Source organism: Lagopus muta, chromosome 3 (assembly GCF_023343835.1).
Source record: "Lagopus muta isolate bLagMut1 chromosome 3, bLagMut1 primary, whole genome shotgun sequence".
Taxonomy (NCBI): domain Eukaryota; kingdom Metazoa; phylum Chordata; class Aves; order Galliformes; family Phasianidae; genus Lagopus; species Lagopus muta.
This window is the reverse complement of record NC_064435.1, coordinates 18,183,158-18,426,950: the sequence shown is the minus strand read 5'-3', so window position 1 is coordinate 18,426,950 and position 243,793 is coordinate 18,183,158. Positions and strand designations below refer to the sequence as shown.

The 243,793-nt window shown below is 36.7% G+C and overlaps 1 protein-coding gene across 1 annotated transcript; it reads right to left on the bottom strand.

Annotated features, from left to right (window-relative positions):
• Positions 1-340: 340 nt before the first annotated feature.
• ANGPT1 (angiopoietin 1) lies at positions 341-162,937 on the bottom strand. Its single transcript, XM_048939878.1, has 9 exons — positions 162,242-162,937; positions 86,671-86,826; positions 83,667-83,788; positions 73,172-73,404; positions 56,640-56,767; positions 50,693-50,794; positions 38,725-38,891; positions 14,487-14,617; positions 341-2,688 (listed from the first exon to the last, which is right to left on the bottom strand). Exons 1-9 carry the CDS (start codon positions 162,536-162,538, stop codon positions 2,528-2,530), a joined length of 1,497 nt encoding a protein of 498 aa, XP_048795835.1. The 5' UTR covers positions 162,539-162,937; the 3' UTR covers positions 341-2,527.
• Between the last annotated feature and the right edge of the window lie 80,856 nt (positions 162,938-243,793).

Genomic DNA, 243,793 nt, shown 5'->3' with positions numbered 1-243,793 from the left:
GACTGTTAGACTTGTATGATCTGAACTTAAAATGAGAGAAATACAGTTTCATTAGTTTAATTGAGAAAATGGACTGCAACATGTTTTTTAATTCAATAGCGTACACTTATTTCTGGATAAACTATAATTAGACTCTTTTCCTATGCTTTGAATAAATTTGTTAATGTTTCTTAGAGGGAAAGATGGTGGTTTGTAAAATATTGTCAGCCTGTCACATAAAGGCATGCTCAAAGTAAATGAAATCACAGAGCCTGCAATTTTAAGAAATGTTTTATTATAAAGGATAGGAAATCAAATCCACTTTTTTTTTTTTTTTTTTTTTTTTTTTTTTTTCCCCAAACCAAGATAAATAAACAGTAAATATCATGCTGCTGATTTTGAATGTGTTTTGCTTTTTGCATTACATTCTGCAAAAACTGCCTTCCAAATGTGGAGACTAGGAAATATATATCTGTTGAGAATGCAGCGGAAGATGGACTTCAGTCTTTGCACATAAATGAAGAACATTTCATAAAACTGCTGGAAACTGAGACAAAGCAGCCCTGTGAAGAAACTGCTGAGCAAGGCGTAGTTTGGTAACTTATTCAGCAGAAAACAGCAAATTAACCCTTGTACAGGATTATTTCAAATATATATATAAATATATACAAATACACAAAAGGAAAGAGCTTCCCAGTTTAAAAAAGCAAACATCAAGTTGTAGCAAAACCAGAGAACCTTGTGGGCTTTGTGTTCTTTAAGAAGGGATGTTTAAAAAATCCAAGCCCTTTTTTTTCTCCATTCCATTAAAATAAACTGCTAAAGTAAACAAAAGTTTCTCTGCTAATGTATTTGATCTTCATTGTGCCTAATTTCATTAAGAGTTTAACAAACAAACAGCTTAATCTACAAACAGACAAGCACAATCACCACATTCAAATTATAAGCATGATCTTGGTCCCAGTTTAATCAATAGAAATGTTACTTTTGATTTAAATGGGAGCAAGGTCAAGCTTTTTTTTTTTTTTTTTTTTTTTTTTTTTTGTATAGCAGAAGTAGAATGAGTACAAGCTTCTTTCCCAGATTTATTTTATTCACATGATTAAATCACAAGGGACTGTGGGCAACCTAACTACTTTTTTCATTGTTATGACAGGGACATTATACTTACCTATAGCTGAATTATGCATCTCTCCACACAACTCTGAAACATTTTAATACAACAGAATTCCTTGTTTTGACTGTAGAAAACTGTAAGTAGTCTTCTAAAGTTCTTTAATACTTATATTCTCTTGAGGTTTTGTGCTCTTTGAGTAGGGTCAGGGCTGCATGTACAAATTAAATGACCATCACAGGAAATATACATGCTATTTACATTTCACAATTCCTTTTTTTCTACACAGTTCAATGAGTATTTTTTATAGTTGTAGCCTAAGCACTGAGAAGAACTGGCATGCTTTTGATACTCACAAAAATGTAATAATACAGTGAAAAAATGAAAATTTAGTATAAACGTAAAATAATTAATCATAAATTGTGCACATGCAAGGATATTGTACAATGAATTCATTGACTTAAGCCAAGCATTTATGTCATTTTTTATATAACCTAGCAATTTGCCTTCCTGTGTACTTTCAATGGAAATATTCCATGCAAAATCCTATATTTTCTTTAGGATAATATTTCACAGTCTCTTAACCTTTCATCAATTTCTATATGTGACATTCAGACCTCCTTTAATGAAAGAAGGGAAAAGGCTCAAAATTCATCTACGTTTGTTATCACGCTATAAATCCTAGCTCAGAGATTATGCCAATTACCTCTACAGAGCAACCGATTTATGCTTCTTACCCTTATCATTCTTCATACATTTGACTCAGTCTATTTATGAGAAACTTGTCCTTCAAAGACTTAATAAAAAACAATATTAGCACAAATCATTGGACTCTGGGATTAACATAAATCATTCATTTATTCAAATTCAGTTCATTTTAGAAAAATGATATTTGGAGTGGTCACCTTCAGTTCTTTAACATGAGTTTTAAAAAAGGAGTCTCTATAATTTTTTTTTTTTCATAATAGTGGCATTTCATTTTTAAAAAGCATTCTTCTTAGTGGACCTAAGAGTTCCATAGTTTCAAATTCTGATGCCGTTGTTGAATAACCTGGTATGTTTTTTGCATGTTTTATATATATATACATATATATTTAAGAAAACAACAACACTGCCAAAAAACAACAACATAAAAAGCCCACCACTAACTGACAGACATTGGATTCAGTTAGAGGATCTGGATTCAACTGTTCTTCTCTGGAAAAACTCTGCAGACACTTTCTTCTAAACCAAGCCTCCCCAAGCCATCAAGACATGGGGTTACTGAAGGGCAGTTTTTGAAGGCTACTGAGTGACAATGAAGTGACTTTGCAGCATCCCTATCCCTGTATGTTGCTTTCGTGAAGCCCTTCACCTTTTACCTCAGACAGTGATAGTAGGGCTGCTGAGGGCAGTGACATTCTGGTTTGTTCTCAGATCCACCACTGAAAGCTTTTAAAAGTCCAAGGGCCGAATCATCATGGTGGTGGAACGCAAGGAGTAGCTGGGGCCTTTGAAGTAGTGCCACTTGATACCATTGAGCTTTCCATGGTTTTGTCCAGCTGTATAGAACATCCCATTGAGATTGGAGGGGCCACAGGCATCAAACCACCAGCCTGAAAACATAAAAGAAAAACAATTATCTGCAAGGCTAGGAAGAGACTAAGATTACTTCCATTTTCTAAGTTTAACTGATTAGCAACTTCTGGCATGAACAAGCTCATAAAGCTCACAAAGAATCCTGGATTAAGAGATGGTGAGGACAGTTTTCTGTAGCCAGCTGTGCTGGAGAATACACTGATTTACTGATCCAGAAAAGTATTTAACACCTGTTTGTATACAATGAATGTGAAGCAGGAACAATGAAGACAAACCGTTTTGCATGTTTAAACAGTAATACAGTTAATCCAATTCATGTAAACATACCATAATAAGACAATAAGCCACAAAGAGTTTGCATAATTTTACTTATTTGGTTACTTTGAATATAGGTATGATTTAATTACTGGTATTTTTCTCGTTGCTTTGACTGTGATTTTTCTACTGCTCAGAAAATTTATACTTAGTTACAGGTAAGATGTTCTTGGCTAGCATAAATTCTGAATATGGTTGTGCTGTGCTGTTATTACAGTATTGGTATGAAATATAATTAGTTTTCATAATGGTGTACATTGAGATAAACAGAATACCCCTGCATGGACAGATGGTTTAGTTGGTTCATGTGGTAAGGTATCAGAATGGCCAACTTCAATCAATGCGAATTCACCACCCGCACAGTTTGAGCATGAACAGTTGCATTCAGTCCCAGATTTTCCTACTGCTTTGAATGTAAAAAATATATTCAGTCTCAAGCTTCCTAAGCCACACTTTGAAATTTCCCTAATACAAAAACTTTGGGGTCATTAGCGTCAGGAAAGTCCTACCTCAGATCCATTTGAGATTTGTTCACTTCTCTCTCCAAGTTTTCATCTGGACTTAGAGAACTGACAAATGTCCATTCAAATTTAAAGAACCAAAATGTTTTTTTTAGGCTCTCTATTTACTTGTCTTCAGGTAGCAGAATGTTGTTAGTTAAGTGACTATCACTGACTAAGAAAAGTTATTACAAATACAATTGATTGGTATCATAAGTAGGGTTAGAAAGTGCTGTCTTCTCTGCACCTTTATCCTGCCTGTTTTTTCCCTGCTTCCTCCTCACTGACCCTTTGAACTCCGAGTGCAGTCTCATCTATTTTATTCTTTTAGAAACACAGGGCAAGAAAAGTCTTCCCCAGCTCTTGTGCTTCCAGACTGTTGTTCCTGAAGCAGCATTGTGAGACTGTTCTGAAAAGTGAGGTGATGTAGATTTTGGAAAAATATAAAAATAGATAAAAATAGATATTTGCTTTTTGAAAACAAAACACCAGTCTGGTTTGCAGAATGATTTCATGAACTGTTGAGCCGGCATAAATGAAGGAGCAGTAAACTGCTCCTGAAGGAGCATCTCCCCTATGAAGAAAGGCTGAGGAACTGGGTCTATTTAGCCTCGAGAAAAGACAACTGAGAGGGGATCTAAACCAGGTTTATAAATATCTGAGGTGTGGGGGCCATAGTGTTGAGGCCAGTCTCTTTTCAGTGGTGAGTGGAGATAGGACAAGGGGAAATGGACATAAGCTGCAGCATAGGAAGTTCCGCACAAATGTGCGCAAGAACTTCTTTACAGTGAGGGTGACGGAGCACTGGAACAGGCTGCCCAGGGAGGTGGTGGAGTCTCCTTCTCTGGAGATGTTCAAGACCTGCCTGGATGCCTACCTGTGCGACCTGCTGTAGGGAACCTGCTTTGGCAGGGGGTTGGACTTGATGATCTCTAGAGGTCCCTTCCAACCCCTACAATTCTGTGATTCTTTGAATCTGAAACTGAGAAGTCAGGTCTAAAAAGAAATGCAACAGTTCAGCAACTTTTCAGCCTGAGATTTCTGGCAAAGAAAATGCATGTAGAGCAATACCTGCACCTTTGTGAGTGCTTTGTTAACAGAGCACTGACAATAAACCAGAAATACTTATCAAGTACTTGTGAATATTACTAACAATGATGGAGTTTTTGTGGTTGAATGCAAAAAATTCAAACTTGCTATGAGCGCAGCTTTTGATGCACATTGTATGCAAAAATATCATCTTGCCGTTAGACTTCTGTAGTGAAGATATGCTTATATGTCTTTAACCAGGGGAGAAAATGGGACAAGTGGTAAAAAAGTGATTCTTCAGATCTACTTTAAGTAGATGCTTTAAGATGAGATTAACCAGTAACCTCACTTAATTACATTCCCAAGATGTCCAATAATAGAACTCTAAATTAGTTAACTGTGATAAAGACATCAAACGCAGTGAGAGTATCCCACTCAAACTACTTGTATGTTTTAGAATGGAAGAGCCCTGAGCAACATTTGCAGCATCCCTTCTGTATGAATTTGATGATTTGCCCTTCAGATCCCATGAGCCCTGAAGTACCAAAAAACAGAAGTTACCAAAAAACCTACACAAAATTCGTTTTTCAACAGTATGAAAAGTTGAAACACTTTCATATTAAGGTGAATTTTAGATTGTAAGGGGAATTTGAGTTTTAAGGAAAACTCTAAACAACATAAAACTTGGCAACTGTGTGATTACAGAACACAAATTGACAAAGATAAACTAGGTGACATGCTGACTCCAGTGAATTTAGTGGGAGTTTTGCAGCATATCTTGATAGGAATGTATATATTATTTTTTTCTGCAATACCTTACAGAGTATCTATGTAATACAGTGGGAAGATGCCTGGTTTAGACTGAGAAAGGCAGAATGAATTCCCAGGCTGCAAAGAGCTAATACTCCCAGTGCCAAGAACATATTGACCTTGGTGGTTAGAAGGTCTATTTGTCATAAAGATTTGTGCAGCTTTTCTTCATAGTAAGCCCTATAGTCTTCTTCAATCTTCAGTACAGGTTTTATGCATATTTCCATATAACATTGTTGTACTGAATACTTGCTTTTACTACTTTTATTTCTTCAGGCAAATAAAGACATGAAGTTTAGGTAATGGCTGTTACTCTTGATGGCTAGATTCTTGTTGCTTTAAAAAAGTCATCCCAGCATTATAAGGTGTCCAGGACCCCCTGCAAACCTATTTCAGGCACCAGTAAAGGCAAACAATGATTATCTAATGAGAGGCTACTGAACTCCATGAGTGCCAGTGTGGACCGAAGTACAGAATTTTAATTTTCAGTGTGGCTCCCACTAAATTCTCCCCAGTAAATTCTGAAAACAGAATTAAACTGTGAGAAGCTCCTTTTAGTAACGGGTGCTGCCCTAGTGAATCTTCCAGTATCCTCCTACTGACAGAGAGCCTTTTATCAATCTGTAACAAACACACTTACGAGGGTATGCTAAACCATACCCTACTACTATTGATAAAATACTGGCAGCAATTAGCCTATAGATTTAGTGTTTACACTGTTCTTTGTATTCAAATTCATATAATTTATGCTTCCAGCCCTGTAAAGTAATTTCTTAGATTTTGGATAATACTTAGTGGGTTTTTTTTTTTCAGAAGTAACACTTCATAGTGAAATCTTAAGGGAAGAATTTATGCCAGATAAATTCTGGCAGACCTCTGTTTGAATACAATTGACCTCCCTTTGATTACAGTGATATACCTAAGGGGGTAATAAGTAAAGAAAGAGAAAGCTGTACAGATGATGTTTTACTGTAACAAGAGTATAATCTTGTAGAAACTTAAGACAAAGTTAAATAGAGAAAATCTAATCCTCATTTTTCAAAGCTGGAACACAGATGCAGTTGAGTTCTGTTTACAGTGCTGGGATGAAGATATGTCAAGCTGTGCTAGATACCATTTCATTCATCTTAAAGGAACTGCAACAGATGCATGAACTGACTTTTTAGGGAGAAGGATTTCTGCAATGCTGTTCAAAATTGTGTTAAACAATGAAATGATTCAAAGACACATAAGATTTTACAAATATTTTGTGTGGACCACTTAATTCTCACATTGCAGACTTTTAATCAGTTACTTCTTTCAAAATATGTTTTAATGAGCATTTTTTTTTCCTGCTGTATTGGATTTGTTTGTGAGGCCGTTCAATTTTTTAAAAAGATTTTTCCTAATACTGCATCAAGATGCTAGCTTTCCTTGCTTGTATCTTTCTTTTAAAAAACAAACAAACAAACAAACAAACAAAAAAAAACAACTTTCCCCTTTATTTATTTGCTTTTTTTTTTTTTTTTTCCTCATTTGATTATTTTTTTGTGTCTTCCCATGTAGTCCTCTAAAAACTCTTCACTCCCCATAGGGTCTCAGATTATCACAAAACTTACAAGTGCGTGTCTCAACACCAAAGTAACCATATTTGGATAAATGCAATTGAAATGTTTTGTTTTGTTTTGTTTTGTTTTTCTACAAACTCAATTTTATAGACTGGGGAAAGAGGAATAGAAGCAGTGCCTGTCTTGGTAGCTATGATGAAATGGGGGAACATAAAACTGAAGTACCTAAAAGAGATATCTGCAACACTGGCCAGTGCAGCAAGCAAAGCAGCTCCAGGGCTGTGAGACAATCTGAAACAAGGAAAGACTCCCAATAGTTAGATGCTAGCTCATTTCCTGATTTCCACAGGATTTTTCTCTACTGAAGAATCTTGTTTATGTTTCACTACAAAGTAATGGATTTCCCAAATGAGCATCAAGACCATTTGGAATAGCAGTAAGATTTTAACCTCAGATATAACTTTTGGCAATGATTTCTGACACTTGAATCATGCATACGGATCATGAAAAGTAGACATTATGAGAAATAATAGTAGAAGAAAGATATTAAAGTGACTAATGAAGTGATAAAGAGGAGGCTTTCACAAGAAGGTTAAGAAAGTTTTTACTTTAGAAACACAGGTAGTTTCTTCAAGCTGCTGTCAACATCAATTGCTTAGTTACTAATGTGAAATGAGGATAGTCTTACAGTCTTCTGTGACTAACCCATTATTAATAATTTTCTGTTATAATTAGTAATTTTTCTACCAGGAATGCTATCATCTCTGTTCACAATAACAATCCTTAGGTCATAAAGTATATTGTCCAAACAAATAGTAATTTAGATGTTACATTGCTAGATTGTTTGAAAGTAAGCTATAAAAATAAATATGAATCACTCTTGTAGACAGTTGCTCTTCTGGAATAAAGCTCCCTTATGTTTTGTGAAATCCTATGCACTGCTCTTTAATTACCATTGCTGTTACCTCTGAAAAGTCAAATGTCATCATCTATATTCTTTAAATAAATAAATTCTGAATATTTCAGTCATCTTAAACCACCTATCAGCCTCATAGACCTGCATTTACCATATCTTTAGTTGAATATGATTGTACATTGAGGTAATTTACACAACACAAAACCCAACCTAATAAAGTAGTATTGCTCAAATGAGTAATGATATTACTAGAAAAATATACTGAAAATCTTTTATAATGGTTATCTGCTTTTATGAATACAATTTTCATATAGTAGAAATTTTGTTTTCGAAAGTGAAAACATAGAAAAGGCTTTTCATAGAAAAAGCTTTTTATTCTCCAATGTTAGCAACTTCATGTTTTTTGTTTTTGCTTGTATAAAATGTAATTAAACATGCATATTTGTGGAACTTTTTTTAGTAACCTAGTGATCATCACTTCACAAACGAACTGTAAATCTAGTGTGAATTGAGAGCTTCCTAATATTAACTTACTATTAACTTAATCTTAACTTTGATGAGAGACTATTAGTTGCTTTCTACATGCTAAAGGAAGAGATGTCTAAAATCTAAACTGCTGATAATCCTTTCTTTATTCTTCAGCCTTGTCTCTCCCTCTTGATTACTGTGAACATCTCTAACTTCAGTAAGATTCAAATACAGTCTGGACAATAATATCCAAAATTTGAATGATACATTCTTATGACTTTATGGAACAAATGGATTCTATAAAACCAGTGTCTCTTTCTAGCCTTCTGGTTTTGTTCATAAAATTTTAGTGAATTTGGCAATAAAACCAATAAGAAAAAATTTTAATGCAAAAATACCTAAACAGCCTTTAATGTTTGGAAGACTATTTTATGAACAATCAATGTTTCCAATCTTTTCTTTGAGATAAGTTAGATGGTAATACTTAGGCTCTTAAAGTTTGCTCTTCCACTGATAACTTCTCAGCTAGAAGACTGGGTCCAGCAGTAAAATATACCTTAAGGTATATTTGTAGCAACTTGGTGGACTCCAAAGAAGATACTGTAAGGGGATTTATGTTTTCTTAGTCTAGAATACAGAAGACAGAAGGGAATTTCTAAAAATATCAAATTTATAAGAAAGCTGCTAGGAAAAAAAGCATTTTTTTCAAAGGAGTGCAAGGAAGAATCCATTCGTTCCAGTAATAAAGGATAGAACAAAATGGGACTAAGCTAAATTGTCATAGGCTTAGTTTAAACATCAAGAAAAACTTTCTGATGCTTAGTGTAGCCAAAATCAGCAACAGATTGTATTATAAGACAAAATCTTTATCATTAGAAATCTTGATGATGAATAGAAAGACAAAAATAAACGGTTTGAGAAGAACAGAAGAATCTGTCATGGGGAGGAAGGTTGTTTCCAGGCCTATTTTCTATTGTCTGTTAGACTGTTGGGTTGGTCAGACTATGACTTAGATGTTGGTACTTGATACTCTGAAAATAAAATTAGAATTTAACTGTGAGTATATAGACATTAAGTCATTAAGTCATTATCATCATAAGTAATTATCTTTTCATATCAACTGAAAGATATACTCCGTTTATAATAGTAATAAATTGTGAAGTAAAAATAATATGAAACTTGCAGACTGATGGACATGTTCTCATCAAAGTACATAAATAGAACTAATTTATATGTCAGTCACTGCTTGGTTCTGCTTGTTCTCCTAATGCTTTATTACTATTGTCCATACTTAGCATTTATAAACATGGTAATATAATGATGATTTCTTAGTAGTTATATGTCTAATGAGATACATCTAGCAAAAATAACCGAAGGATCCTACAAGTATCTGCTGAAAGAGCTGGGGCTGCTCTTACAAGGATAAGCTGAAATCTGTGGCTGTTCATCCTAGAGAAAAGAAAGATCCAAAATGACTTGACGGCAGCCTTTCAATATCTAAAGGGGAGCTACAGGAAAGAAGAAGACAGACTCTTTAGCATGATCTGTGGTGATAGAACAAGGGGTAATGGCTTCAAGCTTAAAGAGGACAGATTTAGGTTGGACATAAGGAAAAAGTCTCTTACAGTGAGAGTGGTGAGGCAATGGAACAGAGATATGGAGGATGCTCTGTCCCTGGAGACTTTCAAGGCAAGTCTGGATAAGGCCCTAGGCAATCTGATCTTGCTGTGGATACTCCTGTTCATTGCAGAGGAGTTGGACTAGATGGTCTTTAAAGGTCCCTCGCATCCCTAAGTATTCTATGATTGTATGATTTCAACATTTCCAGCATAAATCAATGCAATTCCAATAACTTCCTATCTACATGGTGGTTATATGCCTCTGTCTACAAAACATTTGGTAGTATAAATGATTCTTCATGGATGGTGTTTTTGCTACGTAACATTTTTATGAAAACAACAATAAGTGGAACATAAACATTGGTTCTTTCCTACATAAATGGACATATATCCTTGGGATTCACGCCAGATAATTTCAAGTTGCACTGAGGTTACTACTTTCAAAGCTTTTGTTTCAAATAAAGTATAACAGAAGCTGTATTTTTGTATTCTGACCGGATCACATACAGTCAGAGTTCTACATTTAAACAGGAATTTCCCTCCAAAAAAGATAAGAATCCTCTATATTTCTCTTGCCAGAGATTTGTAAAATTTGCCACTTGGAGAAACAAGAAGTAAAACAATAAATGCACCACTGTTTTGGATTGCCCATTAAGCAGTGTCTCACCAAATAGTCAAGAAATATGCCAAGGACTGTTAGATATATTCATGGGAAATGTCTTTGATTTAAGAAACCCCTGAGATGCAGAAGATTGAGACTAGGGAAATGCACAGGGGGAGTATTATTTGTTTGCATTGTTTTTACACCCATGTTGAGGTATCTACTGTTTACTGTTGCTGGAGACAGAAGACTGTAGACAAATGGGCCTCTACTTCCTGTCAATTAAAAAAAATCTAAATAATTCTATGCTTTTTCAATCTTAGCTAGAGATCTAGAATGTTGCCATATCACTTTGTCAAGCTTAATAAAAGATTAATTATGTTCTCATGTATCATCTGAAGTTAAATATCTGTGTAAACATCTCAGTTTGTCACAAAGGCAAGCCAAACAAAGTATATTTAGACTTTCACTGTAGTCCAAGTTACTCTAAGTTACTCTAAATTATTTTGCAGTGCCTGTAGGTGACTGCACAAATAATTTCTGGGGCTCAGCTGACAGGTGCTCCTCAGCCTGCAGGATGCTCTAATTTGGCCTGATGCCAACAGATCTGAGCACAGATATTAAGTGCTCTTTCACTGCAAATCAATCTGAAGTTCCTTGAACACCCATCCAGTGCTTCTTTCTGAGGAGAATTCGTTACATTTAAAGTGTTGTATCTTACAAAAAGCTCTGCATGTAGATCACTGGCATACTCTTCTAGAAATTTTCCAAGTTTTCCATAAAAAAAAAAAAAAAAAAACAGCTAAAACATTTAACTTCTGTAAAAAGTTCACAGGAGTTGAGAATCCAGCTCATATGAGAACATACTAAAACTATTCTTTCAAATAAGTATTAGGATAGAGTTAACCAGCAGAACATGGCTCTCAAAAGGACAAGGAGCACAAAAACACAAAATTTTGTTGATGCTATATAATAATACGCTCGCTACTCTTTTTTTTTTTATTCTGGGGGAGAAGGAGGTTGAAAGGAGGAGATATATATAAATATTTTTTACATAGACCAAATAAAACTGACAACAAGCAAGATCACAGACAGAAATGTGTGTTTTCCTTACATTTTTATTTTCAGCCTTGACTGTAACCATATCACAGTTCTGAGCTTCAGCTTATCTCAGGCTTTATTCCTGACATAAATATATTCAGTTCACCTCATAGAGATAACAAGATCATCCAAACTGTCAAGATAGCAAGGAACCTGCCTTTGGATTTCATATCATTCATCATTAATGTGCTGTCTGTGATGTTGCCAAAACTAACAGAAAGTCTGATAACTTTCAAAAAAAAAAAAAAAAAAAATCTTTTCCAAAGCCACTTTTGAATTGCTACTTTAATCAGTCTTTTTTGCTGTGGCATAAAACCGAAATCTACTTGTTAAACAGATGTTTTGGTATTTAATTCAATTTTGGATTGTTGTACAGGAATGAGAAAGTCTTTTTCAAAGAGTAAATCATAGCAATATTTCTTGAAGATATAAAGGGAGGTTGATTCATGTTTCAAAGCACGGCTGAGGTCTTTCTCTTCCTGAAGAACTACACCTTACTAAAGGCTGCATAGCTGCTTCAGTCACCTTTTTTCAAGGCCTAGTTGCATCTCCTTTTGCACTGCAGACATTTGTTCTACTTGTGATTTCCTCACCCTCTGGTAATTCACCCCACTCCCATTTATTCCTTTCAGATGCTACCAGCATATTCTAATCTGTGGTTTTCCTGCTGATTTACGGGACTGCTACAGCAAAATATATGTGAATCTTTGTGGAATGGTTGTTCAACAGCAGGCTGACCTCAGTAGGGCATTGACCTGCCACATAAGTCAGGGTAGGAAAATAAACAAAACCCACCGATCCCAGATTTAGCTGTCTAGGAGCAGAGGTGGTTTTCAGATACATGAATGAATATGCACTTCAGCACAGACATAACTCCCATTTAGGAGATTCTCACTGGGCTCTGACCTGCCCTGGAAGTATTCATCCATTTAGCATGGTCTCTGAGGAGAAAGATAATAGTTTTAATTAAAATCAACTATTGACTTCTTACCCGCTATTTGCCCAGAAGTAACTTCTGCTACGCAAATGGGAAAGCACTCTCTGATCGCTTGTCTGCTGGAAGAAGTTTCATGAACTGACATTTAATAAGAAAATCAACTCCTTAAAGACTCTCCCACCTGGGTAATATCCAATTAGGAAAGAGAATGAGGAGGTAGGCTGTGCATTTGCTAAGAATTTCCACTGGAAAAATCATCTTCTGTTAAGAAGCGTTAATCTTAAGTGTTAAATATGCCTGAGTGTGGCCCGAGTTGGATATACTCAGAGCGCCAGTAACCACAAATAATATCAGGTTTAAAGTCTGATTCAAAATACAGAATAATTTTTATGCTCCAGAGTTTTTTCCAAGAAAGTTAGAAATCACAGAGGGAGATTCTCAGAAGATCGGATGTGAAGATAAGAGCCTTTCTTGGTAATGCAGTCTATGAATCAAAGAATCACAGCGCAAGATTTCTCCTTCAGTGCCATCTAAGAGGTAAAAATGACCTTGCCTTTTCATACTGACTTGCCCATTCACTAACTCAGAGTTAGCACCAATTTTAAGAGAAATTTCTGACTCTTTTGTAGGTCTTTAGGCACCTATATGAGGAGCTAACCTTGGATATTCCTCCTCCACATTGAAGGGAACAGATATCAGTTACATTTGCTATATTTAGTGGTAGTCAGATTGATTTCATTCTTTCAGATACCCAAATGTTACATCTCTGTGATCTCCCCTCACCTCAGTTCCTCCCTCTTGTCTTCTTCATTTTGACTCTGCTCACTAAGGGTTTGTTTTAAACATTATAAAACACCTAAGTGCCATGATTTGAGTCTACAAGTATGAGAACATAAGACAGAGAGCTGAATCTCAGTAGTTATTTCAATAATAGTATCACACAGGTCCCTAGATTGCATCATTATAGGTGTCACCACTGCAAGCCATAGTCAAAACAGCAGTCCATGGAGTGGTGACATGTGAACTCCCTACTGAAAAAAAGTACAAGAGCCATCCCTCAGAGGATAGAGTGATAGGAACTGTCTTTTGGGATAGGAAGGGTGTGATTCTTTTGGATTTTCTGGATTCCAGACAAACCATCAACTCTGAATGCTACATCACAACGCTGACAAAACTGAAGGTTCAAACTTCCAGAGTCAGTCCAGAGAAGAAAACCTTTCTCTTGCAACAAAATTAATGCTAGGCCTCATTTAGAAGACTGTAGATCACACTGCTAATTTTGGATGGACTCTCCTGCCACATTCACTGTACAATTTGGAAATATTTTCCATCTATTCTGCCCAATGAAATAACTGTGCGGGCAACATTTTCCTAGAAATGATGTCATCAAAGCAGCTGTGAAACAATGTTGTGAAACATCTGCAGTTGCAGATTGTTATGGGCCTAGTGTGCAGGTTCTTCCTGTTCACTGCGGGTGATCATGCATAGATAATAGTGGTGACTGTGTTGAAAAAAAGTGTTTTGCAGCTGCGAATTTGATCTACCAAATTGTGTTATTGTGCTTTTTGTATCTGCTGCAATTTCCATGGAAATAAATAGCAGACATTATTTTCAGAATGAAATATGTTTCTATTTCCCTGCCCTTTCTCTCTTCTTTTTCAGAGGTATTTTTTTCCAGCATCTTATAAACATCTTTTCCCCTTCTTCATTTCTTTATTTCTTCCCTCCTTGCCTTTCTTACCTCAACAAGAATGCTAACTTGTGCTTTTCCTATTGAATTTGTTGCCACAAATTTGTTGTGGGGTGTTGGCACTACCACAATGTACATGAAGAAAAGAGTAGAAGTAATAATAATAAAAGGAATTTTCACATAGTACTTACACATCCATGCATGCAACTTCATCCATATTTGCTTAAGGAAAATAGAGTGGACTCCCAACAACGTATTACATATTTTCAGAGTTGTACTCACCTCCGGTTAACATGAGAGCACATTTACACATGCAGTTGTCATTGTCAGCATCTTTTGTACTGAATTCAGCACCATGCAGGATCAGGCTACTCTGTTTTCCAGCTGTTCCACTATGACCTTTTAAATAAAGCCTGAAACAGCAAGAGAAAACAATCAATGTCACCAAGAGGAACCATAAAATATCAAGATCTCTTCGCATATGAAGTTTGCCCTGCACACAGTACATTCAGAAACTTTAGAAACATCTTGTGTTTTTGCTCAGTCTCTTCTTTTATTTTAGTAAAATGAGGACATTCAGTTTTTTCCAGTGTATCTGTAGTCCCTGCAGGACATAGTCCCTGCACCATGGCAGAATTGAGCACAGGGAATCCACCTCGGAAAGCATAAGAAAGTGGAAGGTGTCAAAGACAGGAAAGGGAATGAAAAGAGGTGCCCAGAGATCTGCAATACACTGATACAATGATTGAATATTTATGTAGCTGTTCTCTTTACATGATACAAAAACAGTACTTCCTGCTAATGGTAATCATGTTATTAATCCCTATGCTTGAAAGGGTGTTTCATCAGTTTCAGAATTTTTAATTCCATCAGTTACATGACAAGCCAGGAACTTACTTCTGCCAAAGCTGTCTCTGAGTGATGAATGGAAAATAACTAAGAGTTCAAGCCACAGAAGTCTTAGTGATTTGCAGTGCTAAATATCTCTTTCCTTAAGGAGCCTTGTCAACTAGTTGAAAACACAACCATGACCCAGGAATCTAAGCCCGACTCCAGCAAGTAACGACAGCATTTGCATTGCTCAGCAACACAATGCCCAAAGTCAAATGCACCAGCTACAAGGATGTTGAATGGGACACTTTTGTCCCACCAGAGAAACAAGAGAGGACACGGCTACGTCTGTCCTGAGTTCACAGCTACAGGGGCAAACACATGGAAATGCTGAGGAAAGAAAATAAGGTTGCATACAATGCTTTTCTTGCCTCCATGTAAGCATCTCTGGGAGACAGACATCATGAGGAGACTGACAATTGCAGCAAAATCTACTTCCTGCACATTGCTACATAAATCAAGCGTCTGGCTTGTAATTTTTTCATAAAACTTTACTGGAAAATGAGGGTATATTTCGCTAATAATGTCTTCATATACATGAAAAAGGAGACAGTATCTCAGAGTCTTCTGGAGAAATATGAAGCCATAATGTCTCCCAGGAGCAAGCCTTATCACTGGGGCCAGAGAAAGGGGAAGAAGCATCCTATACTTATCTCACTGAAGCTGTAAAGGAAGGAACACAGGAGGAATAGGGAAAACCAACAACATGATTTGGGATAGATTGCTTTGCTAAGAGAAGGTGAGAAACAAGTTTCTTCTAGGGTTATTGAAGAAGGATATGTATATCTCCGAAATACTGAATGAGTAATGGGCTCAGAAGTAGAACTTAAGCTGTAAAACGGGAGATAAGTGACTTTCTAGGATTTACAGATGGAAGTCGTATCCTGGAAAAATGCCTTCCTAACTTCAACAAACACAGTAAAAAAGAGCAGCAGTTATGATTCGCTGATTGTGGTTACTGCCTCTCAGATTTTGTTCAGTTTAATCCAGTGACTTTGGATGAATAAAAAAGCAAATGCCTTAGACAGAATGTCATTCCTACTTTTGTTTATATGAAGATAGATAATTTGCTTCAAATTGATCATAGTGTCAACAGCAGAAGTGGGGAACATCCCTAACCCAGACTATTATACAAAATTAGCAGTTAAGACATTGGCATCATTCAGAGATTGGAAGACGAGTCTGTTTACTAGACATAAATTAATAAGATGCAGTTCTCCCACAGAACTTTGTGTTTGAAGATCTCCTTTTGAGAGGGAGGAGAAGGGACATGCAGATACCATATGGCAGCTTTCCTTTACCAAGTACACATACTAGTTTAGTTGCACGCATCTATGGATGTTAGATCCACGCAAACCCAATCTCGTTAAACTTGTAATGGAACCTTGTTACAGAAAAGCATCTTCTCTGTATCCTAGTGAAGACATGTAGGAGGTTTATGCCGTATTACCGAGACATCTCAAGATGTGGAGTTATATAATTACTGCTTGGGGATCTAGAGAGTCTAAAATTCACACTTTCAGACTGGCTTAAACTTCACCTAATTTTCACTTAAATTCTTCCAATGTACTTATTTTCCATATTTAACAATGGAAACAGTAGATGCTTCACCTTAATATATTAAAATAAAAAATTAAGAAAGACAACTGTCAGAACTATCTTTCCAACAGATACCTTCATTTGATTTTGATGCTGCTTGTCACCTGATCTGAATCTGATGATTAAATAACTTTAGGTTCAATTATTACAGTAAATTTTATCTATAGATAAGTATATACACATATACATATAAAAATTCTTGGATTAGATGTAAATACTTTGCACAGTCAAATACTTTTGAATGCAAAGAAAGGATAAGGCAAATTGTAAGCCACAAGAAAAGATCACAAACACTCTAAGAAGCCTAACAAGGAACAACCAAGGAACAAAAGTACAGCAAGATCATTACACTATGCTCTTGTCCAATCACAGTGGCAATTATCCCATAATTGTAATGTTAGTCTATCAAAGCATGCTTTCTTTAGATAAAATTACATTAAGATCTGGCTTTGTTCATTGTTTCTTTGTTCCACATAAAGTAAAGGCTGGAATTGATCTCAACTTCATTCACTGGAATTTTGCCTTGTTTTGCAAGCTGTGCCTAATTTTTTGCAGAACAAAATAAACTTCTCTGAGGTTGTGTTGATAGAAAAATTACTTTTCACATGATATCTACAATCTGATTTCAAAATGCCACTATATCAGCAACACCAAAACTCACAGAAGTCTCGTAAAGTCAGTATGAAAAGCGAATACTATTTACTTAAATCAGGAAGACAATGCTAGCCAGGTTTTTTTTATTAATGACCAACACTGTAAAACTCACTTAGTCCAATAAAAAATATTCTTATACTGTAAGAAAACACTAAAGAAAAAAAAATGTGTGTGTGGTGATGTGCAGTGTTTTCCCCAGCAGGGTAGGCATTAGAATTATTTACAAGCTCTTGCACTGATATTTTATAAACATTCCACTCACAGCAGATTTAATCTTGCCAGTTATGTCTGACTTTCCCTGAACACCATAGACCTCCATGACTTAGCTCTAAACCTGAAGTAAGCAACTGTAGTAGGTTTACCATACTACAGCAGTGAAAAGATGAGCCATATTCTGAGGCTACAAGATGAAACAGGTTAAAAAGTGTGACAGTGACCAAAAAAGAGAACAGCTTTAGTAAGGCCGCCATAACATCCTTCTCTCCAAATTGGAAAGATATGGATCTAAAGGGTGGACTGTTTGCTGGACAAGGAACTGGTTGCAAGACTGTACCCAGAGAGTGGTGCTCAATGGCTCAATGTCCATATGGTGATCAGTGACAAGTAGTGTCTCTCAGTTGTCACTACTGGAACCAGTGTTCTTTAATATCCTCATCAATGACATCAACAGTAGCATCGACTACATCTTTAGCATGTTTGTGGATGATACTAAGCTGTGTGATGCAGTTGACACATCAAGGGATAGGATGTCACCCAGAGAGACCTAGACAGGATCAATCAGTGTGCTGAGGTTAACCTCATGAGATTTAACAAATCGAACTGCAATGTCTTGCACCTGGGTCATGGCAACCCCAGCTATTGATAATGCTGGGGACAAAAGGATTGAGTGCAGCCCTGCCAAAAAGGACCTGGAGGTACTGCTGAATAGTAAACTGGTCATGAACCAGTAATATGTCCTTGTAGCCCAGAAAGCCAACTGTATCAAGGGCTGCATCAAAAGAAACATGGCCAGCAGATTGAGGAAGGCAATCTTGCTCCTCTCCTCTGCTCTGGTGAGAACTCACCTGAGTACTGTGTCTAGATGTGGAGTCCTCAGTACTGGAGAGACATGGATTTGTTAGAGCACGTCCAGAGAAGGGCCACAAAAATGATCCAAAGGATAGAATACCTCTCCTATGGGGATAATCTGAGAAAGCTGGGGCTGTTCAGCCTGTAGAAGAGAAGGCTCCGAGGTGGCCTGATAGCAGCCTTTCAAATATATAAATGGAGGGTAATAAGTAAGACGGTAACAGACTCTTCAGCAGAGTCTGTTGTGATAGGACAAAAGGAAATGGTTTAAAACTAAAATAGGAAATTTAGACTGGATATGAGGAAACAGAGTTATAGAAGAATAGTGAAGCACTGGAACGGGTTACCAGAGAGGTAGCAGATGTCCTGTCCTTGCAAATTTTGAAGTCCAGCTGGATGGGGCTCTGAGCAGCCTGATCCAGCTGTAGATGTAAGGATCTGTTCCAACTCAAACAATTCTGTGATGCAATGATTCCATAAAGTGGGAATATTTTGCTAAATAGCTTTCTACCTAAATTGGTGTTGCCAAAAGAGTTTGGAATACATGATACGGTAAAGTTGGCACTACACTGGGTCAAAACTTAGGCTGAAGTAAAACAAAACTGATACTGAAGCAGCTGGTTATTCTGCTTCTGAACTTCCATTCAAACCATATGTGTCACAGTCAACATGATGTGAGATTAGCACATCACTGTCCTTCACTAGAGAGTGATGATTCTGCTGGCCCTCAGTCAGCAGTAGGTTTCTTATAATTTAGGCTTAGTTAAGTTTTTACTGATAACAGAATCAAATTGGTAGGATTGAATCTTTAAAAGAAGCTCTGTATAGCTATCAGGACAGAATTGCCCTGATTTAGAAAAGACAGTGATTAAGGGTGGAGTTCTTGCTTGTACTTATAAAAGACTAAGGAAAAGAAGTCAAAAATAAAAAAGGAAACTCGTTTTCCAAACAAAAGTTTAGGGGCAGTTTCAGGATGCCTGCCTTCCCAATTACTCACTGCAGGGAAGTTCTGAAGATCAAGAACAGTGTTTGAAACACTTCTTAGTTTTACAGTTTTGGCAAAAAAAGCAAAGTTGTGGTGAAATAAACAAGAAGCCTTCATCTATATACAACGAAATTAAAGTAGCAACAAATAAGCATTGGCAAATAAATATGAGTAAACAGGACTAAGTAAAATGCTAAGTGTGTATATTGAGTTATAAGGACATCTGATGACTTTCCTACGAAATTTTAAGATCATAATGAAGAGCACAGCGGATGATGTTACTTATTTACAGAAAAGCAAATTTGTTCAGTAAAGTACCTTAGGAAAGACAGCATACTAAGGAAAAGCAATTGTTATGTCTTATCTAACGCGTGTTAGAAATTCCCTCTGCATTTTTTCCATGTGACTACTCTTGCAATAGCAGCAAGGGATCTATGTAAACAGAAGGTGAGGAAGAACTCTTAAACATACTTTGCTTTCCACCATTCCTAGTATTGGACACAGTTTCTCTATCTCCAGTCTCTTGAAAGCAAAGGGAATAGCTTCAAGTTGCACCAAGGGAGGTTCAGGTTGCATATCATGAAAAAATTATCCTCAAAAAGAGTGGTCAAGTGCTGGAACAGGCTGCCCAGGAAGGTAGTTGAGTCACCATCCTTGAAGGTGTTCAAGGAAGATTTAATTGTAGTATTAAGGGACATGGTTTGGTGAGAAAATGTTTGTGGTATGAGAATGATTGGACTCAATGACCTTGGAGATCTCTTCCACCCTTGATGATTCTATGATTCTACATTATATTGTGTGGAAAGAATAATTCTAACAAAAGTTACACAAACATCCTAGGGCAGCCTGAAAAAGTCATTTCAAATTTACACCAGAAACTTCTTTTGATCACCTTGATTAGATCACCTGAATACACAAGAATATACAGCTGAGCTCTTTTCACAACTTTTGATAAGATTAATAGATGAACCCGGAATAATTCCAGATGAAGTCCAAAAAGATTATTTCTGAAAAATGTTCTTATGATAATTACATCATACATAATGAGACCTTAGAAGATCTAAAAAATAAATGCAATCATAAATCCTTGTGTGAAGATTGTGTGTTAAATGTTATTAATGGTGAAGGAAACTATTACTGTTTTTCAGTGTTTGCTTATAGAGCACTTGTCTTCAATTTTTTTTTTTAATGGAACTAGTGAGAGGTCAGTGTCTCCCAGAATTGAGATATCAGCTTTCGTTCTATAATTTTTTCCCGAGTCTCTAGAAATCATTAAGATCTTTGTTTAGAGCAGTCTGTCAGTGAAATAGCTAGGATGTCTGTAAGTCTCACGCAGCTTTGTTGGTCAATAATACACATTTTGTATATCAATAATAAATTAATAATAATGAATTACATTAATAATACATTAGCTCCCAAAATGCTTTCTTTATGGACATACTGCAAAATGGCATGAAGCATTAATAGTAACTGTCATCTCTGAATAGAAAAAAAAAAAAACAAAAACTTTTGTAATAAAGTTGCATTTCAAATACTTGATAAATAATGTGATAAATAATCACTCTAAGGAAAATCTGCTGTGACTGAGGTTGAAACTGAAAAGTCTGCCAACATGCTGTTAAAAATGCAACTAGACAAAATATGTTAATGATCTAGAAGGCCTAGGTCAGTATTCAACTTTTCCAGTATTTAGTACTCTCACTTAGGGATAAGGAGAAACATTTCTGAGTACATTTGTGAATTCAGGGGAAACAGTCTCTGCTGAAGAGAATGAACCATCTGTGGTGATCAGGTAATCTTCTGTGAGCTTGAACTGTTCTGAGTTGCAGAGTGCAAGGCATTATAGTTGGTGCTTTTGTCCTTCAGACTAGAATTAGATTGCCTGGGCACCCGTTTACATCCTTTTTCTGTTAGAAAAAGTCTTCTTAAGCATAACCTACATTTTCAGGGAAAAATGTTTAATTTATGTTTTAATACAGCAGTAAGTACTATCCTTGTAAAAACAATCAAAATTAAATATAACATTTCATCACAAATAAGGATTGTTTAACTAACAGGAACTTAACAGCAGATGAGATAAGTAAGCATTAAAAGAAAATTAAAAGCTACACTTAAAGAATGGAAAATACTCTAGAGAAATTAAAGAAACAACAAAAAATTCAGTCACCACCACTATTACACAACTTTGAGCTGCTGCTAATCCATTTATTTAAACTGCAAGAACAATTCATATTTATTGCTGCCCATCCTGGAATGACACAAAAGTACCTGAAGCATGAAGAACAAGATTTCCAAAGCTGATGTCTGACTGGAGAAAAACACCAATGTAAATATAAAAAATAACTGAATTCTTCCAAATCTTAAATTTGGTTCAAATTGTGCGACTGTTTAAGTAGTAAATTTGTGGATTCTTTATTTAACTTTATTGGACTCCTGGTAGAATTTGTAACTTTGCAAACAGTAGACATGATGTTTCTGTAGAACATAAAAACCCTAATAAACCTAAATAATGGAATAAGTAGCTCTGAGAACTTCAACAGATTTTTAATTTGGCTCTGAATATTCTTGTGGTCAGCACATGTAAACAATTTCCTCCCACCATCCCTTAAGAAAAGTGTAAGACAAGATGACCTCTGTATTTTTTCCTCTGCGGCTCTGTAGCAATGACTTAATGTTGCAATGATTAAACTTGACATTACTGCAACTCCTGCCCATTCTTCTGTTGAGGCAAGTGAAATGTGTCAGCTGTTTATAACATAAAGATATTAATTCAATATATCCCGACAAAGAACATATATATTTCAATTTTAAGGATAAGAAGGTAATATAAAATACAGCAGTAAATGAGTATGAAAAATTTTCCTTTAGAATTCCAGTACAGCCTCTGGGACATCAAACTCTACAGGGTAGGTAGATACTTTGTGGGACTGCAAACCATTGAGAAAAAACCTTGTTTCCTCTCTGGAAAGCCAGTGCTACTTCTAGTTTGTGTGCCACACACCTGACAGATCAAAGGAGGGGAACCGATAAAAGGGAAGGTTTCAGATGGTGCAGGATGAGGGGGTGAGTGTTGGCTAACAACTGAGCCATGAAGAAGTAACAGAGCTACACATTACAGCAAACTGTGCAGGCACCCAGTGGGCTTTTCTATGGTACTGGATGTGACCATAGAGCAGTAATATAACAGATTTTGCCTTTTCCTATATTAAATTTCATTGGTAATTGACTCAAATGCTGTATAACTTGGGACAAGGTACAGTGACCAGGGATAATTAAAATATACCCAGATTTATTGCCATACAATTTTTTCCTACCAGAAGCGGACGGCGTGCCATACCACTGTGTATAGATAAACTGTGCTTTGTCACAACTTACAGAAAATGTTTAAAATACACTTTTTTTCTGGACAGTGAACAAGCAAACATATGCTTCTAATGCTTGAAATACATGCTGCAGAAGCCACAGAAACAGTCACTGAGGCAGTATAAGCTGCTAAGTTTGCAGCTGATGTCAGTAACATGGTGGTGATGGAGAGGAAACATACGGCAACACTCAGTTTTCCTGCAAGCTGGGACGGAAGCATATTTAAAGGCTACTATGACAATGATGTGTTGAACAGAACTAATTCCCTCTACTCTAATCTCTCACCAAATGCAGCACAAAAGAGATACATTAATCAAATACTACAATTTTCTTTTAAAAATGTTTTTCAACACAATGCTTACAAAAGCAAAATCATTCACAATATACTTTGGTGAAAATCTAAAATGGAGCTTTTCATTTATTAAATTCATTATTTTCTTATTCATGAAAAGTTAAAATCATGCTACCGTCCCACCACCTAAGTAAATACTAAGATTTCCTACTGCTGCAGAAACTTCCACTTTTGTGATAATTAATCTCTGTATAATAAATACCATGTTCATTTAGAAAGTATAGAAATTATTTGTATTTTTAAACTTCAAATATTATGTAAGCACTGAATATGTAGTATGATGATAATACAAATTGTTTTGATAGCACTAAAAATGAGTGAACGTCTTAAAAAATAATAATAATAATAATAATAATTTAAAAAAACAAAGTTGGAACTTATCTGGACATCTGCCCAAGGCTTGGAAAGCCAAATTTACAGAAATTTGGTAAACTTAAAATTTAAAAATGTTTTTCTCCCAGCTCAAGTACAGTTTCTGGGTTTGGCTGAAGGCAACAGCAGAGGTGCCAAAACTGATTCTAAAGGGAATTGTCAGCACAGAAGAAACTCGTATTAGAAAAGTTTGAAAAGATTAAGTAAATTATAAATAAGTAAGCAGACCTCTTGCTGCTTATGTCTATTGATTGTGTATTTTTATTTTAATTTGCTTTCCACTTATTGAAACTTTGGGTTCATTGAATATTGGTTTGAAATTTTATTTAATTGTGAATTGATTAACCCTGCTTGAAAATCCAGTCAAAAAAACCAAAATTATTTCAGTAAAATTTAAATTTAATAATTATTCCAATATATGCTTTGAGTCCTAAAAAATTCATAGATAAATATATTTTGTTGAAACTCATGTGGATATTTAATAAAAGTGAATTTCAGAAATCCATGCTTTAGTTACACTGAGGGTGACATTAATTACCCATTGTCACCCACATGCATTGTACATTATCCTAATTAATTGTTTTAGATAAAATTTAAATGCAAAACTTAATATATCAGCATGTTGATAGTGCTAATTTTTACTCTGATGACTACTGTAGAGATACTAGCTTCTTGTTACCCTGAAGTGTCATTGAAAAATATCATTTGTAGGCCACAGTGAAATATTTATCACAGTTTACTTAATCGAAAGTAATTAATCATAAGTAATTGCAAAAGTTATAAATTTCACAGATAGACCTATCTCAAAAAATATATAAATCTCATTGAGATATGTTGGTGTTTGATACTTAAATTGTATAAGCACATTAACTTAAATTATTGGGCTAAAGAGTACTACATTAACAATGTAGTTTTGTTTCTGTTGGCTTTTATTTGTTTTTACTCTGTGAAAAGCACGTGGAAAACTATGGCTGAAGCTACAGTTATGCTCTGAGGAGGTTATGTAACCCAGTTCCAGGTCTACAACTTAATTATTCCCATTAAAACTTTTCTGTACTCCATTCTATTTTTGTAATCAGAGGAAGAATACTGTTAAGCCAACATTCAAATGTTGCGTTTTATCTGTATTTACAGAAATGCAAAAGAACATATAATTAACTGCATTTTCCTTTTTTACCCCAATATTTGCCAAAAGCTGTGATGCAAGTAAAAGCTATTTGAGAATGATTGTTATTAATTCCTAAATATTCTTCTGCAAAATACCATTTGTAAGGCCTGATGTCCTACCATTTTCAGGAATACAGCAGTATCTGTGCACTCAGTGATTTCACATTCTCAGTATTTTCATACTCCCTTCAATAAGAATTTATTACTAGTACCTATTATTACTAAACTTAGTTTGAAAGCCTTTTGACGTTAGAAAGTAAATTTCAGTGAGCTGGATAAGTTTCGTACATGTATAATTTTTCACATACCACAGATCTTATATGTATTTGTACACATATAAGCAAACACATACACATAAAATTAACAAGAAAATACAACTAACTTCCTAAACGGAGATAGTACATATATTTTTAAAATTTATCTTCACTGTTTGTTCAATTGTGGACATTCAGCCAAAAGTTTGTTGAGCTTACCCTGCCTTAGTCCACCTGAAACAAGTCACTTTTCTAAGGGTCTGGACTATGTTTCAGAGCAGAAAATGACACGATATTTTACTTGATATTGGCCTCTTCCTTAAATATTAAACTATTTTTCTGAAGCTGTATGGTCATGATAATATCTCAAGTCACAAATCAGGCAGTGAAATAAGTAATCCTTTAGTAGGCCTGCCCTGTAGGAGAAATGGAGATCAAGAGTAGTATATAGTACAAACTATTCTTCAAGCAATGAGAGCAGGTAGTAAGAATAATGATGAGAGAAGAACAGAATAAAAAAAATAAATGTAAAACTGAAGACTAGTACTGAGACAATGTCTTCAAATTCCAGGTCCAAAAAAGTCTCTGACATTGAAGAAGCTCCTAAAAGTAGACCAGATCCTGTGATTCACGCTATGGAAACATTTACACTTTTACACAACAAAAATAAAATGTTGTCAATCTGACCACGAACCATTCCTGATGTTCCTTCAGGCTGTGTATTATGGCTAAAGCTGTTGGCTAAAAATAACAGAGGAACACTAACTAGACCACAGAGTTACAGAGACGAAATATGTATACTAAACTTTCTTTCCAAGAGTGTTTGTTAAAAAAGGTGTAATCCGTAATCACCATAAGAAATGATTTAAATACTGAATTGGATATGTCATCTAGATTGAATAAACTTCTCCCATGTTGCCATTGGCAAAATAGCTAATTGAAACTATGGGAGGCATCTTCAAAATTTTACGCTATTCTTTATTCTTTGTGAAGAGCTTTACTGTATGGAAAAGAATCATTTCTGACAGAAGTGGAAATAGCCTACAATTAACATTTCATCAATTTTATTTGGATTGTTTGTACTTTAAAATTATTACGCTCTGGCAGTATAATCCTGTTTTACAATTGTTCTCCTTTGGGCATTTGTAGATTTTGGTTTTGAAGATTTTCCAGTGTTAATGACCTACTGACCCCTTCAAATCATGCTATAGCATTGCTATAATATAACTGGAATGGAATTAGTTTGTAACTGCCAACTGACCACAATTTAAAGAAATAACTAATTGAATAACACGTTAAAATAAATAATTTGGGTTCTGCATGAGATTTTCAAGATTTATGATGGGACTCGTGTGAAGTGATGTATTCTTTGCACTGAGTGAATCCCAGAGGAAAACGCAAAGCTGGGGACATTATTTTCAAAGAAAATGTTTGCCAGGATTTCTATTCACTTACGTATGTCTATTCAGTCTTGATGTAGAAGTCATTTCAATGTTTATGAATTTCTGCTAATTAGATTAATTAACTTAATTTAGTGGCTGTATAAAATGAAATCAGTAAGCAGTAAAAGGATCTTGAAAGACCACTTTCTAGAGATGACAGAAAATGCAATCATTTCCAAATAGGGAAACAATGTAAGCTTTTATTAAGGACAATGTAATTGTTGTGATCTCATTCTTACCATAATATATACATATTTTATTTTGATGTCATCTTAAAGTCTGTACAACAATAAAGAGGCAAGATTGACTTGACCTTCTGCAACAGCTCTGATAGTATTGACTTAGCTAACTACTAAGTATGTGCTTAAAATTTATTTTAAAATATGCCTAAGTGCATGGCTCAATCAGAGCCTAATTGTACTTTGAATAAAAAATAAAGAAATTGGAGGAAAAGAAAGAGAAAAAGAAAAATATGGTGAAGGGGATGAAAGGCCTCCCTTACACAACAGGATCATTCACACTGCAAGTATGATAATATGTTGTGGGTTTTTTTGTTTTTTTTTTTCTTTAAGGCTTATGGCATTAAAAAAGGGATATAGAATGAAAACACATAACCAAGCATGTCCCACACCTTGCCTGAATAATTTGCAACAATTTCAGCTTGATCCTTTTACTCTTCAGGGTATCTACCCTAATACATTCATTCACTGGCCTTTTTCACTGTTATCATACAACGGTTAGAGTATAATTCTGATGGCTACTGCTCAGAAAAAAAAAAATAAATAAATAAATTAAAAGTGATAAACAGAGTTTCTGTGAAATGCTTATGGTTACTTGAAAAATAAATATTGGCTTCACCATTTGCTTGGTTTTCTGAATGCAAAATTTAGTTTAAAAAATGCCAAAATGAGTTATGTGGCACTAAGACCTCCATAGAAAAATATAAACAGACGGTTAAAACATATTTCAACTCCCTTGGTGTTATTTGTGGCTTATAAACAGTCACATATGAGTGAAAGTTTCACTGACTGTCACCCATTTATGATCCAAGTTCTTCACTGGTGCCACACTGACCAGGCGAACAGAGATCGGCATGTCTTGCATGTTAGCTTTTTTTTTTTCCCACTAATAACCAAGGTCATGACCTTGTAAGAACTGTGATTCAGAGTAACAACTTCTCTGCTTCAAATGGAATTTAGATAGGTACTAAAAGTACTTAAGTAAAGGCTTTATTTTAGTACAACCAAATTACAATATTAATTCTTGTATTAAACCAAATTACAAACCAAGTACAAAAAAATGGAACAGAATGGTGCATGTTCTCTTGGGTTGTGAGTTGTTGCACTGATTTAACACTGGAAACTCAGCACCCTTTCATATCTGATGAAACAGAAGACTGCAGACTGTTTTCTTTACAGCACTAGGCATTAATTCATCTTTCTTTGTAGTTAGTCTTCAAATGTTATTGTGTACCTCTTTCTTTCATGATAATAAAGATGGTTTGTTTTAATTTTGCAAACAAACTAATCAATATGAAAAATCAGATATCACAATACTCGTGTGCTCTGATGCTCAAATTTGATCTATTTGTAGGTTTATGTGAATACAGAGCTCTATTTGTATGGTATATGCCACCTTTTTGTGCTCTAACTCACCAATTATATTGCTGCTGTGGAACAAACAATGTGTAATACCACATTTGTTACCATAACTTTAGAGGGAGATAAAGGAAATTCAGGTATGTTTCCAGTTAGTGGGGAAAATTGCACTCTTCAATCCCATCTGCCTCTCCCGCAAGAAAAAAAGCAACCAAAGCTCAACATCAACAAAACACATAGAATCCAATAACAAACTCTTCAAGGTTAATGCAGCTATTGACTCTGGGAAAATTAGGATGACCTCTTTACCAAATTCTCTCCAAGCCTCACAGGTACACTCAGCTTTTGTCTTATGAAAGATGTGAATTCACATACTGTTTTGCTGATATTTTCTTAAACATATAATGAATCGAGGCAGAAAATGTTCTCAGAATCAGGTTGTAGATACATTTGCCAGTAGAAGTATTAATGATAAAAGAAAAAAAAAAAAACACAAACAAAAACCAATCAAACCCAGATCTGGTTGGCTGGGCAGCTGGTAACATACTTCAGAGACTTTAACCACAAACATACTAGATTAAATAAGGGTCACTCTTAAGAATTCCAAAATGTTTTTTTGCAGGCAGATGAAAGCATACACTGTTGGGTCCAAGAGCAGACATGAGCTCATTCTGCCCACACACCATTCTGGTTGGAAGCTTTACTGTTACAATGCGTGACACTGAGACCATTAAAGGGCAGAATATATTAGCTTGGGCTTGGTGCCACATAGACAGGTCTATCCAAATTCTGTTGAGCACAGAGAGTGGGCAGAGAGAACCAACACACCAATGCAGGCATAGGAAGTACACCTCCCTGTTACAAACTCTGGCTTCCAGTCTCTACCTTTCTTTGTTTCCTCTTTGTGGAGAATTAAATTTTAAACTTTTTTAAATTCTGGAGATATTGCCACTAATGCTAAACAAATTCTTCAGAATCTTGTCAATGCTGAGGGGTCACTTAGTTCACCTAGGTCAACACTTAGTTTATTCTTACAGAAAACCTGGCCATTCATAGGAATAATACAATTTGTCTAACCATGATCCTTTAAGGACACATTCATCCACTTTATCTACATTTCAGCCTCACCTGACCCAACATTTGGAAGTGTCAGTTTCTTCCGTTGTGACTAAAGTTATAGCAAGATCAATGTCCAGGCTAAATACTTTTGAGCTGAACCTGTATTCTGGTTCTTGAAAATGTGCTTCATTTCCTAACATTTAGACAAAAACAGGGAGAATTCTACAATCTCTGAATCTGCACTAAAGAGGGAGATATTCTGTAAGCCTAAATTTTACTGGTATATTTTTTTCATCCTGCATTTTACTTCTGAATATGTCTCTCACAGGCATTTTGTGAGAATATAGTGTTTGTGCCCTTGAACTCAATTCATTATACTGCAATGGTAAATCATCAGTGTACCAGTTATTAGCAACCAGTAATGGAAGTGCTCACACCGTGGTATCGTATACATCTATAACTTTTGACATGTCCTTACACATCTCTTTTAGACTTTCTGCACAAATTTTCTCTGTGCTAATTGATATTCTGGTGGTCATTATATATTGCATAAAGTTTAACATTTATGGCATTACACAGGACCCACATAAATTTAAAGAATGAAAAAATGACAATGAGCATTCTCAAGTGCCAAATAAGAAAATTACTATCGCATTTAAAATTAATTACTGTGCTATTTTTTTTTTTTTTAGAAATAGAACCTAACAGAAGACATTACATATATCTCTGTGGTGAACAGTCTGAATCGAAATGCCGTATACATTTGAAGATGTCTGGATATCCTATGAAGTACAGCTTTGAAATAAAAAATTCTTTCTGAGGGGCATATATGCTGAAGTATCTCACCTTCACAAGGTCCTTTTATTCAGGGAGTGTTTCGTCTTAAAGCCCAGATTAGGCATGAAATTACTGGTTTCAACAATACACTACTTTCTATACTAACACAAAGGTTGATAGGTTTAAATACCTTGGAAATATTATAACAGAAGTGAATTAAAGAAACACATAGATCTTTTTGGTGTTGTTATTTGGTGAGAATTCTTACCATGAGGATTTTTAAGTCCATTGCCTTAAAGATTTAATAAATTTTGCTAAAGTACTTGTTCAATAGTCTTAATGGTGATATGTATGTATGAGGACTGCTCTAAAAGTAATGCCTCATTTTATTATGCTGACCCATGATGCCTGAAACAGATGTTGGCGGAACATGGTAGTAGAAATGGAACCTACCCACTAATATTCCATTACATTTTGTTGCCGTGCAACAGATGGCAGCAGAGGGGCACTCTGACAAAATGGTGTCTGACAAGAAAGAGTGGATGAAGCAAAGGTGTGGAACTGAATTCTTCCATGTGGACTAAAGTGCACCTACTGACATTCAAAAGTTCCTTCTGAACATTTCTGGAGACAAAACAGTAGAAGTGAACACAGTGAGGCAGTAGGTGGTACATTTCAGCAGAGGTGACAATGGAACACCCCCACTGGTGCGGATTGTTTTGAGTGCAGCATGCAGGGTCTTGCTCATTGGTGGTGAAAATGAACAGCTAATGGTGATGACTATATTGCAAAATAGTATTTTGTAGCTGAGAATTTACTCTACCAAACACTGCTATTGTGCTCTTTCAATCTGTTGTACTTTCCATGGCAATAAATAGGAGACATCATTTTGGAGTGATCTGCACACCTACTTATCCTTTGAACACTGAATTCTTTCCTGAACAGTATTAGAGCCTCAGTGAAGAGCCCGTTCCTCTGCAGCACAGACTGTCCTTCTCTTTTGGGAAACAATAATTGTTCTCTGAATTTCCTCTGGAAAATGAAGGCTTTAATCCAGGCTCTTTCATTTCTTTTCTGAGTATGACACGATATCATCTCCTACTTTCAGGCTACAAGCTATGAATCATCAGTGGATATAAATGGATGCCTTACTATTTTCAGAATTTCCTAATAGCTTACTCCAGGCAGCTCTCTGCTATACATGTTGCCTGATTTGGCTTCCAGTCTAAAGAGCTTATCTTTCCCCAAGCATGTACAGAGATTCGAGCGTCCTAGTTAGGGTCCTGCAATCTGTTCCTAGAGTCCAACAGCTTTAATGTTAACACTGGAAAGCTTTATGTCGCCCACCTGTAAGAAACCACATTTGATTTGTTTATTAACACTTAAATTCTATAAATCCAGGATGATGTTTAAGTCCAATAAATTGTTACAAAGGAGTTTTTTTCTTGCCTTAAGTAAGTTTGAACTGATGTGTTATTTTATTGTAGATAAGCTTTAAGGGAAAATATGATACTTTTGTTCTTACTCATGTATTTTCCTTTGAAAAAAAAAAAAATTGAATGTAGAAGCCCGGAGAAAGAGATAATGACATGCCAACTGTGTTCCACAGTGATAACTCTGGTGGAACATGTCAGAAAACAAGCTTCTGTGCTTGAATACCCTGAAAAACCATAGAAAAGCTTCTAAAAATATAAAAGCACAATCAAACTTGATTACTTAAACCTTCTTATCAAGAGCCTACCAAAACCCCCCTGAAGATGTATTCAGTTTTGGTGAAGAAAATATATCAGTCGAAGGCAGTTGGAAATTAACCAGCTGAAGTAAAAGGGAGATACAGAAAAGCAAGACAAAAGATAACAACAACTTGGAAGTGGCTTTAAAGATCTAATAGTGAAAATAGACTACAGATGGATAAATGGATACACAGAAATGGTGAGATCTTTGTTATACTAGATATTCTTTTAATAACTCATACTGAAGACTTTGCTTTTGTCCTGGAAGAGGGCTTATTGTAGAACCTATAGTTCACACCTTGCAAAGCAAGTCCAATAATACATTCCTAAAGTCTCAAGGGAATAACTTCTCAGAGCATTTGGGGCACTTTTTCTGTCTTTCACACATATTCTAGATATTATTTCATTATAGATTTCTAGAGTCAACTGTGACAAAAATAAGAAATGAAATGAAAGAATAGGCTCTTTACATTGCGTGCTTTTATGCCTTAAGAAATGCTACTATTAAAAATACAGACTTGTATACAGAATTGCATAAAATTGCAAATGTAATTACATTTCTGAATGAAAATTGTATTATTTCTAGACTGAAACTGTGAATTTTCAGTTGGCTTTCCTTTAAATAAAGAGATTGTCGGCTGACGTGCAAACAAAATTGATCGATTGATTTTGAAACATGAGGAGTACAAAAGTAAATTATTGTAAACAAGTGCAGATTAGAAGCTCTCCATTAAAAGGGCTCGAAGGTTAATACCAGCATTCATTTTACATGAGACTGTTTAAGATTAAAAAGAGTTCACAAAGAAATCTGCAAATAACTAACTCCATCAGATTAAAATAATAAATATTCTGCCAATGAAATTATTTTTCCCATGACACCTTTAATGCACCACATTACTCAACATAAATCCAATTTATTTTATTATTTATTTTTAGTTTCTCACTTTTAAGTTATAATCTAGAGAAAAGTAGACATCACTGCTTTTCTATCATGTGAACATTAACTATATTAGTGCAAGACCTCATTGGTAGTTCTACAAGTTGCAGCTCTTGGGAAATCAGGTATCTACATATGGACAGATGTAGTAGCTTGGCATTAAAGAATCATTTAACTGTAGCAGTAGGAAGGGACCTCTATAGTCCACATAGTTCAAGCTTCTGCTACAGCATGTTTCCTATAGTACGTCACACAAGCAAGTGTCCATATGGGTCTTAATACCTACAGAGGAGGAGACTCCACAATATTCTGGGCAGCATGTTCCAGTGCTCTGTCACTCTGTGTACAATTAATGGGGAGGAATAATTGCACGCACCCGTACAGGCTGGGGGATGGGCTGCTGGAGAGGAGCTCTGCAGAGAGGGACCTGAGCGTCCTGATTGGCCATGAGCCAGCATTGTGCCCTTGTGGCCAAGAGGGCCAATGGCATCCTGGGATGCATTAAAAAGAGCCTGGCCAGCAGGTTGAGAAAGGTGATCCTCCCCCTCTACTCTGCCCTGGTGAGGCCTCATCTGGAGTACTGCGTCCAGTTCTGGGCTCCCCAGTACAAAAAAGACAGGGATCTCTTGGAAAGAGTCCAGTGGAGGGCCACAAACATGGTGAAGGGCCTGGAGCATCTCCCCTATGAAGAAAGGCTGAGTGAACTGGGTCTGTTTAGCCTTGAGAAAAGATGACTGAGAGGGGACATGATCCAGGTTTATAAATATCTGAGGTGAGGGGGCCATAGTGGTGAGGCCAGTCTCTTTTCAGCGGTACGTGGAGAAAGGACAAGGGGAAATGGACATAAGCTGCAGCATAGGAAGTTTTGCACAAATGTGCGTAAGAACTTCTTCACAGTGAGGGTGACAGAGCACTGGAACAGGCTGCCCAGGGAGGTGGTGGAGTCTCCTTCTCTGGAGAAATTCAAGTCTCACCTGGACGCCTACCTGTGCGACCTGGTGTAGGGAACCTGCTTTGGCAGGGGGGTTGGTCTTGATGATCTCTAGAGGTCCCTTCCAACCCCTACAATTCTGTGATTCTGTGCACAGAGGTTAGGCTAAGTAGGATTACTGCAGTGTGAAGATAATAAATGAAAAATGCTAACTAATGATATAGGCTCACAATAAATTCCATGAGGAGTGAACTCCAGAAAGAGATCCTTCCTCAGTGGCAGTCAACACTTAAATGGGATCTAGGTGAGATGGAGCCAGGCTCCACCCCTTTTGGTGGCACAGGTGAATTGCCTTCACCTGTGTTCCCACGGTAGACTTATTGCTTGCCTCAGGTGGTCAATCAGAGGTCCAGGCTGTGGTCAACAGTTCCCATATACTCTACAGTGAAGAAGTTCTTCCTTGTGTTAGTATGAAACTTTCTGTGTTCCAGTTTCTGGCCATTGCCCCTTGTTCTATGTCTGCATGTTACTGAAGAGCCTGCCCCCATCAACTTTACTTCTGTACTTTAGATATTTATAAGCAGTTATGAGAACCCCACTCAGCCTTCTCTTCTCCAAAGTGAACAGTCCCAGGTCTCTCAGGCTTTCCTCATGCAGAAGATGCTCCAGGCCTGTAATCATTTTTGTGACCCTCGACTGGACTCTTTCTAGGTGAATTTTCTCCTTTTGAACTGGGGAGCCCAGAACTGGACACAGTATTTTGGATGTGGTCTTACCAGGTCAGAATAGAAGAATCTCCTCCCTCAACCTGCTGGCCATTGAATATCTGTTATGGCAAGATTTGATACAGTCATGTCTGTGCAGCTGCAGTCCATGCTTTTTCTCTTTACTCAAACAGATAAATAAAAAAGAACAGCCCAATTGTTTGGTGAAAAAAATATTGAACTTATCTTCAAATCATGTAATGGATGCATGCCACAGATACCATTCTGTCTGTTAAAATGATTTTTCATGTGTATTTCCTGTGAAGCAGATTTGCAAAATGAATTTCAAGTTTCTAAATAAATGCAAATGACTATGGGTTCAAAATTTTGCACCATGACTATTTTTTGAGTTATTCTATAGATTTCATATTTGGCAAAACAGTGATGGGGTCTGGACACTAAATCTATGATTATTTTCTTGCTTAGCTACCTACAGGTTTCATCTGTGTCCTCCATGGTCTTCTGGGCCACCTAAGGTTCACTGTGATGCTAAGAACAAGGAAACTAAGCAGATGGATCAGAAAAAAATTCCAGATAAGACTGATTCCCTGTTTTATCTAAACTACTCAAGTGCAACAGAAAGAAAAAGTTACTCATGGCAAAGGCATCACTGAAAATCCCCATTCTGTTTGCAACAAATTTCATCAACTTCTTTCCTCTGAGGAATGTTACATCTAAATTTTCTCTGTGTAACTGATATTCCCTGTCTACTTGTCTCCTGTTTATTCTACTGAAAATACATCTATACTATCTTCCATTTTTTACAAGATTTCCTAATCTCTTTCTCATGCTGGTTCCAAACAAAGATTGTTCTCCTAAATTACAAATTATCACCTTAAAACAGCAACTCACTCAAAAAAGTTGGGACGTTCTCTATCCATTCACAGTTCTCACTTATGCTTTCAGCAATCCCAAAGTCATGCCAACCTAAGTGGTACTCACTCATCATCTAATCATGTTTCTTCATGAGTGAGAACAAAGACAGTAAGTCATTGTAGGAATTGGAAGATTTTCTAAATAATGGATTGACAAAATACTGTAATACAGTGTCATAGAGAGCCTATTAAACATTTCTAAGGATTCTGAGGTACAAACAATTTGGCTAATTTAAAATGTTATTTCCCCCATTCTTCATCCCATGCCTCACTTCGAAGAGCTATTTCTACATTGTGAGTGGCAAAAACAGATGTGCACGAAGCCTGAAATTTTTGCTGTTCATAATCCGACTTCAGTATATCTGCTGTCATTAACTAATATGTAGGATTATGAAATGTGGAGCCTGGAATCCTGACATGATTACTTTTCTGGGTTGATTCTGGAGGGTCTGAGGACACAGCACAAAACATAACCATATGGCTCACAAAAGCAGCAACGTTGACAAGAGTGCACTAGTCTATACAGGAAAATAGTAGAGGCTAGGTGAATTCTGGGTGACTCTTCTAATGAAATTTTTATATTTCTGTTATACGTCTTTTGACTTTCTAAAAAACACTGCACTAAATGTGGGCTTGTAAGACCTGACTCTTTTTACTGTATGGAGATTTTACTTGACATAGTGCAAGATTTGCAAAAAGTTGGTCAAAGAGTATTTTCATTGAACTTAAACACAGCTTTCTGTTCAATCTTCTCATGTAAATAAGAAATCTAAGGAAATTACAAAGGAAATTAATCACTTCAAAACTTCCAGGCTATCGAAACCTTCAAGGGAGATGCAACACTGTTTTTCCTGTTTCCGTTACTTATCATTATACATTTATTATTTCACTACACAAATTTTCATCTCTACTTTCTTCATTGCAGTCATCATCTGGGATAAATACATTTGATTCTACATTCCCAGAAACCTTTTTGGAGCTGCCTCATTTTGAAAGAGAAACAAGAATATTTTTAACATACATATGTTCAGCATTACTCTTTTTAATCACAGATTCTTTAAGCTAATAAAAAGTAGTAAAGAGAATACAAACAACCTAGAGAAAAAACAGAACTCTTGTGAAATCACCAATTGGGAGTTATCCAGAGTGAATCAAGCTCTGCATAATGTTGGGATTGGATTTTGGAAAAATAGCATGAAAATGAGTTTCCGTATTTTCATAGAAGCATCTTATCACTTTGTGGTATTTGCATCTTTTAACTTACTCTACTCAATTGCTAGACCTGGATCTTTTATAATTTTTTCCTGTCTTCCAAATGTACAAGGTACTACCATAGCATAAATGCTCAATTTCTTGAGCTTTCCCTTTCATTTCAATATCCTTCCTCTATTTATCTACTATCCAGATCACCTCAGAAGTTTTTTTCTTTATTGTCCGACACTTCTTAGTTAACTTGTGTTTCTTGAAACCAACGTAAAGTATGGATAACCTACAATCCCTTAGTTGTCCAAACAATGCTGAAGAAGAATTTACTGCTGGCCACAAGCAGAAAATTCTAATGGCTACCAAAATTAAAGAATATCTAATTCGTATGGTGAGATGACTTCAAACAAACAGTAACTGATGTTCTGAAAAAGGTATGCTGCTCTGTGCTTGAGGTATTGAAAGCAAATATGGCAAATGCCTGACAGCTGACAACTGTGAACAAAAGGAAAAGCAGAAGTTTGAGAACTGTGCTTTTCAACTTCAGAGGGCTCATTTAAATAGTAGTTCCTTAGATAAAGGACAAACAGCATTCTCTGAGGAGCGGCCAGCTGCCTAGGGCTCAATAATCAGGCTTTTATTTGGTCTGCCTTCTGGAGCTGCTTCTATCGCAGATAGTGATGCTGGCAAGCAAAATAAAGAGTTGTCATGTCACAGGATGCATTTTTATAATAATTTCTAGAAAAGTCCATCATATACTTTGTTCACAAAATGTTTGCTAGACGTATGTGTGTCTGCACAAGGCACCAATACATTTGTCAAGTGTTAAAAAAACAATTTAGATTGTCACATGGCTTACAATTCATTAGTTCTGGAACTTCCTTATTTTCTTTAAATATTCAGATATGTTTGAGTAAAAGTAACTGAGTAATTCATCTGAAACAACAAGGTCCAACAGAGATGATAGAGCTTTTTTAGCTCTCTGTTTATTCCAGAATAATGTTAATGAAACCAATTCTCCATTTCCCAGACAGATTGTATTGAGCAAATTCTGGTGTTCAATTGAAATATGAAGGAGAGCAAGAACCAGAAATACAGTCAGTGTTCTCAGTTGAAATTCCTACAGGTGTTTGTGGAAATGTGACTTGAACATGAGTAGCAAAATTCAGTCATGTTACCCAATTTTACACTTTTTAAGGCCTGCACACCCTTTCTGATTTAATATCTACAGTTTTGAAACATTTTATTTTTCAGATTCACTAGAAATATTTTAATAGATCATCTTCTACAGCTCAGGAAGTACAGTTTATATAGCCAAAAAAATCATCTTTTCTTCTAATGAAGCGATTTTCCTTTCCAAAATACTTCCCTGTTGCCATACACAACTGTAGATCTAGATTCATTCAGGATGATTTTTCTAGGGTTCCTCTACTGTCCATCAAAATGTTAAACTTAATCTATTTAAGAAATCTCCAGGTGTCAGTTTCATCACCCAAGCACTTTAAGGGCCCTTTGTTTGAGACAAAGTTAAATACAGCCAACAAAAGACATGTGAAGAAAGGTTACATATTGGGCTAGGGCTTTGATAATAAATGGTACGCTACCACTTGTATCTGTAAGGCTAGATTTCCTTTCCTCCCCCAAAAATATTGTCTTGTTTGTGGCACAGACTGCCAAGTCCCTGCTCTGTGGAATCTGCCATATGGAAATAATACTATTTTGATCAGGCTAAATCTGTTCAAAGAAAGGGACAATTAAATATATGCAGGTTCTTTCTTAAATTCATGTCTGGTCTTGGTTGTTCACACCTGAAGCAGCTTTGGGTCACAGCACCCAGCAGAGTTCCCAGGCTGACAGAGGGACAAATAGCACTGCCCTACCCCAAAAATCCTTGCCTTTCCCCTGCTTTGGGCACTTCATATGGTTTTAAGACAGGCAGAAATCCCCAAAGTGTTTCCAGGTTTGCCTGCTATGTTACCAAAAAGACAGTCTAGAATTTTAAAACAAGACAAGAAATTTTCTCACTATTTTTCCAGGAATTATCTACATGTATCCTTAAAATCCTTACTACAAGCTTTAACAGAAGTTAAATTTGCAACATTCTTCCTATTCCTCAATGGTCTGCATTGTTGCTGTTCAGTGCAGAATAAATGCAAGCAAAAATGACAGTAATTCATGTAATTCATACCATGTTTGGTTTTTTTTTCCTATTCAATCAGTTTTGAGTTGTGATGCTCTTAGGTATGCAAAAAATTATGCAATTTTAAGCACTTCTTACAAATTGGGCAATTGTTTGTTCACTCTTTATTTCTCAAATGTATTAGTTTTTTTTATAACCTTTCAATGAGAAATTAGATTGCTATGGCATTTTTTAGCATCCTTTTGACTCTACATGAAAATCAAAATCATATTATTATCCTTTCTCATATTTAACAAGGAAACAATGAACAATGTTTATCACTCAGCAGAGGAAAAAGAATTTCAAGAGATTCTTACCTGTAATTTTGCTTTTCATTTCCTATGTGAAATCTGTCATACTGTGAATAAGCCCGGTTTCCTTCCCAGTCCATTAATTCAATTCTTAGAGAATACTGCCTCTGACTTGTAATTGCAAAGATGAATTCATTCCCCAGCCAATGTTCACCTGATGGGCTACCAAAACCCTGGAAAAAAGTTGACAGAAAAATTAGATTTAATTATCATAATTTATAGAATATTTATACAATAATAAAATCATCATCACTTTTTACCTATACATCTTAATTACTGGTCATGGAGTTTCTGTGTCCCAGTCTTTAAAATTAGTCTGTCAATACTTAACAGGAATGAAAATTGTGAAATTCAACTGATATTTTTGAGGGCAGTGGATATTATCAATTGAAAATCACTTCTCAATTGCAAGACATTAATAGTAGGATACTAAATTTCTATAAGGATTGCTCCAAAAGTAATACCTCCTATTTTACTGGCAGATAATATAAGGCGGATGCTGGTGGTATGGCAGTAGAGGGTGATCCTTCCCACCAGTATCTCATTATTTTTTGTCACTGTGTAATAGATGTCAGCTGAGGGACAGTATGACAGATAGGCATCTGACACAGGAACGCAGATGAAGCAAAAGTGTGAAACTGAATTCCTCCATGAGGAAAAAATTACACCCACTGACATTCACTGATACTTGCTGAAAGTTTCTGTAAACCAAACAGTGGATGTGATCACAGTGAGGCGGTGGATGGTGTGTTTCAGCAGTGGAACAGCAACGGTGGATCACTTCCACTGGTGCTAGTTTTTAGAAGCATGGCATGCATCATGTTCATCGCTGGCAAAAATGTGCAGCTAATAGTGGAGACCATGTTGAAAAACCGTTTTGTAACTGAGAGTTTGCACAATCAAACAGTGTTATTTCTCTTTTTGTATCTTTCATATTTTCCATGGTAATAAATAAGAGGCTTTACTTTCAGAAAAACATATGTATATTCATCAGTGGCAATATTGAACGTAAAGAATTGCTGTGATACATTTCATATGATTGTATACCTCATTATCATTAAGACAATTAAACCAAATGAAAATTCTATTGTACGTTATGATTTTTTAAAAATTATTTATTTATTTACATTTATTTAGATTACACACTGAACTGAAATTAGCTGTGGAGGACATTCTGACAATCTCTCTGCTGTGACTGTGCGCTATAACTGGTGTCAGACCTTCGGTTTAAAATCTATTTCTGCATATAGCATATGTAGGACAAGACCCAGCCCATGAGTGATCCCCAGTTAAACTATTTGTTTTCCCCACTCTTGATCTACGCAAGAGTCATATTGCCTAAGATTTTGTCTACTATAAATTTCATTTTTTTTTACCAGGCTGAGGTGGCATAAGATATCTATGTGTGTTATGTTACTTTGAAATCTTTAAGGAGATCGAATATTTTTATAGATTAGCCAAAGCACAGCAGAGGATAATGTAGTTAAAGGTACCTAACTCTCCTTACATTTCATATATTCAGATGATCTCATTTCCAAGCTATACAATTCTCTAACATGAAAAAATGAAAGAGAAAATATAACCAATGTTCAAACTGCACTCCTAATCACATATACTATATGTGCATCCTCTAGGTTTTAAACTTATTTATGTTTAATTAATATTTTACCATAATTAAAAGCCTTATTTAGCACAAAAAAAAGATACTATATATTAAATTTATTCTTCTTTACAAGCTGTTATTTTATATCTGAGAACTACTGGCTTCAAACAGTAGATACTATTTAAAATTGTAATCTATTTTTGCGAAGAACTATTTCAAGGTTACTAGTTCATGCTTTTTCATATTTCTAGTGTTAGTAAAAGTGGAAGCTGGAAAAGTGCTGATTTGCTTATACTGATATGCCAGGAATGTTTTTAGAAGCCCCTTGTGAAAATTTCCTGATTAAATTACATGAATGACAAAATGATATTCTTGCTTTGATACAAATTCACCTTCTGGTACTAAATTGTGTCTGCCAGACATAATGAAAGAAATGACAGAAGTTAACAATAAAATATCTCTAGACTAGACTGCAATGAATGTCAAATATTTTCCTTTACCGTTCACTATGGTAAGTGACTTTCTCTCTGCAGTGCCCATCATAGTATTAACAGATGATATTCTGTATGGCTACCCTTTAGCTCAGAGGGCATGAAGTGATACTCATGTATCCCACAAAGTGTTAGTCTGCAAGAACTGAGATTCAGCCTATGGTGAGTCTCAGAGAGGATTTAGACTTCAGTACAGAAGCATACTGTTACTCCATACTTTTCCTGCACATTATTTCACTATGTCTTCCTTCTAAAGGGATGATTTTCCATTTTAGTCCCTGTGAATCCTGTTTGTTGTGAATCCTATTCTGTTGATATCTTGCTTTGAACAGAACAATCTGTCAGTTTGAGCTCTGCTCCTCACGCTTTCCCATGATGATGGTTCTGTGTCTCTCACCTACTGCTTTGATTCTGTTTGCATGCGTATTTTAATTTGTACATACTTTCTAAAATGTAATGGCCTATTCCTTATCTACATAAACCATGCCTGAAGCTGAGTGGTTTCCTACATTTCATATCTGTTCTTTTGATCCTTTCCATCACCTCACCTTATCTCTCTGCCCTATGGCTCTCATACATAGCCACTCCTGCTGCAACAATGTTGGCAGTGACCTATTGGAGCCAGTCTCTGACATTCTCTTTTGCCCATGGTTATTGCTGCTTGTCTGAAAGGAAAGGAAAACATACTCTGCAGGGCTACTCAGCAGGTAGTTTTTCTCCCTAAAATCCAGACGTGATAAGTTCTTTTATCACTGGAGCTTAGGTGTCTGTATACCAGTCAAAATATGTGACATTGATACCTATGTAGCTTCTTATTCTAGAAAATATATATTATTATTTTTAACAGCCTTCTTCCTTTAAAAGAAGATTTTTGTCAAATTCTTTCTCCCATTTTCTCACTGCTGGCAAGCAGTAGGGGCTCTCCTTTGAACTATGGCTCTACTGAATTATATTTGTCTTATCTTATTTAAATTACAGCTTATTCAGGGTACAGTACATGTGGCTTTTTAACATTGTGTTCCCATATGTGTTCTATATAAACTCCAGACACCATACATAATTATTCTGAAAATAATAATTTTTCTTCTTCGCATTTGCACTTCCTTCTCCCTTTTCACATGTTATTACGCTAAGATGAAAATCTGTTGCTAAGTGGTTTGCTCTCCTGACCACAGGAAATGAAGTTGAAGCAAAAGGAACAGAAGGAATATAAAAATGAAAAAAAAAAAATGTTATGGGGGAAGTCTCTGCATTAGCAACATTCGAAAGAGCTACTTTATTGAAAATCAGATTAGAAATGAGTAGGCTAAAAATGATTTGTGTTTCATATGTACTGCTGAATTTCTCAACTAATTTTTTTTTTAATTGGTGAACAGCATTCTCAAAACCAATTTCCATTTACAATTAAAAGCTTTTTTGTTACTATATATTCAAATAAATCTCTTGACATGCCCTAATTAGAAAAAAAATATGTATTTTTTTATTATCGTCTCTATCGTGAGACACTCCTTTTAAATTAGATTGCTTCTATGAAATAAAAACAAAGTAGTAAGCAGAATACAAAAAATACCTCTGAAGAAATGAATAGTCCTTAGGATGGGTACTGTATTTTATTAAGCACTTATTATGATTGGAAACCAAACAAATAAACAGGTAATCAGAGCTTTATTAGATCTAAATCAGACACTAGTCTGATTTTGTGTGAATTAACTTTTAGTTTGCATTCCTACCCTGACACTGGTAGAGAAAATGATAGCAAAGAAAGATCATACAAGGCTGTTTTGATTATACCTCAGTGCCTTCAAGCGCAGTTCTGAATTTTATCTTCAAATGCAAAATATTCTTTTCTTCAGCCAGAAGACTTATGGAAGCAAGCTTGTGCACTTGTGATGCACACCTGTATGCTATTTTTATGAATTGCCTGGAACAGTTTTGAGAATGGGATCTACATCTCACAAACATGAAGTTCAACAAAGTTTCAGCAGAACTGCTGCATGGAGTGGGCAGGCCCAGGGAGATGCAGCAGCTTTCCAGCTGCCTATCAGCAGGAGCAAACCAGCCAGCCAAAAGCAGATATTCAACATATATTGCCTCTGAGGTATCCTTAGACATCTGGGAGAGATTTGATGGAGATTACAAAGGAACTCAAACTATCACCACAGCAAATCTTAGAAAATACTTGGTAGAAATTCAGGGAGATTTTTAGTAATGAGAACGGACTTCAATAAGAGACAAAATTCTGCAAAAACATACCTCATTAGGATTGCTGTTTGCAAGTCGATTCAGTAATGAAAGTCAAGCATTTTAGTTAACAGGAAAGTTATACACATTCTGCTGTTTAACTTTGTGCCAAGTGATAAGATGCTTTCAGCTTTGCCTATAAACCATGTTTATCAACTTACATGGGAAAAAGTTGTTTATTTCAGACCCCAAACTGTTATTAAATGAATTTGTTTTCCTTCACCTATTGGCTCTGTCAACATTCTTGGTTTTTTGTATTCAGATGACTGTAACAAGTGCTTCATGTTAAAAGTTTGCACTTAAAAACAATGAAGTACAAGAGGTGTTTCAAGCCATCCTCAGCCATCAATCTAGTAGAAGAAACATCTGTATTTCATGAATTCGTTTGTATTTAATTATAATTCCCTTTGAAACCCAATGGGGTTTCAGTGCTGTTCCAAAATTGCGTTTATAGTGACTAAGAGATACAATTTTGTCATTCACTTTTTGTATTTCATCCATTACATATTTCCAAGTACAGGGGTTAATTCCTTAAACTTTAAATTTTACTGCAAAATGCTGTCATATTCCTTTTTCCTTGAAATTTGCATAAGGTTTTGGGATGACTGGTAAACTGGGCACTTCAATTTCCCAAAAAAGTGGTTATCATAACAGGAAAAATTCAGAAATTTCCAGAAGTTTTCAGAACTCTCCCACATTTTCCTCACGAGCACTCTTTAGAAATTGAGAAAATGCTTGCATTCCCTAATATATTTTCTCAAAATATAATGCTCAGCATTAGTCACAGGCAGGATACACAAGTCTTTGCACTGACTTAGCATAAATTATTTTCATGTTTCATTTTATTTTTCACAAACTGGAAATATATTTTTGCAGCTGTTGATAAACTGCATTATGATTGTATTTTGGCCAAGTTTCACCTGAAGTTATGAAAAAAAGATGTTTAATCACAATTAGTGAGTAGTTTTGTTATCAAGGAATAATCTTGTGGTGTTTTGCACTACATTTAGAATGGGTCTTGAAGACATGATAACACAATTTACTTTCAGAGCAATATGTATATGTATATATGAATGAAGTATCATGATACTTCATCATAGGATGAAGTATATATGTACTAGGATGAAGCATATATGTACCAGGATGAAGCAACGAGTTTTCTGGTTCTTTATGCCTACAGCTATATCATAGAATTGTGTATGTTTTGACACAGTGTCCAACTGTTTTATATATACATTATAAAAGAAAAAAAAAAGAATGTGTTGTCCTTTTATATGCATTAACACATAGAATCAAAGACAATAAAAGCATATTTTATAATTACTCTAGATGATTTCCAGGTTCCACTTCACCTCATTTACAGTGGCATAATGCTTAACAAAGACAAAAAGCAGTCATGAGCACAAAGAAATTTAATTCAATACTAAATTGAAAAATTATCTGAAGAATTTAAGAAGTTGATACTTATTCAAAAATAATAAGTAGGGTGCAAAAGACTTTTATTAGGTTTGGCAAATGCTGTGGGGGTATTCTGCTTAAATCATGTTACTCCAAGTTTATTAAAAAATTATCTCTCTTACTATATTTATTTTGTCTGATAATGCTCATAGGAAGCTTTGACTTTTTATAGACAAAATAAAATTGAAACCAGACACAGTCAATATATTCTATGGGTTCATCTCCTGTCAGACAATTCACTGAAAAAGGCAGATAATAATTCAGTGTTTTACAACAGCAGTGTCTTCCCAGAAGCCATAAAGAATATTCAGCTCATTTTGCCTTAGCTTAGGATGTGGCATGGATTTTGTTTAAGAAGATAATTTCTTAAAAGTTCAGAATAATTTTTCATTTTCATCACATCGGATTACTCACTGTATATTTATTTTAAAATAAACATATGGCCTATAGAAACAGGTTAAACTTTTCTGAAATAACCATGTGTTAAATAATGCTAACTTAAAAATACATTAAAATAATAATAAATATTCATAGTTATTTTTATTAAATACAAACAAATACTTTGTGCAATGTTTCAAAAATATGTTTGGGTGGAACTCAGAGGCACCTTCTCCAAAGTTTAAATGAAAAGTTACTTTCAAGCTAAATACAGAACTAAGTGCCTGTACAATTATTCCCCACTCGAATTATTTCCTGCAATCTTGTTCAAGTTCTGCAGCCATTCTTGTTCCTTCTAATCCAAATGTATCAGTAGACACAGAAATTATTGTCTTTGTCCTTCCTTAACATACAGAGCAGATTTCCTCATGAGGAAAAATCCCAAAAAGCAGATCCCAGTTTTGAAGTACAAACTTCACTTAAATGGTACCTCTGGACTGGCAGTGAGTCCCATACAGCGCACTTTCCTCCAGTTATCTATATACAATAGGCACTGATTCTTCCTCTTGCCTGGATTTCAATCTCACGTCTTGACTCTTCAACTAAAATTAGGTATTTCCTAACAAGGCAGGCTAGTTGGAGAACCCTTTTCCCAAAGTGCCTGCACTCTAGCAAAAATGTATCCTGGGAATATACAGATACTTAATGTGGCTTTTACTATATGTATTCAAAGGAGATGAGAAAAAGAAAGCTTGATTTTGTATTCTAAGACAAACTGGGAGTGTAAGAGTAGTTTATCTTCTGTTATTTTCAAATAAATAAATTGTATAGATTAGAGGTAAATATTTATGTCCTTAAAAAGAAAAAAGTAATTTTGTTTCACTTTGGGAAAAAAGAAAGAATTTTGGAGGTAGGACTGAATTTTCTTCCACTCTCTCTCTCTCTTTCTTTGCTTACAGGTTGCTCTTCTCTCTTTTACTTGGACTTCACTGGGATACTAAAAATTGAATGAGAGTAGATTAACACCAGAGTCAGATAATTATAACACTGATTTGACATGAATTCCTAGGTGAAGGGCTGCTTCAGTGAGTCCCAAATGGAACAGATCAGGAAGACATATGTCCATCAAAAGAAAACTATTCAGTGATGAGAGCATACAACGTTCATTTGGAGGATAGCAGAGCAGGTACCAAAGGATCTCTCTCCCTTATTAAAAAATAAACAAAATCTCTCAAAATATCTGTTGGATTTTGTAAAATATCATGCCCACCTTTTGCTTAGAGAATTTCTTCAATAAGCATTAAAAACTATATTCAATACAGCATAGTTAAAACGCAACTGCTCAATACTATGCTAATTTTCTTCATCAAGAAATATTCCAAAAAATGAAGAAGCTTTCTTGTGTGATACCATCTCCATTGCCTAATCTGGTGATCCAAAGCTCTCTGAAGCAAAAAATGATTTTGTTCTTGCTCCCTTAGATCCTGTGGTAGAAATGTACACAGCCTTGGTCAGAACTAAACAGTTTCAAGAGCTAGCCTCTACTGGACAAGCTAAACCTCAGAAGAAGAGGAGAATATGCTGGCTCATTTTGTAATACTGATGAAAACGTCAATTATTATTACAATTAACTGAGTAGCATTTTCAGTCAGAAGCGATTTTTTAATAAAGTATGGTGACAGGAAGTTCTTTATCAGAGATGAGTGAGTCTCTGTGAAAGCCGTTACTCACAGGATATCTTAATACAAATTCCTGTCACTAAAAATCATTTCCTTATATCCAAATTACTTGGTAAATGCTTGAAAGAAACAAACTACTTCTGTGTTATATATTCCACTCACTTGAAGTAGTAATTTTTTTTCAGATGAAGACAATTTATAACTCACGTCTTTGAAATGTACTATTTGTAAGAAATGTATTTGTGCCTATATGTTATAAAATTATTTGTGTCTTAATCGTGTCTTTTTTATCCCCTTGCATTCCTCTCTCATGAGCTTATCCATGTAACAAATACCACTTGACTTGTCTTGTTTTTTTTTCAGTGAAGAAGCAGCATGCTTTCTGTCTTTTCTGAGGATGTGTATTCCCTATTTTTTTTCTTTCTTTCTTCCAGGTCCACTCTTGTTCTGAAGAAGTGAAGCCTCAGGGGAGACGTTATAGCTCTCTACATCTACCTGAAAGGAAGCTGTGGCGAGGTGAATGTTGGTATTCTCTCCCAGGTAACTAGCAAAAGAATAAGGTAGTGGACTCAAGCTGTGCAAAGGGAAGTTCAGGTTGCATATTACGACAAATTTTTTGCTCTGAATGAATCATCAACATTGGAACAGACTGACAGGGAAGTCACTGTCTCTGGAGATGTTGAAGAAACATGGCGGTGTGACAGTGAAGGACATGGGCTAGTGGGCACAGTGATGGTTGACTGACAGCTGGAATTGACTATTTTAGTAGTCTTTTCCATCTTTAATGATCCTATTATGATACTGTGATTCTCAAAACCTTCATTTTTCAGGAAGGATCATGCTTGCACTGCAATGTAATTTGTATAGTTCTTCATATTACTGTCAGGGAAAAAATTGAATCTGCTTCCTGCAGAAGTTATAAGATACACTTCCAACTAGACTGATAGATAGACAGATACAAGATAGATAGAAAGATGCATAGATTAGACAGACAGTCTAATTAGAACCAGAAGTTCTTCTCTTCAGATGTGTTTTATTAAGCCAAAGAAGTAAGGAGAACCTGATCTGAAGACTGCTCAGAACAGAAGTCAGATGAAAACTTCACTCAGATGAAAAATTGCTCAGGTAAGCTATTATTTATTTATTTATTTATTTATTTTAAATACATTCTCTTTCCAGAAGTTAAAACTCTAATTCCCACTTCAAACAAAGAAATGTGAAAAACATCAGAAATCTGCTTTAGGGTGATCCTATCTGCTATTGTTAAAGGAATCATCTGATACTAATCTTTAAATATTTCTGGTAAGATACAAATAGTAACGTGAAAAATCCATTGCAAGACATGAAAGAGAAGATACAGTAAATACTAATAAGAAAAGGACAAGAGACTGAATTCAAAGGACTTCCTCAGAATTTCTTCAAATTTATGTACCTGAATATATAAAACTGATGTGATCTATGAGAGTTTGTATTCAAAAATGAGTTATTAAGAACAAATGCACAAATTACACTGCATAGCATATGACTGATGTAAAAAAAAAAAGACTGATAAGAACTTATACCAATAAGAAATAAGATAACAGAATAAATCTGAACAAGACTTATTCATTAGCTACTGTTTTAGATACCAAATAAAGTTTAACTTTGTTTTCCAGAATGGGGATTGGATATGAGTGAAAATTGAGCTAAAAGAATGAGGAGAAGGAGTTTGTAGCACTGTTATCACTAACTTTGTGGTGATTAAAGTATGGATTGAGTTGTGCATTTCCTACTTATGAAATATTTATGGCTGCTTTATCTCACTATTGATATGTTTCATGTATTTATGTCTGCAGAATACACTGAACAGGAACTGAACTCCATGAATCCGTGAGGCACCAGTGTGAAACTGAGTCAAAGACAGTGGTTACCTCAAGGTTTTTCAGCAGAATTAATCAGTGATAACTGGGTAACTTCTGTAACCAGCAGTGTTGTCAATCACCTTTGCAGAGAATATTTGCTTGTAACAATTTTTTCCAGTGTTTTTGAGGTTCTTTTCCCATACGAACTAAATGTACTGAAGGTAAAAAAATCTACAGAGATTCATTACTGCTGTTACATCATCATGATAATGCTTATTTCTGTTAGATTAGTGAGATAAAAGCACAAGAAGAATCTTAGAAAATCTAGAAAACATGTCTGAGCATATTTTAAGAACTGCTGCATCTCCTACCACAATACCTGGTTTTCATTGGAAGAAAAAATAAGTAGATGTGTTAGAAAGGAGCTGTGAAGTGACCTAATAAACTCTGCACACCCTCACTGAAAAAAAAAATTAAAAAAACGAGGCAATTAAGTCAGTAGTGCTCTTATGTTGAAGCTCAAACTCCTTCACATTAGAGTAATATCCGATTTCTTTTACCATCTTCAATTGTCCAGCATTTGATGGGATAAGATTGCCACAGCTAGAGGCCTTCAAAAGTAACTTTGGTGGAAGCAGAGAAAAAGCTATATACCAACTGTATTCATCATTTATAGGATATTTATCAGTTAAGTCTGAAATAGACTACAAAAGTGAGCCATCTACTAGAAGATTATATTTTCATAAAGAAAATGAAAACGAAAACGAAAACGAAAACGAAAACGAAAATGAAAATGAAAATGAAAATGAAAATGAAAATGAAAATGAAAATGAAAATGAATTCAGATTGCTTGAACTAGTCAAAACCCCCATAATCCAATCCTGAAAGTATTCATACTGTTGTAATGGAAATTTAAAAAAAAAAAAAAAAAAGTGGTCTATGAAAAACCAAATGAGGAAATACTGGAGTAAATGTCTGTAATTCATGTGGTGTGTATAAATTAAGTTAGATTGCACACATGAATTCTAATTTCTTCATAGGTAAGAATGGTATAATTTTAAAATCTCTGGTTCACCCCCCCAGAATGACATTTTGCATTTTATTTGACTTCATATCAAAACAGAGTAGAGCAGCTTTCAAATTTTCTGCTATATTAAAACTCCAGACTACCTGATTTTCTATTTTTATGTTTTCTAAAAATTGTGTCCAATTTTGAAAATTCATTCAAAAATATCTGTCATTTCAATATTAATTTTATTTCACATGTATTAACTAACAGTTTATATCATCTTTTAATCCATTATCAACAAGGTCCAATGTCAAGAACCTAAATGGTTAATTTTTCCCTAAAATTTATATTTTCTAGTTATATAAAAATACTGAAAACAAAGCATCCTTATTTTGGTTAAATAATCCGACATTACTTTTATTTACTTATTTATTTTAATTTTAATTTATGCAACAGAACTTTTCTGCATTTAAATTATTACTGACTGGACCTTACTTTATTTTTTTTAGCATTTTAAATATTCTTTCAATACGGTACCTTTCAAAAACTGTTAGAAAAATGATTTTCCTCTTCCAAGCTTGTAATACGGTTCTGAAAACTTCACAGTGAATGTCTCGGAAATGAAATCCAGTTCTCAGGAATTCAAAGAAAGAAACTCCGTGAAGAAGTTTGATCCGGGAATGAGTGAGAAGCTCAGAAATTATTTATACTGGAGTAAATTATTTTTTTAAGTTGGCAATGGGAAAATAACCAGCTAATGTAATGCTATCTGTAATTTGGTAAGTTATTTATTGTCCTTTAATTCTATTTGAAGTATCAACATTTCCAGTACATTGTCTTAATTGGCAGAGGTCTTGTGTGGCTTGGGATAAACCCCAGTAAAACTCTTCATTCCTGTCTGACAAGCTCCAAATTCTGAAGGAGTTCCCCTTAGTTGAAGGCATCCATACATTAGGAATATCAGTACATCCTCATTACCCATCAATGTGACAGCAATTCCAAACTTCAGAGAGGCAGACAAGGCAGTAACGTTCTTTACTATATATGCCTGGACATCATCTCATTTTAATCTCAGTAACTGAACTGACAGAAACCCTAATTCATACAAAATAATACTCAGCTGAGTAAAAAAAAGAATATTATGACTTTAAATAGTAATATACATGAAAAAGGTAGTTCATAAAGGACTATTGGACATCACACCATTGTAAGACCATCTTAAGACAATGGGAAATACTATTTGAAATCTTTTTCCTATGATTCTTTTACCTTACCATTTTGTATTCTTTCCAGCCTTTCTGGAAATCCAGACTCCCATCTTCTCGGTGCTGTATAACTGTCCATCCTCCTCCGTTGATTTCCATATTACAAAAGACCTGTAAAAAAAAGAAAGAAGAGATGCTTGCATTGGAATCCTGTCATTTGAGAGGTGGAAAATGTGAATAATGGAATTATGGAAGCCTGTTTCCCTATGGATTCATGCTTTATGCCTTTGATGTCATGCTCAGACCCCATATATATTCAGTGTAATTCTCTCAGTAAAGTCTCATGTTCATTCAGAAAATCACAGAATCACAGAATCACAGAATCACCCGGGTTGGAAGGGACCCCAAGGATCATGTAGTTCCAACCCCCCTGCCTAGCAGGGCCACCAAACATACACATTCAGATCAGGTTGCCCAGGACCCCGTCCAACCTGGCCTTGAACACGTCCAAGGACGGGGTATCCACAACCTCCCTGGGCAGCCCGTTCCAGGGCCTAACCACTCTCCTAGTAAAGAACTTCCTCCTAACATCCAACCTAAATCTTCCCTCCTTCAACTTAAAACCATTTCCCCTAGTCCTGCTGTCGTCAGCCCTTTTGAAGAGTTTACTCCCCTCCTGGGTGTAGGTTCCCTTCAGGTATTGATAGGCTGCAATGAGGTCACCCCGCAGCCTTCTCTTCTCCAGGCTGAACAAGCCCAACTCCCTCAGCCTGTCCTCATAGGGGAGGTGCTCCAGCCCCCTGATCATCTTAGTCGCCCTCCTCTGGACCCTTTCCAAAATCTCTATGTCTTTCTTGTACTGAAGGCTCCACACCTGGACACAGTACTCCAGATGGGGCCTCACAAGAGCCGAGTAGAGAGGGACAATCACCTCTCTGCCCCTGCTGACCACCCCTCTCCTGAAAAATTACCCATTTAAAATGGATATTTATTTTTTATTCATTTTTCACTCTTCTTACCCTACATTTAAAAATATATAGAGGATATGTTATAGAAAAAATTGCAAACACTACTTATTCACTTTTCTTTGTATGTGGTGATAACATTCATTATTGTATGAAACAATTTTAAGATCCAACTAAGTTTTTCAGTGCTCCTAATTGAAGCAAATGTTCCTGATTTTCATTCCCAAGTACTTGTCCTCAGCAGCAGAGTGGCACTGCAGCTATCCTAATTTTCATTCGACTGTGTACTTTCATAGTTATATTTTGTTTTTTAAGGTGCTAATAGGTGAGAAGGTGGAAAGGGTGCCACCTATCAGTTTTAGCTTTTGGCATTCACATCGACAAGACAGCACTGGAGAGTAACTTAGAACTTTAAGTTGCTTTGCCAAATCAAAGGCTAATATCCAATTCAGAAGATCTCTTGTTTGATAAAGAACCATATTCCACCCTCAGGCAAAACAATTTAAATCTTTCCTTCTCATAACCATTGTCACAGTAATCCTGTGCAAGAACTTTTGTTTTAATTTGCTCCAGGCATGACAAGCGAAGACACTGTGTAGGTACAGGAAGGAAACAGAATACTGAACAGTGCAAATATGTGAACTTCATTTAGGTTAACCACAAGAAAACCCACAGATTTTTACAAATATTTTGGCCCTATTCTTTGTTCTGGGAAGATGGTGAGAGTCAAAACATTTATCTACAAGATTTAATTTCTTAATCTGATTTACAGTGAGAATTTCTAAATGATGGATTCACTTTCCTTACAAGTCATGTGAAGCTCCCATGAATCCGTGCCAATTTCTAAAGCATTAAATCCTCAGCTGTACAAAGACTACTAATTTTAAAGACACACACACACACACACACACCAAAAAAAAAAAAAAGCAAGTCTTTTTATTCTAGAATAGAAAAAAATGCCTACTAAAGTACTTGAATGTTTTCTATATAATACAGCAGATTAAAGGAGAAAACTGCAGAGTGAAAGAAAGATTTACAGCAGCTGTCATTGTGTGGTCTAGCACTTTCTATTGTGGTAGACACAAACACCTGCCACACTAACAGGGTTGCCAAGCTTCTTATAGATGTTTGCTGTGCACAGTTCTAGCCAACAAATGTCCTGGACTGGCTTCTGGCCCAGGCAGTGTCAGAGCACTCAATCATTAAACAACTTTTAGCACGTTCTGATGTTTAATCCTCTACCAAACAAAGAAAAGGATGAAGTTACTTTGAATTTTTACGCATCTCTACATTCTGAGTTTATCATCAACAAAAAGAACCTGGTTTAAATTAAAAGGATATCCAAAGTGTTTCACTACTGCCTTAAATGTATGAATAAGTATACCCAAGCTATTAAAAGAATCATAGAATCATGGAATCGTAGAATGACCTGGGTTGAAAAGGACCACAATGATCACTTGGTTTCAACCCCCTTGCATGTGCAGGGTCACCAACCACCAGACCAGGCTGCCCAGAGCCACATCCAGCCTGGCCTTGAATGCCTTCAGGGATGGGGCATTCACAACCTCCTCGGGCAACCTGTTCCAGTGTGTCACCACCATATATGTGAAAAACGTCCTCCTAATATGTAACCTAAACCTCCCCTGTTTCAGTTTAAGACTATTTCCCCTTGCCCTATCACTATCCACCCTCGTAAGCAGTCTTTCCCCCTCCTGCTTATATGTTCCCTTAAAGTACTGGAAGGCCACAATGAGGTCTCCCCAGATCTTCCTTTTTTCCAAGCTAAACAATCCCAGTTCTCTCAACCTTTCTTCACAGGAGAGCTGCTCCAGCCCTCTGATCATCTTAGTGGCCCTCCTCTGGACCCACTCCAAGAGCTCCACATCCTTCCTGTACTGGGAGCCTCAGGCCTGGATGCAGTACTCCAAATGGGCCCTCACAAGAGCCGAGTAGAGGGGGACAATCACCTCCTTCTCCCTGCTGGCCACCCCTTTTTTAATGCAGCCCAGAACACAGTTGGCCTTTCAAGCTGCAAGCACAAATTGCTGGCTCATGTCCAGCTTCTCATCCACCAGGACCCTTAAAAGGCATATATGGAATTATTTGTACATAATTCACAGTTATGGATTAAATTATTAAAAATGTATAGTAATAATGTAGAGGTCAGTGTAATTCTACTATGAATGAAACTGGTCGGATTACGTCTTAATGTACATTAAGTGCTTCCACAATATGACTTCACAAGTCAACACTGTAGATTTGTATCAACAAGCTCAAGATTTAACAAGCCATTTGAGATTCAGGGAATATCTCTCTGGTACAGAAACCAAAGCTGGAGGTAAGTGAGCAAGAACCAGAGTCTTCACAGTGCATGCAGCATCCATATAGTTAATGGGTTAAAGTTCTCGCAGATGTACTCAGAGAGGTCATCAATGTGAATCTGGTAGAAAGCCCACAGGCAGAAAGCAGAGCAGAGGGTGAAGACAAAATTCATGGCAGTGCAGATTTTTTTGCAGAGTTGTAGACACACAGATATGCAGACCCTGCCAGCATTTAACATGACAATTTCAGTGCAGTGCACACAGAAGTTTATAGAAGTCATCCTTGTGATGACTTTAGATGACATTAAATCAGAGTTACAGAGTGAAGCATGGTAGGATATGGAGATGCTGCGGGCACTCAGAACTGTCCCCTTGGCTTCCTCCACCTCTTGTAAAAGCAATGACCTCACCCTCATTGCCCCTTTGTCCTCATCAGCCTCTCTTCTCCCAGTAGCTGCCCTCACCTGTGTAGAGCCCTGAGTGGACTCCTGCCTTTGCTGTCACTATGACCGAGGGATAATTGTTTATCAACATCATCAAACACACACACACACACCCCTAAATAAGCCAATTAATTAGCTTAATATTTTAAAGCAAACCTTTTCCCTTCTCAAAGATATGGAATATAATTTAAATTCTTTTCATTAGAAATTAATAACTTATTTTTCATGTAGGATTGGAAAACATTTTAAGCCAATGAACAGTTGAAGCTAGAGGCATGAAAGAAAATTTGCAAGCTGTTTTTTTAAGCATATGAAAATGAGCCATATAAATGTTATGGAGCTGTAAGCATAAAGGATAGTTTTCTATGAATATAGGAAGGTATGAAGAGCAAAATTATTAGAACTGACAGTAACACTTGTACAGATGATGAAGGGGCTTTTGCTACTCAGTGTCAGGATGCAAGCATCCCTAAGGAAATACATAATGTAACAAAAGTTTATTTTTATATCCCAAAATACAAAATTGCCATAAATGAGGCAATTGCTGGTGGCTGCAGGTATTACAGAAGGCAACAATATTAGGCCACTTCAGAAATGTAGGAACTGTGCACTGCTGTTGTGGTAATCCAGATAACTGAGCCTGCTTTAAACAAACAGGTATGTCTCCATGGAATTCAAGATATTAGCATGGATCCCAGAGCAATCTGTGTTAGCACGGTGCTGTCTCTGGGATAATTAGTCCTGCCACACTGATGCGCTGATCTGATTTTGAAGCTATCTCAGCTGGAGTTGGTTCAGCTATCTCTGCACAGCACTGTTTTGCAGTCTATTGATACAATCCGAATGTCTGAAAAAACATCTGTTAAAGCAATTAGACTCCTCACTTGACTAACTTGAACATGCCTAGGATCAGCTTGTACTGTGTTATCATTAGGGCAAGACAGAAACAGGTGCTAGCAGAAACTCCCTCAACACACACACATTCCCACATATTCTAACTAAAAAGGAAGCCTCCAGGGGAAAAAAAAAAAAAAAAAAAAAGGTAGTACAGTGATACCAGCTGAGCTGTGCTACATGTATTCATTGACAACAGTGTCTGCAAACAGTGATATAAGCATGAACACAGAGTAGCTTCCATTGTGTTACTGCACTTGTAGCATCAGTGAAGTGTGTTTAAGTACTCAGATGCTCCTGGAAGTATACCAGGAACATAAGTCCTACAGTGCTTTCAGATAGCTACTGTTTTTCATTGCAATCCAGATTCTGGAACTTTAATAAGGCTAATAAGGCTAAGTAAACCCAACTTGTGCATGCAATTCTGACTTTGGTGTAACAACTGTTTTGAGATGAACAGCTTCTATGGAACTGCTTTTGTTCTTGTCCTGTTCAGTAAAGCTTAAAGGTGTCTCTGCATTTCATATCATGTCCATTCATATTCATCAGACCTTTATTGGCCTTTGCCCAAAGCACTCTCCCACTCCAATTGTAATCATGCTCTAACAAACACTAATTCCTCAGTAAACCATAACGAGTTGACATTCAGAGGCTTCCAAAATCTGTCCAAAACCAAATTCAATTTAGAAATAAATTTTACATACCTTAGTATCATTGTAAAGTGCCTACAGAGAGTTACATTAGTAATATTTGCACTGCATTCTTCTGTTTGTAGGGTCACCATTTTACTGCAGTAAGAATAAAATCACCAGAAAGATAGAGTTCCCTTCCTTCCACCCAACCCATTTGCTGGACGACACTCTACTTTTCTCTGGCAAGTAACCAGCCCATAGCCATGGTGGGGGTTGCTCTCAGTAGTGCCCTGTCAGAGGGACAAGCCTGCCTTTCTCCCTGTGTAAATTACCCTTAGCCTATTTGTTCACTTTCCTAGCTTCATCTGGCTCACTTTAGCCCCCAAATCACATAATATAATGGAAAAAAACAATTTTATAATAGAAAATAATAATCTTCTGTGCCTCACTGCAGGCTTATTGGTGGTCATAGAGGGATTCAGCTGAACTTGCTGAGTGGGAGGAAGCGAGTAGACTCTTGAGTGCAAGTTGGAATTTGGGAGAGATTCTCTCTCAGTGAGAAAGAAGAATGTCTGGAATAATACACTTATCATTTTCTCCATTCTACTGTATTTTTTTCAAGTCTGAATATAACCAGGTTTATTTGTTTCAGTGCAATATTTTGAAAAATGAGAACTTCCATAGAGGCTCCAAATGCTCCTTTTAAGGTCAGAGTAACTTCCCATTTACAAAAATGAAAATAGACCATATATTTGCCTTACCTTTTTAGGATCTGAAACATTGTTAATATAAATAGTGTAGACACCACTTTTGTTAAAACCAGATTGATATACGTCTGCACAGTCTCTGAAAGGCTTTTCTTCCTCCTTCTTCACATTCTTAAGTAAAACTGCAAAGCAGAGAAAAATACAGTAATATAAGTTACAATAGTAATATTAAGCGTGTTTGTATGAAAGAGACTCGTGCACTTTGTATTCACTTTAAACATTCACAGTAATAACTATACTGTGATCCTCAGTAATTGAGTAAATTCTATTAAAAAACTATTATGAAACTGTCAGACAGATGGCAGAGGAGGCACCAGCAGAAATAAGTCATGATTAAAATAGCTATATAGAGCATCCTGTCTACAGAGAGATGAGCACAGCAGATTCCTTCTGAGAGCAAAGGACTGTGCAGCTGCAGGTGTTGCGCCTGAATAAAGCTGTGTCTGGGAGGTTGTCAAAGAACGCTCCAGCAACAGCATGTGGAGGTGGACAAGCTTGCTCAGTGCTGTGATCCAAGACAGACTTCACCTGAGAGAGCAATACAAAATCTGGGAGGAGAGTATGCCTTTTCTCAATGACGCACTGCCTTTTGAGCAGCTTTGGGGCTTATAGCAAGGGAGATGTTTGCTTAAGTTTGCTTTTTTTGGATGCAGAGAATGGTTTCATGAGTTTTACACCTACATATAAGTTGCTACATACAGCCTAAGGGAAAAAAAGAAAAAAAGGGTGCTCCTTAAGTCAGTTATTTAGAGTCATGTTTAGTCTTTTTATGACTCAGAACAGAAAACAAGTAATATTGGAACACTGGTGCAGATCTTGATCTTGCATATCACAGATCGCTTATGTGGGCTGCCCCAAAAGTAATGTATCCTATTTTATTACACTGTCCCACAATATCAGAGGCAAATGGCAGTAGAGGTTGGACCTTCCTGCCAATATTCCATTACGTTTTGTTACCGTGTGAAAGATGGCAGCAGAGGGGCAGTCTGACATGGAAGTGTGTTTGGAGAAAAGGTGTGGAGTTGAATTCTTGCATGTGGAAAATATTGCATCCATTGACATTCACTGATACTTGCTCAACATTTATGAAGACCAAACAGTGGATGTGAGCACAGTGAGGCAGTAGGTGGTGTGTTTCAGCAGTGGTGACAGAGGGTCACCTCTGTTGGTGCACTTGTTTACAATTGCAGCATGCAGTCTAGCAAAAATTAATCACTCTGCCAAAATAAATAGCCAGGGATGGTGACCGTATTGAAAAAGAGTGTATTGCATCTGAGAATTTGATCTATTAAACAGTGTTATTGTTCTCTTTGTATCTGTTGTAGTTTCCATGGTAATAAATAGGAGGCATTACTTTCTGAGTGACCTATGTACGTGGTCTAGGCTGAGAACTCAGGAGGGAATATTTCAGGATCCTGGTTTTAAAGCTACAGGAGATTCCCTGTAGAAGCAGATGTGAATGTTCCCTTCACTTTCACAAACAAAAGTAGTCTGACCCCACACAATACCGTAGAATATGATTTCATTCCAACAACACATACTTTAAGTACATCAGTATTCCCATAGAAATCCATCAGTCTACTCAGAATCCTAAAGTTAAACATGTCTATAAGTGCTGTGCATGGCTCAGGCCAGCACTTCATTAATCCCTTCAATGAGGAAACAACATTTAGGTCCTTCAGACACATTCATTGTTCTGTGACGCAAACATTTTTTTTTCATTTCTTTTGCTTGAAAATCTGAATTGTAAGTAGAAAAAGGATTGTGTCTTATTCAGTCTCAATAAAGTGGTCTATAATGTAAATCTTGCACTTAATGATAATGATGTGCAAATAGCAACAGTCTTGCACAGCATGTAGGATGATCTGGGCCATAAAAGTGTTTGCTTTGCAGCTTGATATGCTAACTCACCTCTGAACACTTCAAAGCAATATTTTAGCATGGTGAATTTCTGCAAGATTACATGTCATTTATATCACTAAACAGATGCAGAAACTGAGGAAGAAAAATGTTAAGTGTTTTGCTGCAGTGGTTTTGTGAAAAGGCAAAAATGGAGAAAAAAAAAGAAAAAAAAAAGAGAAAAAAGAAAAAAAAAGAAAAAAAAAAAAGAGAAGTCCAGACTTGAATTATTATAAGATTATCCTACTCTCTAGATACAGATGCAAACAAAATCTCGTATTTTTCCCTTTCCACGCATATGTTGTGCTTATTGTTTTCTTTGAACACCATCAATAAAAATAAAACTAGGTTCAGGTACTTCCATGTGAACTTCATTTGGAAATTGACTACTTTGGAACTTGGAAAAGAAAGGCAGTGCTGGTGATGCAGTAGATGACACTTCCCTGTGAGATGGAGCCCTCAGCAAGGCACACAGAACACTGCATGAAGGTGTCAGGTTATAAATAAATCATAGAAGTGAGGCCTTCATGACTCGTATTAATTAAAGATTTCACAGTACTTTTCCGTATGCAGATGGTGTTAGCATCAGTGACCAAAGTCCAGCTTGAATAATTACTTGGGGTTTGAGCCAAATCCCAGAGGAGTTTAAGCAAAGCCTCTCATTGATTTCAAGGGGCTTTAGATTAAATCCATTCTTCCCAGCCTGACTTTCTCTAATACTGGTGTTTCAACTGCAGACATTAGTTTTGTCTAAAAATGTATTTTATTGTACAGAGGCAGAGTCTTCATTTCCTTCAGTTTTAACTACTTATATTTTAATATGTATAATACATATTGAAAGGTCATGTTACCTCCATTTTACCATAATATACACATTGCAAAACACTTAAGAGTCACTCAGGGATACTAAGATTTGAATTTGGTTCATTTTTAACTGAAAGTTAGACAAAAATTTAAGGATTATCTCCCAAAGTTAATATTATCTGACTTTCAAATGAAGTAAGATTTTAATTTCAAATGAATTAGAATTAGATTTGAAAATAATTTTCTCAGGAAATGAATGTGTAAAAACCATACTTAGAAAAATATTTTTACCTTTTGCTTAGAGATTAGAGAAAACACAACAAAGCTTCTGTTGACATCAGAGAGGAAGGTGACAGGGACAGATAAATGTCTTGCATACGCTCAGTTTCTTCCTTCCCTTCAGTATCAGTCAGCTGAAATACCCAAGACCACACAAAGCAGATGTGGTAATTTCCTACAGACTAAGCAACCCAATTATTTTACAGCAGTGGGTTTCGTGCACTGAACGACTGTAGCCAGGAGAAGACAGCTTTCTTTGGGTGCTTGTCCTCCCTCTCCCAGAAAATGAGAAGGAAAGCTCAGCCACTTGTGAAGCTACTATTGAGCTGTTACATGTGGCAGCGCAATGCATTTAGTAAGACAAGCACAAAATTTTCCTAAACAGATCATGCTGTAATTTACAAGAGCCTAAAGTTATCGGAAAACTAATACTCAGGAATGCTAATGGTAATGCACTTGCAGGATAAAATATGATTTTTTTAAGGTTAAATTTTGTTTTTCTAACTCAGTATTCCATATTGCTTCCAAATAACTTCTATTACTCAAAAGATTTTGATTTTTTTCCACGTGGGATGCTCCAAAATATTACTTTTTTATTTATTACATTTATTACCACAGAAATGACAATAGAATCAAGGAGAACAATTTGATAGAACAAATTGTCAGCTACGATACACAGTTTTTCAACACAGTCACCACCATTAGCTATGCTTTTTGGCTAGCAATGAACAAGGGCCTGCAGGCCACACAATCTGCAGAGGTGACCTGCTGACACTGTTGTCACTGCTGAAACACAACACCCACTGCTTCACTGTGCTCACATCCACTGTTTGGTCTCCATTCATGTTTAGCTAGTATCAATATATGTCAGTTGGTGCAATTTTTTCCCCGTGGAAGAATTCTACTACATACCTTTCCTTCATTCACATTTCTGGGTCAGAGATCATTTTGTCAGAGTGCCTCTCTGCTGCCATCTGTCACATGGCAACAAAATGTAATGGAACGTTGGCAGGAAGGTTCCACCTCTACTGCCATGTCACCATGGACTGTCTCTGACATCATAGGCCAATATAGTAAAATAGGAGGCATTTCTTTCGGATCAGCTATTGTATGACATTGCATAGACCTGGAATCCTTTATGCATCCAATGAATGATACACTGGTTGACATACCGTGAATAAATATTAAAAAGTAATAAAGTTCAAGGAAAGTGCTTCAAAACAAATCATGTAGCCATTGAATTTCTCTGTTCGGCTTAAACACCTCAAATTTCTTTAGCATTTTCTAATGTTAGTTTAGCTATTTTCAGATACTATACTTAGTCAAAGGTTTATGTATCCAAAGAAAAAGATAAGTCTATGTCAAGTAAAATAATATCATGATTTTTAGACCTGAATAGTTCACCAAAATTTGGAGACCTGGAGGGGTTTTTTTTGTTTTGCATTTTCTGGATGAATAAGCTGGTGATGAAGTCGTGCCCTACGAAGACACAATGTCTCTACCTAAAAACCTCCTTTCCTGAACAGAAGATTAATTAACAAGCAAAATAAATTTATTTCACTGTATACCCAAAAGACTTCTGCTTAATTTTCAGCCCAATAACTTTCTCTTTGGTTTATACTATCTGTTTCCCTATCTGAGGAGTTATTTCTTTCAATTGTCAGTTCCTCAGCTTTATTTTTTTTTTTCACCAAAGCCTTGGATGACAGGTTGAGTCCAGGTAACATAGCAAGTATCTTCTATAAGTGCTCAGGGCTCTTCCAGCTGACTGTTCCCACATAGGTGCAAAAGCCCTGGCAAGGTGGTTGCTTTGCAGCTTCACAGAAGGACAGGAATCCAAATAAATGTGGTTTCTGCTCACCCAGGAGCTCTAAGACGCCAGAGCTGAGCAGTTCTATTGCTAGAAAGTGCTTAGTAAATTAGTTCGTAAGGTTATCTCGAAAGGAATCTGCTTTTCTACCCAAATATTAAAAAATAGCAACTAACTCTAAAGAGGAAACAGCTTCTGAAATATGTAGTAATCTAAAGTCATCTTCTGGGAATAAAAAATATAAAATATATAATACGTATCTTTTTTCTTATATATATCAAAATTATCTAGTTTGATCTACTAGAAAAAATATTTCAAAAATTATACATCAATTTTTTCAAGAGTTCTGGTTTTTTTTATTAGGAAAATGAAGTACTTAATTCACTGTTTTTCAAGTGAATTGCAAAACATATTTGGTGAATGAACAGTGCAGTTTGTCTATAAATAACAAAGAATATCAAATTGCAGTTCATTATGTTGACTGAATCAACAAAATCACATTCATATTTACTAAATAATTTAAGTTCTGAACTGCCATATTTTTGAAATCAGTTGAGACTGAGTTAATCACTAGAGTCCTGTGTCCTGTATTGATATTGCCAGTAAATGAAAGGCAGCTGTTGTTTTTTTTTTTTTTCCTACGGTGGTGACTTAGTTGAACAGATATTCAGAGATTTCTGCAGTACCTTATTGAATTATTTTATTTTCATGGCTTAAATGTTTCATTTACGCAAATCAAATTTTCTTAGAAGATTCAGTAGTCACTAAACAAACCAAAAGACACAAAAAATATTCTTTGTGCTTTTGAATCTTAGAAGGAAAATTCTCTCTCCAACTTACTTCTCTCTTACTGCAAACATATTTTATCTAAATTCTACCTGCTTTGTCAAAAGCATTTCATGTGTCTTAGATGAGAAGCTTTTAACAAGTTGAAAGGGAGAATCTTGTAAACTGGTGTCTTTCTACCTACAGCTGCAGCATCTAAGGACAGGGTCATTCAAGGACTACAGCGTACTGGTTACTATCAGTATCCAGATTGCAAGCAGAGTTTCCCTTAATCTTGTTGTGGTTCCAGACACACAGTGTGGAATCCTACACTTCCATAAGATATCCTGTATCTCTAACCCTTTTTCCAGCCATTTGGGTGCAGCTGCTGTGCTCCACTGCCTTTCCAGTTAAAATTGCAAATAGCACCCAGCTTGCAAAGAATTGAATTGGGAACAGTTTGATAATGTTCTCAGAAGGATGTCAGTCAAATATCCTCAGTGTGGAGGCCTAGAACATGGCCCACACCATTTATATATGTTCCCAGAGTTAGTGCCGGGAGCCACAAACAGATTTGACAGAGAAAAGGTGAAGATTATTTCTGTTTTGAGGAGGAAAGTTACAGCCACTCCAAGTTACAGCCACTCTTTTTTTGCTGACTTACAGCCAGAGGTACAGTGTGTCATTTTAGTGGCCTAGTCTTGCAGATACCAACCTCTGCTTGAGAACAAATATTGAACTGCAACATAGATGTATGTGTTGCGCCAGTATTCCTTTCAGCAACACAGTTGTGTTGGAAATGTTCTGTGCACCACAGAAACAGACACAAAACTGGAAACATGCTCCAACTCAGATTTGCTCTTCAGACAAGCACGGTGCTGCCTACAGACTGAAATGATAGCCATGCAAGTGCAAGTTTCTGTACGTGGCAAAGAAGATTTGAATAGTGCATATCCTGGACTCCAGTCTGTTCAGATACGTAAGAAGCTAATCATCTCTACTGCATGCTACAATTTTTTCACCACCTGAAGTAGATCTAATATACTTGGTTGACTCTGTGTCACACTCTTCATCATCTTTTTTTTTTAGACTTTCTTGTTTAGTTTTTCAGGCATAGGATCAAATATTTTGCACAATATTTGAGCACATCATCAATTATACTGTGGTACATAGTTTTTTCTGATTTTTTCTGTTCATTTGTAGTAATTTATAAGATTTCATAATTTATTGAATTTTCCATTTCATTCATTAATAGTCAAGAAACAAATCCTGTGCATTCAAGATTTACTTGGGAGTTTACCTTGAACTTACATAGCTATTTAAACTGGAAGGAAACAGAATTCTACAACTCCTTCCTTGGCCACGCTCAATTGCTGAAAAATTAGAATGGAAAATGCTGACCTTCATTTGAACTTTCAGAGTTTATGGCAGTATGAGTAAACATTTTCATTTTGTATTTAAGGGAGCATTTCATTATTACCCCCAAATAAATCTGCAGTGTCATTTAAATGAGTGGTGCTGCTCTTCCCATCACTGTTGGTTGCAGTTTCCACAGCCAGAGTGAGTCAACTAACGTGAGATCTAGCAGAAGGCTTGGATTTTTATTTATTTATCTATTTATTTATTTATTTATTTATTTATTTATTTATTTATTTATTTTGAGGTGGGGGTTTAGCAATACTCTTTTTTTATTTTTTATTTTCTTTTTTTAAACAGGCATGTAATTCCACTGGAACAACTCCCTTAGTTTTGGTTGTTGTGTGGTTCTAAAATTATTAGAATGTACAGAGAAGTGAAAGGATTTTGTTCCCAAGGAGCAATGACAAAATAAAAAGTAGTCCTTTTGCCATCAACCCCTAGCCCTTCCATATTTCCATACTGCATGTGGGAGGTCCAAGTGAATGTGTAAACCTCTCTTAATATAATTCAACAGAACTACCAAGCTATGCTGAAATGTAGTTAGCAAGGCTAAGTTGATTCTGCAGCCTAAGAACTAGCACAGTTTCAGATTCATTAGAAACACAAAGGGTCATTACATACAAGAATTTCAGACCCACATTTTTAAGGGGAGAAGGGAAGAGAAAAGGCTCGGCAAATTAGTTGCCTCATACTAAAATTTACAGAAAAGTTTTAGCAGCTAACAGAATATTACATTTCTCTTTTTTTCCTCCCCACTAAGAGTGTAAAGTAAGAAAAGCAAACAATGGCATAGCAGGAGTATTGAAGCTATCCAACTACTTATTAAATAAATCATTTAAAGCAGAATTCCTCTCCTGTAGTGCTGCAGGAATTGACTAGGTCTTGGAAAATGATGTTAACTTAGTGAGCTTTCACCCTCTCCAGGGCATAATTATTTACTACCTAATAAATTACCAACAGTTATCAAGTTTGTTTCCCAATAAATCTGGCCTTAGTGACTGGTAACAACAATAATACTTCGATTCACTGCGCATTTGAAAGACATCACTTAGAAATACCATAAAGTGGTCCTCATTAGTGAGCTGAAATAGAATGCCTCATGGCCCGTTTACAAAGAGATAAAGACACTTAATTATCCAGCTGTAATATAGTTCCTTAATAGTTTCTGCTTGAGACAGCAGTTTTGTGAGTAACCAGCTATTCATGGAGAGATGAGAACTAAAGAAGTCTTTCACAAAATGCTAAAAGAGAGATTAAGCCACTGGCTTTGTTTAATATCTCCAGTGTCCATATTTCTTTAATTGATTTATATTTTTCCACACAGAAACCCTAATGTGCATTTAGTGTTTCCAGTTGAATCATGCATATAAAAAAAAAACTTCATTAACAAGCCATTTGGGTGACACTAGCAGTGTTGTTGGCTGGTTTATACATGGCTGATATCCCCTCTAATATCTTCCCTGGAACTGAATAATACCATTTTCATAAAGCAAAGTGAAGAGGGATTTGGCACAGAGATATACTGTAGGAATGAGAGATGGCAATTGATTTCAATATTAATAACCAAGAACTGAAGTATAAAAATATCCACTCAAATTGTTCATTCCTCAGTATTAACAAATATTAATTTGCTGTCATCATCAGTAACTCAATAGGGATAAAATACAGGAATCCCCAGTTCTGTTTTGGAGAGCTCTAATATTTTTCCCACTGAAAGATATATTAAATAATGTACACGTCAATTAACTTATTTAAGTATGGATCTCTATTAAAACATGGTCTGACTTGATCATAATTAAAAAATTTAGTTGCATTTTGTTGTACAGTGTAACTTACAAATGAAGTTGTCCTTGACTGAACAAGGTATATATATTTATTTTTAAAATATTATTATTTGGAATTAATATCATTAATTCTTTACTTTCAGAAAACAGCACTTATAAAATTATGCTTTCCCAATGTAGATACTGATCATATAAACAGCAGCACTATTCTTTTCACCCCTTATCAATAACTGAGAGAAAAAGGCACTTTCAGGCACAATTCTCCTCATCCTAAGACAACTCATTAAACAAAAGCTTCTTTGATGAATCTAAAGGAAGTGTAGACAGGCTTCTACATCTGCCCCCTAAATGGTAGGTGAGTCAGGCAAAATTGACTCCTGAAAGCTCGTAAACTATCTGAGCATCTCTGCAAAAATGTGTGTGACCATAAAAACTTTCCAAAGGTAACAGAAAGTCTATAGCACATGAACAAATAAACCTGTGAAGAACAAAACAATACTGGTGTTGATGTGCAGGTGTTTCCTACACAACTGCACAAATACAACTGAAGCACTGCAGCCTCTTTCACCTTGGTGGTTCTGCACATAGAAGACAAGGAAGAAAAGGAATACTTTCCATGGCACTCAGTGAATTAAAATTCCATTTTTTTATCCCTAGATTTCAAGATTTCAAAATACGGATATAGACAGTTATTCTAAATAAGTGGAATAGGCTTATAATACTGAGGTTTGTGAATCACGGGTGGAAAAATGTGATCTTTTTTCACAGCAATCTTCTGCAATAGCGTAGGATAGGTCAGTCGGAAGGGACCTTCGAAGATCATCAGGTCCAACTGCCTGATCACTTTAAGGTTAACCTCAATGAGGATAACGTCCAAATGTATCTTGAACCGTGACTGGAATGGGGCATCAATTGCCTTGCTGGAAAGTCTGTTCCAGCAATTGATTACCCTCACACTAAAGATTTTTTTTTCTATATCATTGCACAAACACGTTGCCGTCCTTAGCTTTGACACTTTTCATTATCTCTGTAGTGCATAATGGCAGAATAAGGAAGTGTGGAACACAAATTGCTTCAGTGCATTAAAACAGGTTTTATTCAAAGATCAGGCTGCTCTAGCTTTGCCAAGTCAATTTAATTGTGTTTTTATTTTATTCTTACTCAATAGTAGGAAAAAAATAATAAAAATATTTAGAATTTATAAACAAAGTGTCATGTTTTGTTATTTGTGTTAGGGTTATCCAATTCCAGCTACAAAAGAAAGAGAAAAAAACCTATCAGTTTATTCATGTATTTCTTTCTTTTAACCATACTTAAAATGTGTGGATCAAGGCACACTCTTTATCCACTTCAGATCTACAGCTTGCAGCCAAAGTTGGTCATAAACTTCTTAAATTATCAAAAAATCTTGTTCTGATTGCTTCCATGCTTCAGAAGAAAAATGAAGTGACTGGTATGCCATACAAGGCTCCTGCCTCATGAGTTACGCTATATCACGTTAAAAAAAATCCTTAACAAAGTTAGGGATGAAGTACAAAAAGGAGACAAGCGTTAAGGAGTTAAAAGAGATTTCTAGTGAAATGGTTACCACAGACTATACCTCAGATGAATACCAATATCATTTTTGCTGTGCACATAAAACCAGTAACTGTATCGTACAAACTTATTCTTCTACTCTGCATAAGTACAGTACAAAAATTCATGTTGCTGAACACAATTGAAATAGTGAGACCTAAAATTATCTTTAGGAACACCTGAATCTTTTAATCTATGTTGGCATTCTGATGAATCTTTTCTAATTCTCTTTTTCTTTTTAAAAACTGACTTGTATTATAGAAGCTGTCTTTGAAGTCTTGCTAATGAAATAGGCCAGCTTCTCTGCTGGGGTAATTTTGTTAGTGCCAATGGAGTTTCCCCTGTGTCTGCAACCTCCAGGTCATCTCTTTGAAGTTCTTATTCTATCCTCAATCTGTATATTTCAGTATAAATTTTAACATGATAAAATTGTGTCCTACAAAATAGAATACTTAAGGTTAATGCTTTGAGTAAATGAACTACTATGCCTTTTAAAAGTAAGTATTCCAATAGAACAAAATTTTCCATGCAGCATTTTCTAAAATATGAAATCTATTCAGAAGTCTAGAGATTTGAACCTTTGCAGAAATGTCAGACCTAACGAAGTTATTTACTTCACAAACTCAATAGGCACTTCTGGGGAGGTAAATTCCTGGCATATGTGTGTATTATTTTGAGAATTAAGCTTAGCTTCTCATCAGCATTCAAGAGGAAGCTAATGCTTTATTTCTCCCCTACTAGGAGGTCACAAAAACAGACATTCATGACAATAGGTTTTTTTACATTTCCATTAATCTTAAGTGCATGAATTTGGACCAAACATTTTAATAAGGTATGCTAATATACAGTCTGACAGACAATAAACACTAAAAACAAAAACAAAAAAACAAACAAAAAAAAAAAAACAAAAAACAAAAACAAAAAAAAAAAAAAGAAAGAAACCAGAAAAGCACAGTAAACGTTAAATATAAATGTATTTCCATGCTGAAATTTTAAATTCCCTTATGCTGTGGGTAGGAGAACTTATGAAGTTATGCATAGCAGTGTTAACATGATAGGCACTCTAGGTCAATTTTCTTCTACTGGACAAAAAAAGAAAAAGAAGAAAGTATTTGAAAATAGATGAGACTTCAGACTGAGCACATTTTGTGACCTTTGGCTTTAAACATAATATCCCACCGGACTAATGCAATTTCTGAATTACTTAGTTTCAACTTGGATATACTTCTATGATGAAGATATTATTTATTATTTAACACAATTTGCAGTGCATTCCTTGCAGTTTTTTCCAGTCAACACTAAAAATCCTTTTGGAAAGTATTTTTTTTCTGATCTGGAAGCTTAGTAAGTCTCTTGCATACCTTTTACTGTCTTACATGTTTATTGGTTGACTGTAACAGTAACGTGCCTAAATCAACAGAAATTTCATGCTTTTCATATTCTAAAATACTCATAATAGCAGTTGATAGTGGGAGAAACAGAAATTTAGATGGACTTACTAAAATTTTAGAACACACAATCTCAAACATGATATTTTCATCCAGAGAATTGTGAAATCTCATCATGGACAGAAACAGAAGGTGACTGATAAGTCAAGGCTACATGTTTTTCCATTCATACATAAGACTAAAATGCTTTATCCATCCTCAGAATAATCTTCAAAGTAGTGTGAGGAATGAGTAGTTTTAAGAAAATTAGAATCACAAAATCTTTGACAACCTTTGCAAACAACTCAATGATCTGTATCCAATTCTTTGTTATCTTCTATAACTGAAGGACTTCTACAGCTTTGCAGATAGCGGTGCAGTACTTCTACAAAGGATTAATTAAGCCTTCAGCTCAACATTTCTATTTCTCTATTTTTCTGTTGCAGAAAAGTAAAATTTACAGGCTTTTTTTTTTTTTTTCTTCTAGATTTGAGTATGGAGATTACTTGATTTCTAGAAAGTTTCTTTAAATTTCCACAGTACTGAACAGTTATTTCAACGAGGTTAGTGCCTGAAAGCACAGCTTTATTCTAATTTAGAAATTATTGATAATAGCCCCTTCCAAGATTGTTTAGCCTAAAACTATATATAAACAAGCCATAGACACAGGCCAAAATGGAGACTTGTGTGTTCCCACACACAAATGCAGTATCCTGCATTTATTTGACTCTTTGCAATCTTCGGGACTTTTCAGATTTTCTGTTTCTGTGGATTATATGCATCTGAAATCCTAGAATTACTTACTGTCAGAGAGAGGTGGGTGGTATTTTGGAAATGAAACTCACAAATAATTTGTGCTGAACAGGTGGCCCCCATCTCAAAACTAGCCTTCTACAAAACCAGCACTGAAAGTGGGATCTGGACTTTATCTTTTAATCCATCTGTATTTTTAAAAATTATCCTCTTTTTACTTTTTTTTCTTTCTTCCTCATTCCCTTTTAAGCTCTTCAGAAATACTCACAACATTTATCTAGCGATGGTTGAAGCACCAAAGCAGATCATACTGTAGGACTGTCATCCAGTATTAGGGACTATGTTAGTTAAGCTTCTCAGAGTGTAAAACTAAACAAAAGCAGTTTCTGCTCAGTGCTATATCTTCACACTAGCCACTAATTTCCTCACAGACTACTAATAGGCAGTCTTCTGAAAGTCTTCTAACTTACTTAAACTAATCTAAAAATAGTGTCATTATGTCATTACTGGAATCAATTTATCTCATGTTTTATAACAAAAAAAAAAAAAACCACAATGGTTGGTTTCAAATAAAGTCATTCAACAGTAATTTTACTTAAAATATCTTTTTTTAATTCCTAACTTTATTTCACAGATTGGAAAGCCTGAGTATTATGAAATGAGCGAAGGAGATCATCTTGCCATATGTGACACTTTTTTGTTTTTATCACTTTATCGTTTTTAGATTTCTTGAGACTGGCAAGAGTTTGTAAAATACACAGTTGTACACTTTTAATTTATGGTGGGAAATCTGAAAAAGGTACTTAAAGACATTCTCAAAATACTGAAGTTTTAGCCATATTTTTCAATTCCTCTCATCTCCTGTTTTCATTCCTGGGAAGTTACTCATCTGTAACAATCTTGCCTCTTAGACTTGATGCCTTGCTTAGGTCACACTTCCTTTCAAAGATGAGTACCAAAAGTAAAAAACTTGAAGTTTTTAAGGGAGCCTGTCTTTTGATAGCTCTTCATCTTTATAATAATTCAAAAATCTTTATTAGACTCAATGATATCTAGCAATCAGAACTTCGTATAACGAAATATTATCTTTTGTCAATGAAAGATATTTGTTACTAGCTCTCCCTCTTCTCTCCAGAGTTGGTGATTTTACATAGCAGTACATCGTACACACTTTTTTCTGTATTTTACAGCTTTCTCTCCTCATATGGAAATCGTTGCAGGTTTGCAATTATTTCCCTTATGCTATTCTGTTCTGGATCATTTCCATTTCTGCTATATGCCTTATGAAATTAGATGACCAATATTTAACAGTACAAGACAGGAGAGGTATCACTGATGTATGTTTCACATTTTGATATTCTCTACCTCCCAATAAACACCTCTTATGACATATTTTATGTGTTAAGCATAAGTGCACACATAAAGACTTCTGAAAGAGTAAATTTCATATTTTTGGTGAGAACTGTGAGTAGCCTTAATTGTATTTCCCAGCACATGTACTCTTCTATTTTCAACATATATTTGCATAGACTGAATCTGGTAGCAATTTTTACTATAATGATTTAGTTTTCTGCCTTCATCGGAATAGTCTCATACTCCAGGATATTATTTTAACTTAAGATGTCTGGCTTCTTTTCAGCTGTGTATATGCTTACCAAATACATTAATCAGCTCAACTCAGATAGTTAGTGGAAAATTTTCTGCAATTATTTCTTTGAAAATTTTCTCAAAAAAGCATCCAAGGAATATTCTTACCATGGTGACACACACAAAAAAAATTAATAATGTCCAAAACTGAGGGTGAGAGTTAACCAATCAGGATTATATTTCTGCATTTAGCCATGCTGAACACCTTTTACTTCCACATTTCCTCAGCTGTAAAAAAAAAAAAAAAAAAAAAAAAAAAAACAAAACCTGCTGAAAATTCAGGTTTTCAGATGTCTGAATTTGGATCCAGGAGCCCAGCTTAAAACTTCCACTTCTGAAATCTTCATTCAAAGTCTTTATAAGAAGCATCTGAGGAAACTAATCTTAGAAAAAATGTGTTTTGTTTTGTTTTGTTTTTTCTTTGAACCTAATTTGGAATACTTTGAAACTCTTTTTCTAATCTTAAAGAGAATTTGTAGTAAAGTTCCATATGAAAATAATATATACTTCATATTGATATTAATTTTAAAATACTCCTGAGCTCTATTAGAAAACACTGAGCACAACTTTGCCAGGTTTCTTTGCCAAAAGATTGCAAAACGTGATAAATGAATTGCATTGCATCACAGTTTTTCTTTAGTGATATGAGAACAGCCTACTATGAAGGATGTTATTTACTTCAAAATGCTGGGGAACTGTCTAACAGAATAAGCAGAAGGGAACACTTAGAATAAATATGAGGAGGAAAAAAAAAGTAGTCTATCAACATGGGTCCAAGCAGGAAACACTTCCAAAGGATGAGATGTAATCCTCGCCACTGGAACTATTCAGATTTAAGCCACACAAGTTGCATGGGAATATGCAGCAGAGAGAAAACCCACACTGCCTTGAGCTGAACATCATGAATGATATGTTTTTCTGCCTATTAAACCAAACACTGAGTAACAATGCAGGTGAATTATTTTTTTTAATTTTTAAAAATTATTTATATTAATTAGAGCTCTAGAATTAACAAGAGGAAACGAGCTGGGGACCTTGGAGTGCTGGTACTTAACCTCACATAAACCTTTCTTTAACACTTCCACACTCACTGAATAACTAGCAGAACTTGTGCATCTACAGTTACTCTGTGTTTACCCTGTATCTTTTCTCAGGTTTCTTTGATGTTTCTTTTCTCAACTTTCTTTCCCCAGTAGTAGTTTTAACCCACTACTTGGCATATCAGGCACAAATGTTTAACCCCTTTTAGTTGTTAATCTTAGCGTATGACCTTTGCTGTTACGTTCTCCCTTACATCTCTTATTCCCTGTATCCTATATAACCTTGCCCAATTTTTCATAGTTATTCATCTGTTCTTTCCAGTGTCTCATTTTCATCCCTCACAGTGATCTTCAAGCAACATTGGTTTCTTTCTGCCATCTGTCTTGGATAGTCCTGATGGAAGGAATGTCTGTAATTTTTTTAGCACTAGAAAACTAAAATCCCGCCTCAATTTCTTTTTCAATGCCTAGAAGAAATGTGTTTACTAACATAATCAAACTTGAGAATTGTCCTAGATGGTTAGTCATTCCTTTCTTTCAAAAGATGTTTTTTTTTTTTTTTTTATGTTCATAATGTGTTTTATGTACTCAGAAATAAACTAGATCTAGAAAAACAAGCAAACAAAAAAAATACAATCCTTTACTGTAAACAAAAACTTGTTCAGAGGAAGAGCTTCTTCTTTTGGATGGCTAGTACACCTTAAGTGCCTACAACTGAATTCATCAACTTTAAAACACATTTATGTGTAAGGAATTCTGACTTACTTTCCTTTATTTTCTCTCCAGTAACTGTAAAGGAACTTGAGAGTTGACACTCATAAAGTAGCCATCAGTAAATGCATTTGGTCAAAGCAGGAGGCAGATGATCAAAGGAACAAAACCGTATTGATAATGTGAAGTCAGTGAAATTTTGTCTTACAGCAGCTAAAGTTATAGTATAATAACTCAATGATATGATATTTAAATAATAAGATATGACTGTTGACAAAAGGGTTGACCTCAGAACTGTCTAAACATTATTTGATTGGTGAGTTCTTATCTGGCCTTTTGTTCTTGATTATAATTGTGGAATCATGTGAGTTATTTTGGTTTGAAAAGACCCACAAAATCATCAAGTTCGATCATAACATTACTCTGCTAACTCCACCACTAAACTCTGTCCTTAAGCACCACATCTACTCATCTCTTAGATACCTCCATGTTCTTCTCTTGCTTCGAATAAGCTCACTGAGTTATATTAAAAATAAATAAATAAATAAAACAAATGTAGCATTTAAGAAAGAAATTTCCTGGTATATGTAATGTTTTATAACTGCTTTCTTACCTCCTTCCTTAGAACACAGGGTAATTAGAGTATGAACTGTATCCATCAATTCAAGCTGCTGCTTCTGCAGGACACTGTTATTAGTTGTTGCCTTGTTTAATTGCTTCTCTAGTTCCTGGATTATGTAGCTTTGCCGAGTGACCAAACTCTGTAGATTCTCTTTTTCCTCTTTCAAAGTGTCCATCTCTTCTTTATGTCTTTCTTCCATTTCTAAAATTTTGTGCTCAAGTAAACTAAAATAAAATAAAACATCAGCAGATATTATTTCATGGTAACATTTTTCACAACACAGAAAGTAAAGCTACTTTATTTTCACTCTAGAATTCAATACATAAATTATTTATTCTGAAATTTCATAACTGTTAATTCAGCAAAACATTCTCCGTCAAGTAGATAAATACGACTGATCTCTAGCATTCAATCTTGTAACTGTTTGCTTTAAGACGGTGCTTAAAAATAAAGATCATGGAAATACATGTCTAGTTATTATAACCATCTGAGTGTATAAACACACAGACTGTAACAATTTTTTATTATAGGGGTTCAAGCAGAAAATTCTTATGTAGGCAAAGGGAGAAGTGAAGGGCCTTGAAGAAAGTGACATTACTAGTATAGGTAGTTGAATTTGGTGAGAAATAAAAAGCGTAAACTAAATCTTTGCGAAGGGTTTTATGACAGAATGGAAGTAGGTAAGTATAAGCAGCTATCAAAGGATGTGGAACTCACAATGAAAAAACCATGTGATGTCCTCTGTGAAGCTGTGAATAGAATTATGTATTAGTTGAGTGCTATCTGCTTCCACATTTCACAGCTAACACTTGTCAACAGTGAACAAGAAGTTTTTTCAAGCCCTTGTTTTGATTCTGTGGTGAAGCACTGGGTTAGCATAATAGAGTTTCGATAGCTAGGGATAGACTCCTCAAGAGCCCAGGAGCTGTCCCAGCTAACTCCATAAGGAGCCTACCTCTGTCCAGAGCTGAGCCAGTGAGCAACACTGGTTGTGCCTCTGGGAGAGTGGATTGAAAAAAGGCACAAAAGTAACTGAGAAGACTGAGAACATGTGGGAGAAACAGCAGTCCCCAGAGTCAGGGCAGAAAGGCAGGACGTGCTCCAGACACAGTGAAGAAGCTCCCAGAGCCCAGGAGAGGCTTGTGGTAGAGCATTTTGTTTCTCTGAAGCACCTGGGCATCACACAAAGCAGATCTCCACCTGCAGCCATGGAGAAGGCCACGGTGCAGCAGTAAGAGTAGCCTGAAGAGCTGCAGCCTATGGAGGGCTCCTGCAGGAGCAGCCCGGGGCCAAAGCTGCAGACATGGAGAACAGCTCCAAATGGGTCAGAAGGGCTGAGGAACCTGACACTTGTAGGGACCTGTGCAGGAGCAGGGCAGTCCCAACAAATGAACCACGTGGTATGTTCCCATACTGCAGCATTTCTTGAAGAGCTGCAGCCTGTGGGAAGCCACTGTGGGATCAGTTCAGAAAGAAAGGCATTTCGTGAGGGACTCCACAGTGGAGCAGGAGAAGAGAGTGGTCATGTAGGAGGGGCAGATGACAGAGCATTATGCACCGACCACAGCTCACATTCCATTTCCCTACACTGCTCAAAGGGAGGAAGCAGAAGATGGTGATTGCAGTGGGAAGATTTTTTAGTTTGCTTTTACTTTCTCACCACTCTAGTCTGTTATTAATATAAAATGAGGAGAAAGCCTGTAGTATGTACCACGAGAATGTGTGGTAGTTGTTAGTTGCCCATCAATGGTAAAATACCACAACTGGGAGCTTAAGAGAAAGATTTTATTAATATCAGATAAATAAATAAATTTGTCTTCTCTGCTACTTTCTTCTGTTTGGTAATTCTACTGTAAATGCCAAAAGAGGTGTTTCTCATGCTCAAAACCAACTGGTTGTTACAAACTTCCCAACAAACTGCTTCCTGTCCAAGACAGTTCTAGATTTTATTTATTTGCACTCTTCCCCCACCTTTGTTTTTACTTCTGGGTAATAGATCAGTGGCAAAATGCCTGCATAATTTCAGGTCATTTAACCTAACTGAAGAATGTAATAAAATCCATATGGAGTTGTTTCTACTAGATATCACAGAGCCTTAATATAAGCTGTTACAAATGATAACAATGCAAGGATTAAATTCAGGTCCTGGATTTGCTGTACAAGCTGGAGTAATATAAAAGTTTTTTTTTTTTCTTTTTTTTCCTCACTAAATAAAGAAAATCAAACAGCAAATCTCTTTCTGAAATGTATGAATGGGGGACTCGCAGAGATATTGAAGAAAGTATACTTTGCAAGATCAACATCTAGTTCTGCGAAAATCACAGGGATCTGAGTGAGGAGGAAGAAATGAAAGGAGGGGGAGGGAAAACACATTTTCAGCTTCATTCCCAAAAGCAAGGGTGAACATGATATTTCATTCTTAAAGCCTCATTAGTTGGTAACAAAAGCAGAACAAGAATTTCTGCACTGGAATTTGATAATAGAAAGTTCCAATATGAAAAATGCATGGATTTCAAAACCAAAGATGCTCAATTATTGTCACATCTTATCATATCCACAGATTTTTTTTTCATCATGTGAACTCTAATGTTAAATACAATACTTGGATTTTTGGAGGACGTCTGTGAAAGTCTTTGAGCTTTGTTATGCTCAGACTAACCAAGGAAGTTTGACGTGTTTGAAAATTTTATGATGACAAAGCTGTTTTAAGTCATAAATCACTATTCGATAAAATCACAAAATTTATATGCAAAATTTATTAGTTTTTCCCTATTTTCACAAAAATTATTAAAATGCTCCTTTTGACTCTAGATTTTAATTTTTCTGATAGACTGTGAGTTACACTAGTGTACTATAGATTGGATCACAAAGCAGTCCCTGGGCACAATCTGTGTTTGAATAGGTGCTAGATATGGCTACCTCCCACTCTAACATCTTATTTAATATACTTTTATGACAAGGTTACCCACTTAATGAACAAAGAGAAGATAGTGGATGAGGGATTTCTATAGATTTGAACAAAGACTTTGATACTGTCTTTCACAGTATCCTTCTGGACAAAATGCCCAGCATGTAACTGGATACATACGTAGTATCGTTGGTAAACAACTGACTGAATGGTAGGACTCAAAGCATTGTAGTAAGTGGGACAGCATGAGGCTGGTGGCATTGCTCCCCAGGGCTCAATTTCAGGGACATTTCTCTTGAAATTTTTTATCAGTGACCCAGACAAAGAAGCTAAGCGCACACTAAGTAAGTCTGTGTATGGCACTAAATTAAATGATTCCCTTGAGAGAGATCTTGGTAGAACATTAGAGAGTAACCAATCATATAAAATGTAATAAGAAATGTAATAGTGGATTATGCTTTTGGGATGGTGTAATCTGAGATATATGTTTAGACTGGGGGACAAGTGGCTGTACTGCTGCAAAGGGATTTGGAGGTTTTGACTGATGATAACCTCATTATAAGTCAACCTGCCAGCCAAAAGGGCCCAACTGAATTAAATGCATTAACTGCTGTATAGCTAACCTGTCAAAAAAAAGTGATCGTCCCACTATATTTAGTGTTGGTTTAGCTTCATCTTAAATGCTGTGTGCTGCGTATCACACAGCGTAAGGGAAAAAATTATTATGTGTCTAGCTTTGGGCAAGACCAATGGCAAAAGGTCTAGAGGGCATGACGTAGAAGTGCCTGAGGATACTTGGTTATTTGAGCTTAGAAGCGACTAGGAGTTGGTTTCATTACTTCTTCATGAAGGACAGGAGAAGGAGGTGCTGATTTCTTTTCTCTGGTGACAGACAGCAGAGCATTAGGTCTGAAAGCTGCATCAGGGGAAGTTCAGATTATATATTAGAAAAAATCTCTATTGAGAAAGTGGATCAGCCTGGATCAGGCTCTCCAGAGAAGCTGTTGCATTTGAGTCTGTTAAGAACTGTATAGATGATGCTTTTATGTATATGGTTAAATTTTTAGGTTGCCTTTTGTGGAGTCAGAGATGGATTTATGATTACCACAGGACCCTTCAAACTCAGGATATTCTATGATTCTTACAATCTGTGGAAAGCATTCAGACAATGTGGAAAAAAAAAAAAAGCCATATCCATATTACAGTACAGTTAAACAGTAGGTAAAAATAAAAATAGTTCCATTTATCTTTGTCCATGTCTCAGTACATGGCATCTCCTTGATGAACTCTTGTCCACATCCAAATTTAAATGATTTCCATATCTTAATGATTTCATTTCAAAGATAGACTTTGACAGTCACAATATGTGTTATTTGTTTCCTACCATAGCCCTAAGAATGCAGCAAACCTATGGAGATGGCAGTCTTATTTGAAATAACAGTGGACATGTCAAGCAAGAAGGAGGAAGCTGACAACGTTTAGAGCTTTCCATTTAGCATGTACAGAGACAGACAGCAAACAGATGTTTTACAGCTTTAGGAATAATATATCCTAATATTTATGAGTGGCGTTTTGAGAACATGTGGTGGAAAGAAGGGATTGTCAAGACACTTGGTTTCTTTACAGTTTTCTATGTAGATTAAAATTCTTGTTATTATAAATTGCAAAACTAAGCTATTTTAAGGAATGCATATGCATTTATGCAATGATCTTTCCATAGCCACAAGTATACCACAGATAAGAGTAAGTTCTCAGGATAGGACCACTCCCTATATTCCTAGGAGAAATCCATAACAACTGCATTTAATTTGGTTTTACTAAGAATCAATGAGAAACTTATTAAAATCTCTGATGAACAAAAGCAAAAATTTAAATAAACTCGAGACTTCTGCACTAGCATGTTCCAAAAGGAAAAAAATTCTAAGCAGCATGAGAAAAGCTGCTCTTAAGGACTTTGACTCCAACAGGGACAGATTTCTTCGTATATCATTAAATTAATATATATTATAGCACATTTAAATAATAAAAAGTCCTAGAAACCTCATCAAGAAATCTTTAAACAGGTTGAAAGACATAATACATTTAGGATTTTTAAAAGGTTGTCAGAGCACTGTAATATGGAAATAAGAAAGAAAGAATAAAAAAAACTGTAATACTCAAATAGAATAAAGAAAGAACTTTGTTGAGTTCTTGATTAACAAGTTTTATCCATTTTTCGAGACACGTTATGAAAACAGAGTTGAAAATATTTCTACTAGCTTTCATTAATGACTGTTATTGACATAAAAACTCACAAAAATTAAAAAGAAGGGTGTCTTTATACCGATTGATCTGTAAACACTGAATATAATTGTACAACACTCTTTCATGTGAAACGCCACTGATATGATGAAATGACTGCTTCCTTTCTACTTCAAGTTTACAGTACAATTTTCTTTTAGGTCTGAAAACATTAAAGACCTAAACAGATGAAGCAGTCATGGAACCACAAAAAAGTAAGTCAGTATTCACTAGAAACATCATATCTATATATACATGAACACACAGACATATGCATACATGTATGTATATTTTTTAAATTGTAGCTTTCAACCTGGGGGAAAATATTGAGCATATTGGGAGCACAGTGAAGTTACAAAGAACAAAGAAATGTTATTATATGGGTAAGTTTCAATATTATCCATTTGAAAATGGCTCCTTGGAACTATTACCTTAAAGACATTTAAATAATAAACAAAACTCTTTGTTTTCCTCCAAAGTAACCATGTTTTTTTTATTGCACAACATACTGTGATTCATCAGGCTGGGAATCTATTTTCAACAAATGATATGCTAGCTTTGTCAGGATATAAGCCAGTGATATGCCTCGATGCAAGTGTGCTGTGTTCAGGTAATTCAGAAAAAGCCCTGTGAGGATGCTGAACAAGGTAGAAGGCCAATACAGAAGTCAGAGAATGACTTCCAGTAAAAACTGCTGTCGGTTTGAAAGGTGATGAAGGAGAACATGTAGAAAGCAATCTTGTAGCTCTCTGGGGAGGAAGGAAGTCTGGTTTAGACAATCTGCCTTATAAGGTGCATAGTTTATTCACTAATCCATTCCAGACCATCGCAGTTTCAGAAAGCTTTTTTTTTTTTAAAAAAAAAAAAGTCTTTCTTTTCAGAGGCCTCAGTTTAAACATGTGGGAGTGGGATATAGACCAGATCTTAGAGATGGACATCTTCTGCATTAAAATAACCTTTAAAAAAGACTTATTAGAAAGATGTATAAAATCATTTACTTTGTTAATCTATTCAATAAATAAAAAATAAAAATAAATAAATAAAGGAAAAAAAAATCACACTACAAAAAAATTCTTAACTGTATATATGCGTTTTTCTTCTATAAAGAGCGTATGGGAAGATAAACAGGTGGAGAATTTAAATGCTTACATTTGAGTGCAGTAATAGTATTTTCTCATTAAGATACTGCTTTGTAGACGCTTTTATGTGACTTTTTTTTCCCTGAATTTAAAGGTGCTAACTATCTGTACTTAGGTAGATGGGCTAATTGGTTCAAGGATTATAAAAAGGTATCCCCATAGTTCTTCAGGCTAGGTTATTTAGCCTCAGCCTATTTTTTATTTCAGTTATAAGACAATTCCACTGAAATCACAAAAATTAAGTGAATAAAGTGAACCTGACTTTACCTTCTTGCATATGCACAGCTTGTAAAAAAAAAAAAAAAAAAAAAAAAAAGTCACACATACTGTGTTTCCTCATCTTTCACACAGTCAAATGGAAATTCACCATTTTTAAGTACATCTTTCATAGGATGACAGTTCTTATATTGAATGCTATTGTAGTTTGATTTCTGCAAATTCAAGTTGGAATTTATGTTTAAATTTAATACCTGCTGTTTACTATGGAGTGGTCCAGAATCTATTATGATTTTCCTCTTCTATTTCAGAAGCGAACAGAAACTTATTTTCATATTTGCATATTGAAACAAATGTCACACAAGTTAGAAGCAGCTAGTACACTATGGAAAAAAAAAAAAAAGTAAAAGAAAAAGGCTCAAAAGAGCACTTAAGCAGGGAAATCTTTCAAGAATAAATTAAAATAGCATTTTAAAAGCCCTTGTGGGATTAAAAATGGCAATGCAAGAAACCACCATTTACATTACAGTGGATGGGAACCCACAAGACTAAATTATTTATGGCATGAGAGCATTGAATAGAAACAAGATACTGGGGCAAATGTGACTCTACTTATGCTATGGAATATCTTTCACTTCAGTGGGATAAAATAAAAAAGTTGGCCGCTCTTCCCAGCAGAGACAGGAAGTAAAGAGAGTAAGGCCAAGAAAAGAGTCTAGTCAAAAAACATGAAACAGTCCCCTGTTGATAAGCAGTATTTATTGTATTTAAGGATAATATACAAAGTACCGTAATATATCAACAATCACTTATTACTACTATAATACTTTGTATTTATTTCATCGAAAATACAGTTCTTTGGAAGTGATTAAGATCTGTATTTTTATTTTACATGGAAGAAAATTTAGCACAGAAATGATCTCCACCCAGTGCACCGTTTTGATTGCATTTTGGATTGTAATAGTTCCTGCACTCATTCCCACTGTGGTGTACACCTACTTCAAAAGAAAGGCCCTTTGCAACAGTTTTCAGCCCATGCAGACAACAAAAACAAAAAGATTTCTCAGTTCACTGATTTCAAAATATAATATATAGTCACTTTAACTGCAAACTACTACTGAACATCATCTGATGAGTAATCAATAAACACTGTTTAAAGTTAAGCAAGCTAAAAATCGTTGCTATATTCATTAACTCATTATCTCCTGAAATCACCAAAATTCATCCCATAGTGAACACAACACACATATAAATGATTTCATGATCAAGAACTTACAAGTCTAAGATTATGCAGTTCTTTGTTATGAATAGATGATACATAAGATGATGATTCCTTTTTTAATGTAACAATAATGCTACCCTCTCGCTAGCTTCATCAGTCCCAAGGACACAGAAGGAAGACATGAGAAGTGTTTGCCAAGTTCCTGCTTTATGATATGATGAAAACCCATGTATTTTGCCTTTTATTCACAAACACCTATCAGAGAAATAATGGATTCTTAAATGTTTCTTTTTAACATACTACTCCACCTCTTTTTCCTAAATACCAAGCCAGACCATTTTGCCACAACATAGACTATTTCATCATAATGTCAGTCAAGTCAAAGGTCAACTTCAGTCAAACTCATTTGTTTACTGACATGAAGGCTTTACACCCTGACACATTGCTAAGACAAATAATTTCAGATTATTGGGTACACAAGACATCACATGAATGACTCAATCTCTGGATCAGGATCAGTGAATAATTTTTTGTTGCAAAACAGATAGCAACAGATAAAAATACAAGTATTTACATACTTAAAAGTCAAAATTTGGGTTAATCTCAAATTGAAATCGGTCTGTAAAACATGTAAGCTTGCCTCCTGCACAACAGCAAGATAACACTTTCCACCAACTACAGGAATATCCCAAAAGCACAATTGAGATGAATTACTTAACTCCTGAGGAACTGGAGTACAAGATAATTCCATACTTAACCACTCCTACCTCCAAAGGAAATACATGGAGTTCAAGAGTTTTGAATGTAATCCAGTTTCTCCAGAAAACAAAACAAAACAAAACAAACATTTGGTGGAAATAATTAATTGAATCCCCTTCTTTATAACAACTGAATGCCAGTTTTCATAACTGGTAGCACTTACAGCATATTATTTTTGGCTAAACATATTTCTTCGCAATGACATTTTCTACTTCTCTTTATTATCTGGATCCCTGTTGTTTGCCTTCTCCCTGTTGTTTCATGCTATTGATAATCTCTGTCCACTCTGCTTAAACCTAGCTGTTACAGAGACAGGAGTATGAAACTTAGTTTACCAGACAGAGTTGTCCATGTCCCCCCCCGTCCATGTCCGAGCCCATTTTGGGCTTGGGACTGCAGAATAGAAGGCTGACAGGGCTCCTCTGATTAGAGGACAGGGCAGCCCCTTGTCAGACATGGCCAGTCCCCATGGCAGTGAGGACAAAGATAAAAATGTGAAGCAAACAACCCTGTGAAAGCATGGCTTGTGAAGATCAGGGGAGGAGGTGCACGGGCACTGGAACAGAACTTTCTAGACAGCCTGCGGAGAGATCCATGCTGAAGATGGCTGTCTCTCTGCAGCCCATGGTGTACCCCAACAGCCAAACAATCCTGTCCTGAAGTATTTCTGCCCATGGAAAGGAACCCAGCAGGAGCCAGGAGAAATGGTAAGAAGAAAAGAATAGCAGAGACAAACTGTGATGTCCTGACCCGAGCACCTACTGACCATTGTGCTGCTCAGGGTAGAGGAGTTGGAAATGAAGGAGAGAAACTGATCCTGGGAACAAAGGGGAAAAATGGAGGAAAAGTGTTTTTGTTTATCTTTTTTTTTTTTTTTTTTCTTTTTTTCCTTAACATTCAAACCAACATCAACTGGAAATAAATTAATTCTTCCCCAGGTCAAGTCTGTTTTGCCCATACAATAATTGGTCTCCCTATCTATTTGAACCTACAAAGTTTTTTATCTTATTTATTCTCCCAGTTCAGTTGAGAAGAGAGAGTAAGAGTGCAACTGAATGGACATCTGGTGGCCAATGAAGGTCATCCCAACATCCCTGCTCTGAGATCCTGGACTGCTAAGTGCCACAGTTTTAGATATTCACAAAAAGCCACCAAACTCAAGCTTTAGACATGTTCAGCCATCAGTTCATTCTTGAATTGCTGTGTAGATGACTTGCACTGTCAGTGCCTCAGTTGCTGTGTACTTCAGTGGAGGAGCTGAAGAGAGTCCAGGTTGGTGTATGAAGTCAACATTGCAAATGCTGAATTTAGGGCATTTGCAGAATTCAAGAAGATAACTGTAGTACAGAAAGGAACAACACTGGAATTTCTTCTCAACATTAGATTTACTGCTTCATAAGCTATGTGCTGCTGAACTGTTGTTTTTTTCACTCTTGAATTTCAGCATAAAACCCAAATTTTGTAATTAACTTTTTTTTTTAATAAAAAACGCATGGATCCGAGATGCAATATAGAATGAAATGTTATAATTACTGCAAAGAGAAAGATTCTTCTATGCGTTAGATCATCATAACCATTTATTTTAGTTGAACTACTGAAGATTTTCTATTTTTAATGCATGTAAAAATAGCTGATGATCTCATAATTTATGTGTCTGCTTGAAAATACTCATCCAAATTATCCTTATGTCTTTCAGTTGTGGTTATATGACTGAGTTATCACGAAACAAATTGAGATATGGACTTACTTTACACAGTGCAAATGAAAAGTAGTAGAAATCAACTGTATTATACAGGAGCTAGCACAGTGTAACTTCACACTAGCTTTTTCAACCATTACATAAATATTACTTATGGTTTCAACTTAATGTATTTATTTCATCAGTTACTTATAATACCGTATGGACAAACCAGGTTATGACCAACAGAGAAAAAGTTTAAGACATCAGTGAATGTTTCTTACCTGTTTTTCTCATGAATTTTCAGGATTTCATTTGTCTGTTGTAGCAGCTGTTTTTCTAGCTTGTAGGTTGACAGTGAATTTTCCAGTAGCTGAATTTCAAGTCTGGATGTTTGATTTAGCACCTCAAAGATAAATTAAAAACATTAACATTTATAATACCCCAATTGTGTTGCTATAGCAATGTAAACATATTGAAATCTTTCTCTTCTGATTTGATGATTTATTAGAAATAACTGTCATTTCTAAATCCTTTTATTTAAACTCAGCTAGAGCAAATGAACTCAATCAGTCTGCACTGATATGTAACAGCTGACACTCTGGAACCCTGCATGCTGTAGAACAAATAGTACTGGTCTTGGAGAAGAAGGAAAGGTGACTGCCAATAAGTTTTACTTCAGTGGAAAGAGCAAAAGATATGCTTCAAATATGCATTCTTATAAAGCAAGCTTAAACTAGAAGAGTACATATGTACTTGAATTTAAGCCCAAAGTATTGCATCTGCTGTTTTGTAAATGGAATTCTAACTCTAGTTTTCCCTCAAGATCTCTCCTTTGTAGTGTTGGCAGAAATCTGGTGTCTGCTTATGTTATCACCATTTGCCCTGTTACATTCCTTTTTTTTTTTAAAGCTGAAGGCTGTAATCTTAATGCTTTATGCAATTATCTTTCACCTTAGCATGGTCTGTATCAACAAAACAAATTTTACTAGGTACGTCAGACTGAAAGAAGATGTTCATTCAAATGAAAGAGAATAAATGCTGAATAATAGTTCAGAAGTGAAAATAAAATCAAGAATGAAAATAATAAAATTACTTATGATGGTTGATTTTGCTGATATACTGTTTTTCATTGCATAGATTCTAGAGAAGCAAGTATCAATATTTTTGTAGGTAAGTGTGCGTGCAACAGCTGTGAGGTATAATCACTTCTGGAACTGAACATGACTCCTCTCTAAAGGAACCTATCAGACCTATCTTGGGAGGCCAAGTTTCAGTTTCGTCATGGGATTAAATAGTAACATCTTTTCATGTATGCCTAACAGGAATTTATGTTATCGTAAATGAAAAAAAATGGCTCTCAACCTTAATATATGCAGTGCTTTCTTTTTGTTTGAAGTTCTTGATACTCACAGAATGACTTGAATTGGCCTTTTAATAGGGAACAGTGGTTGAAAAAAATTGAAATTGATCTCTATACAGATATTTTGATGTTTGAGATGTATGTATTTGTAAATTCTAGGAGGCATCACCACAGTTTTAGAAGGACCCGGTCGGAATTGATGTATTACAAAGGTTAGCAAGTATCAAGGAGACAGGAAGTTACCAATAGATTTGCAAAGAGGATATATCTGTGGAGTAGCCTACTTAGTTCTCGCTATCCTACTATTATTAATTGGCATTACAGTACTCTTCCTCAAGTTGAGTATTTTTGCCTATGATGATAAGCAGCGAGCAATTTTCTGTCCTTATCTTCACCAAAGAAGTTTTCATCTTACTTTCTCCATTGTCCTGCTGAGGCAGTAGATTGAGCGAGTGGCTTGTGGCAGATCTGGCAACCAGCCATGGGCACTCCATCACAGTCTGTCTGTCTCATCATTGCCAACAGCAGCCTCAGCTCTGTAGCCTTCTGCACCATGCTTTTCTGATTGCTAGTGGAGCCAGAGTCTACCATTTCCCATGTTTCTGTGAGAGCCAAAGTAGGAAATGTGCCACTGGGCTGGAAGTCAGATCAAGGACTGCTGCAAGGTAGATACCAATTCGTATCCTGAGCATCCTTTAAATTCTTCAGCTATAGGTACAGAATAAGAAGCACTGGTGGTGCTTCTACCTTGAACTGATTTGTCAATGGAAATGAGATAGGGGCAATGTATATATATATTCTCCCTTATGTAGTCGGATGAGGTAACAACAAATGAGTTCTCAACACCTACACCTAAGGAGGTCTTTTATACCCCCCTGCTACACCTCTCTCTGCTGAGCAAGTGATATCACAGTTTATAGAAGGTATTCACAGCTTCTATTTCTGTTTAGATATTCCGTTGAATTTAGCTATATTTGTTGTATTGATTTATAAATTCTCTTGAAATACCATTCCCAACATTTTCATAAGTTACTGTGGTATCTTTTCAAAGCTGTGGTAATTTCAGATCACCGCATCAGAGTTGTTTAGAGCATCTGTCTTTCATAATTGCTGCAGCTTCTCAGTATATTGTAAGGCAGTTACATAATAACATGGTAATGATATTTTAGATGTCAATAAGAACATTGTGATTTCTCAAGAAGTGCATATGCTACTAGAACAAACCAAATAAATGCAACACATAAACTCCTGTGTAACATACCACATGCTAGGAAGATCAAAAATAAATAAGCATCATAAACCGATAGAACTCAGAAGTCAAAAATTTGTATGTTGCAATAAGCCCAATAGGAAATTGTACTCTGTGTTATAGCAATGATATAAGTGTCACTTGAATCGAATGTGTTATTTTAGTTCGAGGAATCATATAAAGACGGCTTTTCAAATTCATGTGATATGCAATTTTGCAATACACAGTGTTTTATAAAGAAGCTGATGCTGGCCCCTCTATCATCACACTGTAAAAGCTGCCGATGTATAATACCTTTCAACTAGAAACATCTTCCAAAAAGTAACCTTATAAAAAGAATGAAGGCAAGTAATAATGAAGATCAAAGGCTCTGATTTAGCCTGAAACTCATTATCTCGCTTGACATTTGTATCATTCACAGTTGGTAACTGAGCTACTAATTTGAAGTCAAGTACTGATTTAGTTTCCTAGCCATTCCAGCCTGCTTTATACACCTAGAGCTACATATACCAACAAAATGAAACCTGAAGAAAGTCACATAAAAAATCACTGCTTTTCATACCAACGTGTAAGTTTCTTGGAAACATTTGTTGAAATGTTTTGCATGATGTGTTAGAAAAGATGGGAAAAATTCTCAGCAATTAAAAGCTTTTAGAAAACTGCTCTGGGAACATACCTGTGTTTCAACATCCGTGAGTTTTCTTGTCTGTTCTGCTGTCTGGCTGAGGAGGCTGGTCCCTATCTCAAGCATGGTGGCGGTGTGGTTCTGCACAGCATTCTGCTGCAGCTGCACCATCTCCGACTTCATGTTTTCCACAATGTAGCTCTCAAGCTGTAAAAAAGAAAAGGTTGTAGTTGTGGTGTTTTTGCCTGCTTAGGCCTTCGGGTGACATAAAGATGCATATCTACCATTCTTGCCAAAAGGGGAAATTTCAAAGTTTCCAAGGGCATTCAGCTGACCAACTGGAGCAGGGACCAGACATTCTGGTAGCCCCTTCCAGTCTCTGATTCCCATGTTTTCCAAAGTACCACAGCCTGCTGACATGAAGTCCTGTTTGTCTCTATCTGTGTCGAAGTTGCAGCAAATACTTCTGGTAAAGTTCTCATGGCAGTTCCAAACTGACCACCAAAAGATCAAAGCTCACCACGGGGAAAATGCAGGTGCAATTTGAATATTATAGCATATGAGTCCTTTCTGGAAATGATCCTAATTTTCCTGGATTGTTACTGTCTCACAGTCATTCAACAACATGACATTTTTTACTGAGCCAGATTCTCCTCAAAGAGATCCACAAACTCAGCAGTGGAAGCCCCAGAATTTGTGAAGACATTCTCTCTCACGGTAATAAGAGAAGGAAGCTGTTGATAAAAAAATCTTGGAAGATGTTTTGCTCCTTTGCCTCAGAATAATTTGGTATTCTTTTACGTTTAGTTAAAAAGGATGTGAATTAGGACTCTCAAAATAAAATGGGCACCCCAGAGGGTGACACTTCTTGGTTTTGTTTTAGTTAACATAGGCAGGGTCATTCCCTTCTATCCACCTAAATCCCTGCCCTGCCACAGAAGACTGTGAAGCAGGATAGCCTACAACATGAAGAGACTGTTACATGCATAGCCATCTTGTTTCACGTACTCCACAAAGTATTAACACGTAGAAAAGTGTTTTGGGGCACTGGCTGCAATACATTCCACTGAAATAAGCTGGATTCTAACTAATTTACACCCAGTGAAGATTTGGTTCCTGGTTTTGTTTTGTGGCTCATCATGTATTTTACAGCAAGCTGATTCCAGACTTAAGCACTCTTTGCCTAATAATTTTAACCACATTGGACCTCCTTCTGGAACAGCAAGGATATTTCTTTGTGAAAGGTAAGCTGCACAACTAAATAGCGAGAGCCAGATGGAGTTGATTTAAAGGCTGAAGAAAGGAACAGGAGTCAGGCATAAACTGCATGATTAATAGGACGGGTTGCTTTCATCTTATCTATTAGCATTCCTGTGCTGATGGGTAACTACTGTAAATGCTCTAATGAGCCACATCAGCTGAACTTACTAAAGATTTGTTACAAATTTGATCACTTACATTTGCCTCTTGCTAGTTTTAAAAACATTTTTACAGAAAAGAACATTGTCACAGTGTAAGGTGTTTTCTGAATGAGACAGCTGAGGGTTTTGTTGCTGTTGCTGTTGCTTTTTTTTATTTATTTGTTTGCTTAAACTTCAGTTTGGAAAAACAATTAATGCATATGATGGTCAAAAGTGGACATCCTTTAGTTTCAGACCACAAAAAATTCTGCTTGAATTATCAGGTGACCACTCTGGTCTGGAAACCTGCAGAATGTTTTAAGTGGTGGGGATTTTTTTAATATAATATTTAAATGAGAGCTAACAGCTAAAGAAAACTCCATGCATTGCAAAAGATGCCTGAAGTGAATATCTCAATTTTCCACTGTCAAAGGAAGCTCACTGCTCAGTTTTAGTTAGTAAACTAAAACTGAGATGCTGCAGATATTAAGCTAGGTCAAGGGAGTTTTACAAATCTATCATATTTCTACACCATGCTTTTATGTTCACTAATATTTTGCCTTTATTTCTTTCACATCAGATGGTGTATTTTTAGCCATCCTCTGTTTCTTGGTGGTTTTATAGCTATTGAATTTATTTACAGGTCATCCTTTGGTTGCCAATAATCCCTGTGAAAGAGCCCCAGAAAAAAGAACGGTAGTTCTTCTCCATATTATACTTCAAATACTGGAATGCATGAACAGGAAACCCAAATTTCTCCCCCAGCATTAAATTCCTGATGAAACACAGGCCCCTCAAGTATTGGTACAGCCCAGGATTCGGTACCAACACACCACAAGTTTCCATGCATCTGATGTCTTCATTTTTCATAGAATCATAGAATCACAGAGTCACAAGGTTGGAAACGACCTACAAGATCATCCAGTCCAACCGTCTCCTCATCACCATTGCCACCACTAGCACTAAACCACATCATGCAGCATGTCATCTAGATGCCTCTTGAACACTGCCAGGGACGGCGACTCCACCACCTCCCTGGGCAGCCATTCCAGTGCCTGACCACCCTCTGAGAGAAAAAGTTCTTCCTTATGTCCACCCTAAACCTCCTCTGATACAACTTGCGGCCATTGCCCACTGTCCTGCTCGTTGCCTGGGAGAAGAGGCCAAATCCCTCTTCACCACAACCTCCCTTTAGGAGGTTGTAAAGTGTAATGAGTGCATTTCCAGATACACTTATAGCATGTATGCATCATGAATGTGCAGTGCATTATTTGTTCAGCTTTCTGAAACTGCCTCACTCACTGCGTAAGCTATGTTATGCATATGTGCTATGGATCTTTGAAATCCATTCAAAAGCATAGTGGCTAACTCATTGCACAAAAAAAGAAAAAATCAGAAATTAGAAATTTTCACACACCAGTAAAAAGAAATGTGGATAAGGATGTAGACTTAAAAAGACAAAAGCACTTCTATATTTCTAACAAGATGCTCTGCTTGCTGTTTTACTAATGTCACAGAAAGGAATGCATTTGAAATGTACTGTACCTGTGTGGACCTACAGCAGTTTTCACCTAGCAGGAACAAAGGCATAGACTGAGTCATACTGGATACTTCTAGTTCTTCTAGACTACTTCTAGTTATTGTAGTCTGGCACATTCTCCGTGGTATCCAGTCTTAGGCAATTGCTCCTGGTTACTTACCCCTAAAGCACACTGTGGTTGAATCAGGCACTGTCCCATTATAACAACAAAACTGACTGTCCTGTTTCTGAATTAATCAGTAAATGCCTTTGTAAATATTTGGTATTCATTAGACTGCCACAATAGCTTCTGTGAGCACATCTTAGGAGTACCAGGAGCTGTTTGCCCACGCAAAGGAGAGTAGAAGACTGGGTTCTGTTGTATGAATCTTATTTCCTTCATCCACATCTTTTAGTTTGCTCAGGAGATTTACTGGTTATACTGACCCTGCTGAAATTCACATTGACTCCAAGATTTCAAAATTTCACCTATTATTTTTATTGCAGGAAACCAATATTTACTGGGTTCATTATTGACACATGCTGAGGTTTTTTTTTTTTTTTTTTTTTTTTTTTTTAAGCCTTGCATTTTTGAAGGTTCTGTTTTGAATTTATTAAGCCTTAGACTAAGATTTCTTTCTGATTTGGTAACAGGGATAACATCTATTTAACAGGTGATAGATAAAAGGATACTTGTGTGGTGGGCTCACTAAAAATAAGTGGCACACAGAAACTCATTCACAAGAGTAATCCTGAGAACGCTTAAGACACCTTCTTGAGTCTTTGATAATCTGTTCATGCCATAAATTACTTAATTTCAATTTGTCAAGAGATTCTTCATTAAAAAGTCAATATGTTTTTACAGGTGTGTGTACATTGTATGTTTGGTTTTTCAAATCCTTATGCTACTAGTTATTCTTATTTCAGTTACTTTTTGTTGAAATAATGAAACAAAATTCTTTTCTGCATTCTTTACCCCCCATTCCACCCTTCCCACTACATGGCTTTCTATTGCTCATTGATGTCCCTGTTGTTAACTCAGATGCATCTGCTTTTGGTAAGACTCATTATGTTGTACAGGAGTTTTCAGAAATGCAGAATTACAAGTGGGATGCATAATAACCTTGTAACATTCTCAGATATAAAACTGTCAGAAGGTTCACTATTATTGTTTAATAAACATTCCAGAGGATTATGCTTTAAAAGTATCTAGCTTTTTCTGGACAATGTTTATTGAATAATCTTCATAGAAACCACCCAAACACTAACAGAACTATTAAAATGGAAACTGCAACTTAGGGCCTAAATAAATGATAATGGTTTGTGGCAGATGGCTTATAAATAAAATAAGAGGTTTTTCTTTTACTTTGATCAAGTACTGTTGGTCTCAAGTAATTATATGGTAAGGACTGCTATGATATCCAGATGATGTTAGGCTTTTATATGCTGCCTTTGCACGAGAATGCAAGTTAAATAGCAATATGCTGCTTTCCCTCTCCTACCATCAACCGTATATTGCACAGCATTTGAAATGGTAGAAAGAAAATACACCAGTGATTATAAGAGCTGTTCTGTTTTGTCTTGCCTTGCTTTGCATACAAGAAAATGTACAGTAAAAATGTATTACAGCAACCAGTTAATGCACTTTTCTCAATTTTTCTGTCAGAGTGGGGGATCACACCTTCCACACCTTAGGGAGTCATCTGAAAGTAATATTTGTAGCAACACAGTACGTTTTATTTTTCAAATACTTAAAACACCTCAGTGGGAAATTCAAATATATAAAATTTCTGTGAATTTTGCAAAATTGAAGTAGTTAGGAAGGAGCTTATCTCTAAGAAAAGTCAAATGGATAGGATAGGATAGGGCAGAATAGAATGGAACAGAACTGAATGACAGAATGGAACAGAATAAGTGTGTTGGAAGGGACCTTCAGAGACCATCTAGCCCAACTAGTTGATCACTTCACAGATAAACAAAAGTTAAGCATATTGTTGAGGTCATTATCCAAATGCTTCTTGAATGCTGACAGGCATGGGGTATCAAGCTCTTCACTAGGAAGTTTGTTCCAGTGTCTGACCATTCTCGTGGTAAATAAATCTTTCCTAATGCCCAGTCTGAACCTCTTCTGGTATAGTTTAGTGCCATTGCTGTGCATCTTATCATTGGTGACCAGAGAGCAGAGTCCAGCACCTCCCTCTACTTCCTCTGCTCGAAAAGTTACGGAAAGAAATGTGGTTACATCGTGGCCTCCTCCATACTGAACAAACCAACTGTCCTTATTCTTTCCTCATAGGACATTCTGGCCTTGTTACCAGCTTTGTTGCCAATTTCTGGATGCTTTTAAGGACCCCAATGTGCTTTTTATATTGTGGAGTCCAGAATTGCAAGGAATATTGAAGGTGCTAAATACAGCAGTAGAATCACCTTTTTTGACCAGCTCACTATGTTGTGTTTGACTCATCATATATATACTTTTAAAAAATGATATTACAGTTATATATATTTTTTAAAAAAACCAGCATCAGCTACAAACTATTTGTGAATAAAAGAATAGTCAGAAAACAGCAGTGTTACAGAAATTGAACCATCACATACAGAACAAGAAAGTTGGGACAACTTCAGCATTCATGCTTCCACTACTTCTGCTTGTATGCAATCAGTAGGAATCAGAGAAAACAAAGGCAGAGAGGACAGCATGGCAATGAATAATGCTCAGAAGTTAACACATTCATCTACACCTGATTTGGAGCAGCTCTACCTGGATCTTAAGCATATCAAGGAAAGTGCACATCAATCATAAAAAATGTTGTAGATGTATGTAAGTTACTCTGAAATCAATGCCTCCTCTATATTTTCATGGAAACTGCAACAGATACAAGGAGCATTATTTGGTAAATTCTTAGCTATGAAACACTATTTTTCAGCATAGTCACCACCATAAGCTATTAATTTTGGTTAGCAATGAACAAAAGCCTGCATGCTGCACTCTTAGAGATCTGCACCAGCAGAGGTAACCCACTGTCACTGTCATCACTGCTGAAACACATCACTCACCACCTCACTGTGCTCATATCCACTCTTTGGTCTCCATAAACATTCAACAAGCATCAACAAGCAATTCTAATAGAAGCCAGAATTAAAAGGGCCATGAGAGTAGCCCAGCGACTGTAAATGTAGCTGAACAAACACTTAGGAGAAAAATTAGCTAGAGAAAGTTTTCTGAATCATTTCTGTTTTAATGTAATATACCCAAACTTCTAGCCTTCATGCAGCAAAAAGATAATCCTGTTAATTTTTTGAGTTACCCCTTAATAATAGTAGGTTATTTGCATAATACTTAAGCAATTATTTATTCTCTACTCATGTTTCTGTAGTTTCATACTTTCTATAATATTGTAACCAATAATTTTTAATTCTCACTTAGATATATTTTTTTTACATCCTAAATCACTGTGATGTTTTTCATATTCTATCCCCATCCGAGAAACAACAACTTGCACTATATATCCTCCTAAACCACTCCATGCTGAAATGAATATATGCAATTCTTAACTGAAATATTCATAGCATTATTTTTCCCAAACCTAATCTTGTAAACAGATAGAAGATACTTTGCCTTAGTGAAAACTGAATCATTCAGTTCATGTATTTACCATCTAGCTATAAAGCATAATAATAGAGGCTTACAATTAAATTGCCCTCAGGAAAAAAACTATTGTTGGTTATGTATGTTTAATTTATAGCCTGCATAAGATTTACATAAATCGATGAATATATTCTCATATGTATAGCAGCACACTGCTACAAATATCCACTACTTGTATCTTTCAGCATCTGACCAGTGAATACAGTCTCATTCTGGCACACAGAAACCAAACATTTCCATTCAGCTAACAGATACCGAGATCTGATCCAGATGACTTCCCTTGTACTAATTACACTTGTACTCATAGTGGTTTAACTTGGTCTTGTAGCAAACTTCAGTTGAAAAAATGCTATGAATTTAGATGAGTCTTTTAGGTATTGCATATATATTGCATATATATATATATAAACGGATTTTCATTTCAAATAAAGAAAAAATGACTATATATTTTGTCAGAAGAAATCAGTCATAACAGATGTAAAATATTATTTTAAAGCACATAAACATAAATAGCCTTTCAGCTTCATCCAGGCTCAATTACCTACAGAAATTTTGTGTCCCTCTCAGACTGCTGGATTTCAAGAAAGATGTACATTATTTTCAAAGAGACTTAAGATGAAAAACTGCCATAACTATGGAAAACTGAACAAATCAGGAAAGTTTAACTTAATAAAATGTTTAACAGGGAAATAACTAATTATAAGTATTTTTAAGACTGCAAAGTGAAAGAGAATCATCTGTTTTCCATATCCATGAAGGAGCAGTATATGAAGTTTAACTTTTTCTTATCAGAGAAATGTTTTATAACAGTACAGGTAGTAAAATACCAGTAGAAATTTTGCTAGAAAACTGGAAAGATCTCCATCACTGGGGGTCTTAAAAGAATGTTTTAGGTAAAGATCAGAGTGAATAAGTGGTATTTTATGATTCTTTCTTTTTATGATTTTTTCATCCTCATTTTTGTGTTTTACTTCAGTCTTTAAGCTAAAGATTCAATTTTTGGATTTAAACTCTGTAATATAACTATCACTGGTCAGCAAAGAATTTGGAATATTCATCTGAGAAAACATTTTGAATGAAGTCAGTAAAGAAGAAGGTTCTCATCATCAATTAAAACCAACAAATTTTTAAAATGTATTAAAATCAAATGTAATTATATAAATAAGAGAAACTGTTCTGTACAGACAGCAAAATCAAGAATGTCAATGAGGACATTTCTGAATGTATGCATATATCTCAGTAAGAATGTGGTCTGCAGACCCATCTGAGACTGTCCATAAAATCACAGTACTGCATTGTACTTAAATTACTTAGGCTGCTTTAGAGATGGCAGTCTCTGAAAATCAGTCCGTTTGTAGATATTTGAATGTGTCAGTGGTGGCTTGGCATTTCTGTGCCATGTTTATGTTATGCAGTAAAGTACATATAATGTAATAGGTAATAATATATAATGATGGTGAATAATGCTGTACACTGTGTGACATCCCACTGGAATCTTGAGAAACTGGAAGAAAGACTATTTCTATTAAACAGTGTTCTTAATAAAAATAGAAGTAGTCCTTGCTGTGTCTGTCAAGACAATACATAGGGAACACAGAGTTCTTTGTTTCAAGACATCAGAAGACCTCCTTGGAAGCATTTACAAAGTAGTATAATATTCAATATATGAGTAACTTAGGGAAGCAAGAAGTATGAAGTGTCTGGCATATAAAATACAGTGTATTGACATAGGCAAAGTATTGATTTTACTGGCCTGATAATTCAATCTGAGCTTCCTATTAGGCATCTTCAAGACATCTTTCCAAGTTGTTCTCAGAGTTTTATATCATTCTAAAAACTTTCCTGCTTTTAGGCAAAAGTCAAAAAATCAATATAAATGGAATTTATTTTTCATTTCAAATGTGATTAATTACAGTCATTGCTAAAGCATACAACACTTTTTAAGAATTAATTTCAATTACTTTTATATGAATATTAGATCTCTTGGTTTTTTTAATTTTAAGGTTTAATAAAACCAATAAGCAAAATAACTGAGAATCATATCAAATGTTATTAAATAGTCCCATAAGGAAGCTACTTAGAGCAACTAAATTAGAACAATATGTTCTTATTTTTTACTGATTAGTAATATTTCTGGTTCAAAGAATTATCTAGTTTAATGTTAATCTTTAAAAATTTTATGCAGGGTCAATTGTATTTTTCTTTCTTGGTCTAAATTTCCAAGTCACTTATTTGTATAAACAAAATTTATTTATGATTATACAGTTGGCTGCAAACATGACCCATCCCTGATATTCACCAAAGAGGAAGATATGACTGTAGAAAAGACAGTGTCTGCCATGTTGACATAAACAAACAAATGAATCCTGGTAGGGATTTTTTTAGTTCACTATGGAAGTGCGGAACTAATTTTCTTTGATGAAGACACCTTCATGATGAGTACTTTTTTTTGGAATGGCTGATTTTGTAACAACTTCTGCATAGCTGACTGTTTGGACAAATTGTGGCTTATTCCTGTGGAAGGGCGTACTGTTTATACTCAAGCTCCAATCAAGTATCTCCTTTTTACATTACAAAAGGTCTCTGAAAAATGTAGCTTTCAACTGCATAAATAGTTCTGGTTGCTATATTACACTGCTGGCATGTAGCTAAACTTTCAGTGAACTTGGGGAACTGTAGTATAGTTTGGAGTCAACACATACCATTTTATTTGCATTATAGGAGGTAGAATAATGTTTTAATATTGTTTCACTAGTTCATTTGTAATTCTGCTTGGTTTCTTACACTCATCACTATGACGTATGAGCATATTTTTGGTATTCTGTGTATGAAACACTTTATCAAGAAGTGGAATCTCTTCATTCATTTCCAGGAACTATGCCTTCAGCTTTTAGATCCTCTCTGATGAAGAAATCATCAAAACATTTTATTACATTTGTCAGTGTTTCATATATAACTGTAACTTCCTTGAAGAATAACCTTCTTCTGCCTTTTGTCAGTGCCTGATACAAGTGCTTATAACCAGATGCAGACCCCAGGCATTGTAATATGATGATGACTGCCAAAATTCTTCTGTCTTAATTTTGGGTTTTTATTGTTTTTTAAAACATAAATGGGAAGTATTGATACACTAAAACCACCCTGAAAGTACTGCAATTTCTGTTCATATTGGGCTACAGGAGTTCCAGGACCATCAAACACTTTCCCCACTGTTCCAGGCAACTATTAAGCCAGGGAGACACATAAAATATCTACTCCCTGTGTCCCACTAGCCTTAAAATTCTTGGCAGAAGTTGTGATCTCTATCCTATGCATGCACATCCTCCATGTATGATTCTATCATAAATAGTGGTGAATAAAAATGAAAGTGATCTAGTATCATTTTCTAGATGACAGAAAGTAATTCAAGCTTCCAAGAGTTTCACTGTTACAGGAAACGCAAAGCTTACTGTGTGTTCTCCCTGTCTGTCTCGAATGTGATATTTTATAGACTCATAGACTTCGGGAAAGAACTGAACTATGGTAGGTTTTTGCTTTGTCCAAAAACAGAGAAAGAGTACACCTAGTGGTTCTTGTGACCATGATTAGTGTTTGTCAGGCTAATGTTATCTCAAAATGCAGAGAAAACTGGAAGCAAAAAAGATATGCAGTTTCACATTGGTTCATGGTCTGCTAGAGGACAGAGCATGCTGCTACCAATTTGTGACTCTTTGCTACCGATTTGTGACATTTGGCAAGTTAGAGCAGCTGAGTAGCCACAGTGCTTGTAAACAAATTAAATCCCTCACCTCTGTATGTATTATTTAGTTTAAAATGCTTTTAAAAGTCTGTTTACACTACCCAGAATGAGAATTTCTTAATCAAGATCTTTGTTCTTTTATCCTATTTTTCCTTGTCTAATGATGACAGTTGTTTTGCTTTATATCTTGTTTTCAGCATTTGGCTTCAATACTGTGATTCCATTCATATCAAAGACTGATATCCTTGTCTGTTGGTACCTAATAGAAAAAAGAACAAAGTCTGTATGTCCTGTAAAATATTTTCCCCTGTAGAAAACAGAGGAGATAGAGGCCTGAAATCTGCTGAACTACTTCAGTCTATCAGCAATTAATATCTAGACAAAGGTTTATATATTCTCACATGTAGTATTTATGTGCATAGATTTACATGAGTGTGTACCTAATAACTGTCTTAAATTATGAGAAGCAAATGTAGGTAGAGAGCAATATTCATTTGTGTCCTATAAAGTTTGGCTACATTTATTGTTCCTAACTTTTATTACAATAATTTGGACACAGCAGTTTAATGATAGATTTTGTGAATATATGACAATGTTTGCCTTACTTTTATTGCAGACATTAAAAAATTATATCGATACATCTCTGCTGGAATCACTTTATAATTTTAAGTCACAAGTAAATTAGTTTTTCAGAAGCATCTATAGCAGTAAACTAAGAACGTTTCACAGAGTGCTATAAAAATCTTTACCACTTGTACAAAATCTAACACTTTTTCTTTCCTTTCCTGAAATTCTATATATCCCTATTAATCTCTTAAGTGTCTCCATACATACCTGTAATTCTAAGCTTTATAATGAATGTGCAACTCTGTTAAGTGGGGAGGTGGCCCTGCCAAGATATGTGCAGCCCCAGAAAACCTGATTTCTTCCTGTGCTTGTGGAACAGCACAAATAGCTATATGAAATTACTGTCAAATACTTCTTTCTAATTAGTAGAGCGAGGAACTAGTGTAAGAACCTCAGGTCAGAACTGTCACATATTCAGTAAATATGTGCACATATTTGCAAATACAAATACAGGTACGCATGTATAAAATAAATATGAGTGCATTCCAGTAAGTAGATTATAAAATCCCTGATTTAGAAGCAACAATGGAAAGATCTGAAGTTCACTAAACCATACAGTGAAATATCTGGTACTCAACTTGCAGAAAAGAATATGAAAACTAATAATACAAAAGCATTTTGGTTTATCTGGAATGGAGTAGTTCAAGAAAGGAATTAATAATAATATAGTGACAATTGTTTAATAATTGTATAGAAATATAAGACCTTTTTTACAGAAAATATTAGAGCAATATAAGCATATGTAGATGATCCTGGTCCCTCTCTTCATTAAATTCCTCTGTGTATTTTGAAAGGGAGCAGTCACGCATTTCCTTTCAGCCATGAAAGTGTGTTAATACGACGTCCTTCATCTCCAACTGTTGGAATAAGATTAAGGATGTGATTATAGGGATCAGTTCCTTGTCGTTGTTTACTTCATGAATGCTACAATCCCTGAATGAGAAATGTAAGACTACAAGTTTCTCTGGAGAGATCAAATAGTGGGAAGAAGTATTATTGTTCCCTTTAACTGCTAATGGAATGATATTTGTGGACGTGCAATGATAAGGAGTAGAATTGGATTTTTCTGCACTTTGCATGTACCACAAAGTGAGTAGTAGCTACAAGAAAAATGGATAGACGATCTCTTATTTTACTGTAATTCTGTATCATAAAAACCAAACATATATGGATTTGGGTAAATATGCAAATCTTTTGCAGACATTTCTGCAGTTACATCACTGCAAAGAGGAACAAAAGGAAGGGGAGTAACAGAGGAATATTTCCTCCTTGGAGCCAGGCTCCAAGACCAGCATTTTTTACCCTTTTTCCAGGTCCTGGGAAGAATATTCACTTCTACTTCAGTTTACCATAATCACAGCTCTTCCTGGAAGTCAATGTTATTGAAAGACATTCCTCTCTAAATCATGAAATCATGAGCTAAAGCAGGAGAGAGCTCAGCCTTCAGTTTTCCTAACTGCTAACTCACTGTCAGTAGTTTCTCTGGCTGTTACACAGTTCCTATTGTTAATGAAGGCAGAGCAAATTGATTCATAGGTAAACAGCTAATCACATACGTACAGAAACACCCATGCAGAACAACAGATGTGGTAGATTACAGACAGAAAAACAGGGGCATGTGCTAAAAGTGGATAGCTAGACCAAGAGAAAGACAGTTTGTATACAGTAATTTGAAAATACATCTGATTTTATAAGGGCAAACAGAAGCCACTAGACATTATTCTTAAGTGTTATGCTTAATTAAAAAAAATAAAAATACAAATCAGAAATAGTTGCTTCCAATTAGCTCGCAATGCATGTATGTCCAATTAGATTCAGAGAAATAAACTTTTTAAAATGATAACCTGGCTACTTTCTCCTAGTAAAAACTGTTGGGATGCCTGTGATGCATCCTTTAGACATTCTAAGTATGACTATCTTGCCTGTGATCAGTTAAGTAAACTCCCAGGAGTGCTGGCACCAACACTGCTCCCGCATTCCCAGCAAGGCGTCAGGGTCAGCTGTCAGACTTCTGCTCTTGCTGATTAAGTTGCCACTTCTGTTTGTAAATTTCCACAAAATGTCCATGTGCCCAAAGTGATAACAATCACAGTCACTTCCTATTTGTAATCCAGGAACATGCACTGGCCCTTGCCCCAATGGAGCTTCACAGTTCACAAATACAATGTGACACTCCTTTTGACATGATTAATGTAGTGAAAACATAGATCAGTGAGTAAAGATGAGACAACATCGTTATTTTAAATTCTTCTTCCGCTCAGATCTTGTATGAATTTTTAGTATTTATCAGTAGTTTTGCTTTCTTGATGTAACTTCCACAGTACTTTTAATTTTACAATAAATCCCAGGTAGACTCCGTGTAACAATAAGACTAATGTTTTCTTGCCAAGTAAAACCTCATTCAGAAGGGTGGTTTTGTAATAAGTCAGAAGCATTCGGAATGTAATAAAAAATACATTACATAAACTAACACACCACCATAACAGTACTACTAAATAAAATGAAAATGTATCAAGCCCTTAAAACTGCTGTAACTTCAGAATCAGGGATGTCCAAGTTTCAAAATCAAATACAGATATTCCTAAACTTTCAAGTACTCAGATTCAGGATTTTAGTTCAGTCTCATTTTCATAATGATAACCATACTGTTCTTCTCTCTCATGGGTAAGGAAAAATATCTGTTGCACTGATTTGTAGTTGCAGTATATAAATGCAAACATTCAGGTCATTAGTTTAACCACATGTGCAGAACACACAAGAATTAAGACAACATTTCTCATGACTACAGCTATTCGATCTAAAGAAGAATTGACATCAATAAGGTTCATATCTATCACACTTTGTACCATAATAGTAGAGAACAAAGTGCTCATGAATCCTGAGGAAAGTTTGGCAGCTGTTTTGCTGAGATGTAGGTCACAATTACGCTAATAGTGAGACATTCTGCCCATTAGCTGGCAATTGCATTCGTGCCCTATAGTCAGAGCATTATGGCATGTCAATTTCTTCAGTACTGAAAACAGATGAAAAATCTTGTCAGACTTTAAAAGAATGCTGTGATTGTAGATCTAATCATACTTCTGTCTGCTGCTCCCAAATGACCCAAGGAAACTGTTTATTACTGCAAAGTCCATCAGTCTACCCCTTACAAGTCCCTATACCCAGAGCAAATGAAACCTATATAAAAGACACAAAAAAATTCATGCATATATGCTCCAGGATAGAGGTGTGTTTTTTTTGTTGTTGTTTTTTGTTTTTGTTTTTGTTCTGCAGAACACAGGTCTTCCATTCTTGGTATTGAAACGGCATCAACCTAACTGTATGCCATGCCTGAGGGTCTAATTGCATGGCGGGACCAGCAGAGCCATGCAAGAGACCTGTGGGTGACAGGCCAGGAAACCCCTGATTCCCCCTTGCATCCCTGTCTCATCTGGATCCAATCCTTTCAGTTCAGGTAGCTCTGTGGTTTCATTTCCATGAGGTCAAGTAATGCGGGGTTAGGACACACGTGAATTTATCTCTGGAAAACAAAGCAAATGATCCTCTACTGGGATGAGACAGGAAGGTCAGATAAAGTCTGGAATCCTGATATATTAAAGTCAATGGATGTTTTGCAGTTACCCTCAATTTGGCCAGGATTTTACCCTTGAGACTTCACTTTTCATTTTCACTTTCAGCTCCAGAGTGGGTCAAAATATCTTCACAAAGCCAATAGGAATGCCATTATTTTAATATTAATTAGCTGTCTGCAACTTTAATCTGCTCTGAAACCAAACAATGGGGTTTGTCATTTTACTGTATATCTATTAGTGTGACATCAGTGATTATTTTCTCATGAAAAGAATGATGTTAACATTACTACAAATGTGTAAATAGGGATTATTAACCATTATTATACTAGGACTAAAATGCTAACTGCTAAACATTAAGAAAAGATAAAACATAAGTGCTTTTGTTCTACTTGAAATAGATTACCATGCTACCAAAAAATTCCCAGCAGGAAAAGGGAAGGAGAGATGTAAATTTCTGCAAAAGGTGTAAAATGTTTAATGCATTTCTGTGTGATAATGGTAGAAGCAGTGTGACGGTTCATTTTGTCAGCATGGTGACAAAGGATCAGGAAAACAGAACTTTTTTCTTTTCTTTGCAAATGGACTGCAAAGCTCTTCACAAAGCTGTGTTCTTTAAAAGGAAGAATCTAGGAATAAGTATGTAAAATGAGCAAAAGCTGCAGAATTCCAGTTGAGAGCTGAACTTCCTGAAAGGTCGAGGTGTTTGGTGTTTGTTTGAAGCTTATCTTTTTGTCTCTTTGCAGTTGTAGCCAGGGCTCCTTCCCAGCTGAGTAGCAGCAGTGGCTCTGCTTTCATGGCACCCCAAAGGAGAGGCCATTCCAGCAGACCACTACAGACAGCAGGTCATGGCTCAAAGGCATCTTCTCCATCATAACCCACAAGCCCATTGAGACCAGAGGCTCAGATAGAAATCAGCAATAGCATCGCTGATCTGAAATTCTTCTTCCAGGTAGGACTTCTGCTTGCCAAATAAAACTAGGTAACTACACAACTGCTCTGGCTGACAGTTTCTACTCCAAACTGACAGCTGAGTGTTCAGAAATTGTGATTCTCCCTCCTTCCATTCATTTGCTTATCAACATCTGCATTAGCTAGGGTTACTCTGAGGTTACTTTTTAATCTGGGATGATTGCACAGCTTGGCACTGACAGCAGAGGAACCCACCTGCTTCCACCAGTGAAAGCAGATTTTTGCAAGATGTAGCTATACTAGCAGAAATCCCTACAGATTTCTTTCTTGGACATTACAAGAGAGTAAAAGAGAAGTAGTCAAGCTTTCTTCCTTTATCCCATCTTTCAGAAACTCAGCACAGATTGCGGACATACCCCTTCTACTTGAATGCAATGCATTCATAATCCTGCTTCTATTTTTGAGAGGTGGAAGGGATGTGGGCTCTGGATTGCTGGTGGCTGGAACTGGTTATTCTCAAGTCAGCTCAGTACAAAGGTTTAGTCTATTCCCCACTTTTCTAGTGGTGACAGTGTACTGGTGTAAGTGACAGTTGTAATATGTAAGTAGATTTTGTTCTCATCCTGCCAGAAAAGATTGTGTTCCTCAGCTAAGTCAATTAATTTATCAGGTAAAAAGGAAGCTGACACTGATAAACCATCTGCTGCTAAAATTAAGAGTGTGAGTCCCTGCTTAATAGCGATGCCTATAAAACATGCTGAAATAGGAGCAGCTAAAGAGCACGTAACATTTGAACTTTTGGCTTCCTGGTTTCTGTGAACCCTCCTCAAGGCTGTTACATTATCTGACAGAGTTTCTGATACACCTGTGAAATAAGAAACTGAAACATGGGCTGTCCCAGTAGCTTTCCTTAGGTGGCAGCTCTAATTTCCTTTTGTAAATATAACATAAGCACTGGCTTTCAGAAAGTAAGCTCTGTGTGGACTACCAAAATCACAAAGTGCAACTACATTTCACATAGATACTTTCAGAAAAAAGTTTCCTACTATTTGTTTCTTGGTTTGCTTGTGCTGATTTGTAAATGAATATCCCCATAAACAGACACGAAATTATTAAAAATGCTACGTACAATTCAAACATGAAGCCAGCCCTGTTTGCTCTCTAATTACCAAGATGCTTCGAACAAACAGTGACGTTTAAGAGAATGAACAAAAGAAAAATGTCAAGAACAGCTCAGTGCTTGGATGGACTTTCTTCATCTGTGTTCAAGAGCGCTAGAGGGCTTGGTGCAGACTGCACGTTAGATCAGCTGAACCAGAGCAAAAAATGCTCAAATATTTTGGGGCTGTGGATCTTCACGGCCCCCATTCGTTAACATGTTCGCAATGCCAAAATGATTTTTAATATAAACTGGCTTTCTGAATCCTGAAGTGCTAATCAGACTGGTATTTCATTTTATTTCTTTTATACATAGAGTCTATTCTACTTTTGCATTTACTACGAAGATTTTATTGTAAAATGAGTTAAATGAATGCTACAAAGTAATATATGGTATATAATTAGCTCTGGTGAAGTTTGTAATCAGAGTGCAGTGCTATAGGAAATAATCCTGAATTGTCAAGGGAGGAGATAGATGATGAAATAGTTTTAATTAATCCATATTTTTAAATATACTGAGGTTAACTGTCCTTTTGTACATCAGAAAATTGGTTGCTTAATAATAAATAGGAGATCTGATTTAAAGGTGACTTTTAATTTACATTAATACTTCCATCAAAAGAGGGTTTGCCAGCAGGGACAGGGAGGTGGTTGTCTCCCTCTACTCTGCTCTTGTGAGGCCCCATCTGGAATACTGCATCCAAGTCTGGAGCCCCTAGTACAAAAAAGACAGGGAGCTGTTGGAGAGGGTCCAGAGGAAAGCCATGAAGATGATTAGAGGACTGGAGCACCTCCCCTATGAAGACAGGCTGAGGGAGCTGGGCTTGTTCAGCCTGGAGAAAAGAAGGCTGCGGGGTGACCTCATTGCAGCCTTTCAATACCTAAAGGGAGCCTACAAACAGGAGGGAAAACAACTCTTTGAAAGGGTAGATAACTGCAGGACAAGAGGAAATGGTTTTAAGTATAGGGAGGAAAGATGTAGGTTGGATGTCAGGGGGAAATTCTTTACAGAGAGAGTGGTGAGGTGCTGGAACAGGCTGCCCAGAGAGGTTGTGGATGCCCCGTCCCTGGAGGTGTTCAAAGCCAGATTGGATGGGGCCCTGGGCAGCATGGTCTAGTATTAAATGGGGAGGTTGTTGGCCCTGCCTGTGGCAGTGGGGATGGAGACTGATGATCCTTGAAGTCCCTTCCAACCCTGGCCATTCTGTGATTCTGTGATTCCAGAATAATCTTATGTAGAATAAGACAGAAGTATACAATGAAAATGGTTTACTGTCTCTTGCTTGGATAATTTAAACTGATTTAAAGTAGTTGCAAGTTATTAAAAAAAACAACTTCATGTTTTCTGCACAGAAAATTATGTCAGGGAGAGACACTGGAATTCAAAGTGCAGTTCAGTGTTTATGGTAGAAAAAGATGTCTCTTCAAATAACAAGACAGAGAGCATATTACAGCACATCAGAGTTGCTGAAATAAAAACAACCCAACAGCTATACTTTAGTACACTTGCTAACTTCCAAAATCAGATTAAGTTAGTCATTTCTTCTCTTTTCCTAATTCTGTGTAATACACTCAAACTAGTGCAACTTTGATACCATTCAAGGATAAGTTTGTTAGCACATTAAATTAAGTTTAAATTCATACACTTTTTCCAACATAAACAAATAATCCAAATATTTTCATCCAGACAATGTGATTTTCAGTTAAGGAAATAGAACATTCTGTAAGAATTTAAATCCACAATGTGACTTGGAATATTTTTATAACACAATGCCAACTTAAAGTCAACCTCATATTTGGCTCTTTTTTGCTTACACTCTTTCCAAGTAATACCAACCACTCTTTCCAAGTAATACCAATAATACGTAAATGCATGATGGCACAAAGAAGGTCTTTCTGGTCACTTTGTTCCTTTTTCATACTGAGTAGCATTTTTTTTCTGTTCAGTGTTCACTGACTTAACCAAGTCCAGGAGTAATATGTAAAGCTAGGAAGACAATGGAGGAGTATATGCAAACCCAACACTCACTGCATCCAGTCAACTTGCAGAGAAGGACATAAATTGGTATACTTTATGATGGCTGTTCTTCAGAAAAGAGTTGGAACTTCTCACACAAGATTGTGAGCATCTGAGATTGTACAGTTCCTCACACGGAGATCTTAGTATAGGATCAGGGTAAATTAACTGAACCAAAGCTGCTAAATTATTGCATTAAAACCCCCTAGAATCTCGTAAATGGAAATGCCTTTGACCATTACTGACCTGAGCTGCATTTTACAAGTGAGCTGTTTGTGATGGGATCTCCTGATCATTATTAATTTCCTGAGTCATGCCATTAAACTGCAGGCATCTTTCTTCTTTTTCCCTTATAATTAACTGCATAAGAGTTCTAATAGTGCTCTCATTAAGGACAATAGCAAAACTCCATCAATTTAATGTAGTTTATTGTTTTTTCTGTTTGTGATCTCCCCTTTTACAGAATAGTTAATAGATTTTTCTGACAATGTGAATTTACATCAATTACCTGTTAAAAAGACCCTCAAAACCAAAAAAATCTTGAACAATTATACTTGCAAAAAAAACCCACATCTTTCTAAAAAAGAAACCTATTTTGGCTAAGTTTTCTCTTCTAGATTTTTACTAGACTTGTTTCTGCCATTTCAGCTTAGTGCTACTGTTAACTTCAGGCACAGAAATGTTGTATCACCACACATACAAAGAATTAACCACCCAGGAAGTGGCATTGCAGGGGCTTAATATTCACCAAGGCCTGTGGCCATCACAAGACTCATCTTAAACATGGAGTGTTTCCATGATTGCTGGAATGATTCAGGGCACACATATAAATGTGCATAATCTAATGGATGAGGACCAGAGTGTTCAGTATTTTGATTTCTGGTCTTCGTTCTACATGTCCCTTTCATTTCAAAATTGTCTTCATTGTGTTTAATTCCCCATATCTTTATACTCCTCACATCTTCAGCTTTATTCCAATTTCATTATTCACGTGGAGAACTGAAAGTTAAAGCCTGACTTTGATCTGAGATGTCATAACATAAATAGATGCAAATACTTTTTTGGTGATCACAATCTGTCTGTAAATCTCCTGTTGAATCAGAACTAAAAATAATCATGTTCCGTGTTATTTGGCATAATTCATCTCTTCACTTTTATACTCTGGGAAAACAGAAAAACACTGCTAGCTATTAAGAATCTCAAAGCTAGTTCGCTATATACCTCAGTGCTGTGGGATGGCAAGAAGGATTCTGAGCTCTATTTTAATGTATTAATAAAAGGTAGAATTTTGTTCTCTTTGTTTACTTTTCTCAACAAAGAGAGAGTATGGGTCAATCTGATAAAGTTTGCCAGAATTAGCCCACTCAATTCACCTCTTTTAAAGGCATATTTCTTTAGGTTGTAGAGATGAGGGTACAGCCTAACTATTTTGTTTCATTATTTGCTTTATCCTGGAAGCTGTATCAGTTCAGTATAATACTTTTCTTTCTCTACTACATCCTAATGTGTAATGGCAGCAGCAGTATATGATTAATGGTTTTAGAGATGATTGTTGAAATCCTAAATACTATTAAAATAGTCAACCTAAAATCTAAAAATGATACTATTGAGCAAAATCCCTCATAAAATATTTTTCCAAACGCACAGATTTAACTGTGGCAAACTAAACAGTAGACATAACATTGACTATAGAACATGGACCTCACCTTTCAGTCACTTGCATTAGTCAAGTCACAGAAGGTTCACCACTTTCTACATAAAAGATATTCTATTATGTAAAAGTTATTCAGTATGTGACAAAAATATATCTTATATAAATAGGAAGCATAGGAACATTTTAAAAAACAATCTTCTAGTACTAGAATAATCTCAAAAATGTTGAAATTTAGATCTACAAGGATAGATTTAGACCAAAGATAAGTACCTAAATTCTTCCTACATTGAAAATGGGTCTTTTTGGTCTTAAGAATGGGATTTATAGTCACAAACACAGTGAACAGATAGTCCACTCAAGCCAACTGGCAAGCACTCATGTACACTTCAAATCACAGGGAGCAGGTTCAAAATACACTTCAGATTTCCTGGATAAATCCTTCTGGAATAGACATCTGTTACTTAGGTACAGCAAACTGATAATTTCAAAGTTTTATTTTCTTTATAAACCATCATATGAGTGTAGAAATTGAGACTTCTGTTTCCTCCTCAGTCTAAGTGGCTTTAAACCACAAAATTCCCTTCTGTTAGAGTGTCCTCCCACAACAAATATAGACTCAAATGGGGCAAATGTGTTCTCACCCAACTCTGCAGCAAAAACACTGTCATGAATGTACAGGTTGCATGACACTGAAATGAAAATACCCATGGAAGATCATGATGCCCAGTGACACAAATGTATCCCAAGGTTTCCCCTCTTTCACCAGATCTGTTTACAAATTTTGCAAGAATCATTGAAAAAATATACATTCAACTGATTCTTCCATCAATAAAACAGTCAAATTACAGAGAGAATACCACAGAGAGAATACCACTATTTCACAAGATTCCACAACAGTTCAAGATTTTAGGTACATATTAGCCAATCTCTGGAGACAGTTTTTGAATGTTATGGTGAAAGCACACTTTCCTGAGAGTTCCTAGTTTGGATGATCCTGTATCAAGTCCCTCGCAGATTTGTAAAATACTGGTATTTAAGTGTCTCTTTCCACTGCAGATATCTGTGGCTTCGAGCCGTACTGTGTTTCTGTTTTAATACCTACAGATTTCTTATTTGAGAACAATGTGCAAAGATATTCAGATGATTGCTCCACAGATTTTCTACGTAAATAAACTTTGGGCTTGAAATTTTGTGATGCCAGGATTTCTCACAACCTTCGTACGCAACAGTGCAAAACTATTCATCTCTGGCAAGCCCATCTTCCAAAGTAATCAGAGTAGTCAGTTTTATATACAAGCTGGACATTGTGTCTGTGATTTTTTATTTTATTTTATTTTATTTTTAGAGACAAAGCTAGCAATCTTTGGGGAAAAAAAAGAAAAAGAAAAAAAAAAAAAAAGAGATGTAACAGAACTTGAACCTAATTAGATTTCATTGAAATTGTCTACCTATTTATTATACAAATGTCCCAGTGCATAAACCTGAGGTTTGAAAAGCTCAGCAAAAGCACTCAGTATTAAGTCAAGGACATATTAGACACTAGAAGAGATCTTGCACTCACATTTATGAAAATACTTCATCTATACAAAAGAGGCATTGAAGGCGATAGCAAGACACAGCCAATACAAGCAGGTTTCAAATGAAGTGCTTTTTATCAGTCATCACTGAAATGAAATAGAGCTTCTTGCTATCCTATTCAATAATGTGGTTTCTGATCTGGTGTCCACTTTAAAGTGATATTATCAGCTGTGATTACCTACATGGGTTATGACTGTAAAAACAAAACTGACAACAGAGTCCAGATTCACATATAAAATGTTTCATTGTTCCAGAGAATGCATTTAGTTATTTCAGAAGTTTACTAGTAACGGTGTAAGAGAGCTTTTGTTTTCTGTGATTCAGATAGAGAGCATGGAAAATAAAATTATCAAGCTATCAGATGTCAAGAATGCAATTAAAATCACCTTCAGCAATGGCAACAGGATCACTGCTGAATATATCCAACTAAGCAGGACTTAAAGCACTGCTTGTATGTTTTGATGATACAAGAACAAATCTTTAACTTACATACAGTATCACTAAGCTCTGTGAATTTTCTGTCAAGGATTAAAGACAAAATTGATAAGATGGGGAACAGCAGGTTTCAAAAAGACCCACCTCCTTCTGAAAAATACATAGTTTTCATAGATGAGTTTTGCTTAGCCTTTTCTATAAGGTGATAAATGCATGCTCTAAACCTACACAGGATCTATCAGTACTATCTAGTGATTAGAAATGCTGCAATTGCTCTGAAGCAAGAAAAGAACAAATTTTTCATTTCCAGATTGACTTGTGGTATGCTTTCACCTTCATCAGCACATTTTCACATTACTGATGAAATACATATAGTTTATACTGTTGGAGGACTTGCACTGTTCCATGAAAACACCTTTCTGATGGATTTTCTGGATAATTTACAGGGTTTTTTTTTGTTGTTGTTTGGTTGCTTTTTTTTGTTGTTGTTTTTGTTTTTGTGGGGTTTTTTTTGCTTTGTTTTATTTATTTTCTTTTTTATTTTCATTTGTATTTATCACAGAAACATAGGGTTTGAAAGGGACCTCTGAGTGCATGAAGTCCAACTCCCTGCTGCAGCAGGTTCTATATGGTAGGTTGCACAGGAAAGCATCTGTGTGGGTCTTGATTATCTCCATGGAAGCTATTATCTCCATAGAGCTAGCATGATAAAATCAGATCCTTTCATCTGACAAATAATTAAAGAACAAAATGGAAAATTGTCATTCATTACCCTGCTCCTTTATTTCATGCAAACTTTTATCTGTGAGCTTCTCAACATTTATGTATTTATTTATTGTGGAAATACACAGGTGTGCTCCCTTCTCATTCATACATTCATTGTATTTCCTTTAAGAAGATGTGATACCAAATACATTGAATTTCTGTCTTTACTTTTCAAAATTTCAGGTCTCCCAGGAGTTTGACATTATAAGAAATGTAATACAGTGTTGGTGCTCAGCATTTTAGGGTATTTAAGAACTTTCACAACATTGTATTCAGGCAGTGAATGCAAATAAAGTTACTCATCACGTAGTAGTTGTTATCCACAGAAGATCCTGAAGCAGCTCAAGCACTTTAGTGAACGTGGCTTTGGCAGAGTTTTGTTAAGAGTTAAGCAGTATAATTCAACACAAGACATTCAAGAAATCTTCAGCTATTTGAAAGAGGGCAAAGATTTTGAGAAGCCAATGTGGATTTTCTTTTTCCTCTGCTGTTGGATGCCAAAAACTTATGATGACTGAATTTGCAGGATTAATACGGAGATTAATACACAATTGTGGAGATTCACACAAAAAGAGATGTCCAATCCTGTGCACTGCCATGCTAATTTGCAGTCTTTCTGACGAAACAAATCCTATGTAGCTTGCATTTTATTACTTATGGCATAAAACTTCCCATATTCTATTAAAAGCTCTCCCTTTCTCTGTGCCTGTCTGACTAATTTTATATGCTGTATCTTCACAGCATATAAAGAGCACTTAGCAGTATTGTTCAAGGCCTCCTTACGACTTTTTACATATGTGTCCAATAAATACAGTTTATTTCTTTCAAAACCAACTTACTTTAAAGCTGTAAAAACAAGACTGAGATTGTATTCAATAGAAGAATAAATTTAAATTGGGAAGCTTTTCTTGAAACACATAGTCAGAAAATATATTGACATTACTCTATCTGCCTCCTGGGGGTGATTTGGATTGTGTTTTCTATATGAATTAAATACTGGCTAAAATAACTATTCTCCTATCTGTCCATGAACAGCTACAGTGCAGAAACCAATTATAAGCAATTGAAATTAACAACTGAGCATCCATATGTCACACAAACAATTCCTACTAATGTTAGTGGAAATGCTGTAGCAGTGTAGAAATAGGCTGATGCAAGAATCTTAAATTGTGGTGCAAAAAAACCAAAACAACACAACACAACTTAATTACATTGGAAGAATAAAACTATAGGCCTGATTCTTCTTCCTTTGTAATGATTTGAATTTCTATGATTTCTTCACAGCTTATGCCACTAGCAATTAGACCATTGCAAGAAGTTGCAAGAACAAAAGCACCGTTTACTTCAGAGGGTAAAGCTTACTATAAACCAGTTCAATATTTAGCAATGTTTAAACTTTTTTTTTCCTAAACAGAAAAGGATCAGTTCTTCTGATCAAACTGATGTCTTGCAAGTTGCATTTTTATTGCATATTATTAGAGATTAGTCTAAACAAAAGGGTTTCTGAAAAAATTTATTATGGAGATCTGAGGTTTTATGGACTAGACTGTATTTTAGTACTATTTTGTACTGCGTTACTGCATTGAGAAAAACAAAAACAAACAAACAAACAGAACAATAATGGATGAAAGTAGAAGATAAATAAGAAAACAAAGATAAGGAGAAGATAAAATATGAAAATGAGGAGAATTCAGCACTGGCAATAATAAAAAAAATGTAAAGAAATTAATAAATATACGAACTTAAAGACATAAAAAAAAATTACAATTATTTACACCAAAATGTTATTTTCTTCCAAATCCTATTTCTGACAATATCTCCAGTAGAAGGTCTATTACACCAGAGTGTGCCTAAGATCTCCAGGACAGTGTATTGTCCAAGATATCCAAAGCTTGGGACTCAAAGTAGGCTTATATGTAGACAATTGTATGTTAGAGCTACTGTTGGATCCAACCCTCATGCATTTATCTAATACCATTTAAAACCCATTAAAATTTCTGACCTCCACAACATCCTGTAGCACTGAGTTTCATAATTTTATTAAGAGTCATGAGAAAAAAGTACTTCCTTTCATTTTTCCCTAAGGGAAATGGGGACAATTGAAAAGGCAATGTGTTTACCCGTTAGTGGGTGATGATGCTGTGGGAGGCACTCGCAAATCTGCACAAAGGAGATACTGAATCTGACCATAATTTTACAGCAAGCAATGTGAGGGGGCGGTTACAGCACACTCTCAGGACTGAACTGAATTTTTACAGTGGAGAGAAAGCAGAGAAGTCCATGATTGTAACATGTCTTCTAGTCTCTGCTGCTGTCAATACCCTCTTTTCATTTCTGTGAACCACAAACCAATGCCAGATGTTTATCCACATGCATTCAGTGAGAAATTTTAGTCACTGAAAAAAAAAAAAAGCTCTATCTCATGTAAATTCTATAGAAGAGCTCCAGACTGATATTCAGATACATGAACAGGAAATTATAAGGATCCTAGAGGCAGACCAGAACACAGCCTGTGGTATAGAAAGCAGCATGTTTTCATATGCTGTGGTTTGTGCTTTTTGAAGTGGTCATGTTATGAGCTGAAAACATCCACATGTTTAGAGAGTAAACATGCATGTAAGACTTCTGGTAATGAATTTCTACTTTGAAGAGTGTATGTTGCTAAATGGACAGCTACAGTCTGACACCCTCACACCTTTCCCTTTTAGGAAAAACCCACAAAACTAACAATAGTGCTACTTCTCAAACTTCTTCCTACATTTCTGTTCACCAAATACAAAACAAACATTCTGTATTTCCTTTTTCAATGCCCAAATGATTAAATCTTCACACTGTAAGACTGCTAATCACAGAATTTGAAAATTGTCACTGCTTAACTGGTTAAGAACTTTTCAGATAGAAAACAGTCATTTGAGGCAAGAGTCTAAGGAATTAAGGCAGCAGCAGCGCTTTGAAATGTAAAAGCCATTCTGCAAGCCTCGATTTTCAATAAAAATATTGTCCTTCACCAAAGTACTTAGTGCCTCTGTGGAGCAGATGATCAAGACTTTTCTCAGGCTTGGAAGGGGAGGCTAGAGTACAATGCATCAAGTATGAAATTCTGGCTTTACAGCTTTTGGCTGCATGTAAATCTTCTAGTAAGTAATAGATAAAATATGAGCGCTGCAAGTAATTGATGAAGAGGGAGACAGAAATATTACTCTGTGTTTCCAACCAATGGCTACTGCTTAGACTCACTCTAAGAACCTGGGGGCCTGGAAAGCATAAAATAATGGTAAATAGTTGCAGCTGAAAAACTCTGGTGTTTAGGAATGCGCACTTGGCGGTTTCACATTGTCATTCATTTATTTTTTGCATTACTTCGTGCAGTTCAAATCAGTTCAGAATTCTTAATTTCTGTAGAAACATGTATTACTAGATATCCCTCTGCTAAATAACTGGCAGGGGGTGGAAGAAGAGAGAGGTAAGAAACATATGTTATTAACCTGATTTCTGATTTTTTATTCTATCTGTCCTTGGTTTTTTAGTTAATATTTGATAAAGAAATGTATAATAATGTCAGCAAAAATTCACATAAACTACTTGTCAAATCAGAAAAAAGTTTTCCATAGCCTCAGCAGCGGAAAGGAATCCACAGGTGTTTGTAAGAAACCTAAGTGCAGTTCAGTATACTTAAACACCAAGAAGTTAGGGATGATAAAACATTTTCACTGAAGTTACTTCTTATACTATAACTACATAGTCTTCACACAAACTGTAATTACTCCATCTATATACAAATATAACTCTTCTGGAGCAATGCCTCTAAATTAATTATCACACATGGAAGTGAGTACAAAATTTTCACCTGAAGTGAAAAAGATAGTTCACAAGTGAGACTGGTCAAATGCAAAGTCTGCTGAATGACAGTAATCTCACACCAATCACACCAATAAATCTCCAATGAGAAAGAAAAAGGGAAAGTTTCATCCTTGAAAAGGAAGGAGATATTTACTAATAGTGAAGAACAAGTGATGTTAGAATCAAAGAATTATAGCTTATCCTGAACTGCAAGGTACCTATGAGGAATCAACTTCACACAGCAACCTAAAAGTTAAACTGTATAGTTAAGATCACTGTCTAAATATTTCTTGAACACCAACAGGCTTGGGCTACATTTTGGGGTAGGTTTACGTTATCACCTGAACAACTGAAAAGAAGCCTCAAAGAAAGTGAAGGAAAATCTCAGTTGAGAGGAATAACGTAGCTAATTTTTCAAGATAGAATTGGAAGAAATTAGTTTGATAACATGGAATCAAAATCTACACTTCAGTAAGACTTCAAGAGACAATGCTGTGAAGACTTACTTGCATCAGCAGCATACAGTCAGTATGCAAATTACATGTTCTGAAAGGATCTCTCCAATGGAAAGCTCTCAAGGGTCTCCAACAATGGCCTTTCTGACTGGCATTATTCCAGGCTGTTCACAGAATCACAGAATCACAGAATGGCCAGGGTTGGAAGGGACTTCAAGGATCATGAATCTCCAACCCCACTGCCACAGGCAGGGCCAACAACCTCCCCATTTAATACTAGACCACGCTGCCCAGGGCCCCATCCAATCTGGCTTTGAACACCTCCAGGGACGGGGCATCCACAACCTCTCTGGGCAGCCTGTTCCAGCACCTCACCACTCTCTCTATGAATTTCCCCCTGACATCCAACCTAAACCTCCCCTCCCTCAACTTAAAAGCATTTCCCCTTGTCCTGCAGTTATCTACCCTTTCAAAGAGTTGATTCCCCTCCTGTTTGTAGGCTCCCTTTAGGTATTGAAAGGCAGCAATGAGGTCACCCTGCAGCCTTCTTTTCTCCAGGCTGAACAAGCCCAGCTCCCTCAGCCTGTCTTCATAGGGGAGGTGCTCCAGTCCTCTAATCATCTTCATGGCTCTACTCTGGACCCTCTCCAACAGCTCCCTGTCTTTTTTGTACTAGGGGTTCCAGACTTGGATGCAGTATTCCAGATGGGGCCTCACAAGAGCAGAGTAGAGGGGGACAATCACGTCCCTGCACTCGATTCCATCTTCAGTGTCACGATAAAGATGTTAAAGAGCACTGGTCCCAAGACAAACCCCTGGGGGATGCCGCTCATTACCGGCCTCCACGTGGACATAGAGAATATGCTGTTCCTTCTAGATAAATTCTTATGTCATGATTACCATCTTTTGGAAGCTGAGACCAAGTCAGGCACAGGGAAAAAACTAACAAATACATCCTGAAAGCACACAGACCAACACAGTTTCTTTTTCTTTTTCAAATGCACTTCTGTATTCTACATATTTATGTAACTGTATTATCTGTTTTGAATACAGTGCCCTTATTTATCTGTTACTTTAATCTGACTTAAAGTATTATCTTAAAATAATAGGATAAAGAAATCTCTTCAGAAATCATAGAAATATAGAATACCCTGGGTTGGAGGGTATCCATAGGGATCATACAGTCCAACTTCTAGCTCCACACTGGGCTACCCAGTGTGGTGATGGAGGTGTGGAAAGTTTCTAAACTAAGAAAATGGGGTATTTTCTAACTGTCCTGTATTTATAGTTTTTCCTCTTCTATGTTCAAAATATGATAGAGGACATCTCAGACAGTGGCAAGTTCCAGCTAGGAACTAAGATTATGCAAGTGTGATGTTGGGATACATGCTTGTATCCTAAAGGTCAAAAGGAACATGTGACCGGCCCTCTGCAAAAAGCACAGATTTACATATTGTTCAAATCATCTGTAAAGACAGGCTCACAGTATAGCTGAACTGCATTGCCCTTTGCAAACCCCTTCTCTCTTCACTGTTTGTATAATGGTTCTGCATTCCTTATATATCCATACAGCTCAAGTGCCTGGAGCTGGACAGTACACATAGTATGTTTGTTTCCCTTGGCCATTCTGGATGTCCTATCAAATAATAACTGAGCTGGAGTAATTACTGCTTGCTTTGGCTTGCTTTGCTAACCCTTTTATCATTTTAAATAGATGTGATTTTAACTAGCTTCTAATTTAAGCTGTTCAAAAATGTGATCATGTGGTGTTAAGTTTGACATAGGCTGCCCATGTCAATAGCAGTTGCTGCATGACAGTGTTTGGCACACTGATCCTTGAAAGGAAGCTGCAAAATAGCTTGTGATTCTGAGATAAGCAAGAATGATGGAAATGGCTGCTTTATAGTGCCAAGCTGAATAGACAGAACAAATTAGAAACTCCTGTGGTCTAAACCTTACTGTGCCACTGTCTCCAGTTGGCATCTCCATGCCTTGGTTTCCTTTAGGAAAATGGGAATTAGCACATGTTTACATTTGAAGAAAATAAATCTTGGGCTCTAAGTGTTCCCAATAGTTCTTTTTTATTCAGCTCACTTGTTTGGAACTGGGAATACTTTTGTGAAAATAAGCAACAGTTAAGTAAGTATCAAAAAGAACTAGTCTTAAAAAAGCCTGTTAGAAAAGAACAGCTCTAGCCACCAAGGCTTTCAGAACTCAAGAGATCAAGAAAAAACAAAAACAAAAACAAAAACTCTTTAAATGCTTAATCAGTTCTTTTGAAAAGTTCAAACCACAGTCTAGAATATTAAGCCATTTGTAAAGACATTCTAAAACCAATCATAGGATATGTTTCAAATTAAGATAATTATGTTTTTGTAACTACTGAAGGCTGACAGATAAGATCAACTTCTAGGCATGTTTTCTGAAACGTTTAAATTTAGTCTGTGTTGAAAAAGCAAATCTCTAGCAGAAAACCATCAGAAGAATTGTGTTTTTTTCTCTCCAGAACAATGCTCAGGCTGGACAGTTGATCGAAGAGGAAACTTATGTGGTTCACAAGGGCAAGTGTAGAGTCCAGCAGCTGAGGAGGAATAACTGTATGCATCAGTACAGGTTAGTGGCCAACCTGTTGGAAATGAGCTCTGTGAAAAAGGACCTGGTTAACCTGGTGGAAACAGATTGGCCATGAGCCAGAAGTGTGCCCTTGTACTCCAGAATGCCTGTGGGGTGCATTAAAAAAAACATGGCCTACATGATGATCTTCCCCCTGTACTCTGCCCTGTTGAGGCCACATCTGGAGTATTGGAGCATTTATTGGAGCATTTCCCCTTTGAGGAAAGGCTGAGAGACCTGGAACTGTTCAGACTAGAGAAGATTGAAGGGGGTTATTATCAATGTTTATAAATATCTAACGGATGGTTGTCAATTGCATGGGGCCTGGCTCTTTTCAGCAGTGCCCACTGACAGAACAAGGGGCAATGGGCATAGCCTGAACGCATGAAATTCCATACAAACATGAAGAATAACATCTTTGCTGTTACATCTTTGGGTGACAGAGCACTACTACAGGATGCCCAGACAGGTTGTGGAGCCTTCCTCTCTGGAGATATTCAAAACCCACCAAGATATTTTCCTGTTTTTTCTGTTACAGGGAACCTGCTGTAGCGTGGAAGTTAGGCTCAATGATCTTCAGAGATTTCCTCCAACTCTTATGATTCCATGATAATTAAAGCAGGTTATATACAAGTTCTGTGTCTTTGCTAGTTTCTGAATGAAACCTGGAGGATGAAGAAGTTGTATTTAGCTTTAATTTGATGATATTGGCATTCTCCAATCACACTGCTTCACTGTGTCCACAATACGTATGGGCATACTCAGTTCAATTCCCAGATAAACTTAGCTGCTGTAGATAAAAGCTGAAATGTTTTCATTATCTGAAGTTATCTAAGCATAGACAGTGGCAGAGTCTTGAGAATCTATGTAGTCTTTAATCATCAAATATTACTTTCTTGCAAGAACCTAAGAAGTCTGAGATAGGAAAAGGACTGAAAGATTCCATAGCATTTGCTTGGACTTAAGCCACTTGAGTTGCACTACAAATGTTTAAATTGGGTCTTCCTGAAATATTTCAGAATTCCTTTGTATAGGCAGCAATTTCATACTGCTATAGAGCATTATATAGAAAAAGCTTAAAATAATAGACTGTTCATTATTTCTTTTGAATAAAGGTATTTCATTTCACTAATAAAATGCATGAAATATGTAAAATGCCATTTTTGTTTGCTTGTATCATTGTATTACAAATAAATTTCCAAATATGCCTGGGATCTAAAAATCAGTATACCTCATTATCTAACTCAACTGAATGGAGAAAGCTCTATATCCTCTAGAGAAGTATCTCTACTTGGGAAGTGATTCCTGAAAGGACTTCTTACTCTAATCATCACTGGTAACTGCAAATAAGTTATTAATCTTTCAACTACAATTTCTTCTACTAATGTTTGCTTGCCAGATGATTGCAAAACATTGTGCAAACTAGCTAAAGAAGACCAGGATGCCGGCTCCTTTCAAAATTCACTTGCAAAATGTACCCAGTGTCTAAACCTACAGGCAGTACCTCAAGTCTGAAAATAACCGAATCCTACTTCAAATTTTGGTAACAGCTTCATATATGCTGCCACTTACTTCCCTGTTACATATGTGACACAGTACCAGCATTGGCAGGAAGGCAATTTAGCAGGCATGGAATATCGCAACAGTCAGAAGATGCTGTATCACAGTATCACAGAAAGGCCCAGGTTGTATAGATGTATAACACCATGAATCAAGTATGCATCAGATTGTCTTTTCCAGTTTTTTACTTCATATATTGTTCATGTATGCATTTAATATACATGCATACACAATCCTTTCTGCAGTTACTATATACGGCTACTTTCCACTTAGATATTTGTTTTTTGAGATTCTATTTGTATGCTTTCCTGGAAAAGTTGATTAAAAAATGTGTTGAAATTATAATAATGATCCATTATACAACATCAGAATACTCTGGAACCTGTCTAAAATAAGTATTTTTAGCTAACTGACATGGGGGTCTAACAAATTAGGGCCTGGAGCATCTCTCCTATGAGGAAAGGCTGAGTGAACTGGGTCTGTTCAGCTTTGAGAAAAGAAGACTGAGAGGGGACCTGATCCAGGTCTATAAATATCTAAGGTGTGGGGGCAGAATGGCGAGGCCGGACTCTTTTCAGTGGTGAGTGGAGACAGGACAAGGGGAAACGGCCGGAAACTGGAGCATAGGAAGTTCCGCACAAACGTGCGCAAGAACTTCTTTACAGTGAGGTGATGGAGCACTGGAACAGGCTGCCCAGGGAGGTGGTGGAGTCTCCTTCTCTGGAGATGTTCAAGACCTGCCTGGATGCCTACCTGTGCGACCTGCTGTAGGGAACCTGCTTTGGCAGGGGGGTTGGACTTGATGATCTCTGGAGGTCCCTTCCAACCCCTACAATTCTGTGATTCTGTGAAATTATTTTCAATCAATAATCTTTTCCTTATGATACTGCCTATCTTTTCAAGAAGATCTGCTAACTTTCAATATTAATTAAATAAAAAATTCACCACAAAATACTATAAACTGCAAGCTACTCTTTTAAATTCGCAAGGGGAAAATACTTAAACATCAAACTTCTATTGATTATTTATGTAAAACTGCTTACTGCTACTTGGCCTGGATGACCACATGAAAGAAAATCTGATTAAGTCAGCTAATAAATGTATTCTGCACTCCAATTGCATCCATTCAGAATGAAATTCTGCCATCCTTAGCCACAGAAGACCAAGGTCAGAAGAGCTGTTGGAAACTGCTGAGCAGGAACAAATTGGAGAGCATGGAAAGATGGATCCCATTCCCACTTTAGGTTATTTTTTATTCCATTTTACATAGCAAAATCAATTAACCTACACCTCATGGAACTACAGTAGATAGGTGAACCTTAAAACCCATCATTAGGGTAAATGCATTGGAGCCAATGGATAACTTCCTTAGTGAATCCAGCCATCTCACATCTGTGTGGTTCATTTTTGGAAAATGGAAGCATGGGAAGTTCATAGGATCATAGAATGGCCTGGGTTGAAAAGGACTATAATGATTATCTAGTTTCAACCCCCCCTGCTGTGTGCAAATTGCCAATCACTAGACCAGGCTGCCCAGAGCCACATCCAGCCTGGCCTTGAATGCCTCCAGGGACAAAACTTTTTAAAAAACCTTTGCTTTTATATTTCAATTATTAAACAGTTTCAATCAAACTATACTGTATTATTTAAATCAAAGTGCATTCAAACCTCTTTATATTTCTTTAGGCACACTTGGATCTACTCCTGTGCCAAAAACATAGCAACTTCAAACTATAGCCCCAATCTTTCAATAACATATGTATCTATGAAACACCTGTCAGCAGTAAAAAAAAATACTATTCTCATTTTGCAGAGGAGAAAATTGAATCTTCAGGTTCATCCAGTATGTCAGTTAAATAAATGCAAGCTAGACCTTATTTGGCTTATTGTATGCAGTAAAAACCTTCCAGACTACTGAGATGACAGTAGTAGTTTCGTGGTCCTACAGTGATGGGAGTGCACTAGTAATGTGCCAATCTCAATATGATCTCTGCATAGAAATTAGGTAATATTAACAGCTGAATGAGAAATCTAACTAACGTTTTAGGTTGACGAAATGTATTCTTTCACCACTTGTCAGTTCTATAAAATCTATGCAGTTGAAAAAATTATATGTATCTGGGTATACTACACTATTTTACAAATAGAATTATCACAGGCTCAAACAATTGGACTCCAAACTCCCGAATGGCACAGACTTATCTCACTCTTTGCCATGAGATTCAAGCAATCTTGACAACTAAAAATAAATGCCATTAAAACTATAGTGGCATTAAAGTAGAAGAAACAAACAGAGATAGACGGAAAATGATTATCCATGGGAGTCTCATAGTTTCAAACTATACATATATCACAGAGGGCTAGAGAGTCAGAAATAAAAAGTAGGTTAACTAAGAAAGAGCCTGAGACATTCCTAATCCTCACATACGTCTGCAATGCAATGAGCTTTGCTCCTCATTTCTTTTCTTTTCAATTCTTTTCAATTCTTTTCAATTTTTCTTTTCAATTCTTTTCAATTCAATTTCTTTCAATTCTTTTCAATTTTCTTTTTAAAGTATAATTTTTCTGAAGTTCAGCAAATGCAAATGCATATATATATAATTAAAATTATATATAATGCATAAAAATCACCATCTATATCTTTTGTTATGTCCCTTGGACACTTTCAGTATGCACCAGATTTAACCCTTCAGCATGTGAGGAAGACATACTGTTATCTTCTGGTTACTCTGACCGGATCAGCACTGGCAAGCAGTGATGCAGGCCAGCAGTTTTGGCTGAGCCTTTTAGCATTTGCTCAAGCAGAATTTTTTGCTTGTGCTAATGTAACTGTATCTGAAGGAAGATTGGTACGCAGAGAACCTTGAGAAATGTAGAAATGTTAACTGCAAAAAATATACCTGAACATATCTGCTTTCCTTTCAACTGCCTTTTGAGGTACGGTGAGGCACTGCTGCAAACAAAACTCTGCTGGAGGAATAGGAGCCATTGACCATTCAGGAGGACCCCATATCCCAAGGAAGTACATTTGCAGTGCCACGCATCAGCAGGCATCATGCAATCCTCTCCAATGATTTATACTCCAAGTGAGAAAGTTGGGCTGTGTTACTGAGTCTCAGCTGAAAACACAGCACCCACAGGAGCTTTGAGGATCATAAAAGCTTCATTTGTGCTACTGTGTAGGGAAAGAATGAGAACTAAAAGACTTCTGATACTTTGAACTGCATGCATATGCAAAAATTGCTAGGATAAAATCCTTGCAAAAGTTCTACTCTCACTAGAATGTAAATAAAGAGTGTGACACACTCTGCATTGCTTCCTCTCCTGAATACTGTGCTTGCCCCTGCAAACCATACACATATTGAAAAACCATCATTCATTTAAAAAAATGTAGTGTATATGCCGGGTACCACAGATAAAAGGTAAGACACATGAAGAGCACTCTAGAGTAGAATCGCTGTACATATACTTGCTGAAATGATGAGCAGTCTGAGACTGCAAGTGAGATCTTTGAAGAAAAGGAATAAATTCTTCTTGCCACACCTCCCCTGAGAAACAGGAATTCAAGGAGAAACAGTGAAGTGTAGATAAGGACCCAAGTATTATGAAAGCCCTCCCTCTTTGTGGAAGGGACATAATATCAACCTGGTAGATCCTTTCTGAGTCAGGGAGCTGAGTTTTCCTGCCTGAATACATCGGTGTAACAAACAGGCTTGTTACTAAGTCTGTGTACTAAGCAGATGTAGCCTCACAGTAGTGCAACTCTTCATTGGCTGCTCCTCCAAAACACCCTTTTACTTCCACTGGCAGTATTGCTTAGGTAAATATACAGGGTCAGTCCGGAAGGCAATAAATAGCCAAGCACTCTAGACACTCTGAATCACTGTGGTATTCAATTTACTGCATCCAGATGACATAGCAACCTTTTACAGAGTGGCCAAAAGGTGAGCATTTCTGGCTGAAATCCTAATTGCTATCATAAAGTGATCTTTCCTTGTTTCCATAGCAATATGCCACTGAATAAAAGGTGGACTGACAAGTAAAAATATGCAAATTATTTACTTTTTCAGTTCACTGATGCTGTTTTGCATATTCTTTCATTCAATCCATTTAAAATCTCCTGTTGCCTTCATGCAGCCATCAGGCCATGTGGAAAGGTAAACACTGAAGTCTTTATTCTGCTGGTAGCTGTCAGCTTCTCTCCTTGGGGAATAAAAAAAAAGTCTTTTTTTCCCTCATGTCAAACAACAATAGAGGTAGCATTAGTCACAGCAAGCATGGAAATTTGCCAGGAAAAGAAAGTAAGTAGTGCCTCTGTAGAAACCTCATAAAAATGTCCATTAGGCTTTTGGAAATGACCCTTAGCTACCAGCCAAAGCTTAATGAAATTGGCAAAACAAGAAAAGCAAAATCTCACTTTGCTTTGCAGCTTTCAAATGACCCACAAACCTTGTTAAAATGGATCAGCAGTGGCAAATATAGACTCTGCCAAATTTCTTTGGCAAAATGTTTGAAAAATCTGAAAGAGAGCAGGTTTTCATAGAGGCAACAAGCCTGCTGGTACGGTTAGCTGCTGTCAACATCTCTCACACTACCATCAAAAAAACTCCCTTTGACTTGTTTCCTTAATGAGTTATCCTATTTAATTTATTTCAACCAGAGTCCATGGGATCAGATCCTGCAGTTCTTTATTTAGATAAAATCCAGATGAAATTATTGGAGGGCAGAGATGCCTGAGTAAGGAGAACAAGATTAAACTGTCTGAAGAAATTGTCATATGTTAATAGCAAAGAATTATTTTTATTATTATTTTGTTTTACACATTTACACATTTTAAACATCGTTGTGCAGCACTTACTCTTCCATTATGAGCTTTTGTGTTCATGAACTATAATTTAGGGTATATTTTATCATGAGTTAATCCAAACAAAAATATCTGCACTCAGTTCTCTGCTTCCTGCTAGATCTTTATGTCTGTGAGATGATAGGATCAGGATTTCACCTTACATTTCCTTCTAGAAAACACAGTCCAAATCAAACATAAGCTATGGTTTTGTAAAGAAGTTATTTCAATTACAGAGGAGTTCTGTCTGACTGTTCTCAGATCCTAAAATCCATTAACTTTAGAAGAGTTCAGCATATTTCTGTCAGGATGTGAGCAAAACTAATCCTACCCCAATTTTTTATATGTAAATTTTTCCTCATATGCCATTTCATATTTACATACTTAGAATTCAGAAGAAAAAAAAAAAAAAGAATAAAAATGCTCAGCCATACTGAGCCAACATGTTGAAGGAAAGGTGAATTGATGCAGTTGGATTAGTAGGGATTTTTGATGAGTCTCAGAGTCTCTGATTCTCCTTAAGATAGTCCTGAGGACTCCATCATGTAATTGAAGTCAATGGGAACACTAGTGAGAATATGAACTTTCATGTTATAACAAAGAAAGCTGATTTTCCCTGGACCTCTGTGTTTGTACAGGCCTTTATTCACTGTGTGTCCTGCTCTGTTTGTGGACCATGACTGCAGAATTTTAATGAATCCCATGCAGAGTTCCTTTCAGAGCCGGCTTCACAAAGATGCTTGTCACACTGAGAAATTCCCTGTGTGCCACTGCCTTACTGCTTTGTGCTCAAGTTTAAGTCTATCTTGACTTCATACGTTTCCTTTAAAATATTACATATGGCTGATAAACTGTACATTCTTGAAGAAGTTCTGTTTTCCCTCCATGCTAAAATTTCAAACAGCCTTAGAAATTTGGTAAATTACATAACTCAAAGACAGCACTGGAGTTGGAGCACTTCTATTTGCTCAAGAGCATTTACTTTTTTAAGATTGAAGTCCTAAAATACAAAAAAGATGTAGCTGTAAAATTCAATCTGAGATCAGCCAGAAGCCAACAGAAATGTCAGAGTGAAGACTGAAAATTGGGGCCATTAGTCACTGGCAACTCCAGAGACAAGTGAAGGATTTTAAGTAATTTCATAGTTTTATGTTTTCCCTTTGATATTGCATGGGAATACATGGCTAAATATGGGGCAGCATGGTACTTACTTAAAAATAACTTTGTACAAAGTGCCTGTCTTGCCTCTGCACTTCAGAGATAATGATAGTGAAAACCCTACTCTCCATCATGACTCTAAAAGCTTCATGAACTGAGATCAATAATGGCACAGAAGAAAGGAAAATTTATATGACTCTGTTATATTCTGTGGTTTGAGTGTCTAAGCTAGTACATGAGGCAGTTAGTTCAGATGCTGGTCATGACTCCCAAGTCCAGCTTCTCAGGTGGTCTTCTTAGAGCACAATAAATTCCTATGACATTTCCATAGTGTGCAGACCATAAAAGCATAAAATGCTAGACATCATGTTCTCCCTACAGAGGAGGGCTTTGTGGCATCTGTAGGATGTGACAAAAGCACCAGGATGAAATTATCTGCTGATAAGCATTACATGCCTAATTAAAAAGCAAGCATACACTTGATTTCACTCCAGATTCAGCTTTAACTTTGTACAAATATTCCAGTATTTTTCTAGCTTTCTTGTTCCCCTGAACTTCCTGCTCAAACTGGAAATGGAAGGGCCAGACAATTCTTCTCTTCCCAAGGGTCTTGCAGAGCAATTCTGAAGAAAAGAACAGTCATATTTTCAAAGTTGGTGCTGACATCTAACTATAAATCATAGATCATCAGTGATTCTCAAAAGTGAGCTGTACTGCCAAAATCCATAAGAACTATTATCAAAAGCAAAAAAAAATCTTTGTAATCAACAGCTGGAAATGGGATCAGAGTGCCTGCTTCAAAATTGCATGAGAAATTCCATAAACTTGTATTATTTTCTTTGAACAAAAACATTTCTTAATAATGTGCTTTATTTTATCACTGCGTCAAACTTTACACATACTGTGTACAAATGAACAAAGGGGAAAAATGAAAATGTCTCCAATTTTACCAAAGTATAAATTGATTCTATTTCATTCTAATTTTCTCTTTTACAAGGCTTAAATTACATTTTATCTATACTAAATATGTTTTCAGTTCATATATATTGACATTAATTTTAATGTATATCCTGCTGACCCTTTGGTTCATAACTGGTTAAAAATAAGCTAGCTTCATATTGGTGATATACAAAGGTCCTCACTCACTGGGAGGCACACAGGTTTGCAAATCCCAGAAATTTAAAATCCCCAGTTAGGTACGCAAATGAGGAGAATGGATTTATAAATGCTTACACAATTATAAAGTAAGCTCATTTCAGCTCATTGCCAGTTAATTATTAAATATACATTACAGCTATTCTTCATCTGAGATATTTGGGAAGCAGATGGCTCCTATTAACAGAGTTAAAAATAAATAAAGACTGACTTCAGAAACATCTGGTAGTGGCAATGATCATAAAAAGTGCCAAGCTACAAAATTCGAGTGCAGACATGAAATTTGAGTGCTTCTGTCCCCACATTCATGACTGAATAGAAACAAAGGTGGGATCCAGCTATAAAGTTTGATCTGTAATCAGATTTTGAATTCTTTCCTCAAGGTATTTGACTGTCTTAAGAACAAAGCATTTTTTTCCTCAGTCTTCTCATTATTTACCACAGTTAAATGCCATCGTAGAGATAAATCAGTCACTTCAAGTTTTTCTTGTGTAAATTAAATTGCATAATTTGGGTATCTTATTCTGTTTTTAGCAATTGAACTTCACAAAAGCAGGTTTCTGAGACTGATTTCATGAAATCTTGTATCAGTCTCATTGCAACATAATTAAACTTTCTGGGTGAGAAGGGAAGAGAATCACTTAACTTGACATTTGGATTTGTCAATAATTCATTTTATCGTGAAGAGTATCATCAAAATGCCGTTTAAGTGTTCCACTGTTCTCATATTCTCTTATTTATATTTCCAAAAAGACAGTCCAGTTCACTCTAAAATATGTCAATCTGACCATCTCTGGGTATAGTCATCTTTTTCCAAAGTGTATTTCTAATTTAACCACTGAATTTCCTGCTGAATCATACTGTTCTCCTCATAAGTTTTCAAAGAAAACAGAATGGAGTTGGGGGAATGCTGATAGAGGTTTTTCTGGAAATGTTAGCGCACTAAAACATCACCTTAGAAAAATGTTTTCCAGCATGACACTGCAATCTTCCAGTAAACTGAAGCACTAATAAGGAGCAGTAGAGCAGAAATTTACATTGCAGTTATGACTTGCCCCAAAATCCAAAGTGTGAGTTATGAACTTTTTTTTGTCTTCAAGACGCTGCAAAAGAAAATATTAATAGGGACACAAAAGCTTCTATTATGTTAATCACATCTTACTTTTATCAAATGTCAATTTTCAGTGTTTGGTTTTATTTATTTATTTATTTATTTATTTATTTACCTGAAAGTGTGTTTTACTAACGAGTTAATTTTGCTTTTACGTGAAAGAAAAAAGAATAACATATAGTACTGTAATTACAAGAAATAGGGTTTTTTTGGAAAGAAAAAGGAAATATAGAAAACAATAATAAGACCAAAAAAAGATTCTTACAAGTAAATTCAAAAAAGTAACAGTTCTCTGTGTCAAATCCTTATTGATTAGTCATGAAGAAATACTGTGAAATAAAATAACTCTGAGTTAAATCAGTGTTAGAATTTCTTATCATAATAAGGAAAGTGAACTTACTATTCATTCATTGGAAGGCTTTTGCTAATTTGATTTAAACATCCTGAATTATTTGCAGCATTTATTAAAAACCATAGCAGCACAAACACATGACCTATATACTTATTTTAACCCTATGTTTGACATTTGTCTTAACAATAAAAATTAGCTGCTGTGATAATAATGAAAATGCAATCAATTTCACAGTTTTTAGGGCAGAATAATAATTTGACAACTGATCAACAGAAGAGATGGAAAATGGATTAGCCTTGCTCTGTGAAATAAAATTTGCACACTTCCTTACTGTTTCTCTTATGTTGTCTATTTGTTGCGTCTGGACAGTCTTCATCATTTTGTCTCCCTCCAACCCAACATCACATGCATTAACCAAGATAGAGAGCAGTTTGCCAGCCTACCAGCTTCAGTTTGAAACATTTAGTTTGATTTTTTTTAAATCTCAGCAGAGCAAGCCTCAAGCCTAAGCTTTGGTGGTCTTGTGGTTAACACTGCTGTCTAGGGGCTCGTGATGTTTGAATTCCATTTTCTGCTTGACCACAGATTTCCTGTGTCCTTGAGAAAGTAGCTTAATTTCCTATCCCCTCAATATACAGGAAAAAAAATGGATGCTGCTCTTCCTTAGGAAGGGTGCAGTGAGGACAGTTCTCCCTTTCAGAGGAGAATTTACAGCACCATGGCACTTAGGCAGAATAGTAACAGAATTCTTAAAGACTGTTGAAAAGGTTGGGATATTCATTGTGACAAAAAGGGATTTGTAAAATACAGGAAGGACTGTTTTGTCACTTTACCGCATTTAGTACCTAACACCATCCTAGAACAGGGGAAGATCTCAGTTTCTTGGCTTCACAGTGGGACACAAAAATTCTGGTTAGATACCTTCATCATCCATTCTTCCCAGCTACTCTATAACTGATGGCAGTTTGACTTAGAAAAAAAAAAAAAAAAACTAATTTTTAAAAACTCATAATTTTTAGTCCATGCCTTGATCTTAAAGAATTAGATCTTTGCACGTGCATATAATGCCGCATTAAATTTAGACAGTGTTTCGAGAAGAGATACTGAATTTTCATTAAGAACTGAACTGATCATGTCAACTGAATGTGGACCAGTTTTGCAAAGCAGGCCCTGGGGGTTCTGGTGGAGCACAGTATACCATTCAGGCTTAGAGGCTTTCTCGCTGTTTGGTATTTACCCATAAATGTCCTGAACTATCTGGCTCTCAAAAAAATCACACTAGGAGTCCTGCATCCCTTCTTGGTATCTCCAGTGGAGAAAAACACTGACAAAATGGAGCAGAAGCATTCAAGCAAATCCATGGCAGTAGAGAAAATACTGCATAGTCTACAACTTTTTTTTTTTTAATGTTTATTTTTTATTTCCACAGTTTGGCCACGTAATCTGATATTAATAAAGGCACTGATATATGATTTCTAATGCATCTTTAGGTGCCTATTCAATGTACTGTGTATACCTACCACACATGCTTGCCTATTCTCAGGAGAGAGAAGAAAGGAGAAATGGAAACAAAACAAAACAGTCTAAGAACACAAAGAAAAAGGAGAGGAAACCAGTATTTGGATCCTTATCATGTAAATATTCAGGCTAAGAGATAACTAGCTATCTTGGTATGAATTGGTTTATCTTTCTTCTCCAAGGCAATTACCTCTCTTAAACAAAAACCCAAAGTCTTTCAATACATCCCCTTTACAGAAAGATAATAGTTCCTTCCTAAATGTCTCCTTCTAGATCAGATATTCATTTTCATGTTCTTGAGCCACAAATGGTACGTAATTAAATATGCTTTTCAATCTGTTATCAAAGTGAATTGTTTTACTGAACTTTTAAGTTACACAAACCTGCTTTTTTAAGTTTCTTTCCTCAGTAATGTTTATGTTTCTTCCATTGGGTGAATAACATGACTATGTTGTTAATTACTCATTTTTTTGAGGTTTTCATTGTTTTCAAGCAACTGAACTGTATCATTCCACAGCTATGGAATAGAAACATTTAATATGTGTTTTTTTACTTGAAGTAGTCAAATAGAAGACTCATTTTTTCTTAAAAATGCAGTGTTTCCTTTTGCTAACACGACATAAATTGTAACAATTTTCTAGAACTATTGTGAAACAATTTTAGGAAAATGCATACAGGCTCATAAAATATGAAAACTTTTCCTGACCCTGCTTTAAGTTTTGTGAATGGCTACTTCTTGCTTAAGAAATCTCAAATCAATTATTTTGTGTATATTAAAGAACATTGACTGATAGAATGATCTGACAGTTTGATAATCAAAACAAGAAAGCTGTGCTTGCCAATGGCTTGGTCAAATGTGTCACAGACACAATCAGTAGGAATTCTTACCATAATCAGTATTTTGAGTAGTAGATTTATCATTCATACACATGCACCTATCTTGGATTTCCTATTCTAGTGTAAAGTGTGGGAACTTTCCAAAAGTGAAAAGGAAATCACACTGCACTCAAAATCTCTAGTGATCATCTAATAATGGAACTAGGATTTTTTACTTTTTAAAATTTCTAAATCTATGAACAACCTCAAAATTTCAGAGGCCCAAAGGATTCCTGGGTGGAAAACAAGAGAGACATGGAAGGTAGAACAGATTTTTGACAGAAAAATGGGAATTCAGTTTCAGGACAAAGCTAAATTCAGCAGGGAGTGTCTACAACTATCTTTATCCAGAATTTCCTCTACTTCCCTTTTTCTGAGCACATTTTTCACCCACTAGTAGGACGAAGATATACAGACCCTAGAAAATGAGATTGAAAATGAAGTTTTTGACAGTGTCAGAGAGTACTTGGAAACGAGGAAATAAAGTTAGGCACAGATGATATATTCCAGAGGCACAAACTAATAACCATTCACTATGCATGTCTGCTTGAAACAGATTTCCTTAGTTTATCCCTAAACAAACCTGTCGTTTGAATCCAATGTGACTTAACTAGATAAACCTGATGCATGAGATATAATTTAGGTTGTCTTACATATCCTTAACTTGGAATGGATGTAGTGGACTGTCTGGATGAGGAGCTGTGAGATATGGATTAGTGCTTGTGGTATCATTGGTAATAGGAGGACAGTTGGACTAGATGACCTTGCAGGTTGTTTCCAACCTTGCGATTCTATGATTCTATGATTCAATACATTTCTCTTACAAACAGGAGGGAATAAACTCTTTGAAAGGGTAGATAACTGCAGGACAAGGGGAAATGCTTTTAAGTTGAAGGAGGGGAGATTTAGGTTGGATGTCAGGGAGAAGTTCTTTACTATGAGAGTGGTGAGGTGCTGGAACAGGCTGCCCAGAGAGGTTGTGGATGCCCCGTCCCTGGAGGTGTTCAAGGCCAGATTGGATGGGGCCCTGGGCAGCCTGATCTAGTATTAAATGGGGAGCTCTGCCTGTGGCAGTGGGGTTGGAGATTCATGATCCTTGAGGTCCCTTCCAATCCTGGCCATTCTGTGATTTTGTGGTCAGCAATAGATTTTCCTTTGATTCCTATAGATTTATGCAAATCTGTTATGGCATATCTTGCCTATGTAAGGCTTTATTATCTGAAAAGTCTGAGTATCTTCATTCTGAAAATCAATTCTCTTCAATGTGTCTTAATCATATCAGCAGCTGATACAAGCCAAACATTAGTGGCTTTTCAAAATCTTGGTCAGCATGCCTCCTTCCAGTCTGGATTCACCAAAATAATAATGTAAAGAAGAAAGTTAAATTCTTGACATTTTACACTACTGTTCTGTTTTCTTTGTTCTCTTTTGTACACAGTATTATCACTTATCATCTTTACATTCTATTTTCTCATTATGCTCAATGCTTTTTTATTTCTGTTACAGACATTGTCTATGTACTGGACTTGATAGCTGTCTATCTGAGGATTTTACACATAATTTAACAGTCTTAAATTTAGAACAAATTACATTAATACAACATTTACTGCTTATAAATTTTTCCAGTATAAATATTTTCCTTTTTTTTAGTGACATTGATTCTAATGAATAAACCACCTAAATATTTTCCTTGAATACCCACATTCCTCAAACAAACATAAGTTTAAAGCTTTTCAGTGATGTATCTTTTTGGATTTTGACAAATCCAGCTGTTAAGATGACTTTTCTTGAGAGAAACAGGTATCTGTCATCCAAGAATAAAATGTAGGTTGCTCCAAAAGTAATGCTTCCTATTTATTTCCATGGAAACTACAACAAATACAAAGAGCACAATAGCACAGTTTGAGAAAGCAAATTCTCAGCTACAAAACACTATTTTTCAACACAGTCACCACCTTTAGTTATGCATTTCTGGCAGTGATGAACAAGAGGCTGCATGCTGAGCTCATAAAAATAAGCACCAGCTGAGGTGACTCACTGTTTCACAGCTGCTATAATGTCATTGTTGCTAAGAAAATGTTGCTCATGCAATCCATCTTACACAGACACAAACAGACGGAAGTCTTCTGTTCAGTGGATGTGATAGGACAGTCTAAACAATGGGTGACATAGGACAGTCCAGCCAAGATTGGCAATGTGCTCCAGTCTTCAGACTGGTGTGGAGCTATGTGTTAACATGCTGCAAGAGAAAGATTGTCTTCTTCTCTGGCCTGGCTCTGGAAGCTCAAGGTTTCAGCTTAGTCAGGGTCATGATGTGGTGATCAGAGTTGATGCTTTGTACCGGTTCCAAAAAATCCAGAAGGATCACCCTTTCCCTATTCCAAAAGACAGTGTGATGGATCACTTTACCAGCTAAGGTATGCCTGAACATTTTCTCCGATGGGGCATTCACATATTGCCACTCCATGGGCTGCTGTTTTGACTCCAGTGGTGATACAACATTTCATCACTGGTTAATGATGCAATCCAGAAAACTGTCACCTACAGACTCCTAACTGGTTCCATAGGTCCTGACAAAGTTGCATACACTGTTCTTTCTATTCCTGTGTGTGCATTTGTGGGACATACCACGAACAAACTTTGTGATATTCCAACATTGCCACAATTGTTTCCAATATGTTTAAGTCAATATTCTGCTTTGTACACAGTTCCCTAGTCATAATTTACTTATTCACATAGATGAGCTGATCAAGATGCTCTTCACTTCATGGTGTGATCACAACCCAGAATGCGGCTTACCTTTCTCATTGCTGTTGTCACTTCTGAAAAGCACCTCCCGTTGCCTCACTGTGCACACATCCACTGTTTGATCTCCATCAATGTCCAGCAAGTGCTGATGAATGTCAGTGGATGCTATTTTTTCCACATGGAGGAATTCAGTTCCACACCTTTGACTCTTGAAAGCACTTTCATGTCAGACACCATTTTGCCAGACTGCCCCTCTGCTGCCATTTGTCACACAGCAACATGCAACCGAGTATTTGTAGAAAGGTTCAACCTCTACTGCCACACCAACAATATCTGCCTCTGATGTCATGGGTTGACATAAATAGGAGGCATTACTTTCAGAGGAGTCCTAGAATATATTCATCTTTCACCAAAATCACAGATGAAAGACTGACTTTCCAGTAAAGCTGGTAACACTAGTAGTGACAGATGCATTGGAACCTTTCATATTATATCCTTGAAAATGTATTTTATGGAAAGAAAGGAAGCATCAGCACATGCATGGCTAGTTACTTGACAAAGCTTGACTACTGCTGATATTCATGCTCTGTTTCTTGGTTCCTTCAAAAAAATTCTTTATATGATATAAACTTGAAAAGGAAGTATTTCAGAAATGTAAATATCCTGCAATGCTTAAACAGTTATATTTTCATGACAACTACAGTAAGTACACAAAGCTTTTTTTTATGGTTATGCTTAGGACATGCTAAAGTGCTAAATGTGCAAGCAATTATGAACTTGGCACAGTAGCAGTATTTATTTTAAGCCCTACTTGTGCTGCTTTGGTGGAGGATGTTTACTTAACCAGACTCTATTAAACATGCTGAAGACTTTGTACTCTAAAACATTTTTAATTGAAGAAACACAGAAGCAATCAATCATCACAAATCGTAAAGAAAGGCAGACAGGCCCAGGCAAACAGAATAAGAGCTGTAGGTGTCTTTTTATCTTTTAAGGAGGAAAAAAAAAAAAAGAAAAAAAAGCCTATTTGCACTGCTAAAATTTGTGTTTGTGAAAAAAGACGACCTGATAGTGGTGGAGACTAAACTCCTCTATTTATTTACAAGTAGTCCATGGTGGTGGGAACTCTTGCATGGTCTCTTGCCTTTCCTATTCACCCTCTGACCTAATAGACCTGATGAGCTTATCCTCTCTTGTGACAGGAAAAATCCATGCTGAGAATACAACCTATGGGTCTAACTTACTCTAACAATGCTGAGCGGTGCTGCTTTTCATGCACCATTTATAAACATATGAAAGCCATTGCACTGCCTTACATTCCTGCTCCAGGAAACAAAACTAATATAACCCTGAGCACAGTAGATGAGAAGCATTTCTCTGACCACCTTACTCTCAAACTGCATCTGTTCTGAGCTGCCAGATGTTAATTTCTAAATCATGTGCTCATAGATTTGCTTTTTAACTGTAAGTTTAAAAATAATAAATTAGCAGAACACAGTGCCGAAGCTGTTTCAGAGCATAGTCTTTATTTGAAAAGGGGGATTTTTGATAGATCTTCCTTAACAAAAATTTAAAACATTTGTGCATTGGGAATTTTGCTTGAAGGAGAATTGTAGGACTATATCCAAAGTGCAGAAAGATTAAATGCTTTACTTAAATCACACAGATCATGAGGAGGTATTCCAAAACAGTACAATCACTTTTGTCTTACAGTTGTGAAGCTGGAAGACAATATTTTATTAAATATATATAGAGAGAGATGCATGTATATTTCCTTCAAATTCACATGAATGTATTTATATTGACTGCAGTGATGTCAGTTTATTTCCTCCTGTGCAGACCACAAACTGAAAAATAGAAGAAATACATATATAAATATATAAGCACATGTATAAATGCATACATACGTGCTTACATAAATCCAAACCAGCTTCCATATGAACAAATATATAGGCTCTGAATGCAAGAAATATTAGTGATTTTTCCCTCATTTCAAAACACATAATACAGTAAATACAGTCTGCCTACAATGGGTGTAGAATTTAATATTTTCCTCTGATATTTAGCCTCATTATATTTTTTCTTACTGTTATATACAATCCATAGTGTTCATTTAAAATGCACTTCTAATATCCTCCTCAAAAATTAGAATGCCCTCTCTTGTTAAGCACTCTTGAATTCTTACTATTGATTTTTTTTTTGCTAAAGTGGTTTAAATTTTTGTTTTCTGTTCTAATGAGTGCAATTACAGATATTATTAAAATATATTGTCAGGTTTTTTTCTGTCTTTTGACAATTCTGAAATCACATTTTTGAGATCCTGAACTGTGGAATGAAGGATAATGGCCTATTTTGGCTTATTTCTGTTCAGATGTAAAAAACATTAGAATCTGATCACAGTTTTCTTTATATGTGACCAGTACTTAAAGTATAAGATGGATTTTGGTTTTCAGAATGATATACCTTCCCTGTGGTTCACTAATTGAAATCATAATCTCAACAGCATTGCATACTTTTGTGTGGGTCACAAAAACGCACCAGGAAGCGAAACAGTTAACTAAATGCCTGGTGTTGTTCACAAATTAATTTTTGGAGATAAATTTTTGGATAAATTTTTGGAGATAAATTTTGGAGATAAATGGACCTCATCTTTGCCAACAAGCAGGTTTTGGTGGGAAATTCACATTCAAAGTCAAGGGTAGCCTTGGCTCTAGTGACCATGAAATGGCGGAGTTCAAGAACCTTACAGCAGAGATGAGGTTGCAAAGCAAGCTCACTACTCTAGACTTCAGAAGATCTTCTTGATAGAGTACCATGTGATAAAGCCTTGAAGGGGAGAGGAGTCTGGGAAAGCTGGCTAATATTCAAGGTTAACTGATCATCTAAGAGTATTTTCAGGAGAAAAATACCAAGAGGCCTGCATGGATGAGCAACGAGCACCTGGACAAACTCAAACACTAAAAAAGAAGCATGTGGAGGGTGGAAACAAAGACAGGTAGCGTGGGAGAAATACCAAGAAATCGTTCAAGCAGCCAGGGATCAGATGAGGAAAGCTGAGGTCCTGATAGAACTAAATCTGGCCAGGGACATCAAAGGCAACAAGAAAAGCATCTATAAGCTTCAATGATAAGAAAGGACTCGGACTGTCTTCATAAGGAAACAGGAGACCTCATTACCCAGGATATGGAGAAAACTGACTCAGTGACTTTTTTTGCTTCAGTCATAACTAGCAAACCACAACACCCAAGTCACAGAAGACAAAGGTAGGAACTAGAAGAATGCAGAATCACCTATGTTAAGTAAAGATCAGGTTCAGGGCCATCTGAAGGTACACAAGACATAGGACTGGATGAGATGCATCTGAGGGTCCAGAGGAAACTGGCAGATGAAGTCGGTAGGATAGCATCCATCATATTTGAGAAATTATGTCAGTCCAGTGAAGGTTTTCTGATTGTTTTTTTTTGTTGTTGTTGCTTTTTGTATAATAATCAGTACCTAAGTTAAGAAGGATTCAGCCAGTCTAGTTCTAGGGTCTAGTTCTTTGTGACAGCATATTTTCCAGTGTAACAGAAAAGAAAAGGAATTACATTTATCTATGTCATTCTAAAAACAGATAAGTTTTTCACTGCTATTTATTTATATATCACTCTACAAAGAGCTTCCTCCAAGCCCCCAAGTTTATTTTCATTAGCAATTGTATCATGGTTACTCATGTCCTTATCTGACTTAGCTGGTTGTATGTCATCTACACTATATAATCTCAATTCCCATTAATATCAGCATGATATAAAAATAAAAACAAATAGTGAAATATTTTTTTTCTAATGGTAAAGGCAAAAATCAAATTTGATGGTCAGACTTTAGTAACTTACTTGAGAAATTTTATAAAGGAATCTCCTCAAATTAATGTTCTCCTTTTAATGTTCCTCAACATAATACTGAAAACAACTTCAGAGGAACATTTTTTTCTATGTTTATGTCAAGTGACAGAAAGCAGAACACAAACTTTGTCAATAATGCAAAGAATTCCTAGCCAGATTCTCTGGAATTGTAAACCTTTCTAAAAATCCGATTAATGATAATCAAATAGTCTGACACCTATTAACATAGATATTCAGCAGAAAGTAAATTCTCAGGAATATTTGAGATTGCCATTTTGCTTGTAAAATTTTTGTTGATTATCTGTCTTCCAATACTGCATAAAGCAGGTAGAAGTGAGATTTAAGATGACTAAAAAATGTTTACATAGGGAAGAGCAGAACAACAAAAATATTTACAATACGTTTTACAAAAATGGTATAATTAATATTTTTGTCAAGTTTTTACTTGGTCCTTCCTTTTCTTTGTTTTATTTTTTTCCATCCAGCTTCTACTATTTTCTTCTCTAACTGCACACTGAGTTAGGTAAACATGAAAGCATGTTATTAATTTAAATTTATAAGACATTCAAGCATCTGTATCCTAAATGCTGAAGGTATAAGGATAGAGCCTTTGTAATAATTTTTGTACATAACATTTTTTCCTGAACTTGATAGAGAGTCCTTATTATTTATTAGGATGTAATCCAGTATATAAACACATTTCTCTCCTTTGTGATGTTTAGGTAGTCTTGATAGCACAAAGAGGAATGGTTTAAAACTAAAGGAAGGGAGTTTTAGATTTGATGTCAGAGAAAGTTTTTTACTTGAGAGGCTGGTGAGGCACCAGCACAGCCTGCCCAGAGAAGCTGTGTATACCCCATCCCTGAAGGTGTTGAAAGCCAGATTGTATGGGCCATGAGCAGCCTGATCTACAATTGATACCCTGCCACAGGAGGTGAAACCAGGTGATCTTCAAGGACACTTCCAACCCAGTGATTCTATGAATGATGAACTGAAAAGTTGCCTTCATATATTTGGCATCAGTAACCCAAATACATTATTTTCATAGAAGATATCCAGAAATATTGTTTAAAATCTGTGATCAGTCTTCATATATTTTATTATATGCCAAAGATGCACTGACAACTTTCTGATCTTTATAAATGGAACCAATGAAGACAACATTTTAACATAAAGTATGACATCTCCATTATCATTGTTTAGAACCAATTTCTGTTAATTATAAAAAATTGTATTTCCCTATTAAGGAGAAACACAGAACAATAATAATGTGTTTAAAAGGGGCAGAACCTTAATGGCATCCTCAGTCCTTTCATTTACCACTTCCTGTATGTGATCCTGGATCCATGACAGCAATTAGCTTTAGCTGTTATTCTCACTAAGTACACCCTATATATTAGTCTATGATATAAAATGTAAAGGTAACAGACAATATTATTGGCACTGCTGTTTAAGGATGCTTGTAATGAATCTTAAATGTATTCTCAATGCTAATTGTTAGTATTACTGGTTAGAATCTTGGCTAAATAAATAAATAAATAAATACACATTATACTTTCTGCTTTATCTAAAACACTCCATTTAGCTGTTCATACCTTTATATTAAAAAAAATTATATTACTTTGTTTTCTTTTCACATCCATGTTAGTAACTGCATACTGTGACATGCAGCTCTGGAGCGTTCTGTTGAACTATAATACTTTTCTGTTCTTGGGAATCCAAATACGGACTATAATGTTTGTTTTGACACCCAGAAAGCCTATGATAGAAACTCAAACGCATCACATTTTTTCTTTTTCCTTTGTATTTTAATTAATTTATTTATCAATCTATTTATTTATTTATTTATAAATGTTAAATATGGGTGCTGAATTGGCGTGTATGGCTCACAACAGTTTTATTTGGTGTCCTTCTCACTGATTTTTAATCCTATACTTGCCCTCTCAGAACTCCAAGAAAAGTATTTTTTCTGTGGAGCCAGGTGTTGAACCTGCTGGTCCTTGTGGGTCCTTCTAACTCAGGATATTCTGTATTTCTGTGATTCTATGATAAAAAAATAAATGTGGAGGTCTAAAGTTTTCAAACATCACACTGTACTGTCAAACTCCAAGAAGCATTATTTCTGCTAAAAGATATTAATTGACATAGTTAAACAAAGAGTTTAGCAGAGCCCCAGTCCTATTGCAACGCACGCTTTGAACTGACAAATCCCCTTCAGACACACAGAGCTTCCCTCCTCCAGGAGCTCTTCCTACGTCACTGAGTATGGATGGAGAGACTGAGGCTGTGGCTTTTCTCTCAGTTTTGGATTTGGAGAGAGCATCAGAAAAGAATGATGACCAACTTTCTCCTAAATAATAGGTTTCAGTTTCAGTTCATGTTACAAGACTCTAGTGCACTAGGGCAGCAACAGAAAGTTGGGACATGAAGTTTTATAAATGCAGCTGCTGCCTGACTGATTGGAAGAGACAAGAATCTAAAACAAACTGGGCAAGCTGGGCTAAGCATGACAACGTATAGCAGCAACTTCAAAGAGAAATATCATTTTCAGAAGCTCCTTAGTCAAGAAATATCAGAAATCTTGAGGATTTTTTTTTCACATAGCGTTCTTAGACCAGATTTTGCACAGTAAAGAAACTGGTATAGTTAATAACCAAGAAGCACCCAAATATTAAGATATGGTAATCACAAGAATGCTTGGAAGCTTGCTTGCTTCCAACCTGAACTCTGGTCTTGTCACTGAGTAAATCTTTACCCACATAAAAATTTGGTAATCAAACAAAAACAAACAGAAACAAACAAGCAAACAAACAAAACAAAAAAACCCACATCATTCTGCATCTCTATCCAGAGAATATGGAGGTATCCCATTTCTTTAGACAAAATAATAATAACCAAAAGCAGTAAGTATCTGAAACACAAACACTAGCAATCTTGTCAGTTTTTGTTCTGGAAATCTTTGTCATTTTATTTTTTGTCTGTAAATTACACAAAATGCATTCCAATTTTAAAAATCATCAGGCTTCAAAACCATTATGAAAAAACACAAGCTCAACTTGCCAAAAGTGTCTGTTTATTTCCAAATGAACATCTAATTTGTTTTAGCTGAAACCAGTTGCCAAAATCCAGCCAATTTTAGGGGAAATACAATTATGATCATTGCGGAGTTCCAACATAAACACATACTGAACAGACATCTGCATATGCTCTTAAGTGAAAATAACCTTGAGATCATCAAAAATCAAGGATGTGTCTTACTCGCTAGCACAGATCTGGAACAAGAGTTGAAATCAACTCCTGGAGCTGCCACAAGCTTTGTAAGATAATTCAAATGCTCTTCTGCCACACATCAATATTTCCAAGACCAAGACTTCCATAAACTTGCAGACCTTTCACATTAATATATTGGGCACTGCTCTATAGCTGTTTCTCCTTAATTCTGTGTTGTCCTAAAAGTTGTTAAAAACGTGTTTCATTGAATGCGTCTAAATGCACATGCAATGCAAACCTGCTTTCCAAAAAGTATTTGTCACCTCCATTTCCAGGCTCTCATGTAGTCCAACTCAAAGACATAATTTCCATTCTTTCTGTTCTACAAAGAGCAGCTGAATGGATTAACAAGACCTGTGACTGAGAATGTCTTGGACTGCCATCTGCGAATGTCCAAACTCCTAAGTCCTCCAAGATTATCAAGCTCTTGGCTCAGTCAGCCTGGACAGGCATGAAACTAGGAGTTTTGAAGCTCATGGGAGCTATAGACTCCATGCGCCAAGGTTTCTGGATCAGTTTTGACTCTTAGGCATTCCAGTTCCTCTCTACTCTGGGATGCTGGAGAATCCAAGACCTGTGGCACAAAGCCCTCTCATTACAGTGGCTGTTTTTGAGCCAGGATTGAATTTCCTTTCACAGGTAATTGCAAATAATTCCTAATCAAACTGAAACCTTATATCACAATGTAATAAACTTGAAACTACGTAAGCTAAGAGACTCCCTCCCCCTCCCCCCCCCCCAAAAAAAGACAGCTCTATGACCAACACTGTGACATGGCCTCAAATTCATTGCTCTTGTTCAGTGGAATTCAGTGGAAGTTTGTTGCAGAAGCAGAGCTGACAGAATAGCTACAGGGATTCAGAGCTTTCTCTTTTGAACAGGAAAAAACAGTTAGTGATGGAGGTAGTCCAGAGCCTATTGCCAAGCCCAAATGGGACTTGTAGAGGAGTGGAGCAGATCCTCAGGCCACCTCACAGCTGGGCTTGGTGATGGCTCCCACAGGACAGTGCCTGCTTCTCAACTTGATGGAGCATAGCCCGGCCTAGCTCTTCTGCACGCCATCTCTATCTCCTGAGCTGGGACACTTAAAATAGCAAATATGAGCTAGTAAAAACAAGAAAGTAATCTATAATGAATGATCAAAAAACACATTTTAAGAAGGAAATTTTTTGATTTCTTAGTTCAAATTAGCACAGGACAAGTATGTGGAAACAAAATCAAATATGTCACTAAGTATGTTGAAACCAAAATCTGGCTTTGATATCTGAGATATTTCTGATCTCCCCATGGTTATGAGACTCCTGGTAAATAAAATAAAAAATCATGATTTTTTGTATTACTCCTTACTGCTCAGTATCTCAGAATACAGAGCTGGATGTAGCTTTGATTTGACTCCATACAGGTGCTCTTGCTAACAGTGCAGTGGATTGGAGTGTAGTGGAGCAGAATAGAATGGAATGGAATTGGTTTATTTGGAAGAGACCTATAAAAACGAAGTGCCTCACCACTTCAGGGCTAATCAAAGTAGAAGTATATTATTAAGGGCACAATCTAGATGCCTCTTGAACATTGACAGGCATGGGACATCCATTGCTTCACTAGGAAGCCTGTTCCAGCATTTGACCATCTTCATAGTGAATATTTTTTTTCTAATGTTCATTCTGACCTTCTCTGGCATAGCTTCATACAATTCCTGTTCTGTCATCAGTTCCAAAGAGCAGAGACTGTCCTCTTCCCCTCCTCAGGAAGATGCAGAGAGCAATGAGGTCACCTCCCGGCCTCCATTTCTCCAGACTGGACAGCATCTGCTCTCAGGACATGTTTTTGTGCCCTTCTACAATTTTTGTTGTCTCCTCTGGATGCTTTCAAGTACTTTAAGTTCCTTTTTGTATGGTGGAACCTAAAACAATACTCAAGGTGAGGAAACCAAGGCTAAATGTGACAGAAAGATCACATTTTGACTGGTTGACTATGCTCTAATGCAACCCAAAATTTGATTTGTGTTCTTTAAATGAATTGTATTGATGTGTTTACACATTAAGACATGCTTTAGATGGACAAAAGTCTGTATTAAAGCACCCACCTGATAGGAAGAAGCAACTAGGAGAAACAGAGGAGGAAAACATAAACATTGCTCCTGATAGATGAACAGAAAATTTAAGATTTAAATGAATCTATTAATTTCTCCAAGTCTGATAGATTTAGAATAGCACAAAGTCACAGGGGAAAACTATATCAAGCTTAAATATTTAAAGCTTGTTAAAGCTTATAAATTAAGCTTATTTCTCAGTGCCTTCTTTAAATCTGCCTTTAATACTCAGATCAGTTATCCTCAGGGCACTTTACACCCTGATCTGGAAATCTTGTATGCGATGCAGAAAACACCCCCAGGTGATTCAGGTAGGAACAGTTAGAGAGCTCCTCATCCATCTGGACTGTCACAAGTCCATGGGACTGGACAGGCTCCACCCTAGGGTGCTGAGGGAGATGGCTTAGGTGATTGCCAAGTCACTTTCCCCTATCTATCAGCATTCCTGGTTATCTGGAGAGGTCCCAGAGGATTGGAGGCGTTCTGATGTGACTCCCATATAAAAGAAGGGCCGTAAGGAGGATCCAGGGAATTGTAGGCATCAGTACCGGGGAAAATTATGGAGCAAATCATCTTGGGTGATGTTCACACAGCACATGTATGGTGTCCAGAGGATCAGGCCCAGCCAGCACGGGTTCATGAAAGGCAAATTGTGCTTGAACAACCTCACCTCCTTCTACAATTGAGTGACCAGACTGGCAGACGAGGAAAGGCTGTTGATGTAGTCTACCTAGACTTCAGCAAAGCCTTTGACACGGTTTCTCACAATATTCTCCTGGGGAAACTAGCTCCCCATGGCCTGGACAGGTTTATCCTTCTTTGGCTAAGAAACTGGCTATAGGGCAGTGCCCAGCAGGTAATAGTTAATGAATTTAAATCCACCTGGCAACCTGTTACAACTGCTGTCCCCCAGGGGTCCGTACTGAGGCCATCTTGTCTAATATCTTTATTGATGGACCTAGATGAGGGAATTGAGTGCACCCTCAGTAAGTTTGCAGATGACACCAAGTTGGAAGGAAGCGTCAAACTGCCTGAGGTAGGGAGGCCCTTCAGAGGGATCTAGATAAGCTGGATCACTGGGCTGAGGTGAATGGGATGAGGTTCAACAAGGCCAAGTGCCAGGTCCTGCACTTGGGCCACAATAACCCCATGCAGTGCTATAGACTTGGGGCAGAGTGGCTGGATGACTGTGAAGAGGAAAGGGACCTGGGGGTGTTGGTTGATGCTCGGCTGAACATGAGTCGACAGTGCCCAGGTGGCCAAGAGGGCCAATGCCATCCTGGCCTGCATTAGAAATTGTGTGGCCAGCAGGAGCAGGGAGGTGATCATCCCCCTCTACTCAGCACTGGAGATGCTGCATCTTGAGTATTGTGTTCAGTTTTGGGCCCCTCACTGCAAGAAACACTGAGTCCCTGGAACGTGTCCAGAGAAGGGCAACAAAACTGATGAGGGGTCTGGAGCACAAGTCTTATAAGGAGCAGCTGAGGGAGCTGGGATTGTTTAGTCTGAAGAAGAGAAGCTCTGGGGAGACCTCATTGCACTCCATGATTTCCTGCAGGGAGATTGTGATGAGGAGGGGTTTGGTCTCTTCTCTCAGGCAACAAACAGGACCCGAGGAAATGGCCACAAGTTGCACCAAAGGAGATTTAGATTAGACATAAGGAAAAAGTTTTTCTTTATGAGTGGTCAGGCACTGGAATGGCCTCAATCCCTCCCTGGTACAGTGGATGTCTGTAAGAAAAGTTGGCATCATCAAAAATCCGACTACCTTTAGAAAAATGGGTGACCTTCATAAGGAGTTTTCTAGCTGCATTAATTTAAGACCTTCTGGGCGTTGCCAAAGTAGAAGCCATGCAGCTGAATATGAATTTCTTGGGCAAGAAATGCAAAATAAATGTATAAGCAAAATGGAAAACAAACATGTATAGAAGTTAGTGACAATTTAAAGCAAGAATATGCTTGTAACCATATGTTCAAAATTATTTGTACATTTGCAAAATAAACAATGCCTGTTTTGCTTCTAGTTATATTTCATTGAACTCAGAGATGCTAGAGTGGTCTACAGCCAATATAAAGGGAAGCAGAAGCAAGGCTGGTGAATATTTCAGTAAATATAATATCAAACAGAGATTATCTCATGTCACTGAGACAAATCATGAGAAAAATTACTCAAAATCACATCAATATTAGCATTCTCTAAGCTCGGTAAAGTAACCAATTTTATTAAGATACAGATGATCCTAGAAGCTCACAGAAAAGTTTATTTTTCTGTCAGGATTGTTTGAGCTAATTGGTGATAGATCATTTGTCTTTACTTAAAAAGACATTTTTTCTTTAATTTTTCAGACATAATTACATTATTACTTCAAATTTTCTTTCTTTCTTCCTATCCAAAAAAAAAAAAAAAATTGATGTGCTTTAACACGACATTTGAGTAGTGTCTGTCCTGCTAGTAATTTTTACATTTTTACCAATTTTTTCTTTGGGTTTATGTATTTTTAATAGTTCATTTCTTTACATGTTTTGTGATAGAGATAACAGAAGCTTGGCCTAACAAGCTGGCTCTTCCAAACTAGAAGATTCTAGAAAAAAAATGATAAATCAAAACAAAAGTATGCTATTCTAAATATTTATATGAACTTAGCTTTCAAAGACCTACAGTAGAAAATGCACAGAAACATAAGAGTCACCTAAAATTGTATGCAGTATATACAAATATGTTAAATTTATAGAAATGCACATACTAGCTTTACGGAAAAACACAATGCTTTCCTTTCTGTGGAAACCACCCAATATGAGTTTCGGCAACATCAGGTTTACTCATAAAATATCAGTTAGATACCCATGTTGTCATAGTTATGTGTTCTGCAGCGAACAACATTTCACCCAAGACCCAAAGCAAAAAATACGTATGAATCAACACAAGAAAAGCACTGAGGAATTTGGCCCAAAACTCTGCCCATAGGAAAATCCTGTTGAAACCAATTATTTTCTGCAACCATTATAAAACAAGCTAATCTCTGCTATTATTCCACTAGTTCTATTGCAGCTATTCTGCCACAGACTTTATGTGAAGTGGCCCTTACACTGAAAATAAAGCTTACTCATCAGTTCAGCTTTTGTTTTCATCTTGTCAGCATTAAAAGCAGAAGCAATTCTATGTGCTGGAAGGGAGCAACTTCCCATCCAAGACTGCAGCAGACCAGTGCATTGTTCTGTCCTTCAACCATACTGCACGTTTTTAGGACATCCTGGGACATTCAGGTGCATGGCCTACTGCAGAAAAAGCAAATGTATCTCAAAAACAAACAAGAAAATAGCTGAGCATACATATATGCGTGAATTAACTTTGCCTTATCACAGATGCATTCACAACTTCCAGATACAAACAAACACAAAAACTTCCCTCATTTAAAAGCTGCACAACCATACAGAACTCTGTTGTATTCACTGAAATAGGAGTCACAGTACTGGTTTTAGATCTTACAGGTCTCATTTTCAACAGAAGTTAATTCTGTAGCTCCTAAGAGATTAGCACTGAAATTTGTGAACCCTGATTGCCAGCCAGCTTTGAAAATGTAATCTATGTACAGATTTCCAGCAGAACTGAGCTTTCAGATATCCTTCTGAAGTCAATGGCAGTGGTTGCTGCCACATTTGGAGGTCAGATTTTATATTTTGGCCTAACTTGATAATTTTCTGAAATATATGTATGAGCCTCGAAAATAGTTCTAAACCACAAACAACATAAAATAAAGGGAAAACAAATTTTAAATACTTCAAAACTACAGCAAAACGGTGTGATTTTCCTGTTGGTGTTTAAACAAAGAGTTTTAAAGTACATTATATATGTCAAATAATAATAGGTATACGCATTTCATCAAGCATTTGGATAAGTCCTTAGTATGATTCATGTAAGGCAACACATGCTCTATATTTTACCTGTCATCACATTTAAACCCAGTGGGGAATGGTGGCTGTTGCTAATAAATTATACAGGTCATTGCAAGGAATTTTAAACAACAAAAAAATTAAGATTTTACTTTTCACTTTAAAAGCTTAAGAACTGATTCTTTCTGATGCATTTCCATATCTCCTCTACACCAGTGGAAAGCAATGGACTGTAACATATTAAAATGTTTTCTGTTCAGGAAAGGTTTTCATTTGCTAAGATGAGGAAATTGCTTTCTTCATTTGGCTTCATTTGATTTCATATGGTTTGGCTTTTTCATGGATGATCCACTGGGAATCGAGAATCACTTGCACATCTGACCACCGAATCATAGGATCAATCATAGAACTGATCATAGAATCATAAACTGTATGATCAGGTGTTTTTTTTGAGAAAGAGAAAAAATGAGCCTTTCTGGAAATTGAGTAACAAAATAAATTGGTGTGCACAAACACTGGATGGACTATTTTTCATCACAAGGAACTGGGTAAATTCATCAGAGCAGATCATAGTAAATGGGGCAAGGACATCTAGAAACCAGCTGTGTAGGAACTCCTACATATAAACACAGCAGTGGCTGTCAACCAATATTTTTATATTACTGTAATGGATAGGAAGATTGACTCTGTCATACCTGAAATAAGTACAAGATACTAATATTTAAACAGAAACAGTTTCAGTTTTCAAAAGTGGTGCCCTCTTGTGATTTCACTACTCAAAGCAGCACCCCTGGAAGAATAGACTGTTTTCTGTGCTTTTACAACACAGTTTAAGTTTTGGTACACTGTATTGCAATGGCACCTCTAGTTTGACACCCTGAAGCACAGGATTTGAAAACATATATATATATGTATATATATATATATGTCAGATCTTTGCTGATCTAAATCCATACCATTCCACTCACCTAGGTTGAGCAATTTAACAGCAGCTGTGAATGAACCAATCTTTTGTTACCACAATAAACAAACAAACAAACAAACAAACAAACAAATAAATAAATAAATAAAAATAAGAGATGCGTAATTTCAGAGAAAACAACATGCTTATGTATCTACGTTAGTGAGGTGGAATTTGTCAATTACTGTTTAAGCACTGTAGAATCAGGTCTTGATTTTATTGTTGACTAGACTTAGAGTTCCCAAATGACAAAAAGTGCCCTTTTTGTACCTTGAATTTTCGACTGGATAATGAAAACAAAATGAATGCCATCATCAAACCTTCTAATTGACAAGAAGGTTTATCCACTGACAACTGTAAAATATATTGAATAGAAAAGGTAAGAGAAGTATGAACAATTGTCATTATTTAAGAAATGAATGCAAGACATTAAAGGAAGAATGGAGATCCTGTGGTCTTTGTGAATATTAAAGAGATCTATAATAGAAGTATGCACTGCACTTATTACATGAACACTACCTCTTTCATAATGTCAGTTATTAAAACAGCAGTGTTTGATATGAAGTCCTGGCTGGACTGAAATTTCTTGAAGTTCTGTTGTACTGCAGCACAGACCCCAGGGTTTGTGCATCCCAGAGCACAGGAGTGGACGGGAGACCTCATGGTGGATGCAGCTCCTCACTGGGAGCGGAGGGGCAACGCTGAGCTCTGCTCTTTGTGACAGCAATGGTACCTGAGGGAACAAGCGAATTCTATCCTCGTGGCTGTTCTCATTTTTTACATTTTATCTGGTCACCTTTACAATAAGATCTTACGCCAGCAAGTGGCAACGTAGAAACAACAAAGGTAAAATGCACTGACATGCAGTATTAACAGACATCATCATCAGAAGATGCCAAAAGGATGACACTCACTCCTATCAGTTGGGAGATGCGGGCTTCACTAAGTTCAGAAAAAAAGGACCCGTGTTTTCAGATCATCTCTGCAACAGACAGACAGGCATTTCTAGTATATCTGTAAACAAATCAGAGGAATATTATCATGTGTTCAGCATGGACTTGTCATCTATTTGTTTATGTCACCTCATAATTACTATAGGAACTTTCTCTGATGCAGTTTCATGATGCTTTTGTAGTGGTTTGTTCTTCCTTTTTTTTTCCTTTAGCATGAGCTAAATTAGACAACTAAAAAAATAAATAAAAAAATTAAATCTGAAACCAGGACAGTTACAAACAGTTCCCTTTGAACTCAGATGTCTCTAGTTCAGTGGGAACAGTTTGCATAATCTTTTCTGTATCAACAACATTCCACATGCATATTCTCTCTATCTTCTTCAGGAAGGAAAAAAATGGAACTGCAGAAGAAACTGTTCCCAGATAAACAGGATGACACCAATACAGTGCATCTCTTTTCTAACATCTTAGCTGTGCTTGGACATAAATATTGTATCTAGGCTTCTCCTTCACATCCCAAGATAATACTGGATTCTACTTTCCTTCAAATCCCTGTTAAAGCAGTCACTTCATAGCAGTCTGCTGATACTCTCTTTATCAGCAAGGAAATGTTTTCTAGTGCATTTCTTTCAGTTTCTGAAAACCTCAGTTTTTTGAAACTAAAGGGAAAATAGTGTTATAAATATGTATTTAAATAGACAAAAGCAAATCAGCTGACGTTATTTAGTCAAGAATTATAACTTTTAGGATGACACACACAAAAGTTTGATTTGGAAGTGCTGCCCTGTCACACACTTCCATTTATCTGAGGTCTCAAGCTCTCAGCTTCTCCACTGCATCTGCCATGGAGAAATTCTGTCACAGAAATGTCTCAAACAAATGCCCAGTGAATCTCTACAAAACCCCAACAAAAAGGATTTTAAGGATTTTTTGGCTTTAAAACACTTTCATGAAAAAAAAAATAAACAAAAACATTTCCTGTCTGACTTCAAGAAAAAAACAAATGAACAAACAAAAAAACTGAAGTCCTCTTGGGCTCTTAAAAATACAAGTGAAATAGAAACTAAAACTAGGTTAAACTAAAATAATCTACCAGGGCTCTTTGAGAACTTAATTAGCAACTGATATTTCAGTTCTTTTTTGGTGCTTGAGAGGAATGGAAAAAGGAATGCTGAAAAAACCTGACTAGCAAAGTTGCAGTGGTGTTCTTTTTGATATGAACAAAAAAGGAAATACTGGAAATCTCTTTATAATAATATTCTCATGAGACATGCATCCTACTTTCAGGACTGAGGAATGCTGGGAGAAGCTTGTGCATACAATGAAAGCTGCACACAAAATCCTGCTCTCAAATGAACAACAACAAAAAAAACAGTTTTGAAGTTTATCTGCTTCTCATAGACTGGGCATGAGCCTCCTTTAACTGCAGCAGATAGATACTGGCATTGATTCACTGATGCTGTTGACACAATTTCTGATCTACACTGTGGTTCCAAGACTTTCTGAAAGTGTTCTTTTTGTACTATAAAATGATACTGCATGTGGCATTAGCTGGTATCTTTCTAGGCATGTGAAGGGAAGAAATGGCTGGGGATAGAGGCCACACTATCATCTCAGTACTTGATGTGGTACCCCACAAATTTATGCTGACACAATGCAGGAATTGTAGAGCATATTGTGAGGAAGCACACCATCTGTTTTCTGCCTCTGCTCTTCTATAAATAACAGACTTCAGTCTCCGTGGTTGCCAGGCTAGCATTTTGCAACACACCCCTCCAGCCCTTTAAAATTCCTCCTGACCCTCTGGGAATTTCCTGTTCTGCCAAGGAGGTTTGTCCAGACAGAACTGAAGTCAGTCTCTTACCGTTCAGAAATCCCCTTACAATAAGGCAGAGAAATGTGAAGGACTTGTCCATAGGCACAAGTAGTGAACCTGGCATTTCTGCCACCCCTGGAAGCACCATAGGAAGGAAGGGGTAAGGGGTCACCTTCATCCCAGTGTGTCCAAGATTGGGAAATTCCCTTTCCTGGACTGGAATCAAGCTCAGATTTTTACCACTGGTTCATTCTGAGCAGCATCAGGCCAAGAAGCACAGTAACTCATTAACATCACACTCTGGGTGAGAGTCAAGAGACCATTTTTTCCAGTTTCTAGTTCTCTCGAGGCTACTTAATGATAATGGCTTGATTTTGTGAAATGTGTTGAAAGCCTCCTCTGGGTTTATATTCCCATGGGATATTACTGTTTTTTCTAGTCATACTTTTTGGCAAAGGGCTAATGGTGGCAACACCTGGAAAACATGTGATAGCAATACCAGACAAAGTCTGATAGAAACAAAAACAAATTTAATATCCACTCTGTTAGAAAAATCACCAAGCAATTCTGACTTAGGATGTGGCTCTGTCTCACAATATAAAGCTTGCATTGCATTACGAGTAATATTCTAAAAATAATACTGCAACTTGCTTATAGCCTTTCAGAATGACTTTACTATGGAACTGACACAGCGATCAAAACCACACTGACATAACTAACACTGAGGGCAGTCAGCTTGAAAATTAAGAATACAAATGGAAAGTTTATCCTGAAACACATTTCCAGTGTTCCATTGTGGTGAATTATAGCCCAGAAAAAAGGACCAATGTAAATTCTAATGTCAATGGACCAAACATTTTTTATTGTAATTTCACAAGAGCTCCATGATCTTGGCAGGGAAATAATAAATGAAAATACTGAAATAGTCTTTAAAAAAGCATGAAAGAGGAAAAGATGTCACATTATGGTTCATATTTTACACGTGAAATATCCATGTCATATCTTCATGCCCATAACAGCGTGACAATTTCAGTCTTGCTCAATTCTGCTTCTAGGAAATACCCCATGGGGTCAGTGGCCAAATTACTAAATGTTTCCAAGATGTGTAGGAGTGCAAAGTTGTTTTGTTTGTTTTTTTTTTAAATCTTGGATCAAGAAGCATTCTTGTTATTGTTTCTAGGGTTCATAGCGTAGAGAACACTGGGAGGCAGTATGGTAGAAGGTCAAAAAATGGTGGATCTTTGGCTTGCTGCTTTAGTATTAAGGGGGAAATACAATCAAGCATCCTTTCTTCATGGACCCATATTCCAGACAAATCTTTTCATTTCTGTCTGTGTTTAATTTTATAACTCTTTAGTACTGATCCATTCATTCATTGTACTCCAAAAGACAATATATAAATATATTGTTTAAGCACTCAAATACATTATTTATTAATTCCCTATATAACTGACGAGTTTACTCTAAACTTTTTACTTTTTGAGACATACTGGTGCTTGCGCAGACATATTGTGGCATGTGCCATCATGGCTACCTTTCACCAGCAAAAAGAGCACCTAAAGTCATATAGTCCCCTAAGTAAACCATGTTGTGAACTGTAATTCTCCCTTTTTTGATGCATTGGATTATTGTGTTACTGTTTTTTATAGGAAAGCTACTCTAGAAGTTTCTAGAATTTCTGTCCTCATCTACTTAAATACATCAAATACAAGTGTACAATTTAGAGTAACAGAGCAACTCGCACTTAATTCTACTTCCTGTTGAAGTCCAGAGTAACTAAACATACCTAAATGCTTGTGATAACACCTCCAACAGTGAAATGAAAGCTTTATTTAATTTGAGTAAAACTTCCCATGTGCTCGTTGTTTCTTGGAAAATTGCAATTAACTCAAAATAGGACTCTTGGTGCTTTCAGGATCAAATCCTTAGATTCTTGCCAAAACATACACGTGACAAGTTTGGGCAAATTACTTTCTAGTATTTCTGGCCTACAGCTCATATTCTCCCAGGTGCTTGTTTGATGTCAGTACATCTTTTCTTCACTTAATGGTCAAATAAATGCAACAATTCCAAACACTACCTCTGAGGCTCTCATTGACAGTAGTGAGAGCGTTCCCATAGGAGAGTAACATACTAGTGACCATACACACTACCACAAATGGCATTCTGGTTCTATTCAGCTGCAAGCTGGGGGTAGTCTGCATTTCAGATACTTCAATAACCAGCAAAACTCGGAGACTTCAATTTCCTCTTTCAAACTTGATATTGAACATCTCCCTTGTCTCTTATTCCTTTTTCTTCTTATGTTTAGAAAGACATGTCTTCTGTATTTACAAAAAAAAAAAAAAAAAAAAAAAAGGAAGAAAGGGAAGGGAAGGGAAGGGAAGGAGAAGGGAAGGGAAGGGAAGGAAGGAGGGAAGGGAAGGGAAGGGAAGGGAAGGGAAGGGAAGGGAAGGAAGGGAAAGGGAAGGGAAGGGAAGGGGAAGGGAAGGGAAGGGAAGGGAAGGGAAGGGAAGGGAAGGGAAGGGAAGGGAAGGGAAGGGAGGAAGGGAAGGGAAGGGGAAGGGAAGGGAAGGGAAGGGAAGGAAGGGAAGGGAAGGAAGGGAAGGGAAGGGAAGGGAAGGAAGGGAAGGAGAAGGGAAGGGAAGGGAAGGGAAGGGAAGGGAAGGGAAGGGAAGGGAGAATGGGAAGGGAATAGGGGAAGGGAAGGGAAGAAGGGACGGGAAGGAAGAGAAGAGGAAGAGAAGAGAAGAGAAGAGAAGAGAAAGAGAAGAGAAGAGAAGAGAAGAGAAGAGAAGAGAAGAGAAGAGAAGAGAAGAGAAGAGAAGAGAAGAGAAGAGAAGAGAGAGAAGAGAAGAGAAGAGAAGAGAAGAGAAGAGAAGAGAAGAGAAGAGAGAAGAAAGAAAAGAAAAGAAAAGAAAAGAAAAGAAAAGAAAGAAAAGAAAAAGAAAAGAAAAGAAAAGAAAAGAAAAGAAAATGAAAAGAAAAGAAAAGAAAAGAAGAAGAAAAGAAAAGAAAAGAAAGAAAGAAAAAAAAACTGTTTCAAGATGCTCCTCAGCTATGATGATTTAGTTCTCAAGTCAACTGTATTACTTCTGAAATTAGTATTATGATAATTATAGAGCCAAACAGCCAGTAAATAACTGGCAGCTTCATTCCTTCAGGGTACTTCACAGAATATGCTGTACACCAGAGTAATTTTCTGAGCCTTTTCTATCAGAGGAAAAGTTATCTTATACTGTGTGCTTTGGTGACATGTTGTTACCTTGAGCAGAACAACAATTTATGGATTACAACAGCAACCTTCACCTTTTCTATCAGTCTTCTAAAGAATCCCTCTATCAACCTCAAATATGCTGGCTTCTTGTTCTGAAGTGCCATCTCAAATTTAGCTCTCACAATCTTTTGGAGAGTTAACTCTTGCCATCTTTCTGTCACTGATACCTGATAATTCAGGTCCTTTACACTTTCCCTGAGATGACCCTTTCCAAGAGGTAATAGACCATAGTTATAAGTTTATCTTCAATTCTTTGGGAGCTACCTGGCTGTAAATATCAAAGTCATAAAAAAGCAATTGAAAAAGCTTTATATATTCATATTTAATGTATAGCTTACCTGAGCCACAAACACATCTCTATCCGGGCATTACCTTTTGTCTTTAGAGCAGAGTACATTTATGTGAAATGAGGTGCAAGTATTTTGCCAGGGAGGTGAGATGCAGAGGCTCAGCTAACAAGCTGGTTTCAGAGAATACAGCAGAGGGTGAAACAATGCCAGCTTTCTCAGCAAGACTTGATTTGTGAGGATCTAAACAGGTAAAAATAATTCTCAAGCAACTGACATGAAGCCAGGAGCCAACACAGTTGAGTCACACTGGACATGTAGAATGTCAGAGGAATACACATGTAGTGAATCAGCTGGAATTCTTGTAAAATCCAAAGGAATCGGACTGGATCATTCAAGAAAAATGCAAAGAGAAACAACCTTAATCATCACCTCTCTAGTTAACGGGCTAAAGTGATAACGAATTTTGCAGTCCATATGTCCTTCTTACAAAAATGGTAACATAAAAAAGCTTTCTTGCATAGCATTGATGGCCTTTCCCATTAACACGATAGAAGTGACGCAGGAAAGATAGGTGGCCCTCAGCCATTTATCTCTACTATGGTAAGTCACACACAGAGTGAAGTATGAAGTCTTAGCCAAGAAAAAAAGGGGAATAGTTCATTCGGGAAGAAATTAAGTCATTTCTTTCAGCAATTTTCCCTTTAAGCAGATCCTCAGAATTCCAGGCACAGCACCAAACACATCATGGTTTGGGGGCTACCCATCACTTTGTTAACTTGCTGATGTGGCCTAGAAGGCCACAGGAATTTCCTGATGAATTAAGACCGTAGAGGGTAAATATTTAACTATGACGCCCATAAATATACTTAGTACTTAATGGCAGTGAATCGAAATACTCACTTGGGCTACTTTTATCTACATATGAATGCCTAAATTTCAAAGACTATATCATTCTTCATTCAGTTCTTTGGTGACCTCAGAGAATCATGTGTTTTATAAAGTGTTTCTGAAAGGTTTCGGAAATATCAAACCGTTCCCAGAGAGATTTTTCATAGAAAATATTAGTTTTATGAAGTGAGATGGTTATCTGAAGGTCCTTGCCTACCTGCAAAAGTCTTATGGCTTAGAATGGAAAATTGAAAGGATTGTGAAGGACCATATTATTAGGCTCATTATTTACATTTACATATTGGGATTATGAGAAAATTTTTTAAAAGAAGGATCTAATCTATTTTCTGAAAGGATTTTTGCATGAAAACTGAAACTCCCAGAAGACAGTTATCACTACAACTATTTGAATCTGAATCTAAGACTGAGAATTAGCATTTTAAGTACAGCCATAGGTGGTTTAAACCAAGAAAAAAAAATTTTCAATACAGTGCTCAGAAAAAAAAGATCAAAATTTAACAATATTATTTTTCCCTAGATCTGCATTGTTCAAAACTGCATTGTTCAAAACTTTAATTGTAGATGAGATCCAAAAAAAAAAAAAAAAAAAAAAAAAATTTAATAAACATTTGCTGACAACTTCAAAACATTCATAAATAATATGATGTAAAGGACATACAAGTCTTCATCACCTTAAAGGTAAATGTAAAATCTTCTTGCAGATTATATTAATACTTCTGCTTTCATTTTAAGCATATTTAAAATGTGTTCAGAGAATTTGAAATATGTTAAATGTCAAATATTAAACTACACATTGAATTCAGAGTATTTTCACTCACAGTCAGGGAGGAAAGTCATATTGAAGGCCAGAAAGTCTTTGAGAATGGCTGATATTTTATTGTAACATTCAAAATTGTGGGAAGATGCATCCAAATGACAAGAGTGGTTTTGTCTGTAAACTCTCTGGGAAAAGGAAAATAAAAAGCCTGACCTCCTAAATGATGTGAACCTGAAGACAGAAGTTTTATAACACAAATAGTATCTTTCAAGTAAATCTTGCACAGAGAGCCTTTGAGGGAACTTTGGTTTTGAAAGGGGGCAGAATCAGTCTATAAATGGCATTATATGCCTGTCACAGAGATAGCTTTTGAGTTCCAAATTGATTAGTACCAATCTGATCATTTATGCTGCAGTGTGAAAGAAGCTGTGCTGTCGAAAAGAGGAAAATTGCCTTCTAAGGTACTCTGCTTATTCTCTTTGCAGTGTTCTCCCACAGCAATCTAGCCTTGCCTTAATTCCCTGGCAGAGTAGTGCAGAGTTGATCCTATCTCTAGGGAAATCTCTCAATCTTGTTTGCCTCTTTGGTCCAGAGCGAGAAGAAAGAATGCCAGAACACAGATCCTTGGGCAGGAGAGAGTCTAAGTGGAGGCTAGTCTGCTAAGTGGAACAAGTGGATTTTGGTTGTCCCCTTGCAGCCTGGTGCATGATTTGCATCAAGACAACCAGACAAAATAAGCCAGATGGCAGGAATTTACTCTGATAAATAAGAATTCCCAGAAGATGCGAGGAAAAATTAGAACTGTATGGTTATGCCAAGTCCTATTAAAGAAGCAGATGCCATGCAAACATTCTGATCAGCTTTGGTCTGTAAAGACACAAAGCACAACCAGGTTTGCCTTGCATATATGGACAGAAGCATATATGGGATATAAGGATCCAATATTTTTTTTCCGGAGTATACAGAAATTGTTGTAACTTTATGGAAAGGACAAGTGTGAACACATACATAATCTATGGGCAGCACAGTGTGAGGACTTGTTCACACAGAATTATTGCACTAATAATATGCAGGGATACCTCTTGCTATCAACTCTTCTAGGTAGGGTTGTTTTTTTTTTTGAGCCTACAGGTCAGTTTCAGGAGATATCCAAAGCAGGAATTCAGCAATTTCCTAAATTTTAAGTGATCCCTACCAAATACAAACTAACCTTTTACTCTTTGAAAAACAAAGACATTGTAGCTATGGAGAATGTTTTGAAACAAAACTTCCAACATCAGATAAGTATGTATAAAATGCAGAAATGGATTTAAGTCAGAACACTAGAAAAGGATTTTTGTGCACCTTAGTATCAGTCACTCCAAAATCTAAATGCATGCATATGTGTATGTGCATGTGTGTATGTGTGCATCCATTCAGGCACTGGCGAGAGGAGTCCAAGGCAAAGGACTTCTGCGGTCTTCTACAGAATTTTCAATCAGCCACATTTTACTCCTAGAATTTCAACACAGATTTTCCATCAACAAGTAATAGCATCTGCATTTTCATCTTATTCCTTTCTCTTTTAAGAATGGAATTCATAGCAGATAATATGAATGACCATGTGCTACCACATACTGTACATTTAAAATACCTTATTAAAGACATACATAATCCACTATCAACTAGCATAGTTCTCAAATTATAACACTTTACTTACTGGCTGTGGGTTTTTTGTTTTGTTTTATTTTTCCTACTGCTAGAAGCATCCGAAGAAGCGTAAGAAACTTACCTCAGTCATGAAGCTACAATGTATACTAGAACACTAATTTTCTACATGACTTCCTCAGAGAGATTATAAAATTATCTTGACTTATTTTTGTCTTTTTTTTTTTTTTTCAATCCCAAATGCAAACCATTTTTAAAAATGCATGGAAATTTAACTCAGGCGTTTTTCCCACTGTTTTCAGTGTCTATGCCTACATGCTTTCAAAATGTTTAGCATAGCCCTAGCTAGATCTTATTTAGACAAAGATGTTGCACTAGTTTAACTTTCTCACTTTTTTTAAAGGGTTAAATAAACTGCTGCAAAGTTTTGAATAGGCTTCTTATGCCAGTGTATGAGTGACTTACACTGATTTAGATTAACCTGATTCCTAACTAAGGTTATGAAAAGCCAAGTTTGATCTTTGTGCATCAACATTAACGAAAATGCAATGCAGACGCGCAATAATTTATGGCATTTCTAAGTTACCCTTCCAACTGAATATTCAACAATCTGGTGTTTCATAACACCATCTAAAATATGCACACGTGGTTACACAAGAATAACCTTGTGTTTAAGTACTGCTCGTTTTGTAAGAAAAAGGACTCTTCTTATGAAATATGATACTATTTCAATGTCCTTTTCCTGATCAAACTTCAACTTTCTAACAAGAGAGGAAATCCTCGTGCTACTGGGAAGACTTCTACAGACAGCAGCTGTTTATTCAAAACACTTGAGCTGCTGGTGCTGAAAATAAGGTTAACAACACAGCGACAATCATGATAGTTTTAGAAGGTCCTCATTTACTTGCTCTTTGTTTGCAGCTCAAGGCAAATGCAGAGAAAGCTGGACTGAGCTGCAAAGTAAGTTGAGATGAATACTAACAGGTTGCTAAATATCTTCGTCTTTCAGGATATGTTTGCAATAAATCATACAAGAGAACCCAGATTTGATAATAAGTTTATTCAAAATTTCTGGTAGCAATAGGTCTGAAAAACTGTCTATTCCTCACCGGTCTTCAAGATCTGTTCAAGACTGAACTACAATCCTATTTACCTTAGATGAGCACTGGATGGAGCAGCAGCTGCTGGAGAGGATTTAAGAACACTGTAACAATAAGTATGAATCCCACAATTAGCAGAACATATCTTACCTATAATCCATTTACTCAACTGCAATCTGAAAAATACACTTAACAATACATTCATATTCACTGCATTTGTCTACTTAAAAAAAAAATAAAAAAAATTAGTTCCACACTTTAAAACAAATATCCTTTCAAAGGATTTCTGATCTCACATCACTTTCTCTAAACATTGACAGGATTACTATCATTTACAAACTGCTAATAGCACAAAATGTCTTCCATAAGCAAGACTCCAAAAGCAACACAAAAAATATATTAAGCCTCCCAGCAGCCTTGTGAAATTTAGTAGTAGTACTATATCTGCCTTAGAAAAGTGAAACAGGAATACATAAAGTTTATGATTTCCTTGCAGGCACAAGGGAAGTCTATGCTACAGCCATGAACAGAAAGCAACGCTTAAATCCATCCCACTTAGCTGAGGCATTTAAATCAAGAAGTGAGCTGCTCAAGATTTCCCCAGTCCATGAAGAGAAGTATGGACTACCATAGGATGGCTAAGATGGCTGGCTCTTCCTCTGGGTTTGCTACTGTCTCCTGACTCCAAGCGGAGAGATTCCCCATAGCAAAGAAAAACCTATTTTGTTCCTCTCTGGGCTTTTGCAAGAAGTTAGACTAAAATATCCAGCTCTACACTTTTCCCATATGGGGGAAAAAGTTTTTTTTCCAAGGCACCCAACACTCCAAAGTAGAGACAGCTTCCAAACCACAAAAGGGAATGGGAAAGATGAGTTCTCAGCTCCCTCAAACTGACAAGCCATTTATATCGGCTTCATCTAGAAAAGGCCTCAGTGCTCAAAATGAGATATCCCATAGGGCATGTTGGTTGGACAGTTCTTATGACTAATGAATGTAATATTTTATTGTTACCAGAATGTTCCTGATTACAACAGTCATCACTGAAAATAAATATAGTCAGATTCTACTGCACTTTATGATAAAACCTTCTGTCCAAGCACGGGAATTATTGTTTTAAATCATTTGTTACAAATGTGGCAACAAGTGAGACTGGCCTTCATTCTACTTCTTTGATTCTTCTGCCTCTTAAAAAAATTGTTGTTGAATATACTACTCCCCAGTAACATAAAGTTTTCAGGCATTTTCATGTGTGAAGCTTTTCCTTTTTCTCAAAATGTCCCCAGGTCCTCAGCAGTTTGATAAATAAAGCTTTCGAAATGGAGGCATATCACTGATCAAGATATTTTTTTGGAGATGAGTAATTTTTTTTTAGAAGCAGTTATGAATTTTCTTAGAGCTTGTTATTTTCAACGAACAAATCCTTATTTCATAAGGCTAGTTTTTACATATATTTATTCACTGAGTAGTACATGTTATGTAAGTAAATTCACTAATTCATTTCATGTAATAGTTCAACTAGGCAATATTGGTTTATATTGGTTATGTGAAAATATCTTACACTGCTTTTTATGACCTCTCATATATTTATAGTTTATTTTTATATATTATGGCAGTCTTTTAGATCATGGCCAGTTTGGGGCCAGCTCTGTCTCAATTTTTCCTAGCTTCACAGAAAAAGTGAACTGTAAGCAATCTTCCCAACTCCCAAAAACCAAATAAAACCCAAGGCAAATCCAGCTACTCCACGCACATGAACTCTCTATTATTATTTCACTGCAGTGCTAGGCCCTACTAGCAGGGAGATGGATTTCCGATGGAGCTACAGCACACATTGAGTGTACATCAGTCTTTCCAGAAGTTTCTTCCATATAGTGACTGGTACTCCTCAAATTCTAATTGCCTTGTAGATATTCAAAATCCAAGTGAGCATTTGCATTGCTATATAAGCAAAATACAGCGGTCAACAGAGAGCACAGATGATGCTGCAAAACAAATAATTTCTAAAAAATACATTAAGAATAAACAAGTAGACAGTGAAAGAGATGCAGACACTTCAGAAAAAACTGCTCATAATTTCTTACAGCACAAACACTTTGAAAGATAAGGGAAGAAAACTGAATCTTCTCTATTTGGACTGTGTTGTAGTGCCAGCAACTTTTGCAGAGAAAATAATTAAAAAAGAAATCTAAATTTGTATACTAGTGAACCAGATTTATTGCAGCCAACATTCAACTCAAGCTCCTGTGTCTGTGTTAGCTCCATGTAGTATACAATTATGAAGTATTCATTTTTAAAAAATTATGGTATTTGTTTAGATAAGGATCAGAAAAAAGAACGAGTGGATCACGTAAAACTCACTTACTATGGTAATAGAAATTATTACCATTGTGTTGACTGAGTATATGAAACACTCATCTGTATAGCCTGGACTGGATCCATTGATACCATAATTTCACCAAGCTAAGAGAAAGTTCCCAAGCAACACATGACAATAATAACTCATATAACTCCTCTTTGGCAATGGTTGGACTTTGCAGTTAAATACCAAACAGTATCAAGTGTGCCAGTCAGTTACTGCAAGAAAAAAATTGTGATGAACTGTTTGTTTTGAACTATTAGTATAAACATATTGCAGAAATGAAACTCAAGCTTAAACAATGGGGAAAGTTATCCAGTATTAAAATAAACAGTTCTAGGAAGACCTCTAAAAATATTTACCAAATCATCTTCTTTTAAGAAGTTTCGGTACAGAGCGTTTTGCTGCGTCCCCAGTTTGCCAGCCAATTCCACTTATACTGATTGCAGATATGCAAATGGTAATGGACAAGGCTGGGGCTTAATTGTCTGTAATCAGCTTCCCAAGAAAGCACATTTTTATCTAGAATGAAGCTAGGTCATCAAAAATTCACTTCTGGGTTCAAAGGTATAGGAATCTATTTAAATCAACAAGAACAACAAAAATTTCTAGTTTCTAGAAAACTGCTAGCGTAAATATTATGGAATAATTAAAAAAATACTACTTTAATTATTAAGCAAATCTCGCTTTCACAAACTATTTTCATAAATTCTCTTTCAATATTGCAGGCTAGCATTTGTGCTAAGAAAATAATACATTCTGCAAAACATAGCTTTGGTACAATTTTATTCACAGTTCTATATATTACATAGTGTAATAAATATGTTTCCTTTATGAATGTCAGAATATATCTCAAATTCTGAAATACAAACATTCTTTCTTACAATAACTATTCAATTCCAGTCGCAGACCTATCTATAACTATTAATTAATCTTTATTTAATTCACAGCAGGTGCACTGTAAAATGCTACTAGTGTAGAGCTAGTTATCTCTGATATTAAAAGTCAAGGAAGGGAAACAAATGCAGAGTATAAAAATGAGATACACGATATCTACATAATGAATTAATTTACACTTCAGCATTACGCTTCCTTTGAAAGGAAGTGAGGTATGGCTGAGAAGCTTTGTAATGGCAAGAGCAACAAAGCAAATGCAGTATTCAGAGATGCTATAATGGAGCTGCATCAGACTCATTTGTTCTGAGTGAGCCACACTCCATCACACAGAGAAACAGGTCCTTTCATTGCAGAGCAAGCTGACACATGGGGTACGTGCACAAGGCTGACTTCAAGTAACACCCTGGAAGCAGAGGGTGGGGGTTGGGAGTAACCGGGGGCTGGCTCTGCCCACTGTCAGTTTTTCAATCACTGCAGAAGAAAAGAGTCCTCAATACAAAACCCTTTCACTGGGCTTCCTACCTGCCTACCTCAGTCACTTCCTTCCAAAGTGTGAGAGCACTAACCCTAACTCAGACTTTCGCACTCCAGAGACTCATTTTTCTTCCTGTTCAGTTCACAGTGAAATAGTGATCTTAGTTCAGTCTCTAGTGGACAAACACAGAATAAGTGAAGTCTCATAAGCATGATTCAGCAGGCAATTTGCTCAAGTAAAATCATGTGTGCATAAACACAGATACAAATTTTCCTCTCAGTTCTTGCCTCAGCCTCCCAAGGTACAGCAAAATAATTTCTTAAGAAAAACTTTCCTCTACAAAAGACGCCCCCTCATTTCCAACCCTATATTCCCCAAAGCAGACCAAGTTATTAAAAACTGAAGAAAGTCGTTCTAAAAAGAAAAGCTTGGTTACATTTTGTTTTATAGTCACATGTTCACTGGATAGATTTGTTTCTCTCTTTCTGGAGCCAGATATGGAAGTACAATTTATCAAGAGATCAGAAAATTCTTTCTAAGGATTTTATTAGACATAGGGGGATGGGAGGGTTGTTTATGTTTTTTAACATATTTCTGTTCTTTATGCTGTTTGCACAAACCAAAGCTTGTAATTGAGATAATTATCAATACATATATTAATGGGAAACTTTAGCTTACCTAGCAGAGTCCTCACCAGATTTTCACTGATTGTCATTCTTATATGAATCTGTGTTACAGCTATATCAAGTATCCATTAAAGAAATGTATACAGAAGTATGCTTGTGCCATTTTGCATAACTAATTGCATCACCAATTGCTCAACATTCTCAGTTTTGACAAGTCAAAATGTCAGAGTAAGAATGGGAACCTTACAAGTAACAAGATACAAAGGCTGTTTCATTATTTATTTATTTTTGCTTGTCAGCTCTCACGAGGTATTTTCATTACCAAAACATGGACAAGTTACTGTAGTGTATGTAATTGTGGTGCAGTGAGTAATCCTGTTAAGGTGAACGAGGGCTGTTCACATGGGTATTTATTTACACATTAAAGTATTTTCTGGACCAAATTTCAGCTTATACATTGAATACTGAAAAGTTTAGTGGAAGTTCAGATCTCTGGTGTGACTTCTTTAAAAGCATTACTTCTTCCAAGTTACTACAACACCTTTCAGCTCATTTTTCCCTTTCCATGAAAGAACAAACACAAATTAAAACAGCTGTAATCTATGCAAATGAAAAGTTTTACTGTCATGATTTAGATGTGTGAATGCCTAAGTGCTTTTTTCTTTCTTTCTAGCAATTCACTGGGTGGAATAGTATTACAGGATCTATTTCTGGAGAAGCAGTGATATTCTTAACACAGTGCCTATAAGTGCTGATTATTTAGAACGTCCCCTTTTGCTGTCAGAGTAGCAGGTATCCTGCATGACATCTACTCTGACTCTGTGAACCGTAAGTAGAGATTATAGGGCTACTTAGTAAGCTCTGTCCTTAGAACCTCTGGTGATTCTTGTGTACACTAGTTCACAAAACACCCATGGTCTCTCAAGATAAAGCGTTAAGAAACTGCGTCTTTCAGCGGTGTGAAAAAAATTCTGTTCACAAAAACAATGCCCCTAAAAGAGTGCACTGTGCCTGTGAGATTTCCCCCCTACGCACAAATGAGATAAAACCTCAGTTCTCAAAAGAACCCGTGAAAACTATGAACTATACAAGCACAATTAAAAAAAAAAAAAAAAAAAACAACAGCCACCAACAACAAACGCTCACTGAGTGAGAAGTGAAAAAGGAAACACTTACTTTTTGCAGCCACTGCGTGTAGTTTTCCATCACATGTTCCAGATGCTGCAGTTTCTGGAAAGAGAAATCCTGTTCCACGTGAGGAGCATCTCTCTGAAGAGCGTTACTGTTGTACTGGTCTGTCGTGCTTTCACGACAGTTCCCATCCTGTTCTGGCAGAATGAAAGTATAGGTGCACTGCCCGTGCTGAATCCGGTTAAATCTTCTTCCACTGGCTTCCGGACCCCGGCGCTGAGTGGTACAGCCTATATGAGCAAGGAGTGCTGCCAGAAAAGCAAAGGAAAGGAAAACTGACATGTTACTATTACTTTCCTTTCCCACTCTTAGAAAAACTTCTTCCTCTTTCTTTAGTTTTTTTCTTAATTTCTTTTAAAGTTTCTAGGAAAAAAAAAAAAAAAAGGACTGGAAAAGCACAGTTTGATAATCAAGCTTGGATAAATTGTTATTTTCTTTTAAATTTAACTATGAGAATAACTTCCTTAGTTAAAATTGGGAATATTTATTGCATAGTAGTTAAGATTTATTGTTTCCTCTCTGTTACAGTCCAGCATGTAGCCTGCTTTAGTCAGCTGCATATGCATATCCCAGTCTCTTTCCCCTACACTATCTGCAGCAGAACTGCTATTTTCTCTCAGACTTCAGTGAGTTTTATTAAGGTTGCACATTCAAGCCAAGCTGGAAGCAAGCAGCCTTTCACAAGATGACTTGACAGGAATGCGTGTATGAGTGCGCCCCTATGCTAAGGATGGCTGATGGCTCATACAGAGGGATCATCTTACAAACTGGCTGGATGCATGACCTCAATCGTGCGTGGCTTTCCAGCCCCTGTTGCACACAATTGCTGAGGGCTTTTGACGAATTTACGTAAGTTTAATAAGTGAGGCGGTCCACCTTAATACACTTCTTATGTTCACACTGACCTATTAAAATGTAGATAAAGTGTAGAAGTTTGTTGTAATCCCTCTGTAAATATACAAAGCACTGAAATTAAAAATACTTTCAGTTCTGCACTGCTCAGTATCTATTAAAGAATTCTTAGCCAGGAGAATGACATTTATGGGAAAAAAGTTACATTTAACTCTCACATACTTTTGCTACTTTTTTAAGGCAATTGTACTTCCTTAGCAGAGTTTGTAGAGAGTGCTTTTTGGGACAGAATGAAATTAAGGCTGCCAAGTAGCAACAGAAAATGAAAATTCAGAAGGAAAATAATTATCCCTATTTGGCTTCTAAAGTCATTATAAAGCATCAAGGTAGAGAGGCTGATCTATTCCAGACTGTCTGCTATATCCCTGTGTAATTATCACATGCAAAAAACTTCTGTCCATGCAAAGGTCTGCATGGGTTCTGCAGGGATCTCACAAAAAGTAGAAACATTCTCAGGGCAACATCCTCAAAAAAAGGTTGTGATAACTGTTCAAGAAACTCTATCATACATAAATAATGTCCCCTATATTTGCTAGAAACAAATCCAGAATGCACAGAAACAAAAGCAGAATATTCCTAAACTCTGGAGAAATTTGGATCTGAGTTCCTGATCTAGTGTTTGCTATTGCTACATAACTGTCAGCCAGCTCCTGTGCAGGCCACTTTGCACAATTTTTCTCATGAAAGCAAGCAATCTTCTAAGTAGGAATAGCACATTTCTTAAAAAAAGAAAAATAACACTGGCAAGATTTTTACCTGTAAGGTCTATCTGAAAGAATATAGAGTGCAAGGATCCTCAGTGCTCATAGAGATCTCACCTCTATCACACCTTCATTCTGAAGGAACTGCCTGGGTTATTCAGCCAAGCATCCATCCTGCTCCTGAAGAACCTCTTTCTACACAAAACTGGGGGTGAAGGCTTTTTGTCTTGCATTTAAAAAGGAAGTGCTGCACTTAGATCAATAAAAAATATCTCCTGCAATAGATAAATGAGACAGTCTTAGTTTGCCTTAAAATGTTTTTAAGTCCAGTACAGAGAGAGAATAAAAAGGAAAGCCAAAGCAAATGGCAAAATACCAATGCTAGTGCTGCTGTTAGCAAAATCAGAATATCCTTTCATCTCTGAACTGCTCAGTGCTCTGAACTTGCCTCTTTTTCTGCCTCCGAAAACCAGCTGTGTATACCTTTGTTGCTTTCATGCAGCAATTCTTACATTTCTCCAGAGCTAGTGCTGCTGTGGTTTTTTACACTCTCTTCCCAATTATTATGAAATGTAATTGCAAGATATTCACTCACATAAGACCACAGAACTTCAATCAAGAAAAAAAACTGTAGGATCAGACATGGAGCTGAAGATTCAGAATAGAAACAGCTGTTCTCTGTGAGAACATGGTAATGATGCATGAGTTTTTAAAGGTGAAAAGAGAACTTTATGAAAGGGCCTCAAAGCAGATAAAAAGGGAATGGCAAAGGTGGGTGTACAAAAGGCTTCCTGGATTCTTACATCACATTTGAAAATGTTGCTACTCACACAAATGCTGCATTCACATTCTGTGGGACATTTGAACAATTGTCTTACTCACACGAAGACATGGAAAAGTCAAATAATAAACATACAACTTCTATTTTTCAGATAAGAAGGGCCCTCAGAAGAGCAGACTTGCTTTGGTGCTACTGTGTGGCTCCCTCCCACTGGCATGGGGCAACTTCTAATCCCTGCTATCTCCTCTTCTGAAGGGCAGCAGCCATAAGAACCCTCAGGATGTGCATAGTTATCAAGCATCTCTGGTATTTGCACATTTGTCTCCTGCTCAGTTCCCTGCCCTGGCACCTATTTCTCATTGCCAGGTTCATCCCCAGTCCAATGTGGATGGAAAGCAGATTTGGCAGAACCGTATGCATCAGTGGGAGCATCTCTGATCAACACACTGCACTAAAATATTCCTTACTAGATAGAGGTGAGCCCCTTCCCTCAATGAGGAGCCACATCTTTGCTGTGGAGTAGTGCATCTGAGACATCTGACCAAAGAGAAGGCAGAGCACTGGGCCAGTGAACTGTGCAGAAATGTGCCTGAATCCCTGCAAGAACTCAGTGATGGCTGAAGTGGTAGCACCTCTGTTGACTGCAGTAGGACTCCTGCTGCTTTGGTGCCAGGTTTGGTTTACACTCCTCCCTGATACATTCATGCTCTCACGCATGAACAATAAAAGTGCAACAGTAAATACAGAAAAAAAATTGTTTCTATGTCTGCAGCCACAGAAATTCATAGTACAATTTTCTAAGGAATTCTATTTTACAGAAGGAACAGAAGGTTGAGAAATAATGAGTTATTATTTTCTAAAATTCCATATTCCTACAGTTATTTACCATCTTCTTTCCAAAACCAAAACAAAACAGAAAAGAACAATAAACAAACAATAAACTATCTTGCAACAAGATTTCTAGTGTTTTCTTGTACCTCATTTGATAAATAATTTATTACCACAGTACCACTTGATATATGTGGTACTTTTTTTTAACACATAAAAATTCTGTGAAATGAGGAAAATAAAAGTTATAACAATTCAGTCAATGTTATTGTAGATATTTCTTCAGGATGCTGTATTAAATAGTATAGATATAATCTGTATGTTTTGTGCAGGATTGCACAGAAAATCAACCAGAAAGCATAGGAACATGGATATATTTAAAAGACTTTATTTTCCTAAGACCACTTCCTCCAGTGCAATGACTAGCTTTGTATTCCCTGAACTCTTCCTTCTGTGTAACAGTGAAGGGACTGATGCAGAGGCTTACTTCTCAGACCACGTAGTCACATACACATTGTTTATTTAGCAGCTGTACAAAATTCTATAGCTAACCATGCAACCAGTCCTACAAGGCACAAGAAATTGGAATTCAATACACAGATAAATGTTATATTCACATGATATCAGTTCCCATTTGTCTATCTAACATTAAAATAATTTAATGGTTTTTGTCATGGAATCATATGCATGCTCAAAGTTCAGACGCAAATTCTAGAAAACCAAAATCTATTTGTTTCTTTATATTTCTGCTGCAATATGTGTTATTGCAGTAGATGAGTTGCGTTACAGTTGCATCATGTCACACACTTTAACCGGAGTTACTCCCATTTGACTTCCTCAGTGAAAAATGGAAGTTGGTCCAGAGGAGCAGCTAACCAGTATAAGAGGCAGGCTTTTTCTCTAGCTTAACCACTGCTAAATAGTAAGACACCGCATTTTTTTCTTCATATTTTGCATTCCAAATATATAAATTCAAATGAATAAAATGTAATCATCAGTTCCATATATCTGATTGATTACTTACTAAGTATCGCCAGTGACTTTGGCAGAGTTGGTCCCAAATCACCATAGTGCTGAGACCAGAACAGGACATTTAAAATTAGCTTCTGTTATTCCTGATTGCACAGAATCCACATGGTACTGAGAGAAGCTTGTGGGGAGCACTGACTTATCATGCAATACCAGTTTCCCCTACTACCTGCATGCTTTCTTTTCATGCTCTCCTGGGAACAAGCTAGTAGTCATCTCAGACAAATTGCTACTCAGGACTGAAGTTTGTATATTTACATGTGCATACCTAAGGCATGATCCCACGTAGCACAGCCTGCCAGACTCTTCCTTCAAAGGAGCATGGTGCTGGGCTCTGAGTCACGCTGCTGCCCAGAGTTTGATTTCTCCCAACATTTGATTTCATACCTGGGCACAAATAAACAGCTGGGAAGATTAGCGCCAGGGTAAAAAGCAGCAGCTCTTGAAAGAACATGGTGGTTTACCACAGAAATGTCTGGGCTACTGGTTATGCTCCATGACCTGCCAGAATTTTGTCTCATACAAAGGCTGCGAGGCTTCTCAGGGGCAAAATATTCCTCGGACTCTCTGTAAAACTGATGAAGACAGCTACATGTTTTCTGTAAACTTATTTTCCTGCTGCTGGAAACATGAGAAAAACAAGTTGTTCTTATTTTTGCCGCAAATCTTTGAGTTCATACACGTGGAGTAAAAGCATTTAGACTAATTGAGTTAAATTTGTTCTCGTTCACTGGGGATGGAGGAACGCTCCTACCATCCCCTTCATTGTTGGTCTTGGATAAGTTTAGTCACTAAATTTTACATTTTGAGGATAGTCAAGTCATTTTCAAAGACCAGCTTCTAGCCTTATCAAATAGGAGTGATTCTCACTAAGACACTGGACATGACACTTCTGTTTGAAGATAATAAAAATAGATGATCTAATATAAAATGGCTATGGAGAAGGCCAACTCAAATGACCTTCTACTGTAAATTCTAGGAGAAAAAAAGAAATGATTACCAGATTTAGAATAAATATTTCATATGACTGTACACTTTTCAGCCACACCATGAATGTCTTTTCACATAGACACATACACTTCTGCTCACATAACATGAGAGTAAATAAAGTGCTTGCCTCACAGACAGGATAGCTGGAGGTTCAGGTTTTAATTTTCACATGAACTTAAAAACTGTATCTAAACAAAATCACTTTTGTTGCAAATTGAATTGAAAATGCAATTATGTGGAAATGATTTATAAATAGTGTTGTTTGGTTGAATAGTCTACAGTCTCTGGACTGTCCTTAGGCCTTATTCCTCATCAAGAAAAGTCCAGGAGAGAAACAATAAGCCATTAGTGCGTTACCTTAAGCTTCTGAATTAATTTAACATGTAGCTCCAAGTGCTGTGCAATGTGTGCATCTATTCTTGAGGCCACAAAGGCAGGAACCATGACAGCTCTGTTTATGAAGGGAAAAATTATAGTCCCCCAGGCAAATGTAAATGCATAAAGTCATCCTGAATGTCTAGCAACAAAATGAAGTTTCTTCAAACTCTACGTGCTAGCAACTTAAGAGGTTTCCTTACAGCTTAAGTGCTACAAGGCTACAGCCCTAATGGAATCCTAATGGAATCCAAATTCTGAATCAAGTGCTTCAACTCCCTGTCCATAAGGAACATTGGACAGATAGCAGTTAGACTCACAAGAGGTAATACATTTGTAACAAAATGATATTCACAGGATAACATGAGACTTACAGATCATCCCTAAGCATCATGCACCACAGAATTCTGTCTCTCAATCTCCATTATAAAGTCTTTTCTTCATAGGCCTCACTGTTGCTCATATCTATTCCAGCTATGTGCAACAAAAAAGAGGGAAGAGGGAAAGAGGGAATTGCCCAGGACAGTTAGAGCATACAAAGTTAGGTCCCATGTACCAGAGGTAGGTTTAAATCCTTGCACTGTCTGTGTATGTCAGTATATGTCAGATTCATACATGTCAGATTCTCATCTTTTTAAGCATAAGCATTCAAAGCAAGGTATGAATGGAGCTTCTGATCTCTTCTGTTGCTTCAGACATGTTTCCTGAATGAACACACTCAACTTTGTGAATACTCTAAGCATTCATTGAACCAAGTTTTAAGTTCCAAACAGAGTTTGACTCTAGGAGGAGCAGAAGCAGATGACATCAATGACATTAATGATACTGTGGCAGTCCAGTCTTCCAGCATTTGGGATCTCTTTCTGGAGAGAACAAGTAGTAAGGAAGGAAGTGGAGATGAAAAAAGGAATACGGTAGTTTCTGCTGATGTTGACCAATACGAGTTATAGACAGGCAATCTCGCCTGAAAGATAAAGAAATCTCAGCTGAATGGAAACGCTCTAAAAACATGTAATAAGTGGAACAAAAAATATATTTGGCTCAATGTCTGGCTGGAGATCAGAAATGAGTGGTGTCCAGCAGGGGTCAGTACTGGGATTGATACTCTTTAACATCTTCATCAGTGACACTTATAGTGGGATCGAGTGCACCCTCAGCAAGTTTGCTGATGACACCAAGCTGTGTGGCACAGTTTACACACCAGAGGGACAGGATGCCATTCAGAAAGAATTAGACAGGCTTGAGCAGAGGGCCCAGGAGAACCTCATGAGGTTCAACAAATCCAAACACAAGGTCTTGCACCTGGATTGAGGCAACATTCACTCCCAATACAAGCTGGAGGATAAAGGATTGAGCACAGCCCTGCCAAAATAGACCTGGCTGTACTAGTGGATGGAGAAGGGCTACAAATATGATCAAAGGGATGGAACATCTCTCCTATGAGGGCAGGCTGAAAGAGGTTATTTAGCCTGGAGAAAAGGCTCTGAGGTGGCCTGATAGCATCCTTTCAGTATCTAAAGGAGAGCTACAGGAGAGAATGGAATAGACACTTCAGCAGGGCTTGTGGTGATAGAACAAGGGGAAATGGTTACAAGCTTAAAGAAGATAGATTTAGGTTAGACATAAGGAAAAAGCCATGGTGAGGGTGCTGAGACACTGGAATATGTTGCCCAGAGAACTGGATTCTGCATCCCTGGAGACTTTCAAGGCCTTTCAAGAATGGACCAGACTCTGGACAACCTGATCTAGCTGTGGATGCCCCTGTTCATAGCAGGGGAGTTGGACTAGATGACTTTTAAAGGTCCCTTCCAACTCTAAGGATTCTATGATTTTCAAGAATTAATTCAAATACTGAAGGTATATTTCAATAGCAAGACTAGCTATTGGACTTCAGTGTATCTAAAATCTCACAGTATTTGGAACTACAACAGCTTCTATACACAAAGTCTTTGTATTAACTCATTCCCAGCAGTTAAGTTTCAGATCACAGATATAGCAGAGAAAAAGGCAGGAATCAGTCATGAGTAATTGAAGGTATCAAAGGTAAGTAAACAGCAGTGTAGACATTGGAAGGGAGAGGCATACAGAGACAGTCTGGAATTAAGAATTACAACTATTTCTTATTTAAGAAGGTTGTTTATAAATAAAATATCTATTATATTTTTACAATGTATTTTGTGCCCTGCACCTATTATTTATTTTTGTAAACAGCTTCTGGTTTCACATGCCAGGGATACAAGGCTGAGGTTTGACTTTCTGTGTTTCATTTTGGCAACATCCTCTAATACCAAAATTTGCCATTAACTAATTAGAAACTTCAATCAAACAGTCAAAACTATTTTAAGAGGTCAGGGAGATTCTTCCCATCTGTACATGCCATTTTTAATTAGGAAATAAAAAGTCAGACAGCACAAATAAATATCAGTGAGGCAAAAGGCTAGCTATGGTTCATGAGCAGACTCCCTCGGAATTGCAGCAAGGCACACCAGCTGAGCTGCACGAAATAGCCTCAGTACACCACAGGTCACCCTTCTCAGCCTAAGTATAGGATTCACTCACCCTATATTTAGTATGTTCTCATAATTTATATAGGAAGATAAATTTATTGCCAGTTTGCTCTTATTAATTAGCCTGTTGGAACCAAGTCATTAATAGTAGTCAGAGGTAGCATTTTCCAACAGAGTTGAAAATAGGTTTAGTAGTACTCACTTAGTAGTACTGGGGACAGCAGTGTGCACGTTGGCTGTAACACTGGGATTTACATTCCCTCCAGACTATTTGTACAACGTCCTCAGGCACCTTGAGACCAGTCCCATACAGGAGGGGGAACATCACTGGAAGAGGGGCTATGGTCACAGCCAGGTTGAGGCACCCTGCAGAAAGTGGGCATAGGCATAGCCTATAGGAGATAGGCAACCATAGCAGGTGGCCAGAACATAGATGACAGGCTTTGAGTCATAATGCATAATCATCAAATAGGAAAAATGTAGATAATTAACAGTATTACAAGCATCTTTGGTTTCCACTACTGAAAGTGGTATTGAAAATACTGTACTGATTGAAAATATAATAAATATAATGCATTTTGAAGATGAATCCTCAGCCACTCCTCTGCACACAGTGCAGTGTCAGACTCATAGCACTGTGGCAACTCTTTCTCCTTGAACAGTGTTGTATCCTAGATCATGAGTACTGCAATACCAATAGCAGGACATTGACTGTGCCCTCAGGAGCATGTGTGCTCATAAGGCACTGGGTCGCTGTGCACCAGTAGCCTGAGAGCTTCATTTCCCAACATAAATAGAATAGAAAACAGTCTGAGGTACAAACAAACGTTCAGACACAAATGTTTTCTTCTGTGTGAACTCCAGTTGCTGCACATCTCACATACGTTAACCCAGGGTACTCAAATGACCCAGCGCCTCTAGTATGTATAACTCAAAGACAGACTCCTAATTCACTTTAATCACCATAAACCCATCAGCACACTAGCAGACATGTAACTACTGTATGCCAATAAAAATGTTGTTTAAACCGTTAACTGCCAGTTCAAAGCAGCAATTAATCCCCAGGATCAACACCTTTGAAACTACTGCCACGGGGCATAGATAAATATTAACCTTGGCTCCTGGGGCAAGTGGAGGTCTTATGACCTGGCAAAGGATCACAACTAGTTGTTCAGGGCTTTATCTCCTGTTCTGCTGTTGTATAATTCACTGGAAAATAATGTTGAAGGATTTTCTTGGTCTGGCATTTTGAAAGTCAAAGACCAAATGTAAGAAAGTTTAGGCCTATATCTGATAAAAGTTTAACATCCATCTAGTCTTGCAGGACTCCAGATGTCTTTGCGTGTTCTTAAAAATAAAAAAGAAATAAAAAAATTAATATATTTGAGGGCAAATTTGCATATATAAAAACAATCAATACTTCCTAGAAGAACATCTTAATCTGTCCTTCATTTCTTGCTCCTTAGATTTAACACTAAGAAATGAGCCAGATCAGCTGAGAACTGATCAGTGCTTTGGTTTTGGTATCCTCAACACACTTAATTAAACCTCATTCTTTGCATTACATAACAATAATCTTGGTGGAATGATAAACTCTGTGAGGAACATGACTTGTGGAAATGCAAATTCTTCCTTCTAAGAGCATTGGAGTCCCTGTCCTGTTTGGAGACTGGTTCAACACACATTCAGTGAACACTTATCAGCTGTGCTTGTCCACTTAAGACTTGCAGCAACAGCTAAGCTTGTGGCACTAACTCCACATGAGCAGTACATCAGAACAGGAGAGTAGGGAACAGTTTTAAGTAGAAAGTAGGAAACTAGACTGATCTGCATCCAAGTATTACTATTAGTAAAGTTCTTTACATCTCTTGCATAAAGTTCAGTATGAAATTCAGGTGTTTGTTCAGCATCATGTATTCAGACAGTGATTTGTAGACTAATTTATAAATTAGTATAAATTTATTTATACTAATTATTGTATTTTCTTAAAATTATTGTTATTGTAATTTATTAAAAGTACCATCTGTGGCACAATGAGCACAACTTGAACTATCAAAATCCTAAGTACATCTTTGAAGATGAAATCCAGATACAAGAAGGCAAAGCTCTGGGGAGTGTTGTTGCATGGTATGATCTTACTCCTTAGACTCTGCAGTGTATTAAAGAAATATCCTGTACTTGGCATGTTCACGTCCTGTGCCTGCACACATATCCCCATTCAAAATGCCATGAACTCAGGTTCCATTCATTCCCTGACCCAAAATGACATTATATAAATGGGAAGAACTATACCACATGACTAGAAATATAGATACATATATTTTTAGAGTGGGCCATGTTATCTCATCAGTGTAGTGTGTTAGGAGTGGAAACCTAAAAATTCACCAGTAACATGAAAAGATCAAACATAGATGGATCTTAAGGAAAGGAGTGCAGAGAGCAGGGATATCTGACATGGCCCTGCTTTCTCCACCCTGAGTCAGCATTTGTGAGTTCTCTATTGTTTTGTTGCGTTGTTTTTTTTTTAATTTTTAACAAAGTTTTTAATATGTGCGCAATCATAACTCTAACTTTGCAACAGGTAAAAAGCAGGCAAAGACTTGCAGTTTCTAAATCACATAAAGGTAGTGCAGAGTAAGACTTCTTTGAAGGCACTCTCTGTTGAGAAAGGGCACCAGGGTTTGTAGAGTACCACAGAAGTAGGTAGAAAGATCTGCAGGACTAAGAAGTGCTGGAGAAACTGTAGCATCATTAATATTTTGAATTCATATTTTTGTTCTTGCTTTTTGAAACAAATTACATATATTGTTTATATTTTATCAGGGTCTGTTAATATGTCAGGAAATAGAACATCAGTGTAGTTACTACTTTCCACTAAATTCTTTCTTAAGATTATTCCATTCTCTCTGCCTTCTCTCCACTTTCTTAGTCTTTCTAAATTCATTCTTTTACCACATTATTCACTCTTCATTCTACCAAAATCTGGTCCCACAAAATACATAAAACTGTAGAATCATAGAATTGTTTGAGTTGGAAGGGACAACTTCCCTGCAGCAAACAGGTACATATCTGTATCTAGATGAGGTTGCCCAGAGACTGGTCCAGCCTGATCTTGAGTGCCTCCAGGCACAGGGCATCCACCAAATCTCTAGGAAACCTGTTACAGGGTCTTACCACCTTTACTGTAAAAAAACTTCTTCCTTACATCCAGTATAAGTCTCTCTTGTTTGAAATCATTTCCCCTTGTTCTATCACAACAAACTCTGCTAAAGAGTCTGTCTTCTTACTTATAGTCCCCCTTTACATACTGAAACGTCTCTATCAGGTCTTCCCAGCACCTCCTCCTTAGGCTGAAAAGCCCAGTCTCTCACCCTGTCGATGTAGAAGAGAGATTCCACCATTATTGTTGCCCTCCTCTGGATGTGCTCCAGCACGTTTACAGCTCTCCTGCACTGAGGATACCTGGACATAGTGCTCCAGGTGAGGTCTCACCAGTGCAGAATAGAGGGGCAGGATCACCTCCTTTGCCCTGCTGGCCATGCTTCTTTTCATGCAGCCCAGGATATGGTTGGCTTTCTGGGCTGTGAGGGTACATCCTTAGCTCATGTTCAGTTTGCCTTCCACCACTACAGCAAAGTCGTTTTATGAAGGGCTGTGCTCAATTCTTTCATCCTTCAGCTTGTACTGATAGCAGGAGCTGACATGATCCAGGTGCAAAATCTTTCTCTTGGATTTGTTGGACTTCATGAGGTTCTCCTCGACCCACAGCTCAAGCCTGCTTATGCCTCTCTGGATGGCATCCTGTCACCCAGGCATGTCGACTGCATTGCATAGCTTGGTGTCATCTGCAACATCACTGTTCAAAAATTCAGGATCTCAGAACATAGATGAAATTTAAACCTGAGGCAACACAATAATATTTTCTTGCCTGGGTCATATTCATAGCTAGTGTACTGGATTTGAGAGGTACTGATGTAAAATAAATCTTTAAATCGGGTAGTCCCTTCTTACAAGACTGTATGCTCAAAGCTACTGGAAAATTTGTTTGGGGAATTTGAAAATGTTATGTATAAGGAGAGACAGAAATAATAACAAAGATGAGAAAGGGGGGTTAGTTGTTCTTCTTTGAGAAAAGAACCTTAATGGAAATCATGGACTGAACATTGTCATCTGTCCACCAGTACTCTCTATTGTCAGCACATTCACTCTAGTTCTCAACAACCTAACAATGTCCTTTTAGACCAGTCTGATCCTTTCCTTTGTGAAAGAGTGATGAACAGGGTCTATCTATGGTATTATCAAAATTCACAGAGAGCATTTTCTCTCCCAATCTTTCTACAAGTACATAATTGACATGTTAAAGATCAAACTTGACTATAACATTCCTCAATACCCAATGTGTCATAGCTTTTGTCCACAGCAGGCCCATGGAGAACCCAGAGAATGGGAAAGCAACTCACCTAGCAAAGGGAGGTGAATTGTTGTATCAAGAATGAGTCCAGCTGGTAAGATTATATTAATCAAGAATGTCACTATCATGTCACCAATGGCTGGAAAGAATACAAGCATTTCTTCTTCATCCTCTCAGACTTCTCTTTTGTACTACATGCTGTTGACCATGCACTATTCATGTCTCACTTGAGAAGCAGCCTAAGTCCCTAACATCAGAACAAGCAGATAACATAATGTACGTTGTTTTGGAGGAGAATGAATCCCAACAGAAGAGAGGAAATTACATCTTCTATGCTATGTCTGTTCCCTTATAAGCTCGTAAAAAGAAGTAATTCTTCCTCTCTCTCTCTCTCTATATATATATATTTAATAATCTGTTTTCAATTACTGCATGATTGATCCATCCAGCTGGCAATATTGTGAAAAGATGTCAAGCAGCATCATTGTTGTATCAGAGATTAGACAAACAAAGATTAGCTGAACCCAGTAGGAAGACAGGTCAGTATTGATGGTGAGAGTTCAATTGCATAGTGCATTCTCCTTTACTGCCATGTAAAAGACTTGATTTCAATTGTAATCCCCATAATTTACAGAAAGACAACCATATGGCATCCAGACAGCAAATCATCTGCTCTTAGTCATTTCTCTCAGCCAAATCATAGCAATACAAGTATTTGAGTACTGACTACAGAGTTTGAATCTTAGCCTATACAAAGTCCTGCAGTGTGACTTGGTAACACAAGTTGTTGCAAGCAATCTGATGTTCTTCTGCACACTGCAGAGGAACTTCATGTCAACTGCAAGGTCTTGGTCTGCTTGATAAGCGTGCTTCATGAGCTTTGCCAGAATACCTAACTGATCTCATGGCAGATACATGTCTTTCACTGCAAGGCAGCTCAACAGAATAAAGACCATCTTTTCAGGAAAATGTCTTTTTTGTTCATTTGTTTTTTACTTTAGTCACAGACTTTGGTTCTAAAGGACCTTCACAAGCCTACCATGCCAGATGAAAGGCATATTTCTTTGCCAGGTATTTAATTAAGGTAAATGCATGCAGGTGTTTTTGATGTTTTGTTTTTAAATCTAGCATTTTGTCTAAAGTCCTCTAGAAATGCTGCTTATATATGCCAAAAACAGGAGATAAGATTATTACGATTCCTATGTCTAGACAGCACTCTAATAACACTTGATGAGCACTCCGTTAAGGAGAAAGAAACAATTAAGAAAAAAATTATTAAACTTTTCAAAATTAAAAATAAAAGTAAAATTATGCCATATTTCCGCAGAAGAACCCATAAATGATCGATCGTAACCAACTAATCCATCTCACCGTGCTATCACACTGCTGGGGCAGCCTGACCCCCGCGGCTGCGCCTTGAGCGGGGCCAGGCGAGACGCGGCCTCCCCCTGCTGGCCACGCGCGGCACCGAGCCGCTGCCGGCTCCGCAGCGAGGGAAAAAGGAGCTGCGCGCACCTGGCAGAAAAGAGGAGGGCTGCTTCACTTCTGTGGGAATGAGGCTACTTTTCAAAACAAAAGAGATCGATGAAAACTGTGGTTTTAATGTTACATGTAATCCATAGGTCTTGCTGTTAGGGTTACTGTTTCTCTCTGTGTTGTCCAGAGTAGCTGCTTTGGGGAAAGAGAGAAAGCAAAGCATGGGTTGACATGGGGTGACACGGGAAGATCCCAGGTGACAGAAATGATCCGTGTCAGATAGGTGCAATACTGTACATTTACATGCTGTCAATTTCAGAATATTGTAGAATCATAGAACTGTATCACAGAATGGCTTGGGTGGGAAGGAGCCTCAAAGATCATCCGGTTCCTACCTCCTCCATAGAATGGTTGCCATCCACCAGCTCCGGCTGCCCAGAGCCCCATGCAACCTGGCTCTGAACACCTCCAGAGACGGGGCATTCACAGCTTCTCTGGGCAGCCTATGACAGTGCCTCACCTCTCTCTGAATGAAAAATTTCCTCCTAATATCTAGTCTAAAACTCCCCTTTTAGTTTAAGAACATTCCGCTTTGTCCTATCACTGACTACCTGTGTAAAAAGTTGATTTCCTTCCTGTTTATAAGCTTCCTTTAAGTACTGGAAGGCTGCAATGAGGTCTCCCTAGAACCTTTTCCAGGGTAAATAAGCCCAGCTCCCTCATACTATCTGCACAGGGGAGGTGCTCCAGCTTCCTAAGCATCTTTGTGGCCTTTTCCAAGAGGTGATACAAAGGCTCTCTATCCTTCCTATGTTGGGGACCCCAGAGTGAACCCAGTAGTCCAGATGAGACCTCACAAGGGCAGAGCAGGAGGGGACAATCCTTTTCCTCACCCTGCTGGCCACCCATCTTTTCATGCAGCCCAAGTTACTGTTCCAGGCTGCAAGTGCACATTGCTGGCTCACGTTAGGTTTTAAAACTACCAGAACCCATACGTTCTTCTCTTCTTCTCCACAGGGCTGCTCTCAAGGACTATTCTCCCAGTCTGTACACATATCTGGGATTATCCCAGCCCAGGTGCAGCACCCTAAACTTAGCCCTGTTGAACATCTTTCAGTTCACACAGACTTCCCTTTTAAGCTTGCTCAGATCCCTTTGGATGGTATCAGCATGGTAGATCACTAGAAAAAATAAATGTTTCTTATTCTTTTCTCACTTTGTACCTTTATTCTTATTTTTTTTTTCTCTGTATATTTTCTCTAATTTTCTCTCATTTCATAAACAGGGTTTAAAAAAAAAAAAAAAAAGGGATACAGGTTTATGCAGGTTTATACTCAGGCCACCAAAGGAAGGCACACATGGGCTTCCAGCTCCTTGGCATTTCTGCCTGGCTGTATGTATTTGCATCAAAAAAATATCACTTCTAGTGCTTTTAATTATAAAAAATCCATAATAGGATGTCCTGGATGTCTTCCCACTTTGAAATCAGTTATTTTTTATACCACTTCATGTTTCATTATCAGAAGTATTTTAGTTACTCTTCTGCCCACAATGTCCATAGCATAAAATTGTCCAGAAAATCAACATGGTCATAAGAGAATTGGATTTAACCTTGAGGGGCTGTCTTAACAGACATAATCTTCACAATTGAAAATAAAATTAAGCCTGCCACAAAATCTAGGCAATGTCACATTTCTGGCATTAATGCAGGCTTTTATTTTAACAGTGCCCTCTACAGATATTATAAACCTCACAGTACGTGTGAGATCTTAGAATCATTAATGTTAGTGAAATTTTTGCCATGGAAGCGAGCTTTTGCCTACGAATACTTGCACCAATTTTTTCAGTAATTCCCTGGCTACACAGACTGCAACAAGCAGTACAATAGCCCTGGTAAGAGAATCTGGCTTGGACCCAAGCCTCAAACCCTTATCAGACCAACTCAACTTCTTGTTTCACTCAGCTGTAAACAGTTGATACTATCACTGAAAACTGTAGGAACTCTGTTATGAATAAATCTATCTGTCCTTGGAGAAATTTCATTTTCCCCTTTACACATAGCTCTGACCTATTTGTAATGCTAACCTATATGTAAGGGCATTAGCATTTCAGTGGGCTCAGAACTCAGAGCCTATGTTACTGCCTTGTATAACATCCACATCCAGTTTTCTCCTTCCTACAGGAAGGTTTCAGGCTCTGGCTCTGCATTGCTCTGTGCCTCTACATGCCGTGAGAAAAAAAGATATAGGGCATAGAATCTTCAAAATCAAGAGCAAATAGAATAAATGAATCCTATCCTTCCGATCAGCATAAAGCAGTGAAACTACAAGAGTGTTGATGCTCTTCTGTTAATTTGTACAGGATTCTGCTGTGACTTTTTCAGCCTTAGAGTTTACATGGTTTTGGAAAAATTCTATAACAGCAATAACATATTTTATATCATAAGAGAAATTCAATAAAAATAGCTCTTGAGTACAAAAGCAGAAATGGGCTGTGATTTTAAATAGTTACAGCTATATTTTCTAACCTCCTAGTAGGCTGAAATGTCCAAGTGAGCAGCAGTGCTAGTGCCATTGTAGATTTATACCAACAAAAAACTTCACAAACACAAGTAGAATGAATGAGAAAGTGTTTGGCTGAAGGGTATGATTATGCATCAATCTATGTCAATGTACTCATTTTGCAATGCATTTCAAATACCAGAATTGCTAAACTGCTATTTGCTTATGGGATCAGGACCTATGACCCATGTAAGGTCCATCTGTCATTTATTCTGCTAAAGAAAATTGAATTACTGAAGATACCTTTATCCATATTCTTTTCAATCAAACATTAAGCCATTCCAGCCTGCCTCTCACAGAAATATTACTTAGTTGATTTATATATAAAAAAGTTTTTATTTTTGCTTATTTTCATCATTTGTGACTATGTTCCATGTTTTCCATTTTAATTATAAGCAATATTGCTAAAGAGTAACGACAAATACTTTCTCTTCTCATTTATTCTTCTGAAACTATTTCATATCTTTCTTTCTGCTTTCTCCACCATAAAATGAAAAGAAAAATTATCATCTTATATAAGAGATTTCAAGGTTCTAGCAGTAATTTAGAAGAGGAGGTTGATAACATTTTGATAGGGGTAAGGAGAGGTGGTGCTAAGCGGGATTAAATCCCACCTCATCTCTCTTTAATACTGCTTATTTTAATGTATAATTTGGCCAATCAGAATTGTATCAAGTCTTGGAGTACACAAATATTAGAAAAGCAAATTTGATGCAAAGCTTTGAAATATCACAAATTGTGCTAAGACATGAGTTTATCATAATGAAAACAGTGAAATGAGGTGAGAAATATTAAAAAATATACAATCAAGGCAAATGCAGAAGGAACACCAAGGACCATTAAAGTACTGCTCAGAGGATACACTGCTGGTGACTGCTTTCTGGCACTTAGTTCTTCTAGCACTCGGTGAGCAAGTGACTCTTGGTGAAAATAAATTAAAGCCTAAAACAAGTTAAATCATTATTTATTAAATGCTTTCACATTTCCATAATTTTTATAATGCTTCTTGAATTTTCAACAATACCATGTTTGTGCCTCATCATACAGTTCTATTACACACACTAGCACAAGAATGGGTTCACCTGTGTGCAGAATGCAGCAGTCCCAACAGTAGCAATTATGGAGAGGTTTTAAAAACATGTCTCCTTCTCATTAGCAATTATCCTTGCAAAGTGCCAATACATACACACACAACTTATGTTAAATATTTATGTATTTATGAGCATGCTACATTAAAAATTGGCAACATATTTAACATATTAACATACTCAAGAATTTGAATGTAAAGGTACTTATATGCTACATGAATAATATTTGTAGGAAAGAATATGAGTCCCTATAATTTCATTTTTAAAGAGAAAAAGATACTAAACATCTATAGTTTTTAAATTTTCATGTGCTTTTCTCACAGTTAGAACCTTTACATGCTGTCAGCAGTGATGACCATTGTGTTTTCTGACAGTGCCTCAGGAAAGCAAACCAGCAGGCCTTTTCCTCACTTATGAATGTTTCATAGTCAATAATCAGTGAAGTGTCCAGTAAACCAAATAACAATTTGTAGAAAAGATAGTACTTTTTTTTTCTTTTTTTTCTTCTTTTTTCTTTTCAGAAACAAACATTATGATAGTGCAGCTTATGTTAGACATAAACCACAGCAGCAACTTCAGCCTGAGATATAATCTCCCTCCACATCAGCCAGCAGCTATACTTTGCTTAAAAACTTTTGATCTCAAAAGAAAGACTAATCATGATAACTTTGAAGAAAACAAACTGTTCCTCTTTTTTTCTTTTTTATTTTGTTTGAATTGTGCATAGAAAAGCACAGACAGTTCAATTCCTACCTTCCTGCAGGCAGCTGCTCCTCTAGGGCTCCAGATGGAAGGACTGAGGGAGCTCGCAGCATTGAGTACAGCAATTTGCCTGTGCAGCAGTTCGAGGTGGGAAAGACATAGTTCCGGAGAAAGAGATTTTATTATGGACCAGAAACACTGCATCAGCTTGCATAGAAAAAAAAAGAACATCACAGTCTTAGTACCACAACAATTAAAAATCCAGTGTGGATTTATTGGAGAAGGCTTTCACTATTTAAGGTCTCCAGACACAGCTAAGTTAGGAATGGTAACCACAGTAACCACAGACAGTATCTGCTCCTGACGTATTTACTTATTTTAGATTATATGGCAACAAAGAGACACATAAAAAACCTACAGAGTGACATCTACTCAAGTCCACATTACTCCACCTTATGTGCACGCTTTTATGCTTCTATTCCTAACCTCCTTGATGGAGGTAGCTTACACTGACAGATATCTCACTGGGTCAGACTTCACAGTGGCCAACCAGCAGACATTTGGTAAGATATTATTCCCACGCTCTGGAACTCCCCACATGCTCACAAACTATTTCTTCATTTAACCTCAATCACTGGTAAAAAGACAGCATATGAGCAGAAAGCGACTATGGCTTTCCCCAGACATAGTCCCTTAGATGACCTAAGAGATCAGATGGACACAGGACAGAACAAGAAGAGAAGCAAGTCAGCAACACCACATCATGACCCCTTTTTAAGCCTATAATGAAGACTTTTTCCTCTGGTCCAATTACAAATTGAATCCTTTCCAGTAGGTTTTTTCGCTATTAATTTAGTTCACAACCTCCCTTAGTGGGGATAACTTCACCACTATAAGGCTGAAGTTTACCACCTTACCCTCTGCTGCCTGTGGCTCTCCTTTCAGTGCTAATATTACAATGTTTTGGCATAAAGCTGTCTAGCACAACTACGTCCAACTTTAAATTTAGTTTCCCCTTTGTTTTTAGACTGACAGTCCATTCATCTTACCCTTTAAAATTCTTTTTTTTCATTTTAAAACTTACATTTGCACTCACTTACATGAGTGCAATGTCTTCAGAATGTTCATAATGCAGCATTACAGCAAACTTCCTCTGTCTACAGCAGCCAAAAACCATCATGAACAAGTGCTTTAGTCTGAAGGATTCTTTAGCATTTGTTACAGAGCAAATCCTTACTTTGCCTGAGACATTCCTTTTGTCCCTAGAACTACGCAGGATTTTCCTCAAAAACCACCTGCATCTGAATGGTTTTGGATCCTTCATCTGGGAGAAGATTTAGGTTGAAGAGTTCATTCATAGAATAATGACAAGCAAGGGAACAAATAAATATTTGCTTCAATTAGTGTTAGAATTTTAACAGGTCACTGTCACAAAGCAATTTCAAGTATACAACCTGCCAAATTGTCCTAATTGCCTCATACCAGACACTCTTTGACATTTCTTTCTTCAGCCTTCATTCTCCTCCATTCTGGTCTTTGCTGTCACAGTCACTCTCATGCTTCTTCCTGTAGTCCTTCAAAAGAACTTAAAGAAAACTTAAAATCCACTGAAGCCTGGCTTCTGCCATTTCTGTCGGTATCAATCTTTGTGCTTCCCTGAGTGCAACATGGCTGTTCTTGTAGAGAACCCAAGATAAGGATTCATACTCATTATAACCATTTCTCCTGTTCTATCTTTTGAAGAGGGGGAGAAAGGAGGGATCACTCAGTAACATACAAGGCACTCTCTCATAGAGTGCTGGAGTGAGTGTACTGAGATCACAGCCTAACCGCAACCTCTTCGTCCCTCCTCCAAAAAAGGAGAGTTCTAATTGCTGATATTCCCAACTGCAGCTATTATATATAATAATGGAAGTGTGATTTTATAAGTCTACATCTTCCGTAAACTCAGAGAATCATACATGCACATTTCAATTTTTTTATTATTATTATTATTTTTTTTTAATTGAGATGATGCAGAAAGATCTCAATCATGTTTCAAACTTTGGTCCAACATACAGTGTGGGGACCATATGTATTCAGCACAGACCTATCTTAATGGAAAACATTATTTAATGCCTTTTTTCTTCAACAGGTGTATAACTAGTTTTCCTTTCAACAGAATTCCAAGAAATCTGTCAAGTATTTGCTGAACTCTGATATCAAGTGCCATTTATTAGTCTATCTCTGGAGCAGTCTTAACTAACAGTGTTATCCAAACCTCTACATTACCAATGCACTGTCAGATGTGATGGGTCTAGGCAACGGCATCCAAAAGAGGCTAGTTAAAACTCTGTTACAGTCCCAGATGTAAATCTAAATCTCTCTGATTCTAAGTGTTTGAAATGTAGATAGATCAAAGGGTTTATGGTAATTTAGAGCTCAGAAATTTAAACTGTCTAGAAATCTGGGCATAATGTATAGCTTTGGGCCTTCACTTCTTTTAGGAAAGTCAAAGGAACAAATTTCCTAGTGGAAATGTGGGTATTATGAAGTATTTAGGAAGAACTAATATTCCATTGTTTTGAATAGTATTGGGAAAAATATACTAGCTAACAATACCCCAGTAAAAAAAAAAGTAGATTTTTAAATACATAAATAGAATGCTTTCTGCTGAAGGGATTTTATGATCCTTCAGGTTGTATTTACGATTTCAGACAAATTCAAGTACAGAGGGATATTATGTACAATGAATCATGACTTCGCATAGATACTGCAATTATATATATAGAAACAAAGGTACATATATGTGTGCATATATCTATCATTACTCCAGCAGATATACTGCCTAAATTCTGAAAACAAAAGTTGTGACCTTTTTCTGTCTGGCCTTAGTGTACAGCAATGTAACTCAAGTGAAGTCACTGTAAGCCTAAAATTAATGTATTGGCAAATCATAATAAAAAACAAAAAAATTCCTCATTATCCTGTGCTAACGTACACATCTTAGGCAATAACTTTTTTTTTCTCTCTCATGAGTGTAGTCATAGTTCAACATTAATAAAGCTGAAGATTACATAATAATCAGTGGGCCATTAGAAGATGGGTATTTCTCATTACTCAGTAAGTTTCTGTGTTTTAAAATAATACTAAAGGTGGATTTTCATCTCATCTACGTATCTCAGAAAGAACTTGGTACAGCCTATACCTGGCTGTCTTTATGACAAACATTTTCCCAGATCTTCCTTGTGGAATGCAGACGAAAAGAATATGCAATCAGATGTGAGGGCACTTGCTAAATCAAAGGAAAGATCAATGGTATTCATTTAGCCCTGAGCATTTCTGGGGTTTTGTTTTCCACATTTTCTCACGCCAAAGGTGATTCAGGTGCTGCCGTCAGCTTAGTCTAGAAGCATTCCAGTGTTCAAGGCTGTTCCACACAGTTTCACTGCACATTTACAGGTGCTTCAAGCTGCAAACAGTAAATACTTATCATACCACAAAGTTTCTAGATGAGTTTGTTGGTCTGGAAGAGTTGTAATGGACTGGAGGCAGAGCATAGCTTACAGTCAGTGTAGTGTTCAGGGGTACTTCACACATCTTATACTGCAATCTTCCCAGTAAATCCAACTGAGATTCTAAACTGTTTGGTGGCAAGAAACAGACATTGTCATTTTCCAAGTTGTTAAAACTGTCATCTACAGTCAGTGCAGCATGGCAAGCACCATGCTCGAGGCACTCTCCTGCTATAACACCTGGAGACCTGTAACTAATTTCCATCTCAATGGCCACTGTAACTGGAAATTTAAAAGGGACTACAATACTGAAACCATACAGCCACCATCTGTGTATTGTTGTGTCATAGTTCTTGTCACTTTCAGTTAACACTATAAAGGTTAGACACAAGATAAATTGGGTCTGGTTTTACACTCAGAGAAGCAGACAAGTTAGGAATGTTGAACCAGCCAATTTATGTAGATAAAGTCATTTGATACTTATGTCAATAAACATGCCGATAACTCAATTAAATTTGGTACTGTTTGTGAGGCAAATTCATCAGGAAAGCATCAGTGTACTCTTGAGGACTGACATCACAGTTGAAAATAATTGTGAAAAGTTTCATCTATTAGCTCATGGAGTCCTGTAACAGCAGGTGATTTTCATAGCTGTTTCTATGACAAGAAAAAGTAAATATTATTTTTCAAGTGCCTAGTTTCCTTCTTCTACTGTTTTATTTTCATGAAATCTGAATCAAACTTTTCTAATTAAGTGAATAACTCTTAATTCTCTTTCCTAAAATGAAAATCTTCTACAAACAATTAATAAAAATATTTTAAGAAGTTATATTATACAACAATAAAGCTTAGCATGGACATTTCGTCATGTAAAAACATGAAATTAAACCACGAAAACTGATTGCAGGTTAGCACATATAACTCCACTAAGAAGAAAGTATAGGAAAAAAGAACAACACTTTTCAACAGGTGTATTTAATCATTAATTTGATTGTGTCTTTCTTCCCATATCATCTGAGTAGTATTTTCCAAAAATACCAACTAATCTATCTGGTATTGTACACTTAGTCCTTTATATTATCTTATTTATTGGTCATTCACATATCTGTTCTTAAGCAAACTTCTATAGCAGTAAGAACGCACAGGTTTTTAGACACACAAGCTTTTTGACATCTGAGGAAATGTAGCAAATCTGAAGACTGACTTTTACCAAATCTGCCAGTTAGCCTGGCAGTAGACAATGTCTCCCTCAAAACTTTGTCTTACTTATCTCTTTAATTTATGGTAACTATAACACCAATAACTAATATATCTCCATTAGAATATTCAAAATACTGTCATTTAAGATAGCATTATTTTCTTCCCTCCTCTGATCACAACTTAATCTACAGCCTGGGTTTTCAAGTTAAATCCAGAAATTGCCACTGCACTGAAACTTACAGTTCTCAACATTTTCTCTATCACTGTTGACCTTTACACGCTGTGTTACACAGTGTGAACACACTGTGTTTACCAATTTCACTCCTCCAGTCCTTGAAGTTACATTACTCTTCCTGTAAAATATGCTGCTCCATGCTCATCAGCTTTCTGCCATAAGCAGTTTTTGTGTTCTGATCTCTGTATTTTAATTCTAAAGCATATTATGTTCATACAAATACGTATTTTAAAATAAATCTACAAATATATGAGATGCTGTTCTAGCAAGTGGAATTTTTCAACACAACATCTCTAAAAATGCAGGTAATTTCTAGATTCTTCTCCTGTGGTTATCTTGAAACAACTGCTAAATAAAAACACAGAATTGTTACAATTCTCAGAATGTGGCAACCATCAGTAGATTGCATCATCCGCAACATGGCGAAGTTTGAGACTACAGCTAACAAATCCCTTGCAGTCAAGAATATTTTCCAAAGAAATTTGGTAAATTCATTTTTCTCAATGATTTGAACCCGAAAGCAAGGCTACCCAGAGCAAAATTGTCTAAGAGATGAAGAGTAGTTGGTACAAGAGAACTGTGATAGTTATAATTTTTTACTCGACCTTTCTTCCTTGAAAAAAATGTGTAATATGGTATACTTTATTATCACACCTTTGCTTTCATTCACCTTACCTAAGTGCCAATGGCAATCACCAGGATTTCTAGTCCTAGTCAAGCTAGTAATTCCCAACATACATTCATGCTAATTGGATTTTTCATACCATGTATTCTTTCTAAAACATAGAAATTGATATAGGAGACTCACAGTAAGACAATATTTACCTGGAAGATGCCAGGGAGTCACAAACAGGGAAGGATATTTCCAAGACTGAAGGGATCAATTTATTTTCTTGGATGATCTGCAGTCTAGTAGTATATGACAGAATCCTCTGTTTAATGAGCAGAACCAAACTATCTCATAAGTAGGAAAGGAATAGGGTGGAAAATCTGATTCCCTCTAAGAATTCGAATTTGAGTTTGGCTGCAAGGGTTAATGTACTCTATGCATGAAAAATGCTTGTGCAAGCCAAGATCTGAGTTTTTCTGGAGATAAATCTTCAAGTATGCATGAATTAGGAAGTTGATTGAATTTCCAGTAGAGAATCTCTTACAAATAGTTCTCTTCTGGGAGTTCCTGAAGAGATCACTCCAAGTGACAAGTAACAGGTATCCAAGGACTGCAAATAGAACCTTCTCAGAACAAGGAGTCACATGAATAAGCTCCTCCTGTTACAGTGTGAGTAAACTAAGTCAATCTTCCTTTCACTTCCTTTTATAAACACTAATAACTTCACTGTCTCACCCAAATGACACAGATACTGTGAATTTATTTTTCTATTTGACTTTACCGTTTTTGTTGAAGTGTGGGCTAAGACATCTAATCACAATAATACATTAGTTACCTAAAAACAAATGGATCTATAAGCTGAGGAGCTGGGCATTGTTTCATGTACATTTGTTCTCCTGAATATCCTCAAGAGAATTTAGAGGACATCTATGTGGTCTGCCAGGTAGTAAGGAAGTGACAGTGAAAGAAGGCAGAGGACTCTTCCAATGAAATTAGCAACACTGAAGTTTCTCTGGCCTGCAGGAAATTACTGGTGTGAAACACGAACATTAAGAATCACAGGAAGCATGTTGCAAGCTCATTTCTTGTCTTTCCTACTGCGAGGGCTGTGTATTTCAACTTCCACTGAGCCATTTGAAAAACATTTGTCACAGCATGCTCTGTACTTGAAATCCATAGGAATTGCGTGTGCTGTGTATAGCATCATGACTCTATAATCACTTGGTATTTTGGATCATTTTCATTTCTCTGCTTAGCACTTACATTTGCCAGTTTGGTCCTCCATGCTGTAATGTCTTCTTTTATTCCTGAATTTTTACCATTAGTGCTCTTACCCATTTTTTGCTCAGTTATAGCTCTCACTGGCTTCATCTATGGTTCGACTGTAGATTAAATCCAGACTGCTTGAATATGAACACTCCCACTACATGATACAGAGTGCTGATAAAATTACACTTGAGCCAATGAATTAAGTTTATAGTAGTCAAAAAAAAAAATGTTGATGAGCTAGCATTGTGCCAACTAACTTTATGCTAAGTCAGGACTCTCTGACCATGCCAGATCTCCCACGGCTAGTAAACTTCCTACAGATAAGTTGCAAACCTTCTCACAGTCCTGTAGAGTCACTGTCCTTGGAAGCAGTCTTGTATCCTTTATATGCAGGCACAAGGCCTTGTATTTCCCTTTATCTTTGGTTTTCATCTGTTGTCACAGACCTAGCTGTGGACTTGCCATGTTTCTGCATTGACCACTGCCATATAATTTAATGTTAGCTACAGTACCATGGTTATGGTTACTAGACAAGAACAGGATTTGAGCCAGATCAAGGCCATGTGGTCCTCATTTGCATTACTCCAGATTCCATTGTGTTTAACTCAAGCCAGATTGAAGGTGGGTAGATCTAAAACAGCTGCTAAGGCTCTATTGAGAGACTCTTGTACAGGTCTCCTATTGCCAGCTTGGGCAGATATTCTGTATGCTGCATTTATTAGGCTTATTTTGTCTTTGTAGAACCATGGCACATGTGCCCTGCCTTCCTATGTCACTATTCATACTTTCCTCTGCACAGTTTTTGGCCTGAATGAACCAAACCTCTCCCACAAGTTCAGATAGTACATTCATTCAGGTGCAGACACACAAGAAGACTGGATGAAGCAATCCTGTTTCTGCTGTGGAGGAGGAAAAATTTTAACCATGCACCTTCTGTGCTCAGAGCTGTGAGAGAGGTCCTGGTTTTGTTTTGTGTGCTGGTATATAAAGGGACCAGCTGCGCTTGACTAAGGTAAAGGCTCTGAAGAAATGTTAACGTAGACTCAAAATAATAATGGCTAAATATATGCTGTGAAGTTGTCCTACAACTACTCTGAAGAGCTTAGTTCCTGCCTCTCTGAGATCTAGACTTATGCAGATGTTTGAGAGCTTGATCAACTTGTTTGTTGCCCTCTGAGGAGAAGAGGGAGCATCTGAGGACAAATTGGATTATTTTTGAAAGCCCCTGAGACCTATTTTTTTTTCTTATCATTTTCTAAGCATACAGCCAGCCTCTAGGCATTTTGCCAATAAAAGTCTATTATTGCTTGCAATTTTGTCCCTGCTATTCTATCAGGCAGGGGACTGGCCACAGGCTAGTCTGTGGCTACCTCTCAAAATAAGCTTCCTTGGTGCAGGACTCAGCAGCTCCACTTCTGGGGGGTTTGACTTATTATTACACTTATTTTATCCCTGAAAGCTGTAAATCAAAATCCCCTATCTGTTTATTTACACTAAAAAAAAAGAGCACATAGTAGTTCACATTGCTGAATTTGCACAGTAGTCCACATTAAAGATAAGATGCAGATTAATACATATGTAAAGAAAAAGAATAAGGAGTTCTCCAGCTTAGAAAGTGTGCTTGGTGAAGTGAAAACAGATCTTATATATGCCCCCACCATCCAGTTATCATCACTCATTATTCTAATTTCAGGTAAAGTATCAGAGATTATATATATCTACTTGAACTTGAGATAGAACATACTCAGGCTTTTCCTGGGATGATAGGATCCTCCATGGAGGCCATTTTTTTCTCCCTATACATTAAGCATCGTGGAACATTTTGCACTTTACAAGAAGGACACATGATGTTGGAAAAATATTTCTGTGCCCCTGTAATTGTGTGGGTGACTGCCATAGTGAAGCATAACGAGTTATCTCCCAGAAGTAGCTGTGAAGCCATCTGTATCTGGTGGTCTCCATGATTTGTAACATATCTTTTGAAGTTCTTGTTCTTCACTCACTGGACCCAACCACAGAAGAGTCTGAAGGGGGCTAGCTGGATCCAACAGTTGCAGGGTATTCATCCTCCATTCTCAGTGGGGCACATAGAGAAAATGTATTTTATTTAACTGGGAATCTACAATGATTATTTTCATTTTTCCATTGAATCAGTTTCTGTATCAGTTGACAAAGCCAGCTAGCTGGGCACATGAGGCTGGTCTTCAGCCAAATGGATGGGTAATATATGAAATTAAATGTATGGGAAGAGGACTCAAACAAGCAAATATGGTCTGGCCCAGAGTTGGTATAATGTTCTGTTGTTGTCCTGGGCCAGAGCCAAATGACAACTACAGCTGTACTCAATTACTTGCACACAAGCTCTAAACAGAACAAGAGCCAGAAGATAGTGTAGGGAGGTTATGAGAGACCTAACACAATGTGTAGAAAGGTCTTTACTGGCAAAGTCTTACTCAAACACCCCCACATCTCCTTGTTGTTAAAGACATCTACCTCACGAGCACAGTTTTTATAATCTATGTCTCATACACCCTACTAAGCAAAAAGCCTATTTCCATTTTCTTCCAGAGTAGAACAAAAAAATGGTTGCAGCCAATCTGGTTCAGCAATCCTGGGAGCTAAACGCATACTAAAATTCATAGTTTCTGTTTTGTGCTCTCTGCAACATCTTTTCATAATCCTTTGTTCTGAAGTATATTTACTTTTTTTCCTTGCAGACTGCAGTCTCTTTTCATAGTTAGAATCCCAGAGCCTTCAGGGCTGAGAAACAGAAGTGAATTCATCTAGGTTTTAGAAGGTGGTCAGAACCATATCAATAGAATCCGCAGAACAAAAGGAACTGCAGAGAAAAGCAAAAGAGATTTTTTTTTAAAAAAAAAAAAGGGAAAAAATGAAGTTGTATCATTCTAACTCATTACTGCAACTTCCAGCTGTGGTATTATTTCCATGGCCTGAAACTGGGCTGCTACATAAAAGCATGTAGGTATGTGAAGAACAAATTTTGTATGGACAAGGCTGAAGGAATGCGTAAGGAAGCAAATCTGATGCTGTATCATTCATGCAGTCATTGGGTTGGGTTTATAAAATGATTTTTCTCCAGAGGCAAAAGACAGATTACCTAGATATTTCATCCTAGAAGTCCACTGAAGAAAGAAATGGAGTATACACAGAATGGATAACCATCACACATTCAATGGCATGTGCACTTGGAAGATCAATTCTTAATGGCTTGGACTGAGGCATGAGTTCAGAATCCAGAAATTTTTACAAATACTGCCCAAAAATTGTTTATAGCTTAGGAGTTCCTATCTGCCACACTTATCTGCAAACACTGTACAGAGCATTTTGAAGCTTTGTTCTTTGATCTTCACCCTTCAAAGAACCAGCATATTTAATATTACAGCAAGTAATAACTTTTATTATTAAAGTTCTTCACTGATTATACTGATTGTGACCACAGAAAAGTGGCTTGATAACAGTGGATTATTTACTCAATTTTGAAGTTAAAATTAGGAAAAGATCAGATGCTAGAAGTTTTCATTTCTTAATGACCATTTTCCATTGATTGACAATTCAAATGGGACCTCCCTGAAAGGGAAAGTTAAACACAAATTTCCATAAGCAATATCTATGGAGTCCTAACTCCACTGTGGATTCTTCCAGGTTTGCAGAATACCCTTATGTTGTCAGCTCTTACACTTTTCAAAAGGACTGAAGGAGGAAAAGTCCAATGACAAATCTTGAGAACTCCCAACCCAAAATGAATGTATTGCTTGCTGCTGGGTAATATTCAAAGTAATGGGAAATCAAAAGTAGTCTGAAATATCTTTTGTTTTCCTTAATGGGTCCATGTCAAAGATGTGAACAGGGCTTTTCCACATAAAAGCAATAATGAGTAATGATTACATTCTCTGAAAAACAAAATTAACTGCGAAATGGAAAATAAAAATCTCTATACTGCATTTCCATGGTTCTGGTTTTTTTTTTGGTTTTTTTTTTCTTTTTTTTTCCTACAGTTGCTTTGAGAATATGGTTTTCAGTGATTCAGTGTGCATCAAGAAATTCAGAGTCATAGAAAGGCTTAGGTTGGAAGTCAACTGGCCCAACTCTTCACTCCAGCAGGAATACCCACAGCAGGAGTCAGGTAGCCTCTGAGCATCTCCAAGGAGGAAACTCCACAGCCTCTGAGCAACCTGATAGTGCTCTGGCACCTGCAAAGCATAGAAATACTGCCTGATTTTCAGAGGGAAACTCCAGTGTTCTAATTTGTGCCTGTTGCCTCTTTTCCTGACACTGGGCAGCAATGAAAAGATCCTGGCTCCATTATCTTTGCTATCTTCCTTAAAGTATTTATAGGCATTAATAAATCCACATCAGCCTCCTCTTCTCTAGGAAGAACAGTCACATTTCTCTCAGCCTTTCCTCATTGGACATCAGCTCTAGTTCTTTGATTGCCTTTATGGCCCTTCATTGGATTCTCACCAGTATACCCATGTTTTTTCAAACAGAAATCCAGAAGCAGATGCAGCACTCCAGGTGAAATCCTCAGAAATTCTAAGTAGAGGGAAAGTATCACCTCCCTTAGCCTGCTGGCAATGTTCTCCTAATCCACCCCAGGATACCATTAGGAAGGGTACACTGCTGTCTACTGTTCAACTTTTGTCCACCGGGATCCTAAGGTCTTTTTCTGCAAAGCTTCTTTCCAGCTGATCTCCCCCCAGCTTGTACTTTGGCCTGGAGTTTTCCTTAACAGGTGTAAAATATTGTATTTCTCCTTGTTGAGCTTCATAGATTTCTTATTAGCCTATTTATTCAGTCTGTCAAAGTCTCTCTGAATGGCAGCATGACCCTCTAATATATCAGCCACTTCCCCAAGTTTTGTACCATCTGCAGATTGGCTGAGATTACAGTCTGCCATGTCATCCACATCATCAAGATTACAACTGAGCCCAGTGCTGATCCTTGATTCTGCTCCACCAGTCACCACCCCCTGGGACTGGCTGTTCAGTGAGTTTTCAGTTCACTTCACCTCAGTCTTTAAATCCAATCCATAAAGCATGGAGTTGCACGAGTGGTAGTGTCAAAGACTCTGCAGAATTCTAACTAAAAGGTCCAGCATAAATGCCTGCCTAAATGTGTTCCAAATTATTTGATTGTACATGCAAACCACATGCTTTCAACAGCCATAAACTTTCTTAGTGAAATTCTCAACTCTCATGTGACTTCACACATATCATGACATTTTTTTTTAATTTCTGTTTTAACAACGAAAAAAAAAAGGTTATTGGCTCTTTTTCCCCTCAATGTGCAAAATTTTAGGCTCCATTTAAATTCTGGATTTCTGTGCTGTCTTTTCAGTCTTGCCTCCTTTGCGTTTTCTCTCACCTTGAAGAAGTTAGGGCAACACTCTTTCACTGGAAGTTATCCTCCACCTGCTGCTAGTTCATTCCTGTTTGGGCTTCTGAAACTTCTACCTACGTCAATCCTACTCTGTCACAGAGGTTTGGCAGCTAACAAACTGTTAACACTGTTGGCAGTGATCAAAAACAGAAAGGCTTTTTCACCCCTCAGCTGCAAGCCATTTTTTCTACTTGCAACAGACAGCCCCAAACAGACTGCAAACACAAAATTGCAGCCAAACCGCAGATCTGACAAAATGCAATCAAACAAACCATTACTCAACAGATAAGCAAACAAATTAATTTACTCCCAGGGAACAAGGACTTACCCCTTCCATACCAACAGTCACACAGACACATGCTGTTTCATATGCTTTCTACTCTGCTGAGAAAAAGGAAATACAGATTTAAAAAGCCCTTTCTGAAACTGTGAAGCCCTGTAGATATAAATAGCTTTACTGCCCCTGTCCTGGTGAGAGTTTAATTACAGAAAAGTAGCTTCATATTCTTTTTCCACTCAAGAATTTCCTCAGCAATATTAAGTTGAAGATTGGGAAAGTATTCGGTGAAATATTCTTGCAATTCCTATTTGGATATTTATTTTCAATTTCTATCAGCTCCTGGCCCAGATGGACCCAGGGTGCCTCTGTTGGTGTTAAGATCTACCATGACAGGAGCAGCTCTCCCCACTTAATGGCATCTCTGGAGTAAAGGTTCTCTCCTATGAAGCTGAGATCTGCCTTCAAGTAATTTTAGAAGCAGATGAACCTGTAGGCAAGTGTCCTGATGGCAAGTGAATGTAACGTGGGGCTATACAGAAAAAGTCTGTTACAAATTCCATCCTCCCTCCTCTGACAGAAGTTGCATTGACCTCTACTCATTCCTAAACATAGGGTTTATCAGTTCAATTGGTTGTCAATAATATATAAAACAAAATCTCTCCCTGTGGAAAAGGTAAATTGCCTAAATGTTGGCAAGGCTTTACTTGCAACATTTCCTGTTGGCTTGCCTAGGTTATTGTCTGGTCAGATTGCTGGCACTTACCTCTTTCCATATGCTGTATAGACAGCCTATATATCTAATTTGTACATTGTGAACTCCCAGGAGAGTTCTCATGCAGGAGCCTAAAAAGCTGTGCACTGCCATGTCAGGGAACGTAAACAATGCATGACACACTGCAGTATGTTACAGATTATTGGAAACACGATAGCTGCATCAGTGGGATACTCTGTACAGGCTAATTTTCTCAGCTCCACAGCAGTTGGATTGCTTGTAGTAGCCAAGATGCAATGTGCAGCACAGATGTATTCCAATCATACAGCTGCAGCATTCTGTGCATTTATTCCAAATGGCTGAAATTTTCATTGAACTGAAATACATGTTGGCAACACGTCTGGTAATCAAGTCACATTTAAAATGTCTAACTGAACGTAGACAGGTGTTATATTTTAGCTTATCTAAATAATAAAGTATTTTTTTTTCCTCTGATAAATTTAATACTACTAAATCAAAGTTGAATAATCCAGATTACTCAGAAAGTAAGGTTTTTCACATTGCCCTTTGCTTTATTACTTCTTCTTTACTGATATCAGCAATTAGTACATAAGCATAGACATAGTCCAAACTAACTGATAATAATCTGATCACAAAAGGGATCTCTTTAAGAAACAGTAAAGGAAAAAATGAGACTTCAACCTAATTTTTATGTTTGAACATCAGAAAGGTGTTGGATAAGATTTTGTGAAACAGAAAGTAGGACAACAAACAAAAATTAATATTCACAGAATCACAGAGTGGCTTAGGTTGGAAGAGACCTCAAAGAGTGTTTAGTTCCACCATCATTCTGCAGGCAAATTTACCATCCACTAAATCAGGCACTAGACCAGGCTGCCCAGGGCCATCCAGCCAGGCCTTGAACACCTCCAGGGACGGGGCATTTAAAACCTCTCTGGACAACTTGTGCCAGCATCTTCTCTTCTCCAGGCTGAGCAAGCCTAGCTCCTTCAGCATGTCTCCACAGGAGAGATGCTCCTCAAGTAAAGTGCCAAAAGTTTGGAGAGACAGGTGAGAAATACAACGTAGAGACTTCTGAATTGAAGTAGTTTCAGCATTGACTGCATATACTTATGTTAAAACATTAGGATGGGGTGTGAAGGAGTTAAATAAACCAGGAACAAGCAAAAATCTTCACTCTGTTTGAGTCTTAATCATTTTTTGTAAACGAGGACGTGTTGACACATGTATGTCAACTTGGTGTTGACAGATGCAACATAATCCACGCTGAAGAAAAAATCCTGAAATAAGTACGGGTTACTGACTTATTTTTGTCAACTCAGAAGATGAACACAGATATTCAGGAGATATCTGTCACTGTGGAGAGGGAATTAAACATAGAGCTGAGATGATAAAACATTAAAAATGCAACACTGGAACACGATTAAAAAAACATTCTATCTTTCAGAAGTTGGTTGTTTTACCTTTCCAATGAGGTCTACTGAGCAGGTCACACCAAACAGACACTGCAGAAGTACACAGTTCTGAAAAAGACCATGGCCATGAAAATCTTGTGTGGAGAGAGACTGCAGGATTTGGAGTTGTTTAGAAAAAAAGGCATAGAAGATGAGATGATAAAAATGGGAAATTGAATTAATGTAATATAATCAGATTCTCATAAGATAAAAACAAATTCATCTCTGGAAAATGTCAGCATTTTATCAGAATTTAAAACTCAAAGTTATTGGCTGCAAAAGGAAGTAACAGGATAGGCAGAAAAGGTTTTGATTTGGGGATTTTAGCCAAAAAAGTAACAGGTTTTTCATGGAAAGAATACAGTATTTGTAGGAAAATATTTCTGAGAGAATTCAGTTTTCTGCCGAAAAATAATTTCGGCAGAAAATGTTTGATCATCCCTAATTTAACTGTAGAAGGTCAGAAGTGGGTATGAAGCAGTTATTTGACATATCTTCTAACCAAGGCTAACAATTTCACACAAGGTTCAATGTATTTTGCCAGTGCTTCAGAAAAATTCCTGTCAGCCATTTCTCTGCAAAGATACCTCCTCTATTTTGACAGATTTTTCTCTGAACTGTAACTAGCTTGATTCTGTTAATCTGCAAAGAACTCTGCAAAATCACATCTTCAATAACTCAAGGCTCTTTTAACAAATTTTCAGTGACAATTTTCAATCAACTCTAATTTTACGATTGAGTGCTTTAACCAGATAGATAGTTATCTGTTCTGGCTTTTGTCAAGCAGCGCAAAATGTCTCCTGCTTTGTCTTAAACAACAGAAAAAGTTTGCAATTGCTGAATTTAAGCATTGCAAATGAAGTTATGCAGCTACATTTCTTCTAGTTTAGAAGATGTCAAAAACGTCTATAGCAAAGTATGGAAGCCGTCGTATTTCTGTACACAAAGTAAGTGATAATGAGTTTTCTTTTAATTTAATTTGTAATGCTATGTTTGCAGTCAGCCAAGACAGCAATCTGTTCCTCTGCAAGATAAAGCATGCCAGTTCTCACATGCTTTTATTTTTTTTAAACGTGTGAAAATACATATTTAAACTGATTTAGATAGAAAAATGTGTCTTCTGCAGTGTAGCCACTGTATAATCTTTTTCACCAAGAAACAAAAACTCCATCATTTTTTGCAGAATCTTGGCAGAGAGGAGGGTGTCTGCTACTAGTGCTTCCTTGTTTGCCTGGGCATTGTGAAGAAGATCTTATAGTACAGTCTTGAAGCCAGATGTTTCCTGTCCCTGGTGAATTGACACACCGAGCCAAATTCGCCCTTTCTGCTGAGTGTAAATCCAAGATGTTTCTACGGTCAAAGAAGGAACTGAGTACAGTTTTTGTGTAGAAACATGTGAAGAGTCCTATCAAAATTTTAAACACTTATTAAGAGGTAAAATACTTATCCAAGCGATGTGATTATACATGGCTGCCCAAAACAGAACGCTATAGTTGATCTAACCGTTAAAGCAGTTTCAGTACTTAACAGGGCAACATTTCAGTGGAGAACAGGGTACTCCTGTGAGTGGAAGATGGAACCAGAGGGGGGAAAAAAGGAGTGAAGACCTAGTCAGTGTTATAAATGTTTCTCTACTTCTATTTAAGTGCAACATTCACTGCAATTTTGCAGTTTAATGTTAGGCACTCTTGCTGTTGTAATAACTCTGAACTGGAATGAAAGAAGGTAAAATACGTACCTCCCCTCTATCACCTTGAAGAGTTTTGATAGCAAAGAGATGGACACATACATAGCAACATTAATGTACTTATGGATATTTAGAGGTGCTGGGCCAGAGTATTTTTTAGTAGATGTTAGCAGATTCATACCATGTATAATTTTCCCATTGTTAAAGGAGAAGTTTTCCTGAAAGTGTTTTCCTTCTTTTTTCAACTGATTTCTCTCTGTTATATCTAACTGTATTCAGCTCCACTTGAAGTTAACATATTAGTAAAGGCGAAAGTAAACAAATCTAAAATTTATATTAATCTCATGTCTACCTGCTGTCTGCACAGAAATGAATCTGTATCCTGACACTTCCTCAGGTATAGTCCAACAAGAAGTTTTTTAAATTTGTTTTTTAAGCCTAAGATATCCTAAGATTCAGCAAACAGTCTCATTCTAGAACCTAATTTTAGTTTATCAACTCATCAATCTCTAGTGAAAGTTAGAACTAAGAGTAACATTTTCTGAACAAGAGAGACTACAAATGTTGGGCCTCTTCAGCAATGTGCCTAAAAAAGCACTCATATTTGTAATTGATGTCCAGCTAACTTGATAGAATCAACCAGATCTGTCCAGGGGTTGCACTGCTTTGCTATTTCTTGTCACGCTGAAGTCCGTTCAGAAACTGGTGTTCATCTGTATAGGGCAGTTCACAGAAAAAATATCCAACTCACAGTGGCTAGCCAGGGGGCCACCCTTCTACTCAGGTCATACGTGGTACAGGTCCTTGGAAGCACTGAAACTGCTTCTGCTAAGTTCTTCAAGATACCAGGCAAAATTTTGTTAAGAAGATCAATGATCACATATAGGAAAATGTTGACTCACCTAATCAGGGATGAGAGGTTTGTGGTTACAGACCACTCCTTCTCAGGAAATAGCCTTTATTCAAGATACATTTCCTTTTCAAATGCTAGCCCTCAAATAAGCCCAAACAGGGATGGAGTCAGGGGTGAATTGTTTGCATCTGTGCTCCCTGGGTCAGCCACTCCCTTCTCCTGGTGCTCAATCGTCAGTTCAAGCCATGATATAACATACTAGCAGTAGCAATTTTGGAGTTTGAGAATCCAGTTCTCAGCCATACAACTTACATCTGTACAATACAACTCAAAAAGAGAGAAAAAAGTGAAGATGAGGTGCGAGGATGAGGCCTCACCCTGCCTTCAGGTCCCTGTTCTTCAAGCTTCTCCCTAAAAGCTTCTCCTCTTACTTCTTGAGGTTTTGTGCTCCAGAGAGGATTGTGGATTTTAGATCCTCACTATGTGGAGATTCCAGGCTTTAAAAATGGTTAGTATCTGTTTAGTATTTCCTATTGCTTAGGCTTAAGAGTTGCTGATTTTTGCAAGCTGAGAGCCCTAAACAGATGCTATTAATCTGGTGTATAAATTCTCTTTAGAAAGAGAATCAGAGAATGGCTTAGGTTGGAAGATGCATCACAGTTCATCTAGTCCAAATCCCCAGCTATGGCTGGGTTGCCAATTGCTAAATCAAGCACTAGATCAGGTTGCCCCATTCAACATGGCCTTGAATACCTCCAGGGATGGGGCATCCACAGCTTTTCTGGGCACCCTGTGCCAGCATGACATCATGAAAAAACATCCCCCAACGTCTAATCTGAATTTCCCCTCCTTCAGTTTAAAACTATTCCCTCTAGTCCTATCACTATCTACCTGTGTAAAAAGTTGATTTCCCTGCTGTGTGTAATTTCCCTTAAAATACTGGAAAGTCACAATGGGGTTTCCCTCCAGGCTTCTCTTCTCCAGACTGAATAAGCCAAGTTCTCTCAGTTTGTCTTCATAAGTGGCTCCAGCTTCTCTAAAATGCTATTACCTATATTACCTATTCACATAGTTTGTAATCAACCTGTACCCTTAAACACTACCGATGATTGCCATAGTATTTCAGCTCACAAAAAAACACTTGGGGAGAAAAAAGATGGGCATGTAAGAATTTAAGATGATACAAATTAAGTCACCTAAACTTCTAAACACCTAAACTAAATCTCAGCAGCATATTAATAATTCCATTTTATGTCTCATGTGCTAAAGCATACATGGCCAAGCAATTTCATTGCCCTCTTTTTTTGTGTTGTTGTTTTAATAAAACATAAAATATGTAAAAATACATAAAAGATTTGTGACCTATATACATTAACTATCCTATAACTTCTATATACAGCCCAAGACAATTCTTCAATCAGCATAACTCTGGCAAACCAAAGGATGGAATAGCCAAGTTCTAAAGGAAAATTATCAGATCTTAAAAATTGTGTAATATATCTCACAAATCATAGTGACAGACCATGTACATTTTTAATATCTCAGATAGTAATGTCTTTTCATGTTTGTGAAAGTCATGCTTTCTTAAGCACACCCTCATACACAAATACTGTAGTACTGCCTTCATCTACGTTGCACATAATCTCAGCCATTTCTACTCTGAAAGAACGGTGTGAGTCTCAGTTTTGACCTTTTTTTTCAGCAGCACACCACTAAGGGATAACAAGAGGTCTGCCGTATCTATGCTCCTCGGAACATAACTGGCATGACAGGCAAATATCTGAAAAACTCACGTAAGTGCTTCTTAGCAGAAGTATCAAACAGATGTGTACTTTAGGAAATATGCTTACCTGATAATTTATTAGGCTTGACCTCATTTTCCACTGGTCAGCAACACTGAATATTTCCACTATTTTCAATATTATTATTGAAATTATATTATATCAATATCAAATTTTCCACGTTTGACTGGCAGGTGTTTTTCCTCTCCTGTATCTGGGTCTCATGAAAACTACCAGGACAGAAGCTTCAGTGCATTACAGAGTTCCTACTTCTGCTTTTTAAAAGTTCCTTAAAATGGCCAGTGCTATTTTCCTGATTTGATGTACAAAGCCATAAATCTTACATGTCTTTTCTGACCATTCCAAGCTGCTGAAAGGAAGTACGCTAATCAAGCATGTAAATCAAGTTTGGGTTGGCTTGGTTGACACTCTTTGTTGATTAGGAAAGATCATAATTTTCATCTCCTTTCTTTCTATGAAAACAAACGGAATATTTAAATGATAAAGATTTCTGTTAGAACAGAGAAATTTCTTCCACAGAATATTTTGAAGTTCTACATATGAATATACATATTGAAAGTAGTTTTATAAATCGCCATTGCTCTAAAAGTATCAAAATACAGAATGTAAAGAAAAAATAAATAAATGCTAAGGGCCTGAAGTATTGCTCTTATTGTTCCCCGGTGAAGTAAAACAGTCCATGTAAAGAGACACTAAAAAGACAACCAAGAATATCACTGAACTGGAAGTAGAACAAGACTGGGAGAATTTTGAAAGGAAATATTGATACTTATGCATATTTCTCTTTTTCCCTGTTGTCCATTGACATGCATTGCTGGAGGCAGGATATAGGGCTAGATAGAGTTTTCATCAAAACTAGTAGGGCCATCCTGGAGTTTTTAGGCAGCTTTAATATTTGAAGACATGGAAGTGCATTTCTATCCCCAGCAGACAGTAGATTATTATTTTCAAAGAGAGAGGTTCTTTGCGGGTTTATAGACCACCGTAATGACATTCTTTATCATTCCATGATAAAGTCCATCATCATTTTATCCTGCATAATGTTTATAAAATAAAGTAAAAGCCACACTTTTTTGTTTTGTTTTAAAATGTGGTCTTTATAAACAATAAAGCCAAGCTTTTACAGTAGCCTTGTAACACTAATATATATTTTACGCTTTATAACCTTGTTCTTATGTGAGTTTCCACAATATTTTTGTGTACAGTTCTGCAAAAATCTATTACAGATTTTTCTTTCTTGGTTTTTTTTTTAGTCACAGCTCTATTATTCTATGTTTTTAATTAGGGAAGTCATATGTTTTACATTACTTCTCTTTTAAGAAAAACAGTTATTTTCATATTCTCATTAAGCTCTAAAAGATTATCTAACTAATTTATTTACAGAGTTATTTCACTCTATGTCCCTATAAAGAACAAGAGCTGTTTATCTACTTCTTTTATAAAAGCACTCTTTTTCCCATAGAAGGAAAACATGCAGACATTTCAAGCTGGATATTTAAGATAGTTCTAATTATCTCTGCTTGTCACAGTGCAAAACATTACTGTTAAAATTTAGCAATGTCCTAAACTATAAATGATCCCTACCAAATACGAAGTAATGTTTTCCTCTTTAAAACAAACAAATTATAGCCATGGAGATTGTTCTAAAATTATTCTGCCTGTCTTGCAGGGTTACTCTTTGTAAGTATAATTTAGCACATGTTTGCTGAATTAAAGGGAGCCATAAGCATTCACATCAACTGATGAGTTGATCCTCCCTGTGCATAAAAGGAAAACACTCATTAAGTTAGGGAAGGGAAGGGGAAGGAGGGAAGGAACCCTGAGAGTATGACTTGCTCTTTAGCATCAGAAAGTTAGCAGCACATGTGGAGGACAAAATCTGTGGTGTGCGCCCAGACATGGTGGGACCAGAAGATAGCAACAGAGATGATTGGAGGGCTGGAATACCTCTCCTTTGAGGACAGGCTGAGAGGGTTGGGGCTCTTCAGCCTGAAGAAGAGAATGCTCCAGGGGAACTTTATAGTGGCCTTCCAGTTCCTGAAGGGAGACTACATAAAAGCTGGGAAGGGAGTGTAGATTTAGACTAGATATTTCGAAGAAACTCTTTATTGTGAGAGTGCTGATACACTGGAACAAATTGCTCAGCCAGACTGTGGATGCCCCCTCCCTGGAAACATTCAAGGCCAGGCTGGATGGGGCTTTGAGCAACCTGGTTTAGAGGGAGGTGTCCCTGCCTATAGCTGGGAGTTGGAACTAGGTCTTAAAGGATCTTAAAGGTCCCTCCCAGCCCAAACTTCTCTTCTTCTCAAACTTCTCTATGTTTCTGTTACAATCTTCCATCAAGCTGGCAATAACAGAAAATTGTTCAACCCAGAAAGTTCAGACCATCTATTACTGTCACACACACCATACTGTCAAAGCCCACTGGTACAGATGGCATATAAACATGGCTGGTTGGGTTAAGATACAAATAAAATCTGCCTTGGAAGAAGGCAAAATGGACCTCATTTAATCTGTGACATAAGCAAAGTGTGCTCTCAATGGTGGATATCTGCAATGACAAAGAAGCATTGTAATGCACTGGTGCCCTTCAGTACTGGCACCAATGAGAGCTCTAGGCAAGAAAATCTTCGTAGTAGTTACTTTGGATAAAATGATAAAGACTTATATTAGCAAATAAAGTTAGCACAGACTGTAAGGGCATCTTGTATGGCGTAGCTTGTATTCCTACAGCTAAATTCTTTTACCCTTCAGTACTAGCTGATTGCATCTAGATTTCCCTCTGGAAATCCTGATCCGTGCTGGAGTCAATGTCAAGATTCTTTTTTTTTTTTTTTTCTTTTTTTTTTTCTTTTTTTTTTTTGAGAGTGTGTTACTGTTCCCAGGGCCAGGTGAGAAGTGTAACAGTTGCTAATTACCAACAGTTACACAGTATAGACAATCATACGCCTGCGCTTAGGTTTGCACCTCGACCATTTTAAGTCTACTAATAGAGGGTATTCTAGTGCAGGCAATATAAACAAAATATCTCTTCACAGGGAAAATTTCAGCCTTTGGTAGTGCTTCTATACTACCTCTGACTCGGCTACTAGGATCAGGAGTGCTGACATCAAAAATGGGATGCTGTGTTGTGCCCTTGCAACCCCAGCTGTTTGAAGGTTTGCAAGGTTACAGCTCATATTGAATAGCACTCTGTGCCAGGTGGCCCCACAATCAATGATACCAACATTATTTATTCTCTCTCCAAAGCCTTTTCCAGGGCCACTATCTGCATCCAATATCTCAAGTATTACAAGGTCTCTTGGCAGCATTTCACACAGTACAATATGGATTCCTGCAGAAATGAAACCCTCAGCACATGATTTGCTAATGGATGCAGATTAATGAGGAATATTGTGTTAAAGGAATGTTGATAGAAAAGGGCATAGATTTTGGAGTCTTAAAAAAAAAAAAAAAAAAAAAAAAAGTTGCATAAGTATGTCATATGTCATAAAGACCAATTATTTTGCTGTCAACAGGGCATTTCATAAGTATTTTAGTTAGAGGGTTCTGCAAGGGCTGATTTGGATTTATTCATAGCATGAGAAAGAAGGATAACCTTTGATCTTTTTTAGTTTTCTTGCTTAACAATCATTATTTGAATATTCTTTTTTAGACTTATGCAACTGCTACAGCAAAGAAGCTGTAGCCACCTCTCTGCAGAACCAGAAGAATGATATTTGGGAATACCCCTGACAGATGGAACATTGCAAAAATGGGAATTTAAATAAAAGTGGCTGGAAAACAGCCTCTGCTACCACTGTGCCTCCTGCCCTCTATGGTCTGATTCCTCTATGACCACTATATTTGTCACTACTTTCTGTTTAATAACACTCCTCCTGGCTTTACATATCAAATCTGGGTGATGTGCATGGAGTGTGACACCAGTGCATTTGTTAATGAAAGACATCAGAAAAGTTATCCAGAAAAACAATGAAGAAATTCAAGTCCTGTTCACTCCTTTGTCTGCTTGGGATTACCCATTCTTCTGTCTTTTCCATTTGTCAGTCACATTTTTGTCATAATTTGGTCCTCAGGGTGCTTTGTGACTTTCACACACTTTTTTTCCTGATGATGATGTCTGAAAGCCTAACACTGTTTTTAAGGCAGGAGATACAGGCCTGCCAGACTGCATCTGAATCTGTTACTTTATAGATCACTGGAGTCTCTCAGGCTACAGACAAGGGCTGAATTGCACAACTCTTTTAGTGTTCAGCTATATTTATAGATGAATATATAGCTAAGAAACTGAATCACCACAGTGATCTGTCATCTGTGATGTGATCTTCTATCCCAGCACACCTGCAATCCTGGTGCTGCTGGCAGAGCAGCAGGAGTGCAGATCAGGTCTGGGCTCAGCATGCATTGTGGTTGCTGTGGTGCTGCCAAAGGTCATTGCTGCTGTCAGGGCAGGGCACCTCGCACGCCAGTGCTGGGAGCACTGAGATCAGACAGCCGTAGTGATCGGGCAGGGCCAGATCAACATTCTGCTTTTATTACTTTTACTTGAAGGAGTCTGCCTACCTGCAAGAGGTGAAAGGCACTTGCTGTCTACTCTCTATTGGTATTATAGACTATTATTCTTGCTATTTATGATTAGCGGGTGTTATTAAATAGAAACACTACAAGAAAAGCTAAAGAATTCTTAAAATATTTCCTGTCTTATTTCACTTTCAGTTCAGTCACTGGTTCTTAAAAGCCAACCACAGCATTTACAGAGGCTTTGCTTCTCTAGGACATGACGAAATCAAAGGCACGTTCAAAGGAATGCTTAAAGCATTATGAAAATCATTGACTTACATAAAATTATGGAAGGATTTTCATTTTTTTTGCAAGTGAGACAAAGTGTTCTCATAGCAATAACAGGGGGAGAGAAGCAAGATTGCCTTGGGTTGTGAAGCAACTACTTCACAGCATTTGGGGAAGGTATTGCTGGAGTCTGGACACTTGAAACTTCAACCATTCTGCATATTGGATATGGTCAGAGTACTAATTACCAGGTGCTACTCATCTCCAGTCTTGGTTTTAATGTTATCAAAGCTACAACACAGGAGACACTTGCAGCTTGCAAACTTAAAATAACTCAGAAGTGTTGGTATAGATATACTTGCTCTGAAGGTACATAAAGTGCTCTTTGTCAGATTTACTTCACGTGTTAACTGACATAGTGCACACAGCAGTCGACAGTTTGGTTAAAACTTACTTGAAAAGTAATTAAAAACTTCTTTTACGGCTTCTTTTTATGTGGACAACTTCAGCTTTCATAGCAACAGAAAAATAAGACAAGGTTTCCTGAGGTGCCAGATTGATTAATTCTGAACCTCTTAATTAAAAGAGGTATAACTGATAAAAGCATAACTTCCATTTTAATATTCATTTACTCCCTTCACTGGTGAAAAACATGAGGGCTGGAAGAACAAATAAGTGTGGACCAGAGCTGTGGAAATATATATGTTCAGAAAGTAATCTCTCACTTACCAATCCAACAGGAGCAAAAACACTATAGAAAAGTCTGAATAGTGTTATACTGCAGAGACTGAAAAATTGTTTCCTTTTTCTTGAGGGAATTGTTGGAGGCTGTTTCTTTAAAATACATTTCAGTTTTGCCATTGTCTTTGAAGAAAATAAGTTTAAGCTCAATTGATGCATTTTGAACTATCATAATATTGGCTAAATTCAGTTTTTACATTGAAATTTTGAAATGCTGACATTGTTATCAGGGAAGAAATTTCACTGATCACAGCAGGGACAAGATTTCACCTAGCTCATTCTTTTTGATAATTTTTCCCCTTTGTCAATTTCTTCAGCAATATGGCTAATGAGAAGTTAGCTTGAGAGGTTTTTTGGCTTTAGTTTTCCTCTAAAATTTCACTCAGTGAGACTAAATGGATCTGCAGTACTATCAAAATATCATACTTGTGAATATAAAGTACTAGATAACAAAATAGATCATTTACTCATGGTTTCTCTGATTTTATGGAACAAATATCATTGGATGAATTCTTGCAGGTTTCTGATCTTAATCAGCTCTGGATTAAAACCTAAAGTGAATGAATGAATGAATGAATAAATAAACAAATAAGGTGGCAGCTAATCAGAGTTAAACTTCAGTTCTTCCAAAGTTCTTGTTCTGCATCTCAATTAATAAATTAAACAGCCAAAAAAGTCCCCTTAGAGGACATCTGGATTGCTCACCATACCTGTATTGCCATTTTTTACCAGTCTCATTTACTGTTAGAAATACTGCAGAATGTGGCACAACCTGTGAATGGATGAACTGTATGTACATCGTGGGTGTATGATGTACAATTAAAAGCAACAACACTACACTGTCCTGAGCAAGAAGTGTACTGAAAACCGTATGTTACTGCTAGGTCATTTTATCTCATAATCAGTTGTACTTCCTTACACTGAAGACAAAAGTCAGCCCACGTTCCTGATTTATTCTTTTTTTGCTGTATTATTTCAGGTAACTTGATGATGTAACCTGACATGATATAATGTAGCATTCCTGAACATGGGGGAATCTGAACGTTATTTCAGCTGCCACGCATATTTTTGGATAGTAAATTGTAGAGTCTTTGTCAGACTTTGTTCAAGAAGAAATAGATAGAAAGCTACATGTAGACTACGAAATCTTATCAATTTAAAGAGTGGCTGTGGATATTTCTATTGTACTGTGATCTATAACAAACACAGAAAGTATCTATACTTTCAATGGCTGCCAAAAATACAATTAAATCAAAATAAAATATTTTCATGGTCAAAATAAAAGAAAGACAGCAATGTAAAGCAACGTTAAAAGATTTCTGTCTGTATAGCCTGGTAAAATAATGAACAGAAGAAAGGAAGGAGAGGAGGAAGCAGATATCACCACCTGATCACAGAGTGCTATGATGCCATTCAGAAGAATCTCAACAGGCTGGAGAGATGGGCAGAGAGGAACCTCTTGAAATTCAACAAAAGTAATTGCAGGATCCTGCATCTGAGGAGGAGTAACCTCAGGTATCAGTCCAGGCTGCAGGCTCATCTTCTGGAACGTAGCTCTGCGAAGAAAAGCCTGGTTGTTGTGGACAACGAGTTGATCATGAGCCAGCAGAAGGACAATATTATCCTGGGCTGCATTAGAAAAAAAATTGACAGCAGGTCAATGGATCCTCTACTCAGCTGTGGTGAGGCCTCACCTGGAGTTCTGTGTGCCAGTACTGAGCTCCTCAGTATAAGTGATGTGGAGCTAATGGAAAGAGTCCAGTGAAAGGCTATTAAAATGATAAAAGGATTGGAGCACCTCTCATGAAAGGCTGAGGTACCTGAGCCTGTTCCACCTGAAGAGAAACCCCAGGGAAATCTGATCAAAATGTGTAAGTAACTGAAGAGAGGGTGTCTTCTCAGTGGCATCCACTGATAGGATGAGAGGCAATAGGCACAAACTGAAACACGGGAAATTCCATCTGAACATGAGGAAAAAACTTTACTGTGAAGATGTAAGATACAGAGGTATCGAAACACTCTGAAGTCTCCTTCCCTGGAGATATTCAACAGCTTCCCGGACACAGTTCTTGGTAATGTGTTCCTGGGGATGTTGGTTATCAGAGTGGTCGAAGAGATGACTTCCAGAGAACTGTTCCATTCTCAACCATTCAATGATTCTGTGATTTGTAAGAACTGAAAGAGGGTAGATTCTAAAGGCAATGTGACTTCTTTGTTGCTTTTTCTTCTTGTGGCAAAAGATGTTACCCTTAAGCTGGGTTCTGGGAGTATCTAGTGGCTATCTGGATATGTTTCCTATAGCAAGTTCTGTTAAACTGTTACATACTCCTTAGGAAAAAGAGAAATGCCCATTAACACTCAAGATATTTAAAACTAGACTGTAAACTGCAGGGAACAATTCTAGACTTCCAAGGGAGAGCAACATGCGACCCAATACTCGGTTTTCCATCTCTAGTTACACTGGCTCTGTGGCTGGACGTTTCAGGGGACTTGAAACAAGATACCAGTCTCTCACATCAAGGGCAATGGAGGATATCTGTGGCTTCTTTGCCATTGCTCTGGCAAAAATGTTATTTCAGTAGAGGTGTACTGACACTGTAACCAGAGGTGAGTTGAGGTCAAAACACAGTGAAAATCCTGCTAAAAACTTGACAGAAGGAAAAGGCACATGAATGTATACACCTCGGACTTAGCTTCTAAATATTAGCTAAAGTTTGAAGCATGAGATGAGGCTGGGGAATTCTGAAACTGATTACGAGTTATGGCCTGCTTCCTGTTTCCATTGAAGTCAAAGGCAAAACTCCCATTGATCTCATGGGAACAAGTTATACTTTCCCATTCCATTGCTCTGATATTTTAATGGACTTTAACATTTTTGCTTTAAAATATCACACTCATGCTGACAGTTTAAACACCAAATTTCTTGACGTTTGGGTAATTTGAAATAACCCAGATGTGAAAACTCCTACAAACAAGATTTATAAAGGAAACAAAATCTTACCCTTAATGTTGACAACTCTTGCAATACCACTAATATCAATAAAAGCAAGAAAAGTTATTTTTTGCAGCTCCACAGGGACAAAACCATTCAGCTACTCCCGCCTGAAAAATAACTCCCACCAGGACTTCAAAAGACACTGGTCACAACCTTGCATATATGAGGAGTCATTAGAACTTCTCAATAGCTCTCTCTAACCTGTTTTTATGCAAAGCTGTGAGTTCAAAGGTCACACTGTACATCACACATAGCAATGTCGGGGAGCTTTTATAAGCATAGGTAGAGTTGAAGTGTTAAATTACAACATATCACATGACTCTGTAACGGCAAGTCAGGAAGGTTTCAAATCTTGGTATAAAGGAACATTACTGAGGTCTGAGCCCTTTGAGTTTTTAAGCCTCTCATACCCAAATTTTAATTTTCTTTGGATTTTTGTTTCGTTTCATGGAATTCTTGGGCTAAAATAAACCTCTTTCTGGACAAGAAGATCTGAATACAACTCTTTTTTGCACTAAATTAACAAAATACCAAAGTCAGTCCTGAGCTGGCACCCTTGTGATGAACCTACTCCTGTAACCCTTTTTGACGAGCTAAGCTGAAATCTGCATCACTGTTTTTCATAAGATATTCTTTGTTCTGCCTCAAGCATTCAAAATTTCCAATTTGAAACACCTAACTATTTTTACATAGAGTTTTGATAACAGTGAAATAGTAACCAAATTCAGGAGTGACATATCGTTCTGTACTTCTTCCCCTGCAAACAAGATGGAACTATCCTGACAGAGAGCCATCTTCATGCCTCCACATTGCCATTGTGGGCTTTGATTTTTTTTTTTTTTTTTTCAGTTAGAAGCTATTAGAAGTGGCTTCTGAAAAGACACTAAGCCAGTCCTAACAAAGCCTCAGCCTGGCCATTTCAAAGCTCCTGAGCACATGAGAAGGTGAAGAGGAGCCCTTTATTTTCTGTTCCCACCTCTCAGACATGCCTTTCTTTCCACGTGTCTTTCCCCAGCTCAGGTCACTGGTTGAAGAACAGGGAAGACAAAAATCAATCATTTGATTATTCTTCTCTATTTTGCTTCCCTTTTCCTCCTGGGATATCAATGGCCCTGAACTCAGGAAATCCATCTTTCTCTCATCTTTGTGGTAAAGAAAATCTTCCTTTGTGACAGTTTGCCATACACGGTAGTTGTGGGTATAATTATTGTACATTAAAAAAAAAAAAATTATGAATCATAAGGAGTAGGTGAAAATAGAAGGCAAACTTTGGAAACAAGCCTTTTTTCAGACCAGCATTCCTGGAGCTTTGCTTATAGGAATCAGGATCTATCAGTTAATCTTTCAAGTGTATATGAACACAAGAATCATATAATTAGTAAATTATATGTGTAAGGTAAACATGTAGGCAACTGTCAGGGAATAATCAGTTGGAGGCTTCTCTAAAATCACCATTCATAAATTTAAAAAGTATGATTTTTTTTAAACTCTGAAGGAGGAAGGTAATTAGCTCCCACTGTATTGTAGTGACATTTAGTCAAGTACTTCCCTTAAGGGGATCCCTTAGATCTCTTTAAAAATTTCAGATAGTCTCATTAATAGAAGAGGAGGAAGATGCAATAATTGAAGCTGAGTAAATATTTTGGAAGAAATGAAATTTTATTGAAACAGATGTTTTCCAGAACTGTATCTGTTTCAAGAACATTTCCAGAGACTCGAGGATTTCAGAATGATCCAACAAACAAACAGAAGAAAGATCAAGATCAGTCCTCACATTTCATTGGTGCAGATGTTCAGATGTCAAAAATGCATGTTCAAACTCTCCATCTGACTCATGCAGTAACAAATCCATCCCCTGATTGCAAGAGAGAGAAACAAACATGAACAGACACAGTGAAGTCAAAAACCTCCCTCAAATAAAACTGCTTCTGGTTTTGATGAACATTCTTCATCCTTTTGTTTTATAAACATTTACAGTAGGTTTAGGATTTTTTCCAAAATAGAATCAAAATTTCAATCCTTTAAACTTCTACAAAACAGGGTTTGTCCTCTGGGATGTTCTGTATACAGTGCACATCTACTATTTTTATTACTATGATGCTATTCATGTCATACGCTCTTTACTGCATGTAAAAGTGTGCTGTTTAGATTTTAGTATATAAACATACTTCTAGTCTGTAAAAGAAATGGAAGCATGAAATAGTCAGCACTACAACTTTAAAATAATTCTTATAGGGATATATTAGGCAGGACTCCGCACATTTAAAGGTATGCAGAGATTTGCAAGGGCTAAAAAGGCACTGTTTCCCACCATTATCTTTCCTCATGAAAGTACATGTTCTTCACACTGGCTGTCTCGGAAGTGCTGAACTGATTTTAGTTGTCTGTGTTGACACCATTTGCTTATAGGCATTCATTCACTGTCTCTTCTGTCAGTGTAATACAGTTTGTCATGGCAGCTCTAAGTGGCAGAAACTAGGTAACCCACTCAGTCAGTTCCTAGCCCAGACTTGATTAAGACATATGTGTTGAAGTAGCAGTTTTTCCAATAAGCTTCATTCTCTTTCCTTTCCTATCCCATTTTGTTTTTTATTTTGTTTTGTTTATTTTGTTTTTGCCTTTTTTGCATTTGATCATCTTTTGTTTTTGTATTTGTTTGTTAATTATTAAACATTTCCATTAGCAAAAATAATGAGATCTTGTGTTTTCTAAATGAGTAGTTCTGCTAAGCATGCTCAATATGTTAAAATCTATATTATTTTCTACCCTCCTGGTAAAACCAGAATTTGATTCAGATAACTGCAAAGTTAAGCACGTCTGAGCAAATATACTCTTGAATCATACTACACTTGTTGAGTGCTCCTCTTTTTTTATTCACTTTTTTGTCTTTTGATTGTCTTAAAACTTTGGAAGCACCTGGGCACACTGACATCATAGTATCCATCATGTTGCATAAACCTTGAAACTAATTAATAGAGGCACTAGATGTTCTGAAAACAGAAGCAGTATAGCTGCCTCAGCCTGTCACTATGTCGTGTCTCAGAGATTTCCCTCTGTGGTGCTCTGGAGATAAACAAAGCACCTCTGCAGAGGTTGGATGCAGAAAGTTGGATAACTTGTTTCCATTGCACTACTAAGCATAGCCACTACCTTCTCTTCCAGCTCATTTCTCTCGTGTATCTCCTTCTAATAACATGCACCAGCAATGTGTGCACATGAAACAGCTTGCAGCCTGGAAGTACAACTGTACTTTGTGCTGCATCAAAAGAAGGGCTACAGATAGCCAGTTCTGAACAAGAAAAAATTCTTCAGGGAATGATAAGGATTTTTTATGTTAGAATTATATTTTAATATCATCAATAATTCTACTAAGACATATATATGCATTTTAAAAATGAATACTTCTCAGGTACTTGTTATTCAACATTTGTCAATGTTTGACTTATTATAGACAAGTATAATAAATCATTCAAACCACGCAGATTCAAAGATGACTGTGGTTTGCAGAGAGATCTTGGAAATCTTTTCAATTTCTAAAATAATATTTATTTTTAATATCCTGAACAACATCTAGTTTAAGTGGCAGAAATAAAGTGTCTGGGATATACATAGTAAAAGAATTGAATTTCAGGCAAAGGTGGTTGGAACAGATGGATGAAAATAGCACAGTGGAATTAAGTGCTGAGAGTTGCAGTAATGTGATCCTTCAGACTTCTCCTTCTTGTAAAGTCTAGCATTGCTTTCAAATCTATGCTTCTAGCCCTAGGACCTTCTAGCCCTAGGCAGAGTCGCTGTCAGACTTAGTCTTCTCACTATGGTTGGCATATACATACAACAAACACATGCATACAAGTGCATACAACAAATGGAGGTATAGTAAGGACTAAGATGAGAACAAAACAAAATTGAAATGACTGATGGACCAGTGGACAAACAATTAAAACAAATTTATCTTTGTTTCACCAGTAAAAAAGTACATCTAAGGACCTAAAAACAAAATAATTAATAAACTGTTATTTTTAGCCCCCCCAAAAAATTATTTTTAGACAGCTGTCTAAAGAAATGTGTAGATGTGGCACTGAGGGGACTGATTTAGTGAGCATGGTGGTGATGGGTTGATGGTTGGACTGGATGAGCTTAGCAGTCTTTTTCAAACTTAATGATTGTATGATTCTGTGGGGTTTTTTTGCAGGGAGAGAAGGATCCTGCAGTCATGCTTAATCTCTCTGCTGAGCCTGTCTCATTTGAGTAGTCTCTGCTTTTCTACTTTGCCTTCCAAGGTCCCTTTTACTGCTTGCTGGACAAACACTTACCTACCTTTGATACAGGTTTTATTCTCAAAGTAACTCTTGTTATTTCAGATTTATTTTGAAACAAGAACACAGCTGTAAACTACACAAAACTTTAAAAGTCCTGAATATGATATTAAATATCATATATACAAGTATAAAAATATAAATATATAATCACCAGAAGGGTGTACTTGTTTGCCTAATAAAAAGCCTGTATTTGCCTGCGATCCAGTGAGGGGAATACATCCAAGGTTTTGGCAGGTACCTTTGCACTGCTGTCAAGGACTGCAACCAAGATGCTCCACTGAACACAGAGAGAATAGCTGAGCCCACCTAGCACTGCACCCCTAGAAGTTACTTGTCATTTCAAGAATCCATATGCATCATAAGTCTGCTGTCTTGGAGACATCTCTCTGCAATTTATTGTAAGCATGGCAATCCTTCAGCAACTCTGATATGAAGAGTTTACTCCTAGAAACATCCCATTCCAACCTTAGAAATTAAGATTTGGCATCTCTGTTCCTCATCTTCAAACAACCCCACAGAGTTTTGCTCTCCTTTGAGTTATGGGTCTCAATGAAGTCGTCCTTCATGGATGCGTTTTTTTGAACAAATGCCTGGACAGCATTTTCAATAGCAAAAGGACACAGGGGTCAAATATAATAATAGAAATGGCTAAAGTATGAACAGCTAACCATAGTAAGAGAAGATACAGCATAGAATAACACCTTAACTCTCCAAAAATAAATGTTCATTTTTTGTTATGCTTGGTTTGCCGAAAACAATATATTGGAACTCTAAAATTCTAGCTAAAAGAGCAACAAATTCCACCACTTTTTTTTTTCCCACAAGTAGAATAAAAAACAATTTAGTGTCACCTGTTTTATAATAGAATTAGTACCCACTTTAATAAACATCCATAATAAAAAGCACATTCTTACATTCTCTTTCCCAGTGTATGTGGCTTTGACGTAGCTTGAAGGTTCATATTTCTGCAAAAGTGATAAAATGCATGTTGTTTTTCTTCACTATAAGAAATAAGACACAAAGCTGTCAATCTTAGATTATAGAATCAGAGAATGGTTTAGGTTGGAAGGGATCTTTAAAGGTCATCTAGTTTCACCTCCTCCTGCCATGGGCTGGGACACTTTCCAATACACTGGGTTGCCAAAGCTCCCTCCAACCCAGGCTTGAATGCTTCCAGGGATGGAATATTCACATCTTCTCCGGTCAACTTGTTGCAGTACATCACCACCATCATAGTGAAGATTTTTTTCCTCATATCTAATCTAAATCTGATCTTTTTTAATATAAAAACATTACACCTCATTCTAACACTACATTCCCTGATAAAGAGCCCCTCTACAGCTTTCCTTTTGTCCCCCCTTCTCCACACAGCCATTCTCTATTCATCTGTTGCCCAGTCTGTAAACATATATTTGGACTGCCCCGATCCAGATGCAGGTCTTTACACTTGGCCTTGTTGAACTGCATGTTGTTCACACAAGCCTTCCTCTCAAGACTGTCAAGGTCTCTCTAGGTGGTATCTTTTCCTCCAGCATGTAGACCACACCACACCTCTTGGTGTCATCCAAAAACTTGCTGAGGGTGCACATAATTCCACCATCCATGTTTCTGACAATTATACTGGTGCCAGTACAGACCCCTGAGAGTCATCACTTGTAATTCGTCTGTCATCTGGATATTGAGCTGCTGACTGTAACTCTTTGCAACCATCCAGACAATTCCTTATCCACTGAGTAGCCCATCCATCAACTCCATGTCTCACGCATTTAGAGACAAGGGCATCATATGTGACAGTGTAAAATACTCTGCTCAAGTCCAGGTAGATGATCTCAGTTGCTTTTCTCTAATTCACCAGCTCTGTAACCCCACTGTAGAAGGCCACAAAATTTGTCAGGCACAATTAGCCCTTTGTGAACTCCCATTTGCTCTATACTCTATGTGCCTTAGCATTGTTTTCAGGAAGATCTGCTCCATGATATTCCCCAACACAGAGGTGAGACTGGTGTATTGTTCTCTGAGTCTTTCTTTTTGACTTTTTAAAAGATGAGGAATATATTTCCCTTTTACCAGTTGGTGGAAACTTCATTAGATTGCCATGATCAGATACAATGGATAGTGGCTTAGAAACCTTTGCATATGTCCATGCCATAAAAATATTGAGCTTCATCTTGGGGATGAAAGTTACATTTTACTCCACAATAAGCTGGCTAGGATGCCATGTGGCAGCTTGAGTTTAACAATCCATTTCCATATTCTTTGTGTCTCAAGAGGAGATTGGAGACAAGTCTTCAGGATTGCCTTTGGAAAGTAGAAGTGAACAACCTCATACGAAATAGCAATACCTAAGGAGAAACATGGTGTGCATGGATTAATGGGCTGTGAAATTACATTATGCGTAGAAATATCACCCACTGGTGGGCCTGAGGGATTTCAGACTGTGGAGTTGGTGTAAGAGGAAAAAGTGTTATCTGCAAGCACCTGAGTACACAGGTTTTGAGAAAATGGAAAACAGTAGGTTATTGCCAGACTGCTTTTCATATGAACAAAATTAAATCCTCATCTGAATTATAAACATTTTTTTATTCCTGCAGCAATCATGGACTGGGAGGTTTGGATCTGAAATTCTCAGCATGTATTCCCATGGGATATGAATTGAACCATGATATTCGTGTTGAAAGAGAACTAGATTTTTTCTGTAGGCAGAGGATGTCATAAAGCACCTTTCTGACTCATGGGCAGGCTTTGAATTTTGCCCATATAGCAGAGCATTCGTCTCACATCATATGGGAAATAAATTGAAGCAAGTTTATCTTAAAGTACATTCTGCTTATTTTTTTATACTAGAATATTTTTAAGTTATTATTTAACATTTTGTTACTGTGATTTGTTGTCATACATTCTACAGTGTTCAGCTAACTTGAATAAGAGCTCAGGGGCAGATTCTGTAATGATGTATACATGACTTCAAACCCAGCCCTTCTGACCCAAGCCATTCCATCATTCAGTGATTCCATGATTCTAATCCTTCTTGAAGACAAGCTTTAGGAAGCCTTATAAAGTTTTTCAGCCTTCTGTAGGAGAGGAAATGTCTTCAAACAATGACAGCTCAGTGTGGGGAGACAGCCCAAGCTGGATCAGCCCCTTGTGAAGCCAGACAGAGAAAAATTCCAGCCTCATCGTCAGGACCTGATGCTCTCATTCCCACAAAGTTCTCTGATATCTGCAAATCAGTGTCTTGCAGGAAAAAGTCTTGAAAATTTGACTCCAAATTCAGTTATACTCCCACTCTTTGTTTGGAAAGTGATCCACATTGAGTGCTATAATCACAGGCTGCTCAGAGCTTTAGCTCACAGACTGAGGGGAAGGGTCAGCAAGACAGTTCAGATGTAGCTCAGACTTCCAAAGCTCTTGGTGGATGCATGAAAAAGAGGGAGTGCAGGAGTTTATATACATCTTTGGGCCCTTCAAAGCAAAAATAAAGCCCAGCTGCCTATTCTGGCTTATATCCATGGCTGCCAGCATTTCAAAAATATTTTGCAAGGGTTATTTGAGTTTTCCCACACTATGAGAAAAGCAAGAAAATTTCAGTCTGGATTAATTATTTCATTAAAAAGGACAAGTAACAAAGGTAAATAGAGCACGTGTGTGCATACGTGTGCAAGTCCATGTGAAAGTATGCACAGGAGAAACAAAATGGTATTTGTTCAGTTTATGTCAGAGATAGCAGGTGGATTCTCTGCAGCTGAGTGAGCTGGTAGGATCATTTGTGTTTTGTCTGCAATCAAAGCAAGTACACAGAGAAAGGAAAATGCATTTTTTTTTTTTTTTTTAATTTCTGCCTTGTAAAACAGTTGAAGGGACAAAAATGTATGTAAAAATCATATCTAGATACTTCTAGGTAACTGAAGTTCGGGTAGGAGATATTCCCTGAAAATATTGTATTTATAATTTCTACTTTACCACAGTTTTACCAGGCATGGAGTTTCAACATCAATGTTGTGTTTCATTTGTGTCATAGAAATAAACTTTCTCAGTTGGAATTACTTATGGTAAAACCAGTTACTGTTGAGGTTTTACAGCTTTCTCATCTATTTAAAGTTTTAAATACAAACTTTTTCCTCCAGTAACTGAAGAACTGAGTTTGAGTTCTGTATCTGCCTTGATTTATTTTCATGCATACTTTTTTTGCTTGGGCAGAAACTACCAACTACAACTGTCTCAGTTTCACTAGCCACATGTAAAACATGACCAAAACATTAAGAAATGCTCATCTACTTATGATATGTTCTCATCTATTTAAGGTCATTTAAATATTAGCATACTTTCTCAAATTTCAGATAACAAGAAAGATACACACCAAATAAAATTAGGCAAAGCAACAGTCCTTCCAAACTTGCTGTTACTGTTCCAATTTTATTCTGTATTTTTAATCTTCATAATATTTTCCTTTCAAGCTTATATTACATGTGTACTTATGCAAGGGCTGCTCCGAAAGTAATGCCTCCTATTTTATAACAGTGATCCAGGTCATCTGGAACAGATGTTGGGGGTACAGCAACAGAGACCTGAACCTTCCCACCAGCATTCCATTACATGTTGTTGCCATGCGACAGATGGCAGCAGAGGGGAACTCTTATATCACATCCAAGAACAACTAAAAACTATTGCAGAAAATTCTCTAATATCTTAAAGATCAAACACTATCAACCAAATGCACCAGAGCTCCCTAACTCAGTGCAGTTCAAAGCAAGGGAGAATTGCTGGTATGTGATTGGTCCTACCAGATCAGAAACTCTGACCAGTTGGACTCTGAACAGTTTTAAGGGGCTAATTCACCTTGCAGAGACCATTCGGGCTTAAGCTAAAGCAAAGTGTATTTTTCAGCTGACATAAAGAAGTCTTCACAGTTTCAACCAACACCAGTTACATGTTTCTTGCCTTTTTTTTTTTATGCAAAACCAAGTATTCTGTGCACAGGCAACAATTTCATTAACTGACAGTAAACAAAACTGAATATTTTCCAAAAAACTCTTGTCCCTACATTTGTGTGTATACACAACAGGTAATTTGTCCAAGATAGGATTTTTCATTATTATTATTTTTAATTAATTAGCAAGTGCTTTTTTTTTCCTTTTTTTTTTTCAACACTTGCCATCTGCTCTTAATTAACGAAAGCAAAGAGTGATTGATAGATAGATACTGAGTCTAGCAACGGTCACAAGCTGTCAGCTTACAGGTGTGGTGAAAATCAAGAAAAAATAACAGATTCCCTGACTGTTTGGGAGTTCTTAATATCTATTTGTATGACTTTAGACCTCCACTGCACTTGTAGATTTCTTTTAATTTCAATAGATGAAATCTGAGTTCTTACTTCTCCCCTTATGTAAATGAACAAACCACTTCAAAAGCAAAAGTAAAATGAAACCCCTAAAATAAGATTAACATTCTTATATAAGAATGATGATTAAAGACAGAGAACTAGGGGAAAGAGTGGGGATGAAAGACAAAGAAATGACAAGGGAAAAAATCAAGCAAATTTACTGAAAAGTAGCTGGAGAAACAAAGCATCATAGGCTTGAGCATTTTCTCCACGATTTTGAAAGCATACCTGGAGCATACCTGTGAGCATAGATGAATATATGGTGCCTGAAAAATTGTGCTGCTGCAGTTTACAGAAGAAAAGGGAAACCTAATTGGTCAACTGCTTCAGAAAGTCAAAAAGGTGTAAAAGCCTGACATCAAAGAAGTAACCACCTCAATTGTTACACAGAAGAGAGAATTTTCGTGGCAGTATAATTATAGTGGACACCACATTTTATATGAGCATTATAATCATACAAAAAGCTGTGCACCTTGAAAAGAGGCAGAAGAAACTTGTTAAAGTGGAAATGTCAGTGCTCTTCAGCAAATGAGGGGCTGCAAGTTCTGACCTGGACTCTTTCTCTTTTTGTCACTCATCATCCATTGAATCAATCATTCTGCACAGAGAAATGCAGTTCTTCAATTTATTCCTACAGTGGTAATAAAACAATTAATGAAAAGTTAAGGAAAACCAGTATTTTCAGGAAAGAGAAAAGGAATGTTGTGACAGTCCATACCTATTAAGTAAGCATTTATTTATATTGTACAAAAAAATACCACTTTTTATGATAATTTTCAAGACTTTGAGATGTGTTTTTATTTTGTATTTCTTTAAAAATAAAACCTTGCAGACACTATTACAAAAACAACTTGATTTGTGAAGAACCATTTAAAAACTTTTATCCTTCCAGAAAAGGAAGGCAGGCCTAAAGAATTACCCTTGCTAAAAAGTTTTTAAACAAATACATTCCTTTGTGTGTGTTCCTTTGGATTAAATAATGTAGTTTTTTTAATTAAAAAAATACTTTTCCTACAGATTTTATAACTGACTTCTCCTTCCCAAGACTGTCCCAACAACACTTGAGCTAAAATAAAGAGGCACAGCTTCATCCCTGTATTGTGGATTTGGGGAGGATTTTTGTTCATTGGAACCAGACATGGTATTTTACTAAAACTATTTCTGCTTTGCTGAACTGTCTTTGTCATACCAGCAAAAGAAAAAGAGCTATTTTGAGTGGGGCAAGATAAGAAATTTTATTATGCAATGTATATAAAAGTGTATCTTTAAGTGATTTGACTAGCTTCATCTGTAAGAAATAAATTCTATTCTATTCTCTTCCATTGGTATGAATTAGTATAAATACAGCCTGAATAAATTTAAAGCAAAGGCGTAAGAGTAACTGAGAAGTTGTTAAAAGAGTGTCTTGTACTGATGATTTAAAAAAAAAAACTCTTTCAACCTTTTAAAATATTTTAAATTTTAAATCTAATTCCTTAATCCATGGTTATTCAATAACCTTTGTTGTAGGTTTTAGGTGTTAAAATCTCAAAAGCATTTTCAAAAATCTGAAAATCATCCAAATGATCACTTTTGAGTTTTTCAGAAGTTCAATGAATCCTACCTGACCTCTGCAGAGATTCAAAGCACGTGTTTAACTTCAGAGACTTATGGACAAAATGGGCCTGAAACTCCATCTGTTTTCCAGCTAGTACCCTTCCTCCACAACATTCTATTTGCTTATGCCATTAGACCACCAGGCTTCTGACAAAATGCTTCCTGCTGTGCACTAGGCTCATGAAAACAGGACTAAGTCAGTGGGACTAGATATGCCAGTAAAACTCAGTGCTTATACAGTCTGTAAAAAATCAGTGTCCCAGGGAGAATGTACAAAACTGAAACGAAAAAAAATCTGAACATATGCAACAGATGTAGGTGGTAAAACACAGTGCTCCTGAACGATGCAGACATGTCTGGAGAGTTGAGGGGAATATTTGTAATAATACAAGGCATCTGCCTGATTAATTTCCCTTTTTTGCAGCTCCCATCATAATTTGAATATGTTTTTTGCAGCAGGACAACTCCTTTGTGACAACTGTGCCCTCAGTTTTGGACAGGGAGCTTGTTCCAAAATCAGGTTGTGTCACCCAAGGGGATAGTACCAGACTAAGGCTGAACTTTGCTGGGTTATGGACAATCAAAACACATTGATAATACTCATTATTCTTGCTAGTCTCCACATAACATGACTTCTGAGTATCATATGCCTTTTATACCTCAATAGTTCTTCCAGGATGGAGGCCTGCGAAGACTTAGAATTAACTGACTGGTGAAACTATAAGGGAAGCATTTTTACCCATACACAACTGCCTGTCTTTCAGCTCCTCTCTAAAGCACCAGGTGCTGACGGCAGAAAGCTTCCTGTATCCTGGAGAAACACACTGAAGCACTGCAACAACTCCCATTATAAATCCCTTCAGTATCCAACTGTCCCGGTTTCAGCCAAGATAGGGTTAATTTTCTTCATTGTGGCAGGTATAGTGACGTGTTTTGGATGTAGGATGAGAATTATGTTGATAACACACCAACATTTTAGTTGTTGCTAAGCAGTGTTTAGACTAAGCCAAGGACTTTTCTGCTTCCCACACTGCCCTGCCAGAGAGGAGCTGAGGATGCACAAGGAACTGGGATGGGCAGGATGAGATACTGCTGACCCAGACTGTCCAAAGGGATATCCCGTATAGAATAGCACCATGCTGAATGATAAACCTGAGAGAGCTAGCCAAAGGAGTTGCTAGGCTCAGGGACTGTATGGACCTCTGTTGGCAGCTGGTGAGCAATTGCATTTTGCATCCCTTGTTTTGTAAATTATCATTAGTATTACTGTTTTGCCTACCTTTTCTGTCCTATTAAATTATCTTTATCTTAACCTATTAGTTTTACATTTTCCCTATCCCACTGTGAAGGAGAGAACAAATGGCTATGTGGTGTTAAGCTGCTGGTTTAAACATCAGCATCCCTACAAGAAAGCATAGAAGATGAACGAACATACACAAACTAATCCAGTTATTGTGATTCCAGAATCTCTCTATTAAGTAATAGTAAGAGCAGAACAAAAAAAAAAACAAACAAAAAAAAGTTAAATGCATTCTGATCGGAAATGCAATGAAACCAAATCATCATGATAAAATGACAAAGTAGGCAAATAAGGTTAAAATAAGCTATTCCTTAGTAGGTTTGAGTTCATTCAAAACCATATTCACTACATTTCATAGAAATCTATTCTGTCAACATTCGTATCAATGTATTTCAACAATAGCATATTTCCTAAATTTGTCAGTTATAAAGGAGAATAATGCAGTTTCATTTAAATCCTAAGACGAGTTAATACAATTCATGCAATACCTGTGAAACATCATTACAACTTGTCAGTTCAGAGAAAATCCCTCTCTTTGAACACCTTGTTGTGATGAGAGCTGCCTGCCAAGAAAGCTCTCAACAGATGGATTGAAGCTCTGAAGAATGCCTTTCTTGAGTCAGGTCTTAAAGCTGTCTTTGACACCACTTTCACAGTAAGACTTGTAAATCCTTCTGTAATTTTGGGGAGGGATAAGCAATGTGTCTGCAAATGCACCTGATCAAAATATAAACCATTCCAGAGGTATTTCCTAATCTCCCCTCCTCGTTTCTCTGTAGATAATGAAAGTGTATTTCACTAATGCCTACTTTCTGCATTAAAGGGTCAGATACACTGCCTTCAAACCTTGCAACGCAGCAATGAAATATCTGCATAAACAAGAGGTTATATCAGGCGTTGCGCAGATACATATGAAAGCAAATTAACAGTATGCCTTTTGTAGGGACTGCCTTTGTTTATCCTATAGCAGCAACTCTGAGCCCTTTCATGCCTTTTGAGCTCACAGGCTTTTGGCTTTGTTTTGGGGTCATTTTTGGTTGTTTTTTTTTTGTTGTTGTTGTTGTTCTTCTTGCTGTTTTGGTTCGGTTTTCATATTGGGTACTCTCACTTCACAGAAAAGCCCTTTAGAGTCACGGTACATATTTTATCATTAGAAATCATATTGATTGATACCTTTGAGCATTTAAACCAAATCTCTGTACAGAAGATAAGTTTTCAGGAGTACAGCAATAATTGTTCATGTAACATAAGTTTTTTCCTGAACTCTTAAGTGACCTAAGTCTGGTTCTGGACAAGCATTAAAGGCTTATCTAAGCAATGAGATTCCCTTTGGGCCTGCAAAATTGAGCTGGCAATCTTGGGAATCTTCTATCTCATAACTTGCATAGTATTTCCAGCTCCAAGGCTGATAAAGCACAACATGGGCTTTCTTTGTAATGTAAGCTATTTATTTCTTCATCTGATTCTAATAGCAAAAGGAAGGACAATGCACACAGAAATGAAAAATATTTGGGAAAGTGTGATATTTCAAAATAATATTTTTAAACTAGTATTTTTCACTAGCAAAGCTGATGGTAGAGCATGACAAAATGTATTTGCCTTGAGATCAATTATTTTGTAAAAAAGTGAATACTTTTGTTAAGTGCATCACTTTTGATGGTACTTGATTGACATTACTTGACATTTCTGAAAGTCAAAGTGCTCAATTTTTATCTAATCATATTAGAGAGAAAATTTAAAAAACAAAACAAGACATACATTTGATGGAAGAATGCACATTCTGACTAAACTATCTTTTTTCCCCAACAAATCACTAAAAGAGTTTTGTTTAAGTTCAGGTAGATAGAAGCCAAATTATGAACATTTAGTGGAAAATAGAGCTAATTTTTTTTGTAAAAGTTGATACAATTTGGTATGTAGGACTACTAAAACTGCACAAAATATTTAAGGCTGCAGTGCTATAAAGATTTAGAGCAAGTGATAATTGGCACCTAACAAGTTATTATTTAATATGACTATGCAAAAATACATAAACTTAGTTGTTTGAACTTTTCCAGACTGTTGTCCAAGAGAGAAAGCTGTAATGCAAAACAATGAAACTTCCTGTGAAAAACATATAAACATCAATTTAACATAAATATTGTATGTCTGGCAAAAAGAGCAACAAAATTTTGCCAAGATATTCTATTTTTTCATCTTCCAGAATGTGAACCTCATACGAATAAGGCAAATTTCTGACAGCTTTGAATATAAACTCAGTTGGGTTCAACCAAAAACATATTTCATGATTTCTTCTACAGGTTATTCACAAGTGAAATGCAAAACAAATCCCAGGAGTTCATTCATACAGGCAGAAATTTTGTGTTTATAAGGCTCATCAAAATGCTGCTGATCCAGAAACGTGCTTAAAACTCTGATGCGAGTGGGTGGCTTTTTCTTTTGAGTATCCCAACACTCACTCAGTTTTCATGCAACCTCAGAATGTTTCATGCAAGATTTTTTGGAAAATGGTACTCTTTGTTACTAAAGAATAAACGTGATTATAATTTGTGGTTAATATTCAAACCTACAAATTGGTCTGTCCACTCCTAACTCAGTTGAAACATAACAGCATTTCTTCCATGGGTGTATAACGCAGAGAACAGCAGCAATTGTATTTTCTAAAGGATTATTGTTTAAAAAAAATCTGGAAAAAATCAAGTCTTTTTGTCTTTAGTATTTTTGTCTTCACTCATCCAGCATAAAATTGGCAGACTTATTTAAATTACTTGTTCTTGCTCTCAGTGACAATAAGTGGTAGATCATCGTTGATTTTGAATGTTTTGTATTTATCATTCACTTGGAAAGAAATGGTATTTTCCTTCTATCAGAAATTATGCATTGGAAGTCACATATTATTTTAAAGTTTATTACCATTTTCAAATATGCATCTGTTCTTGAATCAGCTAAAACCCTGAATAAACATCAACCTAAATTTTTTTTTTTTTTGTAATATTTTTTTTCAGGGTTTTGAATGCTATTTCAAAGGTAACTCTATGTATACTTCCTGTGTAGGTGCACAGGACGCAGTCAAAACCTAGGTAATGTTACATGTCATCAAAATAAATTGCATAATATTAATTTATACTTTGATGTAAAACTTGTTAAAGCAAGTGTCATAAAAAACTGTTCTGCAAATAGTAGGAAAAACATTGCATTTTGCCTTTTGTAATTTCAGATTTTTAGTTCTTTAAAACTTAAAATCTATCATCTGATTTTCCATTCTGGGCAACAGTCTAGTTCACTGAAAAGGAATTATATGAAAAACAGTATATATATATATATTTATAAATATTTTTATATAAGTATTTATATATATATATATTTACATATATATATATATATATATATAAAGCAATAGTGTTTTATTAAAATGATTTCCCTTGGCTCCAAATTTAACTTACTAGCTCTTAAAGATACTTACATTCTTTCTGTCAAAAATATCTCTATAAGCAATATAGGCACTTACAGTCAAAATCTAATGAGACCTTGAGGTCTGAGACCACTTAATACATTTAGAAGCAATGCACAAAGTACTAAAGAAGTGAGAGAAAGTCTGTGCTCCTACCCTGCTACTTTAAAGTGGCCGATGAAGATATTCTATAGATATCTAAGAAGTGCTAGCAGAAGACATTCTCTTTCAATTGCAGTAACTCAGAGCCTCAAAAGAATAATAAATTCCTAACAGGAACAGCACAAAGATAGACACTGGGCCCGATTTTAAAATTGTAAGTACTGTTTTGTATCGAGAATTTGTAACATTAACAAACAATACATACAGTTGTTGCCTTTCAAGTGGCTCTAGGATATCAAAGTCAGTGCTGTGACACAGACAGTCCATTTTTATCATAGAACAGCCAAGGTGTGTGGGAAAGCACAGAATCTTACACACCTTTTCACAAAATCAGTGTATGCTCTGTGGATGTGGCTGACTCAAAGCACCAACTGAATTATTGCTAAAGTAATGTTTGATTATTTTTCTTTTCATGTATCTCAATTAGGTAGCAAGGAGAGAAAATTTATCTTGAAATAATAGGTGCAAAAATCAGTGGGAGGACAATTATCCCACTTGTAACTGTGTTTGACAACATGATAACGTGAGTGTCATGCCAGTCCTTAGATCCTATGCTGAGATGTAAGTGTACAAGACGTAACTATCTGGAAAGAAAAACAAAACAAAACACAAAAATTATAAAGCAACAAAATAATTAACAATGTTCTTTTGTCCCATCTCAAATGAAATTGTAACTCCAATTAACTGTAAGTCTAAGCAGACAGTCTTCATTATGTCAGGTTCAGTGCAATTTTGAGGGATTAAATCATGTTTTGAAAACTGAGTATAAATTCCGTCCTGTATTAGGTTTGTTTCACTCCGCATTTCATAGAGTTGAACCTCTGAACTGGAAAACCTACAGGATATCTGAAAAATTTTAACAATTGTCAAATAAGAAAATTTAGGACAAAGCAGATTATGTTTGTAATTTATTTAATAAATAATTCTTTTTCAGTATACGATAATTAATATTATGGAAAATACTAATAAGAGTTTATTTCCTTGTTCAGCTGTACAGCAGGGTGAAAACTTCAATGCTTGCAAATTCTTTGTTTGATTCTTCACTTCTACCTGTCCTGAGTTGTAGCAACGGCTTTCAAATTTTAAAACATATGCGTCAGTTCTACAAATTCATAGGAATACTTTTAAAAGTTGGAAGAAACTCCATGTTCTGGGTCACTGACTCCTGTTCTCTAACCACAGGCAATTACAACTCGTAATCTCCTAAAATATTTATTCTGTCTTGAAAGTAGCTATACTTCTTGCCTCTCTTGTTGCTGTGAGAGTTGTTACAAGACCTCATTGCTTTAATGTTTAAGGACAGTTCTCTAGATTTCATTCCAAATTTATACTGACTTTTCTTTAATGACAGAATTCTTCTTTTGTTTAAACAGAACATTCGGTTCCTAAACACAAATTATATTCCCTCTCAACCTGTCCCTTCAACCACAGGGACATTCTCCCTGAAAGTTGCCTCATTCTTGTACTTACTGAGAATGACAGTTTTGTGACATGAGTAAGTAGGAAACTTCTACCTCCCTGTGTCAGATCAGTAACAAACATTTAACACAGTTAATCCCAAGTCAGTCCTTGAAGAGCTCAACCAAAGTCCATTTATGCATCATACTTTGAAGTTTCCTTTGCTCCTTGCCCAGTCAGAAGATGCAGTACTCATTTAGCACTGTTTCTCATTTTCCTTTAAATAATAATTTTAAATTACTTACATTATCCCATTTTCAGAAGTTTGACATGAGAAATTACATATTAAATTGGAAAATATGAAAATTATTGTAAAATATCACCCTTCAAATCACTTTTCCAGAAACAAAGTGGAGAAATATGCCAAGAAACAAGGTCTATTCAGGGTTTATATGCAGCAATGACCAGAAGCAGAAGTGTGAGAAATCTTAAAATAATCAGCCTCCTTCAAGACTCTCAGTCCAACTCTATAGGCTCCAGAGGATCAGATAAACATCTGAACTTTTAGGCACTTGTCCGTAGCTTACCCAAATTCCAATTCTTTTGGGGTTACCCATCACTACATATTTCCTTATTTTATGTTTGTCATACCCTTCTAACCTCAAATTTTCAGAGGTCCACAGAATTTAATTGTTTAAATCTCCAAAAATCCAAAGGTTGAGTGATTAAATTCCACTTAATTCTGAACAGGTAGAGTTCACTAATACTTAATGTATAACTCTGTCAAAAATATGTCATTAACATACTGAATTCATACAACCATGGAAACTTTAGTATCCCCTTAAGGTAAAGCTGCTCTAGTGAATGCACATGTCATTTATTTCTGTTTATGAATGTATATTTAAAAACAAAATAAAACAAAAACACCTTGACATTTGTCAACATTTATGATCATTAGAATGTATAGGTTTTGTTTAATATCAGAAACTGTACTCTGTCATTTTCCTTAATATAATACCTTCTTTAAGAATATAAAATTCAAAATTGCCTCTATTTATTTTTGTTGTATTGCTTTACTGTCTTTAGAGATTAATAATTGTATTACCACAAATCTATGTCACAAGTAAGGGTATTTTTCATGTTTTAAACAATTGTTTATTCATTTCTCAAGTTCAAAGGCAACTGTGCCTATACATTTTCAAACAACTTGTAAAGAAGGCATTCATAAAAAGTACTTTCGCATCCGAATACTTGAAGTTGGGAACAGAAAAACCTAATAACGTGTCTTACTTCATTCTTGGAACTCAGACAATTTGCTTAACATTAATTAACATTAGTATGTATCGGTACAGGTTAGCGGCTGACATGATGGAGAAGAACCACGGTGTCCTTGTGGATAGCACATTGGCTATGAGCCCTCAATTTGTTCTTGTGACTGAGAAGGTATCCTGGGGCATTTTAGAAAAAGTGTGGCCAGCAGGTCAGGGGAGGTGATCCTCCCCCTCTACTCTGCTCTTGTGAGGTTGCATCTGGAGTACTGTCTCCAGTTCAGGGACCCACAGTTCAAAATAGGGAACTTCTTGAGAGAGTTCAGAGGAGGGTTACACTGGTAATGAGAGGCCTGAGCATCTCTGATACGAGAAAAGGGGAAGATTGGGAGGGTAGTCTTTGTTAAAGACTAATGAAAAAACTAATAATTTCAGAAATGTCTATTCAGAAATTGTCTAGTCAGCGTATGGGCATGCACAGCAATTCTAATATTGAATGACAGATTAAATTACGTTGTCTGGACATGACAAGGTAAGAATATCAGGATTCCTGAAAATTCCCTAGAAGTGTCCTTGATCTTTTTTGTTTTTAGTCTTTAATGGTTTGAGAGCTGCCCTGAAGAGAAGGATTTGGGGGATGTCAGCTGATGAAAGATTCAACATGAGCTGGCAATGTATGCTTGCAGCCCAAAAGGCCAACCATATCCTGGGTTGCATCAAAGGAAGTGTAACCAGCAGGTCATGGGAGGTAATTCTGTCCCTCTACTCTGCACTCATGAGACCCCACTCAAAGTACTGCATCCAGGCCTGGGGCCCCCAGTACAAGAAGGATATTGAGCTGTTGGAGGGAATCCAGAGGGGAGCCATGAAGATTATCAAAGGGTCAGAACATCTCCCCTGTGAGGACAGGCTGAGAGAGTTGGGGCACTTCAACGTGGAGAAGAAAAGACTCCAAGGACCTTATAGGAAACTTATAGTGGCCTTCCTGAACCTTGAGGGGGTCTACTGGAAAGCTGGGGATGGACTTTTTACAAAGGTATGTAGCAACAGGACGAGGGGAAAGGGCTTTAAATTGTAAGATGGTAGATTTAGACTAGATATTATGAATAAATTCTTTACTGTGAGAGTGATAAGACTCTGGGACATGTTGCCCAGCGAGGCTGTGGATGGCCCTTCCCGGGAAGCATTCAAGGCCAGGCTGGATGGGGGCTTTGAGCAACCTGGTCTAGAGGGAGGTGTCCCTGCCTATAGCAGGGGGTTGGAACTAGGTGATCGTAAATATCCCACCCTAACCATGCTATGATTTTTGCAAGTAAATTTCCTGCTCACATGATATCCAGGTATCTGCTTGGAAAATAATACAGCAAGCTGCTAATAGTCCAGGAGACTACTGGTGCCCACTGACAACAACAGTTAGGGTTAGACTATTCAGAGGTGCAGTCTTGCTGGACATGTTGTTCACCAGTGCAAATAAGATCATAGAAGAGGTTAAGATTGGAGGCAGCCTGAACTGCAGTGACCATGCTACGGTCAAGTTTGTGATCTCAAGGAATGTGAGCCTGACAAAGTGGAGTCAGGGCCCTGAACATCAGGACAGAGAACTTCAGGCTGCTTAAGGAACTTTTGGAATAGATCCTGGCAAACCGTCCATAGGGACAAAGGAACAGAACAGAGCTGGCAATATTTTAAGGATGCCTTTCTGAGAACACATGAGCTCTCCATGCCCCAGAACAAGAAATAAAGATGATGAGGAAAGAAATCAGCATGACTGAGTTAGGACCTTCTGGTAAGGCTGAGAGAAAGAAAGAAGGAATAGTATAAACAAAGGAAGCAGGGATAGGTGGCCTGTGAAAAATATAGGGATACTGCCCCTGATGCACAGGGATGGAGTCAGGAAAGTCAAGGTGCAGATAGAACTGAACATGTTGAGGGATGTGAAAAACAACAAGAAGGGATTCTTTACAGACATTGGGTAGAAGAGACAGGCAAAGGAGAGTGTACCCCTTCTGGTAAATGAAAAGGGAGAACTGGCATCCTCAGACACAGAGAAGGCTGAGGTACTTAAGTTCTTTGCCTTGATCTTTGTGGCCAGTCAGGCTTCCTGTGCTTCTTGTGTCCCTGAACTTCTAAGCAGGGGTCAGGGGAGCAAAATCCCTCTCATCGTAAGAGTGGAGAAAGACTGGGAACACCTCATGAGGTTGAATGTGTACAAGTCTATGGATCCAGATGACGTGCTGATGTGGTTGGACACATTCAGATAGCGGGCACATAAGAATCTAATGAGGTTTAACTTGGCCAAGGGCCAGGTGTTACATTTGGGTCTAGACAATTCCAGATACGAGTACAGACTGGGAGAAGAATTCCCTGGGAGCAGCCCTTCAGAGAAGACTTGGGGTCCTGATGAATGAAAAGCTGGACTGTAGTGTGCTCTTGAAGCCCAGAAGCCAAACAGCATCCTGGGCTGCATCAAAAGAGGAGCAGCCAGCAGGGAGAGGGAGGTGATTGTCCCCACTACTCTGCCCTTGTGAGGCCCCATCTGGAGTACTGTGGCAGATCTGAGGCCCCCCACAGAGGAAAGATGCAGAGTGTTGGAGCAGGTCCCCAGGAGGGCCACAAAAATCATCAAAGGGCTGGAGAAGCTTTCCTATGAAGAAAGGTTGAAGGAGTTGGGCTTGTTTAGCTTGGAGAAGAGAGGGCTCCAGGGAGACCTCATTGCAGCCTTCTAGCATTTGAAGGGAGCTTAAAAGCAGGAGGGAGACTGACTTTTTACACAGTCTGATAGTCCTACGATAAGGGGGAATGTCTTTAAACTTTAAAAGGAAAGATTTTGGTGAGATGTTAGGAAGAAATTTTTTACTCAGAGGGTAGTGAAGTCCTGGAACAGCTTGCCCAGAAAAGTCACAGATGCCCGATTTCTGGAGCCATTCAAGGCCAGGCTGGATGGAATCCCGGGCAGACTGATCTTGTGGTTGGCAGCCCTGCCTATGGCAGGGTGGTTGGAACTAGATGATCTTCAAAGTCCCCTCCAACCTTTGCCATTTTATGATTCTATTATTCTATGATATGATTGAGTATGTAAAATGGAAAGAACTTAACCCCTTAGGATCAAAAATAATGTCTCCAGAGTATTTAACATAAAGTTATTCCAGAATAAAGCACATTCTTTCAAGAGAGCATTTTATTTGAAAGCAGTAACAGATTTAGTAAATATTCTAGCTGTAATCCCTCAACAATTGTGGTGTGATGGTGACAATGTTTAACATTTCATTGATTAGAATGATGTGTTACTTTTACCTCTAAGTTTACTTGCCTTTCTGCACATGATGAAAGACAAAATGTTAGCCTGACATTGAAGTACAACATTTATCTCAATTTGATGGCAAAGCAGCACTGACAGTGCAATGTGGTATTTGTCCTAATATGACTATTTTTCATTTTACAGTACATCTGTTTGCCAAATCATTATTCCGATTGGCAAATTAAAGACATGAAATAGCCCTGAGCCTTTCTTTTTGTTTGAATTCCCCAAACTCCATTAAAAGGCAGTACTGACATCCTTAACACATTATAACAAAACTTTGTGTCATGGCAACAAGAAGCAGTACATTTGTTTTGTGTTTGAAATTTGTTATGGTCATTTCTACAATGGTATCCAGTTAAGTTTTTGGCTCTCTCCTGTTGGATACCCCTTCTAGGCTTAAGTTTTCTTACTGGAGTTAACCACAAGTTCTGTACTGAGGTTAGCAAGGCATAAAAAATTAGATTCATTCTAAATGGATGTTTAAATTGGATAACAAGCAAAATCTCCATCTGTGTGAGACAACAGAATGATAAATGATTGTGCTATAAAGTGGGAAGCTCTCCAACTTATATACCTTCTAAAATCACACTAAAGACTGAGAGCACATTAAAAACTTTACTGAGGTTGCAGTTGTGGATATTATTTATCAATTTTTGTCAAAAATGTTAGTGAAACATGCATAGAGAAAGAAGATAGAACATCAGATAGTGCTGATATATTTATAAACCTTGAACAATCTGTTCTGAATTGAATTTGAACATGAGGCAAATAATTTTATGAGATACTGATATAAAAGGAAATTGAAATGATGTGATTTACTGATCAATTTTCTTATTATTCAGAAATATTTGGCCAAAGTATGACATATATCACTGTGAAAGCAATTAAGATTTTGATCTTCCAAAACTTCATCTATTTAGGTTGAAACGATGGACATTTTTCCCCTGAAATTCTGTGATGGTGCTTTCAGTGGGTAGGAGGCAGTGTAAAATTCCCACATGAACAATAGAAATTGTTGCCAGAAAGAAGATGACAGTTAATGTGTTTGTGCATTATCCTGCAGTAGTGTTTCTACTAAGACCACTATTACTTCCAAATATTGAACAAAAGAATCTCTAAAGATGATGCTTAGCTCCAGTGTAGAAAATACAAGACCAGTTCTCAATGCCTTTCCTCATGTTGAGTCACATATGACTACTCCAAGAGGAGCCCCACTGATTTTTGTGAGATTGCTTCTACTGAATAACTGCTGGGGTTGAAAAATTGGAATTTGCTTGTAATGTGTGAATGGTCTGTATCACAGAGCTTCCATAATCTCTATATAAACACACTGTAAATAGTTTACACACACTAAGGTGAAACAACCATCATGCTATAAGCAGGTCCAACTTGCAGTACTTGTTATCTTAGTAAAGAGTGGTGGAATTGTCCTGCAGCAAACACTGGGAGTTGAAAAAAAGGTCAACAATAGTTATAAAATAAAGTTCTACCATATGGCTTGTTATCGTTTTCATATGCTATGAAGTATGGACAGACAATAGAGTGAGTTTCAGAACAAACTTGAACCTTCTAAAACTAAGCTGAGCCCAAATCATGTCAATCATTAAAAGCAGAGCCAACTGTTATAAATATATTTTATTATCTTTTCAGGTATTAGCTCATATTCTTCATCCAGAAACAGTAACAAATTGTGTGAACAGAAGGTTCTTATCAGATTACTGATTCAAATAAAATTTTACAGTGTATCTAGTCCTACATACAAAAGAACTGGATTTGCAATACTCAAGACACTCAGTACAGAAACTTATCCTTCTCTAAATCAAATTTAAAGTATGCATAATGACACGCATAATCCCAGGTGACCTTTCTCGGATCTTATGCTAGAATCACAGAATATTCCACTGCTGTCACCTGCACAGCATAGAAGTGCTACCTGATGTTCAAACAGACACTCGTTTGTTCCAATTTGTGCCCACTGCCACTTATCCTGGCCCTGGGCACCACTGAAAACAGCCAGCCTCCAACCTCTTTGCACCTTCCTTTCAGGTATTTATGAACACTGATCCTCTTTGCACCTCCTCTTTTTCAGGCTGAAGAGTTCCAGCTCTCTTCCAGGTTTTCCTTGTAGAAAAGGTGCTCCAGGCCCTTCATCACCCTTACACCCCTTTTTTAGACTCTCTTCCATTGCTCCATGTTTCTCCTCTACTGAAGAGTCCAGCTCTGGACACAGCACTCCAGATGTGGTCCCAACATTGCTGAACACCTCCCTGAACCTGCTGACAATACTTTGCCTGATGTATCCCACTAGCCTTCTTTATAGCAAATGCACTATGCTGGCTCATGTTCAACTTGATGTCAACCAGGAGGACCTCAGGTCATTTTCTGCCAGGATACTTTCCAGCCAGTTGGTCCCTAAATATGTAATTCCTAAAATCTTATTTTTCCTTCCAATTTGAAGAACCCAGAAATGCATAGAAGATTGTCAACTATAAAAAAAAAATAATAACTTTTTAAAAATTGTAAACTGCTTGTGAACTGTTGGAAAATTTGAAAGGAACAAGTATCTGAGAGTCCAGCTGAACATCATGATAGATTGGAGCTCAATGGGCAAGTGACAGCCATTGGAAGAAGATCCCTAAATAACCACTAGTTCAATTGTATAACTCTGCAAAATTTCACATGTATGTTCGAAGCATATCTAACAGGGCTATTTTAGTAAGCCATCTTAAAATTCTTAGGGCAGACTAATAATTGTAGGCAGAAATGATGAATTTCTATATTTAGATAGAAAAATAAACATATCTTTTCATAAATCTGCAGAGATTGTACAAAACAGCTATGAGGGACAGCCATATTTAGCTAGGGATGACCCAGTGCAATGGAAGTGAAATCTGCAATGGCAAATCATGTAGGTAGGCTGCAGGGAAATAGCATGGAATTAAAGAATATGGAAAATCTTATTCTTGACAAGAGCTCTTCTGTGTAGTTCAACTTATTTCACTTTGGGAAGGAGCTTATTAAGGCTTGTCCACATGGAGAATTCACATTATTTTGCAACAGATTTCCTTGGCAGCAGTTCAGATCAATTCAAACAGCCTGTATTGATGTGACAGACAATGCAAGCTCTGTCAAAAGAGAGAGAGAGAGGGATTCTTATAGGGACCTCTCGGAAATCGCAATGGTCCATTGGTTTCTAAAGAATTATCTCATATTCACTTCACTGGCCGTAAGTTTACCACGAGAGAGATTCCTTTTTTGTTTCTCAGAAAGTTCAGGACAGACGAGCAGATCCTGAAGATAAAGCTAAGGACAGATCTGACTCAAATGTCCTTATCCAGCTGAAATGAAAAAAGTCTACTGCATTTTTCAGGCTATCTCTGCTGTCTGATTCCAGTTTGGATTAGAAGCCAAAAGCCAGAGAAGAGAAGACAGATTGCTTCTGGCCTAATCAAAAGCCCCAGAAGATTAGCTGCCGTTGCAGGACTACTAGTATGACTTCTCCAAATGCAACAGGACAATCAAGCTTCTTGCACTCAAAAATTTGGTTTAAAGTCCTCTCTGCGTACCTTAATGATGAATTCTAAATTCATATCTGAAATTTAGCAGAAAAATTAACCACAAAAAATAATCTTTCCAGCCCCAATTTATACAGAGATCACTGCTAGCTAATAACTGATTTTCACTCTGTGCTAATATTAATTTTTTTTAATTATTTTTACTAAAATCTCCATTGTTCAGTATCCAATTTTCGCCTGTTTTTAGTGCCAAAATTGACTCCAACAGGTTGTGCTAACATACGAATCGGGCAAAATAAAAATTGCTAGCTTTCATTGTCACAAATGACAACAGATACTGTATTTTGGCACTTTACAAAGAACTTTGTTGCTACTGTGGTGCAGACATACAGGAGATATGGAAGAGACTTTTTGTACAATGGAGGCAAAACTTCAATGGAATTAAATACACCTATTGAAACCACAACAATGCAAGGAGAAGAGATGTACTGTTTCCTCTCTTTCTGATCACTGATAACTGTGAGAACATTTTCATAAAGCCTCTTGCTGCACAAGTCAGTTTGGTTTTCCTTTGGGAACTCATTACATGGCCTCATTCCTTTGTCCAACTGACTGCAGGTTTCACATACAGTCCATTGCATTTTGCAGTTATACTAGCAGAATACAAATTTGTTGTAGAGTTGTACATGAATCTTCAATCCCTGTTCTAATAGGGTCTTAGTCTGCTGTTAGGTTTGAAAAATTAAAGCCACCAAAAACTGAAGAAGAGACAATTCACTTTTGCATAGCCAAGTCTCTGCACTGCTTCCTCACTCACCACCTGAGCGCAGTGATTTATGATACCTTATTCTCTTCCCATATTCTCACCTCAGTCACAGGAGAACCTTTCAGCTGCAAAGCTGTTTCCTCTGACAGTATTTCTATATACTGATCCTAGGACATAGCTTATCTCCCCTATATCAGAGATGCATTAGCTATTATAAAATGTAAAAATATATTAAGGTGAAAAGTCAGCCACAATTATATACAGATCTACATTTGGAAGTACAAGTAATTAGTTTTATCACAATGTAAATATATATATATATATATATCTTTGATTTAAAATGCAAGCTGTATGTCATTGGTATTATCAACCAACCCCAAACAAAAATCTCAGTACATACAGTACATCATAAACTTAATCTCACTAAGTTATTTTCACATACTTATTCTCAAGGTGTAGAAATTGAAAAGAGTATACTCAAATTATTATTCTGAACTGAAAAACACTTAAAGTGATATCTCTTTGTAAAATCATTTCTTAAAAGAAAATGTTGTGCCATTGAAATTAAGATGTTTTATACACAAACTGGGACTTTTTTCAAAAATAACAGACCTGCTGGCATTTCCCATTGTTCTAAGTATTCCTATGTAGACAGGAAGCAAACATCCATTTATATCAGAAGTTTAAATCTGCCTTAAACTTCCATTCAGGGGAAAAAAAAATGTGAAAAGTCAACAAGATTAACACAGATTTTCATCAGATTCATACAATTGGACAACATTTGGCACATTCGGTGTCACAACAACCTACATGAATTATGTATGGTGATAAATATTTAGAAAATATTAGCAGTAAGTGAACTTAACAAGCATGAGTTCAACAACCTTTAAAGTGAGATGACAAATGGCTTCATCTTATAATGATATCCACAGAATCGTACAGTGGTCTGGCTTTAGAACGAAAAGAAATTGATTAGTACTTGGAAGACACGACTGAAAACAAATCTTAAATACAAACATCCATGAGGCTCCATAAACTGTCTTTTGTCATGAAATATACACAAGACTATCAGGGTAGGAACTGTATATGATGTGACAGAACAGATGGAGGTGTGCAGAAGAGCAAACTGTAACACCTCTTTATTCTCTTCTTCCTCATTAGTGCTCCTTCTTATATATAGTTTCACAGACATGAGATTTGTATCATCCTTCAGATTCCATAAGGTCTTTTTAAAGTGATTAGTATTTTGAGAGTAACATACCTGTGAAGTATGTCATTAGTGACAACTCTAAAGGATTTTTAAAATTTCATGATTTTCTGCATGCTTTACATAATAAAACATACAAAACAATACCAATAGTTCCTTTTATCAAATAGTCATTGTAAATTACTGCTAAAACAAGGACAAATTGAAGATTATCTGTTTCCACCTTGGAGAAAGTCACAGATACCTATACCAATCCTTGTGGGTTTTTGTGTGAATTGGCCATGCACATGTCCAGTAGAAGACTCCAGGTGTTGAACCCTAAAAGTCCTTTGAATTGAATATATCTATGAGTCCAGTTCTTATGACCAAGGAATTAAAGTTGATTAACAATATTTTTTAAACTTTTTGTGTACTGGGATACTCATGGGACTCTTCCTCAATAGTCAATTTTTTCCTAGATGAAACAAACCCAACTTTTTCAATGTTTCCCAGAAATTTATGCTTTCAAACCTTCATTTCATTCTCCTTTCTATTCATTCCAGTTGATCTATATCTTCCAAAAATATGGCATGCAGTTGGATATAGATCTAGGTAAAACCCCACAACTGAAAAAAAACTTGCTAGTTACTCAACACACAGATATAAGACAAGTCTTCATCCAGGAATGAGACTTCTTTTTTCCACCTCATAAATGTATATTATATTTAGCTTGCCATACATTTGAATAAGCAACCAAATTTCTGCCATTGCAAATGAGAAATAACTTCATAGCAATCATGTTTTTCTTCATAGCTACATCGCTTTTTTTTTTTTTTTCTATTACTATGTTGATTTCAGACTGTATCTTCAACAATTAACAATCATTTTGTATGGTCACAAGGAATGGCTTTATGTTTAAGTCTTGTTTGACTTTAATGTTATCCTTCCATAAAAAAGATTAATTGGCCCATGAAAAGCCATTAGTGTCTCCTACGATAAATAATGGCTTTGTTTCTTCTCCTGGGAGTTTGAAAAGGCTATGTTCCCTCTCTTCTTCAAAGTAATAATTGACAGCAATGTTGAAGTAATAAAGTCACCAAACCCAAGCCACCTCACCTACACTGTTAGCTCAAATGACTTCAAAAAAATTAATGGCCCAATGTGCTTGAATGGAATTTTGCCCCTGTGGCACACTGGCCATTTTTATAACCACTCAATGGAAATATGTTTTTCTGTGAAGATTAAACTTCATTTCTCAATTTAGTTATGGTCAAAATATAAAAACTCAGGAAACTATATTCTGTATACTATATACATCATCTGTCCTATTCTTGGCAAAAGACAGATATAAAAAGAATTAAGCACTGAACTGAGAAACAAGCTGAAGTATTTTCATAGACTAGATTCAGGATATTTTCTTTTTGTAACAAGATGAAAACTGAAATGATTTCTTGCATATAAACACTAAGTGATTCCTCCTAGGTTTCTCTGTGGCTATATGTTCTGTGGAATGCACCCTAAAAACATACAAAACTCTATTATAGTTTTCTGTTCTTGCTCAAGAAAGTTTCTAAACTTCTCACCACTGCATTCCTGGAATAGCTGTACTAGGATACCCTCTTATTTATCTGGCTCCTTTAAAGGAAAGAGTAGGGGCAGGGGGACAAGAATTTTGCATGACTTGGAGGAAGGAGAGCACTGTCAAGTAATTAACACTGATTTTTTTTGTTTGTCTGGTTTCTTGATCAAATTCCCTTAATTTCATTACACAATCCCATTGTGCCTTAAATGTTGCACATCTGGAATACAGCATAGTGGTTTATTGGATTGATATCCCTTATTACTTTAAAATTAAGTACTGTAGGAAACCCCATTTTTTTATTTGAACTAGTCTGCAAAGAAATCATAGCGGGTGGGGATGAGGGGATCTGTTGTTACAATAATATTATGTGTAGTAATTAAAATACCCCATTTATTTCACAGAGAGTGACTGACGGGAATATAGCATCACTTTGATTATTTACAGAACCATCATTTCAGAACAATTTACTTAAGTAAAAAGATTTGGCAGACTTGTATCCCCTGGAAACATACAAAAGCAGACTTGGCTCACAGTTTTATTAAACAGTGAAAAATAATTTAAAGGTATTTTTCATCTTGCCCTCTCAATGGGATCTGCAGATATGGCTAAGGGATCTGGGGAAATTCCTTATCTGATCATGGTATTAGTAATAGATGCAGTTCAACTTTGCTTTTAACATACAATAATATGAGACAAAGTCAATATTATTATTCAGATATGCTTCAGTTCTCCAAATACTTCTAAAGTAATCACTAAGCTTGTTTATATTTTGGCAATCAGGATCAATTATTTTGCTAGGTGATATATGAAGACATCCCAACGTAGTCTCATTTAAGTAAAGATAAAACTGCAGTGTAAAATACATAAGACATGGTAAAATTATGAATAGTGCACTAAATATTCCAATTAACCTATTGTGTCAGTTCTTTTCACTTTCTTTTGGCTATCAACTACATGTCCATCATTAAGATGGGTCTAGCAGATGGGTCTGTATTCAGAAATGTTTGACTCAGAGTCAGCACCAAAGTAAGCTCCTACTGTTGTTTATAATCACCAACTATAACTACAATTGTTTACTAAGTTTCTATCAGTGAACATTACAACATTATATCAGATGTATTTCCAACTGCGCCAGCATTAGATGCTTTACATTAATATAAAAAATAGATGTATGAGTAAGTGGCTGTGAACTTAGTATCAGAAATAGATATAATCATTGAGGTATAATGCTTTTTAGGCATTTTGAAATTGTTTTAAATCCATTAAATCTTCCTAATAAAAATGTCCTATTTTCTTTTCCTGACCTTTCCCTTTCATTTTCCTGGGTGAGTGTAGGAGCATTCTGTGTCAAAAAACTTTGTAATTAGTTCTGTAGAAAAGTATAATCTTTCATTCATTTAAAATGCATTACAATTAATTTTCTTTAAATATCACACTTAATTAAGTGCCAGTAGAACAGAAGCTACAAACATGTAATTTCTCTGTAATTGCTTACATTTTTTTATCTACTACCACGACAGACTATTTTCTATGATAATTCAATAACCTTTGAATTATTTCCTGATAAAACATTTTCATAGTCATATTTTCAGTGATTTCATCGTGCATTTCTGGCCCATTCTCTGTTATGTATTTGTTTCTTCTACAGTGGCCAATTAATTTAACAGAACACTATTGAGAAAGTTCAGTCTCTACTGCCATACTACCAATACCTGCTTCTTATGTCATGGATCAAAATAATAAAATAGGAGACATTACTTTCAAAGCTGCCCTCATACCAAGGGTAAGGCTCATAGAGAAGCTGATGAAGTATAGGCTGGATGGGCGGTGAGTGAAGTGGATTGAAAACTAGTTAACAGGACCCTTAGGGTGATCAGTGGAACAACAACAAAAAAAAATCTAGTTGGAGGCTGGCAACTAGAAGCCAAAACTGGGTCAAATTCTATTTAACATCTTTACTAACGAATGCCCCATGCATGATGGGACATGTATCCTTGGCAAACCTGAAGACAATAATATGAGAGGAGTAGCAAATACACTAGACGAATGTGTGGGCGAGCAGCTGGAAAAGGATCTGAGTGTCCTGGTGGATCAAGCTGAATGTGAGTAAGCAGCCCGCCCTCACTGCAATGAAAGCTAATGGTATCCTGGCCAGCATGTTGAGGGAGGTGATCCTTCTCCTTTCATTGGCATTAGTAAACCCACATCTGGATTGCTGAGTCCAGTGCTGGACTCCTCAGTACAGGAGAGACAAAGTGCCATAAAGGTGATGAAGGGACTGAAGCATCTTTCCTGCAAGGACAATATAAGGGGAACTTGGACTGTTCAGCCTACAGAGGCTGTAGGGTCTCCTCCTTGGAGATACTGAGAAGCTGCCTGACCATGGACCTGGGATCCCTGCTCTTAGTGTCCTTGCTGGAGCAGGGATTGGTTCAGAGGGATCCAGAGGGCACTGCCAGCCTCAGCTGTTCTAGCATTATAGATTGAATTGCCATTTTAAAGTCCAGGGCTGCCACTTTAACATCAGTCTTGAAAACAGAGAAACTAACAAGGATTATTGAGTAAAGGTTCAGTTCACCTACAGAGAAAAAAAAAATCTTACTTTAATGAGTAAGTTTATGTGCAGATTGAGTGGAAGTACAGCACAGAATACTAGCTCAACCTTGGCATGAAATGTTGAAGGTGACAAAATCTGAAATAAGATTCTGCTAGCTGTTTTCTGCTGAAAATAAGCAAATATTCAAACATGGGAGTGAAGTGGTATTTAGATAGGATACGAGATAGCTCAATGTTTTGTCCCTTTTTTGTTACAGGGAGTTCCCAAACCAGGTGAACTTCAAAGTACTATGTTATACGTAATATATAAAGTGTTTATCTTAGTCCTACGTATATGGCATTTTAAAAAGCGTCTTTATTTATATGGAACTGACCTGTTCTATTCATTAATTTTTAATCAAATCATATAACTTTTCTTTTGTCATAGTCAAGCTCTGCTTCATTATCCGTGACTGCTTGGAAAGCTGCCTCACTGTCGGGAATTTTGTTATACCTTTCCCCAGAGTGTCACAACATTTCGGGTTTTAATGAAGATTTTCTTTTGTGATATATGAGGACTATTCTGAAAGTAATGCCTCCTATTTTGCTAAGTTGGCCAGCAACATCACAGATGAATATTGGCAGTAGAGGTTGATCCTTCCCACCAATATCCCATTACTTCTGTTGCTGTGTGATAGATGGCAGCAGAGGGGAAATCTGATAAATGGTGTCTCACATGGAAGTGCATACAAAGAAAAGGTGTAGAATTGAATTGCACCAACTGACATTCAATGAAGCTTACTGAATGTTTATGGAGATCAGTTAAACAGAGGATGTGAGCACAGCGAGGCAGTGGCAACCATGAGATACCTCCAGCAGTAGAGATTATTACAAGCATGGCATGCATGCTCTTGTTCATCACAGGCAAAAATGCATAGCTAGTGGTGGTGTCTTTGTTGGAAAATAGTATTTAGCAGCTTAGAATTTGCTCTATCCAACAGTGTTATTATGCTATTTACATCTGTTATATTTTCCATGGAAGTAAACAGGATGCATTATTTTTGGAACAATTAATGCAATTTAGGAGCAGAGCTTTTCACAGGCAAGCATCCTCTTCATTTAATTTACTCTACCTGTCTTGTTCAAATTTTTTCAGACCGACATTTAACATGAGTTAACAGTGTGCCCAGGCAGCCATGAAGGGAAACTGTACCCCAAGATGCATCAGGACCAGCAGTCATGTGGGTTACAGAAGGGATTGTCCCATTCTGCAGTGCACTGATATGGCCTCACCACAGTAAAACAGTAAGAAAAACTGTTAGAGGATGTCCAAAGGAGGTCTACAAAAATGGTCAGTGGTCTAGAATGGAAGAGTTACAAGCAGCAACTGAGGTCTCTTGGTTTGCTTAGCCCTGAGAAGAAGAGGATGAATAGAGGCCTCATGGTGGCTGCAGCTCCTCATGAGGGCAGGCATTAATCTACTCTCTCCAGTGACAGCAAGAACCCAAGGGAGCAGCATGGAGCTGTGTCAGGAGAGAGTCCCATTGGATAGTGGGAAAAGTTCTTCACCAGAGGGCAGCGGGCACAGAAGGGGCTACCCAGGGCAGCGGTCGTGGCACCGAGCTGCTGGAGCTGGAGCTCAAGAAGCTTTTAGAAATTGCTCTCAGTCTTAGGGTTGGATTTTTGGGTGGTCGTGTGTGGAGCCAGGAGCTGCACTTGATGGTCCCTGTGGGTCTCATCCAACTCGGGATATTTTATGATTCTATGATTCTGTGGTTATTTTGGACAAGAGAAGGAAAATTGTATTGTTTTAGAGAGTAAGTGCACCAATAAATCAGTAAAATGAAGCTTATGGTATTATTTATTTATTTGTTTGTATACTAGTTTATTTTTTCTACACAGATTTGCTAATACAGTGATATAAAAAACACTGCATTTCGTATACACTTTTGGATATGTATCCATATTCTCTCATGTTAAAACATAAAGCTTTCTAGAATCTGGAAAACACTACAGCTGTATTTATACATGGTTAATACTAAATTCTAATAGTAAGGGAACTGAAATGGAGGGGCTTTTTTATTATTTATGTGACAATTGTCATATCAGTTGACACCAAGAACTCAAAATGATCTCCAGATTTATAATAGTCTAATCTTGAGGTGAACTCTTAAAGTCAGAACTACAACTGATCTGCATCTGAAAGGAAACAGCTCAGCAAATTTCCCTTGAACTCTTTAGAACTTGAGAGTGATGAATTGAAGCTTGTCATTAACATTTGGTTAGAAAAGTAGATGTTTTACATTGCATATCAGAAATCTTTTTCGAGTGCAATCTTAAAATTTAAACTAAGCCTCACATGGGATCTTCTCATTTATTATTACAAAGCAATGACATTGTAGATTCACTCTGAGGAAAACAAGCTGTAAACTAGGATTAAATAGGATACTTTTCTTTTTTCAATCAGACTTGCTGTGTTGTGGGCTAGCCAGTGATGTTGACTTCAGTTTTAGCAGTAATCTACATTAATAAGGTACACACAGAGAAGCCCATTAAACTATAGCATGAGCATACAGATGTTATGAGTGACCTTTATAGTGAAGTGCATTGAGGAGAAAGTTTCTTGTACATTGAAGACAGATGAAACAACGACCTCCCCAGGAGAGCTCATTAGGGAAAACACTTTTCTCATGAAATAGATACTGAAATAGAGAAGAATTACATAGGCCGTAGGAATATATTTCAATGTCTTCCCATTGGAGATGAGAGAATCTCTTGCCATCTCCTTGGGAAAGTGGGTGCCACATGAATCCCAGCTCTCAGCACAGCTGAGCCTTTGCTGTTCTCAGCCCTCAAATGCTCCAAACTGTTCCAGAAACAAGCTCCTCTGGGTTTTGGCAGTTTCTAAATCACAGCTCCCATACATTTTATTTATTAATTTTTTAATGTTTTTTAACCATTCTAAATAAAAGCTTTGATCAACATTTTAAGTGTTTCCTTTTAATTTCTCCTTCAAAGCATCTCATCTGCCATCCTAAAGCAATTTGATGCCTTGATTCAATGTAAAATTTGCTCAATTGTAACAACAAACAAGGGAAGAAATACTTGGAACAAGAAAGCAAGGTGTCTCATTCAATACAGTTGAGAATAGCAGCTGTTTTATTATTGCAACAGAACGCAGCCAAGATGCTATTCGGATATGAGAAACAGGCTACAGCTTGAATTATGCTGAGAGCTCATCTTGTTTTCCACTTCTACGTTTCTATGAAAATACTAAACAAGAGGCACTGAAGAGAAAAAATAAAATAAGCCATATGTCAGGAGTTCATCTTCACAGTAAGATGGAAAAACAAAATAAAATAATATAAATTGGCAAAATAAATTTAAAGGAAAACCTAATACAAAAGCATACTTATATAATTAATAACATCATGAGAAAAGAGATATTTTAAGACACAACATTTCTAAATATGTCAAAAATCTAAAAATCTGCATTCATGGGGTGATTATGAATATAATTTATAATTTTTTTAACCAAATATTGTAGTCCATTTGAAATTGAATTCATAATGGGTTCTTTTTTCCCTGGAGACAGTTGTAATTTTTCATTTCCATTGCAAGCAAATGTCAAACTTTCTAACCGTCTTTGTCTAATTTTTTTTGCAAGCACCAGGAGACTTTTTAGGCTGCACTGTGAGAATGCAGTATTTTCTTTGGCAGTCTGTGAGCCATAAACAAGAAGATACTGTCTTTGTAGATATCAATTTAGATGCCTACTATTTCAGTCTGAAGGGTATTTCAAACATAAGTCTGCTGCAGAGTTGCCAGTTCAATATACACAATTCTTTGAGGATTTCTTACTTTTATTTGCAATAT

Excerpts from the sequence above, each read along its gene's own strand:
- ANGPT1 (XM_048939878.1), bottom strand. The coding sequence starts at position 162,538 with ATGTCAGTTTTCCTTTCCTTTGCTTTTCTGGCAGCACTCCTTGCTCAT. Across the intron at positions 83,789-86,670 it reads TCACGGATGTTGAAACACAG|GTGCTAAATCAAACATCCAG; the intron begins GTATGTTCCCAG and ends TTTATCTTTGAG. Across the intron at positions 2,689-14,486 it reads TGCTCTCATGTTAACCGGAG|GCTGGTGGTTTGATGCCTGT; the intron begins GTGAGTACAACT and ends TTATGTTTTCAG.